General features: G+C 40.8%; 3 protein-coding genes across 19 annotated transcripts; 1 reads left to right on the forward strand and 2 right to left on the reverse strand.

The window, feature by feature from the left end:
• Positions 1 to 12453: 12453 nt before the first annotated feature.
• FRMD1 (FERM domain containing 1) lies at positions 12454 to 41659 on the forward strand. 2 transcript variants are annotated; one of them, XM_044421128.1, is made up of 13 exons: positions 12454 to 13376; positions 19541 to 19631; positions 23502 to 23581; positions 24693 to 24769; positions 28029 to 28215; positions 31034 to 31189; positions 33360 to 33425; positions 33741 to 33809; positions 35175 to 35349; positions 36056 to 36382; positions 36509 to 36625; positions 37631 to 37710; positions 39828 to 41659. In XM_044421128.1, exons 1-13 carry the CDS (start codon positions 13281 to 13283, stop codon positions 40113 to 40115), a joined length of 1809 nt encoding a protein of 602 aa, XP_044277063.1. In that variant the 5' UTR covers positions 12454 to 13280; the 3' UTR covers positions 40116 to 41659. The 2 variants fall into 2 exon arrangements, with proteins under 2 accessions (XP_044277063.1, XP_044277055.1); XM_044421120.1 differs by lacking the exon at positions 12454 to 13376 and having other exon boundaries at positions 16587 to 19631.
• A 26535-nt stretch (positions 41660 to 68194) lies between these two features.
• Positions 68195 to 114725, reverse strand: KIF25 (kinesin family member 25). Its single transcript, XM_044428372.1, has 13 exons — positions 114603 to 114725; positions 112579 to 112644; positions 105359 to 105481; positions 103724 to 103868; positions 101396 to 101499; positions 99652 to 99740; positions 84394 to 84468; positions 81477 to 81626; positions 78260 to 78436; positions 75404 to 75558; positions 74145 to 74348; positions 70357 to 70512; positions 68195 to 68520 (listed from the first exon to the last, which is right to left on the reverse strand). The coding sequence occupies exons 1-13, from the start codon at positions 114723 to 114725 to the stop codon at positions 68363 to 68365; spliced, it is 1725 nt and encodes a 574-aa protein (XP_044284307.1). The 3' UTR covers positions 68195 to 68362.
• Positions 114726 to 119080: 4355 nt separating this feature from the next.
• On the reverse strand, positions 119081 to 238637 carry AFDN (afadin, adherens junction formation factor). Of its 16 annotated transcripts, none has more exons than XM_044421166.1 (34): positions 238211 to 238637; positions 210715 to 210910; positions 201884 to 201996; positions 198396 to 198553; positions 193598 to 193758; positions 191646 to 191803; positions 189540 to 189651; positions 188422 to 188589; positions 179587 to 179681; positions 177253 to 177512; positions 175463 to 175532; positions 173297 to 173409; positions 170411 to 170472; positions 165647 to 165852; positions 161522 to 161542; positions 160644 to 160789; positions 159458 to 159552; positions 157022 to 157287; positions 156203 to 156346; positions 153573 to 153771; positions 150800 to 150903; positions 150365 to 150451; positions 137718 to 137783; positions 137510 to 137583; positions 135447 to 135565; positions 134187 to 134381; positions 133859 to 133950; positions 133585 to 133773; positions 131185 to 132213; positions 129675 to 129710; positions 127533 to 127667; positions 126132 to 126651; positions 123029 to 123110; positions 119081 to 121157 (listed from the first exon to the last, which is right to left on the reverse strand). In XM_044421166.1, exons 1-34 carry the CDS (start codon positions 238322 to 238324, stop codon positions 121013 to 121015), a joined length of 5730 nt encoding a protein of 1909 aa, XP_044277101.1. In that variant the 5' UTR covers positions 238325 to 238637; the 3' UTR covers positions 119081 to 121012. The 16 variants fall into 16 exon arrangements, with proteins under 16 accessions (XP_044277101.1, XP_044277095.1, XP_044277180.1 ...); XM_044421160.1 differs by having other exon boundaries at positions 198396 to 198556; XM_044421245.1 differs by lacking the exon at positions 129675 to 129710 and adding an exon at positions 184362 to 184406 and having other exon boundaries at positions 126357 to 126651; positions 198396 to 198556.
• Between the last annotated feature and the right edge of the window lie 49721 nt (positions 238638 to 288358).

Consider the following 288358-nt stretch of genomic DNA (forward strand, 5'->3'; position numbering starts at 1 on the left):
TTTTACCAAATGAAATAAAATAAAAAGATTATGAATTGGCATCTGTTCATCATGTCTAATGCTGGTCTTGCTGCTAACTTTAGGAGAATGTGAGTGAGTTGCCATGTTCTTTTCCACACTGGGATGGCAAGTGTTCTTTTCCAGCTTTCTCTGAGAATTTTTTCAGGTTTCTATTATTGTATGTATCTATCATGCCCTGTTCATTAGGCTTAATTCGAGTAATCATTCCTTCTCATTCTAATCCGGGGTTGGGGGTCATGTGAACCTCCAAATGTTGGATTGCATCTCCCATCACCCTTGTGCTACATAACCAGGGGTGAGAGATGGTGGGAATTGCTGCCCAAGAACAACTGGAGGGGCATTCATTTCCATGCCTGGTCTGAGCCTTGTGATCATCCTGCCTACCCAAGAATCCAAAACTGGGAACAGACACCTGCCAACATTTGGCAGATACATGTTGATTGGCCTGTTGTGGAGGTGGGCTCCAGGACACTGCGCCCTTCCTTTTTCCAAGGTAGGATGGCAGACTCAATCTTACCAGATGAAATGTGGCAAGCCCCCCTCCCCCCAAAATGTGACTCCTTTATGCAAGGAAATGAGGCATTCTTCTACGTCCGTCTTTCGTCATAGTGGCTGGGTTGGACTGCCCTTGCAAGGAGCTGAGAAGGAAACTTTCTTGTCCAAATTTATCCAAGCTATTCCCAACTCATCTGCCTGTGCATTGGTGCCACAAGTGAAGTTGGTTACAAGGACACATTTTCTGCAGTTGTGTTTCACCACCAAGACATCCCAAGTACCTACCTGTGAAGGCAACATAGCTAACCCATCCCAGGTTATATTGCTGGAGTAGTGAACCTGTGGCCCTCCAGATATTGTTGGACTCGAAATCCTATCATCCCTGACCTTTGGCTATGCTGGGGATGTAGTCCAACATAGCTGGAGGGCAGGCATTAGGAGAAGGTTGGTTTGTATGCACATGCAGAGGCGCACGTTGACTGACCTGGGTGTTCAAACTCTTGTTTACTGTTACAGCAAACCAACTATTCTCCCTACCTTTTCTGCCTCTGTCTGGTCTTCCTGCCTTCAGCAGATCTTATGACTGTTGAAATACCCTGTGTTGAAACAAAGGACCTTTGTCATAACAAAGGGATCACTCACAAGTGTTGCATCTGATGAATTGCTCAATTTTTCAGCAGTGATCCTTAGTTCAATATACCATGCTTATTCAAGACTGCTTAGACTTGGAAGCTCACACGTTAAGTCAACTTGGTTTCTGCAGGACCTGTACAATATTCCCTGCACTATTCTTGCCAAGGGAATCCCTCCAGCCAATCAAAATAACCTGTTAAGTTGGGCCTTCTGATGTCACTATGGGTCTTTGTTACTTTTGCAGGTGTTCAGCTGTGTTGATGTCAGGGACTCTTGCACAAAGCCGTGCTGATTCAGTTCGGTTGATAGGTCTGGAAGCAATTTGCCAGTTGCTTTCAGGTAGGATACAATTATAGCTATCTGGTGTACCAAAGCCTTACCTAGTCTAGCGTTCTGATCCTAGAGTGACCAGTCAGATGCCTGTGGAAGTCCCCAGGCAAGGAAGAGCACAATAGCACTCCTCTCTTCAGGTTCCCCCACAACTCGTTCACCAGCATACTTACTCATAACCATAGGTAGCCTTATTTTCTATGTAGTAGACTAATCCCCTTTTACAACCAAGCAAGCTGGTGGTCATTAAGGAATTTTGTGGTGCTGAATTGGAATCAGTGCAGCGATGGTGGCTGGTTTGGAGGGTAAGCCATATGAGGTGAGACTGAGGGAGTTGGGTCTTTTCAGCCTTGAGAGCAGGAGACTCAGAGGGGACCTGTTAGCAACATGCAGGTACGTGAGGGGGTGCCACACAGAGGTGGGTCATGACCTTTTTTTCCCTTGCAGAGGAGGGCAGAATGTGCTGCAATGGAGCAAAGCTCAGGGAACCAGGGTTCAATATGGATGCCAGGAAGTACTTCCTGATGGTTAGGACCCCGGGTATGGAATGGGCTTCCATGGGAGGGTGGTTGAAGCCCCATCGGTGAGGGTGTTCAAGGATAGGCTGGACATGCACATGGTAGGCATGTCATAAATGGAGCCAGCTGGAGCTGGGGGTCAGACTAGATGACCCAGGAGACCCCTTCTGACTCACTCATTTCTATGTTTCTACATAGTTTAACTGCAGTATGAAGAAGACTTCAACGAGAAAGCTCTCTTTTATCAGGCTGTTGCTTTTTGGACTCAACAATTCCCTTTTGGAATTGGGGGTGAATGTACTCTAGCTGAAATAGACTCTTGTCGCAGCAAAGTCTGATATTATCCGAGCCTCTTCTGTCATACTGTCTTTGCAGCAGTAAAGGCTGTATGTGGAGGAACAGAAATAGTGATTCAGGAACACTAATTTATTGAGATGTATAGACTCTGTAAAACCTGTTCTGGCTGTGTTTTATAGATTTCCAGGTGCTTTTTGTTTTGTCATCCATTCGTGGATAGAATCAGATTTTACATAAATGCATTTGCAGAGTTTCGCACTTCTGAAAATTTGCAGCCTTCTCCCACAAATGTGCATCTTCACACTTCGGGAGAAAATGGGCAAGGGGCAGATGCATTCTTGGTCTGTTTTTATATTTTGATTTTTTTTTTCTGCAAGTCAATTTGCATAACATTATGGAAGTTTTAAAAAACTGGTCTGCAAGTTCATAGAGTTTGTGCCACTCCGGAAAAGCCAGTCTATAGCAGAATCCACAGGTCAGATGCATAGAAATGCAACTCCTGTGAGAGTCCCTTGCAGATTCCTCCAAGCATCTGTATTCACTCATATGTGCTCTACAACGCAAAATCCCAGAGTCAAATCCATGTGAATGGATGGGTAGTCTTTCTTACAGCTGATCTTAACCAGACTTCAAATGCTCCAGGAAGTGGGTAGCTCAGTGACAGCGCAGGTGCTTTGCATGCCCAATGGCCCAGGATCAGCCCAAGAGATCTGCAACAAGTCAGAAAGAGGAATCCTGATCTAGACAATTTGACTCCCTGTGATTGATATGGCCTTGCAACTCATACTGGTGTTCATAATCTATATTTACTGGAGGGAAATTGAAGTCTGGCGATTCCTAGAGATAAAGCAGTGAATTGTAATGGGAATCAGTTGCATTGTCTGTAATCCAATTCATTATGTGGAGGGATGATTACTAAAAGAAGCAAGGCTATCATTCCATTGTTTGAGTGGTAAAAAATATTTGTACAGATCAGAGAATTAAATCAGAGGTGGAAGATATGTGCTGTGGCTTTAAACTTCATCTTTTGTATAGACTTTAAATTGATATTTCCTTATAAAATATTCACCACTTAATATGAAGCACTTCAACTAGGTTGTATGGTTTGGCTGATACCTAATGAATGGACCCATAATGAATTGTATATTGTGGTTCAGTGTAATAAAAACAATCTGTGTATCATTTGTATACACAGGAATGCCATTCGTACTGATCTTCTGGTGCTGGACCGTTTTAATGAACGCCGTTGGCATATTTTCAAAGTTTATGCCTAAAGGTAGAAGCATACTTACAAAAAAGAACAAAGTTGACATTGAATCTTCAGACTTTTAAAATGGCCCGCGGGTAAGTGCAGCAGGAAAGGCATTGGAGCTGCTACTCTGAGCCTGTAGCATCATTATAGGTGAATCTCATCATTATATACAAATCTCAAACTCCTTTTCTGAGCATGGGTCCTTGGATAGCCAGAATGGCACAATCCCCACAGAAGAGAGAAGTATCAGCAAGCTTGGGATTGTGGAAATGAAAAGCTAAGTACCTAAACTGGTGGTGGGGAACACAGAAACATCCTGACCTGCCCAGTGGCCACAAGATGCTGACTGCAGGAAGGTTGGGAGGGAAGGGAATGGGATGGCGTGTTCTGGTAAAAGACCATCTGGAACCCTGAACAGGACTGTTTTGCACTACAACATTTTGTTGCTGACTCTACTTGTGATGTCCTGTTTGAAGACTATTGAGCACCATTCCATGCTACGAGCACCATGCAGATTGGCCCAGATGACACATCTGTTTGACACACATGACTTGGCCCCCACACCACAACTGCCAACAGGAAAGGTTCTTGATGGAGACAAAGCATCACAATAAGAGCTAGTCTGTAAAGTGAGCACATATCCATGAAAGGTTTGACACATGGAACAGCTTCCATATAGAGGTATTTCTGGCAGCCTTAGCCCTCACCTTTGAGAGAATCTTTACTGGTAATAAATCTACTCGTCCAGCTCACTCCAATACCAGAAGCTAATGACTTCTGTACAGCTCCAGTTCTCAAAATAGCAGAAAGGATACTGTGGTAGGGTGCTAACTGCCTAGCAGACCTGTCCATCCAGTTTTGGGGCATTTTGATTTGGACTTGAGGTCTGCATGCCAGCCTGCCTTCAGTCCTCTCTTAAACAATTCAGCAGAGAGAGCTCCAGTGCAACACGTTAGCTTGTGTTGGATGACAGCACCACGTGGGGCTGGAAGGGGAAGATTGATGACATCTTCCTTTTTTCCGAAACAAGCATTAATGCTATGACTTAATAAGCTTAGCATCTTTGTATAGAACTACTGAAAGATGGATGAATGTAAGAATCCAGGCAAGTTGACGAGGTACAGTGGTACCTTGGCTCATGAACTTAAATCCATTCCACGATTATGGTCATGACCCAAATTGGTCGTGAGCCAAGTCAAATTTCCCCATAAGGTTCAGTGTAAATAAGGTTAATCCGTTCTATAATATTTTTTTAATCACAGGGAAGATGAGCACGATCGTGGGTGTGCTCGGGGGGGGGGGGAGATGGGCACGATTGCAGGTGCGCTCGTGCAAGGAAGACGGGCGTGATCGTGATTGTCACCCAATGTTGAGTTCGCGACCTGAGGAAAAAAATTCCTGAAATTTCTGTTCGCGCCCCGATTTGGTTGTGAACAGAGGCGTTCGTGAGCCGAGGTACCACTGTATGTTAAAGAGTATCCACCTGATAACTGGCAAGCCAATCATTTCTTCCAGTGAAAAACACAAGTTCTTAAATATTAGAACTATAATGTCTGATGCCCATTCCTATTTCCTGGTGGCATTCCAAAGGAAAAAATGGGAAGACTCCTAAAATCATTTTCTCCAATTCCTGACCCTTCTAAAATGAATTTTTTATGATATCCTGGTTCTAAATATTTTATCAACAGGACCTTTTGTGGGGATGTTGTATCAGGTGTTTCCTTCGGAGTAGATCCAGAGCTGCAACACTGAGCTTTAAATTACCTACTATACTTCCCTCCATTTTTACTTGGCTGACTACTAGTCACAGATTTCAGAGCCTACCCTGTTTAGAATTCGAATCCATCATTGAATTGCTGACACACTTCAAGCAAGTTTTGGTTGTTGATCATTAGATGTCCACCTTTATCGAGAAACCTGTCAACCCTATCTTTGTTTTCTGGCCTGGCCTGACCTGCACACTGGTAGGAAAAGTTCACCAGACTGGTGATAGGCTAGGGGTACCCAAAGGCCATTTCTTGTTGCACAAATGCAGTATGACTGATACGCTTTGAGTAAAGTCTCTTATCTATTCTAAGGGTCTTCCATTATTCCAGATTGACATGCTGTCTGTTGGAATTCAACCAATTTAGAGCAGGGGTCAGGTATCACTTTTAGCTTGAGAGCTGGATTCAATTTCAGAAAAGCTCCCAGAGGACTCTTTCCATGGTGGAGCTTAAACCTCTTACTGTCAGTAAGTCAGCCTTGAGAGAGAGAGATTTTGATCTTTTTGAATGAGAGCAAAACTGGACAAAAGACCCCAAGAATAGGGGGCTAGAGGGAAGACGGTTGTGTCGGGGGAAGGGCTGTGGCCACGTGGGGAAGGATGGATGGCCATATTTGGCTCCCAGGCCTGAAGTTCCCCACCCCTGATTTGGAGGCTGATTTCACTTGAGGTATTTAAGCAGAATCGGAGAGCCATCTTTCAGGGATGCTGTAATTGCAGCCAGCATTGTACAGCCTGCACTGAGTACAGAGTTGGACTTGATGACCTCTAGTCTCCCTTCCAATTCTGTAGTTCTATTACTCTTATTGAAATGTGGGTGCTTATGTGAAATGTGTGTGTTTGAGAGTCAGTTCTAGCGTGATCTGCTTAAGCACTGGATGAAGCTTTCCTAGTTGGAAAGTGGATACCTGGCAGAATTAGAATGTGTGGGAAGCTATTAAATGGAAAGATTATTTTACATTGGAATTGATTTTTTTGAAATGGTGATGGAAATGACCTCTTCTGTTTCGTTCTCAGGTTTGGGATGGGTTTTGTCATTTTGAGTTCACTACCAATTCCAGTTCCTTTCAAACCTGCTTCATGTTATATGACTTTGGAGAATCTTCTACAGGACATTTCATTCCAGTCCAGGAAAAAGAGGGAATTTTAAGGATTGTGTTATGATAGCAATAAAGTTCTACCAGATCATACATTGGTTCAGGTTGTGGTTGTTGTTTTAGTTAAAAGGGAATGATTTGAATACCTCTGGATAGAAAAATTAATAATCCTCTAGTGGCTATCCTAGGCACACTTAACTGAAGCCCCACTGAATACTGTAGGATTCATTTCTGAGTAGACATGCACTGGATTGCACTGCACTGGACAAAAAACATCATGAGACATATTTCCAATGAGCATTAAGTCATATGTCTTCTAAGGGCAAAGTAATCCCAAATTATTCAAACTGGAATTCATTGCTAAAACATGAAGTCAAGAAGTAGTGCTTGTGTTGTTTTGTAGGGCTGAGAAGGTCTGGAACAAGGGATGGATGTTGTTGCCTACATCGGGATGGGCAGGTCCAAGATGTTTTGACCCAGAATTCCTTGCCTCCCTCAGCTTTGGGGAGGGCTGTGCATTGTCCACCCCAGCCTAAATATTTATCCTTTATTCCAGGGCAGCAGAACATGTCAAGATATGAGATGCCCTTCTTCCCTCCATGGGCCTGCAAACTCTTTGCCTTTTTGCTGCCACTTTATTTTAGAAACGTACTTGGAAGAAATGGTCCAACACTAAAAAGAGCAAATATCATGAAATTAATAATACTTTTTAAATCTGAGCTTAAATATTTACAAAGTAGACAAGTAATTTTGTTTGAATCACTTCTAGCCAATAACTCAATCTTATTTATTTATTTATTTATTTATTTATTTAGGAAGCTTCTATGCCACCCCATTTGCCGAAGCCTCGGGGCGGCTCACAACATATATACACTATATGCTTACATACTAGAGAATAACCAAAATCCAAAAGTTTAAGAGCAACACACTACATCTCATTCACATTTGCCTTCTTTTGCCAGAAATATTGTTCCAGAATTTTTAAAATCTTTGTATTTCTGTTGTGGGATTTCCAGAATTGCTTTGGTGCTTGGCACTAGCAGAGATGCTTTCTACGCTCTTTGCTAACATAAGACTTTGGAATACTTTGGTTTTCTGCTTGTGAAATGCTGAAGCACTCAAGGAAGAGATTTTGAGGAAGAGATTTTCAAAACATAAAGAACACCACAATCCTACACCTATTTTGCCCCACTGTGCTCAATGGTGCCTGTTCCCTGGTAATTGTGTTTGGGGCAATGGCCTAATATCTACCACACTGTTCCTGTGTCATATGCCATCCATTCATTTCCTGTCACTCACTGTCATGACAAAAGTTCTCTGTCCACATGCATAGCAATAATAATAATCACCTTTTACTTATTTTTAGATTGAACATGTCTACCAGGACAAAACTCTAGAAATGCTGGTAATTTTCTTAATCACTTTTAATTATACAGCTTCATACATCTTTGAAAGGCAGGAGCCTTTTCTATCTCAGTGTTCCTCTACACCTGGGAAAATGTATCATGTCCCGTCCAAATCCAGTATTCCATCAACTGTACTCCAAGTGGTCCATCAGACTGAAGAGACTGTAAACTTAAGGAGTCAGAAACAGTTCTCAAACTAGGACTAAGAGCGATTGTGACTGAGTTGAACTGTCCTGCGTTCTCATCCAGATTTGTGCACCTGCTTTGCATTGACTTTGAAAACAATTGATTTATAGGCTTTAGGGCAATCCAGCACATATTCGGCCTGCTTAGTCATATAACAGCTTTTCACATGGCCAAACACTCACTCTTACATAGAATTCTGTGGCTTAGGCTATACCATGAGACCTGTGACACTGCTTACTCTGTAAGTGTTAACACCCATTCTACATTTCTCCTGTTTTATGGCATCATAAAATGGAACGGATGGATTGAATGGGATGTAAAAAGCGCATTGGGTGACTGCTAGTCCACTGCAGCCCCTCAGTTGAAGGACTCCCTTAAGAGCTACACGCGTGACACAATCATATGCATTGGATATGCACAGCTTGCTATCTTTGCTGTCGTTACTCAGTTCCCTAACTACAAATAGCCACCCTCAGGTAGCCAGGTTGCCATTAATATGAATGGGGCCACTTACAATTGTCCATGAAAGTGCACACCCCTAAATGCTTCTCCACAGTCATTTGCCTGTGATTCAGTTCAGTTCAAGGGGTCGCAGTATTCATGTCATGTAGGAATACAGGGTTGACTTGAGTGTTACTCTAAAATATTGTAGATTTTAAATAATGCATGTACAGACGTTGAAAGTGAATTGTGCCCAACAGCTTTTATTAATGAAAACAGTTTTTTGGGTGGGGATTAATTATTAAAATTCTGTCCTGTTTTTCTTCTACTAGAGAACTCAAAACAGCTAAGAGGTTAAGAATGCAAATTAATGGGTAATTGCATACAATGTAGTAGAATCCTGCAATAGCAGAATTAACCATCAGAACAGATTATTAGTTCATGCTCCCCCTACCCTTATTTTATTTATTTTATTTATTTAACACTTTTGTATGCCGTCACCACATGCCTCAGCATCTCGGTGCCAGTAAGTGTGTAAGGATGAGGCCTCCTTAAAAAGAACATTCCGGAGTATTGGGGCCCAACCACAAGTGCCCATCTGATACGCCTCAGTTAACAGGGATACTCATACATGGATCTCAGAAGGCCAGAGGAGGATATGGAAGCACATAAAGGGTAGGAGGTGATTGCAAGCTGCTTGAAGACTTCAGAACCTTACATTTGATCCAGAAATGAATTGGCAGTAATTGAGATCTCAAAGGACTGGAGTAGTAGGCTCCATCTGACCAGTTTGAAGCTTGTGGTCGCCTACCAAAGATGTATCTGCTCCAGCTTTCTGTTTTCACATTGGCGAGCCAGAGGCTTCTGGGAAAGATCACAAGCAAGGCACAAGTGTGGCAGCACCTTCCCTCTCATGGTCACCAGCAACTTGGACTGGGAGGCATAATGCAGTCAGAGAAACTGTTGACAAACTTCAGAAACACAGGAAAAGTGTTCTGAGGAAATTTAAACTGGCCTCAGACAGGGCAATTAACTTAAAAAAAACCCACTTTCCTAGAAGCTAAAATTTCAAGTAATGTAAAAACACACAAAAAGAGAGTAACAACAAAAGTATCCTAGTGACAGACAAGTGTCTTTAGGTCTTATTCATTCTTCTGCAATATCTTGGTGGGGTTTTAGGGTTTAATTGAGGCTAAGAGGTCAGAATCGAAGATAAACAAAAGCATGGCATATGGACAGTCTAAACCCATCTGGATATAAACATGTGTGCATTGTTTCCAGGTTCACAATCCAATTGAGCAAACCTGCATGGCTGATTGCCTAAGCTTGATCATACTGTTATTCAGTTCAATTCTTTAAAAAAAGTCATGTTCAGTGACAGTCTTGTGTTATGGTATGCACCTACATGAGTTGTCCAGCAGTTACTATTGTTTTGATATAACTTACCTGCTGTTTAGTTAACATGGTATTCATGTGTCATGTCTGCATCATGTACATCCTCCCTAAGGGGATAATTCTTGCAACTATCCCATTTTCTCCTTACAGCAACCATGTGAGGTAGGTTAAAGTGCAAGATGGTGGCTGGAATCCTAAGAATTGTGAGCAGAGAGCTTATGGACAGAGGCTTTATTGTTCCTTCCTTCCCTTTGAAAATCCTGAAGGCCCTCCCACCACAAGTTCCAAGTATTGCTGGAACATCATAGGACTGAACATGGGCGACTGCAGTGGAAAGGTGGAATTGCTCAAAATTAGACAGAGGAACCTTGTGAAAGAGGTTACATTTCAGAACAAAATTTCCCCCTGGTCATTGGTAGGAGAAAAGCACCGTGGTGCAGTGCCATATCTATGCACAGTGAAATAGCTTTGGCGAAGGAATGTGTGGCTGTAATTTTCTGAACTCTTCATTACCTTTTCATCCCAGTGGACTGGAAAGACAGAAAAGAAAATCAACAATTAATTCTTTTTCTCCATAGCCAAGTTCCATCAGAGCTGGAAAGACTAAGGTCAGTTCTCTTGTTTCCACCCAACTGAGAAGATCCCAGATGAAGGGACCATGGAGAGTTCCCTCCTTTCTCCATTTCTTGGAGCTCTGACAGAACATCAGCTAAGTGAAGCTTTGGGGAAGCTGGAGCCCCACCTTGTCTCTTCCTAGGTTCTCTCATATCTTCCTACTGAAAGTGGGAGGTGTGAGAAAAATGTGGAGGATATGTGTAAACAGAAAGGACTCTGCTCTTCCCAGGATCTGAGAATACAAGAACCTGCATCTTTGCCCATGATTGCATGGAGATAGCTGTCTCTGGCAAATGGCCTTAGGTTCAGCACCCTTTGGGACACCATTGATAGCTGGTGCTCTTCTGATCTCATTCCATTCGCTACACTCACACTGCATACACCGTCTAATAATAGCAGTGGCCTTCAGTTATACTTTTATGGCCTTAGAAACTTTCTTAACTTCCTTAATCTCTTGTCATTTTATTGTACTTTGGTCTTCTCTGACTTCTGTCACCTAGAAGATGAAGATGCAGTAAAGTCACACTCATTTCAGCAACTACCAGGAAAAGGGAGAGTTTAGCCGACATGGTGTGCATTTGTTTATGTAGTTCAAGACTGCTAAAGCAACTCACTACTGGATTTCTGCTCCAAAGTGGAAGAGGACAAGGTTTCCTGATTCACGTGATAAACATACTGTTACCAGATCCACATATTGAAATTGGGAGGCCCTTCAGAATGATGGAATCAGAAATCAGGACCATTCCTTATCTTTGGAAGTGGGACTGGAATGCTTTGGAAATAAAGGCATTCAAAAGATGAAGAGAGCATGTTTCCTCCTGGATAAACAAATTCTAAGACATATTCATCTCCTTATAGTGGTCATTTAGATATTATCTAAAATGCCTTGTTGATTCTAGTCACCATCATCACATTGTGATGATTCTTGCTGAAATCAGTGGGGCATTCTAGAACTACTGACCTTAGTCCTGGTGGTTTTAAAGCATATGACAGTTGTTGGGAGGAATATGCTTCCATATAATTTAGCCCCAATAAATGAATTACATGAGTCAGGAAGCTTAGTGAATTCTAATTCCCCATAGAAGGACATTTTATGTGGTACTTCTTGCTTTCAGCTATTGTAGCTATCCCTTAGAGCATCCTCCTCCAAGCTGGAGCCCCCAAATGTTTTGGATCATATCTCTCAGCATCCCTAACCATAGCTACAGCTGATGGGAACTCTAGTCCAAACCCTCAGGAAGACAATTTCTTGGGGTGACATAATCTTATGACTTATAAGATAACAAAACTGATTCTTACATCTAAAAATTTTGCAGGTGACTCAAGCAGTGTGACTGTATGTGAAAGATCACTCCAATGGATACAGTGGAATTTACTTCTGAGCGAACATGTATATGTTTAACTGTACTTTAGGGTCCTTCCAGCTTAATGCAATCTAGAACTGCTGGGCTCTTGAAGCTACATTGGTTCTTGACAGGCAACACAGCTTCTGGAAGTCAGGGCGGGGGGGGGGGGGCACTGCATTCCACCTATCATGAGGCATGCTAGAGTGGCGGAGGGGTGGGGAGTGCTTTTCCTCTATATTACTGGATTCTTCCAGGCAGCAGAGGGTTTGGGCTGCTTGGTTGTCACTCTTCCACTACGCCACATGTGGAATTGCAAGGCACATTTCAGGCCTTCGTGGTTCTAAAGCTTATATATATATATATATATGTGTGTGTGTGTGTGTGTGTGTGTGTGTGTGTGTGTGTGTGTCCATATAGCTCCTTTCCATCCATGCTAGTGGATATAACATCACACATGGCAAGAGAGTAATTAATAGCAATCGGTCTTAAAATCTGTGTTATCACATTTATTTCATTTAAACTATTTGGTCTAGTATCCTGCTTCCAGCTGTGACCAACCAGATCCCCCTCAGATGTGTGCAAAGAGACAAGGGGCTGGCAGTCTTCCCCTTTAGTTTGCCCCAGTGCTTGGTACTCAGAGAACTACAAATGGAATGATTAACTTACCACCCCGCACCATGCATATCTGCTGCGTGTCTCATTTCCACCAAGTTTAAGTGTAATTTCGTATCATCAGGTGCTAGAGTAAAAACAAGCAAACAAAATTGTCTTCCTTCCCACATACTTCTGACTAATGCTGCTGAACACACAAAGGCACATGATTGCTCTTTCTCTGATTCGCCTTTGGAAAGCTGCCCATACGCTGGTGCTGTTTACTGTTGACTTTGTAATATTGCGCCTGCTATTTTAAGTATTTTTATTTTGTTCTTCGCTGTTCTTTGCACTGCTTTCTAATTCTCTCTCCAGTGACTCAGATGAGATTGTGCTTTTAAAGGCTGGGCAGCCACGTAGGTAAGAGAACTGTGCTGAACAGTGAAATAATACAATTGGACAATGATGCTTGGCACCGGGGTCAAAAGATATGATTCAGGAGCTAGGAATGTGTGCTGTGGATGCCACTTTGCTTAGGTCAAGATAATTTTCTGCAGACTTGTGTTCCCACCTACAGTGTAACGTAAGCACCCACTAATCAGTGAAAGAGCTGACTAATGCTAGAGTTTCTTATGACTGTGCCACAGTGAAGGCACACTTTGAGGTACTTGGCTGTTAGTGCTAGTTGTTGAAATGAAGCTGAAGAGAGTCCTTTAACAGACGGGCTTCCTGCTGTTCAGAATTTCCAACCTTTATCTTCAGGAATCAAACATTAAGGATTTATATTTCTCCGTTTTGAAAGGTGGCAAGCGTTTGGCTCGATTCCTGAGACGCCGATCGCTGCATCGTTAACTGGTGGAGTTGGCATGAGAAATTTACAACCAGTTCTGCCATGAGCAAGCAGCTGCTGCCAAACAAGATGCCATCAGAGTTTAGGAACATGTGTGTTCTCCTGCCAAACCGAGATCAACTCAGTGTGACTGTTGGGGTAAGTGGGTCTATGCCTCCTTTTGGGATCACAGTGTGAATGATGCTAATAGTTGCCTGTTGTGTCCAGGGAACCAGCACAGGAGATAAAGCTGAGTTCTGGAATTCTCAAAAATGGAAAGAAAACAATACTAGCTGAAAAACAGTGCCCCAATTGAATATTTGCCAATTGACCCAAATGGATAGCCTTCAGAAGAGGACCAGCCTAGCAGAGAGCTTCTGGCTATGGGGAGGCATACAAATGCAATAAATAAATAAATAATCTTGCTTCTTGAAAGTGGTGACTCCTGTTGCATTTGGTGACTAGGATTTGCTTTTTCTGAAATTGCTTTTAAATCTACCTAGTAGTTTTACAACATTTGAAAACAAAGGTCCATTTGTTTATCAGTAAATTGCAGATCAGTCTTTGGACTTCACCAAGTAGTTTTTGACTTCATGTCTGCTGATCCAGGAGTTTAGCTGTGTTAATTTCCAGTGCAGAAGATTTTTGGGAATCATAGTGTGCAAAGTTTTATTTCCACGTATAGGCTGGGCAAAAATTAGATGGTTATAGAATGTGCCGAGGCTCCCTAAAACAAAGCCCTTCAGAAATGCAAAACATGAAAAGTGGTCCAAGAATTAAGATAGAAGAAATTGTACCCGTCTGTCTGCAATAGCTCTTATGCACTATGGATATTAATGGGATTTGGTTTTCTTTGTCCTCTGATGGTTTTGTAAGGAACATAGTTTAAATAGTTTTACAGTAGTTGAAAACAAACTCCATTGGTTTTTGTGCTTCAAAAAATCCACATATTAATGAAGAAGAAAAAAGTCTATCAATGCTGTGAAATTTGTATAAGGATTTGTAACACTGACCTGTTCGGGGATTTTCTGTCTATGAAAATGCATATTTTGAGCCAACCACCTACTTATTTTCATGCACAGACCTGCCTGTTTTCTTTTTCATCTATTCATCCAATAAAACAGTCATTCCAAAAAAAGAAAGAACAAAAAAAGAAGGGTAAAATCATTAAAGGGCCCTGCTGCTGTTGACGGGTGTAAAGTTACTGAGCACTTTAAAGGCATCGCTAGAAGAAAATACATGTACATGTTTGAAATAAATTATCAAAGTACTGTATTCTCCCACGCAGTTTTTCCTTAACGTGACCATTCCAAGAAGAGTCAGAAGTAGTAGCCCACATAACCAAGGGGGGGTATGTTAAGGTATTGTTCCATTTCCTCACCCCCTTTCAAATGATCTGTTAAGGAAGATTCACACACAATTTATTGGTTTTTTATTAACATTTACCATATTTTTCTATGTAAGATTTTCCAAGGAGGTTTACTCTTCCCTCGCCATTCTGCTGTGGTCAACTCACAGTGAGAATTCTAAGAGAACCATGTGTTACCCTTCTGATTGTTATCTCTGTTCTTTTCTTGTTCTGTTCCCCATCTCCCCATCTGCTTTCTTCCACTTTAGATTGTAAGCTTCTTAGGACCTCTCTCTCCTCACTTCTGTGTTATTCAGTAAAGCATCATATGCATAGATGATCTCTGCAAACAATGCATAGTAATAATAATACAGTCTTGTGAATGGATTCGACATATACCCATTATGCCCAGCTCTTGACTCTTAGGTAGGTATAGCAACTGAGCATCTGAATATGTATGGTTTTACCTACTTTTTAAGACCAGGTTCCATGTGGCTGGCATTACTGAACTGGGAAAGTGTCAGAGTAGCACTTGGAAAATCCTTAGCAGGATTTTAATACCCACAACTGATGTGGCAAAATTGAAGTGATCCACACTCCACAACTGAGTTTCCATCTTATTGAAGAGATCTATCCATAATAATATCCTGGCAGCTCTCTTTTGTTATAAATCTTGCAATGATCACATGGAAAATGCAGTCACGTGTATGCATGTAACCTCAGACTCCTTACATTTACATTAGCACATTGTTCTTCTGTGTGCAGTTCAAAGGAAGGTTGAAGGATGTGCTGATATTTACAACAGGGACATTAGGCAAAATCCTGGTGGCAGAATGATCAGTGACACTAGCTTTGCCATCTTTGCCTATAAGAGATAAACTTAACCATGGTTCTCAGCAACCAGGTTTTTCTAGCTTCCATGGATATTTTTGGACCCTTCCTCTTACTGCCTCACCTGTGTAGAAATTGTTTCTCTGTGGTGAATTCCAAAATGGCTGCAATAAGCGCCTGTCTTCTGAAGCTGTGTGGTGGGGAATCATCCTTCTGCAAGATGAGCGGCCAAGCTCTGGGTGGCTTGGCTCATGATCTGCCCATGCAAGGTCCCAGTTCCAATTCCTGGCATCTCTGGTTGAAAACAGATCAGGTGTGAGGCCGTTGCCTGAAACCCTACAACAGGGAGAGGAGTCCCTTTTCCTGCTGAGGGCTGTCAGGAAAACCTGTTAGGGGCCACATGCTGGTGATGGGTGAGGCTCAAATCTGTGGAGGGCAAGGCTAGGAAAAGCTAGCCTCTCTCTATGTATATGCATATGCATATTTATATGCATATGCATATTTATATGCATATGTAGGCGCGCCCACATATATGTGTGTGTGCTGCCCGTTTCTCTCTCTTTGCCACACTTTCCCCCTCTTTCATTCTTATGCTTTTCCCTATGGGGCCCTTAAGGATGATGGTTGCTCAACCCTGTTTTGGAGATCCACTGCCTGGCAATACTGGCCTGGATGGATAAATGTATACATCAGCTATAGAGCAGCTCTTATGTTCCACTGCTAAGAGCTCCTGCCACCTGCACTAATTTTCACAGCCAGGTGGGCTCTTCATTGAGGTACAAGCTAAGTGATTGGCCTCTTAGGTCCTAACACAGTGGTGCTTGTATGTGGGAGACTCATGCATGTCGTCTTTTTTGTCTTCTCCGAGCTTCATAGGGGCCATTCCCAATATCTGGCTAGGAGAAAATCCGACCCAGCCACATGGCTTAGGGCAACCATGTTGAGGGGGTTTGTAACATCCTTCCAGCAAGAATGCCAGTTCCATGGCAAAGACCTATACAATCAATCCTGCTTACGTTGTTGGAATGTCCACATGGATAAGCAATTCCCACATGGGTGGGGGAGAATATTTAAAATACACCCATATGGTCTTGTGAAAGCAACTCGCATAGTGTTCATGTTTAAATCAGGAAGCGCAAAAAAACGGGCTTCATGCTCCCCCCACCCTCAGTTGCACTTCCAAGTGCAGCTCCAAGACAGTGGTGGCTCCAGCCCTTTCACCCTGGCAATTTTCCCCACCTTTCCCACTCCTTAGTGACTAGCAGAAATAGCTTTAAACTAAAGTAGGCTGGTATTTTTGGCTCCCTTTGTTTTGGGTGCAGCCCACTCTGGCAGCTTTTCAGAAACAGAATCTAGTCCTAGCGTTGAAAGAGGCTCTGTATTCTTGATGTAAGCAGTGAGAGCATGACTTGGTGCAAAGGCAAGGCCCTGCAAAAGGAGAGCCATAAGAAATAGAGCTGCTCTAGGAAAGCTTTAATGGGAATCCTAATGAAGCATATCTTTTAATGAAACACCTTGCAATGGTTTGCTGTCTTCCATTTGCTCTGGCTTACACTTCGTAGCTTCCTCGATATTAAGTCTTTCCTGAGTAGAACACAAACTTTTGGAGGCATGTGCTGTTACTGAAACGTCGCTGCCAAGTGTGTTCCATAACACAAGTGAAACCAAGTCTGAGGCAAGTGATAGACGAGTTTCTGACACTCTGGTGTTTTCTGAGATCAAGTGCAATGAGCCAATAAGACTCATTGGTGGTTTTACATGATGGGCATGCAGATAGTTCAGACCTGACAACAGCTCAAGTTGGCTTGAATTCTTTGTAATGCCCATTTAAGGCTGGAATGGACAAATGGATGGAGGCTGCTGCAAACTGTGGCTGTGGGCCAATCACAGGATTTGATTGTGGCTGTGGACCAATCAAAGGACTTGATTCAGACCCCACTTCAGCTATTCCAGAGGCATTCCAGTTCAGCACAGCTGCTTGCACAGTGCATGGCCCATCATCCACTCTTCCTACTTCCTCCTCCTTTTCCCTCTCACCTCCCTTCTGTCCTTCTGGGCTTCCCCCACTTCCATGAAATTAGGCTGTAGGCTGCAAATGACCCTTGGGCTGCAAGGTGTGCCCCCAGACCCAAGCCATACAGTGTGATTTCAGAGGCTTGCTAGACCCAGGTCCTGCCTCTGCTTCAATAATCACCAAACGGAGTTAGCATCATAGTTCACACATTTCTGCCTATTGAATGCATCCTAATTAATCCATGCAGCACTCCAGCCAGGGAGGTTAACTGACCAGGCTTCAAGAAGCTAAATGATGGATCCTTCTCTTGATAAAGAGGGCATGTTCTTGATTTTCCCTTCTCTGTTCCTAAGGCTGCAGAAGTTTCCAGGGCAGCCGTAAGTGCAGGATTCCCATGACACTCCTCTGGAGAAGTTTGCTCTCTAGTGATATAGTCTACCAACCTGAAATTCTGCCTTTTTGCTTCTATAACTGAAGTTTAGATCTCAGGTAGTTTGCACCTCTTTGTGCTTTCTAGACCATTCTTTTTTCCTCCCTCTTTGCAGCACCATGGGTAGCTTTAAAAAAATCTCTTAGCACTTGCCCAAGGCCCTTTTTCCCCCTGCCCTGCATATCAGATCTTTATTTGAGGTTGTTCTCAAATGTGCTTCTACATCACCTGGATTCTAGAAAGGAAAACTATTTGCAGACCAAACAATATTTCTCAAGAGGTCTGCTGGTTTTATGGCCTCTATCCACAGAGTGAAGGCAAGCAGGATCACTTTTTGCCTCAGTCAAGCTTCTGCAAACATTATCAAGAGAAATGGTACATATTCAGAAGTGCTTGTGCAGAACATATGAATCTATGTCACTTCCTTTTGGTTTATGCTCAGGCATTCCTGTGACTCTCCACATAGGATATACTAAGAGAGTTTGACCCAGTTAGTATGTCACAGCAACTTGAGGTTAAAAAAAATCTTGGGTTGTTCTGAATGAAATGGAAGAGGTGAATCTGCTGGCTCCTGCCACTTGATAGCTCCCATGGCAAACTAAACAGCTTAGGGATACCCTATCCTTGGGTTATTAATCATGACATGCGAACCAGGAATTCAAGGTTGTTGAGGAAAGACAATCCTGAGTTGACATCCATAGTTTGACTTGTGTCAAACGGCCCTGGGTCATTTAGCCCCAGTGAGAGACACTGGGGAGCAAGAACCAGCAGACCCATTTGGTTCACAATGAACTAGATTTCTTTTTTGTTTTTAAAAACCTAGGTTGTTGTGACATGGTCCACTTAGAACATCAGACCATGCTTCTGAAACCTTGCCATGGTCCGTGCTTGGTGACATGCAGTAAACCAACCACAATTGAAAACTCCCTGTTTTGACTTTCCTTCTGTTTGATACTCAGTGTCATGTGTTCTCCCGCATCTCTATGGGGCAGCAGGTACTTGGGGCAGCGCAATTCCAGTCTTCTTGCTATAGGCTCCCTTTGAACCGGCAACCCACAGTTAGCATAAGCTTCAGTCTGAGATTCTGGTTTTCAACCACCGACTAACCATGATTTTTGGATAGGCTTGAATTCAGGCTGTAAAAGCAAACCATGGTTTAGCTCCATCTCCCCTAACCTTGTTTCTTCCAGAAGTTTAAGAAAGACTGTTGTAGCTAAAGAAACCCTGGTGCCATGCTTTGTCTGAACCCAGCCTGTGCCTTCCCCAAGAGCATTCAGTGAATTGCAAACATCCAGACTTACAGCTGTCCCACATTGCCCCATCCTTCCAGGATGGTACTCCTTTGTCAAATGATTCACTGCCAATTCTGCCAACAAGGTGTTGGCCAGAATTTGCAGAGTCTTAAACTTGCTTAATAGCTCTGCTTGCAACACAGCACACATGTTAACAGTAGAAATTGCTCTAGAGTCTAATCATAAATGCTTCTAATAACCTTTGGCCTTGCTTTGCATGTGGTCTGATGCTATGATGTAATGCAGCATTCACCCTCAAAGCAGCCTGAATTTCCTATGTAAAAACTTTGTTCAGGCATGAACTTTGCTCCTCCAGATTTTCTGATCGGAATATCCCAATGTCTCCAACAAAGGAAACTTGCATGCTGCTTAAATGCTATTTTACTTTCTTGTAATTTTTCTTCCCAGGTAAAAGCTACAGGGCAGGAACTCTTTGACCAAGTTTGCAATGCACTGAAACTTAAAGACCCACACTTCTTTGGCATCAGTGTGGTAAAAAGTAAGTCTGGCAAGAAATTATTTGGCTGATGTCCATAGTACTGAATGTGTGCCTCTGCTTGAGAATGCACTTCAGTGTCATTCAATGAATGTCATTAAAAGACGTGTCAAAGTCCTTTGTCGCTGGCCTGAGAACATTCTTTAAGGAGGGGTATGTGCATTTTTTTAAAAAAAATTCTGCTTTTTCTACTGCTATTCTGTCTGCCAACTTGTTTTCTTTTTGTACCACTAGGTAGAATTTAAGTATTAGTTGTGCAGTAAGAAAGAATTGGCAAGGACATCAGAAAGTCACTCAAATGTTAGTGAAAACAACCTTTCTTACAAGTGAAAGGAAATGAATTCATCTAGCCTCAGACTTTATGATGTCCTTGTCAATATTCCTTCCTAGTGCACACACCCCTCTTTACAGAATGTTCACAGCCAGCGATCAAAGGACTCTGACCCATCTTTTAATGAAGTTCACAGTGTAATCTTATGTTGGTACAATTCTTAAGAAGGCTTAGGAACTATACCAATAGATAGACCATTCTTTTCTGCTAATTCACATCACCTGGGTACCCCAGGAGCACAAGTAGGTGAAATGACCAACGAATGGCTCATTGTAGGGTATGGTGTACCTATAGGAGAAAACAGGCAGCTGGGGTTGCTTGAAGGTCAGACCTGCCTGAGTCTAAGAGAAATGCAGTGGTCCTTCCAAAATGCAAAGTTTCCATAGCATGCATTGTGCTCAGTTGCAGGTCTCCCAGAATTTGCACGATGAGGGATTTGCAAATTTATCGGTGTGGTATTCTGTCTCAATAGTCCTTACTTTCAGACACAAAGAATTTAAGCTAGATGCCCTTGCATGGGGCTATTTCACACTTTACAAAAGTTTGTTCATTAGATTTCTGTCCCAAACCTTTCCTCCAAGGAGCCCACAGCAGAGTTCAGGGTTCTCCTTTTGATTTTTATCCTCCGAACAATCTTATGAGGTGGGTTAGGCTGAGGGTCCGTCGGGAACCTTATGGTCAGCTGAGTAGTATACACCATTCTCTCCCATATTCATTCATTTTTACACAATATTGAATTCCTAAAATGGGAAGCACCAGTACTGAGGTCTGCCTGGAAATGGCAGTTGGGTGCTGTCCAGTTCTGCTAACCGGAGCAGGAAAATGCTCTGCATATTCTCAAGAGCATTCTTTTCCATTGTTATTTCCAGAGCACTGAGGATTAACATTATCCTTCAGGTGTTATGATCTCTATCCTGGAAGTTTCATGGGGCTGCCTCCTCTACCCCAGGCTTCTCTTTTTGGGAGGGAAGGTCAGATTAATCTTTAAAACAAGCTTTGGACCTCTCCTCCCAATGCAGGAAGGTCATGGCTGAAGGGGGCGGGGTGGCCCACAGGGCTCCATGACCACCTCCATCAGACAGAGTGCTTGAATAGGGCTATTGAGTGTGGGTGTTCTGGGGGGGAGTGGGGGGGACAGGTTAGCTTGGCACCAACTAAGCCCGTAGGACACAGGAAAGTTAAGAAATGTCACATGCTGCCCTTACATTGCTGTGTTTCAAAAAAGACACGTAAATCTGCAGATTTGGGTACATATCCAAATCCCGTTTCCCCCTCCCCCACCATCTCTCTTTTTTAATCAGAGTGAATTTGTGCTCAGATTTCATTGTCACACAAATCAAAAGTGAACATCCGGGGGGGGGGGCAACTTAAAACACACTATCCATACACTTCACCTTTAATCCACTTAAAATAAAAACCACCCACTGCCACTCTGTTTTTATGTGAGAAACGCTTGGAGGGCAGCTGGGGGTGGGGGTGCTTTTTGTTTTTGCAGCTTGAGGATTACACTCCAGGTTGGCATTTGGACAATATTAACCTCATTAGAGTCGGAATGGAATGCTGCATTCCTGGACTGAAGGGAGGACGGGCCGCAACTCCAGGGTGCGTCTTAGAAAGGGGAGGTAAAAAGGGAGGGAGAAAGCAGGGAGAAGGCTCACTGTTGGGACAATTGTAAGGCAGCTTAATGAGTTACCCACCCACCCCTGTACACAAATAATGCTCCATTTCTGTGTTGAGTCTTCCCTTTCCCAGAAATGCACCCAAACCGTACAGTCATTGTGTCCTTTTCCATGGTACAAATAGCCTGAATTTTCCCAAACATCACTACAGCTCATGCATAAAGCTTTAATGCAGCCTCCCCTGACCTGGTGTCATTCAGAGGGGTTGGTTTACAGCTTCTGCCTTTCCCACTGGGAATGATGAGATTTGCAGTCCATCACATTTGTCAGGGACACCAGACTGGGGAATATTGGTTTCATAGGCGTGCTAGGGGACTCCTGCTAGCTCTAACCAAGAGAAGCTAAATTCCTAGGGCAGAGCAGTTCTCATGCACTCTTCTGGTGTGGACTCCCAGTGCTGGCTTTACTTGGAAGTAAGCTCCCCTTGGCTAGAACTGGAGCTACAGAGAAGCAAGTACTCTAGAGCCAAATTGTACATTGCTGTAAAATCCATCTTTGCGTTTGACTGCATTTTTTTCAAAATGCAAATTGTATTAGCTAGGAGGGAGGGGTGATTATCAGGATTGCTACAGGCTTGATGGGGAGAAATTAACCCTTCCTTCCCTGGTTTTCATTTTGATTTTGAGGAAAATCCCTGCTAAGAATTTGATGTTTGTCTGCTGTGAGCACAAGAATCAGCTCTCCCAGCTGATACAATCTGCATTTTTAAAAATCCAGATATTATTTAAGAAACATCTAATCTGACTCTTAGCCTAGGTCATGTATGGGTGCAGCCAAAAATTGCCAGTCGGACACGCACAGCTCTCACGTATGTCCCTGAAGATATTTAACAATAGCTTATGAATGTGAACAAGGAACTTACAGAGAGAAACATGTCATTGCCTATCTCTCTGTGTGTGTGTCAATCTGTCTTTCACCAGCCTCTCTGTTCCATCCTGTTCCAAACACCCAGGTATTTTGGAGATGGTTCCCTCTGTGGTCATTGGCTGTTTGTGGAAAGACAGATCCATTTCAATAGAGTTCCCTCCCATAAAAACAACAGCAGCAGCAGTGAACATATTTCCAAAAATCTTAGTTTTACCCATGTCTGCTGATACCTCACCCTGAGTACTGCCATTTTACCTACATAAGTGGAAGGACTCAGAGAACTAAACTGGAAACGAAGGAGACAATGTGGACACTTCCTTTTAAGAATAGTTCCATGTATTGTCTTGCCCTTGATAGCAGGCCATGGTATCTAAGAGCATAGCCCTGTGTTGATCCAAGCTGTATTTTCTTATGATGGGACTGAGATGGCAGGGTAGTTTTGAGCAGCCTTTCTCTTGCTGGTGCCTTCCTGATGTTTTGTTCTACAAGTCTCAGCGTTCTGGGATGCAATGGGTTGAAGGAGGCTGGCTTAGAGCAGTAATTCCCAAACTCTGTTACTGTGCCGCACAAGGAGCGGAAGCGCACTCTGAAAAATTAAGGCAGCAAATCTCTACTCCTTGTCCTATTGAATGCCATGGGAATTAATCTTGAGTAAGCTTGCATAGGATTGTCACATTGTATATACCCACTGCTCTGTACTCCTGGGAGTAGGTAAGGCTTTGTGTAGCTTCAGTCTCCTCTTCCCTCTTACAAATACAGCATTGAAAGATTGCTGAGAAATAGGTGCTCCCATTTCTGGTCAGGTTATATATCTCCAGCATTTGAGTAGCAAGGGGACTGTTTTATAACCTAGCACAGTGTTTAGGTGCAGATTATTTATTGATGTATTTAATGCCATGTTGCCATAAAGTCACAAACTTTCAAGAAATTGTGGGGAAAGATCACAGCCTGTCCCTGAAGTTGTCCATTTTCTACCCATTCCTCTCTGCCTTTCAGACAATGAATATGTATTTATTGACCTGGAGCAGAAACTGTGCAAGTACTTCTTAAAAGAGTGGAAGAAAGACGCCAACAAAGTAAATGCCTATCCAATGTACATTTTTGACGCTAAATTCTTGACAGTGTTCCCATCCTGGTGCCCTTGACATGTGATAGAGGTTGGGGAAAGCTATTGTACATGTTCACACAGAAGTAAGCCCCATGCTTACTCCCAAGTAAGTGAGCATTGCATTAGAGCTCGAGAAGGAGGTGTATGATATAATCAGAAACTGAACCAAGGGTTCTTAGCTTGCTCTTATCCCAATAGTCACTGCCTTGCATCCTCTCATATTTGCAAAATGTTGCACTATAGATATGTTTAAGTTGTAGCCCAAAACATCTGGAGAGCCCCAAATTTCCCAGACTTCAGTAAGGCTTGTGGCACAGCGGTCCCACTACAGAGAAAAGACATAGTACCCTGAATGGCTGCACACATTTAAACCCTTGTATCGTAAAACAGAAATACAAAATTAAGAGATTCTAGGCCATCTTTCTGCTATAAGGCACTCAAGATTCAACTAATTAAGATGTAATTCTCAAAAGAAAAACAAAGTCCACAGACCCCTTGGAAATTGCTGGGAGGCCTTGCCAGATCACTTAATAAGCTTCTTTTGTTCTACAAATCAAAAGATGTCCATAGCACATATTTTAATGACTTTCTTTCCTCAGTGATCATCATCATCATCAAAGCCAGTGCCACATTATGAAAATTACAGGCCCTAGAAAACCACAGACCTTGTTAGCTTGTTTAGTAATATGGGCCTTTCTCATAATGGCCTTAATCTTATCATTAAAAATAAATAAATCTAATGCACCACCAAGTATAGACCTGACCATTTCATAGACTAGCTATGGAAGAGTTGAATGGAGCTCATAGATCTCTGGTGGTCCATGGACAACAGAGGCAGAGCCTCTGGTGTCGGAGCAAGAATCATGCAAGGCTAGGATGCTGCGCTGGCTGGTCACGGAACCAGTCCACCTGAAGCGAAACAACTCATTGTGGTGAAGCTTCAAAATTGATTGAAGAATAGATATGTTAAATGGATGAGCTGGAAGGGGAAGATGATTCAGAATGCTAAGAGAGACATGAAACTCTGCCTTGATTATAGACATTATCTAACTTCCCTTTCTGCCATCTTTCTTTAAAAGGGAACAGAGAAATTCAGCCCTCCTTTGGTTGCTTTCTTCAGAGTACAGTACTATGTAGAAAACGGACGGGTCATAAGGTACAGTTGTCCTATTATTTGAAAGGATTGTATTACACAAGTGCTTCTCTTTTCATTTTCATTGAGTTTGATGCTACCCTATATCTCAGCCTGCTTCAACCTGGTGCTCCATAGATGTGTTGGACTACAACCCCCATCAACCTTAGCCAATTGGCTATGCTGAATAGGAGTAATGGGAGTTGTGATCTAATGCATCTGGAGAGCACCTGATTGGAGGAGGCTGTTTTAGGGTTGCTAGACTGTATTCACACCTGTTTTCAGTTGTCCACAATACAAGTTAGAAACAGCTTGTCATGTTTGCCAGGCTTCCACTGATGTTTCCCACAGCAAGCATGCCAAGCGTGGAGGAGAGATGCACTCAAGCCCCTTATACACCTTGGTAGGGCTGCCCATTTTCCCTGCTATTGCAAGAACAGCGCTGCTTCCAGGGCTCTGAACAGCCCTTGGGCAAGGCACTCTCAGCAGCCCTGCTCCCGTAGTACATCTCTCTTTTCACCGCCAGCTCTGTTTTCTCCTCTTTCTCATTATGGCTGCCACCTGCTTCCTTGACAGGCAGAGAGCCAGTGAGCACAGACGCAGTGACAGTGACTTATCCTTCTCATGGAGAGGCAGGTGAATTCCAATGGGCCCTGCTGAGATGGGGGCACTCAAGCTGCCCAGCTTCCCCTACCCTTGATTCCCTGTGCATTCCCATCCTACCTTTCCTCCAGGGAGCCCAAGAGAGGTGAATCTGTGAGGCAGGTTAGGCTGAGAGTCAGTGACTGGCCCAAAATCACTCAGTGAACATGAGGGCAGATCAGGGCCTGAAATCCAGGATGCCTGAGTCCCAGTCGAACCGCTATCTACTGTGCCACACTGGCTCTCCTGCTCTCAGGATTGCATTGTTGGTGTTTATGTCTGAACAAGGCTGCTTCCCTGCCTCTCCCAAAGCCACCTTGAGTTGAATTGTCGTCTTTTGTGCCGAGGATTGTTTTGGAGTTGGTACACCGCCTTAACTCTATTTCCTTGTTCTTTCTTTTGCTCTTTTCAAAAGCTTCTTATTTAAAACAAAACCATGTAATTATGAAGCGTTCCCAAAGTATATATCCTTAGTCATAGTCAGAAGAAGGTAGTTTGGTTTTGTGATAGTCTCTTTGTCCTCGTTATAACACACCTGTCAGCATGCCAGTCAAAGTTTATTTTCCACACAATGGACAGTACTGTCTTCCTTCACTAAAAAAAGAGGGGGAAACACCCATTTTGGTGCACTAGAGCAGGAATATGCAATCTTTTTGCCCCTAAGAGGCACATTCCATAATTCCAGGCAGTCGGTTGGAAGCCCGGTCCTGCATGCAAACACTCACAGCATTCACGCAAAGGCACACTTTTGCAAGCAGACTTGTGCAGCATCCACACATAGGCCCACCTGTGTGTGCCTACTTGGTGGGCTGTTGAGAATGCAGTTGTGGCGGGGGAAAGGGTGTGCAGGGAGGTTCTTCCTCATGAATGTCCTTGAATTGCTGTCCCCATAATCTGCCAGACAGGTGGGTTGTTGGGAGCCTGGTTTGCTGGGGAAGAGGGCACATGAAGAAGGCCTCCCTACTGCAGTTGTGGCAGCAGCGCATGGGAAGGGGCAGCAACAGACACCCACTGAGGGCCACACAGTAGGCCTCCAAGGGCCACTTGCGGCCTGTGGGCCCCTGGGCTCTACGGGGAGGACAAAGAACCCCTTCTCTGCAATCTGGCTGTGATAGGATCTGCTGCTGTTGACCCCAGTCAATCATTTCCCATCACACTGTTGGTGCAAACACGAGGGGCCTCCTGGCCCTGCTTCTCTGACATGACCCAGCAGCCGCTCCCTTTGCAGTCCATGACTGGGGGCTTCTATGAGTCAGCCAGGCATGTGGGGCCTCTTTCAGCCTGAGGGCCATGTTCCATTCCAGAGAAGCTCTTGAGAGCCACATGCCCGTGGAGGGCAGGACTGAGGGCCAAAGGAGCAGGGCCAAAATACCAGCATGGTTTAGCAGAAAACTTGCACCGCTAGTGGTTAAGCCTTTGGAGAGGCAGTTCAACCTCTCTGAGGTGGGGTGGGGCAGAGGAGAAACCTTGCAAAATCTGGGAAACCCCAAAGGGAAGAGGGGGGCCATTGGGGAACCACAGTGCACTAGATTGGGACTCCCAAAGGGCAACATTTGGACCTTTGGGCCTGAGGTTCGGCACCCCTCCTGTAGTTTCTCCCTGTGATCGGGAACCCCTATGAACAGGAATCCAGATTCCAAGGAAGGCCAGTGTGTCTTTCATAGGCTTCCCCTGAGCAGACATGCCTCGATGCTTGGACGGCAGGGGAGTGAGGCGAGCAGATTTGACCTGACTTGCCCCCTCACCTGATGTCCATAGCAAGGAGCATGTGCTTCCCCTGAACATGTGTTTTCCATTGATTTCAATAGCACCGAAAGCCTTCAAGAGCCTTAGGTGGACATGCTGTACAATGGCTTTCCCCAGACCTTTCCAAATTGGGACAAAACTGCTACTAAAAGCCGTTGTTCTGTGTTTAAAATGCAATGTTGCAGCTCAAGAAATAGGAAACCAGTTGAAAACATTGATTGGGTTAGAAGACACTGGCCAGAAAGTTAATTAGGATTCACCAGCCTCATTCTTTTAGGATCAAACTGCCAGTTATGTGGCGTGTGTAGCATGTGGCCCTGTGTAGGGATTTTATTTGGGTGGGGTAAGTGCCCCCACCCAAATCTGGATCATGCCTTTAGCACCTGGGGAGGGGAGGGCGTATTCTCACAATAAAAATGAAACAATCCTGCCCGTTCTCACAATAAAAAAATACCATTGTTATGTGCCAAAAAGCAATAATAAAAGGTTCCCATTGACACCAATCACGTGGAGTTTGTTTTAGTCTTGGTATTTGATGCAGTGGGGGTGGGGATATAACCGAGAAAGGAAAGATGAACTCCCCATGCTCCTCTTCCTGTGCTTGCTTCAAGCTACATGCTACGTACATAACAGTCGACCCTTAGCAAAACTCCTAGTCAGACTGGTTTCTCTAAAAAATAAACCAAGGAATAATAGTGCCCTCACTTCTGGCTCACCCTGTCAGAAGAGGGGTCTAGAACATTCTGTGAGCAATTGACACAATGATTCACAGCGATAATATAGCCACTGTGGTTTTTCCTCAGAATTCTTCCACAGTAAACCTTGGTTTACAGGACACTTTCCCTCCCTTGGCTGGCATTAATTTTGGTTTTGACTAATGGTTTCTCCTCTGCAGCGACAAGGTTGCACGGCACTATTACTACTGCCACCTCAGGGAACAAGTGTTGAAGTCTTGGTGCCCTGACAAAGAAGAAGTCTACTTCCTCCTGGCTGCGTATGGGCTTCAGATTGACTTGGGGGACTACCAGGAAAACTTCCACAGAGGGAACTACTTTGAACCCCAGACATATTTCCCTCAGTGGGTAAGTCTTTCATAATCAGAATGACATGAACCCATTACAAAGGCTCTCCCACTGACCCCAGTGGCTGGAGGCTCTTCAGCCTGATTGCATTGTGGTGCGCGGGGGAGACAGAGTGATGAGCTCCCCCATGGGACTCTGGGCCAGCCTTCCGGAATCTTCTGATTGTCCTGAATCATCTGGCTCTCCAGGTGATTTTTTTTCTACAAATGAGCATAACTGCATCAAGGATAATGGGAGTTCCACCTGTGGACACCTGGATGCCACTGCATTAAGGAAGGGTGCTCTATCCTGCACCACCCTACTTTGAGAACCAAGGAGGGAGGGAGGTTTCAAAGAGGATGAGCAAGTCACAACCCTTCAGGTTCTCTTTCCCCATGTCTCTTCAGGTTCTCTTTCTGGCATGCCACCTCCCTGCCAGAAGACCCTTGCCTCATGCTCAGAATTGCCATTCTGAGATGAATATAGCATGTTTCAGGTGGGGCAAGGGTGGTGTGGAGAGGGCATGGAACTTTTCTTATTACCACAAAAATGTTAAGCTTGCAAATGCAAGAAAGTCCAAGAGGGACTGTAGCTCTTCCTTGGCAAGCAGATTTGAAGATGCTCTACTGCCCAAGATGGGACCCAGTAGCTAATGGAATGTGTCTTGCCCTGCCTTCAGGGCACTGCAGCAAGATAATATATGATATACTTCTGGTTTGGTTCCTTGGCTCAGGATTGTTGCAGCACAGGGTGAAGAATGGGTATAATGGTGACCGAAAGGAGTGGAGATACAAAAGCAGACAGGCATGCAGGCAAATTGGGTTTGGAGTCTGGTTCCTAGACCCACGGCATTCGTCTGATGAGTTAAGAAAGATCAGGCCCCACGGCATAAAAGATAATTAAAATTGTGTGAAGTCTAAGAAACACCAAGGGAAACTTTACTGTGGCTACCTGAGGGAGCCTCCCTGTAATTAAGAGAACAGAAGGTGTTCAGGTGAGTGCGTTCCCTCCAGGGCTTTCTGTTCCCTTGTAAAGTCTAAATTTTAAATGCTCTTTAAGTGTTGAGTGATGATCAGGAGTGGGAGAAGTCAGGCATGCAGCCTAACCTGTAGCGAGACCTTACTTTCTACAATCTTTCAGTGAGACAGTGCCAACCTGGCCCCTCCAAATGTGTTGAAGGACGACAACCATCATTGCCCATCCTGTTGGCAGGGATGATGGGAGGTGTAGTCCAGCACACCTAGGCACTAGCTTGAGGAAAGCTGGCCTGGAAAGAGTGTCATCAACTTGGGTTAGCATAATCAATTTCTTGTCTAAAAAGAGCTTCCTGGTACCAAGAAGTCTCCAGGTGATGGGATCAGTTTTGCTATGTCCCTGTGCAGGCTCGCTTTTCCAAGCCGCTTCAGCACTGCCACCTGCTGGCCCACCCTTTCACTCTGCAACAGGATCTGCCTTTTTCAAGCAACAGAAGAGGACACAAAACTTGCAGTATTCCCCCCCCCCCCCGCCTTTATTTTTTGGCTGAGTGCTTTTTAAAATTTGCTTAGGTCACTTGGATGCCTTGCATACCTGCAGGAAGTGAAGATTCTCACTTCACTGAAGTACTGTGAAAGAATTAACTTTCCCACGCTCACAGCTACTATTAAAGACATGGAAGCTGTTAATCTTACTCTTGTATATTGCAATATTGATCTATAGAATCTGATACACTGTAAGGGTTCCCCACCACCACCGTACAGCTTTCTATAGTGATTTGGTACTGCATTGATGAGAAAATGAGAGCTGGAGAATATTTTTGGAACAGTGTTTCCATTTATCATTAGCAGTTATGGAGAAAGAGTTTCTAAAATTTAACTTCTCTTGTGCTGTGGTAGGATGGGAGAATTTGCAACTGCTGAAAATCCCCATCCCAGTTTAAATTTTAGCCATAAATAGAAGTAATAAAAGCAATCGACACAAATGCTCTTTGGATACTTTTTTTTGTTCTGATTTGGTTTTGCCTTATAATTAAAAGGGAGCACAATGAGAAAATTCCTAGTTCTCACTCAGTAAAATGTAACAGTAAAACATAAATAAAGATTTTTAGGAATCTTTATTTATTTAAAATGTTTCTATACTGCCCTTTATCATATGCAGGGTTCAAGGAAATGTGCAGTTCAGAAAGTTTTTAGAGAACAATAATTCAGCATTTTAAACATTAAACCTTTAAACGAAACTAAAAGCACCAGCAGATTTTAGGGAAATAAAACTGCTTCTACTCTGGGTGCCCAGTGATTCTCTTAAGGGCAGGGGTGCTGAATGTTTTTGACTCCGAGGCCCACAAACTGGACAGTGTCAGGGGCTGCACATATCTGCACAAACACTAATGCTTGGAGTTTCTCTTGCTAACTGGAGCTAGCAAGGGAACCCCTAATGTTTGATCACTCCTCAGAGATGGGGAAGGAATTTCTTTCAAGGGAATCCCTGGAGTTCCTTCTGAAAATGCTATAATGGGAAAGCCCAGGCTTTCCCATTTTCTTCTGTACCAGCATCAGATGCTGGGAAGTCTGCTGGACCACTAGAAACAGTTCAGTGGGCCTCACTTCTTGCATCCCTGCTTAAAGGCCTTCTGTAAGCCCTGTGAATTGTACACACCTAGCAAACCTGTGATACAAGGGGCGTCTGAAGAAAGGCTCAAAAGAAGATCCTGCCCTTCCAAGCAGGGAAGAATTCCCTGAGGGGGAGGTCAGGCTTGCCCAAGCCTCAGGCAGCATGCTTTGCACGCCAGCTGTTGTGTCTGATGGCTCTGTTGAAGGGAAGCCAAGGAAAGTGCTGATGTTGCATCTTTCTCTTGTGGCAGATAATTGCAAAGCGAGGCAGTGATTATATCCTGAAGCATGCCCCGGAGATGCATCAGGAGCAGCAAGGCCTCTCCACTCGAGAAGCTATTCTGAAGTATGTCAAGGAGTCGTGTTTGCTGGAAGATGTGCCTGTCCACTTCTACAGACTGCAAAAGGTTGGATGAGGCTCTTTCTTCTTTTGAGTATTGAAACAGGGTGTTTAAAATTTGAGTCCTTTTCTTTAAAAAAATTAAACCAGAGACTAAACTATATAGACTATGGTCTAGGCATACAGTTTCAACAACAGGCTTGGCTAGAGTACACTTCACTCATAGCAAGCTAGAAGTATTGTGAATCACTTGTGACAAATTGGCTGTATGTACTCAGGGGCTTCCATTGCCCTCATGAGGATCCATGAGCATGCAAGCTTTTCCCACATCCATGCCAGAGAGCAGGAGCACCCTGTTTGTCTCAGTCTTCTGGAAGACTTTTTCCACTCCTGCATTTTCTTCCACTTTAAGCTCCCTGCTGTAAGTACAAGCCAAAAGAGAGGCATGTGACAAGATCCGACAGGCCTGGTGCCCAGAACTGAAATAAGTTGCTTTAATTCCTGAATTCCTGTCTAACTTGAAATATGGGGTGGGGGTGTTTGTGCTAGTTTTTCATATGCTGGTAGATAGGTTTATAAGCCATGTTTGGATACAATGATAATGACCAGCATGGATTAATTAGCCCACAAATTGAGGGGGCTTGCAACCAAACCGCATGCAAGTTGCCCTCTGTGTGCTTTCACGACCTTAAAATGCCTCTTTTGGGGGTTGTTTCCATGCTGTCCAAACAGGGGCAATTGGGGCTGTTCGGGGCTCAACTTCAAGTTAACCCAAGTACAAACCATAAGTTAACTTGCGTTTCTTTAATCCAGCAACAACCTCAAGTGACCCTGCTCAGACATCCCAGAGGGTGCCTCAGGCATGGCATGCTGCCCACAATTTGTGGGCTAATTAATCCAGAATTTGCCATGGATACCACCATGGTAACATAGTGTCTATGTTCCATTATCACTTTTGATTTTCATGATTATGATTGTTGATGTTTACAGAAGCTGGATCCTTGTAGCCAACATTGAGCTACCCTATTTTTCACTCTATAAGATGCACCTGACCATAAGACGCACCTAGTTTTTAGAGGAGGGATCCATGGAAAGCTTCCTGATAATCATAGGCACATTCCCCATCACTTCCCCATGGGCTTCATTAAAAGACAGGTTGCCATTTGAAAACACACACCGACCTGTGATTAACAGCTCTCACCTGTGCTGGAGGAGGGGGGTGGAGCAGGGCGCGCCGAGTGCGTGCCGGCCAGGTGCTGCCACGTGGGGCTGGCAGCGTGCCGGTGGTGGTCTTCTGGGCGGCGCAGCGGCAGGTCTTCCCAGGCGGTGGGGGTGAGCAGTCCGTCTCTCTGTGCGGCCGGCGGATTAAAGCCCGCGGCTCCTCCTCCTCCACACCGCTCACCCTGAGTGGCACAGCTCTCACCTGTGCTGGAGGAGGGGGGCGGAGCAGGGCATGCCGAGCGCGTGCCGGCCAGGTGGTGCCACGTGGTGCAGCCGGGCCAGCAGCGTCCTGGGCGTTGGGCGCACACACATTTGCTCTATAAGATACACAGACATTTCCCCTTACTTTTGAGGGGGGAAAAGTGCGTCTTATAGAGTGAAAAATACGGTAATCTTAACATAAATGCCAGTAGTTTCTAACCAAAAGAAGCAAAAACCACTCTAATTATTATGTGATCACAATAAGCTCTTTACAATTAGTATGCTTTTGCAGATGGTCTAGTTGGGTAAAAAAGGAAATCAGGAACTGTTGTTTATTGTAACAAACAACCTCCCAGCCCTGTGATTCCCTTAAGTCAGCCTTCCCCAACCAGGTGTCCTCCAGATGTTTTGGTCTTAACTCACAGCCAGTGTGGCCAATGGGCAAGAATGTTGGGAGCTGTAGTCCAAACCCGCAGTTGTGAATGGGCTTCTCCATGGCTCCAGCCAGGAATATGCAGCCAAGGACCAGCATTTACCCCCTTGAGCTTGGCCAGGCCTCATGAGCCCAGACATGGCTTCCTAGAGCTGCCTGGCACGGCAACAGAAGTACAGGGTTGGGCAATGAGGGGAGAGCAGCAAGGGGAGAGTTCTTGGTGGCAGCAGCACAAAGGAGAACACATGGCACTGGGTGAGTTGCTGTTTCTTCTGGTTGCATGAGAGCTTGCAGGGCCTCGAGCTGATAACATCCTCACTGACCATCAAAGAAGTATGCAGGGAGAGTTGTGTTTTTATCCTGCATTTCTGTGTCTTCCCAGGATAAGAAGGAGGACCGCCCTACAGTCATCCTTGGCCTGACACTCAAAGGGGTGCACATCTATCAGGTGAGATATGGAAAGACGGTAACAGCGGAATTATGTACTTATCCCTCTCTGTGATCTAGGTTCAGTAGCTTCTAGGTAAGTAGGTATAAGAGTGTAGCTTTAACTCTCCTATATGCACACAAACGTGCACTGCTAGACAAAGTCCTGAGGAGTGGGGTGCACTGTGGTGTGCTAAAGGGACTGAAGCAGCCTCATCTGGGCAGGTAACTGGTGTGATGGCCTGGCTGGACTCTTGCTGTGATGCAGCACGTTCTCCTGGATCTGGCTCAATGCCTTTGTCTTCTCTCTTTTCGTAAGTGTTCTGTCTCGTTGCAGGAAGTGAACCACGTGCGCCAGCTGCTCTACGATTTCCCTTGGTCTCATATCGGGAAGCTTGCCTTTCTTGTGAGTTTTCCAGAACTTGGCGATGGTCTTTGTTTTACTTGCAGTGTGTATTGCACAGTCGTGAAAGGCTGGGAGCGATAAATGCATGGATTTTGATTTTATATTAACAGATATAGTTAATAAAATGTCAGTGGTCCTGCACATGCTTATCTAGAGAAAGCGCCATTGCAGTCAGTGGGGCTTACTTCTGTGTAAGTAAACCTTTACTTCATAGAATTATGTTGTTAGGGGACTTCCAGCAGTGCCAATCAAAACTCTAATCGAACATATGCAGCTCTTCTGCCCTTTCCTCATGTTTTGTTCTTGAAGAAAAGAGGGCAGCATAAATATTGGGAAACCAATGGAGAGTAACAAGTGCAAGATGCATGGGGCAGAATTCAAGAGGGCACTTACACTTGTGCTGATTCTTTTCTGTTCTGCTGACTCCCCACTTAGGCAAGGAAAGTTGAGTGCCTCCTAGGGCGTGACCTGATAATAAGTGGAAATGCTCTTATGTAAGCTGTGCCCACTCCGCTCCTCCATAAACGAGCTTTTCCACTCGTTTTGGGTTATTCTGCAAGTGCTTAATCACAGCTGCACAAGGTGTAGGGGCCGTTTGTGCCATATAATTGGCAGGGTGGAAGAGAATTGGCAAGGACTGATGTGCCCCATTGGGTTCTATCCAAAGCCTGGACCTCTGCGAAATTGCATGAATGAAGCAGGGCAATTTCTTGGTAGAGTCCTTGCCTGTAAGCACCTCTTTGTGTATTCAAACACATACTCGTATGTGAGTCCAAAGTGCAGAAATATTGCTGTGCTTCTAGAAGATGGTGTGAATTTTGGCAACGTCTCCAGGAAAGGGGTGCAAGGGTTAAGGATCCAGGTCATTGCTGAACTGTGGTAAATCACTTTTGTATGGTTAGGAGAGTACTTTGGATCTTAAGAATCTCAGTGGGACATACTGAAGAAGATAGCCTCTTAAGAACTCACAAAGAAATCTGTGGCTTTCCAGTTGTTGTACTACAACTCCTATCATCCCTGGGTATTGGTCATGCCAGTTAAAGCTGATGGGTATTAAGATTCCCAACCATATGTGGAAGTCCAAAAGTTCTCCACCATTTCAGAGTTAGGGTTGACGGTCTTCTTGTGGAAGCTGGCCATAGTGCTTTGGAGATGCAAGGTCTCAGGTCCACTCCTGGTACCACTACATAAAGAACCATGGGACAGAAAAAACTTCTGCCTGAAATCATAAGAGATGGATACCAGTCATGGAGAGCAGTGCCAGGCTGGATGGATAGTTGAGTTCCAACCCCTTTTGTGTCTAAGCTGTATATGCCTTTCTGATATTGTCCTCCTATATTCTTCTCTCCACATCCGTATAATCAGGGGAAGAAGTTTGTGATCCAGCCAGATGGTTTGCCTTCTGCCCGGAAGCTGGTTTACTATACCGGTTGCCCCTTCCGTTCTCGGCACCTGCTGCAGCTGCTCAGCAACAGCCATCGGCTCTTTCTGAACATCCAGCCCATCCTTAAGCAGATCCAGATGTTGGAAGATGCAGAAGGTACGTGATGGGGAGGAGTTGCATTTGAGAAGGCCAATAACTACCAGCACCCATGCAAGGCCAAGAAGTTCACCAGGTCAGGAACCTTTCTGAGCTATGTTTCAGCAGGCAGGAGGCAGGCAGGACTGATATCAAAGCTGGCTTGCTTGGGCACCCGCTGAGGCCCACTACTAAACTGCAGCTTACCTTTTGGCTAGTTTGGGTTTTTTTAGATAAGATGCTCAGCCTTCGTGCTTCCTTGTGAATTCCACCCCCCCCCCCCAGATTTTGGAATATTTGGGCAAAAAAGCAATAGTTAAGTGATGAGCAGGAGGAGCTGTGTGTGGTGCAGTGCTGTTTTTTATTTTATGAACCCGATTGCTAGGCTCCCTCACCCCACCTCCTTATGCTTTTTGCACCTTTAAAGAAGGTGGCTTTTGTATGTTGTGTCTTTGTATTTGTATATTCTTTTAAAAGTTTATTTATATTTATGTCCCAGCTTTTTTCCTGCAGAGTTAAGGTAGTTTTCAAAATCCTCCCCATTCTCTGGTGAGATACTGAGAGCTGGTGGCCTGCCATGATGTGACCTCCGTGGCTGAAGGAGGACTACAGCCCAGAACTCCCAAGTCCCGTCCCGCATTCCATTGGCTTTACCTTGTTCATTGTGTGAATATCGTATTCAATACGCTTTCCTCACTTTTCCCAATATCCTGCCCCCTTCTTCCAGAAAAGAAGCGATACCGGGAATCCTACATCAGCGATACCTTTGAAATGGATCTTGATCCATCAGACAAGCATTCCCATGATGGCGGCAGCAGCAGAGGAAGTGAGAGGAACAACCGGCTGTCTCGACAATCAACAGACAGCCACAGCAGCTCACACACGTCTGGCATTGAGGCTGACTCAAGGCATCGGATATCAGTGGAAATGTCTGTGGACGAGCCCTTTGGTTTGGTCCATCAGGCAGAGCAGTTTTGCGGCTCAAAGATCAGCTACGGCAGCTCCAGCATTGACAGTGGCAGCAAAGAGAGAGCAGATGGTGCTCGGGATGATGGTAAGGCATGGAAGGGATGGGGTGGCTGGCTGCAAGTTCTTTTGTATGGCAACAGAATTAAGAAATGAGCGGCAGGGGCTAGAAACAGTGGAGTCCTCATGTCAGTTCCTCTTCCATACTTTCCAGAAATTGAATTGGGAGTAGATGAGCCAGAAGAGGTCCCTGTGGACGGTCCTCAGCTGGTGGAAGACACTCATGAGAGGTCTGTAGATCCACAGACAGAAGACGACGTTTGCTGCCAAGGTGAGAGTATATTCCGCATAACTTTGCAGTGGCACAGCCTACTTCACAACTGGGGCACTCCATAATTCCCTAGCTAAAACCAGCCACAGGGAGCAAAGTTATACAATTTAGGCTAATCTGATGAATGTGTTCCAGTTTTTAAATGCTTAGTAAATTTCTAGGGAGTTCTATGAGTGATGCAAGAAAAATGTGGGAGGGGATATCAAGGAATTGTGGCTTTCAGGAATTCATGGGGACAGGGGAATAGGGCGACTGGGGAAACAGTTTAGTCATTCCTGTCAAGCCCTGGAATTTCCAGTTAGGTGTTTGTGAAGCTTTAATTACGTGTTCATGTTTTCAGGATCTTGTTTGTGCAGGAAACATGCTAGAAGTTGTATTTAAGTGGAATATGACCCACAATCCCTAGAACTGAATGCTTGCTTTTGGCTGTGTGTTTGTGCGTGTATGCAAGCTGATTCAAAGCATATACGAAACATCACTAGGACTGGCTGCAGGAACCTTTATGGCTTGTCATTATATACCGAAACATAATAGATAGATGAAGTAAATAATATTTGGGGGCCTGGGAGAAGTGGCAGAGAGCCATGTTAATGCCTCCCATAATCAGGAGGTGATCTGCAGGAAGACTGGCTTTTGGGCAACATTTCCCTGTTCCCATTTCCCTTCAGGAACCCGAAGTTCCCAAAGTTTTCTGTGGGTAGGAAGGGTCGGTGATCGTGATGGACGTCAGTGGGACGAAACCCCTGTGGGCGTGCCCTCCTACAGGCATATGCCTGGCTTCCCTGCAGACTCCACAGGCATTCTCTGAATGCACACTCTTTCCTTCCACTCTTGAGGAAGCTGCCTCCAGAAATCCCAGCCCACCTGGCTTACCCCACCCGTCTCAGACACTTGCTGCACATTGTCTCTCCCACCCTACTGCCCTTGCAAGCGTCACGACCCGTGTTTCTTTGCATTTGCACCTATCCATCTGATTTTATTTCCTTTTCTTCCCCACCACATCAGACATGAATAAGAACCATCTTTCAGTAGTGCAAGTCACCTTGATTAAGGTCCAAGGTCAAAGCGTGGAATCCCTTCATCAGGTAAGGACATGGCTCATGCGAGTCCTGCAGCAAACTTAGCTTTCATTACTACCCTAGCCAACCTTCCCCAGTTTAGTGCCCCCAAGGTGTTCTAGACTATAAGTCCCAACATTCCTGACAATGGTGGTACTACTGCTGCTGAAGGGAGCTGAAGCCCCAAACATCCAGCTGGCACTAGGCTGGGAAAACCGCTTCTAGCTCTACACATGATTGTGTGATCGGATTCACATGAAGGAGTGCAGGACAAGCACGGCGGTTTCCCCCACTCCTCCTCTCCTCTGTCTTGTTTGTTGCCTCCACAGCCTGGAGGGTGAACATCTATAGCAAAGGCCATGGACATTCTCCCCGTAAACTGGAAACCTTGAAGATCAGAGTTCTGTGGGCCAGACAGACATTATTGTTTTTACTCTAGAGCAGGTGCAGGGAACTCCCTTGGTCTAGGGTAGGCGAGCCTTAACTCTTCCCCACTGCTATGGGCTTCTTCCAGAGACCACCAGCAGTGGTGGTGGGAGTGCACACCTGCAGTTTCTGTTGCAAATAACATTGCAGGCACAGGGCCCCGTCTTTGGATTGCGTCCTATGCAGGGGAAGGGTTAAAGCACCCTCAAGCACACATTAAGGTTTGGATCTAGATCAGGCCTCCTCTGCTTATGCTAAAGTAAAAATAAAACCTGTGCTTGCAGGCTGCCTCTTTCAAAATAATGTCTGGTTTGGCATTCAATAGCACATGCCCCACAGCAAGAATTTGCCCTCCCCTGGGGGGGGGGGCAGCGATGGAAACACCGGGCCCCTTCTCCCTCTTATGATTCTAGTTGTATGGCTGGACACAGGGAGGTTACACTGTCAAAACAGAGCTCTACTGACGGGCAGATGAGTGAGCTTTCTATGCCATATGAGGAGACGAGGTTCTGGTTTCAAGCACAGGGACTTTGGTGGAACATCTATTTGTAAGCACAAAACATGGCATAAATCATTCAACGCTGGATACAATCCAAAACAAAGAATGCATAGAGCTGGGTTTAGCTCTTGGATTTAGTTTCTAGATAGAGGTTTTTATGTTGTGTCTTAAACAATAATATTTTGGTCTGTAAAAAACAAAAACAACCCCTCCTCCACTTTTATCTGTAATGATCCAAATGTGGTTACTGTCACAAGAAAAGCCTTTTGACTGTAGCCTTTGTCATTGTGGGACTTGCTGTTTCTCGGCAGTCTGTGGTTTGAGCACAAATTGCTCAGTTCAAAATGCTTCTAATGTTTCGTTCCTCTAACACAATATAGCAGCAATGTTTGGAAAGTAAAATCATGCCCATTGTCAACTGCTAATTAAAAGAGGTCTATTTAGAATAATTAAATTCAGCTGAAGTCCAGTGCACCTGGAGAGCATCAGACTGGGGAAGGCTGATGGTATGTGCTTAACTGTTAAGTCAAGTTTTATTGTTTTTAGCCATGGACACTTAACCAGGACTATGCCACAAGGACTTAGGTCGGACTAACTGGTCATAATATTGCACTGTGAAGCCCTGTTCAGGTGTTAAAGAGAACACAGAAGGCCCAACACATGCCCCAAGGTACAACTAGGTGTGCTGGCTGCATTCCTTTCAGACCTTGCCGTGTTGAACTGGACAGGTCTGAAAAGGAAGCATATTTGTGCCCACTTGACTCTGTGTAGAACTCTCAGCATGATCAGGGATGCTGAACCTTCTCTAGATGTAGCCATGGGATGTGGCTTTCTTGCCTTTTCCCTTTCCTCCTCCCCACACCCTCCCAACCCAAGCAAGCACTAGCATTCCTTGGCAAGTAAGTCCATTCCAAAACTCAGTTCATGGTACATGTCAGTGGTGATGCTGTATCAGTATCAAGGCATGAAGAGTTGAATGATTCAAAATTCCATAATGATTCACAGCTTTTTCCTTAAGTCAGTTTCCATAAAAGAGGGCAAGGGGAATGTTAGCAAATTGAGATGAGATGGAGATGCACTGGGAGCTTCTCTATGCAAGAGAAGTATAAAAATGAAATATAAATAAATAAAGATACATGCCAGCTTTGTTCTTCCTTTTTGTATTCCTTGCAGAATGAATGTTGTTCATTTTTAATGTATGCCATTCTTAAACCGACAGATCACACAGCCAAAGACTATGAAGTGCCCAGACCAGCACAGCCAAAGTCTGGATGACATTCGTCTTCACAAGCATCTTCATTCGCCACTGAGCGCCACACTGTCTGCCAATACCTCTCGTAGCTACACTTTTGGTTTTGCCTTAGAGGATAAGCTGGCCAGCTATGGATGTGTGTATTCAACCGCTGACTGTAAAACCAAGTCAGCCCTCTATGGAAAGAGGTCCATGAACTGCCTGTCTCTGGATCTTTTGGGAGAAGATCAACTCCCAGAAGAATTTGTGGTGTGATCATACTAAAGAGGCTCTTGCTGGAGAACATTCACAAAAAATGGAACGACAGCTGATCTGTTGGGAAACAGAAGACAGTCGATGGCTCCTAGTCATGACATCTATGCCTTACCTCTAGCATCAGAGGCAGCATGCTCTGAACACCAGTTGCTGAGAAACATGATTGGGAAGGTGCTATTATTATTGCCACAGGCGGCCAATGGGCCACTGTGCCCACAGAATGCTAGACTAGGTGGGCCTGTGGCCTGATCCAGCAGGACAGTTATGCTTGTTCTTTTGTCTATCTATACATGCACACATGTACACACCTCATTAAGTGAGATACTCTCCTTCCTTATTGCTGTCCTCTGTAGTTTATCATGTTGTTCTATCCAGCAGATCTGATCGAAGTGCAAGCTAGTAATTGAAGCATAGCATCTTAAGTGTTCCAGTGATACCAGACTAGGAATCAGAGGACTGCTCATGTACTATTGGGTGGTCCAGCTTGCTCACTAAAGAGGCTGGTGAGCAAACTGCACAAATATTGAACACACAGAATGATTTGCCTACTATATTCCAAAATGTAGCAGTATATTGGCTAGGATGTATAATTCTTATGGAGGCCGTTATCCTAAAATGGGTCTTCATCTACTGTCTACCAGTCTGAAGCTCTGTAACTCTGGTGTTATAGGCAGCAGGGCATCTGCCTTGCACCATATGCAATTTTCAGGGTGTGTGAACCTTGTCCTTGTGGTTCTACACCTGCTGGGCAAATTTACATTATCAGTAAATCATTAGGGTAGGGGGTAAACCCTTAGAGGCTCTTCTCTCCCCCGTGGTTTTTTGTTTGATTTTTTTTTCTCAACAGTTTCTTGAAAACCTTTGGGGACTGCAGTGTGCACAATTCTTAGGAACAGATAGCATTTCTACAGTAATACTTGTAGGGTGCTGAATTGTGCCAAGGAACAACATGGAAGAAACAACAGCAAAAAAAAAAAAAAAAGGTACACAATCTAGAATTGACATGCAGGTCAAGATCTGTAAGTTCTTTAGGCCTTTGTTGTTGCACAAGTGATGCACAAGTTACTTCCAGATTTAGCCATACTTAAAGTAGGCTCATTGTAATCAATGGGAGTTGGTTATGATTGCCCCAAGTCCCATAGTTTCCAATGAGGCTACAGATAAGGATGGCTACATTTGGGTCCAATCCCAGATAAAGGTTAGTCTGCACTGAAACCCCTGCACTTCAGTGGGACAGATCAGCTTTACCTTCTGCATGACTTTTTTTTGGGGAAAGAAGGAAAATTCCTTCAGCTAATGTTGAAATTCATTCATTATTCTGAAATATTGTTTAGTTAATCTTTGCTTTACTTTACAAAAAGAAAGTAGTCTTGATTTTTAGCAGCAGTGCAAAGGGTTTCATTGAATTGCTTTGTGACAATTGTGTGCCACAGCATGTGGTCATTCTAAGGCCAGGTGCTGTGGAGGTGGAGAGGTGGAGAATGGCACTAGAAAAGATGCACTGGAAAAAGAAGCCACCACTGTCCTCATCTGCCAAGGAAGTCCCAGTCTCCACCCCCAATTTATTAGAATTTCTCCCATTTGAGGAAAGAATTGCCAAAAAGATGCCCAAGTTCATTACCTCCAGGTAGGACTGTGAATCTGAGAGGTCCATTTCAGCTCCATTCTGTTCCCTGCATGTTCAAATGAAGCCTTGCAGAATTCATTTATTATATTTCTGTACTGCTCTTCAAAGCTCTTTGGGTGGTTTACAAAAATTATAACTCTGAACATACAATCTGCTGACATAATAGAAAGCCATTCACACACACACACTGATCAAATGGTTTACCAATACTGCCCAAACTTCCATTTTTGTTCAGAGCCGATGTTTTTCAATTTCAACAGTTCACACTTTCAACTGAGAGACATTAAGGACCAAATGGGATGATTGAGCAACCGAGCAACCGGAGGGAGCTGCTCCCTGGAGAAAATGGAGCACGCACAGAGCTGTCAATCCAGCACTGCACTGGAAGGCAACTGTAAATCCCTTCCTCCCCAAGCCAGGGCCCTGATCCCACCAGGCATCCATCACTTTATTTTAAGCCAAACAAACATTCACTAATTGCATGATTGACATCCTATTACACAATTGCTGAATGCATGATCCGTGCATGTCTTCTTGAGTTTGGATCTCATTAAGGAGTAACAAGACGAGCTATCAAGTGATGCAGAGACCTTCCTTACCCATGTTCCACATTAGTCTTTTTCTCTCTTCCAGTACAGCAGTACATTCTGTCAAATGGTTGCACATTTGATGTAGAATCCAATAATTTAATTAAGGCAGCATACATGACCTTAATAGCATTCTTCCTTTCGGCAATAGAACATGTGTTGTCCATCCCACATTTTTTCAGCTGAAACTGGTTATCGCCACAGAAGCAAATGAAAGGGTTTAAAAAATATTTCCTCCCCACAAAATTGTAGGGCTGGAAAGACCAGTGCGATCCACAGCAGTTTTGTTGATCCTTCTGTATGCATTTAAAGAAAAGGAATGTTGGGGGGAGGGGCTGAGGTTACAGCAGCTTTTCTGGTCTTGTGTGCCTTCTTTCAGGAGAGGTGTAAAAACAGTAGCACATTCTGGGTGCTATCCACTAAGAAGTTTGCATGCACACTCTGCACAGAATAAATGGAAGTTGCTCTTCTATACAGTTGTGCAGGAGAAGCTCTCCATGGTCTCAGTCACCTTCCACCAGGCTAACTCCTACTGAAACAATTAGCCACCCCCTAGTTCAGGGGTGCAGAAAGGCAGGCCAAGAGCCCAGATCCAGCCTTCGAAGGGCACTCAGATGGCCTCTCCCTTGACTTTCCAGTAATGCACAACATGCATTATTGGAAAGGTTGAAATGTTTCTCCTAAGGCTTAAGATTCTTAATGCTGCAAGAATTTTTGTTCCTGACTGCTTCTTGTCTCTGGCCCAGCCCTCCACCTGAGTGCAGCAACAGAAAGCTTCTCTGAAACTCTGGTATGAATTAATTTTAACTCCTCTCTTTAGACAATTTTGGATTTGCAATCGTATTTATTGTGCCTATTTGGAAATGATGGCATTTAAAAAAAAAAGTGTTAACCTTTGTGTCCATAGTTTGCATAAGAAAAATCAGTGTCAACCCTCTGAGGCATTTCCATGTTGCTCATTGTTTAAGACTGTTGTATGTTCTCTCTGTATTCTGCATTTCTGTTTCTCTATATAGTCATATTTATTTATCGTAAATGAATGAAAACCTGTAGGGTTTTCTATCCTAGGTCTTGTTTCTCAAAGCAGATATGATTGAGAAGGAGGCATGCTGAAGTTTTCTGCCTTTTCTATCATGGAGGGCCATGGGTCCCAACAGTGACCTTGCCAAATTTAAGCATTTGCTTTACCTCTAACTCTCTTCTACTGAAACCTCTGAGCCTTTGGTTGGATTATGCATCATCTTAAAAAATTCTCTATTGAAACAGTAGCACAACCAGTGAATCCACTTGTCTTCACGAAAACTCTATATTACAATGGCTGGCTATTATGATAGTTCCTTTTGATTCACATGAATTTAAGAGTTCTGACAGGTATTTTTATTTTAATCTTGAGTTTCTGTTTCATGTTTAGCTATAGTGTGGAACTTTTTTTTTAAAGAAGGCCTTTTAATCTGCTGAAGATATGAAAACCAGCTGTCAATATTTGTTCAGCTGTAAGATACTTGTTGCAGTCTCCATTTTTAATGGCCAATGTTCTTCCTTTCCATGAAAGGAAATCTTTTGTATGGAAAAAAGTATGTGCACATAAACCTGTCTATCTTCTACCTACACATTTAATAAAAGATTGCTAGAAAAACAAGCTTGAATGTGTGCTACTTGAGTGTAGAGAGAACTGTAAAATAGTCTCTTGCAGCAGCAAAGGAGATGAAGTACAGACCGGGTGAAAGAAACTGTCTGCTAATCATATGCTTTCACGGGATGGACTGCTGTGCTCTCATCCCAGGTCCCCAGTACCCCTGGAAGGGCTGTTTTTCCATCACATGAACCTCTGTCAAAGGATTCTGAAATGAAAAAGATGTAGCTTCACACTGGCCGTCTGCTCTTGCTTCTTCCCATCAGTGATGGGAGCACTTGCTAATCAGGTAAAAGAGCAGAGAATACAGGAGGGCCACATGAAGCTGTGGAAACTTGGGCTTGTGGGAGATAGCAAATCTTTTTCATAGAGAAAGGTATAGGCAAGCTACCAGCTGCTGGGTAGGAAAGGACATCAATTGCTTTGAGGCCCTTCAAGGAGCTAGATGGGTTGAGAAAGATGAAGTATAAATTTAAATGTATTTCACACAATGGGGGGAGTTTCTCTGGTTGCCTATAGCCAGGTCCCAGCTAGACCTAGGGGATCATAGAAGAGTAGAGTTGGAAGGGGCCATGAAGGCCATTGGGTCCAACCCCCTGCTCAGTGCAGGACTCCAAGTTACACCATCCCACTCAGGTGGCTGTCCAGTTTCGCCTTGAATGCCTCTAGTGTGGGAGAGCCCACCACCTCTAGGCAGCTGGTTCCGCTGTTGCATTGCTCTGAGAGTGACGAAGCTTTTCCTGATGTCCAGCTTGAATCTGGGTTGTGGAAACTTGAATTGCTGTGGAAAATTGAATTGCTTATTCTGTGTCCTGCACTCTGGTATCAGCAAGAAGACATCTTGACCTCCCTCTTTGTGACATCCTTTGAGGTACTTATAGGGTGATACCATGTTCCCCCTTAGTCTTCTCTTCTGAAGGCCAAACATGCCCAGTTCTCTCAGTCTCTCTGCATATGGCAGTGCTTCCAAACCCTGGATCATTTCTGCTGCCCTCCCCTGAACCCTTTCTAATTTTTCTGCATCTTTCTGAAATCTTAGTGCCCAGAACTGGACACAGTATTCCAGATGAGGTCTGACTAGTAAAGAGTATAAGGGAACTACTACTTTATTTCCTTGTGAATTCAAAAGTAAATGCAGCAGCAGAAATGCGCCTCCCCCTTGAAACGGCAAAAGCTTGCCACACAGATCAGGAGGAGACACCGACTGGAGAGCTCATATGGCAGAGGGGCTGTGAGGGTACACAGGGTAGCTCCTCCGCCCCACTGCACTGGGCAGCTAGGGTGGCCATGTGTCCTCTGTCTGAAGGGATGTCCAGTCAAAGGAAGAGCTGGGCTTCGGCACTGCCCATCAAGAGCACACAGGTCATCTGCTCAGAGTTTTCCACACCATTGCGAGACAGACTGTATTTCTGTTTTAACTGGAGCATTTTTTTATACATTTGCATCTCTACATATAAATTAACGTATGCAAATCAGTGTTCTCTTTAGGCTTCTTTTTGGGCAATCCACAAGTGGCCACCCAAGCTACACCATCCACATGCTTGGTAGACATGCAAAGGAGCACTGTCAAGTGCATGGAGCACATGGGGGACTGAGGCGATCCCGCTTGGCCCAGGATCTCCTTATGAAGAGGAGCTCTACACCTTTGCATTAGCATGACCTATGTAAGGCTCCTTCCTACATGGGCCGAAGATGCAGTTGGTGGAGGAGCACTTGTCACCTGGTATAGGATTGGAGCTTGCATTCAGTCTTGCTGATCCCACATAACTCCTCTAACTTGTTTCCTCTAAATGCAGGCCACTTCTAAGCACACTTCCTGTCCTAAGAACCCTTCTGGCTCTGTTTCAGCCTGAAAATATTTCTGAAGAATCACCATACTTACTGTGTCTGGTTCGGTGACTTAACTACTCTGAATGTACCAAGGATCAAGTTTGTTTCTCCTCGGAGCATGGTTGCCACTTAACCTGTAAAATGCTGCCAAACTGTTCTCATGGAAGAGGAAAAATAAAAAAGAGTTGCTATTCAACTGGAATCCCATATATTTTTGCAATAACGGCTCAAATTCCCCTTCCTGAAGGATGGTTTTCCATCCTGCTTTTCTTTGATGCATTCATTTCCTGCTAACCTTGAGAAAGCCAATCAGTTACTCAGCTGTTGAATGTCTAGTAAAACTTTTGGCTTCCATCAGGGCTGGTGCAGGATGTAAAGCATTACCCTTTATCCCCAGCTAAGAATATTCCAAGTTTTGATTTTTTCTTCAAGCCTTCCTTTGAATTTCTCTATATGATACTGTTTCCTGGTCCAGTTAATTCCACCATGACCCCTGCTTTGTTCAATCCAGCATCTCATCATACTGAAGGATTGGAATGACTTTTTGATTGCACTGATCTTTAAGTCGGATATACGATTTCTCCAAACAACCCAGCCTTTCAGCTTCAGCTGGAAATAATACTGATCTTTTACACAAGGAGAAGGTGTGGATCAATGTTATAGAAAAAGCTGCCTCAAACTGACCGTGGGTTCACACCTTGTCAAGATCTGTTGTGGCTGAGGCTGGCTGCTCTGCACAGGGGCTGTACCAGGGACTTTCCGCATGGCTCTGCTGATCGGAAGCAGCCTTCACCCTGACTGGTGGCCACTTGGCTGGTCTCCCTCCCTCTCTGGACCTTGAATGGCAGCACTGGTTGTAAGAACAAGTGATGCTGTTAATTGATGACACACATTTACACCCTGCCTTTATACTGTTGCCAACTGCAGCACCCCAAAAGTAGTTGGCCAGAGGGAGGCCACATAGTAAAAACACCACAGTTATACTGTCCCAGAAGGGAGGGCGGATAAGAACAAAATGAACTTTGTGTAACCCACAGCTAACATGCTAGCCTGACCTCGAATACAGTAATCATTGGAATACAGTGGAAACTGGTTATAGGCGCCATGAAAGTTGCAAATGTGCAGGGAGTAAGAACATGGCAAGCCTGTGTGAATCTCAAGCAGATAGGAAATAGACATGGGAAATGTCTGGCCCTTGACAGAAGAAAAGACTCTTTGAAGCTAACAGCAGTGAGGGTGTGGCTACATTGATGTATTGATGCATTAGATGTGTATTAGGTGACTGAATTGCTTACCTAGGGTATAAAACACATGTACCGGGGTGCAACTTTTGAGACACTGCTTTGGGCTGAACATCCCCTTTCATCTCCCTTTATCCTATAGTGCACTAGAATAAAGCTATATAGTGCACTAAGTCTCATCTCAGGCTCCTTTTGACTTGGGTCTGGGGTCCACCCGGGTTTGCCCTAGCTCTTGACTGGCTGAATTTGGTAACAATGCCCTGCCTTTCAATGAAGTTCCCAGATAAAAATAAAATACTATTAAAATGTGCAAGCAACCCTGGGTATAAGAGCAGCACAATGCCATTAGTACAGATTAGCTGGATCCAGTGGGAGCAGAACAGCATTACATAGCATTGTTAACATTTTGTAATACTCTTTAAAAACTCTCACATCTGTCTTACTAATGAGAAGTTTTCTGACATACTGTTTTAGTGTGCTTCTCTACACAGGGTAGATGAATGCAAAAATAGAAGTTATGTTGGGTAATGATTTTAACAATCATGTATTTTGATGGTTTATCCTGTGTTGAAAGTTGAGCAGATAATTACTGTGACTTTTCAAATGTGCTTTTTCTTTTTTGTTTTGTCTATTATAATGTTAACAATGCTTTCTAATGGTATTTTTTAAAATCTATCTGAATATGTTGAACCCAATAAAAGCTTTTTAGACAACTGAGAACATTTTTTCTCATGTTTTGTCACGTTATTAGTGCCTTCCCTCTTGCTGTTTTATTTAGTAGCAGTAGTAATAATCATACTAATAGTATTACATTGCATTTATATCCTGCTGTCCTTCTCCTGGCAAGGAACCCAAAGCACCCTGTAAGTTTCACTGCCTCTCTATTTTACCCATGTATGTTTCTGCCACTTACCTGTTTATCAGCCTTTCCCAGTTTGGTGCACTCTAGATGCTTTGGACTGCAGTTCCAATCAGTCCCAGCTGGGTAAAGATGACAGATGCAGGGAGCTCCAGTCAGCAACAATTTAAAGGCATCAGTTTGAGGGGGCTTCATTAGAACATGTCATTTCTACTTTTGCTCCCTGAAAACCTGTTAGCTAGATTGGTCCAGTTTCAGTCCAGAAAATCCTCTTTGAGTAATATGTACAGATAAAGAGATTCTAAAGAAACATTTTCACCTGTATACATCTATCAAACAGCAATTATGGGTTCCAGCTGGGAATTCAAGAAGCTGTTATGAATTCCAGCCATAACATTTGGCCTTCGGTTTTTTGTTTTGCTTTGCTTTGCTTTGCTTTGCTTTTGCCAGAGTCTTTTTACTCCAGAGTTGAACTGGAAATGAATGCTAGGGTTGACTCACACTGCTTGTTCGTGGCACAAGAGGGCACTAGTGGAGTACCAGAGTATATTCATCTGTCCTCCATAATAATAGGGGGTTTATTCTTTCAATCAGTCAGTCCTGAGCAGGTTTGGGCATATAAATTGCCAAGGACTGGATTCCAATGTGTTTGTTCTGGGACTTACTGCTTTGTTTTGCTTTATGATTTGCCATTCCAGATAGAGGAGTCAATTTGCATGGCATTTGACCAAGTTAAGAATGGAACTGTGGGGCATTGGCATAAACGTTCTGATCAACTGCAATTTATGGAAAAGAAAAGCATAAGAACTAGGACAGAGTTGGGGATGGGGGAAGATTTGTCAACATAATGCATCCATAGCTACCATGATAAAGCTGTGGGTGTAGCAATATCACCGTATCTGCAGTTATAGTCAGGTTGCAGCCACACAATGATACAAACATGAATTTATTGAAATCCAGTGTGTGGTTCTCTTCCAGTTCCATAGATGTTGGAAGCACAGCAACCCTAGCCAGAGATGTACAGAAGCATTTCCCATCATGTTTTACCTGCACATTCCCTGTTAATACAGAGATTAATTGAGTATTTGTTCTAAGGCCTACAATACTGAAGGAAGCAGTGGAATTTCTGGAACATTCAGAGTGTAGCAGATTCAAATAAATCCAAAGGTGGAACAGGGAGTGCTTTCAGATTAAGCTTTTCCCACGCCATCATCTCATTCACAGAATTTTATAGGGCAGTCCAGAGGAGCCCAGCTTCTTCTATCTTTTTTCTTTTAGCCACAGATAATCTAATAAGAAAGACAGACTGAAAGGCTGCATATCACCTTTTGATTGTTAGTGCTACGACCTTTCCATCAAGAAACTAACTTCTGGAAGGATTGAAATGTGAGTTTTCCCCTTCCATCAAGGTGCAGTGTTTTTGTTGCTCACTGTAAACTGCATTGCACATTTTATTACTGAAAGGCGGGATATTAATGTTAACAACAAGCAAGCAGCACATTCAAATTCAGGTCCATGAAGCAGTTGTCCCTAATTGAAATTACTGCAAAAGATGTGAGTTTCCCTCTATTGCATGCACTGAGTCTTGAATTAAGTATGTGATGTTTACTGGAGTGGCAGTGGAGTCATCTAAGCAAACAGATTGGCAGGAGATCAGGACAGACAAGAGGAGGGCAGGGGTGTAGACAATGTGCGATTCATTTATGGAAGTTGCTGCCACGTGGCCTGGCCATAGCCACTGACTGAGAAAGCTTCAAAAGAGACATGAGACAAATCATGGAAGACGGCTCTTACAGAGCAATCTCATACATGCTCAGACAGAAAGGCAGCCTTCAACTGCGGGCATTTCCCAGCCAGTCATTCCTACAACAGCCTGTCCCAACCTCATGCCCTCCATACCGGTGAAGAATCTGGGGGCTTGTACTCCATACATCTGAGGGGCTCTGAGTTGCCCTGCACACTCTGCCTGCATGTTTCTTAGAAGCACAGATGACGACTCTGGGAAGATGCCCACACTAGTTTTGTTTCTGCAACAAGCAGGCTATTTTTAAATAGTGCCAAAGTTACGTGCTTCAGTCCTGGAAAAGATGAGCACGTGGACTCTGATAATAAAACAGAGCAAAACTCTGGGTGGCAGAGGGAATTTTAATTTCAAATGGCTGGTGTTTGAAACGCTGCGGCAAAGTGCAGTGGTGATACCAGAGCATATTTCAGCAGTGCAGAACCTGGGGTCTGCAAGACCCAAACTGGGCCACCTGGGGTCCCATTCTGGCCCTCAAGAGCCCTGCTGGATCAGAATGAGGAGCCACCTAGGCCAGCATTCTGCTCCCACAGGGCCAGCCAGCTGCCTACAGGAACCTACAAGCAGGGCATCGCCCAGAAGGTGGTGAATAGAGCCTACTGCCTCCGATCACCATTTAACCATGAGGACTAGAAGCACTGATTGGTTTCTCCTTCAGAAATTTTATCCATATAGGCAGCCTCGGGATGCTCATATGGGAAGAGCAGAGGTGAACCCAGGGTACCAGGTGGGAGCAGATGAGCTGTGCACACCCACTCCCCAGAAACCTGGGACCAGATGGAGGAGAGATGAATGGTCTGATGTGACCTATAGCATACATGGCTGCCGAGAGACTAAAGAAACATTGGAAACAGTCTTGTGCCGAGCCAGCCCTCTGGCCACTGGTACAGGGGCACCCTCGGAGGACTTCCTTAGCACCCACCGAGTGTTATGCCCTTCCTGCCTTTTCTTCTCCAGTTTCTTACAGGCAACTGGGATCACTTCAAAACAAAGTGAAGGCAGGCCTATAGCGGCCCTCCTCATCTTTTCCCATGTGTACTGCTGGGCTACACCTCGGTCTCTAACATTCTAAGGAGAAGATGGCAGGCAGCTGCAGGCTGATGCTTTCCTCTGCAGCGACCCTGTTTGGTGGTGGTGCCCGGGAAGGTTCTCTAATCCACAGGTGTGCCTCCAGGTCCAAAAAAGCTCCACAGGCTGGCAGCTGCTCTCCAGGATTTTGGATAGGGTTCATTCCCAGCCCTACTGGAGTTTCCAGGGAAATGAACCCGACTCCATCGGCATGCTTCCCATGTGCCCCACCTGCAAGCCATGCCCCGTCTGGTTCCTGGGAAGTCTCTTAACCAACGCATTTAACAAAGGAAGGCAAGCAAGTGCCATCCAGCTCTTTTGGACTACATCTCCCATCTACCCTAGTCAGCAATGCCAATGGCCAGGAATTCTGGGGTTTCCAATCTAAAGCATCTGGAGGGCACCAGAGTGCCCATCATTTGCTCTGCAAGCTTGCTGGCTTTTTTTTAAGGTTGTTTCTCACAGCAAATCCATTCAAAGGGGTGGGGGTGGAGAACGAGAGAGGAGGCCTGCCAAGAACAGCTGTGCTCCATGGGAATCAGCATTGTCTCCACAGACAAGCGCGGGGGATTAGCGACAGTTGTGCAGAGAGACACACACGCTCCAGCAAACCACAGTGCTTGGCAAGGCTCCAAGCCTCTGGCTAAGCAACCCAATAGCAATCTTAGCTGCAGTGGATACCCTGGAGTGCTGTCACTCCAGACTTGTCGACTTTGGAGCTCACACACACACAACTGTGAACATGTGGGGTTCCCGGTTGTGTTTCTCATGCCTCACAATTTTAGCTGCTGCCAAATATGAAGTGAGAGCTCGTTTTGCATGGCCATGATTTAAGCCATGCCAATTGGTGCCCACCGAGGGTCGTGCCTTTTCTTGCCCCTCACTGCTGATCTGGACGTTTGCTCACCCACCACTCTCCCATTCCTTATATTATGACCTCTTGTGATAAATTGTCCGGCTGCATAAAAGTGATGGAGAAAATGCACTTCTGGAAGAGCCACAAGTGGATGACAGGCTGAGCTGTGAATGGAGTTTAAAGACATTCATAGTTTAGGCCCCAGCGTGGCAACTGGAGGTCGTGCTTAGGCCCCACACTGAAGCCACTTCCCATTCTCCAGATTGAACCCATATCCTTTTGCATGAGATGGAATGGCTCCTGCGGCGTGGCAGGGCTCCGTTCTGCTCTGCTCACCAGCATCAGTCCTAACGGACCAATACAGAGCTAATTCATGTGATCTCTCTCCACAGCCAGATGTTTTTGCCCTTGCATTCTAGTGGGAATGAAAGGGCAAACTCTTTCCAAACGCTTTCCAAACTATTGCAACTTGAACCACCATGTCAAGACAGTTTTGCTCAGGGGGCCAGGCCCATCCCAGCATTTCTCAAGTAGATTTCCGCTAAAGTAAGAAGAGTTAGGACAATGGGGCTCGCGCTTCAAGAGTACCTTAAACCTGAAACTGGCCCTACTAAATCAGCACCAGCTATTCTAGGCATGTTCAGAAGCCAGTGTGGGGGCATCTCAGCCTCCCATTAGACTCCGTAACTGTGTTTAAAGTTCCCATCCTGGAACAATGGAACCTCCAAGAGGGCCTGAAACATAAAAGCACTGAGTTGCGATTCATCAAGATCTTCACATCTAAATTTGTAGCTTAAACTGAAACAACATTTTCTTATCACAACACATACGTAAATCCAGGATGTCTGTACTAGGCCCCACAACTGCTTCTGTGGATGTTATTTGGCCAATAATATGGTTGTTATTGACTGAACTTTCTGCAGTTAATTCTCCCTATTTACAATCTCTCTCTCTCTCTCTCTCTCTCTCTCTCTCTCTCTCTCTCTCTCTCACACACACACACACACACACACACACACGAATCTAACCATACAACAAGGCTTCATGCATCTGAGGAAGTGGACTGCATTCCATGAAATTTTATGTCATAATCAATTTAAAGCACCACAAGAGTCATGATCCAGTCTGCATGATGACCAACCTACCAGATGTGAGCCATGGGTTCTCTGAAAGCAACTGACTGCTGTTCACCTGCTTCTGGTATATTAAATAATACACCCTTGGGTTGTGCTTCACAGTGTCCAGACCCTCAGTGCATTGGTTCCCAACAACCCAGAATTATAATCTAAGAGCAAACCTTCTCTCTCAGGAACCCTGGTTTCCAGGTACAGACCTCAAGGAGCACAACCCAAAGACAGAACATCTCCATGTTGCTGAAAACACTGCAAGTGGGCAAGCTGTTGTCAGCAGGCATGCTTGCTCACTGCTAAAACAACCCATGGGTAACAAACTGTGGGTTGTTTAACAACAGCCCAATATGGCCATTGCTCTGGCAAGTGTTGTTCTAGCTGTGACTCGCCAGAGTCTGAGACCTTTCCAGGCCAGGTACTTTTAGGATCCTTACAGGTGCAAACAGGTCCCTGAACTGTCTGGTCCCTTCTGTCAAGTGAGCCCTGTTTGTGCTCGTAATTTGCAGTGATGTGTTCAAGTCTTTTACTCCAAGTCTTATGTCAAGTCTCCAGTCTTTACGTTCAAGTCCGAGTTCTTCTCAAGTCATGGCAAAAGATTTTCAAGTAAAGTCCCAAGTCTCAAGAGCCAACTTTAACAGAAAAAAAGGGAGCTGGTGTGTGTGTGTGTGGGGGGGGTTGTTATAACCCCCCAAAGTTTCCATCTGCACTTTCTGTGGCTTAGCAGGGTATATATTATGTTTTACTTTTGGAGGCATCTGACCACCACTGGCGATTTATTTAAGTTGTTTTTGCATGTTCCTCCCCGGAAATGCATGGAACAGAGCAGGGGCAGCAGGCAGGCGAAGTGCTGTTACAATTCCTGCCTCGGAGAGCAAAGTGCAGCAAAAAGGGCTGCAGCCTTCCCCCTACATCACAACTACCTCCCCCACCAACTCCCTCATGCCAAAAAGCTGATCTGCTCCCCTCAGCAGTCACTGCTATTTATAATTAAAAATAAAGGCGGGAGGGAGAGATGCTTGCAATGTTAAAATGTATTTGCTCTATAGTTGGTCGTTCAGTTCTTACTTTTCTAATATTTCTAATGTATGCAGTTTTTAATGAGATAAGAGTGCTCACCATATCAGAAGAACAAAGGTAGAAAATACAAACAGACCTTCTTCAAGCTTCATAGCAATCCAGAGTATAGGTTTAGTATAACTTGAGCATGGTTGACATGAACTACCCAGGATGACAATCCATGGTTTGTTGTTGGGTTGTGAACTCTGGATTGCTTGTGGTTAACTACTCATAGTTAAACCAAAGCGCAGGGTTTTCACATTGTTAACAACCCACAATTCAACAACAATCCATATTCAACCCATACTGTGTCTTCTCATGACATGAGGAATAGATAAAGCACAAACTTCATGTTTAAGTTTCAAAATCTTTACAGCTGATTCCCATCCTGCCACATGGTTCTTAAAAGAAAGGGGGATGATAAATTAGGAAACAAGTAAAAGACAGGTCAGGCTATTTATAACTATCTTTAAAAGTGACATTTTGAAGCAGTCTTTAAAAATACCATTTTCTTTCCAAAGTGATACTATGCCCCTAAAATATTATTTATCCTACATCAAAGGTGGTTTCTTGGTCACAAAACCGTTCTCTCTTTCATCTTTCAGTCTTCTGAGATGTTCTGGGAAGCAAAGTTGGCATCCTTTAGCCCTTATCATTTCTCAGCTGTGATTTGGGCTGACTTAAGTATTTGTCCTCCCTTGACACAGACAGGAAGACAGACCGACCGACAGCTCTTTTTCTGGCACTAGTTATCAATCCTCATTGGAGAACACAGAGCCACAAGAATGCCTTTAAATGGCTTTAATGCTGTCTGCTTCCTGTGCCAATAACTTTCTCTTGAAATTTCTTAGAGTCTAGCACCCCACTGCTGACCTTGGAAAGTTCCTCGAAATGACAGTGCTTTATTGGCGGTGGTGATGAGATAAGGCTTTCACCGCTGGCACTCAGGCGTAACAAAATGTATGTGCCATCGGCTTCCATCACGGCCCAGTAGGAAGGGTGGCTCTCCTTATGAGCGTGCCTTGTCACATGACACATAATGGGTAAAGACATTTTGAAAGCCTTCCAGGATGCAGAAAACAAGGCAGCTCTGGTTTGCAGCAGTGATCATCAGGGTGACATTCCAGAACAGTAATGTGTCATAGAAAACCCAATCTGTTGAAAGGCTCTTGTGAGCAAAACCCAAAGAAATAAAGGGAAATGAATCCATTAATAACAAGTCCATGCTGAACTGTTTGCTCAAGGGTAAGTCTCACTGATTTTATTTAAATCTCACTGATGGGATTTATTTCCAGGTCAGTACACCTGGGGCTGCAGCCTTTTCCCTGTTGATTTGGAAAGAATTTAGGACCAAATGCCTGTAGCTTTTCCTCCTTGGTAAGCAGTGGCACATTTCAAACCTCCATCATGTGTGTGAAATTTGGGAAAGATCTATAGGAGCTGGGAGAGAAGCTGAGGCTCTATCTTGACATCACAAAGGCTATTTTTGTATTATCTTTTATCTTCATTAGATGTTGCTGCTCCAGACTTGTCACTTATTCCCCATCACCACTGATGATTACAAAATCAAATTAAGGCTTGCAGGTGTAAATGAGCTATTGACCTTTTGCGTACAAGTTGCTAACCCATGCTTTATTTAATCCATGAGTTGTTGAATTTTGGATTCAACAGCTGCACTAACGTATTACATATGGTTGGTTAACCACAAACAGCCAGGAAAGGCAACCCATAGTTTGTTCCTGCATTATGAATGCAGAGTTATTTAAAAGATGGTTTGTCTTTGTGTGTGAATATGGCAGCGTGGGTTGTTCATGGGTTGTTCCATCAGGCTACAGAGATAGTGAGCGAGAGCGGTTAAAAAATTTTTATACATGAGCCATTCTACAGCACTGCAAAGGTACTTGGGAGTGGGCAAAGGAGAAGAGAAAAGGCAAGCCACAGTTTGTTCAGTCAACTCCCAGACAAACTTGGTTAAGGCAACAAACCATAGATTAGCACTATGTACGAACCAGGTCATTGCTTGTGCTATTTTGACTGATAGGATTAGGCAGTACCTCAGACTCAGTATTTTGCAGTGAGGATAGATTATATGTACAGATGTCCGTCAATGGGACCATTCTCACTTCGCACACACGCAAATGGGTAGGAGCCACAGTGCAGCCTCAGAGTGTTAAAGAAGGTTTGTTAACATTGTGCCATGCAGGCAAGTCCACTTGTGTGGATCTGCCTTGCTTGGTCCATATCCTTACCAGTAGGGAAGTGCTAGTCCGGTATGAAGGACCAGTGAAAATGATTGTCACCTGGCTGTTTATCATCTGTTGCTAGAGTATATTACAGTTACATGAGATTGCACCATAAGAGGTTGCTCCCATGTTGTGTAAGTGTGTGCATGGTTGTGTTGGGAATGAAAGAGGCAGTTGTTCTTGGTGTGCATTCATGAGCACAGGATAAATGCCTCGAGCACAGAAGCTCTAGATTTAAAACACATAAGCAGGTCTCTTCTTTTTCCTTCCTCCCCTCCATCTGATTTTTTATTCTACTTATTATTTATTTATTTAAGATATTTGTATGCCGTCCTTTGCGAGAGCCTCAGGACGGCTTACACAAATAAAATTCAATACATAACAGTATAACGTAAATAAATTAACGACCCACTCTGGCAGCAATTAAAATATGGTAATAAAATTCAATATTAAAACTTGTTAAAATATTGATTAAATAAAAAGGTCTTAACCTGGTGCTGAAAATCATATAATGATGGCACCAGGCGGACCTCTCTGGGGAGTGCATTCCATAGATGGGGTGCCACCACAAAGAAGGCCCTCCTCTGGGTACTCTGTCTCCTAATATCTTTCACAGAGGGTTCCCGGAGGAGGGCTTCTGCTGCCGATCTCAGGGGGCGGGAGGGCAAATAGAGAAGAAGGCGTTCCTTAAGGTATCCTGGTCACAAGCCACTTGAGGTCTTGGAAGAGTTCAAAATACACCTTTTGTATATTTGTTCCAGATAAATTAAAATATTAACTGAAATAATGCATTCAAATGAAGGAATGCATGAAAACAAATTACAGTTGCTAGGGTCTTCCTCATCTCCATGGGTTTCCTTTCTTGGTTGTTTGTGATCAACAAGCCATAATGTATGAGGGGGACTCTTACAGTCCATGATCACACCACAGAGCTGTTGGGACAGCTCTAGTGACAAAGAGAAAGCCATGAATGAAGATTGATGCACTGGGCCTTCCAGGACTACAGATGAACTTGTTATTGTCCCTAATCCTGCATAATTAGCAGCCACCAGGCAGGTGGAAATAAGCAGGTGACGCTTTACATGGCATAAGAATACCTGAGAAATTTGCAGCTGGAGGGTTGGCAGGATTGTAGCTCTGTGGCAGAGTACCTGCTTTGCATGCAGGAGGTCCTGGATAGAATTGCTGGCATCTGGAGGTACAACTAGGGAACAGTCCTGCCTGAAACACTAGAGAGCTGCTGCCAGCCAGTGTTGGCAATACTGGGTTAGAGGGACCAAGGGTATGATTTAGTATAAGGCAGCCTCCTGGGTTCGTATGCCTGCAAGAGAGAGCCTGTCCCAAAGGTAGCCACTGTAGCCTTTTCTGGTGTCAGCTGCACCTCCTTCCCTTCTTCCCCCTGCCCCGAATGTAACATCTGAGGCCTTGAGAATCCTCTGCTGAGTGCAGTGGGCTTTGGCTGAAGCCGCTCTATGTCCACACTCTGATTAACAGCAGAATGCCATGTGGCTGCAGCAGCTGGATCCAATCTTGCTTAAAGTATTTGCACTACAAATAATCCCCAGTACATAAAACAGCTCTTTCTAATTTACTTCAAAGCAAACCACTTCCACCACCCGAGCTAAATTAGTGCTGAAAAATAAAGTATGGTTACTGGCCCATGAAGAGAGGGCTCGGCGTTCATTAGGCACCAATTGCCTCGTTTCCTAGGTCTTGATCTCCACTGAACACCTTGAAGTGGGGATGCGATCCCCTCAACAAGGGTGGCCACAAGGCTGCCGCTTGAGTGTGTGCTGGAAGGACTGGAGTTGCCGTTTGTACCTTGAAAGAATAAACTATAGGCCGGGGCCGACCCATGGCTCTCAGCCACTTTCAGGTGGGTCTCACTGCTTTGGGCCACCTGGAGACTATTTGCTTGCCTGCCCTGCGCCATGACCACCATGCACCAGGGGGGCTGGGTAGAGAAAGGGGCTGGTACATATAAAACCTTGGAAATAAGGAAGGAGATAAGAGAACAAAGCTGTACTTGGAGGAGTGAGTATGGAGGAGAATGGATAAGCCTGGCCTCTGGAGATAGAATACAAAGAAGTGGCAAGAAGATTTTGAGAGGCATGTCTTGGAAGAGGAAAATACTATCAGTTCCGGTCTGCGCAGTTCCTCTGAGGAGCACCTCTTGCCTGAAATGGGAAGGATGAGTAATGTTACCTTCCGAGTTGAAGTCTGCACTTCACCTGAGGAAAGCTGAACAAGAAAACAGCTGTGGTAAAGAATGTGCCCTTTCCAAAGAGATCCATTTCAAAAGATTTCAGTGGCTGCCACTATTTTATGATTGGTTTGAGCCCTGTAATACGATCTTGTGACTGGTGGGCCCCAGCCCTTTCCAGCCCTCCCAAGAGGGCCCTAGGAGTAGAAAGCTTGGCAGCCCCGGCCTTTGTTCAGTGCTACTTATGCAGATTGGCACTGAGAGTTGCAATTGTCAAAAACAATTTTATAATGCTAGATGTGAACTCTAGGACACCATCACTTCCTAATGCTGGATCACGCCCAGGTCCATCTAGTACAGGATTCAGTTTCCCATTTTTCCTTTTATATTGCACAGTGTGACAAGAGAAGTAGCCATAGGAGCAGGAGTAGCTGACAGTGTGGTGCAGAATATAGCATTAGAGAGCCCTACCAGTTGATTTCTTGCGGTGGCAAATGCAACAGTGGAAGAACAGCTCTTCCTGCTCCATTGCTTACATTACAGCCCATGTTTGGAATGATTGCATGTTCTACACTACTGCTTGTTGTTGTTGTTGTTAGTCGCTAAGTCGTGTCTGACCCATCGCGACCCCATGGACAACATTCCTCCGGGCCTTCCTGTCCTCCACCATCTCCCGGAGTCCACTGAGGCTCACACCAACTGCCTCAGTGACTCCATCCAGCCACCTCATCCTCTGCCGTCCCCTTCTTCTTTTGCCATCTATTGTTCCCAGCATTAGACTCTTCTCCAGGGAGCCCTTCCTTCTCATTAGGTGGCCAAAGTATTTGAGTTTCATCTTCAGCATCTGGCCTTCTAAAGAGCAGTCAGGGTTTATCTCCTCTAGGACTGACCGGTTTGATCGCCTTGCGGTCCAAGGGACTTGCAGGAGTCTCCTCCAGCACCGCAATTCAAAAGCCTCAATTCTTCGGCACTCAGCCTTCCTTATGGTCCAGCTTTCCCAGCCATACATTGCAACTGGGAAAACCATAGCCTTGACTTATGCACTTTTGTTGGCAGGATGATGTCTCTGCTTTTTAGTATGCTGTCTAGATTTGCCATAGCTTTCCTCCCCAGGAGCAAGTGTCTTTTAATTTCTTGGCTGCAGTCCCCATCTGCGATGATCTTGGAGCCCAGGAAAATAAAATCTGTCACTACCTCCATTTCTTCCCCATCTATTTGCCAGGAAGTGAGAGGACCGGATGCCATGATCTTAGTTTTCTTAATGTTGAGTTTCAAGCCAACTTTTGCGCTCTCCTCCTTCACCCGCATCAAGAGGCTCTTCACTGCCACTGCTTGCAATTGTAGCTGGGATTGCATGTTCTACACTACTGCTTGCAACTGCATCTGGAGGCAGCCAAAATTCTAGTCTATCTAGCATACAGGTGAAACCATTTAGCCCACCAGAACCCCAGGGATTTGGAGAAATACTGGGCCATCCTGCAATAACTGCAGCATATATGAACTACCAGCTTATTCAGGCAGAGATTTGGTTCTACCCAGACCAAAGAATCCTGCTTAAAAGTGATCTAGACCAGTGGTCATTCCTAGTTTAGTATATTGTGCATTCCATAATTATTAAGTGTTAAGTGAAGTACAAACTGTATCATCCACTTTGAAACCTGCACAAGCCAACTTTTCCGTGGAAAGACAGGATATAAATCAGTTCAAGAAACCAACAAGAATAATTGTTTACTGTGTGTGTGTTTGTGGGTGGGGTGGGGGTTTAACGTATTTTTTCTATGTTGTTTATAATTTTAGAAACTGTACTATGTTTTCCCACCATACAATTGTCATTTTCTGAATTAGAAGGCCCTCCAGATGCTACCCTTCCTGGTTTAAACTGTTTTAACTTCATAAAAAATACATTCTTCTGCTTCTGTGACCAGAGTTCTGCCTTCAGTTCTTTATGTGCTTGGTGTACATGCCATACGTCCTATGCCAGTATCATCTAAGTTCCTTGCGACAAGAAGAATGTTGCATTAATATGTTATTCAATAACACACGTTTGCATATTATATATACCATTAGTCTTGGCAATTCACAGCACTATCCCCTGAAGTCCAGCACAGGATTGAAGCATTATTGCGAGACAAGGAGTACAAAGTTGTACGCAGGCCCCCTCCCACCGCCAACTCAGAATCCTATCCCAATTTCATGAGTCAGGAAAGTTTCCATCTTAATTCTGAAAGGACATTGTCCACATTTCTGAAAGCGTCTTTCAGAAGGGGCTTTCCAAGCTGTGACTGGGTTTGCGTGACTTGCTAAGCCACTGGGGAGTGTCTGAACCGCGCTGCTCCGCAGGCCTTGGGAACAAGAAGGGTGGGGCAGGCAATGGGGCCAAGAGCACCTGCCTTGCCCCACTCAGGCCTTGGGAAAGGGCGTGCAGCAGGTACCGGCCTGCATTCCTGCTCTGGGTGGGTGGCCCCTGTGGACACCGCACCAACCTGGGGGGCAAGCCTGCCTGCAAAGCGGCATGCGTGCTAGGTATATTCAACACTGGCTGCGTCACTTTGCGTGGGTCGGCCTGCCACGACGAGTGGGAGGGAAGGGGTTAATGCCATAGACAAAATGAGACTTACCTCTCTGCTTGAGCGGGTCCCTTCTAGACTTTTGCTCCTCCCAGCTCACTGGAAAGGCAAAAAAGTCACGTGACAGCTTTCCTCTCGCCCCCCCCCCACCGCGAGAGTAGAAGCATGTGCTTTTCTCCCTCCGTCTTCTAAGCTAACCAGCCAGCTACGAAGCAGAATATCCTGTATGAAGATGCCCACATCTTTCCTTCGTGCTAGTCACATATGGATTGTTTGTAAGTAAGTAAACCCTTTTTACCCTTGTTAAAAGCCTCTCGGTGTGCATTCAGATCCCGATGAAAACAACATCCTCAGAACTAAATCTGCTTTTTCACGCTTACCTCTGCTGATCTTGCATGGATTCCAAAACACAACAGCTTCTTAGCAACGTTTGGCTTGGCCTCATAACTTGACCATCCTTTTGCAGCTGTTATGGTGTCCTGACTGCATGTGGATTGCATCTTCTGCTGGATCTACCCTGGAGGAGGCCCAGCTGAACCCCCTCTCTCTCCAGTCACCTCCACCCCATTCCGGCTTCCCTGCCACACATGTCTTGCATCAGCCCAGTTTTGGTTGCCATCATACCTGCTCTCAGGGCTCCTGTTCTGTCCCCCGCAGTATCAATGAGAGGACTGTGGGGCAAGAAGTTCCTCATGACCCCTGCCGTGCCTGATCATTATTCCTGGGCTTAGTGTGAGCATGCATGCCCCTTTGTCGTGTTTAACAAAACTTCCAGCCTAGAGAGGAGTTCTGTAAAGCTTCCTGACTATTTTGCAACTCTTTGGTTGGTCATGACTAGGGTATTGCTTGGGCCAGACATCAGAAAGGCACTGTTTTGAAAACATGAGCAGATTGAGTGGTGACCTTCTGCTCCTTTTGGTTTAACCTCCTTCCCTTTCCAGCTGATCTGTACTTCTAACAAGACATGACATCATGTTGTGTTTCTATGTGCATATTATACATTTATTCAGATATATTCTGGGCTTGTACATCCTACCAGCAGTACTGACTCCTGATATGCCTGGGATCATTGTCCCCAGTTGTCATGATGCTTTGTCCTTCTCATCTGGCTGTCCACAAGGGATTCTGGGTATGGCAGTTCTTGGGAGAATGGAATGCACAGAGAACCAAATGCACATGATGATGAGGATTACACTGCATTTATAGCCTGCATTTCCCCCCCTCTTGTTAGGAACCCAGGATTGCTTACATGGCTTCACAACAACAACCCTGTGAGGTAGATTGAGCTGAGAGTCACCAGTATGTGTCATGGCCAGGTGAGAACTAGGACTCAGGTTTCTTGGACCCTCAACACAACCACCACATCACATTGGCTCTTAATCTTTCCATCTCTCCAACTACAACTCCTAGTTCAGGTGTGTGAGGTTGCTTTCTTTTCTGTGGAGAACAACTCCCTGTTCAGAATGCTACATATTCTGTGCTAATCCTGCTTTTGATCAGCTCCAGTAAATCTCATGAGATCCGGACATTAATTGATAGGAAAGTAGAGGGAAAGCACCAAAAGTATCATTGGTAGTTTAAGAGACTAACAAATACATCATAGCAAAAGCTTTCATGGACTCTGTCCATTGTCAGTTTTGTCACAAGAGTTTAGCTTTTGCTGTGACAGACTGACATTGCTGTCCTTCTGGAAACAAATGTGCACCAGTTAAGTTTCCATCAATATCCTCATCCATGATCTGCAATTTAGGCCCTTCCCACTGCACTTCATGCAGCCTGGGCCAGTCCGCTCTGCATCTCTGACCCTGGTGAAGTGTCCTTGCCCCCGCCAGGTGTTTGCCCTCTGGTCCTGCTCAGTGATGAGTTCAAAGGGATTGCCTGCACCTTTTCAAGTCCTCTTGTTATTCCTACAAGTTACTGGAGGGTTGAACATCTTGAGATACCAGTGTTTTTTTCCCCATCTTCTCCGTTTTCCTTTTGCAAGTGATTGAGAGCCCCAAAATGAGAATACAGCCATGAATGTATGACTAGGTGGAGGCACAGCGACAACTTGTGTTGCCTAAAGCATATTGTTCAGCAACAATCCCCAGCAGAATGCTGGCAGACGTTGTGGCGAGTCCCGCCTCGTTATAAGAAGAAGCAAGTGAAGCAGAACAGATGCTGGAGGTGATAATCTAGGGAAGAAAGTTTAAGCCTTTCATCTCAGGACAAAAATAGGTACACCACCTACGTGGTGGAAGAGATTGCTAGCACGAGGGGGCAAGCACTCACTCACTTGCACCTAGCTGAGATGTTCACACCAAGACATCAAAGCCACCCCAAGGCCAGCTAAGCTGGCCACGTGGCATAGAGTGGTCTCGCGTCTCTTCCAGCAGTTTCGAGCAAAGCCGGCATTTCAGCAGCCCGGAGTGTGAATTAGGGATCCTGACAGAGACTGCTGCAAAGCTTGAAGCAAGCGAGGCAAACTGCATTTTGTTTTCCAGGCGTTTCACTCTAGAAAAGGGATGACAGGCAAAGTGCTGGAGGCTTTGCAAAACAGAACTGCCTCGACACAGTGGCCCTGGAGTGAAAACACAAGGAATGCATTCAGCCCAACCCATAATAACCATTACAGAAAGGTGTTATTCGGTAGTGATTTTTCTCCACTAACAAACATAGTCTCCAAAGTAAAGACATGTGCCCGCCCACATTCTGTCGTAAAAGAATTTGTTGCCTCTTCGCCCTCCAATGATATGCATGCACAGTGGCCTGTGGAGCAGCACTACACACAAATTATGTGGTGGTGGCTTCTCTCAGCCAGTTCCTTGAGGCCACAGAGTTCCCTCCTTGCACGTTTATCTGCCTGTTAGAGTAAAGGCAACGTGTGCAGCCATTTTACTCCTAACACTGCAGCGTACAGTCATGTGAATGCAATTCAAACATTTCTAAAGGTCAGAGGCCATACCGCATACAGCTCCCTGCATCATGCAGCAGCTGGTAGATGTTGAAGGGTGAAATTCCAATTGGAGCATGCTATAAAATTTCTGGGTAAATATTTATGCTTGGGAAGGTTAAGAGGCTTGGAGTGTGCTGAGCTCCAGCCTTCTGGGTAGGCAAACTGCAATTTAAGTCTCCTCGCAGTGACCCACCACTGACCTCTGTCCCAAGACTGGAGGCAGTTCTGATCACAGAAGAAAATCAGAGAGTGAATCATGGGCCTCCACAGAGTATTAAAGCAGCACATAAAACAAATGAGATGTTATGAAAGCCCCGCCGCATACCACTGAATTGCCCTTGATCTTTAGCATTGGTTGGATCTCTTTTCCTGCTGTCATGTTGACCGCAGACCCTTGTCAACGTTCTCATGTGCTGCAAAGATGACAGAAAGAGCGTAGGAGGGAAGCACATATTCCTTGACCCTGCTTATTGAGATGGTGCTATGGCTTTATGCTGCATAATATGCTGCAACAGGAACATACTGCGTTCTTAGCCCACGTTCACAAGCTCTACCTTTAGCCATGAGTGACTGGATGGCAGACTTGGGCCAGGGAGATGGGAACAACTCATACACTGTTGTGAAACTCACCTTGGACTAATCACTCTCCACCTAACCTGGGTTCTTGTTAGCACAACAGAAGTCTAGCAAGTTCCTTGGAAGAAAGGAAGTATTCAAACGTAGTAGTAATAGTAGTTGTTGTTGCAATGGAATTGCATTTGTATCAGACCCACATTGCCAAGACTGTGAAATCTTGACACTTGGAACTTGACATGTTCCATGTCATGTGTGCCAATGACATCTTAGGGGTGTCACTTGACATGTGTGCCAATGACATCTTAGGGGTGTTCATCCCAGGGTTTTTTGGTTTCGAAAATGAATTAGTTTATTGTGCCATTGTGGGTGAAAGCTACAGTGCCACTAGGTACTCTTAACTGCCTGATTATTTTGCAAGCTGGGAGATGAGGGCGGGAGACACATGGACATCCACACACAGGGACAAGGGAATGCAGCCTCACCCAGATTCTAGTTATGACATCAATTCTAAGAGGAACAGTGGCCACTGTGTTGGGCCTTCCCCATCCTTCTCTGCTCTGTTTCCAACCATAAGGGCAAGCCTCAGAAGAAAGAAACTGTAGATTAAGCAGGGTGGTAGACACCAGCATGACCACTGAAGTAGCTCCATTAGACCTGCTGGGGATAAGCCATACCTTCTAGATTCCCAGATTTTATTTATTTTTTTAAGAAAGCAAGGCTCCAGCTCTCATAGAACTAAAACAAAACATGCAGGCACAATTCTGTGTATTTTGTGAGAAGCTAGCCTGCACCCATGTTCTACTGTACTGTTTTTAGCCAGTGAGTACAACCACAGCAGTGGTTAACCTGTTGACTATCTGGATGTGTTATACTTTTTTTTTGGTGGGGGGGGGGTCTTCTCTTGTGAAAAGAAAATAACAGAAATCCAGGAATTTATTGTACCTGAGCCAGGCCAACATATCTACCAAAAAACAGAAAGTAGCGGCAAAGACCCATGTTTGTTGGCATTCTGGCTCTGGTCTTGTTAATTTTCTTCTGGGTTAAGAAACATTTCAAAAATTACCCTAGTGATGCATGCAGATAAGATTAATAATGATTATATCATATAGCAGGAGGCAAGGTTGTAGGTTACACAAATCTTGCAAAGCAGCCCAGTGTTGCTATTCTCATTTTGCAGAGCGGTGTGTGTCAGAGCCACATATGGCAACTTTGCAGCATAATCCAGTGTTGCTAGTGTTTCAGGGGAATGCAGAAAATGACTGCAGCAGTTGTACGATTTATTCCTGTTTGTGGTTGTGATATTTGTTTATAGCTTTAGGAGAAAGTAAGGTTGCTTACCTGTGGCTGGTGTTCTTTGAGTGGTCACCTGTGCATGCACCCATTTGGGCTCTGCGCCTGCATGGTACCTGCATTCAGGAAGATTTTCCTAGCTAAGCTCAGTATTTTTGGTGGGAGCCTCACCCCCTTTTCCCTAGTATAAATACAAGTGAAAATAGGACAGTTTAAGGACTTTGGGGTTTCCCCTCTCCTGTTCCTAGATTTTTTTTTTCTGCCCCTCAGTCCAAATAAAATTTGGTTAGAGCTCCTGATGCTTTTCGAATATATTAATTTATTTACGTGTATTTATGGGCCACCTGTAATTGCCAAGGCCTATTGCAGCATTCTCTTGCACTAGTGCTGTTCAGTTGTCAGGTTTTTTGCGACTCTGCGTAAGCTTCTAAATGTGATGTTAAGCAATGAAGAACCCGCACAAGGAAAGTGCTCGGGTGTGTTGCAGCAGTGCACAGCATGCATGCCAACGACAACCATGAGCGGCTGTGCAGGTGTGCTCCTCCCCTGAAAACAAGCAGGCAGGCAGACAAACGGCATGGACACCCGTGTAGGGCAGAGTATTGGGAGGGACAGTCAAATGGCTGCAGCCAAGATGCCATTATATCCTGAAATCAAATTAAGGAAATGGAATATAAGGAAATATAGTGAGTTAGTGAGCAAAATTAAAATAATCATTTTAGAGCTGCTGTTTGGAAGCTCTCTTCTCAAGCTAAATTGTCATTATCTGCTCCTTACCAGCAATATCGTGCTAAATGTTTGCTATAATGTGCCTACTGCCAAGGTTGCGGGGATGGGATGGGGGGGTTAGGGCTTCTAATTACATAACAGATTCCTTACTTTGGTTTTAGAAGTATTGCAAACCCACATCTTTGCAATGTGAGAATGGCATTAAGTACTTACAGAGCTAAACTCTACAGAGTGAGATCCTGCCACTTCCAGATGAACAGACTTGCATAAGTGCATGATTGATATTTTTCTGAATGGTTTAGAAAGCATTTGGAGAGTTAGGATACATAGGAATATCATGTATAGATTGCCTTTCATAGGGAAGATGGTTATGAGTGGATAGCTGGGATTTAAATTCCTGCACCAACCCTCTACTTCTGAAAGCTTTCTCCCTTTCCTGCAAATTAATTAATCAAAGCATAATCAATCCTACAACCAATTTCATCTGCACTTCATGAAATCAGAACTTTCTTATAACCCAGTATAACCAGAAACTTGGGAATGAATTTCAGGTGCAGTGGGTAATAGGATACATGCCAACAGTGGGAAGACTGAGCAAAAGAGGACAGAAAACACACTAAAGTAGCAATTGCTTGACTGACTGTCAGGTAGATCATAGTAAAAAACCTGCAAACCATGCTAACCTTGCAGGGTTGCTGGTTGTGTTGTGTGAATGCAGCCACTGAGGCCAGCCCTACATGCAATGTAGGAATCTAGTTTAAAGCATCCTTAAGAGGTATTCAGACTGTCAATTTTTTGTTTGAATACCCCTATAGACAGAGAGTTCACCACTTTCCTAGTCAGTTGGTTCACTTGTCTTATTGCTCTGCCATGTTGGTAAATGCTGATCCTTAAATAATAGGCATATTACAAGCAAACATTTATAAATAGTTTGTACACCCTCAGTAGTATCACCAGTAAGATCTCTTCCACTTGGGGAATCATTGACTATAGCCCAAAAACTGCATGTGTTTTGTTCTGTACAAAAATCCCCAGGCCAGAATTCAGCATTTTCTCCCCCCTTCCCCCCCCACACCACACCCCCCCAAAATACTGTAATGTGTACAAATTATCCAAACATTATTTCATATACTGGCTGATTTTCCATAATTTATTCTGCTTGTTTGTCATAAAAGATACAAAGTGCTGTGTTGGCTTCTGAAACTTGGTTACTTGCCTAGGAGAATCCTTATTCTGAGACTTTATCAAAAATGTTGCATGTAGTTCAGACTTATCTATAGTCTGGTCCTCTGCATGTTAACTCAAGAGTAATAGTTATAGTATAATAGGTTTAAGGGCTAGAAACTTGCTTAAAGAAAGGAAGAAGAATTTCAGGACTGCCTACTCCTTGTTTAAAGAGTGCCTGGTATCTAGGTTACTTTTTAAAGTAATCCCTCATCTTTTAAGCTGTAATAGTTCTAATCTATTACTTTTAATTGCTGATCTGTCTTTTTATTTTTAACATGTTACTGGCTTTTTATTTTCTTGTTAATCCCCCTGAGAACCTCTTTATTGAAAGGCAGTATACAAATACATAAACTAAGCCATAAAAAAATCGCTGCGTTTGTGTACTATGACCGCAATATCTGAAATATACAACCTTCAAACACAGTCTGCCAGCACTTTGTACTGGTACAATCTGGTTCCTCAGTCTTGTTTACTAATAAAATTACATAACCAAGGTTTGAATTGTGGGTGTTCTTGTTTTGCTACTTCTCAGAGACTGGTCTCTTTTATCATCTGATTTCTCTTCCTAAAATAAATAGTTACCGTACTAAACCATCCTGTATGGTATTCCCTTTGTTAATACACCCACTTATTCTTGGAACAGAGATATTATTTAGCATGTTTATAGCTTGCCAGTGCTGCATTGAGGGAGGGTTATTTTAACTGGCAGTTTACATTTTTATGATAACATGATACATTTCAGTCTTAGGAACTCATTAATAATGCTTTAATCCACAGGAGTCTTCTGTCTTATTTGGATCTGCTCAGCACTAGTTGATTTCTTTTCTTGGCTTGCCCTCTCTGAACTTGCTGTGCACGAGACCCAAATCCCAAGGTTTGCAGCGACTCAGTGATGTACTTTTGACTGGGGGAGACACACAACACCAGTAGCAACTTCGCATCGCCCCCTAAGGAAAAATGAACAAGACATAAATTTTCAATGACGTTTCAATAAATCGCAAATGCTGAGAAGCTGACTTGCCCAGAGGTCAGTAGGCCTTGTCAGCTGGCCCCTGAATCCGATTTGAACATAACTGAAATGTAAACGTTCATATGTTTTAAAAAGGTAGAAAAAGCATTTGAGTGTGCCTAAACAGTGCTAAGATTAAACCTTGAGGACCTGGTGGTAGAAGCTGGGAGCCCAGCTAAAACGGCAGGTTTCCGTGCCTGTTTTTAAGAGGCACTGCTTTCACAAAAGTAGGTGAGGGAATCACAGTTTAAAAAGAAGGCATAAATACTTCAAGGAACACACGCAAAGCTACACTACAACTCCAGGTTAAAAACATGATTCTGTTTTCCTGAAAAATCGCATTTTTAAAAACTTGACAGAGCTTGAGTCTGCAGGCTACTTCATTGCCTGTAGTAATTCATAATATCCCTTCCCAGTGCTCACCATCGCAAGTCCTATGCTCCTGCACAGCTCCATTCACTTTAGTGCGGTACACTGGAGAACTTCCCCGTGGGCTGTACCTAAATGCCTTCCACATCTACATAGAAGTACAGCATCATGGTTGCCCAGCATCAGCATGGAGAACACACCTTCAGAAACCCCACACATGTTCAGCCAGAAAAAAGCCCTACAACTTTCAACATTCCACACTTGGCTAAACTTGCATAGAATTGTGCTCTAAACATATTAAGCAATAAAGGAACCGATGCTTCTGAATGCGTGCCATCATGAGCCTGACACTTCCTTTCTTGCCCCAGGCTCCAAAAATACCAGCCAGTTCTATAGTTTATTGGTACTTCACAGGCAACAAGACAATGCAACTCCGAAAGCCCCCTACCAAACTGATGGAGAGCCTCTGCTCATGTAAAGAGTACAAGAGAGTTGAATCCAAACTGGAATATTCCCCGTCTTCCCCTTTCATTCACACTGCAGGCTCTACCCTAAGGGTAGCTCTTGCTGGTGGAGAGACAGCCAGTGAGACCGACACAATCCTTGTAACTGGGTAGCTCGTCTCTCCCAGCACCTCCTCATGGAGTCGGGGAGCCAGCAAAGCAATGGCTCTCCCTCCTTTCCTGAGTGCCCCCACCTCCATAACATGTCTGCTCTCATGGTTGATCTGGGAAACGGGACATCCGCCTTCTGCCCTCTCATTGCTTGTTCCTCAGTGCCTTCCCTTCAGAATCTGCACAGACCCTTGGAAAGGTGGTGAAGGGGGAGTCCCTGTGCCACTCATTCCACTGCCCACAATCCATACAATCATCTCTGTTGCTAATTCTCAAAGTTTTCATAAGGAAAAGAGAACTGCTTTCCTGTCCGTCCAGTATTATGTAGTTTAATGTTCCTAGATGTCCAAATCAGGGATGATGATGATTAAACTGAGCTAGAGAAAGACAGCTAGACAAGGTGTGCACACATGTTGTTCAGGTGGGGCTTGTGTGTCTTTAGCAGCTGCAAGGCAGGTAGATCTTCAGCAGATGCAACTTTTCCTGGTATGACAAAATGATGTGATGGTGTACTCATTTACTTGCAAAAAGTTTTGCTTATCATGCTTATCATGTGCTTATCTGCACAAATTACAGAAGCACATGTTCTTTTTACAACCAGAGGATTTCTGACCTAGTGCCATCTCAGTATAATCACTTATGCTTCTTGCCTTCACTGTTCTATATTAATTGTAGATTTTAAGAACTATGTGAAAATACTACACAGAGGAATGTTTTTAAAGGTATTTTTTTAAATGGAAGAATGCTAAAAAGTAGGAAGTTCAGCTTAGTGTTACTATAGTTATAATCACCGATGGAGTCCTGGAGTAAGTGCGTCAGTTTGCTGTTTCGATATGGAACATGAGACCGCTGCTCTGATATGGCTCCAAGTACATCTGCCAGAGCAGACAAGCTGCGATTAATGAAGGATGTCTCTCTCAGGACTGATCCAGTCACGCCAGACATACCTAGCACAGCGGAAGAAAGCCCATCAATGAGAAAGGGCAAAATTTCTTCAACATGTCCGATATCTTGAATATACAGTATGAAAGAAGATAGCACATTCACTTAAGCTAACATTTTTTGTCTGTTTATCTTTAATTTTTATTATTATTATTACATCATTTATATTTCACCTTTTTTCTTTCTTGCAGGTTACCAAGCCAGCTTATATATCCTCTTTCTCTCCATTTTATTCTTGCAACAAAGCAAAGGGTGTGATCTATGGATGTGATAATTTAAGTAGTCTTAAACTATTTTCTGGCTTTGCATAAAATTGATAGAGACAATGCAACTCTTGCTATAACTTCCATACAGTCTGAACACGGAGAATCTCTTTTTATATCACATTCTAGCATGTTGCACAATTATCCAGCTGGTACAACAGAAGAGTTACAAAATACAGATCTAGCACTGAATATAAGCTTAGGGTTAAAGGTGAAAAAACCTTTTCTCCTTAGGAAAATTCCAAAAATATTTTGAAACTTGAAGTGATATATATTGAAAATACACCAAAAGAGTGCCAGAAACAACTAATCAAGGTCCCTTTTCCAGGTTGAAAACTTGGCACAGTATTTGCAGTGATGGCTAAACAGAGAGGGATGGAACACACATAGGCTAAAATGAACAGCTTTAAAATGTTTCTTCTACAGAGGAACTATTTCTCATATTAGGTTTTTAAAAACGTTTAAATACTTTGAATATGACAGCATAATTAAATACAAACAAATACAAGCCGTGTTTCCATGTTTGTCACTGTTTCATGCTCAGTAAGATGGAACATCTGGCTGAGTCCACATCAGCCTCCACCCTCCACTATTATATCCAGTGCTCCCAGGGTGACTTGTGGGGTTCTTTTATGTATGAAAGTGATAAATGGAAACCTGATTTCCACAAATCGGTCAGATTTTGCAGTGCCTCTTACCACTTTACTGTGATGACTCTGTGATCTTACACTTTACTGTGATCTTTCTGAGAGAGCAATTTTCCATATTTTGGTGAACTAGCCCTGTATCAGACATTCAGAATGTGCTTTCCAGTGTCACACAACTTCCAAACATGCAGTTATGAACAAAGCATGGTTACCTCACCATGTGGTCAATTCCCTTGCACATTGTCTGCCGTGGATTGGAGTGCTCGGGCAGCGTAAGATAAGATATAATTCCTCTACTGAACCCAGAAGGTTTGAACTTGCGGAGAACCTCACATATGGAACAGAGTTCCAGTGTTGCCATAACCTCTCCAGCACAGTGGGGACAGGGCAGTGTCCGGAATGTGCAGCTTGACCACATCCATTTCATTTCATTTGAATGCACACACAGGGCGACGTTGGGCGTTTTCCACAAGAAGGAAACCCACGGACAACTGATACAACTCTAATGTGATTCACCTACCAGTGTCGACTTTGAAAATGCATTCAAATGAAATAGTAACATTGGAAAAAACAGATATTATCAGCAAAAAGCAACTTAAGAATCAGGATAACAGTATACCTTTGCTCCAAGAAAATGCTTGTTAAAGACTGCTTTTGGGGTTAGCTGTAATATGCCTGTTCAGGCAGAAAAAAAAGTCTTACAGTTTGTTTGTTTGTTTGTTTGTTTGTTTAAAACTTTTCTATACCATCCCATACTTAAAAGTCTCAGGACAGTTTACAGCAATTAGTCCAAAAAAACCCCCAAAACCCAGTAACAATAACAATTGCCCAGCATCCATTAAAATATAGACTCATCACTAAAACAAATTACCAATTAAAATACTGGGCAAATGAAAAGGCTGGCTGGGGAATGTTGGGAGTTGTAGGACTTTTTCCCATATCTAAATAGGAATAGGATTGCACCATAAATATGTTTTTAAACATTTCACTATGTCTAGTTGAAGTTGTTCTGAAATTCATGCACTCCTATTCAAGAACAGAATTTAGCTTGCAACTCTAAGCAGACTTATGTGGGAGTGACCCCACTGAACAGAGTTGGATTTGATTCTCAGTCAACATACTTAGGATTGCAGTGTTAATTTATTTATTATGTAAAATGCTGGCCAAGACAAATTAATGTTAATCACTGCAGCTCATTAAAGATGCTAAGTGGTACCACCTGGAGATCTGGTCTTTCAAAAGAACAGACCATCCAAAGTTTGCCCTCAGTAAACAATGGAAATATGCACTATTGCTCAACTGCATATTGGTTGGGGGGGAAGCTTAACACCCACAACAAATAAAATATGTATCTTTAAAAGCGATCTTTAAAAAAATAACAGTGACCAGGGGAAAGAACTTGGCAGCAAGATAAAGGTCTCTTTCATAACATGGGTTCAGTTTTCAAAACATTATTCCTGGAATGCTACGTCTGACTGAGTGGCTTTTCTTGGTAAGGAAGCTTGTCCGTTAGGAAATAAATAATCAAGTTTCTGAAAGGGAAGAAAAACACTTGGCCAGGGGGTGGCAAAGAAAACAGGAAATTATTTACATGATCCCTCCTGGTATTGTTTTTCATAAGGAGGCTGAAGAAACCATACTTGAATTATGACAATTTTGACAAATACTTGATGCATTTAAACCATTTGTGGATTTTAAAGAGTCTTAAATTACAGGCATTCCTAGGTGGTTTAACACTGAAAAGGAAGACCCATTACCAACAGCCTGCACAAACCTTTATTCTGTCCACAGGTGGGCACTGAGCAGAGGAACTGGAGAGCCAACTGGGTACTCTGCAAGCAAACTGGAGTGCCTGTCCTTCGGCAGGGTGCCCTCTCCCCTTGTTCCTCGCGGCGAGTTCAGGTCAGGGGCCAGGCATGGCTTACGGCATATGGAGGCATAACAAACGCATCCTCCACGTGCCTGTGCTCATGTAACGGAAACAGTACCGCCCACCAAAGAGAGAAGGGGCATCAGCGGGCTTGGGGACCTTGAGACTTGCGATGAGGACTGAACCTCTCAACAGCCATGGGGTGCTGAGTAACTGGGGACGGGGACAGAAACACGGGAACGGTAAGGAGAACGGACGAAGTAATGGGCTGGACAGGAGACTTCCCACTGTAAAGTTCTGTTGGAGATTTTGCTTGCTCCTATAGATGTTTCATGTAGATGTTAAACAGCACGGAGGACACAATAGAACATCACTGACAAGGAACAGAGAAATAATCCCCCAGCATCACTTTCTGAAATTGGCCGGACAGTAGAAGCAGAACCACTGCAGTGCAGTACACCTGTCTCCCAGCTCAGATAGTCTGTCTGGAAGAATCTGATGGTCAGTGGTACCGAAGCCTCCGAGAACCCCAGGAGAGTCAGCAGTGGTGACCAATGTTGGAGTTACCTAGCGCTCTCTGCCCTTTTCATCAACTCATGTGAGACGGGCCATTCTGAACCAGCACCTGGGTGCTTCTCTGTGCCCATTAGCCTGAGTTTCTATACCACTGAAGAAGATCTTTAAGCTAAAGATTCATTTGGTCTTGCTCTTGCTTTTAATAACGGTTTAGGATCCATAGCACAGAATAGTTACAATTGAATCTGTCTATTTCTGTTTGTAAGTCTGTCCTTAAATAGATAAAACTGACTCCTTCATCTCATAAGACTTTCACCAGTTTTATTGAAACCTTGACTTACCAACGCATTCGCTGCCTGCCAAATCTACCAGTTGAAGCTTTGTTCTCATTTGCTTTACCTTCTCCACAGATTCACTAACCGCCTGTGCTGGCGAAGAAGCTCTGGCAGGATTGAGGGGCTTGTCATGGTTCCTTGAGTGGGGAGAGGTGAATAAACGTTCTTTAACCACCTGTGGACTGGAATGGTCACCTGCCCAGGGAGTAACTGGATGATGGCAAGAAAAACCAAGAGGAACATTTACTTCCAAATCCACAACAGTGAAGTAAGATACACGGGATGTTTGAGTTAGTGCAGGAGAATGTCAAGGCATTTGTAGGGTTGATTGCTTCTGACTGGAGACAGTTCTGCTAGCAGAACAGCACAAGGCAATCCTACCCTGGAGAGTGTGGTGAAAAGGAAGGGGTTGGTGACACCTCAAACACCAGCCCAGTAGCACCTACACCCAGTTCAAACCTGCATGGCCATTTCTTTGAATTTGCAGTGAAACTGAAGAGCAGTGACCTGTATCTACCATTCATAAAACCAGACACAATTGCGGGGGGGGGGGGGGGGTTGGTTTTTTTTCTTGTTTTTGGGCGGGGGGCTTACATTACTCTTGTCTTCACCCAGATAAATGTCAGCAGGATCGGTCCTGCTTAATTTCTGCTTGCTGTAGGCTGTCACATTAACTGGGGTGGGAGAAAGCAAGCAAGACCCGCTCAGTTACGACCCTGGTTCCATGCAAACCTGCCCTTCAGGGCACAGTTTTTAAAGAAGAAAACACAGATTTTCCTTTTAAATCTTCACAGTGCTTTATGCATCTTTTCCATGTGTAGTCTGGATTATTTCGCTAGTTTATGCTTAAGCAGTTTTTGTTATGTATTGGGTTTTCTAGTTGATAGTAAGATTTTATCATTCTGTTTTTTATGATGGTGTTCTTTTTACATCCTACAGACATAAGGCATTTAGATCTTTGACTAAAGTAGATGGAGTAGCAAATCAAGAAGAGTGAGGAGAAATCCCCAGGCTTAAGCCAGGAAGGCATGTGCTCGCATTACTCCCAGAATTCCTCAATAGTGATTCTCGGGTTTTTCTCCAGCCTGAATTTAAACAATGGGAAATGGTGGCAGTGAGCACCAACTGAGAATTCAGTTACAGCACAACACAGTCTGATTACATTTCAGATGTGCTTTAGAGGTTAAATATGCTGAAGTAAAAACAAAGCAAGTGTGGAGGCTTCCCTAGTGACCCTGGAAGTGTCTTATAAACAAGCTACTCACCCAAGTCATCCTCCAAGGCAGCCTTTGTTGTTATAGTCAGGGTTAGCACAAGATGAGAACGTGAGGAATGAGCATGAACAAGTGTTGGGTGTGTGACCCTTAACTGCAGGCCTTTATGAACTAGCTCCAGGAATTCTGCAGCATCTTCCACAGGCCTTAAAAAACAGAATGTTTTAGTGAAATTAGAACATGCACGCATGCACACACACATGAAATATTGGTGCAGTTCTGCTCATTCTTCCTGCCCCTTTCCTCATGAAATGTTCTCATTTCCTTTTCACCTAAACCAGAGGTGAGGAAACTGTGTCCATGCAGATATTGTTGGACTACAATTGCCATCATCCCTGACCATCAGCTATGCTGGCTGGGACGGGTGGGAGCCCAGCAACATCTGAAGGAACACAGATTCCCTGCCTCAGGTTCATAGCATCAACAGTTACATTCAGCAAAATAATCTAGAAGTCTTAATGATATACCCTGCATAACTTAGGTGGTTCAGTGATAGAACACCTTCAGTATTAAGCTGTGGAAATTAATTTTAACCCCAATATGTTGATTTAAATTGTAACAATCTACTGGTAGGTCTCAAATTTGTACTTAAGTTACTTACTGTAGCATGCAATTGCATTGCAAATCAGTGGAAACTTCACAAGCCCCTACAAAAAATTAAGGAAATGTGAGAACCAAAGTGGACTTTCATTCTGGTTCATGCATGAGTTATATGTTGTTGGTTGTGATGTGCAAACCCAGCTCTCTGCACCACTGAGGGTTAACCTAGAGTCCGAGCCGAACAATAAGGCATGTGTTCAAACTCTGGGTTGTGCAACCCTTGACAACCCAACGTGCCACATTCAGATGTTGCAAGAAGCAACTCAGGAGCAGGGTGTGTGGGTTGTTTCAGAAAGTGGATGGCAAGCACTAGAAAGAAGGAAGCAGCATGTGCTTTTACACGGAGCCCAGGCTAATTTCAGGGGGAAGGAGAAACACACTTGGAAGGCTTTCCATGCTTTATATGTGTGAAGCAAATTGATTACAGATGAAAGATTACTCAAAATCCAGTAGCTTACTTTAGACTTTGGAGCGTAAGGGTGGTCGAGCAGCATGGCTTCCCTTATTTTAGTTTCTCATTGTTAATTTTTACTGTATAAATTGTTAATATTGCATGTTTATTAATATCTTGCCCTCTATATGTATTGAATTTAAGACCTACATTCTATATAAACATTTTTCCAAAAGGGGCCTTTTCTTCCCTGTGTTTTAACTCTAAAATACAAATTTAAAAGACTGTAATAAAAGTACAGCCTCCTAAGGAAGGAAAAGAACAAAACATTGCTTCTGCCAGTTTTTCACCACATGACACAAATTCCAGCTTGCAGAAAATTTCTCCTCCACTAAGTTTCAGAAGACCAATTACTAACTTGGATAAAACAAGGATGATACTGCAAGCCTCTGAAAGTTCAGATATTAGAGGCAGCTTGGCTGAGACTATGAGCTGCAAAGAGAGCAATGAAGTGTGTAGCACATGCCTTATGGAAATGCAGAACTGAGACAGACTGCTTTGCTGAGGATGAGGATGAGGAAGACTTAATGGAATGCATTACATTAACATTAATATGTGGTATACTCTAGGTAAATTAATTTTATTCAATGGCAACCACCACCTTTCCTTATTTAAGAGACAGGCTGCACTTACTGCTCAGCAGACCTTTACACAGTTCTAGAAACTTAATTTTAGCCATTGCTTAGCCACTGCTGGTCAACTAAGAAGCAGCACATTCAGAAGCTATTTCTTGGTAAAGCAGCCAAGAGGTAAAGGTGTGACATGAGCCCAATTCCTACAAGCTGTATTAACAGATGACAAAAAACCAACAGTGTTTGCTCAGTCTCATTTTAACTTGATCTCAAGTGAAATTAAAGAGTAAAGCTTACAATATATAAAAAAGGCTCATAATCTGATTTCCCATTTCTAGCTCTGAGCAAAACATACATTTATTACTCTAAAGTTGGTTTTTATTACACTGAATGCTAAACATTTGTTCAAAATACAGTGCACCTAGAATATTAAATTTAGGAAATATTCAAACCCTGATTGTGGAAAGAACAATTTTAGTCTCTCTGTGGTCCCCACTTTTCCATGGGGTGATCAGTGTATGCAGAATATAGGCCTAGACAGAGAGAATTAAAAGTCTGCTCAACCCTCCAGCACATTTGGTATATTTTTAAATCAAGGGGGTTTTGGCAATACTAGAAAACCACATAAACAAAGCTCAAGTGGTCTGCTTATGTTAGTGAAACCCACAGACAAAAATACAGTCTTAAATTATCTCCTTTGTGAACATGGTATATTATAGTTTACAAAGGAAATAAAAGGCTTGTTGTGTCTGACTTTCAGTCATTTCCCCCTCTGCACTCCAAAGAGTAGAAGAACTGTTGCGCACTGGGGCTGCAGGAGCTTAAAAAGAGGGGGACAACCCCTCTTTCCCACTGGGAAGAGAACAAGTTTTGTGTTTTTCTGGAATTCCAGCATAAGCAATAGCTTTAAAAGCAGCAGCAGCAGCTCATCTCCAGAAGGCCTTTCTAATTTTCTACTATGGTAAGTTTCCAATTATAAGCAAACTGACACTACAGCCACAGAAGGCAAATAGATTATGAGATTTGCAGCATCCTGGAAAACTTGAGCTGACGAGATCAACAGGAGAGGGGGCATTCAGAAGAGGTGAGGTTACCAAGTCACAAATCAGTATGGAAAGTGAGCCAATGCGAACGACGTTCAGAGCTAACATTGTGTGGCGCTGGCACGTGCGTCATCGTCATTCTTTGCCAAGAATGTGGCCGTGGACCCACCCAAGTACTCACTCGTGGGTAAGCAGTGGGATGTCACTCTTCCCCTCCTTGTTTGTGATGATGTCCCTTCTGACACCACTAGTCCTTCCAGAGTTGTCTTTGGCCAGAAGATCAAACACTTCGTTGTTATAGACTTCTACAACCGACACCTCAACACAATGGCTTTCGAGTGGCCTTTCTGAAAGAAGTCTGGGAAATAGTAGCAAGGTGGGGTTGGTGGGGGCGTGGGGGGGGCGGTTAAGAGACGGTAACAGAACTCTAAGTAAACAAAGCCTGTGATCCAGGCAACTATTATAGCCTGATTGAAGTGCTTATCTAAATACCAACGATCTGTAACCCTGGGCATTCCCTTTTCTGAAAAAAAGCGGGCACTTTTAAAATCTGACCAAGCTCCTACGGCTGTGGCTTTGATATCTTGGAACAATCTTGACTGCACACTTTATTTTCACATAGTCTGAGAAAATGTCATGAATAGATACTCTATTCCCAAGTAGTATCTCTTATGAAAAGCAGAACTTGAAAAGAAAAACAGACTTGTTGAGTAAAGTAGCAAGCAGGGGGCCAAGGCATTGCGAGATTCACATTTTTAACATTGAAAATACAGCACAGCGATTTCCAGATGGTGGGCCAGTGTCCAGCAGCAGACTGCTGGTGGGTCACCAGGCTCCTGTAGGCAGTGAAGTGAGAGACAGCAAGCAAAGCTCTGCAAGACGGGAAGGATACACTCTCCAGAAGACGGACCACCAATTCTGGCTCTAAACACCTTACTGCACACGTGTCGGAAGCGAAAATATAGCAAACTGTGTCACTAGGTGCCAGTTAAAGTCAAGACAGTTAATTGTATGCAAGCAGAACACTCCACACTGCACTCTTGCTTTCCCACTAGGTTCCTACAACAAATGTGGGGAGCAGCACTGCATCCCCCCACTATGGGCAACCAATAGGAAAGGGTTATCATCAACTTGTTACTGAGGTTTATCAGTTCAGTCTTCCTGAACACACAAGGTGAGCCGCAGCTGGTATTCCGCACAGAAGGCTGCAGTTTGACACATGTTCAAATCTTGCTCGGACACATAAAGCAGCATTGGGAAGTCACTGCCTCCTAGGGATCTTCCTGCTCCCAGAATTCTTTTTTTTATGACAGATGTGGTTATCTTTTGTGACCAAAAGGTGTTCTATAAATAGTTTTAATAAATAATAAATCAATGTTTCTGTGGGCTAATTGTTACAGAGTTGGTAATGGAATATATTGCCAGCAGGCCATAAAAATTGCACCCAAATACTTTATTCTGTCCCGGTTAATTTAACTTTTAGTTCCAAAGAAACAATAACCTTCACTTTTATCAGAACGTACTAGCTTGGATCCAGCAATGCTTTTCCATGAATCAAAGGCTTTTCCCATGAGTTGCAAAGCTTTTCCTGCCTTAGCACAAGAGCCTCCTGTGAGAAAACAGGACGCCTGCTTGTACAGGCAGTTCGCAATCCCTTGCACAGGGTCTCATGCACAACCTCCCAGGGTGCTGGCTTGCAGAACTTGCACAACATTTTGAGGCGTGTGCTTGGGCCACATCAGTGTTGTGCAGCGCTGCCTTCCACTTCTCATACAATGGTTTGCAGTATACTATAGCCACCAAGAATTTTTCCCCCTGTTGTTTATCTGGATTTAACTTATTAGCTGGGTTTGCATGGCATGCAACCCATTGCCTGTAAGTGGTGAGTTTTTGTGTTGCCCACTTCCCACAGGGACCGTCTCTCCTGGAGGAGCTGGAGACTTGGGGAAGCCTTGAAAAGTACTGAGCGCTGTTAGGTCGACACTTAAAACCAGAGGATTACCTTGCTCTGGAGGTGATACTGGCACCACCTGCTTTCAGGGCATGTGCTTTTACCACCTTTTCCCCTTTACTTTCAGTCGACAACTGGCAACTGTGCGCCTACATGCACTCTCAGTGTGTCAGTTTCCATGTGTGTGACCCACTCCCTTTCAGAGCTCCATCTGACAGCTGAAACGTTACAAGACTGTTGACAAGACCAGGCTGCTCATATGAGACAGCAGTAAGCATTGTGTATCTATGAAAGACTGACAATCGTAAGGGTGGTAGCAGTAATTAAAATGACTGACATAGCTGTGGAGCTTTAAGACGCTGAAAAACACTCCCCAAATTATGTTAGTTTGAAGCTCCTACAAATTTAAAAAATGGTGAAGAAACGTAGTGATTGGAGGAGGGAGGGGTACACAAGACACTCTCTGCCACAAGGGACACTGGGATATTGACTGGAGGCAGGGGAAAACAAGCCATGGTGAGCCCAAACCTCTGTTCCACAAACCCACTCTGTGAGCCTTGCTCGCAGAATAGCTTAGCCAGTCATGCAAATGAGCCTGTTATCAGGGTTTAGCCAAACTGTGCACTTGTTCACTTATTCATTAGTTTTTACTAACAGAAACTCACTTATTCATTAGTTTTTACTAACAGAAACTCACTTATTCATTAGTTTTTACTAACAGAAATTCATTCACATTTTTTCTCCCATGAATCCTTGCAATCGCACAGTCTGAATCAGTATCTAAAGGGGCACACAGAAGCCTGCATGCACATCTGGCATTATTTTTTTAAAAAGTCTGCTCCCAAATTCAAAGAACAGCCTCATAATTGTAATAAGAGGAAGCTCATAACTACAGTGAACGTACAAAGCACTGATTGAGAACCACAAAGAACAATAAGGGAAAAGAGAAAATGCCAGACATTGCAATGACGATGGGATAGTGCAGAAAAACCATGCCGGAAATACCACAAAAAGAGAATTATAAATAATGCTAAATGCGGAAATGGCAACAAATGCTTGCCAACTGATTTTATATATGCATATTGATAACTGGATTAAATAGCCACACTGAATTAATCACAGTATCACAATTAATCAACATTAATGTGAAACAAAAAATATTAAAATGCCGCCCATCTGACTCTTCCTCTCTCTTTCAGAAAACTGAGATCCAGTATAGAAAACTTGTTGATAACATTCCCAATCATGGTGTGGTGTGGTGTTTTTTAGGCAAAGTGCCTTCTAGGATGCTTTCTTATTTTACTTTGTTGTGGATTGTTGGCTTTTTCTGCTCTCACCTGCATACCACTGTTACGCCTCTCCTGGAGAATCTTTGTGTTCAGAGGCACATAAAAACTCACTGCATGAAAGAAATAAAAAAAGTAGTGCAATTCGGTGTCACCAGTACCTGAACACTTCTTCAGTGGCTCTAGGAATAATTCCTAACTCTGGATCATCTTCCATAGGGAAAAAGAAATTATCATCAGAATGTGGGCCCAACATCGTGTATGTTTTTCCACTCCCAGTCTGCCCATAAGCCATAATACACACGTTGTACCTGCAAAGCAAAAAGGTAGCAAGTTCTTAAAATTGTTACTAATGATCTAATCCAGAAGTTGGAGGAAGTCACTGTTTCTGATTTTCTAACAACTCCACACAACATCTTCCCACCAACACGGCAACTCCTTTTGTTGTTGTTCAGTGAAGTCGTGTCCGACCCATCGCGACCCCATGGACAGCATTCCTCCAGACCTTCCTATCCTTCACCATCCCCCGAAGTCCACTCAAGCTCACACAAACTGCCTCAGTGACTCCATCCAGCCACCTCATTCTCTGCTGTCCCCCTCTTCTTTTGCCGTCAATTGTTCCCAGCATTAGGCTCTTCTCCAGGGAGCCCTTCCTTCTCATTAGGTGGCCAAAGTATTTGAGTTTCATCTTCAGCATCTGGCCTTCTAAAGAGCAGTCAGGGTTGATCTCCTCTAGGACTGACCGGTTTGATCGCCTTGCGGTCCAAGGGACTTGCAGGAGTCTCCTTCAGCACCACAATTCAAAGGCCTCAGTTCTTCGGAGCTCAGCCTTCCTTATGGTCCAGCTTTCACAGCCATATGTTGCCACTGGGAAAACCACAGCCTTGACTATACAGTGGTACCTCGGCTCATGAACGCCTTGGTTCATGAACAAATCGGGTCACGAATAAAAATTTCATTAAAATTTTGAGCTGGGTTGCGAACTCTGCATTGGGTGGTGACCAAGATCGCAGCCATCTCCCCCCCACCCTGCCCCCAAGAGGGGAGATGTCCACAATCACAGTTGCTTTCGTGCAGGGAAGGCGTGCATGATCACAGGCACGCTCCTGCAGGAAAGCCAGGCACAATCTCGCGGCTGTGCTGTGCTTTATCTTTCAAATGAAGCAATCTTTGTGAACAAGATTGTTACTACAGCTGGAGTGGTGTCTGATAAGAGTGCTGGGGGCAGGGAGAGTGGCGGCTAAAATTACTCTGTGAACCAGATCCAGCTCATGAGATTTCTGCTGAACATCCCTACCCTGCAGTAAAATCCCCTAGCCTTTCCCTTCCTTTCCCGTCCTTTCCTTTCAGCACTCTTATTTTGGCCATTCACTGAAGACTCCCAGACTGTACTTGCCTTCAGGCTGACACAACAGAAAATAGAAAGCAGGCAGGGAGGGAAGAGGAAAGAAGATACTAAATAGTAGTTCTTACAGTGATGGACTGACATGGAAACAGTTCAGAGAGTGAGAGTATGGGATGGCTCGGCCTTCAGTAAAACCGAGAAAATGGCCATGCTCCTTTCTTCTTCCCTCTGCTGCAGCCTGATGGAATGCTGATACCTGGTGATGCCCGAGAAAGCAAACTCCCAATAGAGTCATCCTCTCAGCAGATTGCATTATAGAGATGCATTCCCCCAAACTGCAGAATGGGCCTGCCTCTTTAGATACCTCCTGGCAGTGTTCCAGGAACCACCTTGACACAGAGTTGAAGAAAATGGCATGCAGTGCAAAGGAAAAGCATGGCTATTCAGATACAGTACGTGTACACAGACAAGCACACAAGGGGAGTAACTGCATGACTGAGACACGGGAAGAGGAAAGAAACTGCAGGGCATTGCAGACGCAGCACTCAATATTTGGAAGGTTCTCTTGAAAAACAAAAGTCTGTGCAGTATCCATGCTCTTCTGGGCTAGCAAGGAGGCTAGCCAGCATTTGAAAAGAAAAAAGCAAGATGCCTATTATGTTCCATTGTTCATTTAGAGCAGTTTGTGAATAACTGGCGGCATATTTGGTAGAAGAGGGAGGGTTCCAAGATTTAATTGAAGATATCTAAGGAGCCATGGCCTCCAATTCAACCATGGTGCAAATCGGTGAGCTGCAGCCGATTGTCTAATACAGGATGTCAGCCTTCAAGGACACTGATTTTGGATTGCATTTCTAGTGCAGAAGCCTCACCAAGATTCTTCTAAGGCTTCCCAGCATTCCAGCTTATGTAGAGAGCCTCCGCAGATACATAAGGCTCTCCTCTTCAGACAGGCACCCACGCAAGGGGAGACCAATGCTTGCAGTTGGAACACTCATTTCCTCATGTGCTGAGTGTAGCCAGAATGGGTACACCTGAATAAGTCTTTAGTGTTTCATGCTTCTAATAAAGAAGGGGCACGTAGGCTCCAATTCAATACGTTGCATCTGTTCCATGCTATACAGAACACAAGCTGATCAAAAACATGGATGGTATAAGGAGTTCATCTTTTCCAGACCCACAATCTGCTTTTGCTTAAATTGAGTATCCCCCAAAAAGGACCAAAGTAGTTCTGTTTCTAACAACAGAACATTTCCTGAAGGGCTGTGAAAAAGTCATGTTTCAAGGCCGCAATTTTAAACAGAAGCTGGCTTAAGGCAGATGATGTTTCCCCCATCTGTGCGCACCAACTGCGCTGGGGTTGGTAGAAAGCCTGCTTATTTGTACAGAAAATCGAGGGATTGAAATCTGGGGAAAACAGTGAGCATCTTCTTGCCTCCCCCTCCTTCTCTTCAAGAAACAATACTCAAAGGAAGAGGCAACACTGCGTTACTGATTCCTACTAGTAAGCGCTATATTTAGTACGGTCCTGTTCCATCATACGGTCTTTAATTCACAGCAGTTTTAATATGCCAGACTATCATTCGGGAAACAAGGCATTTGTCCTACTCCTGCAGCAAGCGTAGTATCTTCCCAGTAGGTTTTGTAGTATGTCTGCTTCATTTTTAAAAAATGCCCCCCGCCAAGGTTACTGTTATCCCACCAGAAGTGTTTGCTCTCACTTTTCAACTCACCCATCCAACAGAGAGGTTAGCAAAGGAGAGACATCTGCAAACACCGTCGCTTGTGAATCAGCAGGGCTGTATACTCTGGAGAGGAAAAACGTGGTTCAGTCATTGTGGGGAAAAGGTATAGACAGTGAATGGAGAACATGAAGGAAAAGGAGTAGCTTTGTTCATTGTCATCTTGGTATTCATTTAACAGTACTTGGTTTCTTCAGAAGGACTAACATCTAAGGAGGAGAATTGCTCATGCCTACGCTGAAGCTGGTTTAGACATCAGGAAATTAAACAGAGGGAAAGTTGAGCCACAACTCTGCTTCAACGGCCAGATGCAAGGAATTTTAAGTGCTCTGGACAATGCCAAGTCTTTAGGTCATTGTCAAATCCAGGCCATTGTTCAAAGCGTATGAGCTTTATGCAACTTTCCTTTAGACTAAAATGGTCAAACTGCATTTTATAATGAAGGAAAAAAAACTAAAGAAAATGCCAGGTTAGTTGTTTGGCCTTATTTTAATCTGTTTCTTATATTAACATCCCAGGTTTTTCCTGCAAGGAATGCAAGATAGGTAATATCATAAACCTTCGATATTTTCTGCACAACAATCCTGTGAAGTAGCTTAGACTGAACATCAGTCAATGGCCAAAGTCACTTAGTGAGTTTCATGGCTGGCTAAGATCTCCCAAATTGCAGTCCAGCACTCCAACCACTGTGCCATGCTGGCTCTCTGGTAAACACATATACCCCTACCTTACATTTATGGCATATGCAAATACAACAAAGGCAACTTCTTAACTGTGGTTAAGATACTCCTGTCTGAAATAATTCCCCCTCCTCCAGCAGCCCTGGCCATGACTGAATTTGATGCTGGCACTGAAATCAATCAGAGGCAAGAGCAGCTAGTTCCCTCTTAATGAGGATTTGAAATCCAGGGTTTTTAAATTATGTTTGCATTCTGCCCAATAGCATAACATTCTGGGTGGCTTATGTTAGAAAAAGAAAAAACAGTTTAAATAAAAAAATAAAGCATTACCCTATAAAATTAAAGGTAGCATAATATAGCAACAGAAAACAAAACTCACAGCAACCACTGTGAGATTTTAAACACAGATTTTGAAACTGAGAGGCCCAGACTACATGTGTAACTTAACAGACCTGGGTGAATCACAGAAGAGTAGAGCTGGGAGGAGCCAAGAAGGCCACCAGGTCCAACCCCCTGCTGTTGCAGGACACCAAGTTACACCATCCCACTCAGATGGCTGTCCAGAATCACCTTGAATGTCTCTAGTGTGGGAGAGGCCACCACCTCTCTAGGCAGCCGGTTCCACTGTCGTATTGCGCTGACAGTGAGGAAGCTTTTCCTGATGTCCAGCCTGAATCTGGGTGGTCGCAGCTTGAATTGATTATTCCATGTCCTGCACTCTGGAAAAAGGTCTTCACTTTGGAAAAGACCAAAGATATGGAGCACAAAAAACTTCTCCCGGAAGGCAAAAGAGGCTGCTACTGGAGTGACACTATTGGACAGGTTTATTAGACTTGCAGCAGGACCTCTGAAGGTGATCTTAAATTAGAGTTATGAGAGGAGGAAGTATTTCAGATAGCCTGGCTCCTAGCCATTAAAGGCTTTTAAGGTTAAAACCAGCACTTTAAATTGGACCTGGAAACCAACTGGGACCCAATTAGTGACAAAGAACAGGCATAATGCCGTCGTTATTTGCTTTTCGGTGCCAGGCGAAGACCTTTTTATTTAAGCAGCATTTTAACTGTTAGTATTATTTGATCTTATCTGGCCAGGGCGGCTTATTTGATATTGGATTTTTTGGATTTTTAATGTTTATATTTACTGTAATTTATTGTTGTAAGCCGCCCCGAGGCTTCGGCGAATGGGGCGGCATAAAAATGTTTTAATAAATAAATAAATAAATAAAATAATATGGTCAAATGGCGAGGCTCAATCAGTAGCCCTCTGGCCCCATTCTGGACCAATGGCAGTGCCCTAACTTTTCTTAAAGCACCCATAATGCACTGCAATAGTCTAAACAGGTTACCAGAGCATGGGTAGCTGTAGCCAAGCAATTTCCATCCAGGTAGCAAGTCAGTTTAAGGCACTTCATTCAATAGAGGCCACCTGAACATCTAAGAACAATGCTGAAGCAACTCCAGAGAGAAAAGCTTATCTTTATGCCACTGACTTTTGTGTTAGACAATGGTTTTGGAAAGTGATATCAACAGAATCTATTTTAATGTGAACTGAATAACTGAAATCAAACAATGACCCCTTTGTTTATTTATTACATTTCTATATCATCTAATAGTCAAAGATCTCTGGGCAATTCACAATTCCAATCAAGAAATATAACCTAAGAAAAAATATGAAGGTTTAAAACTATAGTATAAAAGCAAAAACCAATACAAAGGTTTAAAATACAGTAACAGGTTTAAAATTACTGGGGGGAAAAACAAAAGTTTGCACAACACAATATTCCATTATGGCTTAATTTACCTGTAAGGAGCTGCAGTGTGTGTAGGCTGCCACTGTGAATATGCAAGCCCTGCTCAGGGATTGCCATGGCTTGCCCTGTTATCTGAACCTGGGTGGTCGGGGTTATTGGAAGGTTAAACAACCTTCATACAACCCTAAAACATACTGCCAGTTTTATTCATAATGACAGATGACAAGTGCCCTGGTAACCCAAAGTTAAATAAATCATGACAGGCAGTTACACCATTGGAAACAGATTGATAACCTTATTTCCAGCTTGGGTTTTAAAGGGGCCCAATCACCCCATAGTGATCAGATACTGATACAGAAAATAAATGGCAGGATTAACAGTCAAGGGATCCTTAAGGTTACAATGGCATCAACTGCATGTTAAGAAGATTTAGAAGGCAGTGTCATTAAGGAGCAATGAAACTGAAAACTGAAGTACTCAGTGAGTAGCCTACAATATCACTTTTCTAGATCTGTCTCATCCTCTGGTAGCACTTGTACCAGATGGATCACGCCACAGGACTGCTGCTAGAAACTCTTGAATGTTTAATCCCCTTCCATTTCCACCACCAGGAATGATAGTCTGCAGTACTATTACTTCTGCAGTCCATAATGTACAAGTTGCATTTTTGCTAGCAACTCCTACCCAGATCACTCCATCAACTCTGTTTCACTCTCACCAGTTCCCAGTCACCCTTGACTATTTTTCATCATATGCTTCTGGATGCACATATTATCATATCTATGTGTACCAGATATACTTTTCATTGTTTTTATCTTACTGTTTTTTATTCAGAAGCACATGACTTGGTGTCTAACTTTAGCGTTAGCATCTATGCCTTCTTCTGAAATTCTGGAAGGCATCCTAAGATAAAAACCCTCAGAAGACTGAGATCAGGTATCACTGTTACAACTCAGCCTGTACAGAGGATGTATAGGGACCAGTATACCAGTTGACATAATGGGCAGAGTTGTTTATGTTATAATTAGCTCTGTATAATGAGTCCATTGCTAATTCTTCTCTGTAATAAGCTCATCACTGTCAAGCTTGCCTTCCATGGAGCCATGGATGAATACTTTGGTCCTATAAGAGGGAGGCTTTTCTCATACGAGAACAACATTGGGCTGGAAATGGTCCAATATGCATTCAGAAGATCAAGAAACACCACCAGTCTGGAGGTTTGTTGTCCTATGATCCCAAAGCCTATTTCTCCCATGACCTCTTTTATATGGGCCTCACTTTGAGGGGACCTGATAAAGGATAGTTACTTTACTTCATCCCTTTACCAGACAACTGCCTAAGGTGATGAGGAGCAAATGCTCTGCAAATGTTGCTCTCTGCCAATAATTTCTCAGGTTCAGAAAAACTGGGTGATAATGCCAGCTGTCACATCAAACTGAACCTAATAGCAGCACCAGATGTAGTATTTAATAGGGTGAGATTTCCCTTGCAAAAATCATAATTATTTTTCACCTTATGAAAAATCTCAGTTATATTCTTAAAGTCAAGTAAATAGAGCTTTCCCAAAAAGTGATGTAAAGCAGCTCGTGGTGTGTAAGCAGATTTTGTCAGTTTCGGAACACTCTCCCAGGTGTGGTTCCAGAGGCAGAAATAAGTGGCAAAACACACCTATGCACACAAGCTTTCCCTGACCTGCAGGGGATCCCTGACCTGCAGTCACCCTGTTGCATTTCATGTAAACCTCTTCAAATGCAATCCTATTGCCTTTGCAGCAGATGCTTGTAAGTCTCTGAATTCAAAGGCTTATTGGCATCCAAAGCAAGGTAGTCATTTCTGGCTGTCAAAGTTTAGCACTAGGAAGGGGAGGAAAGGAGGATGAGGTGCTGATTGAAACTGGTGCAACTCCTCAGCTTCAGCCTTCTCTCCTCTCCACTCCTTGGCACACCCCTTTCCCCTCCTCCAACACCTGGTTGTGAGCATGGAGGGGGCAGCTGGTGTGTTTGCTGTGAGGGGGTGACACGAGGGCTTGGCTTTTGGAGGGCCTTGATACTCGGACTCCAAAAAGTCCTAGATCATGTTGGGAGGCCACAGAATTGCGCCCTTAGTAACTTTATCAAGTGGAACATTCGTATTATAAAATAACAGGAGCAGCAGCAACCAGGCTATATTAAGGATCTACCTGATGGTTCTATAACTGGAATGCAAAAGGGCATACTATATTTTATGTCCATGACATTCAAATCTGTTTTCCCACACTAGACAGATAATGAAAGAAAGTATCAAGGGATCAGGCCATGCAAAAGGCCAGATGTCCCCCTTCCCTTTCCAGTCACATACTTTGCACTTTTAATTTTGTTCTGAAAATTAAAATCCTTTTAAAAAAAAGAACTTGCTATTTCACTAAGAAATGTAAGTATCTTAAAAAACATAAAATATTGAAAAGCTAGAGCTTGTTTTTTCTCCAAAATAGAATCAAGTATTTTGACATTTATTAGTTCCATAAAAAAAGTTTCTAAAAAAATAAACATTTGAAGTTCATAAGAACCATATGCTGTACTGTTTATAAGAATAATCTGTACAGGGACACCGAAACACACACTTCCAAGAGCTACATTCTTTGAGGGAATTTACCGTTTTAACTCTCCTCTTTTGGAGAAGGGGGTATCCAAATATACATTACCACACATCTGGAGTATTCTAGAGACTGTAACACATTGAAAAGACACTCATTTTCTATATTAAAATTCAGGGAACTCCATAGGAACTGCTGAGAAGAAGTTCCTGACAGGCCTACTGGCTGCCAGACTAGCACAGCGCTGCCCTCCTGCCTCGAGCCAGGATGTTTTGGGCACAGCATCTTTTCCATCAGCCCCAGAAAATAAGAAGCCACAAGAACAGACATGATGATAGCTTTCGTTAGATCGAGCATTACTTATTTTTAAAGGGAAGCCAGAGGTTTTCCTACAAAGAAGCCTACTGAGCTGAGATAAAATCTTTCTGTTCATTGGTTGCCATCCACCCAGCTCAGTCCTTTGGTCACTTATCCCCTTTCTGGACCACAGTCCTCTGCATGGCAGCAGCAGTCATAACAGGCATGCCCTTGGCACACGAGGGATAAAGATCGTACACGCCATAGAAGGCCTGTGAAAAGGAGCAGCGCCTGAGTAGCAGATTAACCCTGAAGGCGTGCTTGTGCCTGTCTATTTTTGTGTACTCTTGTACATTTACAACCATACTCTGAGTCATGGGTGCACAATCCCTTCCTGGCTGAGGGCTGAATAAAATTCTGGAGAAACTCTCCAAGGCTGCATTCCAGAGGTAGCACGGCCAAAGACAAAAGAGGCAGGGCAAAAACAAGGAAATGGGTATTTTCACTTTGAAGCACTTATTGCCAATAACAAAGACTTAGGAGAAACAGTTTGGACATACAAAGTAGGAGAAAATTCAGGCGCTTTTCTGGCACAAAAACGAGAGAGTCGTCAAAGAAATGGTGGTGGGGAGAAAGGGATTGGGAGAAGGCATGTGCCTTCTGGGGAACCCTAGAGGATCATATCTGACCCTGGGCTGAAGTTCTTTGTCCCCACTCAAAGTTCTTCTCCAAAATTCAAGCGACTGGCAAGATATAATACTTCTCAAAGAGAGAGGACTGGTCTGATTTGGTTTTACTTCACAGGGAGCTTCTATTTTGCTTTATAGTTTTAAGCCTTGAGGATTTAAGAAAAGGCAAGAGTAACTGGAATGGCAGGAGACCCGTTAACAAAGCTGAAGCTGCAATGGTTCTCAAGACCACCCACCTTTCATACTGGAATGTCTTGTTTATCAAAGTGTGACCAGGACGGCTACATTTAACAAAGACGGTTTCCTAACAGAAAACAAGAGTGGTAAGAATTAAAACATATATTATTAAAACCTAAATAAAAAGCAAATATATGCTTACACATTCACCACAAAGAAGGCCTTTTAAGAGCTTCCAAACGGCTAAAGACATGTAGGTATATCCTGTCCGATACATGGCTCTGCCATGCCGCAGTATGGAAGGGCGGGGGTTCAGGGAAGTGATAATTTAGGCTGCCACACACAGAGCAGCATGACGTTGGTCCATGCTGTTCTCTGTATCTCCATCAGAAATGTATCAGCTAGAGGAGTGGTAGGCAGAGGCAAATGTCTGGGTGATTTGCGGTAGGTCTGCTCAGACTGCTGAATTCCAATTGTTTTAACAGCAGTAACAACCAAATTATCCCCACCCCCACCCACATTTATACTGCTGGAATGAGAAAAGCTTGGGATAACCAGGAACTGATTTTTTGCAGCGGAAGGTCTGTGAGCTCATGTCTCATGCCCAGAACAAAGCCCTGTGTTCTGCAGCTGCTCAGCTGGAAAATTCTGGGGTCCTAGCAAAACACAAAGTAAATCTTGCAAGCATGAAGTCTGACCTTTCCTGAGTTAGAGAGAAGACTATATAGTGCTTTGTCTCAGGTGAGAGAAGATGAAACAATACCCAGCTTGCACATCACAGTGGCAATTCCTGATCGTTTAACCCATTTCAGGTTTTAAATGACAACCCAGAAACATGGGTTCCTACATGGCTAAAGCCATGGAGACATATTCTGTCTTTACTACATCATTCACAATGACACTCTGAATGGGTGGGAGAGCTGTGAGTTGAGAGCTTAGGTTGCCACACACAGAGAACAGTCCTGGATTGTTTTGAATATCTGAACCAGGAAGCTCTGGGTTGTTCAGTGGCTAAACAACACAAATTTAACTCAAAACCAAATTCTTAAAGCAGGGTTTTGGCCATGGCAATTGCCAGCTTCCCTATTCCAGCATCAGTGGCCAAACTCATGCATATGAAAAAGATTCTAAGGCTTTATCAGGATGAATGAGCACAAAGACTGAAATAAAATACTGTGCTTTACTTGCAATAAAATTGTAAACCTTTTTAGACTTGTGAACTGAAGTGATAGTTCTCAAGCCAAGATTTACAAGACTCTAGGGGGTGGGGAGATCACTCGCTCCTCTAGCAAATCTAAAGACAAGAATCCCTAAATAAACAGACTGAAAGTAACTTCTAATTTTATTCACCACAGTCTTTCAACAGCTTTCTGGCTTCTCCAAATCTGAAGTAATTTTGCTCCAATTAAGTTGTTTTCAAATCACATGCCATTTGAAGTTTTGTAGCAACTGTAGTTCTACAAAACTCCGGATGTGGATAGGGCTATGCCAGAATTCATCACTGGAAAATACTCTGCCTTCTTTCAACAAGAAATTAATTCCCATTAAAACTGCACAGTTCACTGATAGCAGAATTGTGGCTACAGTTAGGTTGGTGTAGAATGGGTTTGAGGAAGCCCTCCATTCTCACATTCTGAATTTTCCATGCTTTTCAGGACTAGTGATACTATTTGCTAGAGCTACATTCATAACTGTGTAACTTGTGTGGTTTAAAGTGGAGTGATGCAGAAATATTGCAGGGTTGCATGGAAAAATGCTGGATGCAGCAGCAGACAAATGGTAGTGGGGGCAGGAAGCAATTGGTCATCATCCCCTTTGTTGACAGAAATGGAAATAATGCATTTATATTGCAGGACAGATAGATTTAGTATAAAAATTTGGAAGGAATACATTACTGTAAAAGTTAATAATGGGAGAGACTCTTTCTAAGGTGCTTATAGAATGCTGATCAGCAACTAACTTTACTGGACGTCTATTATTTATTTATTTAAACAACTTACATGCCGCCCCATCACATGAGCCTCGGGGCGGCTTACAATGGCCTTCTGCAATAGAACAATATGCTCATCTATCGATACATGCCATCGACCTTTTACATTTATATCTCACCTTTCTTTTAAGGAGCTGAAGGTGATGCTCCCAACTCCACTTAGTTTATCCTCATTGCAACCTAGCAAGATAGGTTAGGCTGCGAGAAAGTGATGGGGTGAAAGTCTCTAAGTAAATTTCAAGGCTAAGTGGGGTTTTGAACCATTTAGTTGCCCAACTTATTTGCCCTGGTTGTTGCCCAAAACTCTAAACAGTACGCTCCATTGGCTCTTATCTCTATGTTATACTAATTCAGAGGTAAAAGAGGCCCCCAAATATCCATCAATAGGATGGGCCTGGCCCCATTCTGCTAGCTTCTAATCCTTATTATAGAAGTTCCTTCCTTACAAGGTTTTCAAGGGCAGGTATTTGCTAGGAATGTATTTGGAGCGGGACATCTTTCCCCAACCTAGTGCCCTTTAGACATTTTGGATTACAACAGCCATCGGCCCTAGTCAGCTGAGCCAATGGTCATGCAAAATGGATGCTGTAGTCCATGACATCTGGAGGGCATCAGATTAAGGAAGGCCTGCACAGACTATCATGTTTTATTTCAGTAGCTGGTCCAGATTAGTTGAGCTCTGTAAATCAAAAATCCAATTTGGTCAGTTTCCATAGAATTCTTAAGTCAAAATAAATATAAGGAGAGAGTACCCAGTCAGATCACATGCTGGCTGATTAAGTTGTATATATGCCTCATAATGTGTAAGCTGATAATGTGGAAATAGTTATATTTCTTAAGTTCACCCACAATGAACCTTCCACTATCTCCACTAAAAATAAAGAAATAAAGCACCAAAAGCCACAACGAAATAGCTGGCTACACATTTTATTCTACTTCCATTATGTTCTAGCCTATTTAGCTCATTTCCTATTTAGCTCTTCTAGCCAACCCTCAATAGTTCTCATTTGTTTCCAGACTATGAGATATTCTGCATTTGTAAACCATCCTGCAATTTAAACTTCTTAAATGAAGGAGCACATTAAAAGGTTTGAGATATTTAAATATGCCATGGTTCCAAAGGGAAGGCACAAGTAAGTGGTGTTTTCTCATGCTTCTCACAGGGAGTTGCACACACACTTTCTGTACACACCGATCTGAACTTCTTCAAGGGGAAGATACTCAAATTTTTCCTTTGCACATAATAAAGGTAAACCCAAATCATTGCATAAATCAGGTTAACCCAAATCATTGACACTTGATTTGTTGCATGTTTGGCTTTTTGCCCTTAAAGCAAAGGACCCTGTTTCTGTATGGACCTGACTACATTCCTGGATTCATATGCATGACAGGGTACATAGGGTAACCCTATGTACATACATACCTTATGCTATGTAGGGTACATAGAAGAATTCAAAATAAGGATACTCTTAGACATGGAGAGCAATAGTTCATTGCGGGAGACATATTTTCACCCAAAAGATCATGGGTCCAGTTACCATATTTCTAGTTCAGAAAGGATCAGCTAGCAGGTGATAAGAAAGACTTCTGTCTCCAGTCCTGAAAAGAAGCTACTGCTAGTCAGAATAAGCAATACTAAGTTAAATGGACCAGTGGTCTGATTAATGACCAGGTACCAAGATCAGCACAGCTTCAACAAGCCACAGTGGCTTACATGGGTGTAGCTTATATCATGGGAACACAGGGAACTGGGACTGGCTAGTTTGTGGGGGAAACAGCCTACACACAACCCAACAAAAGGGCTGCTTGCCCCTCAAGCCCTGCTGTCTGGGTTCAGATGGCATGACAAGCTGCCCTGGCATGGGCAGTTAGGCAAATGATGCCCAGCACGTGCTGCATCTTAGCCACAGTGATCATGCAAACCAGGCCAGTATGAGGCCACCACATATGTTGCTCATAAAAGCTGGTCTTCCATGGTATTTTCGATGCTACCATAAAAGGAAAATTGGCTACACACCTACGTGAAGTGTAAATAATATGGAGCATCTGAGCAAAAATCAGAGAAGCCCCAAAAAATTAAACAGTAAAACCTGGATTAGAGTACCCATCGCAGACCACCATGCCATGCCCTCCAAATTTCATTTCTTGCTAACAGGCTTAATTAATGCTGGAATGCCATCTGGATTTGTAGCTCAGCTCTGAAGCTCCTTGGGTATGGCAGATTTAAACCAGGTTCCTATAAAGCACTTAAAGCAAGGCTGTGTTTAACCCTTTCTATACCACATCTATATAGCACAGCATCAGAAACGCATGTTCAAGTTGGCTAACAAGACAACCAAAGAAATTCGTTATCAAAGTTGGTATTCTATTGCTGGCACTGAGCCCTGTGATTCTGTACTGTCTCTGAATGCTGCAGATTTTTGCTCAACCATGTGATAGTGCTATTCCTTCAGTAAGTAATCCTCTCAGACTTGGTCTGACACAGTTAATTAAAATAAGAGTGATGAAGCTCACAGTTACTGTGGAGACAAACTAAGCCTTTTGATTATTAATGTGCCCAGATTATCTGAAGCTAGCTCAGAGTGACATGGATCACTTCCTATTCCCAGTCACTGAATCAGGTGTATGCATTAGAAAAAAGATGTAAAGGAGCTAACCATACCTTGCTTTCCACAGGCAAAGTAGATTGCAGAACCACAACCTTTATGCGTTTCTGTTAGAGCAGCAATGCCAAGCAGCCTTCAGGAAGGAGCAAATAGTGGCAGACTGCTAGCAATATATATGCTCTTCAAGCAGAAATGAAGATGTGTTCAGTGTTAATCCTGCTTGCTGAGGCAACAGATTGCCCAGGAACAGGACAGGATCCTTCCCTTTCTGAGGAATAACCCCCACTGAACAAAATGGAACTTACTTCCAAGCAGTGATCAAAGCAAATGCATTACAATATTTGACTCCATCAAAATCTTACATCTGCTTACTTGTGTACTATACCCATAGTAATTTACAAGCCAGCCAGTCAACTGAAGGTGTAAGTCAAGAATGACAGAATGGCCATACTCCTCTGCTATATCCACCCAGGGACCTCCGTGTGTTTGAAAGAGAATGTGCATTGCTTTGTCCTCTTACAACAGATTATGGATGCACTGGCAGCAAGGGGGAAGCCCTGGGCAGATGGGCCCAACTAGTGAGGGTTCATGGCTGCCATTGGCAGCAATAGCCCTGGCCCGCCAGCAGTCGCACTCCGGCTGCCTCGCCTGCGACCAACTGACCACCATGCCAACGTCAACTCAGTCTGCCCTAAGTGTTATTGGGGCAGAGGGGAGGGGAACAGCATGGGCAGCCAGAAGAGAACTGACTTTGCCAATCAGGAGGAGCATATCTGTGTGCTGCTTCTGCAATGCTGAGGATGGGGAAAGACTATCAAATAATACTTGACAAGGAGACAAGGGAGAAGGGAGAAGGGAGAGGGAGGGGCAGGGGGGTGATGCAAAGGAGAATAGAAATGAAAAAAAAAAAAAAAACCAGAGGGGGTGGGGAGCTGGAAGATAGAGGGAAGGGAGAAAAACAGCCACAGCAAAGGAGGATCAGTTGATTGGGGCACCACGCAGTTTGGGAGGGTAGTTTTGAACAGGCCCTGCTGGTAGGTTTCATAGAATAAGGATGCATGGGAATTTCAGTTCACTTCACAAATCACTTCAAAATGGCATGTTTGCAATCCCAAATGTAAACCAGAGTGAGTGTTCACAGAAAATGCTTGCAAGTTCCCAAACCTGAGCACGTTCACAAAATATGCACTTTAATAATGCACATTTAAAGTGCAGACCTTAAAGATTTGCATTTTCATGCTTTAATTAATGGTGGAAAGTGCAATTTTGTTGACAAACAAGCTGCTAAGCAGGTGATCCCTGCCTCCGCACTCCTCCTGCTCTGCATCTAGCTGAGACACTTCTGAAAGGAGGAAAGGTGCACCATTTTGTATCCTGGCAGCCCGTCTCCTCCTGTTTCCAGCCCCTTAAAACACCCTGTACCTCCCTCTCTGAGGTCAATTGCCCAACTTTGGAGAGGCAGCAGGCATGGCTCTTTCCACTTCAGCTGTGAGAGGAGGGAAGGAGACGATTGCAGCATGGATTCTCCAAGGCTGAAGATTTGTCTCTGACCTCAGATCTGGGAATCTAAGTTATCCTATTGCCACCCAAACAGTGTCTAGAGGACCATACGATTGCTCTCCAAAGGACATAAAATCAAAGCCATCTGGGCTTCAAAGCAGGGTTGAGGTAGCCTTCAGAGCAAGAGCTCAGAGAAAAAGAAATGGCTCCAGAAATTATACTTACTCTTCTCCCTCAAGGGAACTGTTCCCTTAATCTAGTCCTGGTTTAGGAAATAAGAAGTATACTCACATCATCAGTTGCACACACCACTTTTTCCAAAGGTCTTTTCTGCCTTTTAAAGACAAAATACATTTAAAAAAAATTCAGTAAGGAAAAACATTCGAAATATACAAACTAGGCCTAAAAAGACAACTGCACAAGTATCCAGGAAACTCCACTGATTTTTTTTCATGTCTCAACAATACTCATAACACAGGGTACAGTGTATTTTATTTATTTATTTATTTATTTATTAATTAAAACATTTCTATGCTGTCCTTTGCCACAGCCTCAGGACAGCTTACAAAAATATCAATATAAATAAAGATAATACAAATCTCAATCAATAAACAATACATAATACAATAAATAATCAATAAAAATAAATCAAATCAAACAAATCAAATCAAATAAATCAAAAGCGACTGTTAAAAACCATTAAAAATACTAATTTTAAAAATACTGTTTAAATAAAAAGGTTTGACCCTTGCTTCTCCCTGTGAAAGCTATGCTGACTTTCTGGCTAGATAGAAATAGTGTTTTCTTCCTGTTCTAGGCACTTTTTGCTGCTCACCAGAAAAGGGAACGTGGTGAACAGGAGGCAAGGATACAACCAGAGATGGATCAGCCACTAAGCTAAGCAAGTTCAAGGAGTGAACTGGGGCTCTAGAAGTGGAAATTGCCAGATAGTTGCAATGCCATGAGAAAAGAAAGCCAATTTTACTCCTCTTTTAACATTCCCTGCAGCTCTGATACTGTGACCCTGCCCCACCAGAAGCAGAAGTCATAAAAACATATGGGGCAGCATCCAAACAGCCTTTTCCGATCCCCAAAAGGGTTTATGGATGCTTGATGAGGGTTCTCATTCATGCATCTTTCAGATAGTCACTCTGCATGTTGCATCAAAAGCTGCCTGAGAAGCTGATCCCAACTTCTAGGGCGTAGCTTGCTGTGAAGAATACTCTTCATATAAACAGAGGCGTCAGCTGAGATTTTCCACTAGGACTTTAACACGGCTGTAAAGGATTTCCCCCTCTCCATGGTCCTGATCCATCTTCTCCCAGCTATGCACAAAATATAAAATGCAACTCTAGCTAGGGCTGCAAACAACTTGGGCATGTAGAACAGCATGCTGCCCTAGATACAATGAGAAGGCTGTGTGGCTGCATTTGTGTGGGCCTGTTTGTGTTAATGTTGGGAAAAACAAGCAAGGTTTTGAAAATAATGGTCTCCCTTCAGCTGGGAAAAGGCGCCCCACGGCCTTTAGTTTGGCTGTGGAGTCAACCTGTTAAGAAAAGTGCAGGCTTAGATGCTTAAACTGCTCTGCATAACAATTTTGCAGGTAAATGTACTGCAACTTGGAAAACTATCTTGGTCCTTGTGGGTAGGGCATAAAGAGCTCAGCTAATATTGTTTTCCTCTTAGATATAATGACAGTGGTTTTATTGGGCCCTTCCCACCACTACCACAAAACTTTGGCCACTACATCTAAACACAGTGTTTATTATAATCAATCAATCAATATTTCTTAAAAACATATGCAAGCCAATATAAGTGGACACTTATAATTTTCTGGGATCAATTTCACCTTCACAGGCTGGTTCTATCAGGCCTCAGATTGTAAGGGAACAGCTCTTTTCATTTAGCTCTATAGGGTGTCATTTATATACATGCCACTTTAGGATAATGTAGGAGAATTTGGTGTCACTTTAATGGCTATCTTTCCGCTATTAATAAGGTTAGCGTACACCTTTAGTCTCACTCACATAGAATCATTGAAAAGATAACTGATTAAAGCAAGAAATTACGCCAGGGAGAAGGAGTCTCTGCCTTCTTTTCTTCCTTACATTCTCCTACTTTCTGAGAAAGCAGTGAGACACTCACTGAAATGGATCAAAAGAGAACCATAACGGCATGTCCTTTATGCCTCATCCTTCTGCCTGGGACCAACCAGGTCTAGGATGTTGAAAGGCAGCTGGCACAGATACTAATAAGTACCATCATTTCAGTGCCTAAAGCACTGAAACCAAAACAGGTCCATTGAGAAAGAAGAGGGAAGTATTAATATGCCTGGGTGAACTCCCATAGTATGGACAAGTGCTAACTTTTTTAAAAGCCCCATTCCATAAATAATCCAATCCAGTGGGGACTGAGCATGCTCAGTGACCTCTGGGGCCATGAGATGTTGAGTGTCAGTTGGAAAAGAAAAATGGGAAAGTGGGGACAGTGGGGACAGTGGGGAGGATGAGTTGGCTGGCTTGATCCCCATCTGGGGGTCAGGCCAGCCAGACATGCAGGGAACAGAGCATGGAAACTTGAACAGGAGCATTCCTGTAAGGGAGGGTATATGCCCCTCCATCCCCCTCCCCACCCCCCAATCAAAGCAAAACAAACTGCAGGTCCCAGTTGCAATCTACTGATAGCACATGGAAGGCTCTTGCACAGAATACAAAAACATGGAATCTTAACATTTCCATGCAGAAGGAGAACAATTAATATCCTTGCTTATTTACTTAGATTTATACCCTTCTAGTACATCATCAAGAAGGCTGCCTATAAAATATTTATAACAGCATAAAATAAGCCTGAAATAGCAAAATCTATAAAAGCAGCAGATGAATAAAACATACTCACAAAAAATAAAAAACCTTGGGGAAATAAAAAAGGTCTTCACCCAGAAGATTTTAAAGTATCAGTCAGCAAAACTATATTCATGAAATAAATTACCTGTCTTCGATGACTGACTCTCCAGGAACAGAATCAAAGGGTAGCAAGGGACGGATCCTGCAGTGTACTCTGATATTGCCCCTTAGTTCCTGGGGGGACACACAATATAGAAACAATATAGTTAGCAGTTTGAAAAAGATCGCACTGCACAGCAGCATCCTACAGCAGCCTTCCCCAGCTAGTACCCTCCAGAGGTTTTGGATGTCAACTCCCATCAGCATCAATCAACATGGCCAGTGGTCAGAAATACTGGGAGCTCTAGTGTGAAACATCTGGACCAGGACAGGTTGGCTGCATTACATTCTGATACACAAATACTTGGCAATAACTCCCCACAGATTTTAACTAGGAATCAAACCATTTATCCTAAACTATCCTCAATTAGATCCATATAGACAACTTTAATGTAAGAGATGGAGATCTTGGAATTTAAGAAAATATTCTTCAATTCAGGTATTCTTCAATATAAGTGTTCTCCACAGGAGGGAAGAATTGGCACAAGGCAGAGAATTTAGCAATCCTAGCATTCATTTAAAAAGAGACAGCACATTTTTAGCCTATAGAGCTGTATCCAAAGGGCCAAAAATATGAGGGCAATACCTCATGAAAGCTTGGGAGCTGGCAGGGCACGGTCTTTATGGTCCTGCCTAGCTCTCAGCATCTACAATTTATGACTTAAAAAACCAGGATTCTGAAAATAATCAAACTTGCACAAATGTGTGCAATTTATACTGCCTGCACAATTCAGCTTTCTTGAATAAAACATAATTTTAATGATGGCATTTTAGTAAGAAATATAAAAATAAATGCTTGGGGCATTACTATCATGCAAATACAGCCAAGAGTTCGTACGCCACAATTTAAGTGCCCAGCATTAAATGTTTTGTGGGAGTTCTGAGATGTAAAGCAAGTAAAGCATTTGTTATTAATAATCAGCCAGCATACCCAAGGCATACTTGGAAAAGCAAATAGGAAAGAAATTGTTACAAATTATAGCTAACAAAGATTGGTATTTAATATAAATGGCCTTAATATAAATAGGTCTTAAAGGTCTGATTTCACTTGAATAACAACCACTTGATTCCACCAATTGAACACAAGGTGATTACAATGGCTGGAAGAAAGGGGACAAAGAGGTGGACTAAGGAAAATAAAGCCACCATCTTGTGCCAAACTGCTGTTATGACTTTTTTAAAAAAATGTTTACGTAGGGCAGGAGATGATAATTTAATAAGTTGGAGTTTCACTGATCATGAGCAAAACTGAAGCTGAGACATTAATGTGTAATTAAGTTCTATCCAGATTTTGTCCATAACGGCCTTTAATATCTCCACACACAACTGAACTGGCCCCAAACCTTGGCAGCATCCAAGATACTGAAAGAACATAATTTTTGTGCCCTGCATAATCACCCAGGAGTGATTCAAGCAAGGTCTGCTAGAAAGCTGCTGTGCTAATGCAAATAAACATGCTGCACAAAATGTACAGCCAGAGCAAAGTTAAGAAGGCTGCAACTTGGATATGCCTATGGGTTCTTTTGTTGCCTGAAACAAACAGGAAAGCCATTTCGCCCTACAGCAGCCTGAACCAGAGGGAAAGGGCATTATGACTGCGGAAGAGCAGGCAGGGAAAGCTACAGCCGAATTCCTCTCTGCTGATGCAGGGATGTGAACGGTACCCTGGCAACTCTAACGTTTATCTGATTCTGTTTAGACAGTATAGTCTGAATTACGAGGCTACTTACAATTAAACTGTTATGGAGTACTTTTCTCCTTTGTTTTTCCTTCCAGTATCTCTCGTTTACTTCATGCAAGGTTTGTTCAAGTTCAAGAGCTTTAGTCTGAAATGCTGAAAAAGATGTTTTCATACATGTTCATAGAACTAGTAAGCCACATGCTTTCTTTAGGGCTCAAATGTTTGCACAATGATACCTATAAAATAGGAGGCCGTAGAAAAACTGGAAGACACAAAGTCTAGGGCTAGAAGGAATATTTCCTGGGGACAACTTCTTCAAGCCCAACATTCAGGTTTCTGATATTTTTCTCTATACTGAAAGCACAAGCATAATCCCAGAAACAGTCATCAGTGCCAATGTCAGTGGAAAGTCTGGCACATGATAGAAGTCTTGTCATAACTGCATTGTGTTGATTTGCTGTAGCTCCATTCAGAGTTCACACTAAACAACATTTGTGTGGCATGAAGCAATTCTAGAAATTTTTCTGCCTTCTAGCAAAATTCCACATAGGTTGCTTGACATACAAGAATCCTTTTAGGTGTGTGAGAATAAAATGCTCCTGTAGGAGATTTGACACCTTTGTATGCACATGTATAAATGCATGGATGCTCCAATCTGAACATATCTGGAGAATTCTCATACTCTTGAGATAGGGAGTTCAACCTGATAATCTGGCAATGCTGATTACCACCCATTATTCAAAAGAACCAATGTGGCATTCTTTCTACCTCCTTCATACCATGCCTGCCTAATTTAAGTTTAAAAGGGCAGATATGCTCAGTCTTTGATCTGACATAGAAAAGTTATCTATCATCTTCTATTCTGCAATATGAATTGGAGCTTCTTTCCAAACCTTCCCCTACTTGCCACCTCAATTTTTACCATATTAATGTGGGCCTGGTGGTGTTTCCTTGAAGGCTAACAGAGCTGTCTTATCACCCCCTCACTTTAATAGCCTCTGCAGGATGCAGGGTTTCCACAGGTGGGCAAAAGACTCAAAGAACATCTCTCTAAGATAATCCTGAAGGACCAACATTCTGCATTGCCATTGGAGACATCCTAGTACACAACAGCCTCTTAAATTCTAGGTTACTTTCTCAATAAACTTTCCACTTCGGCAAGGTTTTATTTCTACAGATCATTTTTCCCTGCATTTGATATTGGGTTCTGCTTTGGTGAAAAGTATCTAAGTCTTCTTTATATCTCAGTCTCATTCACAGAAGAATAAATTAGGTTTAGTTGCTGAAGAATTAAACATACAAAGATGACCTACCTTTAAGAACAAGGTTGACTACTACATAGCAAATCAAAAACTGAACAAAGACTGAGCAGATCTGCCCTGCTGAATATGCATTTTGGGTGCGGAAAGGTAGAAAACTGGGAAGCCAGACTTCACCTTTTAAAACATAACAACCTAAGTCAGAGACAGAGCTGAAGATTTTCAGTTATCATTGTGCCCTACTATGTATGGAAGCACCCTTTCTATTTTAGGCTCACCTTGCATACTTTTCTACACTGAAAAAGACATATTATACTTATAAGAATGTATATATTATTAGCAAGCAAAATAAGGCAAAATATTTATATACACATTTATTGTTCTTTCTGAAAAATCAAGAATCTATTCTTTCTATACCTTCTCATCTTAAAAAGTCATCTCTGAATCAGGCCTAATATTTATTTATTTAAACATTTCTATGCCTCCCCCATTGCAACAAAGCCTCGGGGCGGCTCACAACATAATATAGGACTTCTGAAGCTAAATATACAACACGTCACATCAACAGATATATGGCAAGGTATCAGTCCTTGGCAGAGGTTACTCTTGAAAAATAAAACCCATTTACAAGCTGCTTGCCATTCCACTAATATACCATGTCACCAGATGATCAGTGTAAGTTACAAAAGTGTAATCCTAAGTCTAAAGGATGTACTATCCATAATGTTCTAGAATTAGTGCTATTAGGATAGATGGAGGTTAATTCCACCAATGGCCAGTAGCCATGATAGCTAAAGGGAACTTCTACCTTCAAAGGAGGCACTCGCTAGGTCCCAGAGCTGGGGATAAACTGCACAGGTCAGCCACCATCTTCTGGTGGTGGGCTTCAGGAAATGGCTGGTAGGCCAAAAGGGGAAGGGGTATTACAAACTGAGGAACTGCAGGAGAGCTGGATTTGATGTCCAGGCCTGAGGTCCCCAGGCCTGTTCTAGTACCAGCAATAGATTCCCCCAGCGCAGCTCCACTCCTGGACTCCTTACAAGCCTCTTGCCTCATTGCAGTTATTTAGTGATTTGAATGTCTAGCCTGATAAGCTTGAGCTAATATGCATCTCTCACTTTGCACAGCCTCATTATGTAGCTGCAGCTGCAGCCGTTGGGTAGAAGCCAAAATCTGGTAGAGAAAGCTCTTGCTCTGATGTTGGACATCCTTTGAAAACTGAAGGGCAGCCAAGTGGAGATTCTTCATGTCTTGCTTCAGTCTCTACATGAGAAACAAAAAAGGCAGGCTTTCTATTGGGAGAGGTGGGAGTAGCAACAAAGATGGTACTCGTATTTTACATATCCTGGAACATTTACAGAGTCACGCTACAACCAGCAAGAAATATGAAAGAAAGTTCGCTTTTACACAAATGATGATGACGATGATGCTATTAAAACATGGGACAGTTTACTGCATGAGTCAACTCAATGAGTAGTATTCAACGTTAGTTCTACACACAGAAATCCCCACTGAAATGAATAGGACTTAATTTAGTTGTGATTAGCCTAAATCTCATTCATTTCAATGTGTTTACTCTATGAAGGACTAACCCTGGATCCTGCCTAATGTTGGTAACTGATTAAACATTTTACAGAATTTTCAAGAATTTTCAACTGAGGGAAACAAATGAAATCTGTCATCATGAGAACTGAACAAATAAAACACCAAGGAAATCTTTTAGAATTTCTTTAATATTTTGCAATCAACTGCATATAAATACCTATTAATACCTTTGCATATTGATACTTTTGCCATTTGACCATTCCAAAGAGTAACTCTGCTAAATCAGATCTTAAAAGAAATTTAATTGAGACACTTAAGACAGCATCACTGTACACTTGCCAAGCAATGCTAACATTTTCAGGTACAATTTAAATCTGCTGTGGTGGCAAATAGTTATAATCTGAATTCTCTGTATCATGAAGAGTTTAAGAATATACTCACAAGCTGCCTAAATCTCACTGAAGTCAACTAATATGATGTCTCTCTAAGCTATTAGCATCTATATACCAGACAGCACAGGTATACAGTTTGAGGTTAAAGTTCTACACAGAGTTAACTCCTCAAAGATGTAAGGGAACTTAAGCAGGCTAAGGATCTATAGAGCAGATATATTTTTTTGATTCACAGAATGATTCTGCAGTAGAATTACCAGAAATTATATGGGTGGGATATCCATTTGAACTGCATGGCAATTTCTCCTTGAACTTCAGGACAAACGTGGGGTAGTGGTTGCGGTGCCAGACTGGAACAGGAGATCCAGTTTCTAGTTTACACTGGGTGACTTCAGGCCAGTCATTGACTCTCAGTCTAAACTTCCTCACAGGGTTGTTGTGAGGATCAAATAGGGAGGAAATAGAAGCATGTAAGCCTCCTTAGGTTCCTTGCAGGAAAAAAGCAGGACATAAATGTAAAAATAATAATGTTGTGTGAATTTATCTTATAGTTATTACCATTGTAACCCAGTGTTCTTCCAGGTGTTTCACAGATGACCAGCCACTTGCATGGTCACAACAGGGGAACTCAGCTATGGGGATTGGAGGAGCCCCCAGGACACATGCCAGCCAAGTTTCCCTAATTTCCTTCACTGGTGCAGCTTGCCATGTAATCTGAACTGGGCAGCATGGCTTGCTTGGAGGTAGGACAGCAACCCTCAAATAACCCAGCAATATTCCATATAAAATCCTTTGAAGTGTGGTCAGCCTCTTTACCTGTATGGCTCCATAAAGCTGAATCACAGTGGATCTGGCAAGACTATGGACTCTTTGTTGCTTGCAGTAAGTGAAACTGTCATCTGCCTCCTTAGTTGAGATATTCCAAATCGCTCCTTGACACTGTTTTTTCAGAAAAAAGAAAAACAAGCCCTCTTACCACAAAAACAAGTCATTACAACATCAGAGGTTTCCACAAAGCCCAGCGGTATAAATAGCAAAAATTCAGAAAGTGAAGTGTTATAGCCTTCAACAACGTGTTGTACATTTATCCCAATACTAGACTTGCCTGATGAAGGAAACTGTTGACACAAGAAACCACAGAAATAGTTTCTTTAATTGTCTTTATATCCTACTTCATGAATGAAAAATGGAACAATGGTATTTAATTCAGATTCTCCGATAAAGCCGTCAGCAAAACCTGTGGGTTGTTTCGAAAAGTCAGCCTCTCAGCCCTGTAAAAGCTACAGCAACCCTCCTTGTAGTGTTACTATGTGAAAACACCATAAAGATTGCATACCTTTTTGCAAACAATAAGTGCTATGCTGGAAGTGATAGATAAAATGTGATTTCATCAAATTCCCACAAAACCTATGATTCTTTAATGCAAGGCCATGAGCTCTTCTACAAGACTCTACCCATCTAGATTCCCCAGCTGCAGTGAGAGATTTTTCATTCACAGGTTCTTTTAGAATTTATGCTAAATAATCCCACTTGACATAAGTTTATCATGTACTGTCTTTCAGTGCCACCAGATCATATGTCTGAATAGGTAAATAAACCCAAACAATACCCATCAAGATAGTTTTCACATTAAGGAACTGAGACATGGATATTCAGTTCTCAAAGGCATATTTCAAAAAATAAAACATTATTTGTCAAAGCTACTAAAGAGCAGTTTCCTTGTCTTCCTTATTCCACAGAGCTAAAAAATAGAGATTTTAGCTAGAGCTGTTTTGCACCAGATCACTTGTTATATCAGGTTTGCCCCTTCAAGGCACTCAAGGTACTTCAAAGCAGCATCTCTGGCCATGTTTCCCTTCTCTCAAATTTCCTTTCAGGAAAGGCATGGGTCATATAGTGCTTTAAAAATGTGAGCATTTTTAAATTACCCAGTTGACATACTAGGAAATCAAACCATGGTTTGTTTTAAACAACCAGAATTAGAATAAACTCATGTTTCTATGTAAGCTAAAACTGTACTTTAGTAAAAACTAAAGGCTGAAACTTTCATTCCCTCTTCTTATATGCAAAGGAGAGGATGGGAGGGTACAAGCTATCACACATTCCCAATCAACTAAACCATGGTATAAATGATTGGCTGAACTGGATCTAAAGTACATCTTGGCATCCCAGCTAATATTTTGCAGTAAAGTTGTGCATTTGAATGAATGGGAGGTTATAGCTGCAGACATAATAGATTGATTAAAATTTGGCTTCTTGAGTAAAAAAAAAATTCCAAAATCCTATTTCTATTTATACAAAGAGGGAAATGAAAATCAGTTTTGAGTGAAGAGGAATTCATTTAACCCTGATTTTCTTGCCACCTACCAAGCGTCTGCTGTAATTTAATCTTTGGCTCCAAATTACCAAAAAATGAGAGCTGAAATAAATCAAAGCAGTGGCTGGTTTGATTCAATTCACTCTGGTTATTAAGGGTTTCATCTGAAAACTTAGATCCTTATAGTTTAATACAACAGCTGGAAAAATGCAGCTAAAACTCTCTTTATGTACCTCTTGGGAAACTATTTGAAGGGCAGATATTGCTGCATTTCAGAAAAAGGCAATTGTTACATAGTGACTGAAGCTTACTACAGTCTCATACAAGATTTATTTTCTGATGTATAAAGACTCTCTTGATCTTTTAAATACCCAGTTCATACAATTTCCCCCCTGGGGACACTTTCATCAATATGTACACACTCCTGTACACTGCCCAAATTATCTCCATCAATACTGTGCTTCCACCCTGGGTTTTTTTTGGAAATTCCAAGCAAGAAGACTGAGGGTGTGCAGGTTTGTATCACGGCTATAGCATATCTCTGCTGCGTCTCACAACATAACCCTTCAGCTGACAGGACTAAAGGATCTGGCACTCGTGCTTCCTTTCTGAAGAGGTCTGTGGACTGCAGCCCAGGACCAAGCAAAGGGCTTCGCTTTGTCATTGGCTGTTTTGTTGTTGGCTACCTAGGGAAGGCCTGGCTACACCCTCCCTCAACTAGAAATCCTGAACCTCACTCACTTAGGGTAATTCATTATAAGAGACAGTAATGGTATTAAAAGATTTGGGGTGGGGAGCCCATTGGTTTAGAGCACTAAATACAAGGAAAAACCCAAGGACACCTAGTTCATACAATGGTTAATTTCCATGACTCCTAAATGCAACTGTCATTTCCAGAGTAGCATCTTTGACTATCAGGTGCTGGGGAACATCTACTGGCTCCATCTTATGATGTTTATGAGCTACCATAGAAGCCAGCCATACACATCTGGATAGAAACAGTTTTGGTGGAAAGATTGGTTGTGGGCTGCTGTTTTGTAATGCTTCTCTTACTCGCTGGATGCCTTGCTGCCGTGTGGAGCCTGCAGTGAAGCAGTGGCAGTCAGACGTCACTTAAATCCAGAGGCTTTGCAGTGCATCCCTAAACATGCCTATCCAGAAGCAAGCTCCAGAGTTGAATGCAACTTGCTTCTGCGTGTGAATTGCAGCATCTGACGAAAGTCTCCCCGTGAAACCAAATCAGAGCGCTGTTATGGGGATCAGGAATTTGGCAGGGAGAGGAGACAAGTGGGGTGGTCTCAGCAACCATCCCCTAGCAGGAAGCTCAGCGTTGTGTCTGCCCTTCCTCCTGGTCTTTTCCACTGCCTGAGCCAGCTCTCTTGAGTCTTTCCGGCAGGGTGTGGGAGATATCTTAAAGAAATCAGGCAAAGGGGGTGCATGTGTTGTACTGAAATGAAGATTTAGGCACTGATGTATAGCAGATCTGTTTGTTCCTACCCACCTGCCCACACCCCTGCAACAATCTTGCTAATTTTTTAAAAATCATGTCAAGTTACCCTTGGCTATATTTGAATGCCACATTTTAGGGACTTTGTGTATTTTATATAAAACAAGGTATTATTGTAAATGTATTCCCAATGTGAGTAAACCAAGACAGCTACAGAGAGTGGTATTAAGCAGCACTAAGTGTGATATTTAGAGTGGGTAGACACCAAAAACGGGTCTAACGTTTAACTGAGCACTGCAGTGGGGGCTGTATGTAAACTATATGCTTGGGTTCACTGCAGCTGTTTCTTCTCCTGCAGGTATCCCAGAGTCCTTCAGAGCAGAATCAGTCTCCTCTCCCACTCCCCACTCTGACTGCTGGCCCTTTTTGTTAAGTGTCACATTTTTGTATCTTTTTTTCCCAAAAACAGTTGGGTCTGTACTCTTCTGGGGAGTCTAAGAATTGCATAACCATGTTTGTAATTTATTGTCAGACGTGCACTCTCAGGGCTGTCGGATAAGTGTAGTCTTGTCTAGTCAATTTGCTTTTATGTTTCAGCTGTCAAAGGAAGCTGGGAAGTGGAGTCGGCAACATACACATACTTTTCTTTTGCTGCGAGAGAGGGAGGAAAGCACTTATGAGATTTTCTGCATCAAATTGCCAGCTTTATGTAGACTACACCTTAACCAGGGTTGGGGGGCACTGATTGCTCAGGCAGCAAAATGTTTTGAGCCTTATCATTTTATACAGACCAACTGCTGCACTTTTGACATAGTGGAGTGGGCATCTCTTCATGCTGATAAATGCTTCTGTCAGTTCTTTCCCGCTGTGATCTATTGAGCAACCACCTACCCATGCCAGAAACTATCACAGGTTGCACATGCCTGGATTAAAGGCTGATAACCAGGTTGCTGAAGAGAGCCATGCGGAAAACATGCACAGGAGGCATAAAATTGCACTCAATTCAGGTGCTGTGTTTTTGTAGGTGCTCCAAAGGAAGTTGAGCCCAAGACAACATCAGGTTTTCAACCTAGTGTTATTTTGTTTCAGTTGATTCCAGTTTTTATCCTTAAAGGGTTAATCAAGACTCCATAAGGGCAAGAGACTACCCTGAGGTCACACAGCCATTTAAAGTCTCAAGTTAGATTAGACCCTCTCAGCTGACAGTTGCTATTATTACTAACAGCAACTGTCTGCTGGCCCAGCCATCCAGCTGTTCTCAAAATCTCTAGGAAGTCAGCAATAAAGAGGCAAATGTTCTCTGTAAAGATATCAGCTTTGTTTATTGCCTCCAACTAATAAGAATGGATTTTCTTAAACAAGGTACCTATAAGGAAGCAGGCACACTTCGCCATATATAATTCCCCCAGCACTCATGCAACTGCTTTTTTTTTTTAATTAACAGCTGCAGCAACAAAGAAAAATGGATGAGACAAAAGAAAGTGACGCACTTCATACATTACAATCATGATGGATACTTAAATTCTACTTTGCATAATGGGAGGAAGATATACATACACAATTATTGAATTGTGCCACCACTAACCAAACTTGCTGCAGGGAGTCATGGCAGGCTCCAGTTTCTTAAACCATGTTTTGAAAATGATTTATGTTTTTCACAGCTGGATACACACATGTGACTTGCCTCATACATCTTGAGACAGAAACAAGTACTTGAAAGATCTGTAACATGCAGATCATCCCCAAAAGCACTGGCCTGTCACTAGTTTCAAATCCTGGTTCAGACAGCTTTATTTATTCCTGCAAGCACTGGCAACCCATGGAAGCTGCATATGAAAGCAGCATGCGAAAGGCTCTTTGCATTAGCAGCTTCCCATGCAGCTCTGGTGATTTCAACTGTTCAGTTGTATTTGCACTGACATAGCTGCAATTACTGGAATTCCGTCTCCAAATAATTTCTAGTTGTTCCAAAATCTCTACAATACATGTTCTAATAAATAGCAGATATTTGGAAATATACAAACAATGCCAATATAGTTAATGAGCAGAGTCAAGAAAGCTCTAGAAAGTAAAAATGGCCTTACTTTTAAAGAGTTGAAATCTTGCCCAAAAGAGAGGAAAAAAAGATGCTCATTGGCAAGAATACATTGCCAAGAAAAGTCTTAAAAACACAATAAAGCTTTCTCTAGATTTCAACTCACAACAGTAGCTGTGAAAAGGGAAAAGTCTATACTAGAGATGATTAGAAAAAGACTTAACATAAAACAATCAGTATCATTGCAGCTTTAAAATAAAATCCAGAGTGGAGCCAGATTTGAAATACTGTGCATTGTTCATTTTGTTCCATCTCAAAAAAAGTATTCCACAGAGCTGGAAATAATGCAGAAGATGACAACTAAAGCCATAACCTATGCTCAGACTAGGCAAAGGGTTTGATTATCATTTCTTTTGGAGCTCTCCTGCTACCACAATCCTCTTAGGGGAAAAAAGACAATTAAAGAAAGGCATAACAGAAACTTATGAAACTTTTTAATATATGAAAAAGTAGAAAGAGGATAATGTCCTCCCTTTTCAGAATTCACCCAATAACATTAATTAGCAAGATATCAAGCAGTGCCAAAACAAGAGTACTTCTTCACACAATGCTTAATGTATTATTATGCAGCTCTCCCAGAAAATGCAGTGATGGCTTTAAAAAGGCAAATGCATAGGTAGGTCTATCCTTAGCTACTCAGATGTAATGTAACTCTGACTGTAAGTTGCTAGAGGACAGATCTTGATGGGAGGCTATTGCCCTTCATGATCTGCTCAGAGAGCTTCCTAAAAGAAGCTGGCTGAAAACAGGATACTGTATTAGATGCAGCCCTGATCTGGACACCACAGTTCTTTCCAGGTTCATGCTATTTTAGCCTGACGTAATGATCAGTCAGCATGGACAATGGATTCTGGAAGTTGCAGCCCAATGCATCCGGAATGTACAAAGCTGGGAAGTGCTGTGCTATATGGTACTATTATTATTATTATTATTATTATTATTATTATAACATTTCTATGCCACCCCTTGCCGAAGCCTCGGGCCGGCTTACAACATAATAAAATACAATACAATATAAAAATAACAATATAAAATTAAAATTAATAATATAAAATAAATAAAAAATATAAACGAAATAAAAGAAGTTATAAAAGAAAAGTTATAAAAGAAAAGAAGAGAAGAGAAAAGAAGTCGCCCTGGCCGGATAAATAAGTAAATATTGTTAACAATGAAAATGACGTTTAAATAAAAAGGTCTTCACCTGGCGCCGAAAAACAAATAACAACGGCGCCAGGCGGACCTCTCTGGGGAGCACATTCCATAGATTGGGCGCCACCGCAGAGAAAGCCCTCCTCCGAGTACATACCCTCCTAATTTCTTTCACGGAGGGTTCCCGGAGAAGGGCCTCTCCCGCAGATCTCAAGGGGCGGTCGGGCATATGTTCTATTTATATATGAACGCTGGAGGAGAAATATTCTTGAATTTTCTTTTGGGCAAAAACTCCCTAAGTGCATTAGGTATCAGCACTTGAACAATGAAAATACAACAAATGCCTGCTACAAAAGGCTAAGTATGATGAATAACATCTATTGCCTTGCTCTGAGGATGTTCAAACAGAAGAGTTTATGTACTATATATTGAATATGCATGGCACTGGAGATTGTGCTTCATCTCATTTATTTGGTTTGGTTCAATCTAATAAAGCATACTCAGAATAATGGGGGAGACTACCTATGCATTAGGCTACATTTATCTTGGCTGGTAAAAACCGGTCAGGAAAAGCTGGGTCAGGAGCTAATTGCACTAATTAATGGTTCAGTCAAAAAAGGTAGGATGACAGATGGCTTCAAATCTGCTTATGCTTAATGGCATTACACATGGTAATAATATGCAGAGTGACCCCAGATAGCAGATGGGAATATGCATGCAATGCCCTAGAGAAGATGGATGAGAAGATCTATCTGCATTCAAGCTGAGCTGTGCAGACCAAAGTTACACCAGTTACACAGATCTCATGGGTGCTTGTGATCCAACTTGTTTAAAAAACTCTCTTTTGGCAAGCACAAACCTCTGGATGAGGGAGTCATACATAGAAGGAAATCTGCAGAAAGAAACAGGCTTTCTGGAGCAAAGTGTTTACTTGTATTGGTTGTATTCAATTAAGAATTTAAACTGAAGATTTGGGGATAAATGTGATAAATGGAACTGTAAAGTGAAGACCATCAGTATTACATTACCTCTGCAAGCTTGAGGTGCAGAAGGGCATTTTCTGTTTCCAGCACAATAATTCTTTCTTCTTTAGCCTGGGAAAACATTATACAGAGAAGTCTAAACTTAACTGGAGAGATGAAAATTATGCAAGATAAATCTGTAGCAACTCCTCTGGTCCTACAACATGCCCATCACTTCTGCTAAGAGCTAGGTTGCACATTATATTCCTCATGAGGCAAGTAGCAAGCATTCCTTGTAGAAACTAAGGTCTTTCAGGGTCCTCTAGCCATCCCAACTAGGTAGGGGCAGCCCCAATGTTTCATACAACAAAAACAAGCTGCTTGCTACATAATTTAAAACTTCATTCTATTTATAGTTGAAAAAAAATCAACATACATTGTATAGAAACAATGTTACAGAAAATCAGATTACAGTGACTTCTTGATTCACATCATGTCTAATAAAAATACATTTTTCTATCACAATACTTTATAAAAATTTTCCCTGTTAAGTCGCCAACATCTCATCTCAGTCTTTGTAGCTTTTCTTCTTTTTCAGTAATATGATTCCTGCTCTGTTTTTGGAAACTCATAAATGTACAAACATAATGGAGATGTGAACAGATGTGAAAGAGTGTTATTTGTCTTCACTTAACTGCATATTCCACAAAATACTAGTGCATAGCATTCCAAAAAGATGCAAAAGTGACAGGGAAAAAATTGTCTGCAGATTCTGACCTATTCAATTCTTTTCTTAACAGAAAATAATCACTCTGCTCCTGAATGCTGAACATCTGCCTCTGTGTCTATCTCATCTATATATTTAAAAGTAAACAGCTCCAAACATACAGTCAAGTATGACCCTGATTATGGTCATAATCCAATAGGTGTCCACACTGAAATATGCACCTGCCTCTGGAAGCACTCATGCTGCTGCAGGCCTGCAGTTTTTCATGGGTCCTTTTCTTACAGTAATGCTGCACACATTCAGCTTGTGGACCAGACAAAAGGATAACATTTGCTGGACTAGCTTCCCGACTTTCACATGTTGATCTGAAGGACTAAATCAAGCCAGGATAGGGATCACATATTGATGTACATACTGTTTACATACACAAACTTTCATCAGGTCAACACGTGGAGAGTGATGCCAACAAGAGATGAAACTATTCTGTGAATAGTATTACAGTTATTGTTTGAAACACTACTCAAACCAACATCTTGATGGGACCATCCTTCTAATACTGAACTCAGCTGCTGGCTGCTGAGTAGACAGTTGCCAAAACTGAGAAACAAAGGAAAGTCTCCGCAAGTGAGGAAAAACAAAATGCTAGCTGAGGTACAAATATGTAATTCGATGTGGAAATGTAACAGGGTAAAACCTCCAAAATAGCTCAGTGAAGGCTGAGCACGCCCAGTGGATGCAGAACACTGAATGTCTTTGGGCAAGGGAGAAATGGAATATTCTGGACGAGGCTCCCACTTGTCTATACTACAGCAAATCAGACAGGACTCATCAAAGCCTCTGGCAAGATATTGTCATCCTCAGTGCTATGAGCTTCAATAGGACCCTGAACTCATTTCTGCCAATGCAAAATCAGCATGCATTCAATTTCCTCAAATGAGTAGAAGGAAGCCAGGAGCAAACCATCTTCTTCATCCTCTACTTTAGAAAGTAAGAAGGAAAGGGATTGAGGTAGTTGGGCTAAATAATAGTAGCAAGTCAGGTATTTGTCACTTTTTGAAACAACAGCTGATTTCCTCTCCAAGTTGTTAAGAAACAGGATCGACACAGGCCTTATCCCTCCAACAAAACCAAACAATTAGGTCCATGCAACGGAAGGGGCGAATGACGTCATTAGCCAGCCAGCCAGCACGTAGCCGCTTTACAGCAATGACATCATCAGAGTGCGCTCACTTCCTTCTGAGTTAAGGCAGAATCCCCGATCCGCCAAGGAATTAGGGGGAGATCAGACCCATCCCATAGCACAGCCCTTTTGCTCTTGACAAACCCACCCCACTGCCCGTTCCTAAAGGCGGGGGAGACTCACTCGCAGCTTCTGTTCCAGCTGCCGAATCCGTTGCTCGGACACAAAACTCAGGCTGCCAGGCCGCATCGCGAAGCTTGAAAGTCCTGGGAAAAGCCGGGATGCCCCGCTATTGCGCTCACTCATAGCTCCGGGGAGCGCCGTTTGAATCAGCCAATCGGCGGCAAGGGATTAGCTTCCCTGTGGTCGCTATGGTAATTCTCTCCCCGCCCTACATTCTGAGCTTTGTGATTGGCTGGACTTCGAAACTGAGTGGCGGGGGCAACTTGTAGTGTTGGATGCAATACCATGCGCGTTGAGAGGAGGGAGAGAATATGAATAAGAGAGAAGCTTTCTGGGGAATGCTGGGAATTGTAGGACTTTTTTCTGTCTAAACAACGACGATTTACTACATTTCTATACCGCCTGTAACCGAAGCTTTCTCGGCGAATCACAGCAGCATATAAAAACAATAAAATACAGTTCATAAAACAACATTTTAAACATTTAAAATTAATTAAAATTGCATTAAAATACAATAAAATGTTAAAAGGCCAAGAAGAAAGGAAAAAAGGCACCTGGATAAACCCACCAGGCTCCTGGATGGCCACGGAGATCATTAAAGGCTTCCACAAAGAGGGCTGTCTTAACCTGGCGCCGAAAAAATGACACATGCTTCGATTGGAAGGAACCCAAAACTGCAACAGTGGAAGGTTCAGGAAGCTTCTCTGATCATTCGAGACCCTCGCCTTGGCGCATGGAAATGGAGGTCGGTGGTGTGAGCATTAATCGAGGGCTCCCGCTCCCCGTGGTGCTTTCAGTGGAACTGCTCTCCCTTCGGAGCCTCCTGCCCAAACCTCAACGCGGTGCGCTGTGTGACTTCTTATACTTTTAAACAGCCCTGTAACTCAGATTCTCTAACAAGAATCCCGTATGTTTACTTTGAAATACGTTCTCTCAGAGAAGTTACACAGGATTGCAACCTGTGTAATATTATTATTACAATTATAGCCTGCCTTTCTTTCTCTTCCAAGGAATCCAAGGGGCTTACATGATCCCCATCCTCTCAATTTTGTTCTCCCAGCAAGCCTGGGACATAGTTTAGACTGAAAGTATGTGTCTGGTCCAAAGTCACACAGTTGGGCTTTATGGCTGAGTAGGGATTGAACCCCAGTTTCCTGGATCTAAGTCCAGCACCCTTAACCACTACACTACACTGATCTACAGCACTCTTCACAGTTAAGATAGGGTGGCCACTTAAGCCTCACCAAAAAAAGATGACACAAATGTGCATCGCATTTCCATATGCCAATTTGTATCAGTGAAAATTGTGAAATAACTTCTATAACTTAATTAGGAATATAATGCATTTCAGCATGGTGGAGCAGACTGACCTGGTGCCAGTGGTTGATGGGCAAATGCACTTTCCTTTCTGTTGGTTGTTGGACTGGAGTTAGACTGGACAACATAGAAACATAGAAACAGAGTGAGCCAGAAGGGGTTTCCTGGGCCATCGAGTCTGACCCCTGGCTCCAGCCGGCTCCGCTCATGACATGCCCACCATGTGCATGTCCAGCCTATCTTTGAACACCCTCACCGATGGGGCTTCAATGGCCTCTCATTAGACTGGACAACTATTTAAAGCAGAGGATATTTAAATAGAGGCCACTCAGCAGTTTTTCAAATACTCCATTCAGCCACCCATATGGGGAGGGTGAGCTGAATATGGTGCAAAAATATCTGAGAGTGGTAAAATTTTAGTGGCAAATTCTGATTTCAACCTGATTCCTGTCCTATAGTTCTCGTAAATTGTTTATTTAAAAGTTTCTGTGCAATGGTTTTGTTGTATTTTGTTTCCTATGTTTGGATTTTAATGTTGTATTGTTATATAACTAATGTTCTATTGTTATAGATTTAAAAAATATCATGTTTTGTAAGCCACTCAGAGAGCCCACATTTGGACTAATGTAGCAGCATATAAATGGAAATAATAAAAATAAATAAAATGCAGAAGGAATGCATCCTAAGTGAGTCATGAGTTCCACTTGTACCATAATTCTTTGGTTTGTCAGTTCTATGACTGCATAATATTGACTGATAATTCTTTGGCAGTAGGGGTGGCCACATCCCGTCTGTCATCTTTTAATCCCCCAGAACATCAATGTACTCTGTCATTTTTCTGCCCCATATTTTGTTTCCTTCATACCTTTGGGTATTACAGCCTAGAATAAAGGGAAGAATAGCAGCTGTTGGAAGTAGAGGGTTGCAGAATTTAAAAAAGAAAAACTTAAATATCTGTGTACTTCTTTGACCTGCTAAAGTCACACCTGGCATGAAATTGATGTGTGTGTATGGGAGATGGGGTGACATGTCTCTTCCCAACCCATATGACTATGCCTTACCTGCTAGGGATGGGCTGTAACTTGGTGGCAGAGCACATGTATCACATGCAGACAATGCCACATTCCATATCTGGGTCCTCTAATTAGCAGTGGAAAAGCCCATGCCTGAAATTCTGAAGGCAGCAGTGGGCTTCATGAAATGAACCATCTAACTCAGTGTAAGGCAGTTTTCTGGAGGTAAGTTTGATCTACAATCTATACTTGCCGACAGGTAGTTTTGAGGCTCTAGCAAGGAATACCCAGCCTGTGGGAAGCCTCCCCGAGCATTGCATTGCAGCCCCACTGATTATGCTGTCTTATTGCATGTCTTATCAAGATTACACTGTCTTAGTTGGGGAAACATGCCTTACTTCAGCCCTCTTGTACCAGGCAGCACAAGGTTTTCCGAAAAGCCTACTGCCAAAATTTAGGAACATAGGAAGCTGCCTTAAATTGAGTCACACCACTGGCTGGTTATGGCTACCCAAGCTTTGGTAGGATTCTTTGCTAGCCCTACCCAGATATGACGATTGAATCTGGGATCTTCTGCATGTAAAATATGCACTGTCCCACTGAGCTCTGGCTACTCCACACTAACAGGAGAGGAAGGAGTATGCCACAGGCTCTGCTCAGAGGGCTGTGATCCAAAAAGCAATAAGCATTCTGGACATTTCACAGGCTCTTTGGAGTACATTTGTACAGCTGGATGGAAGACCTGGCTTCTAAGCATGACTTTCAAAACCTTTCTTTCCAGCTAAGAACACAGGATTAGGCACTTGGGAAAATGGAACTTGGGCAATTTTACAGTTGCATGGTGAAGAGTAATCTAGTTGTCCCTTCTTTCTAACAAGCTGGACGCATTCCTAAGTGCTGTTAATGAGCACCAGGAATGTTCATGAATCGGAATGCTGATGCCAGCTACATTAGTCAGAAGGCCAGCAACAAGCTCTGCTACATAGTACTTCTTGAAATATTCATTCCAAAATGTACATTTAGCTAGTATATTTCCTGTCCTAAAGCTGCATCCACAGGGCCTCAGGAATGTTCAGATTTCGCCTACTGAAGTCTTTGGCTTGGACTAAAATAGAAATTCAGTAACTAAAGACGACACTGCTATGATTTCAGCAGGGGATCTGCCAAAATCCAATTGCTCCCCCACTCTACCCCCTTGCAAGCTCCCCTCAAAAGAATCATGACACCTGCTTTCTGAGGTCACAAAAGTGGCCTTGGATGATCTATGAGTTGTCAAAAAGAGGGTGGTGTGGAGATGATTAAATGCACAGAACCCTATGGGCTCTCCAGCAGCAGAACTACTGAAGGTAGGCTTAGAGGCTTGCCTTGAGAAGAAAAAAGGGGGGGAGGGATAGAGAACCAAGGTAAGAATCACCTAAGGCAGTCTTTCCTCAGAGAATACTCTGAGATTAGAGGCTTCTTTCTAGAGGTTGGCAATCCAATAGGGACATGCCTTTAGATGCTAATTTACATTTGTATAAAAACGGCAGTTACTAAACATGAATCACTTGCATTGCTTTCTTGCACTGATTTCTCCTTGTTTAACTTCTCAGTTTAAGTTCTGATTTAAATACCAATACAGGAAGATTTTCAGAGTTAGACACTTTTACAGAGAGGAAGGAAAGAGAACCTAATGTGTTTTTGCAGAATAAATAGAAGATTGTGGCTTCCAGATAGAGATAATAATTATACTCAAACTGCATTGAAATCAATAGGACCAATTAGTTAAATATTAATAACATGTTCTATTAATTTCAGTAGGGCTTTAGTGCAACTAAATATCTTTATTTTCATACTAGGGCCATAGTTGGGCCTTGATTTACAGCCAATCTAGAATAAAATATGCTGTAGATAAGAAATATCTGAATTTCTAACAGGCATTATGTATATCAATATTTAGATAATTTACAAGTTCTTTAGTGACAGTTTTACTAAACAGGCAGTTACCTATAGCACTACCAACAGTTTAAATTGCATTCAACATTAAGGACAGAATCTTCTCTGATTTTATTCAAGGTAAATTTATAACAAAAGAAACTGATAAAGGCATAGAAAATGTGTGTGCAGTTTGAACAAATACTCTTCATACAGACATTATACAGTGCAAAGTTAAATACAATACAAAGTTTATTAAAAATAGGTTGCAAGTGAAATACAGTAGAAATGGGAAACTACAGCAGTTTTGATGGTTTTTTCCATAATAATGCACAGACCATTATGAAAAGCACTTTTACTCATCTTCACATGTGGCCCGAATGCCCAATAGCAGTCAAATCCTCTCCACAGTAAGTTATATTTCTTTGCTTTAGGCCCTAGCAGCAACAGTATTCCAGCCACAGAGTATCTAGTGTTTTCAAGATAAATTGGGGAAGGCTTGCCTTTCCTGATTAACAGACATAGCAAGCATGCAAATCCTTCATTAACACTTTTAACCAATTTAATCTTCTACTTCATATTTAACAGGTGAACGGTAAAAGCACACTTTCAAATAAGAAACCTGAAATATGTAAAAAAAATATTTACACTCCAATTTTAATATCATTAACTTGCATTTATTTTTTATCATACAACTCTTATTAAAAGTGATTTCTAAGGCAGTGAAAGTCTACCCTCTGCATTTGGAAGTGTGCATAATTTCCTAAATATATATTTATAAGAGAACATATTTTACAGAAAAAATCATCTAAACCCAATTTAGGGCTTCATGAAATAGAAAATCTGCTTAGAATCACAATATAATATATTGTTTTAAACATCAACACAATGAGAAACAAACTCTAATGAGGTCCTTATTCTCAACAACAGCCATATATGCATAGCTGAAGGAACAGTGGGAGAAAAGGATTTTAACCATTTAAAAATTAAATAACGCTGCAATATAGTGTGAAAAATAGCTTGAACTGCCAACATTTTCTACAGTATGCAGAGGACAACAGTAAACCAGAAGCAGCCTGATCAGTACTTCTCAACACAAAGGACTAGTGATATGCTGTCATAGCACCGTCAGGCCTCTGTGAAATTCTTATTGGCAGGCAATACTTAGTTTTCATTGCAGCCATAGCAACCACATTCCCCTTGCAAGTAGTGCTTAATATGCTAGTTATTGGTAACAGATATCTTCTATTGTGTTTGTGAATATTAAACTTTGGTTTGGTCTTGGCTACAAGAGGCTACTAGAAGGAGCTTATTCCCTATTGCTTATGTCTGGATTTTCTAAATAGTTTTAAAATATGGTCGTAGTCAGCACACACAACACCCTACTCATGTATCTGTCCATGTTTTACCAGTTTCTTCTTCTGTTCTCATAAAAATGCCAAAACACAAGATGTTTACAGTTCAGTGTAGAGATGAAGAGAGAACAGCTGGATAAACCAGAGTGCATGTTTTGTTACATTACTGGACTGCCACCAAGAAAAGTCAAGTATTTCACATCTAAAGGACTTTGTGGATAAATGCTCTAATGTAGCTATTTTAGTTTCAGAAAATTCATTTTTTTAAACTGCCTTTCCCAAGGAAATCCACCACCTCCAACTCTCACTTTCAGTGACATTCTAGAAATCTGATAAATAATTCTCAGTGTGTCTTCAGTTTGTATCAAATTAGACTTTGACTCAAACAACCTACAGTGCAACAAACTGGTGCAGAGATTAGTTTAGGCAGTTCAAGCTATAAGCACTCTTTCCACTTAGCAGCTAACAAAGGGTTTCTTTAAGAGACCAGGAAGCAACAATTCTTCAATAAGTGTGATCCAGGACAATTGCAGAAGTAGTTAAACCGCAAAACAAGGGAAAGGGTGTGGAGAAAGGACTTAATGACACTTGATTCATATAATTAAAATATATTTTACAGTGCTTTAATTGTATAAACCAAAAGCTCTTGGTAAAGAATTGGTTTTCCTGCTATTGCAACATATCTAAAAGTCAAACAGTCCAGATAGAGAATTCTATCTCATATCTCAGAAGACAGTCCTCTCTTTTTGATCAGCCACTTCCCTAGTCCCAAACAGATCCTTCCAATTACTTTTGATAAGGTGCATTTTTTCTATTTTGTATTTAGTTCATTTTCCAATTCCATTAATTTTCTAGATGCCTTTACTTTATTGGACACATCTTGGCCCTGCGAAAAGAGTCTCTGTCGTTCTCGGAAAGTCAAGTTTTCTGGTGCACCAGGTAAATCTGTATCTTGACTGCAAAGAGAAAGATCATACAACATTATCAAAATACATTACAGTGCTGCACACAGATTGTCTGCATGTTTGTTAGGCTTGTTCAGTAATCAAACACATACCAATTACTTTTAAGTCCCATAATGATCAAGGGGGCTTATTTCTCAGAAAGCATAATTAGGATTGACCTGTGCCTGGACCATTATTTTCAGGTTCTACAATACTGCATTATAGAGTTGGTTCACACTTGAGGTGGCACCCATTGTGCTTGCCTTGGATAGTTAATATGGGGTGGAACATGCCACAAATGACAGCACGTTTTATAGGAAGTGGTGACTCCACTGCCATGCTCCTAAATTAAGCCTCTAACTTTAATAGAACAATAATGGCATAATATCTGGCAAACTCGTTTATGAGCTTTTATACAATACGCCACTATATTTATGTATAGACCAAGGAGAGCTGGGAAGGGCACAATGGAACTCACAATGCCAGAGCTTCCAAGGTACTGGGGTTAGAAAACTATTTCCTTCCCATTCTAATCTGTGGAATGGAAATTATTCACACCAACTAAAAAATGTGTTATCTGGTGACTGGGAGCATTCATTTCAATTCTATAGCATTCAGTGGATGAAGTTCTCCAGGACACATACAACAGTTAATTAACACAATAAAATACAATATAAAAACCTCACGAACCCCCTTTAAAACCAAATTTTAACTGTGGTCTCCAGCCATGTACGGTTTTATAGGTAAAAACCAGCATTCTGAATCAGACTCAGAAGCATATAGGTAGGCGAACCAGAACTGATGTTATATGTTAAGACTGTCAGGTCCCAATTATTAGGCTGAGCTGCTGCATTTTGCATAAGCTACAGCTTCTGAATTGTTTTCACAAGGGCAGCCCCACATTGAATACATTGCAGTAATTTAGCTTAGAGATTAGCAGAGCATAAATTACTGAAGCCAGTCTATCCTTGTCCAGATAGGGGTGTAGCTGGGCTACCAGCTGAAGGCCTCCAAGCCACTGAGGCCACCTGGGCCTCAAGTGACAAAGATGGCTCAAGGAGCACCACCAGGCTATGAACTTCCCTCATTCAAGGGGAGTACAACCCAATCCAGAACCAGTTGAATGCCCTTCATCCTGTCAGTATTGTGCTTCTGTGCGTTAGCCCCCATCCAGTCCATTGTTACAGGCAGGCACTGGATTAGCACATCCACAGCCTCACCTGCAGAAGATGAAAAGAAGAAATAGAGTGGCATGCCATCAGCATACTAAGGACAATGCACTCCAAAACTCCAGATGACTGCACTCAGCAATATCATGTAGATGTTGAATAACATGGGGTACAAGATGAACTGAAAGCAATCCATACTGGAGAGTCCATGGGGCTAAACAATATTCCCCAAGTAATACCCTCTGAAACACCCTCCAGATAGGAGTGGAAATGCTATCCCCACTCCCAACTTAGTCATCTCAGTATGATACCACAGTTAATGGTGCTGAGAGTCCCAGGAGTATCAACAGGGTCACACTATGCCGTGTCCCTCTTGGCATAGGTCATCATGATGCTGCCCAGGCAGGGAACGTTCCCCACCAACTTAAAGGCATTTGGGTCTTCTGGGTTCAGAAAGGGTTTCTTCCTACAGAGCCAAAGCTTCTCCTGATCAATCCATGCCACACCCCAGACCCTTGCCCTTTTTATTTTCTCCATGGCTGAATAGTAAAGGCTGCAGATATTTCTGCAGGGGCTGTGGAGGAAATCAGAAGTGGAAGGGGAGTTCCAAAAATTCCTGCGGCCCCTTGGATAATTTCAACTGAGAGTTACCAACAACAATTTAAAAACACAGGGATATTATTCAATAATATATTAATAAGGTTATTGTTTCACCTTTTTGATTTTTTTTCTCTTAGGTCCCGATAATGTTCATGTGAACCTGCAATCGCTCCAGTAGATCCAGTGTAGTTTGAGCCTTATGCAAAAGAAAGTAAATGGCAGTTGAAAGACTTGTTTGAGAATACAAAGCAATATAATTTGACAGTGCTTTTAGGTTCAGCAAGGTGCAGTGCTTTTAGTTTCAGCAAGATATCGCAGCCTATACTTTCTATTCTTAAAAAGTCTTTTTCAAAATAGTTGTTTATCCCCTAAAACCACTGTCTTCCTTACTAAAATGAAAGATGAATGCTATCCAAAACAGACCATAAAATCAAGTCCTTTCTTTTTCCCTTTATCTTCATGATAAAATGAAATCAAATATGTATGTAGAATGATAATTACAAAGCAGCATTAAAGCAAGCATGCCAAATGCCACTACGCAAATTTTGTGTAGAGTGAGGCTGCTGAAATTCTAAGAAACTTAATAGAGTTTAGACAGCCTGTGTGCAGGATTGCATCCTAAATAACCTTTCTGTTTCAAAGATGAATATATTGAGTTAATGCTTGAACAATATGCATATACTATATAATGTAAGAAGATATGGAAAGTGTTCTTCCTACAATGTTCTGATAGGCTAATTTAATATATTAACTGAATAATCAAACTGCAAAACGTTTAGTAACTTTTAGTATATATTCAGTGTGGAATTAGTTGCATCTCTTTTAAATAAGCCTTTACTTGTATATACTTCACAGCACTGCACCTTTATGGTTAACTCTTACACAAGAAAAAAATTCTACACAGAAGTTATATTTTTCTAACCAAAGGCCACAAGACTAAACACATCATTTCTGATTGAAATACCAACACTGTACCCAGATTTTAAACTCTGTTGCTATTTTTACTGTTACTGTTGTTTCCATTTATCCCTTTCTGTTTTTAACTCATATCTTTAGTCCCTTGGTACTTCATCATGTGTTTTTCTTGCGATCTTTGATCTATACAAAAGAAAAAAGATGCTCCTTCCATTAGTTTTTTAGAATTTCAACTATTGAACCTGAATATTAAAAATTAATCTGGTTTGCAGCTTTCAGTATTACAGTGTAACATTTAACAGTATATTGGCTTTCAGAATGCAGTCCTACAGACTGGTATGTATAAGCTCAGATGAACTCAGTGAGATTTACCTCTGAATATAGATATACTGAATATGCCTTAAAAATCAATCAAATGATTATTTTCTTTTGCCTACTGCCAAATTTTAAATTTAGTGATCATTGTTTCAATACTGAAAAATCTGCCTGAAGTAGTGAAACTCAACTTCAGTTGTCTATTTAGCCAAGATAACTCAGATTTTATTCCCAAATTTGAGAGGATTTTTAAAAAAGTGATCTCAAATGATCCAGTGGAAGGAGCTGCCAAAGTACAGTTTTGCAGAAGCATGGTTTGCCATATGTTAATATTAAAGTACAGAAGTGTGAGTATTAGTAAGATGGAGCCATTAAGCTGCATAGCAAATTCTGCAATTTGTGCAAAGAGCCTTGTACTTTACACAAGCAGTCCTCTCTGAACAATGAACACTGAGGAAGACTATGACCCATTCTGTAGCCTTTTTCAAATTTATGTGAAATAAGAATAGCTAGAATTAGTTATATGGTTTATTCAATGAGGTTACAATGAAGCATTAACTTACAAAGCATTCCTCAGTAACTACCAAAAAATACTAAAATTTCTTTCTTTCTTAGAATGAGATGTTAGTAAGAATTATTGGAAGATGTAAATCCTCCAAAATATGAAAGAGTTGGGAGAGTTGATTTTTTGTGATGGCCAAAGATTAGCAAAGATTTGTATTACTGTAAGCACATGGCAGAGCCTTCTTCAGACCTTTATGTTCAATGCATAAAGGTCTACCAGAGTATTGGGCAAGTGGGGACACTGGAAGAGGGACTTTAATGCATGCATACATCCCCCTATATACCTAGGAAATGCTGCACAGGGCTACAGCTAGAGGGGACTTTCATTTCTCCAGACTAGAGCGATGCTATGCTCAAACAATTATACAATCTTTTGGCTTGGAAGATCACTTTTATGCGTGGTGAGAGAACAGGGATGCAGCTGGGAAAAAGCCTGCAGGTCACCCCTCCTATTTTGACCCTTTTAAACCTTGCTCGGTGCACATGGTGTTTGGAGGGTTGAAAGAGAAGTAACACCCAAGCAGTCTTGCTACAAAATTAAATTGGGGAAATGTTTGGAAAGTATCAGTTATAAACTGGTTTTCACTTGCCACCTCATCATTAAATCAAGCACAAACTGTTGCAGGTCTTGAATCCTTATTCTCTTTGTGTTACATTTTTAGTGAAATTATTTGCTGCCAAAATGATTAGGATACTTGAGTTACTTGTGCTTACAATAAGGGGGTATGGAAAAGTTAGAAAAAGGAACTTAAGAAAAGAAAAATGGAAGAAGTAGAAATAAAAATAAAAAATAAATAGCACTAATAAAAAGGTAGGTTCTGTGCCTGATTAAAAAGGTAGGTTCTAAGCAACTTTTCCTTAAGCATGAAGATAGACTTCTACTATTGGACTGTCAACTAACTACTCTCCTCTCCCCAAAGGTACACCTAGTATTTCAAATACAGCTGTTGCCAAGTACACTTCTAAAGCCATTTGCACACTATTTAGATGCTGAATATTGAGCAGAAGGTCAACATCTTCCCATTAATAATGAACTAGACACACATGTCTTATTATCATGAGAAACATGTGGCTCAGAAATGTGAAAGCACCATGGACCCAATGAAAGTAAGAAACAGTCACTGAAAGAGATACAGTACAGAAGCCAAAACCAACAGTACTTTTAGCATGTTGAATAGGAATTTACAAAATCATTTTGCTTTCATTATATGAAAGTAAGAATTGTAGAGAGTTTGGTAAGAAAATGGAAAGAACACACATTTGAAAACAGGATTTATAGTAGCACATCAGGTTTAAAGTTGAATCACCATGCTGAGGACAGTGATCGAGTGAGAAATAATCATGAAGTGATTTTGTTTAGAACACCATAGTGGGAAATGTGCAGAGATTTTCATAAAGATTCTGAATTAAAATTTAGGTCTACCTTTTGAGTTGCTGGGACTGATGAAACTCGGTTTGTTTGGTGGGGGAGGGGGCTGGCTGGTTTTGTGAGCAGTACTGTTGGCATTGACCGAGGATGGCTGGAATGAGTTGGACAGAAAGATGCCATCTGAGGCTGGGCGTGGCTGGCGTGAGGGCTGCTGTGACTTAAGGGTGGCAGGAGGAAGGTCACCATAAGACTTTCTTGTACCGGAGTACTTATCCTGACCTGCTGCTAGACAGGAATCCTCCTCCTCATCATCATCATCACTGTATGAAACAAACTTGGCAGTATAAATCGTATCAGGGGAGAGGACCTGTGTTTTGAGGTAAGAGGTGTTTCGCTGAGGTGGGGGAGGAGGAGCATTAGATGAAGGGGGCGGGGGTGGGAATTCATATTCCCGTGGAAGCGGAGGTCTGTACAGACCAGGCTCATCAGGTTCCAGCAATCTCCGTTCTGCTTCATCATGTTGCCGGCGCCTTTCAGCTTCCAAACGATTGTAATATTCTTCTTCCTGACGCCTCTGAAAGTCCAAAGGGAACACAATGATATGAGTCAATGGCAAACTTCAAATATAAGGTGATGTTTATCCCCTAAAGACTCAGATGCAATTTTCTTCCTTATACCAAGCAAATTAGTCACCTGTCCCAATACAAAAAATTATTGACTTCCTCAAATATTAGGACATTTCTACACTTGAATATGGTACAGATTTGCATGAAGAAAATTATGAAGGTGCACCAGATATTCCAAGAATTTACAGAGGAAGAGAGATCAAAATAGAACACCTCATTGAAGTTTACTTACTTGGTTCACATTTTTGCCAATGTATTAGCATTTATGGCTATAACAATACCTTGCCCTAGAAATACAGGTATCACTTCTGCATTGATAACTTCATAAAGCTTCTTGCTTTACATGATTAGGTGCCTAAAGATATGACTATTCAAGTTACTGAATTTAAATAACCAAACATAATGATCTATCATTGTCTGTCATAATTTGGCACAAAACTGAAAGAATCTAATGTATTGGGAAGCGGAATGCTACTCAACCTTGGCTCAGTTTTACACTTGTCCACTGTTAGCCAGATGCAATATTCAACCATTTGAAAGTGGCCAGTAAGAATTCATGCTTGAAAGGAAACAGATATAGAAGAGGCACTCCTGCAGCCCAGTTTTAAACCATGGTTAGAATTACGTCTGCAGTGCCCCTTGTGGGATAGAAGAACTTTTTATAAGTTAATATAGAACTTGTATGAGATGAAACATTTATGTTCAAGATACCAGCAGTGATCAACACAACACAATAGAATGGGTTACTACTTAATCACACTTCATATAATCAAATGTATAGTTAGATGAAGCATACAAGAGCTTCTTGTTTCATTTAAAGGACCATAACCTTTTGCTCAGCCTCTCTCTTTGTCCGCTCCTCCTCTTGGCGCCGACGTTCTTCTTCTTGCCTAGCCCTGTCTTCTGCTTCCCGTTTACGCATCTCTTCCAATTGCTGCTGCCGTCTACGCTCTTCATCCTGTAGCTAACAAAGATCTATCTTCAATTTTTTCCCAAATAAAACTAAAAGAATCTTCCCTAGTATAGTAATAAATTCTCCATTCAAAGGAATTGTTTCCCCAGAGAAGTATTGCATTGTTGAAAAGAAACACCTACTGAGGATTTTAGTTTTCCTATTTAAACTCTAGGAAAGATACTTCTTTATCCTAAAGAAATGCGTAAAGGAAATACACTGTTTTCCCATAACAAAGACACATTTCAGGTATCCTTGGCATTAGACCATTAGACTAGCTACTGACATATGCAAAGTTAACACAAGTGCTTTGCATTTGCTTCCTTTTCCATCATATTGCTCCAACTAGATGTTTCACCACCTTTCTGGTAAGGAGGTGGGCACAGCACCTGAGCACTTGTCAGGGGGATAAGTCTCCTCCCCATCCTAGATTTAAAAAAAATGGCAGCTAATAATGATCTGGTCTTGTCAACAAGTAGCTATTTAGACTGCTGAAGTCCTAGTACCTGTGATTCTGCTCATAAAATAGTTGTTTAAAGATTTTTATAGTGAAGGAACTTTTTGCAGTCACTTTAAGTGGGCAGAAGATCATGAATTTTCACCTCATGAAGTGACATGTATTTCTTCACTTTTAAAGGTGACCTGTTTCTATCCAAAAGATCATTCTATACTACTAGAAGACCTTACAGAAGACAAACTGATTTCAGAAGCTGTCCCTGAAAAGGTAAAGATTTTATCTGTTTTTAAAACCTGTGGGGGAAAACATCATGAAAGAATAAAGGAGAACTACTGGACTATGTCCCACACTGCTTAAAAGAGCTCAAATTGTTAAGATCAAACTGTTGCACCAAGTAAGAAAAAAATTACATGTATTCTATAGGGTAAAAATGTATTATAAAATTAAATGTGTTGGGGGAAAGGATAGGACAGATATTTAACTTTAATTCCATATGATAGACTTCTTGAGATTATGGTCCAGCCAAAGTTAAACATATTTAGTTCTACTGATTTTAATAACACAGTTAAGTAGATGCTTAAATCTCTTCCCTTGAAATAAGAGAGATGTAATTTAGGATTGATTTTATCCAAAACCTGGAAAGAGATAGAATGCATCTATAATTTGGAAGTTGTTTTTAATGTCCAATCACTGTGTTTTGTTTTTGAAAAAATTTGCTGGGGAGGGAAAGCATCAAACTGCACTGTATCAACCAGATCACTGACTCCTTCAAGACCTTTGTCATAGAACAAACCCCAAGTATGATTTTAAAAAGATTAAGTGAAGTGAGAAATGATCAGGTGATCAGAATATAATGAACCTTGTTTCTGTTTCATAGAGTACCTTTGTGTACATTTTGAAAAGATTAAACAGATGCACTGTTCTTCATATATTTTGATGCTGTTAACTTAACGCTGTATTGCTCTGTTGGTGTGTTGGTGCAATGCTCAGAAAGGAAATTTTATTTTAGACATACAGAATAGCTAAAAGTGAGTTAAAATGCTTAGCCTAGAGGTAGCATTTAAAGAAGAGTACTGTTAAAATGAATTGTTTCTGGGCAATCAGTCTAGGTGCCAAACTATGTAAATACATCATGAGAAGATCAATACTTTAAAAGTTGGATTCTGGGAATAGTTAGAATACATTGATAAATGGTTTAAAGGGCAACGGAATTAAAACAAAAAAGTAATAGAACTATGAAGCCTCACTCACATATCATATTTTCAAATTGCTAAGATTTTTGATGATTGTCAAATACACAGTTCATTTAACTATGGCAGGTCACAGCTGCAAACAATTCAAAGATGCAAACAGAACACAACATTTAAAGAAGGCAGGAGAAAAAAAAATAGGAACATACCTCCAGCAACAGTTGTGTGGTCACTTGCAACTAGTTTAATACATTACACCCTGCCTTGACGCACTCAAAAGATGCATATTGGATCATTATTAATTTTAAAAAAGAAAAGAAAAGAAAAAAGCAATAAGGAAAAGGCATTGAAGAGAAAGAAATAAGAACATACCAAATCTAGAACAGAGATTGCTGGCATAGCAGTCTGCTGCAGATAATAAGAGAAGGAAAAAGAAAGATGCACAGTGAAAATAAGAATAAATTTAAATTTGCACTATGCCAAAAGCATTTTTCTTTGATTTGTTACTACAGCTGTATTTAAAGGAAAAAAAACAGTGTTTGTTACTCTAATATAAAGTCAGTGGTATCTCTAAATCTAAATCCATAATAGGTTTTTTTAAAAAACAAAACAGGTCATTTCTGTAATTTGCATTTTTACAACACCACACATAGTCATCTATATGTGGATAAAAATCACTTTCAAGATAACGGTGTATTGTGAAAAAGTAGCCAATTATATACCTCATATTTAATACTTTATTCTTAACAAGGGGAAAAGCCAGCAACTGTTTCAAAACTGTGAAAAGTATGTATGCAGTGTTAATTTGGCAGCCTTAGTGGAACAGAAGGATTTAGCAGATTATGCAACAGAGATGATTAACTAACAAAGAATAGGATGTAGACTTGAAAGTAAGATTAAAGAGTTAGATGACTAAAGATGAAAACTTGATTTTAGATGAACTATTAATGAAGATTTTTTTATACAGTTTAAAATCTGTGTGACAATAATGGGACAGTCTAATTAAGGACACATTTAATATTTGATTAATAAGTTTAAGTTGCCATGTAGGAAACTTAACCTCTGCAGAAAATAACTAAAAATATGGGAAATGCATAAAAAGTTAAACTTGGAAAGCAAATAATTGCAAAATAATATATAAAACAAATCTTGCCAATTCTGAAAATTAAATACAGCTCTAATCTGACCATTCATTAGCATCAATACAGTATTTAACCTAAACCTGCTAGTATAGATTCTGTGAATTCTGTGTATGAATTTATCACTTTTTGATCAAAGAGACTGTTAAGAGACTCTTTTTGTTAAGAGACTGTTTTCTCTTAAGAATCATAAAAAGCTGTGTCTTTCATGAAAGCAAAAAATCATAATGCCTATGGAATGAAAAATCCATAATATGTTATGCACTTTTTACAATGAACTACCAGTTTTAAGGGACACGGGCTTCATAAATGTATAAAAATTAGGAAGAATTAGAGCTTGACTTACTTCTTTTTAAGTACCAAAGATCCCTGTCTTTTTACCATTTTGGATAGCTATGTATATGTGCATCATATGCAGACAGCTATCTTTATGCTACCAAAGTTCACTGGTATCATCTTATATATTATAGAAGAATGATACTGGATGTTTAATCTTCCCTGCCATTTCCAAGCTCACTTTTTTCTGAGAAAAGGAGATTGGAAAGAGGGCTATCCCCAGCTCAAGCTTTTTAGTTAGCAGCTTATAATACACCACTTAATTGGACATATCAGGATAGATAAGGCCAAACTTCATTATGAACAATGAAAGACAGGGACATTAGGAGAGTCCAGTCCTCCTTTATCCTATAGTGGTAAAAGCTTTAAGCACACAAAAATGTAGCTTTCAGATTATCTCATTTTACCCTTGCTCTTCTCTCAGCTTCCAGTCGCTGCATAATCAGCATTGTATCAATATCATCATCTTCTTCTTCATCCTCATCCTCATCTTTTTGCTTTGACTCTTGGAGTCGTTTCTGGAATTGCCACTCCAACATGAGCTTGCGTAGACGATCATTCTCTTCAGCTGTTCTGTCTGGCTTGTTCTGAAGATCTTGAATTTCTTTGCTCAACATATCCACAATGTGCATCTGCTGCTGCTTTTCCAGTTTCTCCTTGGCATCCCGTTTCCAAGGGTCAGGAGACAGGCTATCACTAGAGGACAGCTCTTCTTTGCTTATGGTGATATACTGCAGGTCTCTTCGCTCAATGGTTCGGGGCTGCTGTTGGGGCTGCAATTCTCTAATGACTGTTTCTGGTGGTCTCTGCAATGTTGAAGGCTTTTCTGGTTTCACCTGCTGAACTGAAACAGGAGGAAGTAGGGGCTGAGCAGGAATTAGTGGCTGAGTACGCATTTGTCCCAGTTTTCTTTCCTGTTCTCGACGTTTCCTGTCTCGTTCTTCCTCCAGTCGTGCCTTTTCTTTCTCATACCACCTTTGATGTTCTTCTCTCTTTTTGCGCTCCGCAGCAGCAACTTGAGATGACGACTGTGGCCCGAACTGGCTTGGAGGTGGAGGTGGAGGTGGAAGAGGTAAATCCATTTGCAGTCCATCAAAGTCAGCTGCATAGTGCACGGGTGGAGGAGGCGGAGGAGGAGGAAGGTCTGTTCTGGTGGACTGGGAAGCTGCCAGTGATATTGATTGAGGAACAATAGGAGTTTTCCAACGACCAGGTCCACTTTTGGTTAAAGAAGAACCAGGAGGAATGGGTTTAGAGGAATGGTTTAGATGCTCTTGGCTTGATGTGCTAGAATCCACAGAAGAGTTCATCCATGGATCACTGTCTGATTTTTGATCAATATAGTCTACATCCTTTCGTATGACAACCTCTAATCGATTCCTTTCTGGCTGATAAACTTTATCATCCCGTAGTTCCTCCTGAGAACGAGTTACACGCTTGAAGAAAAGAAAATGTTAGTGTTCACATGCTAATATTCATATGTAACAAAAATACAGAATCCTATGTTACCAACATTCTATGATGATGCAATGATTACTCACTTTTCCTTAAAGTCAACACTTTCACATGTATCATGTTGAAACAATTCTCAACAAACTATGCAACTTCTAAATGTCCAAAAGCTTGGATACAGGATTAAAAAGCTACATTAGGAGAAGTATAAACAGCAACAGAATTCATGTTGCCCACCAATTCTCACACATCTTAGAACAATGCTGCAAACTGTCACCTCTGAAAATTGCTTGCAGAGAAATATTTAGGGCAAGCAGCTTACAGGAACAACTGAAGCATACAAAATTTCTCTAGTCCCGCCTTCAACGGCTGTGGCAAGCTTCTATTATAATCACAATTAAACACAAGAAGTGCAGAGGAAGTAGAACCATCTGTTCACCTTGGTTTATTTCCCCCCACTCTTATTGGTTTTATTTTCTCTTGAAATAATGAGTCGCCAAAGTGCCAATGAAATGTTCCACCTCACAGGTAAGCCCTGCTTTTATTACTTTATTCTGTTAGATCTTTATGATGATATTTAGCACAATGTGCAAATCATCATAGGGATTTAATAGAATAAATTGCATAGCATGGCATTACCATTTGGTAGTAAGGCACCACATACCAGATACATTCTGTTATCTGGTACGATCTTATTTATAGGCTTTAGCTTGAATGCATTTTTATGATCTGTTTTAAACAAAGAATTAAGCAGATGCTCAAGAAACTTAGTGGAGAACTATGAACAAAGACAACTTATTCTGTTCTTCTCTATCAATGACCTTAATCATGACCCAGAAAGAATGCCTTGTTTGGAATGAAAGCATTTCTTATGCTCTATTAGTCCAGAAGTACTGAAAACAAAGCAACTTGTGTCAGACGCACTGTGAAAATGCAACTAACAGATTCCTAATGACTTGGGCATTTAAAAGCAAACACTGCTAGAACAGGCATTTCATGGTTTGACAATAGTTAATGCAATCTCCTAATACAAGACTGTACTTATACACTCTTAAGAAGCAATCTTTTCAGAAAATATAGAAGTTTCCAGTGCAAGTTTTATTAGACTATTCCTGTATTTCAAATACATATTGTCAGCTTTAAAAAGGATATTTCTTAATAACCATTTAACTGAAACTTTAATTACTTATGTTAGAAGCTAACCACATACTAAATTTGCTTTCTTGATTAATAGCAGGTGTATAAATCAGAGATCCTTTTACAGGTACTCATTGCTAGGAGACGCTCATGCTGATTCTTTTCCCATGCCACAATCCTAAAGCCACTTAAAATATTTAGAGCAAATTATGTCTAACCTGCATTGCAGAATTAATATAATGGTTACTTTCTGCTGGAATTTGGGGCTTCTCTTCATAACTTGACCACTGATTCTGGGCAGGACCCATTCGATCCTGAGACTTGGAGGCAGGGAATGTGAAATACTCTCTGGTGTAAGTTTGTGTCGGGATAGGATATGCTTCAGGTCTGGGTGGCAGCATCTGCTCCTGTATGAATACAGACAGATCATTTATAGATTTGTACCTATTCAAAGAAAACAAATATGCCATTCATTTTAACAAATATTCTAACCTCTGTACAAAGATTTCCAGTAGACACAGATGTTATTTTGTTAGTAGTTCCAGCTGAGTAAGAATTCTTGGCCCCAGGACTTGGAGGCTGATCTGTAGAGCAATAAGAAGGGGTTTTTTTTTTTCCTATAAACTTTCTTAGCCTACAAAAATGTTACCTACAAATTGATATAAATAATAATGATCACCATCTTACTTGCCTCTCTCACTAGTATATTTATTTTTATATCCTTTGTCTGATAGCTATCAATTTTTGCAGCCTATCCTTTAGGCTTATTTCCAAATTTAATTTAGTTCATGCAACCCATTTTGAACAATCTCTTGCTTACTTGCTACATTGGGACTAGATCGATGATCAGCTCGATTCTTCATTAGCCTGTCATCCCCTGGCAACTTCTTTGGTTCTGTATATTCTGTCCAAGGCAGCTGAGGGCTCTCAGGAGATCCATTCTGAGCAGAGTTATTATACAGCTCAAAACCTTCGCTCTTCGGTCGGGGTTTACCTGAGCCACGACGATCTGAAACTGCACAAAAATAGGGTAAGATTATTAAAGTAAAAATAATTTTCTGGATTACCCTGATTTCAATATCTTCTGCTGAGCTTCTCTATTTGCAAGGGCACAAAAAGCACAGGAGATGTAAGAAATCACATTTAATGACATAAAATAATTCTGAGTTTCTAAAATAATTATTGCTCAGATTCAAAGCTGCCTGAACTTGGAATCTGAACTGGCAGCCATTCCCTTCATCCCAGATAAGTGTCAGTGGTAGGAGAGGGCCTTTTAGTGGTGATGGACGAAAATTAAGACTTCATAGAATAGTAGAGCTGGAAGAGGCTAATAAGGCCATTAGGTCCAATCCCGTTTAACAGAACTTCAAGTTAAAGTATCTAAAGGCTTCAGATTGGTCTGTCAATCCCCTCCTATGTTTTTTGCCAAATCATGGTCCTGAGACAGGGAACTCTCCCCTCCATCCACTAGGAGGCAGATTTGTTGAAGAGAGATTCAGCTGGACCTCTCACTTCCTCCCTAAAGCCAATCATTGTTGATATAGCAGTACCTAACTGCAAGCTCAAGGGAGTAACATGCTTAGGGGTCTCTGAATGAGAGTCACAGCTACTTTTCAACAAATGAAGGAGCTCTTAAACTCTGCGGCCATCTCATACAAGGGCCAGGATGGTGACAAAAATTAAGAGGGCTAGTATGGCACAGTACAGCTGCAAATACAATAAAACCGAGGCACTAGCAACAGTCTAAGGACCAGCAGGCTATGTTTTATCCATAGATTGCAGTTTTAGATCCCAGTGGCTCTTCCTGCCCCCTCTCCAGGGAGTGGGGAACTGCTACAAGCTAGATGGTCCCAATCCCTGCTATATACACTTGCTTAAGAGTAAACCCCACTGAAGTCAGTGCAACTTTCTGAACAGACATGCAGTTTTCCACTCTTAAGTGTTGCAGGCTTTGGGATGCCCCCTCTCTGAGGCAGAAGCCAATGAATGAACCAGGCTGCCTTTCTAGAAAGAATAGAAGTTTAAGACAGGTTCATAACTTAAAATGTGGTATATGGACAAATCTATTTCAGCTGCTTACCTCTTTGCATCATTGGAGAAGGCTGGTTAAGCAGAGTCGCTAGACCATGGTAAATTGCTCCTTGTTTTGCCACTTCTAGTGTCACTACTGATCCTGTCCTTGTCATCAGCTCTGCTGCCCTGAGGCAAGAGTTAATAAAAGTATATTTACTGGAATTGGCAGCAACAAAGAATACAAATTTAGAGTCACTCACACAGAACAACAGCCCTGCAAATATACAAATACAGTCATACTATTCAAATTGGAGTTGAGATATTAAAGCAACGGAACTGCATAAGCAGCATAAAGCTTGCAATGTGACATCTTACTATTGTGAATGTTCACACATAATAGCCACAATTTTCCAGATAACAGACAAAATTAGTTTGATGAAAGAAGTGCTATATTGAATAAGGATTCCTTTTAGAACCACGAACAAAACAAGTTTTCATCTAATTTCTTACATTCAAGCAATGGCTAACCTAACTGACCTATCTTCAAATTTTAATAATCAGAACCTAATAACATAACCCAAAAAGTTTCCAGAAAGATTTGAACAGCATATTTTTGGGACAGGAAAATATAAAGCCATGAAATCTGCAAATATGGCCTTTCCCCACAAGACACTCAAATTTGGCAGATAGGATTTTTTTTAAACTCTTTTGATAGGTGTCAAAAGTAAATGCTTGAGAAAAGGGGGTGGGATGTAGATCTCACCTCTCTGGAGTACCTATAGACTCAGGGAAGTGTTGAAAAGGTGGAGAGCACTGAGATCCATCAGGGCAATACTTTAAAACTGGAAGACCACACCCCAGAGTGGGAGCTGTACTCACCACCCCTTTTCAGGGCAACCCGCTTCCCCTTTATTGTTTTGCTTTTCAGCTGAAAGCTCACCAATTGACAAGCTTCAAGTGTAGGCAAAGTAATCTATATGCTGCCTCACATGGTCAATTTACATGGCTGCTGTCTACTACTCTTTGAAAGCCGATATTTGCCATGACAACTGTGCACTTGCAAAGAACCCCAAGAATAATTTTTAAAAAGGATTTTGATTGTACACATTTGTGCTGTCCATTTTTAAAAGGGGTAAGAAGCTAATGAAAGTGCCACTTAGTCCAAAGTGCCAGTTGGTCACTGGTAGAAAGGATGTCACTAGCAACAACAGAAGCAAGAGGCTTTTGCTGTTTTTGCTAAGTGACTCATTCATTACTTTCCACAACCCATGATGGGATCTGTCTTCCAGGTTTGGATGACATGACAATCCATCTTGAATTCAACAATCTTTACAATATATAGAGCTTCAGCTTCTTTTATCAATAATAAACACCAATTATTTTGTTTAAAAACATTTACTCAATCCACCGCCATATAATTACCCCTACATACTCACAGAACCTACCTATAAAAATTGCAGAGTTATGAAAACTATTTTTTTTCTGAGAACTCTGATGAGGCATTCCAAGCTGCTGTTAGTGGTATCACAACAGAAAATGTGCACTGGTCCATGTGTAAGAGAGCCAGTATAGTGTTTAAGAGTACAGGACTGGGGATTCGGGAGCTCTGGCTAACAGGGTGACTTTGGCCAGTTATAGACTCTTAGCCTAACCTACCTCACAGGACTGTAGTTGTGAGGGTAAGCCTGAGAGGAGGAGGGAGATTATATGAGTCACCTTGATGGAAAATAAGTGGAATATAAATGTAATAAATTAATTAATAGTCCATGCCATTTCTCTTCCACGACCTTGGGAAATGGGCTTGAGTGTCTTCTAGGCAACTTCCTGGTTTCTAGATGACATACTGATAGAAGGACATACCACAAACAAGTACACCAGCATGTCTCCAGTCCAGATAAACTTCATGTTTCCTAAAATTCAAAACTTCCAGAACCATTGTAAGTCATAGCACTGTGCTAAACGTGTCTGCATGAACTGATGTGCTTCAATAATCATAGCATGTCCGATGATACACTGGAGGGATGGTAGAGAAGAAGCTTAATACTTAATAAATTAAGAGTTTAAGGAAAGAAATGGAAAAATCCCTCAGTCCTATCTAATGTGCAATAAAGATATAAAAGAATGATGTACCTTTCTTGGGAAAGGCCAACCAAACTGCGTCCATCCACACTAAGCAATTGATCTCCTGCAGCCAGCCGACCATCCTGGTTACATTTAATACAAAAAAGTTACACTATTTAGTATGGGATTAATGAGACTAGAACACATAAACATTAGGAATACTCCAAGTTACACTTAAACTATTTAGACTATTTTAATAGTCAGAATTATTACTAACCACATCTGCAGCACCACCTTTTACTACGGACTTGACATAGATTCCAAGTTTATCCTGACCGGCACCCTGAAAAGAGATAAAGCAATACATTTTACAAATGCATAACTGAAGTTGTAGTTCTAAATTCATTTAAAAGGGAATAGCCCCACCAGATTTAGGGGAGTTACTTCTGAGCAAGCATATAAAAGATTTCACAGTAATTTAAAAAATGTTCTACAGATGTGCAATAGTTACAAAGAAGTCTCACAAACATCTATTGGTTGACTATTGGAAGTGACTTGCTGAATACATACAATGTGAAAAATAGAGCAACAGAGTAATATTCCTGCACGTTCAGAGTGTGTATTTCAGCCTCTCCCCAAATCAGCTAATATGCAAGCCATCTGATGCAAAAGCAAGCAAACAAAATGACCACCAATAGTGCATCTATAAATTTCATAGCCTTCTTTAAAAAAAATCATACATTTAAAATTGTAAAGATTATAATCCTTAACAAATATAGATTTAACCTTGTAAATAAACATATTTTAAAATAAACATTTCAGTATAAAACACTTGTTTTAGTAATAAATATGGGTTTTGTTGCAGTACCACTTTAAAAGCTAAGCCAGGACCTAGCAGGTATAAGGCCAAACCTCAATGAGGGAATATGGCTTAACTCTCAGCACCTGTATTCAACAGTCAATCAAGCTGCATTAACAACAAGCATCATGCCTTGCTTTAGCTCATCTTCTACACTATCAGGTTTCAGCTGATCAGTAAACATTGCCTCCTTGATCTTTTTGTGTTTCTAGATGTTTCAGGACAAATATAGCTATGTGATGATACTGCAGTTTTCCTTTAAATATTCAGCTCAGTAACCCTTAGAAACAATGAGGACTAGATACTACAAGACTTCAAAGTACTCAGTAGTCTTCTACCTCTACATATCTCTCTGGTTAAGACTGTCCAGAATATATTCAACACACAGTCCTCTGTACTGAACAGAAATACCTTATTTTAAAATAAGGAATTAATAAGCTTATGACCAACAGCTAATTTTGCTAATTCATTTCCCCAAAAATGAATACAAATAAAATATGTCTGATCCTGTTACAAGTGGTAATTCCTCCGTTGGCAATAATTTATTTCTGCAAAAAGCTAGCAACATGATCTATGGAACTTTAAGCACCAAAGATGGCATGCTAGTTAATTGAAAAATGTAATGATAAAACCAGCATTTAAATGTTCTGGACAAAATGTGTTCTTAACCTTTAATCTTCCTAATTGTTCTTATTATGTGCCAGATTAACAAATTAGTGTCACTTCAATATAATTAGTCTGAGTAATACAAAAACCCTGCAAACAACTTTAGTACCACTGGGAACCTAATTCATATAGTAGTATTTTGCTGGGGAGGGAAGAAGTTTAGTTATATTCCAATTATAAAATTCTCAATCCCAGCAAGATAAATACTTGTCTCTCCCATTTTGGTTATGCAAAATGAACTGTGAGTAAACTGGTATGATGCCATCAGATCACAAGGAACATTATATGCACATGTATGCCAGTTATATTCTGTGACATAACTGTTTGTAGTGGCCAATGTTTGCAGAATGTTTGATAATACTGCAGTTTCTCTTTAAACACTGAGCTCAATTATCTTTCTTTACAGCAATCAGGACTACATAATACAAGACTTCAAAGTATTCTGCTTCCCAAGTCTGCAGAACTGAAGAGAAGCACATTTCTGTCCACTGGCAAGACTATACTCCTGCCTCCCAGGAAGGACATCTATGGCAAGTGGAGAAACCAACTTAATCCCATAAACTGAGCAAAGAGGAACAACACCAGGGACCTTGCTTTGCCTTTCCTTGCCAGAAAAATCAATTATAAGTACTTTGGCAACTAAAAGCTAGTACCTGAGTTTGCAGGTATCTTATGGATATAATTACATTTTGCACACCAGCACAACAAATTTCTAAGTGAAAATACTCTTGAATAAAGATACCAACTCTACCAATTTAAATGTGCAATCTAACAATAAAATGTAAACAGCCTTGATTTCATGAACTAAAATAATTAAGAAAATAATAGCCCTCAAAGTTGAATAAATTACCCAGCTTTGATGTAAAGTAGGTTGAAAGGGCTGGTGGCAGACCAATGAAGCTGTTCATATGTACTTTCAGAATGGAATGGTACAGGTATACAACATATACATATGTTGTACTTTTACAGTATATAACCGATTAAAATATGCCAAAAACAACATAAAACCACTTCTACTTAATAGACATCTTATATTTTAGAAACTAGTCTATCTCCTCTGCTCCAGAATTGTTTTCAATTTTTCTTCAATATTCACATTCAGAGAATCATATCATTACTTAATATATTGAGATATGAAACAGAACTTTAACCTATGCATGTAACTTCCTTCTGGTTTAAACAAACCAGGAAAACCACAATTAACCATAATTTCATCCAAATCAGGAAACTACGGTTAAACAGTTTAAATAGTTAATGTACTGCTTCCAAAGAACTGGTATCTTAAGCAAAGTTCAAACTGTTTACTATCCTGGTTTATTCCAAATCTAACAATTGTATCTTTTCATTTTGGATGAAATAGGAAACAATAGTTAGAGGCTTTCTAGTTTGATTGCACACAATTAATATAGAAAAGCTACATTCCCAGACAAAAGTTGATTAAACTGAGACATGATAGTCCAAATTAGGCCAATGTTCAGCTTCTATGCTGAATCACAGCGACTGCAGTTGTTAAAGGGTTTTTTCCCTTTAAATTAATGTTTGCATATATGTGTTTAATATTTTATTTTATGTTAACCAACCAGAGAGCCTTGACTACTGCGTGATATAAAATATATGTAATGGTCATTTCTCAAGTCTCTGTAAACAAAACAAGAAATTCCACTCTTCTAGTCCACCGCTTCACATATGATGTGCATTTCAGGAAGTATGTGAGAAAAATGCTTATGTATTCATTGAGCACAACAGTCAGTGCTCACTACAGATTTAAAATGAAGTCTGCTTAAAAAGAATATGTATCCAAAATGCAGAAATAATCTCTTAAGGCTGACTCTACGCTGCAAAGTGTTCATCCAATTCATTTTTAAATACTCTAGAATGGGGTATAAGGAAACATGGTAGACACTTTTCCTGGCACCCAGCAATCATCCTACCCTTCCCATTCTATCCTCCTCCTCCTCCTCCTCCTCCTCCTCATCTTACGTTTACTAACAGCTGTGATGGTTTCAAAGCAGTGGTGGATGCCTATATGCCAATGCAAGCACCCAGCTATCAAGAAAAAGGGAATTCTGTCTGGGTGGTGGAACTGGGGGAGCCATGTAGCAGAAACCTCAGGGGTATCTCAGGGGTGAGCAGAAAATAATTCTCCAGATGTTTGGTACTTCAAGTCCCAGAATTCCTGACCATTTGGCATGCTGGCAGGGGTATCTGGGAGTTGAAGGCTCAGTCATCTGGATATCTACCTCAGCCCAACCCTAATATATATATATACATATGACCATACTATAAGACACCTGATACCATTATCTTTATATTATCAATGGGTATGTGGGTGGTTGGGGAGCTGAGAGATTAAGTGATGTGAGGTAAATCAAAATATTTCCATTGTTGAGCACAGGGATAATCCAGGCCCAGCAGTTCTTAATTCAGTCTTTTAACAATTGAATGCACTCTATATTTGGTTATTTAGTTATGGGCAGAAACAGCTAAGAATTTCCCCTGAAGAAGCCCCACTGATTTTAACAGCAGTTGCATAAGAGGCATGAACAACAGATTCCTCATTGATTGTAATGGTGAATACATTGTGCTAAGACAGATACTTCATTCTTGAACATTCCATTTCTATAATGTAGGGTTATGAAATAGAAAATATGCAATCCCTTCCAATGACTTCCCAAAAATGCTAGAAGGCAACCTTCAGATAATACCATTCATAGAGATCTTTGTAAGCACTATTTCTAATGCCTAATCTTCCGCATCTTCTTCAAGCATCACATTTCTTAATAAGCTCTTTTGCTTCACACTGAGGTCTATAAGGCCAGAAGAGTTTGGTGTCCTGTCACGAACTCTTAAGAGCTAGGTTTGTCTGCCCCTAGCTCAAGTCAATGCACTTGAAGACCAAGTATTAGCTGATTATATAGCAGCTAATTTTCAGTGTGAATTATATTCTGTTTATCTAAATACACTTTCCTGTTTCAGATGGTCAAAATAAAATATATATGCAATGTGACTGAATAGCCCAATCCCCAACATCTGGTGAAAGCCCACTGCAGGAAGTGGGGAGAAACTTTGCTATCAGCACTTGTTGAATAACAAGTATGTATGCCTAGTATTTGTCACTCACCATCAATGAGTGAAGGTGCTTGTTTCCTCCCCTTTCCCTTTTATATCAGGTATATTACACTTGCGAGCCTTTTATAAGTAATACATATTAGTAGGAATTATTTTTCTTCCACAAATTATTTACATCTTCACTGTTTATATACAATGTTTCAATATGATACATAATTTTTATCTGTATAGAAGATGGATTACTTGCTATTTAACTGCTAATGGGACACTTTACATGTTCACTCTAGTAAAATAAAATGTATCTGTTAAGATAAAATATATTGCCACCAGAACATAAGGGTCTGTAAATATTGGATGGAACCAGCATAGCGCTTCCACTCACAAGAATGAAAAGGAGGGGCACAGAGAGGACATAATTTTGCCAGTTCCTCCTTTTCTCTGCAGCACTCCAGAGCAATTTCTGGGGATCCAAAAGATTGTATAGGAAAAGCTAATCAGTGGTTTCTTATCCCTCCCTTTTGTGAATTGGAGTGTTATGTGATTGAACTCTGCTTACAGATCTCTGAATCCAACACATTTGAAAGAAATATCCTTTTTTCTAATAACCCAATTTGCTTTTCTGAAATGCCTGTGCTATAGTGACTCCCATAAGAACTCATTTTTGAGAAACAGCAGAGGAACAGAAAAATAAAAAATAGAAAAAAATAGAAAAATGATGTCCAAGTTTTCTATACATTCTTTAAGAGACAGAAAGTTAAGATAGACAGGCTTGAGAAGAGCAAGGTATACATGTAGAGAAGATAAATAATGGCTCAATGATTGTGCATAATTTTTCCCCACTACCTCAACAGAAGGGAATCAAGAGTAACAGCACCTATATTAGTTAGAACCTGGAAAAAATTAGATGCTGAGGCTGCAATCCTAAATGCAGATTTTAGGGAGTAAATCCACAAAGTACAGTGGGACTTACATCACAGAAAACATGCATTCAGTTTCTATTGTTAAGTATATTGTCTCATACTTAAAGAAGGACAGTCTCCTTCAACTATGCACTAAAGATAGATGAAGGCTTGCTTTTGTTGTTGAAATTTACATTGTTGAATTTTTTAAAAACAGCTCCCCATGAAATAGTTTTCTGTATTTAGAAACAAAACAGTTCTACTACTAACCTTTCAAGCAGCTTTTATTAAGGGATTTTAATCAAAACCGTTAGTCTAGGAATCCAAATGACATTAGTATATATTTAAACCAGTTAAAGGAAGTGCTACATGAACAACAGAAACCAATTTGAGGTCTGTTAATATACTCTTAGTGTTTAGTGTGCTAATTTTAATTACTCTTAACAATCTTTACAAATAGATATCACATGTTTTTAGAGGTACTTCTGGATTCTAGCCAGATAGTAGGAAAAGTGAATAACTTATCATTCAATAGTGAATGTAACAACTGTTACTGATAAACTACTGATGATCAAAAACTGCTACTATACCACTCATTGAAATGTAGATAATAGAAACGGGTTTTATATACAATTTTCTTGTGCTAACTTTTGAAAAGAATGCTATTCTTTACCAATATTTAGTTGCAAGTTACACTAAGAACTGCCACATAAACAAATAAGTACAGGCACTTTAAAAAAGAGCAAAATATAATAAAAACAGACAAATGACTGTTTAAAGATTTACAGAAAAACATACTCCCTGAACGGACTTACCAAGGATTCTGTTCTTCCAACGACAGAAAACCACATTTTAACTTCAGAAATATACAACTCTTCAGTCCTTTCTCAGCCCTTAACTATAGCCAACACGTCAGTCTGACAGATTTTCCAAAACACCCAGCAAGATAGTTCTGTACTGGATGCTGACACAGCATAGCATTTACCAACACTAGCTATAACCAATACAATATTCTGACTCTTACAGAGTCAGTTATGCTGCTCTGCCTTTCTTTTACCATTAAGAGTTTTATTAAACTGTAGACACTGTCTAAAAAAATTAAGGCGGCCTTTTGCACCAGATACAGAAAATCCAAATTAAACAGGAAGTAAAGTGCTGGCCCACAGATGGGAAGAAGTCAAATGCTAACCCCTCCCCGCCCCCCCCCCCCCGCCCCAGTGATATATTTTTAAAGTAAACTGCATGCACATACTCTTTCCAAATCATCTGGATTTCATAAAATTTAACCACAGTGTGGTTGGAAGTCAGGCAGCATTTAACATCAAAACATCTTTCAGGCTAAGAGCACTAAATTCTGCCCTTAGTCTCATAGTATTTCTGCCCCTTGACCCCCAAACAATCCACACCACCGCCACCAAAATAATATTACTGATAAAATAAATGGTACTGTTACAGAAAAATCCTGCAATAAGAATAACATCTCAGCAAGGCTGCTACTGGAAATCATTACATCAGTGGTAGATAATTTACTCCTGTTCACGGTTGTCCTGAAAAAAGAGCTATTGCCTTTCAGTTATGCTTAGTGCTATCATACGTTATAGGTAATATTCCTAACTATATGCTGACAACTAAAAAGATCAAGTTGCATGGCTGAACTTCCAGTCCTGTTCAATAGACAGCCACAGCCCTATCCTCCCTTGTCAATGGTAGACCAGCTGCAATATGACCAAGTGCTGGAAAATACAGGCAAGCTTTAACAAAAAGTCCACGTCACTTTGGTAATGGAACCACTGCTTTATGTTTATCCTTCTTAGACAGCTAGTACTATATGTCTCAGATTGTTCCAGGGGACACAGTTTTGCAGGGACACTTGAATTTCCTTGGGAACTCGTAAAAGTATTTCAATTTCCCTTAGCTTTGCTCCTGGGAGTAATTCTTGGCCATGATTTTGGGTGTCTGTTATGCTGTTATTACATCCAGCTCTACCTCTCCTTTTCAAGTAATCCAGGTGAGGCAGTGGATGTACTGAACCGGTGCCTGGCCGAGGTAATGGGGTGGATGAGGGCCAATAAACTGAAGCTTAATCCAGATAAGATGGAGGTCCTGTTGGTAGGTGATTCGAGTTTCTGGGTAAGTGACTTGGGCCCTGCCCTGGACAGGGCTGCACTCCCTCTAAAGCTTAGGAGTGTTCCTCGACCTGGAACTGTCTCTGGAAGCCCAGGTGACAGTGGTGGCGAGGAGTGCTTTTCTTCAGCTCCGGCTGATCCATCAGCTGCATCCTTACCTGGAGGAGAACTGCCTAGCAACAGTGACACACGCACTGGTTACTTCCTGTTTGGACTACTGTAACGTGCTCTACATGGGGCTGCCCTTGAAGATGGTCCAGATACTTCAGATGGTGCAAAATAGAGCTGCCAGGATGCTGTTGGGGATTGGTTGTTATTCTCACATAACTCCAGTCCTCTATCAGCTCTATTGGCTTCCCATTGAAGTCTGGGCTCAATTCAAGGTGCTGGTTATTACCTATAAAGCACTAAACGACTTGGGACCAGGATACCTAAAGGAATACCTTTTTCCCTACATGCCCTCCCACCCCCTAAGATCGGCAGCAGAGGCCCTCCTCCGGGAACCATCTTTGAAAGAGGTTAGGAAACAGAGTACCCAGAGGAGAGCTTTCTCTGCAGTGGCGCCCTGACTATGGAATGCGCTCCCTAGAAAGGTCTGCCTGGCGCCATCATTATATGCTTTTTGGCACCAGGTCAAGACCTTTTTATTTAACCAATATTTTAAAGTTAATTAATTTTAATGATATATTTATTTATTTAATTCATTTTAACCATGTTATTTTATACTCAGTTGTGGTGTAGCCAATTTATTTATTTTAGGATTGGTGGGGTTTTAATGTTTGTAAACCACCCAGAGAGCCCTCTGGGCTATTGGGGTGGTATATAAATGCAATAAATAAATAATAAATGAATAAACATTGAGCAGAGTAAAGATTTTCAATGAGTACATAGTACAGAGCTGAACAGTTCTGCACCATTTACTACAAACTGCCATACAACATTTTCCTTATGCCTCTCAGTTAAATTGCAAGAACTCTCCTGAAAGAACTTTGGTCAGATCCAACTAACTTGAATAAATTTTAATTTTCTTGAGGAGGAATTCTGGCTGCAGAAGAGAAAAAGTTAGTGCCCCTTACTCCAACCCTGAGCAGGGTATTTCTTCAAAAATCAGGATGCCTATAAGCCTTTGAATTCAGAGAATTATGCAGAAAAGGAGAACACTGAGGCAAAGATCACCTGCATACTCCTTCCAACACTTAGAGTGGACATTTCAGCCATCAAGAGCCAGTGTGGTATAGTGGTTAGGAGTGCTGGACTGGGACTCAGGAGATACACATTCTAGTCCCCACAGAGCCAGGGAGCTTAGTGGGTGACTCTCAGCCAGTCACAAATTCTCTGGAAGAATGTAAATGCAATGTAATAACAACTACTACCACCACCAACTGGTGCACTTTGGAGCAGGAGGGAGGCTGAGGCAATGCCAGGATACCTTACACCTGAGCCACATCTGCCTCCTCCTCTCTTCCTGGAACATCTCCTAAACCCTCTTTCTGAGATCACTTTCCAGCCAGTATGGTTCTTTCTGCACCAGCTACAGAGAGGAGAGGACAAAGGGTGCTCTGAATGCAAATACTCAGTTACAAGGTTGGAGCAATTTTCCAACACGTTAGCCAGGTCTCCAAAAGATACTGCCCTGGCAGGCATACAATTGCACTGTTAGTGGATAATGAGAAGTGCATCAGACAACCATGATGCAAAAAGTAGGAATAATATGGATTTTTGTGGAAGAGGTTAGAAATGACAAATGAAGGATAAAAATTATTCAATTCCTTTGTGAAAACTTGAAATAATCTTGTTTCCCTCGCTCCCCCCTCCCCCGCAAAAAAGCTAGTGGAGCTAGTTTTTCTGTGTCTAAGAAATTATGCCAGAAACTTCAAACTGGGCAGTCTTGCTCATGAAAAGGCCTGTGCTGATAAGACAAGCTCTTCTGTTGCATCTTGATAACAGAACACAAAAGCAGATTAATTATTTCTAGCATGAATGTCAGCAACAAGATTATTAAGCTTATCAGGCCAAAGCAAAACAACATCTTCCTTGTATCAAATGTGGTATTTTAGAACAGTACCATCTACTGATTAGCTCTTTAAATCTGGTTCTGAATTTCACCCCTCCTTTATTTATAGTGTAATAAAACATACTATTAAAATAAATAAAAGTGGGACCAGTATTTGAACAGTTTCCTCCTGTGAAGCACCATTAGCAAGAATTCCATCTTGTTAACTTATTTAGAATTCAGCTTTTTATTTCTGCCAAGCTATTATAAAAATTTCACAGTAACTGACTGAGCAAATATCTGTTTAAAGATTATTACACTGCATTATATCCCACCTTTTTTCCTCTTGAAAGGAACCCAAGGCTTGCATGATCTTCTTCCTTTCATTTTTATGCTCACAACAACCCTGTGAGGTGGGTTGGGCTGAGTGCCTGGTCCAATAAGCTTCATGGCCAAATGAGGACTAAAATCCAGATCTTCCAAATCCTGGTCCAACACTCTAACCACTACACCACACTGATTGAAGCATTGCCAGAATACCTCATATCTTTGCAGTGTCTGACTCTCCCTCTCCCTCCAAGAAAACTCATATTCTCCTCTTCCTCCCCAAATATTGCATCATCTTACACATCAATTCCAGGTAGTCTTTCAACCAGGTATGTTAGAAGGCTAGATGTGCTATTCATACTGGTATAGCAGGGCTGCACTGCTTTTTCATCCACAACAACCATAAATGAACCAGGCTGGGGCTGTGCATATGCACACACACATTTCTGATACAGTCTTTCCTTGTTGCTAGCAGTAGCAAGGAGAACACAAGATCCCTATGAGGTTCTCTGATGGAGCATACAGGCAGCAAAAAACTGGCAACAGGCAATGCAGTAAAGACTTGGAAGACCTTGAAAGACTACAAGCTGGTGACCCTGTGTTCTACATTTGCAACTGGTACTCCTATTGTTATATCTAGAGAACAATTGTTGATGTTGTCAGTTGGCTTGCTAGATACTGAAGACTTGTTTTCTTGGCCTGTTCTAATAAAAAGCTGGAATGCTCACAAAGTGTGTAGCGCTGCATTGCTTGATGCCCCAAACAGAGGCAGAACTCTGCTTGTTTTGAACTCTTTGCCCTGCCTTTCCCCTTCAGACATATTTCCAGTTTTTCTAAAACATCTGTTCAAGTGCACAGGTTCCAAAGGGAGTTTTTGGAGGTGCTGTTGGTCACAAACTTCAGTTCTATGTGCATTCTCCCTGCATGAGTGCTTAACTCTTGCCCCAAGAAATCATCCCAAAGCATCATACAGGAGCAAAGCACGAGCACTACACACTTCTCTATAAAATAATTTGAAACTTAGGAATATAAGGTCCACTAACTAAAATACAATTTATGAATCTGAAACAAGTACACTGAACTCAGTGAAACTTCATTTAAGAGTGAAACGAGTCTGAAATGAGCACACTGGCTTCAGTGAAACTTGTTTAGGGGAGTTTAGAACTGCAAGCTTTATAATACTGGAGCAGTGCACCATCTAGTGGTCACAGACGGGTGGTACAAATTTCGAATTTAACTGCATTACAGTTGCTATACAACTCAGAAAAGTCAACAGTAAGTCTGTACATTTGCCTACGTATTTTTCTCAAACAAATCAAACTTATGAGTTGTGATAAAACTGAAGTAACTTCATTTCAGAGTGGTCATTTTCTATTAGTAGGTGAGTGCATGTGGGTGACTTCATATCTATGTAATATTTCAGATTTTAAGCTCACAAGAGAAGATATTTGTTTTAAACGTTGTTAGAATAATTACTTTTTATTTTCAGTATTTCTGGGAAGATCTGCCCTGTTCAGTGCAACTCTCACCTGTGGTTTCGTATTCAACATCAAGCTGCCTAGGAAGGCCTTGGCCTATAGGAGACCTATAAATACATGTATGTATGTGAGGCCTTTGGATTGTGGCACTGGAGAAGACTCTTGTGAGTCCCTTGGACTGCAAGGCGATCAAACCGGTCAGTCCTAGAGGAGATCAACCCTGACTGCTCTTTAGAAGGCCAGATACTGAAGATGAAACTCAAATACTTTGGCCACCTAATGAAAAGGAAGGGCTCCCTGGAGAAGAGTCTAATGCTGGGAACAATAGATGGCAAAAGAAGAAGGGGACGGCAGAGAATGAGGTGGCTGGATGGAGTCACTGAAGCAGTTGGTGTGAGCTTGGGTGGACTCCGGGGGATGGTGGAGGGCCTAGAGGAATGATGGCCATGGGGTTGCAATGGGTCAGACATGACTTAGCGACTAACAACAAAATGTATGGAGGGACAGACAGACAGACAGACAGGGGGTGGGGGAATGCATCAACTGGCATCTACTGAAGATTCCTAGAAAATTTACAGAACATACAAAAACTTCTGTGACTCTTTCATTCTAAAATGAAGCTGGTGAAAAGAAAAAAGCTTGAGTGGGGAGAACCAGGAGAGTTGTGTCTGAAAGTATAGTTGTGGGACGAAAACTAACTTCTGGGTTAAAACAATGTGCACAGATTTGTGCTGCTTAATCCACTCTTCCAAGGTTTTGTATCTGAAATCTCTTGATGGACTCAATAAATTCTAGCAAAAGGCACAGAAGATCTCACAAGCCTGAAATATGCCCACTTTTCTGATCTGTAAAGTGTGTCAAACGTAATCAAATTTATTTTCATATGGAGGGGATGTGTGTCATAAACTAAATGTATTTTTTTTATTTGGCACTTTGCTCACTTTTTTTGTTTTCCAACAGAAAAAATCTAAAGTGACTCTACTGGCTTTTTTCTTGAGATGACAAGCATCAGGACAAAGAACTCCACCTCCTCTCATACCAGCCTGCCTACTTAAATAACAAGACCCTTTCCGGTGCTCCACTTAAGCTGCTGATGAAACTAGTCAGGGCAATAATGACAGCCTTCTCAGTGGCTGAATTAATAAAATGGAACATCTTACCTGCTAAAATTTGGTTGACCCTCTCTCTGACTGCTTTTCTACTCATTAATGAAAACTTTAAAAAAAACAAAAAAATCTTTGTCTTACCAGGTAAATAATATTTTATACAAATCTTGAGTTTTTCTTTTTAGTTTGCCTGTGTTATGTTTTGTAGATTTTTTAAAAAACTTGTTAAAGCCACTTTGAATCATACAAATGCTGTGGCATAGTGGTGAACTTGGAAGTGTAGGAGCTCATCATGGAAGACAGCCATCCCGACCCCAAAAAAAGTTAAAATATCCAGGCATTTACTCTATTTACATTAGAAAGGTGGGCTATATATTTTTATATAAAGTATTTAGTTATACCTTAGCAGCCACAATGCTCAGACCCATTCCATTTTGCTTCTTTAGTGTCACAGTGATTATCTCAGGTTCCTTCCTCAAGGGTTGAGCCTGAAGAAACAAAATACCGAAACTCTGAATTCCTCAGTACTGAAAACAGTTTATACTACTCAGTGATAAGCCATTTGGGGTATTTTAGTAAAATTACATGTAGCCTCCTCCCTTCCAGCTTGTTTACACTAAAACTATTTAAAAGCCTTAGTGTTCCTTGTTGCAACACTGATATAGTATATGACAAGAAATATCTAGTAAATGCAACCAGCTACACATTTAACTCTCTGCCTTTTAAGAAATAGATTAGTCTAAAACCACTACTTCATTCAATCATTTAAAACTGTTGCATGCCACCAAACTTCCATCTGTGTGCTGTTCCATAATGCAAACATGATGAATACTTGCCAGATCAACATTCTCTTGTAATAGATGACTTTCATAATCTGCTCCTTCGAAATATATTGTCCAAGTACCTGGGGAACGTGGGTGAGGTGTCAATCTACAAAAACCTAAATGAGAAAGATAATGTGTAATAGTTGCATCCTCTCAAATAAGTTAACTAGGAACATAAAGAATCTATAAAATATTAATGATCACTATCACCATAATCCCAGACATGGGTCAATGCTAATGTTGACCATCAATTTAACAGGTATTTTTTTAAAAAATCAACACAATTTCATGGCTTTTATTTCATGAGTAACACTGCTTTCTCTCTAATAATTGAAGATCACAAGAGAGTTCAACCCTTCAGTTCCTACCTAAACATGTCAATTAGCATATTTAAATAAATAGCTTAAAGTGTGTTGTATTGTATCGCCTTAACTGTAGCAATATCACATGTTCAAATGAAAATTAACAATCACAAAACCATTTGCTATTAATATAAGCATGTAGCCTGAAAAACAGGTAAAAATACTTAATGACTAAAAATATAAAAAATGCTTTTCCAACTAATTTGTTTTAAGAAAAACACAAGGAAAAAAAAATCTCTTTTGCCCCTCCTTGTGAATATATCATGACTCCTCATACTCCAGCAGAACCAAACTGCTCCCATTCCCTACCCCCACCCCAAAAGTCCCCCTGTACCAGTTCCCAGGTACAGAGGAGCTACAGCTGGAAAGGAAAGAACTGCATGGGCTGTAAGGGTGAAGGAACAACAGTTCTCAGCTGAAGTTCCAATTCCAACCTCAAAACACATTTTAAAGGTCCAGGGGTGGGGCTTCAACTTATCCAATGGCAGACTAGACTGTGCTGGGGCCACAGGATTGTACCCTAACTGAAAGAACTGATAAATGTGTGGTAAAATAAGAACATTCTGTAGCAAAAGGGTTCTCTTTTAAACATGAACTTCAAGTTATAGGCTCACCATTTAAAACCCCCTTTTTGTCCACAAGAAAATAAATTCTAAATTGTAAGAGGTACAAGGCAAAGAACTGTTGCTGTTTCAAAGAAAAAAACTGTTTTGTTACTAAAGGGGCACATTACTTCTTAACTCTGAACAGCAGGATTTGCAATGCAATCCCCTATAAATCTGATTGGGTTAAATGAAGTTTACTTACAAGTAAATGAGCACAGGACTGAGGCCCTAGTTAATCAATAGTCTCATAAGGTGGATGACCGCTTTAACAGAAAAAAGCTCTTAATTTCTTAAAAGCATCCTTTTGCACACATGGAGAAAATTAAGGAAGCAACTCTGAATGCATAAAGCATAATACAAAGCTTGAAAGGAAGAGACTGCTGGTTCTGATGTAAGAAGCTTGCAAATAAAATTTCAATTACAGGAATAAGTAACTGACACCATGGCAGGAGCAACTCTGGTTAGAAGGGGAACCACTCTTCCATTGCTTTCCTCCACTCTTAACTTTAACAATAAACATTTCCTTTTCACTGAGATGCTACTGGCTTCTTTTTGGTGTTCAGCTGCTGTTGCACTACAGCAGGAGTTCCTCTTGCAGAACAGAAACTTCACATTCACAACTGTGTATGTTGAGCATGCTCCGAATGTTCTTATTACTCCAGGAGTGGAAAGGCCTCTGAATCAGCCTAGTACCCAGTGCCAGTCAGTGCTAATATCTGTTCTCAGAGTGGAGGTACTGCAAAACATGGGGTCAATTTAGCCCTCTAGCCATGAGACAATCCTTCCCTCTGCAAGGGAAAGGGCTGTTCTGTGCACCTACGTAGAAGCCAGCACAGGTGCAGCTTGTCCTCACAGAAATGGTTACAGCAGCATTCACAGCTTTATTATACTGGTATGCTAAAGTTTAACCTTTGAGGGAGTCTAAGTCTACATCTAGAGTTTGATTATAGTTGTACATATCTTCCAAAGGCTGATTTTCTGTGTGACTCAGAATATTACATTTTATTTTAATCATTTTCACTGTTATGATTACTGTTATTTAATATGGTGTGTAAGTCTGTAAAATTTGGAAGGTTATTGAAGCATGTGACTGTATGTGTGAAAACAGAGGTCTGTGTATTCTTGCAGCTTCCTGCTGGCAGTTCCTGCTGGCTTCCCAAGGGATATACTCATCATGACTACTCATATTGTTGCTATTTGCAAAGTGATCTCCAAACTTGCTTCTGAGCAATCCAGTCCTGGCTTCTTATAATATATGCACAGTCTGGAAATTTGTTCTGGCTGCTTCTGAGTAGGCCTGCTCTGATACCAGCTTTGTGATGGATATAGAAAGACATGGATCTTGGATGTTTGTTGTGTTCCAAAGGCTTCTTTTCTGTGTGGCTCTAAGCATATCGTACCTTATTTTAATTATTATCATTGCTATTATAATTGTGTGAATTCTCTCCTCTCACTCATCATCTTAGAGTCACTTGATTCTCTGTAGAATGTGGCTAGAACAAATAAGCTGCATTCTGTTCTGTGTTCTAGCTGTGGCTAGAACAAGAAAAGTGGATCCAAAGGGGTACTTTTTGCTGTGTGATTTCTACATCCTCCTTTACATGTTTTTGTGCCTCAGTTTTCTTTTATTGGTAGAGGCTGCTGACTGCTGGGGTCCGCCCCTCCACTCAGACTGGCCACCGGGCTTCCCCGGCCCATGGTTGCAAAAAAGTAACAATAAGGAATCCCAGACAAACATCTAAAATATAAGAGTGTTTACTCAACCAAACTAAAGCAAAGAATATAGCTTCTGCCATAAGGCAGGATGAAAGGACTAACCTCTTTGGCAGAGTGGATCTAAAAATTCTTGTAATCCATTCGGGATGTTTCTGACAACATCACATGAGTAACCGTCTTCTGGTAGAAGAAAAGGGAGCTGTAGATCAGGATCCTCTTCAAGCTGTACGTCTCTACCATCACTACGAGCCAGCTCATCAGCAGTATTTTCTGCAACTGCTACCACATTTTCTATTAGCTCCTGGGGTGGCAAGGGACAGAGAAGAAAAGTTTGCAATATTATACATGAGCATCCAGGTGTATAATATTATGCTTTTGTACTTTACCTACCCAAGTCTGAACACACATTTAAGAGACATTTAAATAAATTTAAATAAAATCACTCATGGCTCCTCAAAAGGGACGCTTCAAGTCAGAAAAGTCAACAAGGAACAGAAAATTACAAATGACCCTCAACTAAGCCATGGAATAACTGAATTGAACATGGCACAGCTGGATTCAAATAACAAGAAATTACTAGAATAAGGAGCCTGTGTGCTCTTGTGCCAATGAATGTGTAAGAGTTGTAAGTTTATATATGTATACATTTGTATTGCCTGAGATCCAACTAGCTATTTTAGGCAAGTCCAAAGCCTTTCACATGTCCATTTCTCTTTTTGAACAGAAGGCACAAACCACTTCAGAAATTTTCTGAAGTTTCAACCAGTATTGATTCTCCTGGGTACACAAACCTAGTTGTGAGATTTGTTGGATCCAGCTGTTATGTGTGCATGTATGGCTGCAAGGAATAAAATTATAATTTATATTATGTGATACACTGGGTGGGTTTGCACATTGTGCCAATCCATCTTGTAGATAAGTCACAGTGGCTTGGTGGTTCACTCAACTAGCCACAGTGCACCTAGCAGGTGTTCAAACTCACCATGTTCTTCCCCTCCTTATCCCTCAGGCTTCCAGCCAGTATCCCTGGCTTTCATAGAAGAATCTGTCTTCTCTTTTGATCATTACCATTTTTATTTGCTGCTTTACCCCACCCCACCCTCAAAAAGCACAGTTGGGCTTATATTTTTCAGCCTGTGAACACTGCATTAAAAATAATTTTGTTGGTCCTTCACAGGTGCACAAATGTATGATTATGAGTGCCTAATATGTACACAGTCTTGCCCAGTCAATTCCTTTATCCTTTTGAGATGCCAAAGGGAGGACAAGATGGTACTGCATGTATGCTAATTTGCTAAGAGTTGTAGACCGCTATTTGCCCAGCTGTCCATTGAACATCTTGATAAATAGGGGAAATGCACAGAAAGGATGGTGGCAATATAATCATCTCACTTTTAATCGGTGAACTTGGCAGTTCTCAGTGCCCGCCACCTATTACAAGTTTCCAGCCATTCCAGAAAGGGGCAATATTAGCTCTCCTTCCCCCTTTACATGGTTCCTTTTCAAATCAATTAGTGATGCAATTACTGTGCTTCTGACAGTTTTAAAAACTCCACAGAATTATAGGCAAATTTAATGGCTGGGGAAAAAATTGCACCCACTTAAGTGCTGGGAAGTTAAGGAGTGAGGGAATCTGCACTGCTGCGATAACTGCTTTGTAAAGAGGGAACCGAATTAAGGAGTTCCACTTTCTGGAGTAGCTACACACTTGGGGAAGTGCTGAGTAGGAGGGCATTGAGTTCAACTGAAAAATCAAGAATATCACATGGCTAAGTGGATAATACTGCTGTTACACACTTTCAGCGCACCTGTTTTCTGCACTTTTTCCATTTATCAGTGCTTTTCAATTGACAAGTACTTGGACCCTGGTGGCTCTGTGCAAATTAGCGTATATGCAGTCTTGCCCTGTACTGGATATCTGTGTGTACTTACGCACCTGCCACGCAGCAATGTTTTTTTTTAAATTGCAATTTTCAGAGGATGAAAAACAAACAAACATAAAACTAACTGCACCTTTTTTGGAGTTATGAAAAATAAAGACATGGGAAGAGTGCCAATTCTTCTAAAGGGCATTTTTAGCACTGGCAGAAGGGCAGTCACCAGTAAATATGCAACAGTAAGTGGCAAGGGGTTTGCTATTCAGCAAGAGCAACTCCACAGCTTTTTCCAAAAACTCATGATAAAATTTCCTTGTTGTGTTGGAATGACATGGCAACCCATTGTGTTTCGGACCAACCCTAGAACAAATGGTGCGTTCTCAAGGTGGCTTCTTCGTGAAAAATGAGCCACCGCCCACTATGGCTGGTCACCCATGGTAGCTGTCATGTTGCTTGAACCAGGTCACAGTGTGATTGTGTAAGAATGTGTAGGCAATCTAGCAGGTACAGTACAGAAAACAGAGAACCTTCCCTTTCTCATCATACTTCATCTAACAGAAGGCAGTTTTCACCAAAACTATGTAGAATTTTTCTGAAATTTTCCTGATATTTTAATACCTCAGTAAATGTTGTGTACATCCCAACTGATGTACAAGCAGTCTGCTGTGGTCTATTTAGCATATAAGGAGGAAGTCGCTACCAAAGCTATGAAGCAATCACTGTTTTTCAATGTTAAAGGTTTTTTTCCATTTTATACATTATCCTGTAACAAGTACTCTTTCAAAAGAAAATTATGATGGTGCCCTTAATCAGAATCTCCCTACAAAAAGAATTACAATGCTAAGCTTGACTTACTGTTGGAATAAATGGTTCATCTGGGGCACAGTGATAATTCTGTAGCAATGCATGCAGTTGCAGAGAATTGAGTTTAAAGCAGGTACTGTTAATACTTGGAATGTCTTCAGGTGAATATTTATCCATAGTAAGTAATGTAGTTGCCTGAAAAAAGCAAATTCATCTATTAGCAGAACCCAAAGTTCCAGGCATGCACCCAAAGTAGGATCTAATCTTGCAACCCTATCTAGAACAGGTTGCCAGCATGTTCATGCATCAGTATAACTCCTAACCAATAACATCTCTGTTCAGAATTAATTTCATTTTCTTTACCCTCAGCATGCCCATTACTGACTAAATATTAACATTTCCAAGCCTCCCCCCACAATATGATGGAAGGAAGATATAAAGGTGAAAACACACTCACTATTCTTGGATGATCAACCTAGTTGTTTCATGAAGTTGTCAAAAAGCATACAGGGAAAACCAAACCTTGTGGGATACTATAGGTCAAAGACCAAGTACAAGTCCCCAGACACCATCTTCTTTAATTTACCCATATGAAGGGTTGGAGTCAGTGTTCTCCCTCACCCTATCACAGTCTCCCAGCAAGGCAAACCAGAAGGACCGCATGGGTGATGTTTCTGAAACGGAACCAAATTGGGAAGCACTCTTCTGCCTAGCTCCCAAAGTTCATCCCTAGGACAATGCACTTTTATACTGCTCCATCCTGGTGACTGGGGATGCCTGGCTCCATTTCCATTGCTACATTACAGTACAGAGAAACCTTGCAGGGCCATGCAAGCCTATACTTATTTTTCCACTAACACCAATACTCACTTGTACTATCCTACTGAGGTGACAATCAGCAGCCAGCTCCAAGCCCTGTTTTTCTGCCCAGGCTTCAATATGCCCCAGCTGCTGGCGGATGATAGCTCCCCAGTAATGTGAACACAAGCCTGAATCTGGATCAGTAACCAATCTGTTAAAAAGCCACATGTTGATAAAATGAAACAGCTGGGAGAAGAGCTGTATGGTCAGTGCAGCATTCACTCTACAACGTCGTAACAGGGACATGGCTCCAGTTAGTGTATGCAAGACATCATCTACAAGGAAAGAAAAGTTATATATATTTTACTTCTATATATCCATATATATAGAAAATACACTCAACATTAAATATTGAAATATAAAAGGAAAACTTTATAATTCAAATATACATTCTAACTATTTTTACTGACATACTCCCCCTTATTTGAATAAAAATATTTATATCTAACACTTTTCACATCTTTTATTCTACCTGTTCTCAAGATATAAGAAAAAGGGGGAAATAATAAATATTCATCTTTGAATTATTATATAATGCTGTATATTATCATCATCAATATGAAATCCCCTACCTCAATCTGATATATCTACTGTGTAAATACTGTGTAACTTATTCTCCAGCTTCCTTCCTGGCAATATTCAAACACAGAAGTTTCTTTTTCTGCTTACAAATTAATTTTGCTGCCCACAAACTTGATAATATATTCAAAGCCACATGTCTCCATCTTTTTGTTTGCAATGAAACAAAGTATGGTTAATGGGTTTAATATCAATTCATTATTAAACTGAATTAGTACTTCCCAATATATTTGTATTGATATTGTCACTAAATAGGAGGAAAGGAGAAGTGACATCTCCCAACACTTGGATGAACCTCCATCCCTGTCTCCCTCTCTCTGCGTGCACGTGCATGTGCGTGTGCGTGTGTGTGTGTAGGACTGTCTGTGTACATGTGTGCACACACGTGTCTATAAATAAAATGTGTGTATGTTTTAATTTCAACAAATCTAGTTCCTAAGTTTTGTAATTTTTTTTCTCAGACCCTTCTCTTCTCTATTTTTTATTCCTGTATTTTAATCCAGGATTTATTTAGTTAGTTCATTTCCATGTATATTTCAGCAATTAATGAATTGCTGATCAAACCATTACACTCATATATCACTAAATTTTCAAACAAAGATCTTGGTCTCTTCCTCTAAGTCACAAGTTACATTGATCATCAGGCAGGTTATTTGTAGATATTGAAAAACAGGAGTCTACATGCAACATAATTGTATCTTGATATGAAAAAATATATTATGAATAAAATCCTGCAACTTAAACTATATCATTCTGATAATTCTAGGGCTCTCACAGCACAATCTCTGCCTGTTTATTCAGCGTCCAATGAGCCTTATTCTCAAATAATTGAACTCAGAATAGAATCTTGATAATCCTACCCTCAGTGGCTCTTGACATGATACAACTGAAACAAACGAACAAGGATTTAATCTGCTATTTGGCTAACACATTATATATCCTATTTGAAAATGGGAACTACTAAAACGGTACACAATAAAAAAAATCAAGTGAGCAGTGTTGTACCAATCAAATATTGAAGGTTCTTTTAAAAAATCAGATCATGTCTTTATTGACTTTGTTAAAAATGCTCAACATACTGAGATATTAAAGAGACATTTTTGAGTGTTGTCCATGAAAACAGAAGGAAATTTCAGGGCTCATGGTTTATAGGAAAAGTAGGCAATGTAGTTCCCATGGGCTGTCCATGGAGGTGTCCTGGCCCTTCTACCTTTTTTTAAAAAAGAAAAACTTCCTTTTCTTTCTGGCAGGAGGGACTGCTGGGAAATAGGGTTCTGCTGGTTCTGAAAACCACGAATTTAAAGGAGTTGTTCAGGGTCCTGGTGCTCAGACCCTTCCCTTGCATTGCCCTCAGTGTTTGGGGAAAGAAGTCATGCCTCCCAAAGCAGCAATTTTTTAGTGATATCCAGAACACTTTGTCCAATTGTCAAATATGTCCATGGTCCCAAAATACTGGACCTCGGCAACATCTGGCTACAGGATTCAAAGTGAGTTGCACATTTCACAATTTAAGAATTCGAGTTTTAGCAACATTATTTAAGTCATGGAGATTTGTACAAAATATACCTTTTATCACAGGTTACATATACTTCTCACTCATGTTACAAGGTATAATATATTAAATTACAAATGCAATATCATAAAATTATAAATTAAAATTAAGCATAAAGCATGATTAAAACTGTGCTATGTTCTAACACCAGCTCAGCTTTCATCTCACAGAGCATCCCCTAATAACATGCAATGTGCCTTATTGTAATGCAAGCCCACAGCATGGTTCCTCACAATATACAATCTATCCCACCATACTTCTCCCACCGTGACAACAGGATTTATGCTTGTTAAAGATGTTATCAATGATCTAACCTATTTTGGGTCTTTGAGGATTATTTTCTTCTGGATCATCAAGAAATGCAGGCATGTAGTTATTAAGCTCTGACTGAAGACAATGAACCAGATATCTGAAAAACAAGTTTTGGGAAATAGTAAGGCTCTCACTCATTTCAAGATGGATTAGCTTAATATCTGAAGGTTAAAAGCAAATGAATAATTTTCACATTAAGGCATGCAGTCCTAGAAATTGCAGATTAAAATATATCAGTTGAATTCTATGAATCCCTGTTTCAGAATAAGTCCCACTAAATTTGATGGAAATTACTTCCAAGTATGTGAAAATATTCTATTAAAACAACCTTGTTTAACCCTATCAAAAGCTTGCTTAGACAAAACACTTTTCTCTTGACAGATGTCAAAAGGAATTACTTAGAAAAGGTAGGGAGGTCCAGATATTCCAGTGCAGAAAAGGTGAAAGGAGATGAGAACAGTGAGGGAAATCTTACAAGCCAGAGGATCACAGCCAAAAGGAGGCCATGTAGATTCCATCCCCTTGTGGCTTTGCTTTGGTCTTAACAACTTGCTATTTGACAGCTGTCAAGCAAAAGGCTAAGTAATACATCACCTATCTGCAGCCTTGCTTTGTCAGTGTCCATGGATGTTGCTTCCTGAGCACTGACAAGAGACACCAGGTTATTTACTAGGCAGAGTTTCACATTTCAGATAATCAGAGCTGTGTATTCACATAGCTTCCATCTATCTATTTTGTTATAAAAAACATTTGTGCACATTTCTGGGATCTAAACACATAATAAAAGAAAGTGACACCCACTCAATCTCCTGCTTGAGCATTCAGGGGGAGGGGATGCTATCATGAAAAATTTCTGAAAGGGGGGAAAAAAAAGGAAAAAAAAAGGAAAAAGAATAGCAGCTGTGACCAAAAATGGGTCACAATTAGAGTGGAGAAAAGAGAGGGGAAGCGTTCAGTTGCCAAGTCTTCTGCAATACCAGCAGTACCTAGTAGGAAAGAAGTGGGGCCAACCCCTGGTGAGTTTGATCATCTGGTCTGGCACACCATCACTTGTTTCATGAACCCACACACTGTAGTTTATTCACAGAATCGATTGCCATGTTATGTGAACTCCACCTATGTATATTTCTACCTCAAAATGGAGAAATTAAACTTTAAACAAACAAACACAGAAACTGATTATCTTACTTGAACGCCATCTGAACAAGGTGTGCCAAAACATCTTGTGCATCTAATGTGATTCTGCTAAGGTCTCGATCCTGCTTAATGAAATTTAGCAACTCGGATGCATTTGCCATCCAGAAAGCAAGTGCCCCAGCAATATTCTTCTGTTTCTGCAAATATTAAACAAGGAGAGGTGTAAACATGAATAAGTCCCCTTCTAATTATCCAACTTGCATTCATTGTCAAAAGGCTCTGTTTAGATAGACCAGTACCTCCTCCAGGTACATGACTCAGATACCAGATATTTGCAAAGTTTATATGAAACCACAAACAATATACTGGATATGTTGTAACAGCTTCAAATCAAATGTTTCTTTAATTAAGCATCATTAAATAACCCAAATGCTATTAGTGAAATGGAGTTAGCATGTTGTCATGAAATGCTGGAAGCTCAGGTATTTGCATTATCTGGTAATCTGTATACGCGTGAGCACATGTTCACTAATGCCCACTGTCACCCAGATGCTATTAGTCACTTGACTTTGACACCAAGCGACTCAGTACCAAGTACTGATCTATCTCACCATTTCCCGACCACAAATGCTAGGCCAGGCAACCTCAGATGAGATCCAAAGAACAGAACCACAGACAAAACAAAACAAAAAAAGGGAAGAAAAAGAACTTTTGTCATTATGTCTTCATACTGAAGTGCATAAAGCAGAAATTATGGAATGCTGATAGGTTGCGCAGTCAAAAAAGGATTTTAGTACAGCATGTTCCAGCTGCCAAATGAGTGTTATGTTCAATCCAGCTGTAGAAATATTGTATTTTTACATGGAAGCAGCATGAGAAACTGAGCTAAGCCAACACAGCTAGGATCAGTTCCCAGCAATATATCCTACCTGATCAACCTGGTCTACCTCCTGGAGAAAAACGAACGAAGGAAATCAAACAGAAGAAAGAAACTTGTGAACAATCATGGTAGTTTTAGAAATAAAACACTAAATATGAAGGCACAAGACGTATGCTCAGCCACATTAAAACATTTCACCAGGGGATGTAACACAACTGAGAAAACGTTTGTTTTAAACTGTGGTGGCTGTAGGAATGGGTTATTCTGGAGGAAACCCAGGCTTTTCCTCCACCCAAACTATGTAGGAACATTAACACCAACAGCACAATTCCACACAGAACACTGTCCAGATCTGCCCACAGAAGCCAGTAGAATCTTCTTTCCTGAAAAGTGAATTTTGCACTTGACTGAGGTACATACCCTCTTATTATCTACATTAATAAAAAATAAATTATGGTATTGAATTTAACATCATTGAAATACAGTCAGAATCATGTTCATATGAGTACCTATTAAAAAACAATATGAAGCCTTAGCCATACTTTAAAAGGAATATGTTTGTGTACTTATTTCCTTCCCACTGGCATTTGAAGAAGCTGCAGTGTTCTCAAGTATAGAATGCTACAGTATCTATTTATTCTTTTATTGATGGTCTTACATCCAATATTGTACCATAGTATCTGTTCATACCATGAAGCGACTTTACTAAGTCTGGATATATGCCCAACCCCACAACACACACACACACACACACACACACAATGCCATCTGCCCTGATTACATCATATTAAAGTCAGATTTTTTTTGCATACTTATTGAGACATGTACTACCTATAGAAGGGTAGATTAAAAACAAGTCTGAACATTGTATTTAATGAATACCTAGGAAAGTCCCTGCAAATGTATTGACTATTGACCTTACTATCTGAAATTCTATATTTAAGCCTATATTGAATTAAAGTGTTGCTTGTTTTGGGTTTTGTTTTGGTAAACTATTCCAGGAATGTGACTGAAGCACAATATAAAAATACCAATAATGAAATAGTTATTTTAGTTTAACGCCATGAGTATAATTAACATTCTGACAAATAGTTTAATAGGGTGTAAGGAAGCTTCCTATAATAACTGGGCATATTTCATAATTCTAGATACTTTAAATATGGAGAACTGTGGGCAAACCTTCATTTGTCCCCTAACCAAGCGCAGGAACTTCTCTATCCATTGTTGCCTGCTAGTTGTCCATGTCCTCAAACACAATTTGTTTTAAAAAATGGGTCAAAGATATCCATTAATTGGTTAGGAATCTGTGGGAGCAAATGCCAAAATGACCCCTTGATTTTTCCATCTAGATCAGGAGTCTTCGAATAGTCTCAAGAGCCATATTCCAGAGGTGATTCTGGCAATTTTTGAAAGGGTAAGATCAACCATGATGGGGAAGATCAAACTATGCTGCACATTTTTTAATAAATCTACTTTCTATATATTCTTTACAAAATTCCAAAAGCAATTCAGCTCAATTGCACAGTGGACACTCAAGCAAACATGGAACACACATACATGCATGCCCCACCACCGCTATCCTGGTTAAATCAAAACTGTTCCAAAGCAAAACTTATGGCAGCTGAGAGAGTAAGAAGAGCTGGGCTGGGCAGGGTGCTGGACAGAAGAGAAAGGACAAGAAGTGATCTGACGAGTGCTACTTTTGACTGTCCTGCATGAATATCTGGCTACATCCAGAAAGATGCAAAGGTCCCATGAGGATGCAAAAGAAACAAGAAAAAAAGCCACAGACTGAGTTCCAGGTAGGTAAAGAATGTTTAAAGGGGAAAATCTGAAGCATCTCTAGTTTGCAATAGTGAAGGAAGAGCAAAGTTTCAGATGCTGTAACTGGGTGGTAACATTACCAAAAGGATAGGTTGACCTGGAAAAGCATCAGTGGCATGTGCCATGCCTGATTAAGAATGTGGCCAGAAGCTGCCTTCCCCAAACTAGATCTATTTGTTCCTCCAATATCCAAAAGTTTGGAATGAGCAAAACTGATTTTATGCCCTAAGGGAATAGTAAATTGATACAATTCCTGCAATTCTAGAAGATACTGTGAGATTTCTTAGATACATGCAAAACTTACAATATAAAAACATCAGCAAGATGATTCATGTTATTAAAATATGAATAGTTATGTTCTACCCATAATGGCTCAAAATGTCAATTTGCAAGTTAAGTAATAATGGAGACAAAAGCAATGTTTTCTGACTCCTCCTTGTAAAACAAGTTGGTTAGGCAGTTGATCATGAGCTATTAATTCTGAGGCTAGCCTTTTCCTGCCTGTCCTACAACCTAGTAGGAGAGTAGGTTGGTTCTTCTCAAAATTTTTCCTAGAAGTAACTTGCATAAAAGATGGCTGGAGGAAACCAATATGCAAAATGCCTGTTAAGAAAAGTTGGGAGACTCTGCCGCAAAATAGAATGAAGAGGGAGTTGTCTGGATTAATCTGGGCCTTCACAGATTAGTTCTCATCTCAGTTTTATTTAAAATGGTGTATTAGTCAATATTACTCATTGTTGGTTTAATTTCTTGTAAACAGCTCAGTCTATGGGAATGGGGCAGTGGACAGATGGATAGATGCAGTTTAACTATTCCAGTAAGTGTGAGGGAATTCCCATGTAGGCAAGGCTCTATTGGCTTCTATGGGGCAGCTCCACAGCTTATTCAACAAGCATGTACTGTGCAGAATTGCATTCCCAATCTGTAGAGCTATTAAGGTAACAAGGAGACATGTAAACACATAAACAGGACAATTTAAAATAAAATAAAAGTGGAACATTGATTGCTTTTATACACAGGTATGTTGTTTTGACAAATTTTAAAAGAAAAAATATTTCTTCCACACAGAACATCCAAAATAGAAGAATGTACAAACTATGGTACTAATTTACAGTTAAGGCCTGTCTTTATGGCTATTGCTAACGGTCTTTCAAAGGAGATAATGACCTGGTTTGCATGACTGTCACAGTGCACTATGGTTTATCTAATAAGCCATGGTGGATTCTGGTGCATGCTGGCAGCCATTGTGAATATTCAGACCATGGCAGTTGTCACTGCAGATTACTGTAAAATCAAAACTCAGCACATAATGGATTGTCACTATGGTTAACAAACCAACCAAAATCCAAAAAAATAACCCACAAGTTGTATGTAGTTTGTTGACCATGGCAACAGGCCACCTTAGCTATGTTTGGATGTCATAATAAGCCACAGCTTGAATATTTAAATGTACACACTGTAACCAGTCCACCCTGGCTTAAATAAGCCACAGTGGATTGTGGCAATTGTGTGAACAGGCCCAATGGGTTAGATCTAGCATGTCTTTTTCATAAATGAAATGGTTGCTTCTGGTTTTGAAAAGGACTGAGATCTAGCAGAGGCTCCTGCTGGAGCAGAGGTAAGCAACCTTGTGCTTTCCTATAACCCCATCTGCCCCAGCTAGTAGGAGTTGTAGTCCAAACAACTGGAGCGCTCTCTTTATCCCTGTGTTGAAGAAATGAAACAGCAGCCATTCTTAAGTTTTCCCACTCCAGTCCTCACATCATTCCCAAGAGTCCCTCTCGAACAGCTTTCAAGGAGAAAGGAGGACTCAATACTCCAGAAGGGTATCCTGTGAGCAGTGTTCCACTCATGGGAACTCACTGGGATCCTACACAATAAAAAGAACTTAAACTAGAAAACCTCTTCAAGTTCCTAATAGTAAAATCCAGTTTGTGTTGATAATAAATGTTTGTGTGAAACAAAAAAACTGAACTGGAAGCTTATACCAGCAAAATATTTCAATACTAATATGTACACATTATCCAATCCTTGATGACCTGAATGTAGTACTCATCATCCCATAACAATGCAGTGTTACACAAAGAATACCTTATTCAATACAAATATTATAGATAGTTTCTAGGTTTATTTACTAGAGAATCTTGAATATTTCTTTGCTGCAACTGAAGAGTTATTTCATACAATATTACAAATTGCGCTATGTCCAATCTCACACAGGTTATGTATGAATGCTACCATAGTTGACACGTAAAACAATCCTGAAAAAGCAAATTCTTTCTGTAAAAAGTAATTTTATGAAAATATAATCATTTAATCTCTGATTATGTCTCTTAAGACAGAAACTCACCTGTATAACTCCTTCCATCATGCTCACCATCTTGTTTACTATTGCAATGACTTTGTGAGTACGTTCAGCAGGACTGATGTCAGGTCTATACTGGCTTGATAATACATACCGACATGTCATGTACAAAACGTAAGTCGGGGACAACTTAAAATGAACAGTTGAACTATTGGTGTAATTTATAATGGCAGACAAAAAGGCATCTTCAGCTGCAGAAACAGAAAACATTGGTAAACCAATATGAGATGAGTGAAGCTAATTCTCAATTCCTACCTACAAGATCGTAAGTGTAGAGATCACATTGAGATAGTGATGAAAAGGGAGATGCAAGGTATTATGCAAACAAGGGAGATTATCAGGGAGATATATAATTAGACATGGAGTACATATATGATCTTTTTAAAATTTCATGGGAAATGGATTAGGGAAGCATATAGACAAGGAAGAATGGGGAAGAATATGGGATGAGAGAATATTTAAAAGTATGTCAATTAGAATTAAGGAAAACTTTTATAAATTAGTATGGAAATGGTACATGACAGCAGTGAAATTATTTAATAAATATTCTGATTTATGTTGGAGATGTGGACAAGAAATGTGTACCTATTTCCAAATGTGGTGGAGTTGTGAAAATATTACGACATTTTGGATAATATTTTTAAGAAGATTAGCAAGATATTGAACTTAAAAACTGAAGCACTGTTGTTCATATTTTGTGAAAAGAAATGGAATACTAAAGAATTAATACATTTGGCGGCGGCAGCAAAACTGGTAATAGCAAACAAATGGAAGGAAAAATTGGATGTTCAGCTAATTGAATGGTATAAAGAAGTTTGGACTAATAAAGAAGAATGATTGTGGCAATATATGGGGTTTGTTTATTGAATATGCATTAATAAAAGGGGAGAGTAGTAAACCTTCAATTGATATAATGCAATTTTGGATGCAAGTGGGTATTCCTAAAAGAGTAGAAAAATGAAGGGGGAAAACAGTATTGTATACCCTGGCCCAGTGGAGGGGTGCACTAAGTGTGATTTTTATTTTTTTATTTTGTTGTTGTTCTTATCTTGTGTGTATGTGTGTTTAGTGAAGTTTGTGCTGTTTCCTTTTCTTATATCATTTTTTGTAATTGTACTCCTTTAAAAATAAAATCCTACTACAAGAATATGAAGCCTTTATGGCATGACTTGAGGGAAAAAAACAACAATAGGCTAAATGATTCATTCCTACTCTCCATACTATCAGATTTTACACATTACGTGAGTGAGAATTTTATAAGGGAAAGTTAAAGATAATTAAATAATAATTAATTGTAACAACTATACCCAGGTGACTGCCTTTCAAGATAAAGGTAGCGAGATGCAAAAATTGCATCTTGGCCCTCCTCTGGGAACCCTCCATGAAAGACATTAGGAGGCAAAGTAACCAGAGGAGGGCTTCCTCTGCGGTGGCGCCCTGCCTGTGGAATGCGCTCTCCAGAGAGGTCATTATTTGTTTTTCGGCACCAGGCTAAGACCTTTTTATTTCAACAATATTTTAATAACTTTTAATATTAGCTATATAGGTTTTAATCTGCAGCCAGGGTGGATCTGGATTTTATTTGTATTATGTTTTATTCTATTCTTATTATTTATGTAAGCCATCCTGAGGCTCTGCAAAAGGACAGCATACAAATATTCTAAATAAATAAATAAATAAATAAATGTAATACACCAGATCCTAAGAGCACTTAAAAGCATATGAGAAGTGATATGGGTTTAGGCAACATAAAAATTCATCATGACTAGTTACCTACAACGGCTTGTTGTGTCATGTGAACCCAATCAGTAACTGGCCTAAGGTCTCTCTGTGTGCTTCAGGATGAATAGGAATTCAAACCTGGGTCCTAGTTGGATATTTTAACCACTAGAGAATATTAGCTCTCTATTTCACTAGCACTTTCTAGCAGGTGAAGAAATCAAGTGGATGAAGATGGGCATGAGTGAAGTCTCTTGTGGTCTTTATGCCAATTGCTGACTGACCATCAGTCCCTTTTGCGATGAATCTTATACCCTTTGGAGACATCCAATGATGAAAGTGGTCAAAAGCAGACATGGTTATTTACTATTAGATTTATATTCCCCTTTCTTCATACAACAAGCTCCAAGTGACTTATATTCTCCTCTTCCTGCTCTCAATCTTATCCCCACAACAACAACCCTTTTAGGCAGAGTCTGTGAGAGTCTGTGACTGGCCCAAGTCAACTAGTTGGCTCCATGGCCAAGCCGGGACTAAAACCCAAACTGCCTGAGTTCCAGTGTTGCACTCTTATACTTCACTGGCTCTCTGAGCACACGACAACCCTGAGTACTGCCCTCAAAACCAGGCTTGCTGCCTTTCATCTGGAGTTCAAGCCACTTCAAATATCATGGTCCTAAAGCTATACAACAAAAGCACAGGGCAACTTGTTTTTGAAAACTGAACTGGATCTGAAGAAGTGCTAATGTTCAGTCTCAAGGGCAAAACAAATGTTTTAAAAACTGACATTATACCCCATTAGATATACATTCAGACATTTGCCACTGTTCGTCAAACGTAAAAAGTACCAGAGCATAGATCAATTTCTCAGGTATTTCTTTTTGGGGCCAAGTGCTAGACCCTGCCTTGAACACAAAACTGCAGTTTCCAATGGAACAGGCAAACTTTAAACAATGTCACATTTTATTCTTGGTGGTTCAGGCCAGTTGGAAGAGAAACATGTGGCAAAGAACAGTCAACTAAGGCTGGAAGTAGTCTTTGGCACTTCATGAATGCTGGTATCCACTAAGTTCTAAATTCTTAAAATTGGTACAACAGATTTGCTATAATTATTGTAGCCACTAGAAGAGCCTAAAAATGCTGACCTCTCACCATATGACCCATACTCCCTTCAAATCCTTCACAGTGTGGCATAACAATCACATCAAAATTGCAGGGCGAATAATCTGGGCAAACAAATTCATCCTTCTAGTTGTTCACACTTTAATCACACACTTGATTAAAGTGGGTAACTTAAGTGGAATTTAATTAGCCCTACCTAGCAATACTAGATCTGCTTCAGCAGCACCCATGTCTGACCTGCTACAACATCTTCCCTCAACAAACGTGTGTGTGTGTAAGATGACATCTATGTTCCAAATTCAGAGCCTGAGCTACACATTCCACCAAGGCAACGGAAGGCATCACTTAAAACAGTTCCTCACCTTTAGACCTATGTTTCCTCCTACTTCAGCAGGAAAGTATGTTTGGAGTTCTCTAGATTCCAGTTTGTTTTTCCAGGTGCTATGTTTGATTTTCATTCCAGAAACTGAAAACATGGTCAGGAAAACAGCCTATTCTACCTCCTCTGACACTGTGATTTCACCTTTTCAAAAAGAAACACTGACACTTATCTCTGTTGTCCTAAATATAACTGGGAACATGTGAGAAACTTGCTTCGATGTCTTTTTAACACAATTTATCCAGATTGCACCTTCCAACTCAAACACAGCCTTGGATGCAGTCTGCAGGTGAAGTGCATAAATTTTCAGGCTTACAGTGTGATTCACTAACAAAATGAAGGACATTAAACAGCATGTACAAATTGGAAAAATGTACATAAAATGGTATACTTTGAAAAAATGCATGCAAATATGCTTTAATCAATGGGAGAAGAATATGTACATTACAAATATATGCACAACTCAAGTGTACTTCTGGAAAATGTACACTAAAATACAGAAAAAGAAAAAACAAAGCTAATACTTGATATAGACTTGGATTAAAATAAATTTCAAGATTTTGGCTTACTTTAGCAACCTCACATTTTGCTGATTTAAAGGTAAAGATTTCCCCTTGACGTTAAGTCCAGTCATGTCTGACTCTAGGGGGCGCTGCTCATCTCTGTTTCCTAACCGAGGGAGCCAGCGTTTGTCCACAGTCTCTGTGGTCATGTGGCCAACATGACTAAACACCGAAGTGCACGAAACGCTGTTACCTTCCCACCAAAGTGGTACCTTTTTTACCTACTTGCATTTGCATGCTTTCGAACTGCAAGGTTGGCAGGAGCTGGGACGGAGCAACAGGAACTCACCCCATTGTGCAGATTCGAACTGGCGACCTTTCAATCAACCAGCCCAGCAGCACAGCAGTTTAAACCACTGCGCCACCTGCATCTGCACACTCCTGCATATGACACATTCCACTCACTACAAATGTATATGTAATATATATGGAGGCTAAAACTGGATCAACCCCCCCCAGTTGTTACTTGCAGTATTTGTAGTTTGTAGTCAGTATCAAGGTGTCAGGTTCAGCCTGTTGAAACCTACAAGATGCTGCTGGCAAGGGAAGAGTGGCTTGCTTTAAGTGAAAAATTCAAATTATCTGGCAGTGGCTCCTGGAACACTTGGAGGATTGGATATACATGAAGGAAGCTTGTTTTTTTCAGTGCAATTTATTTTCGTTGATACTTTTATCTATAATTTCTAAAATAAATCTCTACCAGAAATAGAGCTAGAAAGCAGGAGGAAACACTTTGGAAAAGGGGATAGCATTTATAGCCATAACACTGAACAGTGTTTACTCTTTGAAGTATTTTATTAGTTTTTGTAAGGCATGTTAGATTGTGGCTGAAGGGAAAATATGACATATACTTTTCAACAACTTCTTTATTTCAAGTATCCATCATATCAGATAAAGCTTATGATGATGAAGATTATTATTTGCTTTTATACCCGGGCAGATTTTGGTTGAAATTATTATACTTACAGCTTTCCCTGAACTCAATGCTTGCAGGCAATATCAATTCAGGTCCATGTGCATCTTGAGGTCTACAGACAGAAAACAAATCTTCAAAAGTCCCATTCCAAGAGTAAAAATTAATTCCACTTCCAAAAGATACACATTTCTGCAAAGGCTCTGCTTTTGAAATTATATGCATTTTTGTTCATGACGACTGAAAAATAAAGCACTGGAAAAATGCAGTGCTTCTCCTCAATTCTTGTTTAATTCGCTCTCAAGTTAATTTACCACTACCACTAACAAAAGCGATCACAGTACAAACTTGAACTGAAAGTCTGCAATATTAATGAATTTTCAGAACACAACATACTGCTCTAGGCAACCTAACAGCTACTGCAAATAGCTCATGTTACTTTGAACAAACATGGTTATACCAAAACAGAATTAGAGGTTACTTTATCAGTCTTATGTTAAAATCTACAAATGTTATACAACATAATAAAGAAAAACCTTTTAAAACATTTACCCTATTTTTATGAGACCTAGAGTGCATGTCTATCACTTGATGACTAATAGCTAACATGTGACCTGACTCCACTGAAAAACACTGTTTTAAGCTAACGATTTTTAAACATTATTTTAGATTTCAAACCACTCAAGCATATGCTTACTTTGCGTGTATGCATGTGTTTGTGCATGTGTGGAAAGACAGCAAGAGAGAGCAGGTTGCTATATAATGCACAGAAATAAAATTTTGCCACTGCTATATAAATAATTCCAATGTGGCAGATTCTAAAATATTACAAGCATCAAGAACACAAAGTTTTAACTACAGCAGAGTTAAAACTAAAATAAAAATGATTGCAGCATTGCATAGATATAAATTAAAAACTCCAAAGATTTGTGGACACAAACTATTTTTCTCAATCACTCTGCAATCTGAAATTATATCACTTCACCTTTTCACTATCACTAAACATTTCTCCATATTCTCAATTAATATACAGACATATCCATTAATTTTGAAATACTTGCTGATCCTGAATTGGATAACTCTTTCTATTGATGTTGCATAAGAAACTGACAACTGAGACATGCCTATATGTAAGTAAATTCAGCAAAGCATTCACTATTATGGTTTTTTCTCAATGCCCTCCTTTAGCTCAGCTGAATTTGTACAAGAGAACATTTAATTAGGTCTGTGTTCATTGCTTGCATTTGACCATAATTTAATATGACACTGGCTGCATTCTCACATCATGCTAAGCCACCCTACAAATAAACTACACTGTATGAGTTGTTTGTAGAACACCCCACAGTGTGCCTGGCAGATGTTCAGACTCACCATGTGTTGTTCTCCCTGTCATTTCCCTTCAGTTCTCCAGCTGGTATACCTCTGTCCTTTGTGGCAGAATCGGTCTTGTTTCCTAACTCCTATTCCAATTGTTATTTCTCTTCATTTGATACTGTTGTGTTTTCTTTTGTTTTTGAAGTCTCAAACATGCACTACTGGGGGTCATATTTTCATATTTCCCAAGAGAACGGTACAATGCTATGTTTAATTTATTATTGGCTTTTTTGTCAATCTTTCACTGGTGTGTGCAGGAGCGGACGTGCACCTCCCCAATGTTAAAGGAAGACATATGAAATACTGATTTGTGTTTTGCTATCACTGATGACAAATCATGTGATATGAAGATGAAAAATTTAAGTTTTTACAGAACCCCTCATACATTTAAGGGTTTGGATTCCTGGTTATCCTAATGGAGTTCTGCAAGTGTGCAGGACTTTCCTCTTGAGGACTGGGGAAGTCCCACTTGCACACAAAGGGTTATATCATCCTATTGCCACACACACTGTCATTTTTGTTTGCCCTGTATAATGTAAGCCACCCTGAACACCCATTCCCTTTAGTGGTACTGTTTAAAGACTAGTCTAATCTATGTCCTAAAGACTTAGTCAAACAGCTTCTATACAAAGCCATTTACATGAAATAAATTTTCACATATTGCTATTTCAGTATAATTCGGCTATATAGTTACTTATAGTTCATTTAAAATTCAGTGCAAAGTAATACTTTATTTTTAGATGGATCACACACAGAATGGATTCACTTCTTCCTACTCATGATTATTTGAAGCTTCATATTTACTTCCCTGCAGGTCCCTTACCCCATAAAAGAACTATGAGTTAAATTTAACATGAACACAAGTGGGCATCCGTTCACAATTTTTTTCATGTTCCTAACCCACAGCAGCCTTTCCATGCTTCTCAGATATACTCTGCAGTGTCCCCCGAAGCGGATTTCAGTAGCATGTCCAACATGGGGACTGGAGAGTGAATTCTACTCCAATGGCAGACGAGTTGGATACAACCCAGTATCTTTCATGCCATCATATAAAAGAAGCATCTCTCCAACTTATTAAATCCAAGGGAACTGGAATTGTGTCCAGTGACAGAATTGGTAAGTCTACCTCTTTGCTCTTCCTGGCTGAAGAAAACATCTTGCTTTGAAAAGAGCCCTGAAAAAAAAGCTGTTTTCTGAGAAATCCAGAACAGAAATCATGCTCAGCTCAAAAGCAGGAGTAGTCCAATCAAATCATGCAAGCAGAACCCTCACTCCATAATGGAGGCATGAATAATAGTGACTGTACATTACATAACCTATTGGTAGAGTTACCTGAGATTATCATTTCTAAGTCTTCTAGGTTGTTCATATATAATATTTTAAGCTGTTAAAGATTAAATGAACCATCTAATCAAAACGGACTTGATTAAGTGCCTTTATGTTTAAAAAGCTGTATATTTCCCAATCATATTCAATCCAAAATAATTTGGTTAAACGAAGTTTGATTTTCAAAAAATCTGATCTGACCATTTCAGTGTGAAAAATTCAAGAATATCTTTTGGTACCTGCCATCCTGCCTGCGGTAATCTTGTTGTTCTATTCTGATGATTGGCTTTACCATGCCTCGTTCAGCTGTGCTGGATGCTGACATTCTATCACTGTCCAATCTGTTGGTACTCTGTTCCATGCAAGATGAGAAGCATTTATGAAAAAAGCATAGTAGACACTTGTTTCACAGCTGATATAAATCAGAGCATATATAATCAAAGCATATACATACATTCATATATCCACTAATATATCTCAAAGAGAGAGAGAGAGAACAAAACGACATAACAACAGAGCAGTCATTCATGCCTCAATGCCATCAAACATTAGCTTAAAATATATCTTTCAAGGAATCCTGAGGATCCTTCCAAACATATCATGGAATCCCTCATTAAGGTAAGGAAGGATGGACATGATTTATGAAAGACAGTTTACCTACTACTGGCAATCTTCCACCACAACTATAGGTTAAAGTTAGATACATTTGCAGGTTCATTCTATTCTACCCTAAAACAGCCCTTCCTAGAACTAGAAATTCCTAAGATTCCATGAAAGATATGAGCTAAGTCCAGGTCAAATTACTGTGAAAAAAGTGATTTGAAGTTAAAACACTTCATTCTAGAGAATGTTGTGAAAAAGTAGATCAGGATTCACGGTTAGAACACTGAGTGATTTAATACCATTTACCAAAGCTGTCTATCTTCCAGTTTTCACCTACAGAAGCAACAAAAGGATTTCTCCCTCTAAACTAGGCTGCTGAAATACAGGATACTTGGAATAAGCAGGAGTGAATTACATATGAAAATACTATGAACTCAGTTCTGTTCTTATACTGAAAATAAGTTCTTCAAGCTCAGATTATGCACCATAAATTCTATGTGCATGACTTTGCAACTGGTTCTGATTTTTTTTACCAGAATGTTAAGATTCACCAAACTGAGGAGCATACAATGTAGCCTCCACACTAGTAAGACCCACCACCAGCACAATATGAAGCTAGCAGTTCTTGAAGCAACCGGAAATGAGACCAAAGACTACTTTCTAAAATGGGGTGGGTCAATTTTGCAGAAAGATCTGGGTTAGGAGATGACAGTTTCCTGTTGAACTAGTAGCTGGTACTGCAGGCACATCAGAATGAGTGGACATACAGTAGCAGTGTTGGATAGCACTGACAACAAACCTGAAGTATGCCTATCCTGTCCTTGATTACTATAGTTAAAGCATTTAAAGGAAAAAACATCCAAAATCTAAATGCTGTTTAGCAAATGTGTGCATGAAGGAAGGTAACTCAAATCTAACCTTCCTCCATTTACAAAGACCTAAAATACATGCGTAATAAAGTATAAAGTAATTTCAATGCCAAATTTGTGCCATTATTTCCTTTTACTATCTCTGTTTACCTTTGTTTTCAACAATAATCAAATGGATCTTTCGACAATAGAAATAACAAATGCAAGGTTTTACTGAAAACTAGCAAATTTTACCCAATTCTCACAAAAAGATAAAGCTTATAGACAGTGCTTGTTTTCCAGTTAATGTTAATGGGAGGCATGATGATTTGAATTTTGAAATCAAAATCCAAACTAGGGACAAAGCAGTTGGCCCCTGAATCAGGCTCTTTTCCAAGTCCCTGAATCAGGATCCAAACTAAATCTTGTGGTCAGTGTATGTCCCAAAGGCCATTTAAACAAACCCAATTCCAAGTATGAACATCATACTGAAAGAGAAGCTTTCAGTCTCTTGTGTACAACAGAGAAGGAAAAAGGTGGCCTGAAAGCTTGAGTATTTGAAAGAAACACTCAAGGCCTCTTATGTCTGAACAAGGCTTTAAGGTTTATGCCAGGAATAAGCAAACTGAAGCCCTCCAGAGGCTGATAACCCCCAAGTACCATCAGCCCCAGCCCTCATAGGCAATAGTGAAGAACTGCACTCCAATATCTACTGAAGGGCCTAGAGTTCCCCCTCCCAATTTATATATAAAACCCTTTTTCCTAGTTAATTCTTCTACCACCAAACAAAGCCCTGTAGAAGTAACTACTCTTACCCATGAAGTTCACTTGCTACTTCTGTTAAGATTCAGTGCATTGTTATGCTACTCAGTATATCATTAAAATGTATTTAAACAATCAGTTTTCAAGTTCTAATTATTCACCACATGTTTAGATATACTAACAATCTGTTACCTTGCTTGCAGGTAATCCTGTTCCACTGTGGATATCTCCCTCCAAATCAAATGTAGTTTCTTGAATAGTTCTGAGAAGACAACACACATTCCAGAATTTGGTAATTATGAACATTCAATTAGCATATAGCACAGTAATGTTCTGACCAATTGTTAAGCTTTGTTATTAGTTACAATTTATTTATTTATTTACATATATTTATAGGCTGCCTATAATTGCTGAGGCCTTCCTGGCAGCTTAAAATACAATTTACTATATCTTTTATTCCAATAAATACAGGTGTTTGATCTCTTGTACAATAACCCCATTACAAAGGCCAGCAAAAACATTCTTACTTAAATATAAGTTACTTCTAAGCCTAATTGTTTTATTTGAATTTCATCAACTGTTCTAGTCTCCATTTTTGTTGTTGGTATTATTTAAATTTTGGTTGTAATGTTCTGTAGTTCTATGATCTCTCTGATTTTGCAGTGTTTAATATGATGACACAGAGAACAGTTATATGTCCATCATTTTAAAAAAATGCAGTACCTTTTGGGAATCTGAATTTCATCAACTGTTCTAGTCTCCATTTCTGTTGTTGGTATTATTTAAATTTTGGTTGTAATGTTCTGTAGTCTAGGATCTCTCTCATTTTGCAATGTTTAATATGATGACACAGAGAACAGCTTATATGTCCATCATTTAAAAAAAATGCAGTATCTTTTGGGAATCCTTGTCTACTTTTCAGGCAACAGAACTAGACATCATACTCTATGGTATCATAAGATATGCAACTGTGTAATAATTACTAACATTTTCAATTTGAAAACAGAAATACCATTCTGATAGCCAGTGCACTTCCTAAATGGCAAGAGTCAATTTAGCTCCCTAGGAAATAGAGAATGGCATTCTCATCTACTAGTTATATAAACTGAACATCATCATCACCTCACACATTCTAACTATGTTATGACATGAAATTCCTCTTCATCTATTTTAGATGTAATTCCTTAGAATATTTTTGTACCACCTACAAGTATGTCATTTCACTGTTGACTTCCTTTCTTGGAGAATCAATACAGAGAGTTAGTACTTTTCAATTTGGCTTTACCCACACACAATATGTTGCCTTGAACACGTGCTTGACTATATTCAGTGCTTTTTTTGTAAAAAAAAAAAAAAAAAAAAAAAAGTGCCGGGACTCATGTCTTGGGGTCACACTTTTACTCTAAAAAAGATTTTCAATTCACCAACTTTTTTTGAAATAAAGAACTTATTTACCTTTTGCACATAGCCAGTCACTCTACACACACATAATCATAATGGTCGCCGCCGGCAGTAAGCACTCAGCGCGCAACCACACGACCAATCCCAAGCCAAGCAGCGTCCCAAGCCGAGCAGCGCCCTCACAATCAGCACAGACACACAAGCAGTCCACATGCACTGATGATTTTTGCCGCCGACCTGCTATGCCCGACAGCATTTTTCACTTGGAAAAATCCGTTTGAAAAATCCATCAAAAAAAGGTGCCGGAACACCGTCCCGGTGCATTCTCTGACAAAAAAAGCCCTGACTATATTCATTTATCCTGCTTTACAGGTGGAAGTTTAACTTAGTTTTAATTATGAACTAAACAAATGCAAATAACTGAAAATTTTACAAGGTGGAAGAGGAGCATTAAACATGATTAAGCAGATAATCACATTACTAATATCAGTTACCCCTTATCCTATCAAACACTGATGTATCTTCAAGCATCTTAAATAATCTTCTGAGTTTTAGATTTTTGCCTGAAAATGGTGACTTACCCAGCTTTGTGTCTTGAACTTTTGACCATGTGACCTGCATCTAGACGTCCTTTCGGAATGTGATCTTGAACAGGATCCACAAATTTAAATACATGAGAGGTCCCAAACTGAACCTTCATACCACTTTGCAGCATAGTGGTCTCTGATATACGTTGACCTTCAACATATGTTTCAGCATCAATGCTTGTTGGAGTAACTGTAACAACTCCATCCATATTAGTAAGGTCACAGTGATGAGGCTGAATTCCTGGACCAAACAACTGAAAATACAAATAACCAAAATTCAGAAACAATAAATCTGACATTAGGCTTTTCAAAAAGCTTACAGCAATTTGCACATACCTTGTTCAAATGTACCAAGATATAAACTGGATTTCATTACCAATTCTGAACCAATACATGCAATTTCATTAAAATAAATGTGTCAGGGCCTATATAACTCATTAATACAGGGGTTGGATTGAAATTAGAAAGCCAACAAATACTGCCACATGACACATTGATAAGAATGATAAAATGTTGTGTATATATGCAAATTGATGTTTTGTTGTCAAGAATTTAGAAAAGTCTACCAACTCTGTTGGTTTAAGCAACATGGATTATTCTCTTACTGCTAGAGAATATTGTCCCTCCAATCAGTAAATATGTGAATTTTCATCATTTTTATTACTATTACAACTGAACTCATAGAAATCACACACAGGAAGGTTAAGTGTAAACTATGAAGCCCAGCTACCCTGACCTGGACAATTTTCATGAATTTTTATAAAATAAATATAAAATCTATCAGAAATAAAATATAAAAAGTATTTTCTTACTCTAGACTGCTACACTTTTTACTAAAATGTACCCCATCTCATGTAAGCATGAGATGCTTACATGTTTGTATCATGTAAGCTCCTGAGTTTAAGCAATGAAATTAAATTCAAATTAACTTTCATATGAATTTAAAAAGTTTAAAAGCTTTATTTTAATACCTTTGACATCTGCTTTGATGAACAGTATTATCCTACTCAGAAGTATAAACAATTGAGAAGCAAGGTAGAGTTTTACAGTAACTGTGCTTTGTCCAGACAACCAGCTGAACTGAGACAATTTTACAGTTCAGCAATTTCTGCCTATTACTTTCTCACACTATTCTGTGGCAGTGAATTGTATAAATATTATTCACAAATGATCTTGAAGTTTCACTGCAGTAAGCTGCTCTTGATGCAGAACAGAAGAGGGGGCACTACTGCTATTGTGAATGTTTTTGAACACCAAACAGAATGGAATGAAACAAATTTAAATGGCAGTGGATATAAAAACACAAAATAATAACAGAAATACAATGAAGCTAAAATTCACTTTGAGACTAATCAAATGTAATGCCATACCATGGGTAAGTGAATAAGCCTTAGGCTCATGAACGTTTCCATGCCCCTCCCACACCCACAGAGATTAGAGACTCCCAGGTGTGATTTAGACAAACCATAATATACTAATATATCAGGACTGCAAACCTAGATAAAACTTTGGTTTAAAATCCCAGTCTGCAAACCAGTCATGGTTTGTACAAACCATTTTTTAGAGAACTAGGAAGAAATGGCAAATGTGATCGTACATTTGAATCTCTAGAGTGAGGAAGGGCAGAGCATTCAAGTCATGCTCATAATGTTAATGCACAGTTTGATCTCTGTTCTGAATAGCCTCAGAGATCCCTTTTCTCTCCCAAAGATGTCTACAACTTCCAAAATTGAGTTCTCTTTTTTAAAAAAGAAAGCCAGTGCTCATGGTTATTAATATTTTAAAATGCTCAAATCAGTATAAAGCAATGTGATTAGAATGAAACAGATTTTGTAGTCACATTGAAAACTATTATTAGTTGTTAACAGACTATTAATGTGCAATTTATTATTTTCCCAAATTCACAGAGGGCTACAGTCAAACTAAGATGTCATATTTGTTGTAACTAAGACAAGTTACAATGAGCTTTGAGCTTACATACTATCTTTTTCTCATTCCCCTGTTTCACATGCAAGGGGAAGAATTTAAAGCTTCTGGCTGCTCTTTAGAATTAACTGGTTTGTTTTGTGTAAATATGAGAAACTGATTTGTACAAACCATATTTGTAAACAAATCAGAATACTGGAACCATACTACCAGACATGATTGCTCCAAATCATGTCTAGGAGTGTTGAAAACTTAAATCTCACATATGAAGAACAGAGAAAGGGAGAGGGGAAAATGCATAAGCTCATCACAATACATATTAATGGCAACAAATTGTTGTTGTGGTGTTTAAATACAGCTCCTATGAAACTGTTTGCTTCATTCAAACCACTATTTCCTCACCTGAATGGAGTTCTCATCAAATTTTTCTGTACCAACTTCTGTTACACTTAACTGCAAACGATAAAGCTTTGGTTTATCTCTGGAGTCAGAACCATCTATAAGTAAGAACAGACCATTTTATTTACAAAAGTAATTAAACCTTGTTAATTTGCAAGAAACGAATGCACTGTGATATTATATTACCAAATGCTGCCTCAGGGTTTCAAAAGTAATTTATAAAGGAGCTTAAGGTGATCTTTATGTATTGAATTATGAGATGCTACTATTAAAGGGAACAATTTTCACCAATTCCTCCCCCGCAACCATAGCCCCCTGAAAATCTGCTTCATAAGGCTGTGGTACTTCCAGATCAGCAAAGAGGTAGCACCATCAGTATAGATTCACTTAATCTAGATCCAATACTGTATTTCTATCCTGCCTTCATGCCTAAATACATGGCAGCTTCAAACAATACAAATAAAAACATACCAGCAGTAAAACTGAGAGAATATGAGAGTACTAAAATACATATGCAGGGAAGAACTGTCTTTAATGTTAATTATTTTCCATAAACGGTTGCTTGTTAAAAGGCCACAAAAAGTTACTTAAATTGCAACAGAAGTCTTTTCTTTCAACTTGGAAGGGTATGCTAGAATATTTTTCATTTTATTTTTCAGAGGTTGCTGATGTACAGAACTCTTATAAAATATATTTTTAAAGAAAATTCTAGCTTCTTCACATTGCAGTGTGGTTATAGCACCCTTAAGTGCCTCTCAATTATAGGACATCAGATCTGGCACTAACCACATGAGTGGAGTTGTGTTGATGTACATCATGTCCTTAAACTCTGCTACTATGAGGCAGACTATCTATCTAAAAGAAAGATAATTCAGGGGTCAATTTTTCTAATGATTTTCAGAAATATTTTGTGGCTGATGTATGACAGTATTTTCCATATACCGGGATGGGTAACATCAGGATTTCCAAAAGCAATTCTTAGTCTGCAGGGTGCTGAAACACTGCCCCTCCCAACACACACACACACACACCTCCCCCGCCCCCCCCCAAAGAAAGCAAAGACATGAGGGTGAACAAAACACAAGGAAAAAAGCATGGGAAGATAAGAAAAAAAAAAAGAAAAACTATTTGCAGAGTGATTCCCAATCTAGGCAATGCGGTTGGATGCACAGTCAAAAAGAAACTGAGGGACAGGGTGCTAAGCTGAAGAGGCTTCCTTCAATCTAGGCCTTGAGCTGCTGCAGCAAAGCCTACATGTGTGATGCACGGAGACCACAACAAAGAACAGCAATTTTGCAGGCATGGCTGCCTACAGCCTGTGGACCACATGCCATATATACGAAATCCTCCCCACCCCCGCTGCAGAGAATTCCCTAGATCCCACTTGTTTTAAAAAAATATCACCACTGTTCAAAAATTTACATCACACTGTTTAAGAGCAATATTAATGCAGAACAATCTTGACCAGACTAAGGAATCAATAGTAATAAACTCCAACATGATCTGTGTTGAGATCATTTCCAACTTATTGCAGTATTTAGACAAGCACCTGCCTCTACATTGTTGAAACAAAGTACGTCACAATTTCTGAGTTCCACTGCATTCTGTACACAAGGTAAACAATGCACAAATTAAACGGTCATTTCTAGGGACAGAATATTTTCTCTCTCTCTCCTTCCTAATTCAAAGAAGTGCTCAGAAAAATTCTGCATTATAAACGGAACAACAGAGTGATTCTATGGCTCCTATGCAGCATTCAGGGAGCTATAAGATAATGCAGAATCCAGGACCTAAGGTCAAAGACAGCATTCCAACGTTAGAGGGGGTGGTTATGCGCCAATCCTCCTCCCCTCCTCACGGCCAATGCAGAAAGGAAAGCAAGTTACTTATCTGTAACTGCTCTTATTCAAATGGTCACCTGTGCTTTCACACATATGGTCTCTGTCCCTGCATGGAGCACACTGCCAGGAAGATTTAGTAGCCAAGAACATTTTGGCAGGAACCCCTACATCACCTCCGCAGCCATTGTGAAAGGGAAGGGTTCCAGCCCTTCCTCTCAGTTCAAATGAGACTGCCCAGGTGCCCTTGGGACCAAGCGAGGATCAATAGGACTGACTTCACATTCAGCAAAGCCAATACAGTACAAAGAGTAAAAATGTTAAGTTGCTTACATACCTAAGCCTAACCCCAGTGGGGCTGGTGGTAGATTGTGTGAGTGCACAGATGACCACTCGAAAAACAACAGTAACAGGTAAGCACCCACTCAAAGACTCTGAACCTAACTCTTTGCACCCATACCCCTGTGGCAACACTATTGAAAGTGAGGAGACACACACACACACGATTTTCATTAAGAAAATTACATAGGGAATGGTGAAAACTATGCCACTGACCCGGATTATTCTTCCCTCACCACAACTCACACATACCAATGTGATCATGGACCTTAACATTTTGAAAATTTCCCTAAACTAGAGCACAAGGCTGGAAAAAGTTATGTACTTAACCAAACAGCTGCTTGGCAAGAACTGCCCATTGCCACTTTTTCCAAACAAATAGCCAAGGAGGGCCACTGACAGCTGCTGTTTTGCACAGCTGTCAACACCCCACTCTGCCTGACTCCTGCCCCAAAGATCTTCTTTGGAGAAGAAGCAGTTACTCAGCTGGGTTCCTTTCTACACTGCCACCAAGCTGGTTTTCCTGCCCAGCTGGTTCCCTTTTAAACATGAAGCAAAGGTGCCCGATTAGTTTCTTCATCCTCTCTGTTGCAATTCAGGGCACTCAGCTTGAAATCATGCCTGTCAAACAGAAGAGGCCCATTCCTCCCCATGCTATCTCCTGAGATACCACCTGGAAGTCAGAGAGGTGATGATGACAGTGAGGTGACTTACTGCCACAAACATGATTGCCTGTCAGGCACTTCAAGTTAAGAAACCTCAAACTATGGTAACCCTTGCAGGGTTGTGTGTCATGACATGTGAACCCAGTCTCTCTCTAGCGATTCCTTTGCATGTGCATATGCCATATTTATTCAGCAAAACCCTACCCTGGTTTAAAGAATAGTATATTCCAAATATATATAAGTGTGTGTGTGTGTGTGTGTGTGTGTGTGTGTGTGTGTGAAATCAAATCCAGTTATTAAGTATCAACAGATATGAACTTTCAGGTTTAACAAATGTGTACACGCAACTGCTGAATATGCGATCGTAACAATTGTCAGTATCATCACATGCACCATTGCTAGGAAGATTACTATCAGGATGACACCTACTGGCCAAAACTTGAAGCTCTGCTTTGGGTGGTTGTGAATGAATTATGAACTCAAAACACCCCTCTCCTCTGCAGGCAAGGACTACTAATGAAAATTTTGATTTCACAATAATCCAAAGTAGCATGTTACCTCCAAACTAAAGGAAAGTATGGTTTGCTCTAACCAGATAAACCAACTCATAACATCAGACCTCTATGGCTTGCCTTTTTCTTTGCATATTTATTTCATTTCTATATTGCCTACAGCTGAAGCTCTCTGAGTGGTTTACAAGTATTAGGTCTAAGTTAATGAGAGCTAGCACAGCACAGGGATTGAACTGAAAATAAGAGATTCCCCAGTTCAAAGCTTATCTCCCACATTTAGAACAGATTTTTCCAACCCTCCAGAATTTAGGAGGGCTGCAGCAGAGTGGGGAAACTTCCCCCTCCCCATTTCACTGATGAAAGCTGGTGCCTCACAGGATGAGCTAAGATTTTAGACCCAAGATTTTAAATGTCTGCCCGGTTTTCAAACATTATCCCAAACCCTCACATACAAACAGAGACCAAACTCATAAGAACTTTGCAGTTGACACTCAAATCACAGGAACGGGGTATTTCACAAACAGCAGCAACACTACTATGTATCTACTGTCACATTAAATATAATGCGTTACCATTACATGGTTGTCTTTTTTTTTGTTTGTTTCTTTAAAGATTTATTGCTGATACCTGCCAGGAACTGAAAAGATTCATAAATATTTTTGTTTATTACCTTAATAAAACACCATCATGTTGGAATACAAATATGTGTGCATTCTCACACATACCCAGTGCAAACTGAAATCCCTTCCATTAAAAGTTAAAGTACAAATAATCAAAAATAGAAAAAAAAAACAGTGTTACCTACCAATCTGTGAAAGCTTTCTAAATAGAAGTAGAAATTAAAAGCATGTAGGTTTGAGTTATTTGCCCAAGCCAATATGTACATAACCTTAGTCAGGGAATCTTCAGTAATTCTGTTCTATTAGTTGGTAGGCTGCTATCTAGATGGCTCTGGCCCCATGCTGTCCTTCCCAGATTATCAGCAGTATTACTGGTTATCTCAGGGGCTGCTAAACGTGCATGAGCAAAAGAATTTAGGATTTGGAATGTCAAATCCTTTCCACAATGCCCTGATTGCTATGCATGATAAAAATCAAAGTACAGAGAATATGAAAGAACAACATGTGGACTCCTGATGAGCAGTTGAAAGTTTAGTTATGCTATTATTTAGGACATGGTACTCATTCTGATAACTTTAAAATGTGTAATTTGGGTTAACTCCTCTTCTCCATATACCAAAACAATAGATTAGGAATTGTGAAAGCCTACACTAATCTTCCCGAAGTCCAAGTACGGGTTTTTTCTTCAGAAAAATGAAACAAGAAAAATGAAAGACTTCCATTTTCAAAGTGGAGAAAAGCCCTTTTTGCCAACACAGGTTTTAGTGACTAGTGAAAAAGAACAGTATTAAGTAATAGCATTACCTTCGTAAGTGTGATAGTTGTAGTAGGCAAAGTGATTCCTTCTCCCTGGGGTTAGAAAACACATGCACAGGACCCAGGTGAAGGCAGCATCAGCAGAACAGATACCATGCAGAACATGCGGAAGAGGGCCAAGAAAAGAAAAGATAGGAAAGAGTGAAACTGTAAGCCAACAACACTTACTCAATTTAAAAGGATGTAGTGCTTTTAACACTTTCAGCTTTAAAAACTGCACAGAATATATAGACATTGGTGTTGTGGATGGATTAATACGATTAAGTAGTTGGCAACAAGTTGCTAGAAGAAAGCACAGAAAATCACCAAGAAAAGTGGAAAGGCCATAATTAACTGTACACAGGCTAGAAACTTATTTCACATTAGGCTTTCATTTTGTGTTATAAATGCTGACGTCTTCCACTCATTTATCATCTATGAGTGTATCCAGTACCATCCAACACCTTACACATACACACAGAATACTGTCATGATCTACCCACGCATAAGCCTGGTTTCCTACACAGTTCCAAATTACAGAGCAGAATAGCATATTTTCTAGAAGTTGTCATGCAATATTTTCCCTACAGAGCAGTATGTGCATATAAAAAGAGCACATGTGCTACCACATACGAAGGGAAGTGGAGTTTATTTTGCTGCAAGTACATGCAGCAGGTACCCACCCTATCTGCTGGTTATCCAAAGTGTGTATTCAATGACAAAAGAAGTTTCATATCCAATTTCATGTGCTTTGAAGAACAAAATTTCCTACATTCATGTTAATTTCACAAGTGAAAAATATTGCATATTAAATACCTCCCATACCTCACATGGTCAAAGCTGCATATTCTTTCTGGCAGCATTATATTTTTCTTTCTGATGTGTAAAAATCAGTAACAGCAAAGGCCCAAAACAGGAAAAAAATACCTGTGAATTTCTCTCCTATTAGGTATAGATCTAACTGCATAGCTAAGATTTCTTTGTAATAGGTAAAACCAAAATTAACTTTCAAAGCATGAGGAACCACTTCTCATGCCCCTAATAGAAAACAAGCTGTATGAAACTCAACAAGGGCCTATTCAAAGCCACTTTTTTAACCCTGAAAAGATTTAAGACTGTGATATGCTGTTTGTTTAGAGTGTTACTAAACAGTATTGCTATTGTATTCACAAACCATACAATGCTTTATCAAACCTTAGAAAAATATTGGCTGATACCTTTTAAATTACGTTATTCAAGCTATGAAATATAACCAAAATGCTCAAATGAGACTTCAAACTGCTACCAATGAAAAATATTGTTATTTTCTCCTTCAATATCACCGACAATTCACTTTGTACAAAATATGGACATTTCCCATACTGCTTTGCTGAAAATATTAAAAAAACCTACTTTCAAAACTGCAGTTAACCAAGGCAATTACAAAACAATAAAAATTTTGCCATTCACAGGAAAAAAAGCTGGTTTGTGTCTAACATTCTTTCTACACCAGAAATCAATGATACATGCTTAACAGGATCAATCATGTGCTGCATACATATTATAGAAAGACACAGTGTCATGTCTATTTTAAGAATTTATATGCCACCTTTCAACTAAAATAAATTCAAACAAAATAAAACACTGCAGAATACATAATAAAACAATGATGACAAAAAAGCAGCAGCATACAGATAAAACAGAATTAAAAGGCCTGGGAACATTAAATGCCTTTCACCTGATGATGGGAAAGAATTATGATAGGAAAAGGAGAGCCCTGGGGAAAGCATTCCAAGTGCAGAGAGATGCCAACAAAAAAACCCTTCCCCATTACCTCCTATGTCACTTCATACAACAGGAACACTCAAGGGACAGGCCAGTGATCTCATCATATGGGAGGGCTCACGTTAGAGAAGGCAGGTACACATTCCCCAAACCATTTATTATTTTAAAGGCAAGTGCCAGCTCTTTGAATTGTGCATGGTAACAGAGAAGGATACAGAACAATAAAACATACACACACACAAAATGTCTTCCCGTTCTGTAAAGCTGGTTAGCGACCTAGATATTGTATGTTCAACTGAATGCATTTCAAAATAAGCACAACTTGGTATTCAAATCACAATCAGGAACTTTAAAAAAGAAAGAAAAAAGGATGGAATAAACCAGATAGTTGCAAAGTAAAGATATTCTAAACTACAGTGTATTTGTCAGCATGCTATAGGAAAAGCATTATAATAAAATCTATTTTTATCAATATGCTATTTGTGATACCAGAACAGCTGTCATGCAACAAGCAATAATCTCCAAACTGTGCAATTGTGTACATCTGTGCACTACATGAACTTATCATGTGCTACCAGGAAAAACTTAAATTACAGTGTTCATGGGCCCAAAATACACAGAGACACCGTCCTTACAACACAAAATGGCCCTGGCTCATACAGCAGGTGGTTTTGTCCTGTCATATGAACCTGCCATGACTTACCTAGGGTGGTAACATAGGCCCAGTTTTGGGGTTCATAAATTGCCCCCCCACAGGCCATTGCTTGTTCTAGGGTTTGGTAGCCACCCTGGGCTAACTCTGTTGTCTTGAACCTAAACATCAAACAAACTCAAACTGCTACAGAGCCATTCGTCAAAAGTAGCAAAAAAGCCACACCATTCTAGCCAAGGAGCTGACGGCCATCATAAGTTTCCCACTTTCGCTGGTGCAGGGGGCAAGTAGCTGTGCTTATGAATGCCTCCCTCTTGCACTGCAGTTATCAGGTGAAAAATGGCTCTGATTGTCTCTAACTTGGTGCTGCAGCCACTAAGAATAATAGGCTGAGGATAGTGTGGCTCAGCTCCCTCATCTGATTCTGCTGCTGAGAAGCTGCAGCACAAGACAGGAGGAGCACAGCAGAATGGCACTGCTGCTGAAGCACCAACAGTGGCAGGAAGATGGGAAAGTTTGGTGCTGTTTTGGTGTCCCATAGGATGCATGCAGGAAGACTGAGTGGAGAGGAGGAAAAGGCACAGTGCACTATACCTGTGATGTGGCTGACCATTGTCAGACCCAGACCCAGCATACATAAGATGGACTATAAGCAAGACTGCAACCATCTGGTTAAGCCACCCACAAAGGGAAATCCTCGCTGGGTGCTTGCCTGATCAATTGCTCAGATTCTTCCCCTTGCAAAGCAAAATCCACTACAGTGGGTAATTTATCACTCCTGATGAACAGATGCAACAGACCTATCTGCCGTGAGAACTTGTTAAGCAGTTCTGTCTCTGAACAAGTCTCTGGGCTGTTTGCTGTTTTCTGATCTGTAGTCATTCTCTAATTCATAACAATTATATATGGGTTGAGTTCCTTTGAGGAAGGATAATTATCAACATCCCATAAAAGTATACCTTTGTAGGAGTAAGAATGATGTGTGCCCACATTTAAAAAATAATCACAGCTACCAGAAGTTTAGAAAAACCCAAATTAAAATAGCTCTAGTATCATTTCCCTAAATCATTACTAAAACTAGTAACAGGATTGAAAAATACCCAACTGCACATGAAAAGTGTATTCCACTCGTAGAAGGAATTTTTCCACCTCGCTGTAAAATATTATACAAGAAATATAAGGTTAAAACTAAGTATGTTTTTAGCAAAGCAGAAGCCTAAGAAATATTTATATAGCATACTTATTGCAGCATCATGTGAATTCTGGCTGAAGCTTTGCAAACAGTAGAAGTGGCTATTTATTTTTCTTCATTTTATGATTCAGGTGCAACGTATTGTTTAGGGTAGGCACACAATGCTGCTTCAACCAAACCGCTTAGATTCTAAGTTTATACTGTACCTATATAAACTAATAACAATCAATATGCATTATGTTAATATGTTTTAGCTTGATACCCATGAGCCTATTATTTTATCTAACATCACTTATTCAACCAAAGAGCTGCCATGGATTTTCTCTGGCAATCTTATAGCTACCCTTTGAACCTAGAAATCTCTTTTCCTCCCTATTTTATTGTATAAAGTACCACAAATGAAAGCTTAACATGAAAAGCAAAGCATCCTAAAAATGAAGAGTTTTTTTTTTAATTCTTACCTGGACTTAGTTCAACGAGATAAGGTAGTTTTTCTGGAGGAAGGGAAGAACCATAAGCGGACCCGTCAACTCTTTCCTTCCCCTTCGATGGCTTTCCATCAAGCTGTTTCTTCAACTTCTTTGGGATGTAATCAGGAGGCCGCCTTTTTAACTGAAAGACCAGGATCCCTAAAGCCCAGAGCCACAAACAAATTGTCTGAGTTCCTATTTAACATAGGAATAAGACTCATTCATATGTAATGGTAAATGATTCAATGCACTAAAGAGATTGTGCTAATAATCAAATTAGGAATTACATTTCAGTTAGGATTAGGAAACGAAAAGATCTACTAGTTATCATAATGTCATGATTTTTCTTCTAGATCCTGTGATTTCAGCATAGTATTCATATATTTTATTTCAAAATGTATTTTCTGCTAATTAGTCTTGCAAGGCCTTTTGCAAATGATGGTCAAGATGACCATCACTAAAAATTGCAGAGTTCATGCCTGTTTTTAAACTGTTATGTTAACATTCAACTAAGCTTCATTTATTTTGATTTTATTTTTTGACCAAGATTCAAAAAGAACAAATCACAGTATTTCCTTTTATCCTCATATGAACCCTATGAAGTTAGCTCAGATAGCACACAGTGATTAGTCTAAAGTCACAATAAGAGGGAATGAAGAAAGAAACTATTTTCAGTATATAGTGGCACATTTAACCTTCATTATTCTTAAATTAACTGAAGAGCCTGATGAAAGTAGAAGTCATTAATAAATTAAAGATGAATCCAAATTTTAAGCAGTTTTATGTTAACACTGGTTGTGTTCATATGTATTGTCCAGCCACTGTTTATGAATGAGCCTTCAGGACCCTTGAATTTATACCTCCTTCATTTTCTGTTGGATAGCAACTGCCTGTCACACAAACACGGTTTCCAATCCTGATTTGCAAGGTCATGAAAAACAGTTTTGCCATGTGGACAATGAGGTAAACAGGACCTTTCCAAATGCGAGGGGAGGATAGAGCACATTGTTCCAAGGTTTCTTCTGATTCATCCTCTGTGCCAACAGCTTGGCAAGGCATCTCAACATGGCCACTGCTTTGTATCAAATATACTGAATAATTAAAATTACCTTTGTCACTTGGCCATTCCCTGAATATCTGAAGGGGGCACTCATCATCATCAAGAATAGATTCTTTAGCACCTTTATCGTCAGAATGCTGAGCACCAGGAGGAAGCATGACCTACAGAAAAGATAAACTATGTGTAAACACAGAATATTATTTGAGGATTGGTACTCACAGGTTACACTATCCTCTCCTCACCATACTCTGACAGCATAAACAGTATTTAATGATATTGTTATAGAACAGAGGCTCCACCTTTCAGTCCAATAGTCTACTTAATCCCACAACTCTGCAAAAACCTAGTACATGTTTCACTGTCAAATTGGTGTCCCGGCTATGCCCTTTGTGACTGATAGTATACTATATAATGTGGAAGGACAAAAAAAAGCTGAAACTTTACTCTTTCATCACCTGTGTCTCAGTACTCAATATTCAATGACCATCAGTGTACTAGATTTCAAATACATCACATTGGAATAGATGGCAAATTTAGACAGCAAATTCCCTTTTGCTTCTAATGGGGAAGTTAATTTTGTCCCACCCTCACATCACTCCTGCTCAAGAGTGATCAACTACATTAGATTGAACTTGTTCTAAATGTAGCTAATTAATGAATGAGAATGTCTGCTAACCACAGCTTGAACAGGCTACAGTTCTCCATGTTCACAAGTGACAGATTACTGTGGTTGATTCAAAGGCAGAAGAGGAAGCTTTCTTTCTCAACTATGCACAAAGGATGGGGAGGAGACTGTGCAAGTCTGAGGAGTGTCATGATGCACCAACCTTAAGCCATGGCTTAATTAACCATGGTTTGTTAAATCACAGGGTTTGTTGTTCTGTGTCAACCCACCACTCAAGTGTGAAAGGCATTTGAGAAGCAGGTCTTAATACACAACCATTCAAACCCTCAAAGTCCCACTAAGAACAATTAGCCAGACACTCTGCAAGTACTTGGATGTCATTGCTTTTGACAGACTCAGAGATCGACAGGACTAGTTACATGATCTAGTCATGCTATGCATACATTTGGCTTGTGCAAACTAAGGATATGGAGAAACTGGTTGGTGAACAGAGGCCTACTAGTTGCTCTTTAATTCCATGTTCCTCCTGGCTATTTTATTGTGTTCCTACTGCTTGTTTCTAATGGTGTACAACAATAAAACACATAAAACCAATACAACATCTTGGGTGGGCTTCTGCCCAGAAAAGGAACTAAGTGATATTTTAAATAAGTAAATGAAATAAAACTGTAGGTTAATTAGTAACATATGAGAAATCCAGTTTGGAGGTGGGAATCTGTTGGATCTCCTTGGTCAGCTCCCTGGCCTCTTGTCCACTTTCTCTCTGCTCTAAGTCCACCCTGCAGTGAGCATTTACATGGGCATCTGGCAGAAAGCAAGTCTATGAGGCAGCCTGCAGGCACACCAGCTGAGTATCTGCGGTGCAAGCAAGGTTCTGCTTCTGCATATGTAACTTGTGGGTTTTGCCTACTTCGTGCAAATTACATATTCTGTATACTTTAAACAAAGAAGTTGCTAGTGTTCCTGAGCATTCATGGACCAGATCTCAGCTCAACTTTTTTCCTGGCTATGGCCAAGTCCAGGATGGTCCAAGAAATACAATTCTGGCCTGATCTTTGCATCTCAAGGGTTTACCATGAACCACACACAACAGGGGTCAAAAATCCCAACCATGATATGTGCCCATACTACAGTTGCTGCAAAGGTATTTGGGATACAGGAGGGAATCAGGCAAAGGAAAAGACAAACAAACAACCCAGAAGCAGAAAAAACAGCATATATGTTTATTTCATCTTGGTTTGCATGTGACAGTAACCAGAGTGTGGGTTTGTATTGATTGACTGTGTCACTGTTTGCTTGCAAAGGAAAATAATGTTCTTTCTTCAGCAATACTTAAGATAATGAAATTGCTGTAAAATGTATTAGATTGCATTTAAAATGTGTAACTACTGAAATAAAGGAACCAAATCCCCCCTAAATGACATTGTTATATAGAAATAGCAGGATTAAGTTTTTAAGACCATACTCTTATGACTGAGGTTTCTGAAAGCTAACTACATTGAAACTATTTTCTTTAATAAATTGACTCACACGAGCAATACAGTAATCCTTAGGATTTTCCTTTTCCAGACCATACTTTTCCAGTGCTTCAATAACTGCAAAATCTGCAGTATCTGTAGTAGATAGCAGGATTGTCTTGTAAGGTATATTTGGTTTCAGACTATCTGCATAAATCCTCAGTGTACCACCTGTAAATAAAATATATCTTGCATTACATTTTAACCAAAGTTATAAATTATACAAGTATAAATCCTGAACAACTTGACTTTAAGTCAAAAATGCCTTCTGGTGCCCATGAAACATCAAAAAGGAGGAATTCTTTTTCTCCAAAGCATTTACAGGACTACGTCTGCAATATAAACTCTGTAATAGTGTAGTAGCTTTATAAGGCCAACGAAAAGATCACAAAAATGCTTTGTGAATTTCTGGCTGACTTAGTGAAGACATTGCACTAATGCAACTTTGGGGATTTTTTGTATGGTCAATTCAGTTACATTTGCTTTCTGAAAAATACTGATTAATTTGACTTTTATTAATACATCATATTAGCTCAACACTGCTATAAACCTGTGAGTCAACCAGTGTGAAGCTGGCTTCCCAAAGCATAGGTGGATTGACCATTCTTTTCATGCCACAACTGTGTGTATGTCTTTTGAATGAGTGGTAAGAAAAGAAAAATGTAGACTACTAATCAGTATAAACTGGCTTTATGCCCCATGTATGACTTTGGCTAATTTTGCTTCTGTGGAGCCTTTTGAATGCCAATTAAGAATTGAACAAAAAAAAGGAAGCATAGCCACTATCTGGATGAGGATTGCCACCAGAGAAAAAATGCTAGTTAATATAAAAAGAATGGATATATTAATAGTACATTTTACCTTACCCCAAGGTAAATTATATTTAAGAACAAGAATAGTAAATTAATTTTAAAAAGCTGCCTACGGGCTTACCCCCAAGCTACCAAATGTCATACAAAACAGACATACTAACACCGCCTTCAGAAAATAGACTCTGAACTTTAAGCTGATGTTCCAGATGGAGCCATAATTCCCCCAAAAGAATTTGCAACTTCAGGTCAGCACTGCTAATAGGAGCTTTCAAGTAGGAGCTGTGGCCAGGAGTGTTCCCCACATCCTATTTCATTTCACTTGGTGTTCCAGTGATACTCTTTCTTCATGAATAGAGATTCGTGATGAGTAGCAGCTGGAAAGATGCCGTAACATCTCTCTTTCAGGATCTGTACTCCAATTTGTTTCTGAATCCAATTTGAAGTGTAGCTGTTGACCTTAAGTCCTAAACAGCCTTGCAACAGGGTAGCTGGATAAATATACTCTCCCATATGGTCCCCACTCTGCAATGCCTTGGAATAGTTAGCTGAAGCCCTGCTTTGCATATTCTAATTGTCAGAAGTCTGTTTTGGCTTCTAAGATATAGAGCAGCGCCCTATCTTAGCCTCTTCCTAGGGAAGCCCAACTGGCCATCTCCTTCATAATCTTCAAAAGATCAGCCCAAAACTTCCCATTTAAGATAATATTTGAAAGAGAATGAACTTGGTCCTCTCCTGGTTGTAGCATTCTCCCTAACTAGATACTGTACTTTTTATATTGTGATACAGGGTTTTTAAAATATACTTCTTAAGTCCCTTCAAGGGACTTAGAGATAAAACTATCCCAATATGGAAAAAACAGAGAGCAAGTTTAAAATATTTTTAAATTGATAATATTTGTTAGTAACAAATCTTCTGTTTACAGAATCCATTGTTGTGGGAGACACACCAAGAATGCTTATTTTTGCCCCTTTCATTGGAATAGGTCTCAATGTTAAGAGGACAAGCTAATATCTTAGTGGATACCAAGAAAGTATGGATTCTTCAGGCATTTTGGCATTTATAGTTCAAGCAATACCCTGGAGTGCACAGATTCTGGCACCTCTATCAATTGTTTTGTCAGATGAATGCTCTTGATTTCAGTCTGAACTATTACCTGAGTCTGGCCTGCCATCTGAGCTCCGGAACTCTTGCATTCTCTTCTCTAATTTTTGCTGTCTCCGTCGTTTCATTACCACCTCAGGATTAGATATTGTTCGAGTGAAACTGGTCTCTGGCATATCTTTGTAGACCTCTGCTGCAAGACGAGAATTCTCACTGCCCAAAATAATGCAAAGAATCACTAAAATATTCTGAACCATAAGTAAAGTACCTTACTTATTCCTGTTAAATAAGAAGGTACATACATAAAACACACATCTATGAGGCGTGCAGTTCTACTGAATAGCCAAAGATCTTATTCACTATTCTTAAAATAAGCTGTGTGCTCTCCTATACCAGCAAGTCAACAATTATATACTGTGCATCAGTACCATGCAGAATAGACTAACTTCAGTTTCATTCATCATATTCCGTCTACTCTGCATAGGACTAACATTGAATATTAAATTTTAGATACAACTGAAGCAGCTAATGATATTAGCTGAACTAAGCAATGGCTTTATAAGATGCACTTAAAACTTTCAATTATGTGTTAAGTAATATAAACATCACAAGTGTTGAAATGCTGTGAGAATACTACCTTTAAAAAAATCTTTCTGAATCTAGAAGTAACACTAGTAAACATTTACTAGTTTACTAGTAAACTAGTAAACAAAGTAACATTTCTTTTAAAAATGACTATTTTTCATCAGAATATTTTGTAATACAAAAACACTATCCAACAAAAGCATAAAGAGAATAACATCTACTCTACCTACCTAATGAGTATCTCCCTAAAGTAAGCTTTGAGGGAGTAACAAGTCCTAGAGGTTATGTATATGGAAAGTATTAAAAATGTAAAGTCCCCAAAAACAAAAGCTCTGTTTACATGGTTAGATCTTAACCTACTGGCAGGCAGAAAACTGCTGAGTGTGAACCAGGCATCTTAATGAGTACATCTTCCTTCAGAAAGCATAGCATTTCCTGTGTTGCACCCAATTTCATCTTCACATGCACATACACATTACCCTTCAAAAACACAGTATCCTCACCTTTACTGCTGTAAGAATGGGCTTTAAACAGAAGCAAAATGAACACAAACTACATCTCCCCAGGCTGATGGTTAAATGAACATGGGGAGATGCAGGTAAGATACAAGATCAGATGAAGTGAACACACTCATTGGACAATTTTTAGAACCCTTCAAACTGAGGAGAACTGTGAGTATTACTGAGCTGACAACTCATGGACAAACTACAAATGATACCATATGGTTAAGCAAGCATACTTAACCTGATTGCTTTTATTTAGGAGAAACGGCAGCAGCAGGGTGCCCATTCTGGATCAGGATCCCACAGCTGCTTCTTCTCCAAAATAAACAAAGCTAGATTGAGCATCCTTGTTTAAGCATGATATGTAGTGAGTACTCAACATGATGAATGAAGGCAAACAAGATGGCAACCAACCCGACAAATAAGTTACACAGCATGGGGTTTTTTGTTGAACATCTCATGATCCACCTGACAGATGACAGGGAAAACGGTGCAGCTGCACGGCCTTCTCCCAATTTTTTCCCCTGGTGATCACTTTCTCTGATCTCCAAAGTGACAGGGAGCTACACTAAAGTGCCAAAACACTGCATTAGAGCAGACATCACTGGTTTACCACCGTTTTAATGCCAGAAATGTGTGCACACATTTTTGGTAATTTTTCATCATTATTATTTTTATTTGATCAGTAATTCAAATGTTGTACAGGTGTAAAACTCTGCCTACTAGAAATTTGAAGGCTTCCCTGGTCAGTGTCCTGGTTTCAAATATGATACTTGGCTGGCTGAACAACCCACAGTGATTATCAGGCTCACTTTGGGTTGCCCCCCTCTCCTTCCCCCACTTGTGTGCTCCTACCAGTATCCCGGGAGATGGCCACTGAACTTATCTTGTCTCCTTTCCCCTTTTCATAACTTTTTTAGGCCACTGGTGTTATCTCCCTCCTTTTGAAAACTTTCAGCAATGTTTTCCAGAGGCAGCCAAAGTGCTCAAGCAGAACAGCAAGAATGCAAATATGCTTTTCACTTGACTGCTGCCAAACAGTGAGCTGTCAAGAGAAAAAAAAATCAAAGTCATGGGGGGATTTTTACTCACAAAAGAGAGTGGCAGCAGTATCTTCCCCTTAACAGTGTGATCCTCTAGTTTGTTTTTTATATAGTCCTAACAGTTCTTAGTGTCCTTCACCTTTTCCATATTTATCGTATCTTCTAAATTCTCTAGTTCCCTTTTTCACAAATATAAACTTTTCACAGCTGTCAAAAGGGTTTATATTAGGCAGGTTTTTTGACAGGACTAAAACAAGTTTTCACAAGCTGTATCTAGTATAACAGTTAATCCCCAGGGCATTCTTGAGTGCAAATGGAGAAAAACTCCTAGTGGTGGCAATGGAACCCCAGTATGGTCTATAATTAGGCATACTTAGGGGCAGAGAGAGCAGCAAAGAAACAGCATCGCATTGCCTGTATTCAATCTTCCATTTTTATTTATTTATTTTAATCTATTAAAACATTTCTATGCTGCCCCATTCGCCGAAGCCTCGGGGCGGCTCACAACTGGAGGAGGAGCTTTGCTCAGGGTCTATTACATATTGGCCCCAAGAAAGTTGCAGACCCATCCAAGGTCATGCACCTGCCAGGATTTATGTTACAACAGTTAAATCTGGCAAGATTTCCAGACCACAGTCTGGTCTGGTTTTATTGGATAAATTTCAATTGATGCAGCTCAAGGATGTTGACAAGGTACTTGGACAGGTTCATGCAACTACCTCTATTCTAGATCCTTGTGCATCTTGGTTAATTTTAAAAAAAGAGCAGAGGGAACAGCCAGATAGGCCAGAGAGATGACTAATGCATTCCTGAGAGAGTGTGTGGTCTTGTGCCACCTGAAAGAGGCACTGGTGAGACAACTCTTTCATAAGCCCACTCTGGACCCAGAGCACCCTAATAACCAGGTCAGTGGCAAATTCTCCCTTTCTGGGCAAAATTCTTGAGCGTGTAGTGACCAACCAGCTCTTAGCAATCTTGCATGAGACTCATTATCTCAATCCATTTCAATCAGTGTTCAGGCCTGGTTTGGGCATGGGAACAGTCTGGTTGTCCTATATGATGATCTGTTCCAGCAGATAAACAGGGGAGTGCAACCCTGTTGAAACTGCTGGATCTCTCAGTGGCTTTTAATACCATCAACCACAGTATCCTTCTAGAGCAATTGTCTGAGTTGCAAGTGGTTCTGCTCCTATTTGGATGGCCAACTCCAGAGGGTTGTGCTTTCAGAATATTGCTCAGTCTCATTGATTCTCCAAGATGGAGTTCCTCGGAAGTCAGTCTTGCTGTTTAAGATCTACATTAAACCACTGATTTGGATCATCCAGAGGATTTTCCAACTGGCATGGTAGGTGCTCCTGTTGAAGCCCAAGTTTGGTATATCGAGATGACCTAAGCAGTTGACATGATTGCCCCCAAGTGCCCTCTCCCCTCTCATGAAGCCCAATCTGATCCTTGGTATACATTGAACTGCAGGCAATGGACTAAGAGGGGAGATGACTAGCGCTCAGGCTGAATTTGACTGAACACATCTTAGTGCGCATTACTGAGACTATTCTGTGGCAGTGAAAGTGACTAAAAGACATTTTCATTCCACCGGCTTCACATTTTCACAATGCTGCCTAGCAGAGCTGTTCTGGGTGCTTAAGGGCCTTCTATATTCTGCTCCCAAGAGAGATATTATTGAATTCTCAGCAGCTTGCTGTGATTTGCTCCAACTTGGATACCACAGGTATCCCAGTTCCAACAGCAGAAGCATCCACCATACCACCTAGTCCTATTTTGTTGTATCAATTTCAGTTACTGTGGCCTGAGGACATGAACACTCTGCTTGGACAAGTCCAGCCTGCCACTTGCCCACTTGACCCTTGCTCATCACGGCTTATTGGGAGATCTAGGGAGGGGTTTGCACCTAGGTCCTGGAGTCGGTCAACACCTCCTTGAGAGAGTGGTGCCAGCCCCTTTAAAGGCGATTATGATAACACCACTCCTTGAGAAGCTGCACTGGGTTCCAGTATGGGCTCAATTCAAAGAGTTGTATTTGACATATAAAACCTTTAAGTGGTTTGGGACCAGGGGACTTGAGGGAGCACCTCTGTCCATATATTCCTACTCAACCACTTATATCTTGAAGTCTTTCGCTGAATACCGTCCCCACAGTGAGGTCAAGGGGGAAATGGCTAGGCGGGAGGCATTTTCTGCAGTGGTGCCCACCCAGACTCTGAAATTCATTCTCTGGAGACATACAGCTGGTATCAACCATGCTTTCTTTTAGATACCATGTAAAAACGTTTTTGTTTGAACAAGCTTTTGGTTAATTTAAATTGTTTTTTGTTGATTATTTAATTATAGCTGTTCATTAATTTGCTTCCATTGGTCATGCTATGTACAGTTTAATTTTTATTATGTAAGATGTTTTAATAATTTACTAATTTTATTGTTTTTATCCATTTTTATCTATTGTATTGCTTGTATTTATATGCTGCTTTCAGCATTTGTAAGCCACCCAGAGTACCCTTGGGTTATGGAGCATCATAGAAGTATAATGAAACAAATAAAAAAATCTGTAAATAATGTGATATGAACCTGTATATACCACCCAAGAATGAATATAAAACAGAATGTGATCTCATAATTTAAAAAGACTTATCTCCCCATATTGGTTGCATTAAACATTCAATGACAAATTAGGTGTCCTACTATTTAATGGGTGGAGACTCACATATCATCGCCGTGAAATGTTCCATCACTGTCTAAAGCTTGCCGCAATGCTTCTTTTTCTCGCCTCTTTTTTTCCTTCTTTTCTTTCTTTGATAGTGTCCGTTTGAAGTTCTGGATCACTCCCTCCTTCTCTTGTTTTTCAGGGCCATTGCTTTGAGCCTTCTGAAACAAGCCATCCTTAATATTATGATTCATTGCCACTCTAACCATATTAATTTCCAATTCAAACAAATCTAAGTTTATACAATTGAAGACAATAGCCATCTAAACTTTCAACTGACAGAGGACCAAACATTCAGTATGGCTGGATTTAGTTCCCTCCCTTCAAACAAGCAATCAGTGTGATCAGTAGATTAGCTGCATAATGCTAAACTATGGTTTAGCACAACATACATGAGCACAACTGAAGCACTGAACTCACGCACTCCCTCTTACTCTCTCATCCTTACGTGTGGTCTAGGGAACAATTTCAACAGAGGTATTTTCACTTTTATGCAACACTAGCTTAGCATTAAAGGACATGGGTGGTGCAGCAGGTTAAACTGTTGAGCAGCTGGGCTGTTGATCAGAAAGTTGGCAGTTTGAAAATGCATGACAAGGTGATATCCCACTGCTTTGTCCCAGATATTGCCTACTTAGCAATTTGAAAGCATGCAAATACAAGTAGATAGATAGGTAGAACTTTGGTGGGCAAGGTAACAGTGTTCTGTGAGCCTTGGTGTTTAGGATACCTGAAGGAACGTCTCCTTCCCCATATGCCCTCATGCCCCTTAAGATTGGCAGGAGAGGCCTTGCTCTGGGAACCCTCTTTGAAGGAGGTACGGAGGGTGTCTACCCGGAGAAGGGTCTTCTCTGCAGTGGCACCCAGATTATGGAATGCGCTCCCCAGAGAAGGTCGCCAGGTAAAGACCTTTTTATTTAACCATTTTAATAATTAAGGATTTTGGATGTTTTAAGATCTGATCACAGTCGCATTTTCTTTTTTCTTCCTTTCTTCTCTTTCTTTAGTTTTATGAAAGTGTTTGTTTTATGTTTTGCCTATTATTTAGAGTTTTAATTATTGTATTATTATACTACTATTTTAATCATTGTAAGCTGTCCTGAGATGTTTGATCGGGAAGGACGGGATAAAAAATATTTTAAATAAATAGTCATGCTGGCCACATGACCATGGAAGCATCTTCAGACAATGTTAGCTCTTTGGCTTACAAACAGAAAGGCGCACCAGCCCCAGAGTTGGGCCTGACTAGAATACATGTGAGGGCGAAACATTATATAGCTTAGCATTATGCTTGAACCAGGGGTCCTGGTTTAAAACAAACTCTAGTTACATCAACAAGCAGTTTCATAATCCCACTTTGAAGCTGGATATAATGCAAACATATTTTGTTTTAAAACACAGTAGTTTGATGGTAATGCCAATTTGGGATTTTGTAAAAGTGAAAGTCTTCCAGGCCATGGAAGAAGAGAAAAGGAATGTGCAAGTCCAATGTGCAGATTTATTTATGTTCATTTAACACCGCACAATGGTTTAACATTATTTGCAAATGTAGCCAACCCTAACTAATTTTGAGGATGCCCAGGCTCATATCCTTCTAGAGGGTTTTAGCCTTTTTTTTTAGTGGGGGTAAGGCGATTTAAAATCTAAGAAACTTTTGCCCATGCAGAGTCTTATATAGTTTTAGATTGTGAATCCAGAAGCTTGTTTTTGTATGTGCCTATCACTTTAGGTAGTTCTGAACACCTGTGGACAACCCCTTGCCCCAAAGCTCAAGTAATGCCAAGCATCCCTGATTGGTCCATATTTCATAAAAATATGTGTTTTATGTACAAAGTATATTGTATATAAGCATCATGTTAACTTGCTGCATACTTAAAACAAAAGCAGGCAGTGTTATTGAAATTACCTTCCTGTATCCAGAGAACATACAAAAAACATTTTTCAACAATAATCTGAGTGTGCTGTATTATAGAAGATTGAGCTACCTGAGGACACAAATACAAAAGCTCAGTTTCTTTCATAATACTAAACCTATTCTCCACTTTAAACAGTGAAATTGGATATTCTAGCTCTGTATCTTAATACAATTCAGAATTCAAAATGTGCTGTAGAACGCCTATTTTCTTATTATTAATTTTGACTTAACTTCTATTTCTTCCTGAATGAATTACCTCTGCTTGATTATAGTTTTCCTTAATGGCATTACCAAAATTTGAGTAATTTAAGTAAAATATAATATTTGTACCAAAATAACCCATTTCCTTAAAAAATTATTGAGCAAGTTAAACATTAGTCATGCAATACTCTGCCTCTCCATAATTAAAGATCCTCAGAAGTGTTGATGGCAGCATTCCACTTTTTTCCCCAATATTTTTACCAGCAAGACAAACTGGAGAACACACACATACACATCCAGCATCTGTAGTGTTTTATCATGCATATTACCAGAAATGGGCCTGTTCACACTTCATAGCAGCAAATTATGGATTAATTAACTAATTGTAGATTACTTGTAGATTGTTTAACCTATAGCATTAACTTACAGTATCCAGGTTTGGATGTCACATAGCAGCTTCCAATTGGCAGGACCAAAGGCTGAATATTTAAATAAGCTGTGGAATCTACCCTAGCACATTCTGTAGCAAATCCTCAGTTAAGTAACACATGATTCCCACAGCTACATGCAAACCAGAGCAACATGAAACCATACATCTCAAGTACTCTCTACAAGTCTCTGGAAGTATTTGGCACTCCAATAAGATGTTACTTTCAAAGATTACAGACTGCAAGCAATTCTTAAAATGGTTTAATTGGTTGAATATGGAAGATTGCCCCAGAATATAGCAGTCAATTGCCTACTTCTGGCAGCTAAGAGATTAGTGACTAGAGGATATGCAAAGACCACTTCCTATCCAAGTGCTAGTATGATAACAAAGTAAATAAGACTGTAGACAAGATAATACATTAAACCACACTGCAGCATAAGCCACACAGTCTGGTTAACTGCCCACAGCCACATGATATTCCCATTGGGGGGTGAAGCCTCTAACAGCCACACTTAAGTACCTCTTGGGCACTTTGGGGATGAGTGGCCACAATGTTTGTCTGCTAGCCACTTGAAAAGAGTGGCAAAGAGATTTTGAAGCTTTTCCCAAGTGGCTTGCTTGTAGCTGGTAACCCATAGTGGGTCAAATGCATTCTGAGAATCCACTGTGGGTCAAAGCACTCCTGCTACAAGCCATGTGTTGTCAGGGTGGCTTAGAAACCAAAGTTAAGCCCCTCTGACAAATCTGGCCAGGGTTCACATGATGAACCTTATATGCTTCAGTGGATTTTTGTATCATGCAAACCCAGTCAGTCTGCTGAGGCAGTCTGTCATATATTTCCACAAAGTACTGCCATATTTGTTTGTTTTTACAAATGCAAAGTACTGTATAAAATTTAATTACAAAAACAGCTAACAGAGAGATCTATATGCTTCCTTTTACCTTTGCAGGAAGTGCATCATTTTCATTCTTGAGTACAAATCTTCCCTCTCGATCATCTTTGTTCCAATTTAGTTGTACAACTAGAGGCTTCTCATCTATATCCAATCTTCTTTCTTCTTCAAAATAGGAAAGGTAAAGAGTATAACTAATGGTTGCATACTATTTCAAGATGAATCACTTTAGCACAACAATAACATAGAAGTCAAGAAATGGCGTAACAGTTACATTTACAATTTAACATATTTTTCCCCTGCAGAGTGGGAAATGTTATGATATGTTATCAGCAGAAGGTAAACTGCTGGAAATAGTGTGAGAGACAACCAAAGACAGATTAACAAAGTAAGTCTGGCCATCAGCACAATAAAAGGCGGCTCTAATTCTTAACATTCAAAGCATACCCTGTTCTCCATCTTGAATAAGAAATATGAAGTTGTATATCTTCAACATTTAAGGAGTAAGCCCAATTTAAGAACTCTGAAATCAAAATTGTTATTAAAGGTTCTGTTACTGTCCACAAACTTGTAATACAGTCTGTACATTAGAGTAGCAGAACACAGAGTCCAAGGATTCGTGTGTAAGCAAGAAGAGATACTTCTTCCCAGACCCATTTTTTTAGAAAAGCATTTGTCACCATTGTAAGATGTGATTCCTTTCCTGACTCCACACTTTATTGTTAAAGCAACAGCCAGATACCCAGAAGTCAGTCCCTTTTATTTTACTCACCCAAGCTTGCAATAATACAAAATACAGAAGAGTTTTAGTTATGGGAGACCCCCTGCTATGCCAGATGAAAAATAATGTATGTGGGTATGACCCAGGGAAAAGCCAGGTATGCTGCCTCCCTTGAGCAAAGATTAGTGATATAAACAATAGATTCAGGCATCTCATACAACCCACTGACAAATACCCTTTGCTTCTTGTTCACGTGGGAACAAATGATACCACCAGTAAGAGCTTTGAAGAAATAACGTCAGACTTTGAAACTTTAGGGAGGAAAATCAAAAGCACGGGGGCCCATGTTTTTCTCTAGAGCCTTCTTGTCCATCCTACCTGTTTGTGCAAGAGGAACTGATAGGGAAAGAAAAATCCTAAAAGTGAATGCCTGGCTACAAAGGTGGTACAGAAGAGAGAGATATGGATTCTGGGATCACAAACTACACTTCCCAGAATATGGACTATTGTCGATGGGCTGAATCTCCCAAAGAACGGAAAGCATATGTTTGGACAAAAATGAAGAAAATTATCAGGAGGTCTTTAAATTGAATCATACAGGGAAGAGAGATGTGCATCAGGGTGTAACATCAACTGGAAAAGACTTGCATACCAAAACAGAGAACAATAAAGACAGGGTATAACAAAAGTGAACTGCAATGTCTATATCCCATTGCTCAGAGCATGGGAAACATACAACATGAACTTGTGCTCTTAGTACACAAGGGAAATTACAACCTTATAGCAATACCAAAGCTTGGTGGGACAACACCCATGATCAGAATTCTACAATCAAAGGATACAACCTGTTCAAGAAAAACAGAAAAGACAAAAAAGGAGGCAGAGTAGCACCACAGGTTAGAGACTCAGATCTGCAAAGAAATGCAGATAGAGGAACTTAGTAGTCCCATCGAGAACATCTGGCTTAAATTAAAGGGAGCAAAGCATAAAAGGAACATACTTATTGGCATCTATTACAGACCACCCAGTCAAAGGGAAGACGAGCATGTAACCTTTGAAAAGCAAATTGCTAGTGTTGCAAAGATACATGATGCAGTTATTATGGGAAACTTCAATTTCCCTGATATATCCTGGAAATCAAGTTCCGCCAAACATGGCCTCTCTAAGAAACATGCATTGCTGGCAACTTCCTCCAGAAGAAGTTAGAGGAAGGAACAAGACGAACTGCTAGCCTCGACTTAATACTAACCAACAGGAAAGACCTAACCCTAACCACAGGAAGCCTGGGGTAGTGACCATGTCATACTTGAATTCTCAATTATACAGGAGGCAAAAGTCAACTGTAGCCAAACATGCATCCTGAAAGCCAACTTCAGCAAATTCAGAACACTGATACCCGAAGTCCCATCACATCTCACTCTAAAGGGGAAAAAGAGTCCAAGAAGGATGGGAAAGCTTGAAAAAAGTCAATATAAAGTACAACTACAAACAATCCCAACAAGAAAAAAGTGTAGAACACAACAGAAAAAGCCCATGTGACTCTACAAAAATTTAAAAGATAATCTTGGAAGCAAAAAAGGACACATTCAGGAGGTGGAAGGAAGGCCAAGCTACAAAGGAAAAATATAAACAGATAGCAAGGAATTGCAGGGATGTTGTCAGGAAGGCTAAAGAAGGAAATTAACTGAGACTAGTGAGGGATGCTAAAAGCAATAAGAAAGTCTTCTTCAGATATGTCCAAATCAAAAGACAAATGAAAAAGAAGGGGATTCAACTGCTCAAAGCAGATGGCAATCAATAACAAATAAGGAAAAGGCAGAGGCGCTCAACTCCTACTTTGGCTCAGTCTTCTCCCACAAGAAGACCTACAACCTACCTACCAAAGGGAAAGTACAAGGTAAAAGCACAGGATGGCAGCCCAAGATCAGCAGAAAAATGATCAAGAAACATCCAGATGCACATACTCAAATCTCAAGGGCCCAACAAACTCTATCCCAGAGTCATAAAAAACCTATTGGAAGAACCACTGTATAGGAAGTGCCAGATAGTTGGAGAAGGGCTGGTGCTGTCCACATCTTCAAGAAAGCGAAAAAATAAACCTAGGGACTACAGACCAGTCAGTTCCACATCCATCCCTGGAAAAATTCTAGAGCAAATTATTTAAAGATCAGTCTGGAAGCACCTTGAAGAAACACACTGATTAATAGAATCCAATATGGTTTCCTCAAGAATAAATCCCACCAGACTAATCTTATCTCATTTTTTGACTGGGGAAAAAATGAACAGCAGAGATACCATGATCATAATCTATCTTGACTTTATCAAACCTTTCAACATAATCCCCCACAAGATCCTGAAAAACAAACTAACAAAAAGTGAACTAGATAGAATAACTATTAGGTGGATCTACAACTGGCTACAAAATAAGCCTCAGAGTGCTCATTGATGGCAACTTCTGAGACTGAGGAAAGGTAACACGTGGGGTGCCACAGGATTCATTCCTGGTCCCAATACTCTTCAACATCTTTATTAATCATCTGGATGAGGAAGTACAGGGATTGATGATCAAATTTCCAGACAACACAAAACTGGGTGAAAGAACTAATACCCTGGAAGACAAAATGAAGATTCAGGGCAAATTAGATGAGCTATAACAGTGGACTGAAGCAACAGAATGAAAATGCAATAGGGACGAATGCCAATTCCTCCACCTAGGAAAAACAAAACCAAATACATAAAAAAAAAAAGATGGGGGATACTTGGCTCAGCAGTACTGAGAAAGAGAATGTTGTGGTTGTGGACAACATTCTAAATATGAGCCAACAATGCAATGTAGCTGCTAAAAAGGCAAATGCTATTTTGAGATATGTTAATAGAAGTATCAGTTCCAAATCATGACTAGTTCTCCTATATTCTTCTCTAGTCAGACCTCATTTGGAATACTGTGTTCTAGTTCTGGTCTAGAAAAGGTTCAGAAGAAGGCCACAAAGATGAACCAAGGTCTAGAAACAAAGCCCTATGAGGAGAGACTGGGCATGTCTGAGCAGAGAACTGGGGATGTTCAGCCTCAAGAAGAGAAGTCTGAGGGGGCATATGACAGCACTCTACAAATACCTGAAAGGCTGTCACAAAGAGGAAGGACAAGACCTCTTCTCACTCATCCCAGAGTGTACAACACAGAACAATGAACTCAAGTTGTAACAAACCAAATTCAAACTAGATATCAGAAAAAATGTCCTGTCAAAGCAATACAACAATGGAACCAATTGCCTAATGAGGTTATAGGTTCTCCCACGAAACTGGGCAGTCATATGAGTGAGATGGTATAACTTGGTGTCCTGCACCAGCAGCAAGCTGGACCTGACAGCCTCCTTGGCCCCTTCCAACTCTACTATTCTACGATTCTGATAAAAAGTAGGTGAGATGCAATTATGAAAAAATCACATTTAATTACATGATTTAAAATAAAATTATTTTATATAAGAATACATTATTTACCCACCTTACAAATGTTTAACCCAGCAAGTACAAAACAGCAGTTTCCTTAAATCAAACTGACTCAGCTATCATTAGCTCTGCTTGTTTGGTTTCAATATATGGGGTCTTATCTAGCCCATTGCTGTACTAAGGCACAAACTGACTCATAGTCAAACCTTACGTTCCTATATCAGCAAAGAAGGAAGTAAATCCAAATACCATCAGCAGTATCATTACACCTTACTCCAATTTTCCCATTAATTTTATCCAGCAGGTTAATATAAAATGTTAAACAATATTTCTGAGAAGATATCCCAAGGAACTATACACAAAGGTTGCCTCTTAAGGTAAGGAACAATAGTTCACTAATAGTAATAATGCTAGTGAAAAACAAAATTAGATGGCTCCTAAGTAAAATCTATGTTCATAATACTTGCACACATACTCATCCTGATGGCTGCCCAACAAACTTTATTATGCAAACTGAAACTGAATATAATAAACTGCACTATCTTCATGATTTTTTCCCCTCGGACCTTTAAACTAGAAAAGTGCTTTTCTAAATTGCTTACTAGTTTAGAAATTCTTATTCTGTGTCTGTAGCAGCAGAGCTTTTCTTCAGAAATAGCACTTCAACCCCACAAGTATTTCCTGGATTTGTCATATGATCATTCCAAGAAGAAGCTGCTGGACTGAAAGACTATCTCTGAAGTGACATTGTCGGAGACTATCTCTGACAATGGTGCTTAACATGAAAGTCTGCACATGGCGTTTTTAGGAAGAGGTAACTGAGAGAGGAGTGATGCAGCCTGCGGTGGCTGGCTTGCGGGTAAGGCTAAGATGTTTGCTTATGTAGCTGTTCATGCACACAATATAGAACTCAGAGAACTTTCATCCAAGATTGCACAGAGGAACTGAAGACTGGAGAGAAAATTACACTTTCTGTTGAAAAGTCTGCTCATCATTAATCAATAGTATCAACCTCAGCCAGTCAGGTTCAAAGAAATACTGAAATTTATCATGAACGTTTCTTCTGTTTTGCATAAAGGATGGACTTTAATCCTCCTTCTATCTCAAGAGAAAGGTAGTATGTTTATGAAATTTAAGAGTGTTTCCGTCGTAGAAGAAACTCTTTCCAATTACAAAACATGGCCAAATTTATGATTGAAAAGATTAAGATCAGAAACTAATTTTAAAAGATAAGTGATTAGGGAGAAAGACTCCTTGGTGAATGTACGGCACCTGATAATTACATTGTAGATTATCTGTACACAATGTAGTAACAAGAGAAAACAGCCACTGAATGCAAGCAAGACTGGGGCATGGTGACCCTCTGTATATCAAACAAGAAGAAACCTGTACATTAAGTAACAGCATTACTTTCTAAGCTATGGAAAACTGTGTGATAGCGGTGGGATATGAGTCTGCTCTGTTACAGAAGAAGCATTTGCAACACTGTCCACCCAAATAATCCCTCTGTGGAAGCATGGGCGTGTAACCTGTAATGTTTTGTGAATATGTTTACTGAGGATTAAGTAACAATCCAACAGATACGAGAAACGTGTGTACACGTGTACAGGCGTAACTGCTGCCCATTAGCCTCATGGCCCACTCTAACTCTGTGCCTCATGACAGGAATGCGGTGTGCAAAAGACAGCCAAAAAAGTGGGCGAATCACCAGTCAAAGAAGAATTTTTAGAGAGAGAGAGAGAGACATGAATCATGCCTGAGATAGGTAGGGAAGGAACTGGGAGGGCTTTCTTTTAATTAAGGGAAGAGCTTAAAAACTTTACCAGCATACTTCTCACCTTCAAACCTAGCCTGGAGACGGTCAATATATCAACAGAGATCTCGAACCATTACAAAACAGAGCCTCCAAAGCTAACCCTAACCCTTCCAAGCTGTCCAGGCCAATGATCAATTTTATCAAATGCCACTAGGAGGTCCAGATAATAAAAGTTTCATACTCTTTAAAAATGAGATTTAATGGTCTTAGTATACATTTTTCACTAACAAAACTTCAGACAATTATGGACCTCCTATTCAGAGCAGGACAAGGACAGAGGTGAAGGTTGCCTTGCACTCCTACTATGCAAGGCAGCAGGACAGCCGATTCCTGTCCATTTCACTGCTGCACTTCAGAAGACGGCTAGGCACCACCACAAATGCACCATATCTTGGCAACTCTTGTCTCCCCCCCTCCCCACCATCTTATGACCTTGGAGAACTAGCTAACACAGATCCTTCCACACCTGCCACAGTGTGGGGGTTGGGCTTCATGCATGAAATTCCAGCTCTGAAGAGTCAGAGCTATTTTCCAATGTCAGAGCTGGAACTCTAAAAATTGTTTAGCCCTTTGGATGCTGCCTATGGACTACAGGATTGCTCTGTAAAATCTTTTTAAATAAATTAATTGCCATACTTGCATACTATAAATGAATATAAATCCTTGGTGAATTACAACCTAGAGAAACAAAGTGGAAAGCAGGAAGATATTTTTTTTAAATAAACAGATATAAGAGAATTTGGCTTAATGTCCAGTTCACTGATGTTTAAAATACCATGACTGGTTAAGTATCTTATACAGATGCACTCTGTTTCCATAAGATAATGTGGAGGACTACATTCTAAGCTCTTCCTTTGTGTTTACTGCAAAGTTGATTATTCTATTTCCAACTTTCATTTCCAACTGTTTGCCAAGTGGCAGAAAAGGATGCTTGTGAATGAGTGCAATGACTTATAACTATGACTGGTTAAATTTCCTGTCAGAATTGTTTTCATTTTTTTTTCATTTCATACATGTACTGAACAGTACTATTTTTGTGCTAACTTCGCAAGGTAATCCATGTTCTCATAAATATTAAATAATCAAAGTTAAATGATTTGCTTTATTTCTGTTTCTCTGAATTCATTTTCCTCTAAATTCATAGAAAACCATTTTCTTCAGTGTCTAAAAACAAAGAAAGAAATCTGCTTCTAAAAGGCAACAATAATCATTTCTTTTCATAGTTCTCCATAAAATTGCAAATAAAAATAATGCTTACATAAAATGCTCAGCACCCCTCTCCAGTTTTACTTTATTTCACATGAACTCAATCTACCCTTACCTACTATGATGGTAGTGCTACTATACTATGATATATAAAGTGCCAGTGTGAGCCTCTGTGGTGTAGTGGTTAAGAGCATGGAACTGGGACTCAGACGATCTGGGTTCTAGTCCCCGCTCAGCCATGGAGCCAACTGGGTGACTTTGGGCCAGTCACACTCTCAGCCCAACCTACCTCACAGGGTTGTTGTTGTGGGGATAAGATGGAGGAGGAGATGTAAGCTGCCTTGAGCCCTTTGCAGGAAAAAGGCAGGATATAAATCGAAAAATAAATAAATAAAGTGCTCTTTTAACCACTGCCCTCTTCACAAGTAGGACTTCCAGCCAAAACTATCATACCTTCTATCTGGGGTGGTCATCCTCTTCCACCAAGTACAAAAATTCAGGAAGGATGTACATGGAGCATTGAGGGAAGAAGGGGGACACGCACCTAGCCAGCCAGATCAGCTGAATCAAACCTGACGATCAATGGGGTAACAGATGCCGCAGCCAGTTCGCCATCACATCCAAACTATCATACCATGTATCACTACTGTACAATGGTACCTCAACAAACCAAAGCTATTTAAACTGCACAAAGATGCTTGAATTATTTAGAAAGTTTCAAAGGCTCTCAGAGGAATGAAGAAAATAATCATTCTTTCTTATAAAAAATGCAAATACAAAAAACAAGACGATCCATGATAAAATATGCACGTTGTAATACATTTGCAAAAAATCCTGGGTGATCTTTTCTTAAAACTTGAAAACCATGGTAAAGCAACAAGCCAATGAATTTTATAGAACTAGCAGCTAGATATTTTTTTGTCTGTTCAAGGGTTTTTTAAATTAAATAAGTCTGAAATATTTTCCCTTTCCTAATGCAGATGAATATCAGTGAAAATTAAAAGCAACAATATGTGATGTTTTACCATATGCATCAAGTGAAACATACAAACTTTCTTTCATTTAGCAGGCACTTACAATGATTGCCAAAGTAATAAAAGTCCTTAGTCCAACATCTAACCACCATATCATATTGTCTCCTCTAGTTGCATATTCCTTCATCCCTAATTCCCTTTAGGAAATGGACTGACATATTCTGAACTCAATAAGATTTCCAATCCATTTCTAAGGGTTATTCCATTAATCAATTGTTTATTAAGAATTCAGATGCGTATTAAGGTATGGACTGACTTACAGCGTCAGCTAAAAAAAAATAGACAAAGGAACAAACCTCTCTTATACATATAGCCCCAACACTCCTACCATGCTTCCTAAAGAGGCACACCTCAGAATAAGGCTCCAATTCTTTACCCTACACCCTCAAATGATGCAAATTCTTCCTCTATTTAAAACATTTGGAGATTTTTCTCTTCCCGAGTCCACAAACTTCAAATGTGAAGTTTGAGTTTGTGAGTATGACTGTTTCAGTTTTGCAAAGTTGTGTCTATGCTTTTCTGTTCTAAATCTTAGCTTAACACAGCCAGTTAACAAACCATTAAAAATAAAGATAACTGCTAAAACTGAGTTAAATTAATCTTCAAATTGAAATATCTGTGTATTTTTTAAAGACTCCCGAACAGAATACACTAACCTCCACTGACGTGAACTTCATAAAGTGAGTATTTAGGGGATGATAGCATTCGCATATCTGGCCGGAATTTCTCCGCAAGTGTTTCTATCACATCCTGAGTCGTGGCAGTGCTAGACACACGGATACACTTTGTTGCAAAATTTCCAGCTGCTTTGTCTTGAAAATAAAATCTCATAACTCCATGGAATTCCAGGTCCTGTAATTAAATAAAATAAAGTGAATAAAATTCTGACCCTTATGTGGTTTTTTCCTATAGGCATTAATTTCTACACATTTCTCAATCGTTAGTGTCTCCATCATACCAGGTTCTTAAATATTCAACTAACATTGCCAGTGTTCAGATGACGAAATCTTAAAACTTGACATCCCACATTATAACCAGCATTTTAACTAAACATGGAGCCTTTTTACTCTTCTCTCTGCATAAGTGACACAAGAAAATCTTCCATCAACTATATTTTCCCATTACCTCCAAATTCGGAAACTATGGTTAATGACTTCCAAACAAACTAAGATAGGAAACCAGCTTCAAGCCAAGACCTTGTATGCTGGCTTTTTCCAAAGTCATTAACTATAATTTGTAATTGGATGAACATGAAACTATAGTTACTGGAAGGCTTTCTGACATCTTCACTCCTTCCATGAAAAGAGGAGTAAAGAGGCTGTTTGTGCACCCACCATAATGGAAAGGTGTCAGGGATTCCCCATTCCCCCGGCCACCTGGGTACAATCTTGCCAAGAATCTTCCTGGTCCCAGAACCCTGAACCAACCACTGGATTCAGCACATTACAAACCCAAGCCTGGGGGAACAAAGAAAGCTTATTAAAAAGATAAATTATAGCAGTGAAGGGACTAAAACACAGAATCTAAAAGGATAAAACAGGGTAAAAGAGGGAAGGGAGAGGGAAAAGGGAAGTGGAGAGCAGCAACAAAATAGGTTACAGCTAACCAAGAAACCCCAACTCCCAGGGCCTTGTTGGCCCACTTGTACAGAGAAAATAACAAACTATATCTAGCCTTGCATAGACATAGTAACTCTGCCTTCTACCAGCACAGGAAGCACAGGATGCCACAGCACTCCTTGGCAGGGAGAATCAGCAGCAGAAGGAACCTCCCAAGAGAGGATCAAAAGACTGCTTTGTTTCTTGGGCTTTTTCCTGCTTACGTCAGCTGACCCGTGGGGTGATGGCCCATCTCCCAGTCCTTGTGGACAGCCTTTACTCCTGGCATCACTCGCTAGCCAGTCATCATTGTTATCTCTGGCATCCTGATAGTTTTCAACCCACAACCCAAAGGGAAGATGATGCCTCCAAGAGACCTTGGACACCAGATTCCAGCTAGGCTGGCACCCAGTTTTTCCAACATTTTGTCAGTTCCAAGATTAACCCTTCCCCTGCCCTCTGGAGACTCAGAAACCAGTTCACATTGCATTATACTAAGCAGAGCAAGGGTATGACCCTAAGGATTATTTTACAAAAGTAACCCCTCTCCCACGCTCGCTACTTGAATTTTCTTTTCCCATTAACTGGAAATAGGAAGCAACCCTATTTCTCTGGTTGTTCCTTCTAGCTATCTCTTAAAGGAGTCTTACCCTTACAAAGTAGCCTAACTTCTTTAAACAGGGTGAATGTGTTGCCATAGCTGTACTAGTAATGCATTTAAACATGGACAAAATCGTTGCAATGTTTCATGGTGCTATATAGATACTTCAATATAACCATATACTCAATGGGAGTACATATTATTTTTAATTTGTTGTACAAAGGAATTCTAAATACTGTGGGCTCCTAGTCCCATCGGTCTCAGCTTGCACAGCCAAAGATAAGGAATTGTGGCACTGAAGTCTGAACATCTGGAGTGAGTCAGGTTGGTGAAAGCTAACCTGAAGGCTAAAATTAAATGGTACACCAATTACTTCTAGTACTATATTAATTAATTTAAGAACAAAGCTATCACAAAACATACACTTTGGCTGCTATTGTGAAGAAAGACTAGGTCTGCATACTCTACGATATTTTGGTATTGAGATTTCTAATGGCAGCAGGAGAAAAGACAAGCTGCTATTTGGCAAATTTACTGCATCTGTTCATTCCACTGCATCATTTTCTTTCATGCCTTCACAATCAGCATTAAGCAATACGTCTTACATAAAAACTAGTATTCAGATTCCAATATCCCAATACAAAATGTGCATTCATCATGTTGGATATTAAAGGTGCATGAATGAATTTCTGCTTTCCCTTTTAAATTACATGTTAGCAGCAAATGCAATAGGACTAAAATCTTGTTTGCATGTGGTTCAAAGAGGAAAGTGGAAATTTATGAACATCCATGCCTTAATATTTGATGTGTTCCACATGAATTCTGTACTAGTATCACTATCCAAGGCTCTCGTTCTATAATATCTGTGACATTCTTGAATTTCTTTCACTCTTTTCCACAGAAGGGGATTGCAAAGAAAGGAAAAAGATAACTTATCCAACCCTGTCCATTTTTATGCAGGGAAAAAGCTAAAACAGCAAACAGCTTCCAACACTTATCCCTTGCTCTTTTCCTCCGAGAAAAGAGGGAGGACTAGAAGGGGATATTGTTCTGATCTTCCATTTTGCTAGGTATGAAGCAGAATGGAAGATAAATCCCAACATGGCCTTTTCTAAGGAAAAAAAGATGGGGATAATAAAGCAAATAAAGCGACAGTAGCACAATACTTGACCATTCTTTTCACTGGTTCCCTTTCTCACACACTTTAAGAGCATATAGAAAATATGCCTAAGCTCAATACAGCCCCTTCTCCCCACTCCCCATAGCTATTTGTATAAGCATATCTATTAGGGAGAATAGGATATCTGTGTGTACCTAACATATCTCCATTTAGCCAAAACAGGGAGATGGGGAGTTCAAGTGCACCCACACTTATCTGGACTTTTCACCTGCTGTCAGACATAAGAACTACATATTCTAAAGACTAATGCATATAATAATTCAGTATGTACGGGTGTGAAAGCTGACAGGAAGAAAATTGAGGTATTTAAAGCATGGTCTTGGAGGACACAAATGCTCTAGACTTACAGAAAGATGAAAATAATGGGTCCTACATCAAATCAAGCCAGAACTTTCCTTGGAAACCAATATGACAAAAACAAAGCTGTCATACTTCAGGAACATCATGAGAAGGCAAGACTCGCTGCAGAAAGCAATCATGCTAGGGAAAGTAATGGCAAAAGAAGAAGAGGAAGACCAAATCTGGGAAGAATCAATTCTATAAAAAAAGCCACAGCCTTGAATTTACAAGAGGCGAGTAGGACTCTGGGTGGATTTGATTTAAATCAAATTAATTTAAATCATGCCTTAAATCACAATTTAAATCACTAGTCAGTAAAACTAGTTTTAAATAATAGGTTTCTACATAATTTGCAGAAGTTGAGGTGGCTGGATGGCATCACTGGTACAGTGGGCATGGGAGGGGTGGGGGGCTCTGGGAAGCAATGGAGGACAGGGGAGCCAAGCGTGCTGCGATCCATGGGGTCATAGTCAGTTGGGCTCAACTTTGCAACTGAACACACACACACACACACACACACACACACACACACAGGCACACACAAAATTTGGACACATACCTGCCCTACCCATAGGCAGAGGAACTTAATTAAAATACTCATAAGCCAGGTCTCTTTGCAGCCTGTCGCCAATATAGGGTTTCTCCTCCAGGGAAAGAGCAATATGATAAACCTCAGGCTCTACAGATCCAAAGTCTTGCGGAGTATTCTACTCAAATGTCACTTCTGTCACTTCTACTGCTTGCCCCTCCCTCCTCACACTTAGCTTCTTGTGAAAATCTATTCCATGCCCAACAATCTTCTTTTATTCATTGATTTTTTTGAAACTTAGTACTTAAGAGGTAAGCAACTGATTCTGTGTATATAGGTTTGCAAAGGATCAATGAGATTAAGGTATTTTTCTCAACTGTGTATGCTTATTTTATAACATTTGTGCTATGAAGAAGAGGTATGTGATCTCTCAGACACAAATTCAAAATTTTGAGAACTGTTAAAATCAAGCATCTGTGATATTTTCTAGACGGAGAAAATGTCCAATAATTTCACAGAAACATCTGGAAAAGCAAGACATTGTGAATGAATTAATGGATTTCAATTACCAAAAAAATAAACATTGCATGAATATACAGCCTCATGCTCCATAATTAAAAACTAGTCCTTATTTCATGATGCATGTTTTGAATTATAATGCATCTTAAACATAAAACTATCTTTACATAGATTTTTACTCAAAAAGCATTTTATTTAAAAATCCAATGTAATTTTTAAAATCTGATTGTTTTTTATTATTTATTTATTTATTTATTTATTTAAACCATTTCTATGCCACCCCATTCACAAAAAGCCTTGGGGAGGCTTACAACAACAATAATTAGACTTAAAAAACCGGACACATCTCGGCACGTACATAAAAACCCAGTAAATACAGTCAATAAATTAACAATTAAAATAACTTTTAAATAAAAAGGTCTTGGCCTGGCACCAAAAAACAAATAACGACGGTGCCAGGCTGACCTCTCTGGGGAGCGCATTCCACAGGTGGGGCACCACCGCAGAGAAGGCCCTCCTCCAGGTACTCACCCTCCTAATATCCTTCACGGAGGGCTCCCAGAGAAGGGTCTCTGCCGCGGATCTCAGGGGGCAGGAGGACATATATGGACGCAAGCGCTCCTTTAGATAACCAGGTCCCAAGCCATTGAGGGCTTTATAGGTGATAACCAACACCTTGAATTGGGCCCAGACTTCAATGGGAAGCCAGTGAAGCTGACGGAGGACTGGGGTTATATGAGAACAATGCCCAGTCCCTGTCAGCAACCTGGCAGCTCTGCTTTGCACCAATTGAAGTATCCGGACCATCTTCAAGGGTAGCCCCACGGAGAGCGCGTTACAGAAGTCTAATCGGGAAGTTACCAGCGCATGCGCCACTGTTGCCAGGCAATCGTTCTCTATGTAGGGACGCAGCTAATGGATCAGCCGAAGCTGAAGGAAAGCACTCCTCGCCACCACCGTCACCTGAGCTTCTAATGACAGCTCAGGGTCGAGGAGAACTCCCAAGCTGCGAACCTTGTCCCTAAGAGGGAGTGCAACCCCATTCAGGACAAGGTCCAGGTCCCCCACCCTGAAGCCCGAACCATCCACCAACAGGACCTCCGTCTTGTCTGGATTTAGCTTCAGTTTATCGGCCCTCATCCAGCCCGTTAACTCGGACAGGCACCGGTTCAGTACAGCCACTGCCTCACCTGGATTGGCTGAAAATGAGAGGTAGAGCTGGGTATCATCAGCGTACTGATGATTCCACTGCCCACACCTCCTAATGACCTCTTGCAGCGGTTTCATGTAGATGCTGAATAGCAAGGGGGACAAAATAGACCCCTGCGGAGCTCCATGGCATAACTGCCATGGCGCAGAGCCATAGTCCCCCAGCACAACCTTCTGGAATCCACCATGGTAGGACTGTCAAGGGCAGTACATTTTGGAGGGTTCTCACTCTATTATTATAGAGTGAATTATGGAGACTCTATAATTCAGTGATGACTTGGCAGTACATACAACAAAGAATAATTGATACAACCATTTTATTTGGTAATCCATCTGAAGATATTGCAGTTACTAGTTATAAGCAGATTTCTTTCTGCAATATTATTTTAATATAAAACATGATAAAGATGATAAGGACACCCCATTACTGCAGCAAAGCAAAAAACACCAAAATATGGGGTCACAACAAAGACAAAAAAATGTGGCATACACTTTTGCAAGCCAGAGATGTACTTTGTTTTCCAGAAGGTAAAGAAGGAAAGAGAGAAATCATCAATGGCATCATTCTGTTTCTACAATGTGGTACTAATGCAGCTACTTTCTCTTTCTCCCCTTAGAGTTCAAGCTACCAGTTCCAACATCTGTTTAGGGGGAGGGGAAAAAAATGAGAAAGTGGAAGTGTGGGCTCACACAGCCTCCAGAATGGCTCTGACTAAGCACATACTTGCTCTTGTTTTCTCTTACCACCATGTTCACACAGCCAAATTTGCAGATTGCCCCCCATTATCATGTACCTTCTAAAAAACAGGAACAGTCCAAGACTCACAGGGAAGATCACTCAAACAGGGAAAAGCTATAGTAAAAACTGAACATTATAGAACATAATACAAAACAATTCCTAGCAGAGACAAGCCAGTTAGCTTTCCATCCAAACAGTTATCTTCAATACATTCTAAATAAACAAAATTTAAATATATCCAACCCAGTAATCAAGTTCACCCACAAATACATTACAGTGGTACCTCGGCTCACAAACACCTCAGTTCACGACGAAATTGGGTTGTGGACAGAAATTTCAGAAAAATGTTACCTCAGGTCGTGAACTCCGCATCAGGTGACGATTGTAATCGTGCCTGTGTTCCCTGCACAAGCATGACCACAATGGGGAGATGGCCCTGATCGTGCTCAAGGGGCGGGGAAATAGTCGCGATGGCGTCTGTGTTCCCTGCCCAAGAGCAACTGTGATCGCGCCTATCTATGGTCGCAGCCGTGCTAGTGCAGGGAACATGGGCTCAATCACGGTCATTTGCTGGGGGGGGGGGGGGGATGGCCACAATCTTTGTTGTTTTCACTTTGCTTCAAATTTTTGTGATAAAAAAATAGTTACAGAACAAATTAACCTTATTTACAGTGAACCTTATGGGAAAATTTGACTTGGCTCATGACCAATTTGGGTCACGACCAGTCGTGGAATGGATTAAATTTGTGAGCCAAGGTACCACTGTATTTCTCCGTATTCTGGCCCAAATCAAACCCTCTTCAATTACCCACAGTCTACTCATTTCCTCTCTGTCCCAAGGAAAATAGTGGGTCAATATGTATTTTATTTACTAGTTTCAAGAAGAATAGCAAAGACACCCAAACCCCAATCACTAATAATACCAAAAAGGAAAAGAAGAGCGAAAAACAGTGACAGGACTTTGTACCTATACAAATGAACACAGGAATAAGAATCTCTCAGCACACACACCTAATCAATAAAGATTGATAAACAGGCATAACAGAAACATTAGTGTGACAGTATTATTATAGAGAAAAGCCCTTCAATATAATTAATTCCACAGATGCAGAGGTAGTGGTCAGTGAGGAAAGAGAACTGAAGGAGAGAGGCAGAAATAAAGGCATTCAAAATAAAGGTATTTATTATATTTCTTTATTTTAAGTATTATAGTCCTCCTCTTGCCCTCAGCTACCATTTTCTACAAAGAACCACTCCTGTATCTATCTAAAAACAGTAAAATGCTTGTGTGTGTGTGCGCGCGTGCGTGCGTGCATGTATATACTCATGTTGCACTTTGTGATGTAATGTTAATGGAGGCTCAGCACTGAAGGGCAGAGAGAGCATAGGGCAGTGGCTTTCAACCACAGGTACATCAATCAGTGCCAGTCCATGGGATGTTTCTTGCAGCTCCATTGAGTGCGCGGGGGTTGGCTGTGCTCTACCACCTCCTCTTTGGTTAGCATCGTGTTTCTGGGGGGTGCCCCAGTGCCACGGGGGGGGGGGGGCAGGGAGGGGAAAAATGGCTCGGTGGGATCCAGCTGGGAGGAGTGCTGCACCGATTTTGGTATTTTGTTCTTTTGTTGACATTTTCTATTGCTCAATTTGTTGGAGAACTTTTTTTTTTTTTTTGGTATTGTGTTTGGAAAGTAATACACAGAATATTGCATTATGTGTATGGTGCTTTTTGTTTCTGCCTCAGCCATTCTCAAGGTGGTGTTCCTGTTTTCGCTGGTCCCCAGCTGTGGAAAGGTTGAAAACCACTGGCATAGGGGATTGAGGGGGAAACAAATCTCACCACAACAGCTGGTAAGTGTACAGTAACCATTTATTTATATAGGAGAAATGAGCTAGATATAGCTGAACATATTGCCTGCTCAAAAGTCTTTAAAAATGAAGCGTCTTCCAATCTACATAGCCTTGTCTTAGATTTCTAAGATGGGCACTAGGGTTTAAGATGAGGACAGTAGCCGTCAGAGCACTGGTGAATCAGATGAAAGGTTCCACTAGCATCTTGATTCCTCAAATGACCAGCCGCCATTGCCATCACTGCCATCACTGCCATCACCATCACCTTCCTGCATATATATTATGCCATTTTTCCTGTTGTGAGAAACCCAAGGCAGCTTACATAGATATTTGTAACACCCTTCCCCAACCTGAAGTCTGAGGCTGGTGGAGAGCATCAGGATGGAGAAGGCTGGCCAACAGTAAGCCCTCAAGCCAAACATAAGGACAGCATGTTCCCCAGCAACTGTTATTTAGGAGCATACTGCTTTTAACCTTGGAGGTACCAACATGGAAACAAAGAAACAGAGCGAGGCAGAAGGGGTCTCCCAGGCCATCTAGTCTGACCCCGACATGCCTACAATGCATGGATACCTTGACATGCCATATCATGCCAAATAACATCTGATAGCCTTGGTCTGTCTAACCCCCACCCCCTTTTAAGGACTGACAAACTGTACATAATCATGATAGAAAGCATGGAGAAGAGTGCTTTGTGGGAGATAAACCAGTACACATTTGTCAACTTTATAGCGTCACACTTTGAAACCCTAGTGCTACCTCTCATTCATGACCCCATTAGTTGGGATGAGGGCTATTCCTTCATCTCCAAACTCTCAACCATTCCTCAAACTACAGCCTCTTCATGCAACAGAATTCTGTGATAAACATACCGAACCAAGGGAATACCTATCTGCAAAAATTCCATTAAGGCAAAAGTGTTTTGATAAACAAAATCCCAGGAACAAGAACTTATGAGGTCATTATATTGTAATCAGCCCTCTTCTATTTTTAACCATTTGTCATTCCTAACCTAAGTTCACTCCCTGTTACTATAGGTATTTTTTTCAAGTGGCGAATGCAATGCAGTTTGCAATGCAAAACAGTTTGCAATTCCAAGCAATGTGGTTATACTTTATCTTGTGCAGCTGCCAGCAGTACCAATCTCTGTAACTGTCTGCAGAAATGTTAAAGATCAAGTTTGATTATATATCTAAAGCAAGATGTTATCATCATAAGCAGCTAGTCAGCTCCTGCATTAAGAAAATTCATTAGGCCTTACATCCATCTGCTTAGCCACAGAATTCTAGAGACTTATCTTCTACAACAGGTGCAATGAAACCTCTTGCTCTTGGAAACAGTGTGCTTTCCATGTGCACTCCCACCACGTCAGCTGATGTCAGTTATATCAGAGTTAGAGGGTCCTGGTATCATTGACTTGCCAGCCAAAGCAGGAGCTAGACCTCCTCCAGCCAGCACCTCAGTTAGAGAGCCAGCTTTACTCCATGCAGGCTGTTCCTAGCTGGCAAAGCAAAACTGGCTCCTAGATTAAGGAGATAAGCATTCCTCAAGGCAGCATCTTGGTCAGGGAGCACTGCCTGGGAAATCACTGGTTCTCTTGCATAAATACATTTCATGATTTAGCCCTAGACAAACTAGAATCAGTACAGCATAGGGCCACAAGGATGGTGGCCAGAGTGCAGGGAAAGTCATATGAGGTGAAACTGAGGGAACTGACTCTTTTCAGCCTGGAGGAGACTCCAAGGGGATTTGTTGGCAACATATAGGTACGTAAGGGGGTGCCACACAGAGGTAGGTAGAGACCTGTTTTCCCCGTAGAGGAGGGCAGGACGCATTCCAATGGAACAAAGCTCAGGGAACCAAGGTTCAATTTGGATGCCAAGAAGTACTTCCTGACAGTTAGGACCCCAAGGCTATGGAATGGGCTTCCACAGGAAGTGGTTGAAGCCCCATTGGTGAAGGTGTTCAAGGATAGGCTGGACATGCACATGGTAGGCGTGTCATGAGCTGAGCTGACTGGAGCCAGGGGTCAGACTTGATGGCCTGGGAGGCCCTTTCTGACTTACTCTGTTTCTAAACTAATTTAGGAGTAGGAGAGAGAAAGAAATACTTCCCAAATTAGTTTTAAATTAAAATGACAATAGCCTCTAAAAAAGAAATTGTAATCCAGTTGTTAGTGGTGACAGTCAAGCATCCCACAAAGCATGCATATATTTATTTATGCTTTGTTTGTTATGAAAAATCCAAATATTTGCTAATGATTACATGAATCTAAGCTTATCCTTGCTCATTTTGCATACATTTGTGCCATTTGGTTATGGGGAAAGGTAACAGTATGACAGTATTGCAAAGAGATAGTTATTTAAAAATAAATCCACTTTAGTTCCTCAAATGGTTTGGAGAAAGTGAAAGAGAAACTATCTCAAATGGATACAAAAGTAACAAGTCCATAGGCTAGCTGCAGGGGGACAAAAATGGAAAAGTTTTCCATTTCAGGATCCAATGTATTGCAACATGTAGACAATAAACAAAATTGTAAAGAGTTAAGAATGCAAGTAGTATATGAAACATATAAGGCATTATCCAATGACTGTCACTTTCACAGAAATTCCTTATTTACCAGTAGTCATTTCACCCACCATATATTGTATTTGTTCCACTTAGAAAGAACAACTTTAAAAATATAGATTTTGTAATTGACATACAAGAAAGGCTAAAAACGTGCCTGACAATGTGTTGAGATTAAATGGAGGATACTGCACTTTTAAGACAACCCTAAACATTATTTTTAAATCAATCCAGACAAATGGGCACGCTACACATAGCTACCAGAGAAAGAATACAATCCCCTTGCAAGGGAATCCTGGTAGATTATAAGGGGTGGGGGAAGAGTGGGACTCTCAGCATACAAGAGTGTGTTCTACTGACCTGAAGTGGTCATCAAGGAAGAGAACTGTGATCAACCACTTCAAAAGATAATGTGCATTTTCCTCCTCCTGATGTGTCCCAAAGATGCAGCAGAAATCCAAAAGCTGCAGCCTTCTCAAAGACAGGGCATAAACACCAAGCACAGGCTAACAAACAAGACAGAAACCTTCAAGGTACCATGCCATCCTAGTCAATCTATTGAAGGGAATGCCTCTCTTGTTGTGGACATGCCTCAGTGTTAGGATATGTACAATACAGACTCTTGAGAACAGCAGTAAAGGCCCATTTGTCTACACAAGGTATACAAGGAAGTGCTGTCTCCTGTGTTGCTACTCTCTTCACTTTTAGAAAGATCACAAAGACACATCTCTTAATTTAGCCTATTAAATTATGTAAAATTTATTTTTTACCATTTTTAATGTTATTTTTATGTAAAACTTTAATCATTTTACATTGTTGTTCACTGCCATGATGGCTGTGCTTTCCTCTCAGCAGGTTACTGCTTTCCTAAATAAAACTGGCAGAGGCAATGGTGAGATAAAACATAAGACCAAAAGAAGAACACAAGGACAGTTAAGGACAGTTATGAAGGCTCAGACCAAAGATCTAACTAATGTAGCATTCTGTTCCCGTGGTGGACAACTAGATTCCTACAGGAAACCCACAGCAGGACACAAACGCAATAGCATTATTCCCCACTCATGTTCCCAGCAACTGGTATTGAGAGGCATATACCCTCTGAGAGATTACAGCTTGTCGGCCCGATAACTATATCCTCTATGAATTTATCTAATCCCTCTTTAAACCATCCAAGTAGGGCCCCACTACATCCTCTGTATCTCTCAAAATTCAGCTTCATTTAATGACCCCAACTTCTGGTGTTATGAGAGTAAGAGAGCCATTCTCTCTACACCATCCATAATTGTATACAGTTCTGTCGTGACCCCTATCCTTTACCTCTCTGTGGTATATAAAAGTAAGTATGTCTGTAAAATTACCCTTGAAGGAATTTTAAAATACCTTTAACAGACCTGGGTTTGGGTGCAGAGGAAAACACACAACCCAGCAAGACAGTTGTTGGAGCCTCAGCAGCAATGGCAGCATGGGCCCAGCTGCAGTTCAAGTGACTGATCTGAATGAAAATGGATTCAGTATCCCTCCAGAGTTTTGTAGATCCAGCAAGCAAGCAACAAAGGAGAACTGATTGAGAATGACTGCATACTCAAAAGAAAAAAAGTTCCACACAGTCCTTTCATTATCCATCCTCAAGATTGCCACTCTTCTCCTCCAAACATGTCAGTCAACATTTGATGTCTCCATTAGGAATTGTTTTGTTAAAGAATTTTGTATTTTGGTTCCCTCAAGCCTAGTAATACCTTCCACTTGTGCATGGATGGTGTCACTTTGGCTATATAAAGACAGGGAATCAGACAATGATTTTGCTATTAATTATATGCAAGAAGATTATTATTACTGATTATATTTCTGTACCATCCAATAACCAAAGCTCTTGGCAAACTTTTCAAGTCCTAGTTAACTTCTTCTGAACCACAATCATGGTTGTGCAAACCCCATCTAATGCATGCACTTAATGTATATATAGCTTAGTATTGTGTACCCACTCCGAAAATATTTAAATTGAAGGGTCACATAAAGATACATAAATTCCACCCCCCCCCCCCAGTATTGAAACCAGCAGGGAGGTCTTTTCCAGGGGAAAATGGGATTTCGGGAATAATGAAAAGCATGCAATACTCACTTTATCAAACCTAATTATGTGCTATTGCTTATAATATTAAATATAATATTAAATATATCATTTATAACTTAGTGTATTCATGAAATTTACAGGGCAATCCTATGCATGTTTACTCAGAAAACTGACCTACTTTGTTTTGTAAATCTGACTCCCAAGCAAGTGAACATAGGATTACAGCCTCAAAAGTATACTTGACTTACTGCAAATTCCAATGAAGTAATTCTGCCAGAAGGAAACTGGGAAGGAGACTATTCCTCCTTCCCCTGCATGTACTCAACATGTGCTCTGGAAAACACACACCACCACTTTTTCAGGTGGCATGGAGGACTGCATGGAATGGTGAACAGAGAGGGAGAAAGTCTACTAGTAGGACATCAGTTTCCACCCCAATTTATATTTAAAAAATGAAAATTATACACAATACTAGGGAAAACTATTTCACTATATGCTTCCTAAACACTTGAATCTTTCATTCTACCATCAGAAAGGTAGGAAAATAAAGGGAAAATGTGTAATAAACAAAAGAAACCATATTATTTGGATGAAACAGTCTTATATTATATGATTCTCTCATAAATACAGCAGTACACTCTGGGTGCAGAAACCTATCTTGGATTTGTATGTTGTCTACATTACAGAAGAATTATAGAACTCTACCATCAAAAAATATTTAACAATTGAAGAAATTACAATTATTAAAGATTTTGGATAACTTGGCTCAGTCATCAATTCACACAGAGACTGCAGCGAAGAAGTTCAAAGAAGAGGGAGACCTGGGAGAACAGCAATGAAGGAAGTAGAAACGATCAAGTGTAAGGAAGTTTCACTAGAGATCAAGCCAAGATCATCCACACTATCGTATTCCTTATCTGAAAGCTAGATTGGATGGGTCCAAAAGCTGGACAATGAAGAAAGATGACAGGAAGACTGGTACATTCAAAACATGGTCCTGAAGGAGAGCTTTATGAATATCCAGGACCAACAGAAAGAAAAACAAATGGGTCTACATCAAATCAAGCCAGGACTTTCTCTGGAAACAAAAGTGACAGAATTGAAGCTGTCATACTTTAGGCACATCTTGAGCAGGCACAACTCACTGGAGAAGACAATAACGCTAGGAAAAGCTGAAGGCAGAAGAAGGGGGGAAAAGACCAAATATAAGATGGATCAATTCTATAAAGGAAGCCACAGCCTTGATTTTTGGAAAATTCACTGGGTCACCAGAAGTCAGAGATTTCCTGTTGTTCTTGTATGCTGACAACAACAACATATCTCTAAACTCTACACAGGAATTATTCTAATATTGTAAACTGTTCTACATCAATATATTCCTACTACTCCCTTGTCTTAAAAAGAATTTTTCTCATAAATAATAATAATAATTTTAATGCTCCTCCAAATCTCTATTTTTATTTTTATTTTTTGGAAAAACTGATATAAGGCTCTCTGAAAGGTTGAGGGAGCCTCTTTCCATGTATTTCACATCCCTCTCTAGCGGCATAGATATTTTAAGTAAAGAAATAAAACTAAGAAGCAAACAGAAAAAATGAGTAAATGTACAAGCAGATTAATATGTGTAAAAGCTAACTATGTAAAGTATGGTTTAAGTAGTCATTGCTAACACAGACCACCAATACTTTTTGTTTCAATATGATATTCAGCCTTTCATTCAAATGAACCAAAACAAGATTTCTTGAAAGCCTACGGCTAGGACCATGGTGTTCACTTCCTTAATTAATACCACCAAATCCCATTTATGGAAGTGCTTCCAGACAATTTTCTGTGCTCTCCTCCTTCTCTCTCAGCACACCATATTCACTAGAATCCTCCACAACCTTCAGAAAAGGTTTGACAAGAATTGAAAAGTCACTTTCTACCAAGCACGCTCCAAGCCAACACTACTCTGGATGCATACTACAGGATATTTTAATATTGCCTCTTGAAGAATGGAAACAATTCACAAAAATATTTATACCACTTTGTATGATAAAATGTGATCCACTGGAGAAGGAAATGGCAACCCACTCCAGTATCTTTGTCATGAAAACCCCATGGACAGAACCAAAAGGCAAAAAGATATGATGCCGGAAGATGAGCCCCTCAGGTGTCCAGTATGCTGCTGGGGAAGGGCAGAGGGCTAGTACTAGTAACGCCAGAAAGAATGAAGCTACTGGGTCAAAGCCGAAAGGACACTCAGTTGCTGATGTATCTGGTGGTGAAAGGAGAGTCCAATGCTGCAAAGATCTATACTCCATAGGAACTTGGAATATAAGATCCATGAATCAAGGCAAGCTGGATGTGGTCAAACAAGAGATGACAAGACTGAACATCGACATCTTCGGAATCAGTGAACTAAAATGGACAGGAATGGGTGAATTTAATTCAGATGACCATCAGGTATACTACTGCGGGCAAGAATCCCTCAGAAGAAATGGAGTAGCCTTCATAGTCAATAAAAGAGTAGGAAAAGCAGTACTGGGATACAATCTCCAAAATGACAGAATGATCTCAGTTCAAATCCAAGGCAAACCATTCAACATCACAATAGTCCAAGTCTATGCCCCAACCACTGGTGCTGAAGAGGCTGAAGTTGACCAGTTCTATGAAGGCCTACAACACCTTCTAGAATTAACTCCAAAAAATGATGTCCTTATCATCATGGGGGATTGGAATGCTAAAGTAGGAAGCCAAAGGATAACAGGCAAGTTTGGCCTTGGAGTACAAAATGAAGCAGGGCACAGGCTGATAGAATTTTGTCAAGAGAATACGATGGTCATAACAAACACTCTTTTCCAACAACCCAACAGACGACTCTACACATGGACATCACCAGATGGTCAACACAGAAAACAGATTGACTATGTGCTCTGCAGCCAAAGATGGAGAAGCTCTATACAGTCAGTAAAAACTAGACCAGGAGCTGACTGTGGCTCAGATCATGAGCTTCTGGTTGCAAAATTTAGGCTTAAGTTGAAGAAAGTAGGGAAAAGCACTAGGCCACTCAGGTATGACCTAAAGCATATCCCTGATGAATATACAGTAGAGGTGACAAACAGATTTAAGGAATTAGATCTGATAGACAGAGTGCCTGAAGAACTATGGATGGAGGTTCGCAACATTGTACAAGAGGCAGCAACTAAAACCATCCCAAAGAAAAAGAAATGCAAGAAAGCAAAATGGCTGTCTGAGGAAGCTTTACAAATAGCCGAGGAAAGAAGGGAAGGCAAGGGAGAAAGATACAAACAATCGAATGCAGAATTCCAGAGAACAGCTAGAAGAGATAAGAATGCCTTCTTAAATGAACAGTGCAAAGAAATAGAAGAAAATAATAGAATAGGGAGGACTAGAGCTCTCTTCAAGAAAATTGGAGATATGAAGGGAACATTTCATGCAAAGATGGGCATGATAAAGGACCAAAATGGCAGGGACCTAAGAGAGGGAGAAGCGATTAAGAAGAGGTGGCAAGATTACACAGAAGAACTATACAAGAAAGAGCTTAACGTCCCTGATAACCATGATGGGGTGGTCACTGACCTCAAGCCAGACATCCTGGAATGTGAAGTCAAATGGGCCTGAGGAAGTCTGAGCAACAACAAAGCTAGTGGAGGCGACAGTATTCCAGTTGAGCTATTCAAAATCCTAAAAGACGATGCAGTAAAAGTGCTACACTCAAAATGCCAGCAAATTTGGAAAACTCAACAGTGGCCACAGGATTGGAAAAGGTCAGTTTACATTCTGATCCCAAAGAAGGGCAATGCCAAAGAATGTTCAAACTACCGCACCATTGCACTCATTTCACATGCTAGCAAAGTGATGCTCAAAATCCTACAAGCTAGGCTCCAGCAGTATGTGGACTGAGAACTACCAGAAGTACAGGCAGGATTTCGAAGAGGGAGAGGAACTAGAGATCAAATTGCCAACATACGCTGGATCATGGAGAAAGCTAGGCAGTTGCAGAAAAACATCTACTTCTGCTTCATTGACTATGCTAAAGTGTTTGATTGTGTGGATCACAACAAATTGTGGCAAGTTCTTAAAGAGATAGGAGTACCAGACCATCTTATTTGTCTCTTGAGAAACCTATATGCAGGTCAAGAAGCAACAGTGAGAACTGGGCACGGAACCACTGATTGGTTCGAAATTGAGAAACGAGTTCGGCAAGGCTGTATACTGTCGCCCTGCCTATTTAACTTATATGCAGAGCACATCATGAGAAAGGCAGGGCTAGATGAATCACCAGATGGAATTAAGATTGCTGGGAGAAATATCAACAACCTCAGATATGCAGATGATACCTCTCATGGCAGAAAGTGAAGAGGAACTAAAGAGCCTCTTGATGTGGGTGAAGGAGGAGAGCGCAAAAGTTGGCTTGAAACTCAACATTAAGAAAACTAAGATCATGGCATCTGGTCCTCTCACTTCCTGGCAAATAGATGGGGAAGAAATGGAGGTAGTGACAGATTTTATTTTCCTGGGCTGCAAGATCACCGCAGATGGGGACTGCAGCCAAGAAATTAAAAGACGCTTGCTCCTGGGAAGGAAAGCTATGGCAAATCTAGACAGCATACTAAAAATAAGAGACATCACCCTGCCAACAAAAGTGCATAAGTCAAGGCTATGGTTTTCCCAGTTGCAATGTATGGCTGTGAAAGCTGGACCATAAGGAAGGCTGAGCGCCAAAGGATTGAGGCCTTTGAATTGTGGTGCTGGAGGAGACTCCTGCGAGTCCCTTGGACCGCAAGGTGATCAAACCGGTCAGTCCTAGAGGAGATCAACCCTGACTGTTCTTTAGAAGGCCAGATTCTGAAGATGAAACTCAAATACTTTGGCCACCTAATGAGAAGGAAGGACTCCCTGGAGAAGAGTCTAATGCTGGGAACAATAGATGGCAAAAGAAGAAGAGGACGGCAGAAGATGAGGTAGCTAGATGGAGTCACTGAGGCAGTTGGTGTGAGCTTGGGTGGACTCCAGGAGATGGTGGAGGACAGGAGGGCTTGGAGGAATGTTGTCCATGGGGTTGCGATGGGTCGGACACGACTTCACGACTAACAACAACAACATGGCCTTTGAATCACAGCAAAGCTTGGTTACCAAGCCTCATCAGCTACATCGTCAGAAAAAAATGTTGTTACTTGTCTCAGGTTAATCAGTGTCAAGGCTTCCTTAAATGAAGTGTAGCAAATGCACCCTATCATACCACAATCCACACAGAGAAATATGACTTAGCCAGAGCTATAAAAATAATCTGAAATGTTTCATCCATTGAAATACTATTCTTTACAAGAATTTCAGCCTCGATTTCAGATGACTAGATCTGCAGAATCTAACTGAAAACCAATGGCCAAATCTACCCTGCATGCTAAACTCAAGAAAGAAAAGCCTCAACTACTTCCCCTTTAGCTGCTGCTGCTTTTTAACAGACAACCATGCAAATCTCCCTTACAAATGTCTTCACTTTAGACCAGAAGCCAATAGCAATAGCACCCTTTTCTTTCTTTCCCTGGCCTTGAACTAAAACCTATAATTCAAGAAAACATTTCCAACTCCGTGGAGCAGCAGCATAGCAATCTGCTGAATATAACAGGTTCTTCAGCTCTTATTCCACTAAAGCAAGCCACATCACCAGCACAGGATGCTCTCAGGCATCATGAAACATCTTGTGCTGTTGTGTAAATAAAAAATCTAAGGTCAAATCTTGGCTGAAAATTTTGCTTTAATAACAAATTCATGAAAATGATTTTTTGTTCAAAGTTAATTATCTAGTTACTGACAGTATATTTATGAGACCTGAGCAAGTTTGTCAAGAACAGGACATTTTGGAGAGCATTCATTCATAGAATTGCCATAAATCAGAGATTATTTATGGCACTTAACAAAAACAAATGGCCAGTATCTTGACCAGAGGTTGCTTTGCATGGGTTCTCAGGAACTCTAAACTCTATAGAGGATTACAAAAAAATTCAAATGCAATGGAAATAAAAGCAGAATTTCAGATTGTTTGTAGAATACAAGGATTAGTTCAAAGTTGACAAAGTCAAGAGCTCTCACAAGACCATTCCTATTATTGTCAATGAAACCAAAATAATTAATTCTCACTGGTTTTACTACAATTACTAGCATGGGATATTTATCCTGTTTGCACCCGTTCTTCAGTAAAAGCAACCCTCTGTCTGGCCCCCGCTGCTGTCCTGAGTTGCAGCCTGATAAGCCTAACATTGTGTGATTCTTCTTCTTCTGCTTCTTCCACAGTTAAGTATTTGGCCATCCACATTTAGAAGTTTTCAGGTGTGTTTTCAAAAAGTTGGATCAAATTACATGGAACTGTGGGCTTGATGCAACTTTAGGTGGCATAATTAATTCCCTCCCATTAGCTTCAATGCAAAGAATGCTTTGGTTTGGTTTTGAAGATCAGAAATGGCAAAAAGAATCCTGCCACCCAGCTCTAGTTATTAAAAAGCCAGCTGAGCTTTGGATGTGGCACAGGCTCCACTGTAGATCCCTACACTTATCTGCCCAAATCAGTAAGCAGGATTGTCCTTTTAAGGTAAAAATCTGCTGCCCTATTTAAAAACTCTTCATAGAAAAACATATAAAAGCTGCAGATGGTGATCAATGTCGTAGAAGAAACATTCCTTCTTTTTTCTTTACAAAGGAGGAAATGCCTTTTCTAAAGTGATAATTGCTATAGCACATGCATGAACCATCTAAAAATATAGCAAGTGCAATTTTAATCCCAACGTGATTATTTTATTCAAAAGTAAATTCTAATTGCTTCTTTCATTAGGGCTGAAATCACATACTGATTTCCTTTGGAGTAAACCCCATGAACAATGGGATGTACTTCTGGGTATGCCCAGGATTGTGCTGTAACAGGTAAAAAAAACTTTAAGATGTCACACTGAGTATACCTTTAGAGAAGTTGTAATAGCTCATAGAGACATGTAACATCTGTTTTGGTTCTTGTTTCCAAGTAGAAATGCTTAGCATCCTTATACTAGCACATCATCCTGAGGCCTAACTGAACCAAATCAGTAACACCTAATTTGGCATCAAAGTCAAAACATCTGCACCAGCTACTATAATGCTCTGGATCACCCCATTTACGACAGTGGTACCTTGGCTCACGAACTTAATCCGTTCCACGACTCTGGTCGCAACCCAAATTGGTTGTGACCCAAGTCAAAGTTCCTCATAAGGTTCAATGTAAATAACGTTAATACGTTCTGTAACCTTTAAAAAAAAAAATCACAAAAATTTGAAACAAAGTGACAAAGAATCACAAAGTAACAAAGAACAACAAAGATTGCGGTCACCCCCCACCCCACAACATGATTGTGGCCATCTCCCCCGCCCCCAAGCACAACCAAGATCGTACCTGTCTTCCCTGCACAAGCACGACCATGATCACAGCCAGCTCCACCCTCTCCAAGCACGGGCATGACCATCTCCCCCGCACCAAGCAGGGAAGACGGGCGCAATTTCAATTGTCACCCAATGCGGAGTTCATGACCTGAGGCAATTTTTTTCTGAAATTTCTGTCCGCGACCCTATTTGGTCATGAACTGAGGTGTTCATGAGCCAAGATACCACTGTAATTTTTTTTTCCTGATGCAAAGCAGTATGTCCCCTTTCTTATCACTGACATCCAATTGCAGCAACATTGGATTGGTCAATAAAACAATAAATCATGTATTAGGTAACCAAATAGTCACTGATAATCAATGAATCAGATCAGAATATACAAAGACCATCTCTCTGCCTGGGATACCAACCAAGTCATGATTCTCGTAGTCCACTTTTCTCTGTTTCTTAGTATTTCATATACCTAGCCCCCAGGAGCCATCAGGTGCTTGCTGGTATGGTGGGAGCCTCACGTAAGAACATATATATCCACATATTATTCACTCTCATGCACCATTTGCTCACACCATGTCTTGTGTACTTACAATATTTAAAAACGTTCTGTTTAAGACAAGAATGTGCAACTTGTGTCGCATTCCCTTGAAAGTAACTGCCAGAGGCAGGGTTTCATTATGCCACCATTCACATACCAACTACCTCCACTCAAAATCACGTACATAATCAAGGAAAAAAATATTGGAACAAGCTTAATAGTTCCCACCACACAAGCCTTCCACTTGCTTCCTAGGACGCTCTAGGCTGGGAGTTCTATGGCGGATACTGTACTGCCATTTAGTTCCCCAAGTGTTTTTTCACTCTTTTCTGTAGTGGCAAATGCTGCGAGTCACAAGGACTTGGTGGGTTGCTCAAGAGCCCATGGTTTTCCTCGCTGTGCTGTATTACATCTCTACCTGTACTACAAAATAAAGATATGTACTCTTTTTAGTATATTTACAATGACACCTTTCAATTAAAGTCATCAAAGTGGCTTATTATTTAGCGAATACAAGAGGTACAGTTGTAACCATACTTTCAAAAAACAAAACAAAACAGAATCAGAAAATGCACGACCAGCTCAAGTGGCGCAGGAGTATTAGCATGATATTCCTTTCTGCAGGACAGCTGATGTCAGTCAGCTGGAGGCAGGGGGTCCAGTTGGAACAGAACCTGATGCTCCCTTATTTTATGAAGGAAACTTACACCCAACCTGCCAACATATTTACACTGCTCAGAGCAGTGAAATTTGATCTTGAAATTTGGGTTCCCCACATAAAATCATGAAACCAGGAAGATAAATGCCCACTAGCATAATAGGGGTTTTTTTTGGGGGGGGGGGTTGACCACACAAGTTTAAGAAAAAAGTAAGAGAACTGGATGGACCTCATGAGTGAAGGTGTTCCATAGTCTTCACTATCATAAAATACAAGCAGGTTTCAAAGTATTAGAAGAGTCATGCTGAAACAGAGCAAAGCCTGTGTAGCTTAGAATTCTTTTCACACAGTATGCCTATGAGAGGCCCTCAAACAGGACCTGAAAAGAAACACACCCTCCTGCTCTTGTTTCAAGTGACTGGAATACTACGTAGTCATCAATATTGTGAGTCCTTTTCATGAAATTCAGCACTTAGTTTTTGTTTTTGTTTTTTGCTATGTTCTAATGCAACTGGACAAATTCATTTACGTAGTTCACAAGAATCAAATGGTACCAAATCATAATCAGGAATGTAGAATTGCCTTTTTTAAAATATGAATTTCCAATATATCTTTATTTAAGTTCTAACCAATCAAATCTCAAACTCTGCAAATATATGTGCACAGGTTTAATCTTTATATAACATTATTCCTACTAATATCCCTCTTCATGTAAACTTAACAATGGGCACATTAAAATAATGGACACGTGGACAATGGACACATTAAAAATAAGTCCATAATGAGAACAGTCTAGAAGAATATTCCAAATGTTGAGAAATTATCCTTAATGATAAGCTAAGATGAAAAGATTTAGAATTAGCTTCAAATTGTTTGTATTTAAGCCACTAGACACTTGGAGTTCCCCACTCCACCAGTCTTGATATATATGCTTCCAAGTTATCAAGCATTCTCACATCAAAGGTGTCATCTAACACAGATGTGGATATTTCACAGGCTACATATACACAACCAGAACAACTATCAATATTCTTTTCTTGATAAGTCATGCACATGCTTTTAAGGGAAGACTGAGGATGGAGGAAAGCTATTAATTTAACTTTTATAAATGCTACCAGCAAAAAAGACAAACTTAGTATCAGAGAAGTTCCCTCATCAATAACATACTATTTGTGTATATTACTTCCCATTTACTGAAAGTTAATAGAAGTTGTTCAACAGAAGTTTTCAATGTGCTAGAACTTGAGTTGTATCCCCAGGAAGACCAACTTCAAACATATTTTCACAGCCCATGAGCAATATTTTCATACATAATTCTGGAAGTCTGAAGAGGCATGACAGTGTCTGCCTGGAAGGAGTGCATCCCAATGCCAATACCTCTGGGTTGTGTCTCTTACCTTACTAGGGTGCAATGTAACTACAGCACAACAATACAGGGAGCATCAGCCTTGCTGACTTGTCAGAGATGCACTCCTTTTCCCTTCCAATACAATTCAAGTGGCTTTCACTGTCATCACCAGGCAGCCAGATCTGATTAGCTTCACGACAGCATCAAGTTAAAAAAAAAAATTATCCAACTGGCTATATTTACTAACAGAACAAAAAAGCTCTGGTCAAAAAACAAAAAGGGTATGTACAGATGTAGAAATGGAGTAGAGGAAGCTGCAAATCAGGGATTGGGGTTCAGGGACCAGTTTGTGCTGCTCCAGTCATCTTTCTCCTTTTTGAGGGGAAAATGTGGCACAGTCAAGAAAAAAAATGGATTGTGCACATCCACACACTGCATTTTCCAGTCAGTGAATAAAATATACAAGCAATTCTATGATTCAGCATCAAAATGCAGTATACATAATTTTGACCTCTATAAAATATTTATACCAGAATGGATCCCCTTAAATGAATTGGTCAGTGTCTCAATCATATGTATCCCTATTGCTAGTAGAATCAAAACCATTTACTTATTTCATTAATGAACTAAGGCATTAAGCAAGTCACTTTCTCTCAATCTCATGTGCAACTCAAGGATAATACATTTCAGACTGTAAGGATTACTGAGATAATATCTATAAAGAACTTTCCACATTTGAAACATATTACATAAAATATTGCTATAAATGCTAATTATTGTTATTATCCAAGTTGATATTGTAATCACTTTTCCAGAATTCAGAAGTCCAGTATAATTCAGAACTACCTGCAATTGTGAAATAGCTTTCCTATAAAAAACCCAAACAAAACACACCTATCTGAGGCACTTCAGCTATACTACTCTTTTCACAAGGAATGAGTTCACACATCATGCTAAGCTACCCTGAGAATAAGCCACTATGGGTTGGCTGTTCACTTGTTAACCAGACAAACTATCAGAAGCTTGCTGCGGATTGTTTTTGCCCCAATCTTCCCACCAATCCCCATCATGTATCTCAGGTGCCTTTGCAGCAGAACTGTTATTTTCTTGGCCCCTACATCAGCACCCTTTTCTACAACTGATCCATTGGATTTCCAAAGGAAACTCCACATACACCCATCAGATTGCCAAACTGAATTAATTTTCTGAGCACTTATTGACTCAGTAAAGTGTTCACAATTTGTAAAACAAAAATTTCAGAGTCTTGTGCAAGAGCATTTGTCTGCTAATCAGCACAGCATACTGATGCTCCTCCACTCTTGTTAACATCCTTGTCAATTTCATCCTCCACTTTGGCACTTCTCTTGCTAGCAAGCAAGGCTTGCTTCATGCAGTCCCATGCAATTGCTCCTACCACAAAAGCCTCCTCATGCAGCCACTGGCTGTGTTCAACTCCTCACCCCTTCATATTTGTCAGTTCCATCTCTTGGTCTCCATTGTTAACTGTCAGATATACATGTGAGGTACAGAGCAGTAAGACTGATCACTAAAATACGCAAAATTTATTGTCAGAGCAGTAAAGCTAAGGGGAAAATTACATCCATTTCATGTTAGAAGAGTGAGGCAGATCTCTACAAATACACACATTTTATGGCATAGAAGTAAAGCTAAGAGGAAAAGATGCCTAAGATTGAAATGTTTTTTTTTTTAAACTGTTACAGGATACACATGCATTTACTTCAATGTCATATCTTCTTAATGTATGGCAGTACAGGGTGGAGGGCGCTGGAAAGGAATGAGATAGGGTGGTGGCAACACTAGTGGGATCACAAAAAGTGGCAGGGAGGTTTTACCACTCTTGCAAGGTGGCTTTCTAAGCTTTCTAGAGAAGTCACAGTTCAACCTACTGAATTCAGTTATCACAACAAGCCAACATAAACAACCGAACAAGTTATGAATTCTCAGGGAGGTTTGGTCTTAAAAAAATAAGCCACCCTGAAGCCATCAGGTTTGATGACACAACCACTCACCTTAGGTGGGTGGTTGTGTCACTTGAATCCGGCCAGTATATGCTAAGTGAACTTAATAGGGAGTTTGCCTGTAACCAACAGACCACTACACCAAGGCTCATCGAGTTACATCTAGTAAAGCATAAAGAAATGAAAGCTACTATGGGGGAAGAGGCAGAGTGAACACTCAATGAGCAGGACAATTACAGCACCTACACCACATGTTCACATATCAAAGACAAGGAAATGGTAGAGTCACTGCAAGACAGTGGATAGAGAATGGGCTTGGCTGTCATAGCAGTAGAGGAACTCCTCCACCCTGCAGGAGAAGAAAGAAGAAACAATCACAGCATAATGGGGATGAAAGCAATCCCCATTAGATGAAAACATGGATGTGTATGCAGCATAGCACAATCTATGTGCTGACTAATACAAAACCTTAAAAAATGCTGCAAAGGCTCACAACTCACCACAGGTCAGGTCACCAGAAGTAATCCCACAGCATTTCAATCAACCATGATACATGTTAGGTGTGTCCTTGCATAAGGTCTGTATTAATGTAGGTATATGAAAACAATCATATAAGGCAGTTAAAGAGAGGTGTTAAAGACATTACACAACACTAAAATATAGTTTATATTTTGTAAATCATTGAGAAATGTCCAAAACACTAATTAGGTAATTAGTGTGATATAGAAATAAGTAAAAGTCATCAAACTCATACTGCATTCATAGAGTCCTGAACTGCAGTTTAATTTGTCCAAACAACAGACCATTTTTCTAGCTGCACCAGACTCATTATCTTGGCAAAGAGATATTGAATCATAATAAATTTAAACAGCTGATCTAAGCTAACAAGAGCATCCTCTTGTGCAGTCATTTTGTTAGCATCTGGTAGCTTACAACTCTAGGAATGTAGGAAGCTGCCTTATAAAAGTTAGATCATAAGTCCACCCAGTCTAGCATCATCAACACTGACCATCAGCAATCATCCAGAACTTTTCCTGTCCCCGTTGGAGGGTCTGCAGATTGAATCAGGGCCTTCAGCAAATAAAGCATATGCTCTACCACTGGACTACCTGCCAAACATCGAGGGCAAGAAAAAATAGAAATATAATATTACACCTGTATTTACTAATCTGTGATCCCATATGAAAAGAATTCTAACTTGGCAGACTAGGTCTCTTTCAAAACAAACAAAGTTCAACTTTATTAACCCCAATGCTTTAATGTTCAAAGACTGCATGTCTATGTTTTACTAGAAGACATGAAATCCTCAGATTTCAGATACTGGCACTGCACATTTAAATAATACACAGTCATGTGGATGAAAACCTAAGAATATTTCATTCCTCAAGGAAAAAACTCAAAATCTTAGAAAATAAATCTTGAAAGTATTCCATGTAGATATTAACAAATTTAAACAAAAGCAAGTAAATATATTATTCATCACTAGGCTTTCATTAACAACCAAAGACCAACCAGCAACCTAAGCAAGTGTCAGTTTCCTACTTTTGTTTGCAACCAGGCACATGACAGTCTCCATCCAATGAGGAAGTATTATAGTTCTGCTCTGCCCAGGAAAAAGCAATCTATTTATGAGAATTCCTGCTCACTGCCTTTCATACCTGACACACATATACATACTGACCAGCCAAAAAGATTATGTCAACAGTAGTGATAAGGCTCAGCTCTAACTTCAATTTTAAAATCTCTTCAGTGTCTTTCCACAAGAAAGTTTTGGTAAGAAATTATCCAGAGTTTTCGCAGTAAAACTTATCTGCTTTTAAGATTGTGAAATCTGGTCTTAATAGTTACTTTAAGAACATTATCAGGATTCACTCTACTAACGTTTAGTAACTCTCTGGGGATCAAGCTATTTGGCGGAAGATAGAACACTTTTTCACGGCTTATCTCCCCTACCTCAAAACTACTTAAGAGGAATTCTCCAATTACCCCTCCCCATCCCGGATACCAGCACTCTTTACAAGCCTATTGTTATCAGACACTGCAACGGTTTGCTCAAAACCAAATGGAAAAAGATTTCACCAGATCCCCTGAGAGATTCCATTCAGACTCAAGATCCCGAAATCTGAAGGCACGGGCAGCGGAAAGCACCTAGCCTGTGTTTGTTTATACACGATCCTAAACCACGAGACAGCTTAGAAGGCAAAGGGTAGTGTTAGTGATCAGCCAGGTGGTGCTAGCGAGGATGCAGAGGGCGGACTGGCAAGCGCAGGGGAACCAGCAATAAGTTCGCTGCCCTGGGAATTGCAGGGGATGGACAAGCCGAGGCCTGCACTATCAACTGTACTGCCCCTTAAGAATGGGAAAAGAAAACATTACCAGGAAGGGGGTTGGGAATTAAACGGGTGGGAGTTGCTCGCTTACAGCGTGGTGGAAAGAGGCGAAGGCGCAGGAGCAAAATATGAGCAGCGTCGCTTTCCCACAGGGTGGAAATGACCGGATGGGGGTGTTATTTTTACATGAATGGAGAGCTCAGGCGCAGGTACGGATGGATTATTTTCTCGGTGAGAATAGGCAGGGGCTCATGGAAGTCGGCCTCCCGTTTATCAAAAAGGGATTGTGGGGGGGGGGGATATTAACTGTTGAAATGCAATGGTACCAGTATAATGTACAAAGGAAGGAGTAAATCAGAACGGACCTCTCTGCGAGGCAATCGTGGGGGGGGATACCCGCCGGTGCAACCCTGGGGCTGCCGGGTCTCTCACCTCGGGAAGGGGCGGAGCCTCCCCGCGGCGAGGATGGAGGCGTTTGCAGGAAGCGCTGCCGCGGGCGGCCTCACCTCCGAGGAAGGGGGGGGGGGGGATGGCCGGGGTATGCGTGCGTACGGGGCTTTCTTTCTTTCTTCCTCTTGTGGGGGGTGGGGACGGTTTGCATAACCTCTCACCCCTTCATGAGGGGCGGGAGCGAAGAGAGGGAAGAATGGGGAGCCTGAAAAGCGAACTATTTCCCAATTTCTCCGTCTCTCACCTCGGTGGGGGGGCTGATCTCAAACAGGTCCAGCCGGTTCGCGTTCCAGTGGTTGATGATGTCGGCCAGCTTGCGCCGTTCCTCTTCCCGGCTACCTCCACCGCCGCCCGACATCCTCCTTAGCTGCCCTCCAGGACTCTCAAAGCCACCACCTATACGATAGGAGGGCCGCGCCGGGCCGCACGGCTAGTGCGCAGGGTTCCCGATAGGGTGTAAAAATAATAATGAATAGTAGTAATGGGGGAAGCGCAGAGAAGTCAGTCTTCTGTTACCGCCCCTCGCTGAGCAAAACCACCTCCTTTCGGAAAACCAGACTTTGCCCTTTCGCTTCAGTGCAGACACCGAGCGGCTCTCGGTTCGGTGGCAGCGCTTCCTGTTCAGCAGCTTCTCTCCTTTGCCTCACGGATCACAAGCCGCCGCCTCCCTCCCCGCCCCGGTTGTCTCCTTTCCTCCCCTCCCCTCCCCGCCTTTTCTCACAGAGCGCGAGCGAGACAGGCAGACACCGTTCCGTGCGCGCGGCCGCCCGGCCGTTCTACACGAGCGCGTCACAAACGCCGCTCGCCACCAACCCCCACCCAGTCCTCTTGGCGCGCGTGCGCGCGGCCGGCCGCCCGCCCGAAAGAAAGAGCGTATGTGTGTTTGTGTGGCTGCGGATGCGCGCGCGCGCCCGTGTGCCTGTGTATGTGTCAGGTTACTAGCCGGCGAGTGCGCGCTTCCAAAAGAAGCCGAGCGCGTGGTGCCCGCGCCTCCTCCCCACAAAGCTGCTTTCTGCGGTTGTGTGTGCGTGCGCGCGTGTGTCGTGAGGAGAAATTAGCAGTTGAGGGCGTTTGGGTTTGAACGGAGCGAGGAGGGCTATAGCAGCGCGGTAGGCGGTCGAGGCGGCAAGAACAATAAAGGGTGGCGGCTGAGAGGGGCTGGGTTTGCATGTACTAGCGCTGGGCTGCGCATGGAGGTACTGGCGATTGCGTTAAGGGTTTTGTTTTAAACCATTCCCTTCTGAAGACTCAGGAGGAAGATTGCAACCTGGTTAAGCAAGTGAGTGCATTCATTTAAAAAATAGAGTAGGATTTGCTGGATCTAGGTTTACGTGGATCGTTCATCTCCGCCAGAAAGAACTGCCCAGCAAGACCCCGTTACCCACCTGCAGTTTTCTGTGTACAAAATAAGAATAACAGTGGCAGACCTGCTAAGATGGGAAGTTTCCTAGTCATATATTACATTTATTCACACGCCGTTTTCCTGGGATGAGAGGAGCAGAATGGCTGATACGGGCAGCAATCTCATGAACATTTCCCTGGGAATAATAAGTCCCATGGAGCTCAATGAAGTTTACTTGTGAGTAGGCATGTTTAGGATTGCACTGTTCCGGCCACTTACTAAGAGTAAGCCTTGTTGAACTCAAGTGGGTTGTGTGATTTTTTTTAAGTTACTTGCAGTAGATCTTCCAGCAATTCTTTCCCCCAGAAATACCTCCTAGAAAAGATACTGCATCTAGATACTGCTTCTAATGCTGAAGCTAGGTACACTGGAGGTAAACAAGGCCCCGCTGTCATTGTTCTTCCTGTGCTGAGGCAATTATTTCGAACAACAATCGGGGTGACAAATTGCACAGTAAGGAAGCCTGTGTCATGTGGGGGCTTTAGCTTTATAGTTTACTCAGAGAAAAAGTGTTCTAGTAGTCCTTTTAAGCTGAATAATTGATTTTTAAAAATATTGCAAATAAAATCAATAAAATGGAGATAATACCAATATAAAGTGAACAATATGCTTATCTAAAGAATACGCTTTTCTATCTAAAGTTGAAGATTTGGGGCAGAATGTAGCTCAGAAGGTACAGGGTTCAACCCTAACCCTAGCCTGATAGGCTAGGAAGAAAGAAAACTGCCTGAAATCTGGAGAGCTGCTGCCATTCAGTATTGTAAATAGTGTGTTAGACAACTAGGGCCAGACTTCATGTAAGGGAGTCTCCTATGCTCTATTTTCCCATTTCCCTAGAGGAATAATATGAATAGATTTAGCCAGCTGAAATAAACCAATGTGTTAAAATGCATCGCTCTTCAACAGAATTGTGGGATGCAAGCAGAGAGCCTGCAGGTGTTATGGATCAGGAAAATGGGTTAAGATGTAGGTGTGTGCATGCATATAAACAAAACACACACAAAGCCTATATAAGGATCAGCTGAAGAACTGAAATTGGGATAGCAAAAGAAAGCAATAAATAAGAGAGAGGAGGATGGCCATGCCCACCTCTCTGCCTTGGTGAATGAGTCATCACCTTGAGTCCAAGGAACATAGATAAAAATGAGAAGGGTGCTCTCATTGTACAGGACATATCTGTCATTAGGTCATGTTTTACACACATTCTTTCTATTCTCATTTGTTTCATAATAAAAGTTTGCATTTTGGAACTCCTCTGAAGCCAGAAACATTCTAAGCTACTATTTTCTGCAAACATCATCAGTCCTCAGTGTTCAGGGGAAGCTTTTTGTGGCTGGACAATGAAGGCTGATATTTAGTTAACATGCATTTAAGTGTTTTTTTGTAAGTGTTAAATGCCTGAGAGTTATGAAGTAGGACAGGGAAAGGCCAAATGAATAATTTGTCTAGTACTTAATTGTCAACTCACAGTGCAAGCATGATTTAGTTTTTTAACTATAGTACTTTTTGTAGACATATCCTAGAGGGATTCTCTACATTTGTTCCTTATCCTGGGGTCTACCTTTGTTGACTACCTAAGAAGGCATATGTGTTATATATCAGGTTCAATCTATGCAACTTCAATCTGTCTCAGTGGATCTGATCTTTTAAACTATGGTACACACTTGCATAAATGCAGGGGGGTTAAGGAGGACATTATTTTTTTCAATGCAGAAATTTCATGTGAAATAAATGACATATTTGAAATGTGCAGTAACAAAATACTTAGAGTTTATGATACAGCTATAAGAGAGTTAAAGTATCCCTTTAAAGTTAGAAAAATGAAAAGGCGCTTCCACATAGCCAATGCAGGAGATAGTAGGATTTTTATTTATTTATAGTGCCCAATAGGCAAAGCCCTCTGGGCAGTTCACAGCAATTAAAAAAAAACAAGTACAATAATGAAAATGGATAATAAATACAAAAGCAATAATAAAAAATCAAGTTCAATAAAGTTCAATATACAAAATTTAAAATTCCAAAAACTATCTCATTAAAAACTAGACCTGTGCAAACTGTTTCATCATTTGCCATTAAATGTCTCAGAGCAGTCTAAACTTGCTGACAAAACCTGGTGTTCATGCCAGGTGGACCTCAATGGGAAGACTGGGGGATGGGGATTACTGCTGAGAAATCCCTCTGCCTTGTAGCCACCTTCCAAGCTTCCCTTGGAAGTCACAGTCTGGACAAGGCCTCAGATACAGATAATAATGCCCAGGTAGTTTCAGGTCAGAAGAAGCATTCCATCAGGTATTATCACAAGCCATGTAGGGCTTCCTGTGTTAAAGCTAGCATCTTTTTTCAGGCTCAGAAGAATACAGGCAAGCCAGAATTGGTCTTACAAGTTTGAACCCTCTTGTCCCAGTTATTAACCTGGCTGCAGCATTTTACACAAGCTGCAGCTTTCAAACAGTTTTCAAAGGAAGTTCCACACAGAGTGCATTGGAGCAGTCTAATGTCAAGGTTGCCATAACACTTTCTCTGTCCATATAGAGGTATAGCTGGGCAACCAGCCAAAGCTGATAGAAGTACTTTGTGCCATTGAGGCTTTCTGGGCCTTTAAGTGACAAAGATGGCTCCAGGAGGGTGATTGTCTAGCATTTTGCATGGCCCAAAATCCTCATGACTCCATGAAAACACACCGCAATATAGAACTTATTATGATCAAGTTAATAAGAATATTCTCATACAGCAGGGCTACTGGGAACAAAATGACATCACTGCAGAGATACACTCACGGTATGTTCTTAGAACATGCCCTTCATCATACATGCTGCAACCACAACCCTAGCAGAAGTTCCATTATCAAACCTCCTCATCTGTGATGTTTGTACCTTGCAAATAAACAGCTTTCCCACATAATGAGAAATATTACAGGTCAAAACAACATCATGGGGAACCCCTATAAAAACCTGTGATCAAGGCAAGCTGATAGCACTTAAGAATCCTTCCCTAGAAGCACCTTACTGAGTCAAATAGTGCTATATGTGGTTTTCCATGTCATTTATAGTTTTCTTCTCTACATTCATGTTACATTGCCAGCCCTTAAAATTGCCCATTCTTTGGGGCACCATAATGCAGTGATTTCAGGAAGCTTTTTAGGAAGACTTTTTCAATAGAATTTTAATGCCATTTTCAGCCCTTCTGAGACTTTTCTATACAGTTAATTGTTTTTTCTATAAAAACATATTTCCTACTTCTTGATCTTTTTCTCAAGAATGTTGAACTTCTATTGCATGGATTTCAGTTTTGCACAAAGGAAATGCTGTCTCTTCCACAGATCATTAATCCATTGTATTGCAATTGCTGGATGGAAGTTGGGTATAAATAGGGTCTAAGCTGGTTGTAAAAAGCATGGCTACAGAAGAACTACAGAAGTGTACTGTCAACAATGAAGGAATCAAAATTGTGAAAGATTTTGTATACCTTGGCTCAACCATCAGTTCAGCCAAGAAAATTGAAGATAGAGACTTGAAAGGACAGCAATAAAGGAACTAGAAAAGATGATAAAATGGAAGAATGTTTTATTGGAGAACAAGCCAAGATCATCCACACCATTGCATTCCCAATCACTGTATGAATCTGGAAGCTGGACAGTGAAGAACGATGAGAGGAAGAAAATGGGTGCATTCAAAACATAGTCCTGGAGGACAGCTTCACAGATGCCCTCAACTGACAGAAAGGAAATCAATGGGATCCTACATCAAATCAAGGCAGAACTTTCTCTGGTAACAAAAATTATAGAAATGAAGCTGTCATACTTTGGACACATCATGAGAAGGTAAGACCTACTTGAGAAGGCAAACATGCTAGGGAAAGGTGAAGGCAGAAGAAGAAAAGAAAGACCAAGTATTAGATAGATCAGTTCTGTAAAGGAAGCCACAACCTTTAGGCTACAGGAGCTGAGCAGGGCTGTGAAAGACAGGACATTTTGGAGAACATTCATTTATAGGGTCATATAGGATATGGCTTGATGGCACATAACAACAACAACGAACCAACTGTAGCAAATACATTCTTATGCCTTTTGTGTTCCCTTCCTCCATGATGCAAATCCAGTGCAGAAGCAGTTACCTAATGATAATTTTCAGTGGGTTAACATGAGCTAGGTGACATCTCCTGAAAAGGATTCACATTTTTAATCCTTTTGAAACTGTTCTCTTGAATTAAGTATGGGATTTTTATATTTTAAATGTATGTTTGTAAGCCACATCAAACTGCAGGAGAGAAATAATGTAATAAACTACATGTGCGGAAAACCCTTATGTGAATCAATGGGAGGAGTGAACCCCTGGCCTGAAGGTTTTGCATAAGAACTTTGGATTCAGGCTTTTGCCTCCAAAGAGGCTACTATAGAATATGTATCAAGTGTTCTTCTGTATCTTCTGTAATAAGAGACCACTGATTTACTGAGGTCACTGATTTACTGAGTATTTTCCTGTCCTGTCATTAGCACAAGCTACCTGTTCAGCTGTGTGCTATCTGGGTGGTTGTGTAGACTTTGTTTTGCCCTAGCTTATTGCACTTAAATTTTTCCTCATGTTTGTAGAAAGTAAGGCAATTCTGAATAACTCAGATCACAGTTTTGCAGATGTGGATCAGGGAGAAAGAGAGGAAGAAAAGGCCTTAGAATATTAAATGCAGTGTATAAAAGCCTGTTATAGTTAATATGTTCATCTGTGGTTTGAAAGCCCAAAACCTACACTGATTTTCTGAAATTCTATTAGGATAAAAATAATCTGATTAATTTCATCTTTTGAATTTTTATACAGGAGAGTTGCATATTTGCTGGATTGCATTAAATGGTTAAAAAGGTATCTAGTTTGAATTGAGACTACATTCAGAAACCCTTTATCAGTGTGCATTCGTATACTTTACCTTTAATGATAGTCTTGCAAGTTCCTTTCACAGCCATAGCACATTATACAGAATGAGATAGCTGTACTTCTATTTCACAGCCACCACCTTTTAAAAAATAATAAGTTTAGATCTAAAGTACAGCACTAAAAAATGACGTGCTTCAAAAGATGGTAGAGCATCACTGCTGAAGGAATTGTACTGCATTTTGCCACTTCCTTCAAAGCCTACTTTTCTGTTTCCTCTCTGACATGGTATAGGAGGAAATGCTCAAAAATTAGGGTACTTCCAAATGGAGGGCTCATTGTACTAAAACTCAAAGAGCATTGTGCTGCTATTATGTCTTTTTTCTTTAATGCATTTGTGTGTGTGTGTGTGTGTGTGTAAAGACAGATGTGGTGGGAAAACTTGGAAGGCTACAGATTGAAGATTACATCAGACCTAGAAAGTTCTGTGAATGAAGCAATGTGATTGCACAGGAAAACCATCTAAAAGTACTCTTACAGTACTACTAAACCTGGAAAAGGGAGTTGGTGTAGGGAAGAGTTGTACTACTTGTCATTTGCATCACAGGCAGTATCTGATAGGCTCCATTACATTTGTTCATGGTAATTATTTGGTAACTGCAGTGACTAAGCTATCTGAGGGCAGAACTACATTTGCTGGGGAAAAGGTGATATTTCTTCCATATAAGCAGAACATTCAGGAAGTATATGTATGCTGCACTCAACAAATGGGTAGGGTAACAGTCATGGCACTAGACTTTTTGCTAGTCCCTCTCATTCCACAGTTTCTACCAAAAGCTGAACTGTCTCCAGTAGTAGTGGGATGGGGGGGAACTCTGGAACATAACAGGACATAGTGTGGAAGTCTGAAGTAGGTGGGGGGATAGGTAAAATTGGGTGTTCTGCTCAAGCAGTTCAACATTGGATGCAACTATGTAATGGTGCATTACCACAGAGATAAGCATAAGTATTCTTAGAGAGTATTCTTCCTGCTCTGCATTTTTGCTAGTCATCTATCTAGCGGAGTTGCTTTGGAGGGGAAGGAAACGTTGCTGGAGTAGCTTCAGGATCTCTCCTATCCCAGTTACCCCAGGCTCTTCTACTCCCCATTCCCCAAAATGCCACCATTAATCCTCACAGAGGTCATGGTCCTGAGCTTGGAGGGCAGTCAACTTGGTTTATTCTTCACTGGCTGCATGGGGGAGAGTGATCAGAGCTCTGATTCTCAGTTTATATGCTGTATCTGAAACAAGCTGAGAATCCAGAGGCCATAGGTTCATTTGCTCGATTATATTCTTATGGGAGCATTGTACTGCATTTTTATAACACACCACACTAACTTCCCCAGGGCTGGAGAGTAGAGGTCCAGTAATATCTTAAAGGCAATGAAAATTAAGGAAAATCGAGTTAAAGGCCCATCACTCCAGAGGCTGTTTAGCAGCCTTTCCACTAAGCATATCTGAGGCAGGTTCATAACCAGTGAATTAGATTTCTGTGGCCACATAGGACAGCATTGGAATTGGCTTTCTAGAATGTAATGTGGTGGCAAAATATCTGGTATCATTGTAAAAGGTCAGATCCTGGTCTTCATTGTTGGAGAGAAAAGCTTAGGAGGAAAAAATAACCAATGTCTGCTGCTGCTTAAGAAACTAGAGTCCTAGATCAGGGATAAAGATTCTGGTTTTTGCACTGTTCCCTGTCACTTTGCTTCTAGAGGGGTAGTCATATTTATCTGTTGCTGCAAAAATGACAAGCTTATGGCACCTCCAAAGACTAACAAATTCTGTCAGAAGCTTCCATTTTGCTCTTTGATACTTAGCTCATGGTCCACTCTTGCTAAAGTTCCAGGGGTGTAATAGCTGTTCCAACGTTTGTTCATTTTAGTTGTAATTCAGTAGTGCAGGTCTAACCAACCATTGATTCACATTTTACATTGCAATTCTTTGCTGTTTTCTATTCAAACCCTGCAAAATATCTCAGTATCCTACATTCAGAATGCATTTTGCAAAACAGTAATACTGATGTGTACAGTTTATGCTAATCCTACAAGTGACTATGCCACTGATTTAAAGAACTTTAATTCTAAATCTGACTTTGTATCAACAAATGTTCACTGAATTGTTATTGGAATTAGATTTAACAGTAGAACTGTAATATGTTACAAATTGTTTATTATTGTTCTGTGTACTAATTCCTTGAGGTCTTGGATCTGGTCTTGGGCATACTACATGGGTAAGCTAAAGACTGGTAGACTGCAACTTTGTTGATATTGAGGGAGTAAAGCAAACCCAGGTGGTGCCAAGGACAAGAATCTAGTAGATTCGTCAAACAAACATGTATATTTTAGCATGTTGGAGAAATTGTGCAAAACACATAATACCCTTAATTATGGCTATTTTTAATTTTTTTTAAAAATGTGTTCATGGGAAAGCAGCCATTTGCTTTTGTCTAGAAACATGGTTCAGATATGACTATTGTTATATTATGAAACAAAATTTCTTTTTAGAAAAGGAAACAAAACATTGGTATTTAACATTTTCTGCTGCTTTCTGTACTGTAGTAAAACACCTGTTGAAGACAAGATTTATCCTGGATAAGGATGACATGTTTGGACTGTGCAAACCCAAGCTGAGAGATGAAAAGTCTTGTCTTTGCAAAAATCAACTCATCTTCATTTGTTCTGCAGATGCTATATATCAAAATATCTGCTTAACAATCCAATTAGACTGTACATGTGTACTTCAATAAGAGGGGAATGAAGTTTACTGCACCATTGCAAATGATCTCAATAGGTGGGTGGGTGGTTAGATACAGATATGGACTTTAACCTTCTAAGTCTTCATATGCAATTCATCTAATCTCAAAGGCATTCGATTTCATGTACCTGAATACAATTCCTATGTCAAGTAGATGTCTAATGGTATACTCCTATTTATGTCTACTCAGAAGTAGCCCTGTTGAGTTCAATTATGCTTGCTACCAAATAAGTGGATATAAGACTGCAGCTTAAGCCTCTTGAAATGAATGGGTCGCCATAATTTAAAAACAAAGAACATGCTGGGCTTCAAATTCAGATATTTTTGTTCTGTTCTAGGCCCTTATAAATGACTTCCAGGTAATTATATAACAACATGTCAAGTATCACAAATTATTTAAGCAGGCTTCTTTAGCAAGCAAAACAAAATTGTATCAGTTCAAAACATGGTAGCTTGTTTGCTTTTTGAACATTTAGAACATAGCTGTAAAAAAGCAAACAAGCTACCATGTCTGAGATGCTGTTTTATTTTTTTCAGAGCTGGGGCTAAATCAGCAAAAGCACATCCTTTCCTTCATGCACGTAAATAGTCCATTTCATATCAAAGTGTATTAAGTGCACAAAAGTCTGAGATGGAGAAGCTGAAGAATAGACAGTTTGATCTTTCTGTGTTACTGATTACAGCAGGGAAACAAACATCCCAACCTAAGTAATTTTTCAGTTCTTGTTCTCTTCACAAAAATGTGAATCAAGACTCCTAACTGAATCAAACAATACTGAGCTTAACTACAATAATATATGATCAAAGGCCAGCATTTAGAACCAACAGCACAGTATGTGGTTCACTGTACTAATTAGCTTATATAAAAGCTTTCTAAATATGCATGCACATGTAAAGCACCTAGTAACTATGACTCTTAAATGGCTTTTGTAAAACCCCCAAGAACTAATTAAGGCTCAACAGCCCTTTGAGATAGATAAAAGTAAATGTTACTTTTCCCCTTTATAAAGCAACTGAGGCACAGCTTCAGTAAGGTCTATTTCTGGTAAAAAGCCATGAGAGGGTGTGGATGCATACTAAGCAATTAGTGCAAACAACCAGAAAGTTATTTGCTGCTAGTGTATGCTTCTAAGTCCCATAGATTTTTTATAACTTTTAAAATAAGAATTTTGGAGTAGTTAATGAGATATGTGTTTATGCAGTTAAAAACAATTCCTGTTAATGGAATAAAAATAAGGAAAAGTTAAATATTAGCCCAAGGAAGAGAAGGCATTGCTAAAGAGCAATGTATTTTTTGCCTTTTCTCCTTGATTTTCTTCTTCTCTAGAACATCAGTGATATTATCATCATTAACGGCCTCATTTTGCTCCTCGCCTGTAATTTGGTGTGATCTAAGTGCTAATTCAAACATTTGACCAAAAGTGAAACCACTTTAGCACTTTGCTCTAAAAAATTGCCAATATCCCATCGAGTCAACATCAAGACTTAAGCAGGGTCCAGCACTTGCAAAGGTGCCACAGCATGAGAGAGGCCACTGAAAACATCACCTTTGACCTGTGGCTCCTCCTCACCATTGCAGCATACTTTTGTACATACATCTTAGTCACCTGCCCAATCAACAGTGGTAGTCACAAGGAACAGCAATGGAAGCCCCAGGCTGCTTCCTCATTGGCTCTTTGCTTTTGAGCAAGCATATAGTACCAATGTCGAGAGAGGATGAGGAATGATTGTACTTGTGACAGTGGCAGTGAGAAGGCCAACTCACTGAAGAAGAGGGCCCATTGAGTTTCTTGCCAAGGGTCTTTAAAAATGTGGCCCTGGCCATGGCTATGGCTGGCAGTGTGGCACTTAGAAGACTTACACAGTTCACTGTTAATTTGCAACCCACCCTTGAATCTGCAAATCACTTCAGAGTACCTAATCTATGTCACATTCTAAAGTCAGATCATTCATCAGTGGAATAAAGATACAAAGCAGAACTGGTGAGTTTGGGACTTCTCAATGTTGCTGTTAAGAGCAACCGGACGAGCAAGACGGTGTCAGAAACAAAACAGTTCCTGTTGTAGGGGGTTTTGAGCTACTATTATGATTTCGATTAAGTACAGAAAACTTGTGACCCTGCAGATGCTTTGGCCAAGTACTCCCATTATCCCTCACCATTGGCTATGTTGGCTGGAGATAATGGAGGTTGTAGGCCAAAATATTTGAAGGAGCACAAGCTGCCCATTCCTGTTCATTCAATAGCTCTCCCTGTGCTCATCCTGTTAGTCCATGTTGGAATACAGATCAACATCATGCTTCTATTTGAAAGCATACTAATTTCCAGTTACCCATCATAGCGCAACAACTGGAAAAAGCTGATGTCAGGATTAATCCCTGGCATTGTAATCCCCAATCTTTGTATCAGCATGTTTGGCTGTGATTATTTTACAATGTTTCTGCCATGTCAGCATAAAATCACGTTTCATGGTATTGTGCAGACTGACCTATAACTACATCTGATCACAATTGCCCAGTTTTTTTAAAAATCAGGCTGTTTATCTTATGCACTCAAGTACATTTTTGAATGGCTCATTTTTGCTATTTTTAATATACATTTATGAAGTTAGAAATGTACAGGCATTTAATTAAATGTACATTTCATTCAAATTCTGATCTACCTGACTTTTAGTCTGGAGCATATCAGCTTCATACTTAGTTTCTAAAATCCATAAAAATAATTATTTACTGATACAGTGAAGTCTCATAGCAGTTTAAGACTAGTCTTAAACAGTTAAAGACTAACGTGTTTATTGTACTATACTTTTTTACATGCATGAAGTATTGTCCTCAACTGACATATTATCCATACATCCACACATACAAATACAAGCCAAAGGCGGGGGAGAAGATGAGTTATTACCAAGTAAGTCCAGAAGGCACAGCAATTGCTATATAGCACAAACAAAACTGAGATCAGAGCAATGAGTAGCTGAAATACACTTCCAACTGGGAGGTGTAACATACTCCCTACTAGTGATGAATTGGTAAAACATCATGCATGGTGTACATCACATTAAGAACAATTCCTTTCTGCAGTGATCTAACCTCTCCCAGTTACTGTGCATCCTAGAGGAGGCCAAGTTACTTAGGACCAGCCTATTTAAAAGAGTGCATTTTCCAACATAAGCCTGCTAGGTTTGAAGGTCTTCATGGGGGGATCCTACCACCATTGGAGGCACATTTCAAGGTGACATGAAACAGAACCTTCTCAATGGCCATTCTTAAGCTTAGGTACTCTCTGCCAAGGGAAGGTCAGTTTGCTTTGCTTGGTTTTCCTTTCATGGGCAGGCTAAAACGTTTTATTTAAGCTAGTTTTTGACATGTAAGATTGTTTCTCTGATAGGGAGTTGCACTGTGTGGATTCTGGTTATTCTTATTGTTGTGTTTTATTATTGCTAGCCATCTGGAGCACCATTTTTGCCACAAAGTGAGCATCTAAATTCAGTAAATAAATTATGAGACACTTACTGTCCTCAGGCTTATAGCATAGAAGATATGAAACAAAAGGAAAGGAGATTGGAGGGAGAGCAAAACCAAACAAAGGTGAGTGCTTGTTTTTAATTACAAAATTCTTTCAACCTGAGGAAGAGAACATTCAAAGAAAGAGAAAGGGAGCCAACAGTTATGAATCTTAAAGCCAAACTGATGGAATAATCCTGCTTTCATGTGCTCGCCTTCACTGTAGCCTAATGGAATGGCTGCTGGATGGTAGTCTATGTGACAAATGACGAAGTTGTCACGAGATATAATCTCCCCCATAATAAAGGCGCTCATCTGAGTGAGATGGTGTGACTTGGTATCCTGCACCAGCAGTGGGTTGAACCCAATGGCCTGCTTGGCCCCTTCCAACCCTACTATTCTATAAATCTATGAATAATGATGATACATTATTTAAGAAAAGTCTCCAGATGTATATTTCCTTAGGTATTCACATTGTAATCTTAAGAAATATACCAGAATTCTCATCAACTTGGCAATCTTAATGTTAAATCTTTTTAAATGATTAAGGTCTAATTCAGCATGATCAATAGTGCATTTTCAAACCTTCACACACCAGGGACATGCTCAGAGCTAAATCTCACACCTTGCCTTGAACATTCGAATGTCAAAATTGACATGCAGTTCATAAAAAGCAAAGATAACTTTTCCCTCTATTGTAATGTACAAACCCCTTGTCTTTCAAGACCTTTAACCTCTAGGTACCTCTGCTCCCAGGGAGGATTGCCTGCATTCATGTGTGCACAGCACAACCACCTAATTATGCTAGTCCTTATGCCAGAGGTAAATTATTATTACTATAATGCTTTCTATTCTGCTTTTTCCTTCTAGCAAGGAACCCAAGCTGGTTTATGTAGCTCTCCTCTATTCCATTTAATCCTCACAACAACACATAGTAGGTTACACTGAGAGTTAAAAATAGGCCCAAAGTCACCCTGTGAGCTTCATGGAGACTAGAACTCAGGTCTCCAGTCTAAGCATGTAATTATGTTCCTCATATTTAAAAGATTGCACTCACTTTGTAGGCTGAAATCAACCTATTTCTTGAAGGGAAAAAATCTGCACTGAATAGGGAAATGAAAACAAAACACATCTGAGGGCGGAGTCTTTAGCTCCAACCCAAATATGCTAAAGGTTTAAAATTAATGCATAACTACAGATGGATTAAATATGTGTTGTTAATAACTTTCCAGATGGAAGCAATGGGAGGCTGAACAAGTTATCCAGTGATCAGAGGTGGGGCTTCTGTAACTTATTTTTCCTTTCTCATAACTAGCAGGACCTGAATAAATGATGTAAAATAAGGAAATATATGCAAATTTGCTTAACATACAGGATTCTGTATTTAGATTACCTTGACTCAGAAAGTCCTTGCCCATCTTCATTAATTATGATGCCAATAAGAAATGGGCAACTACTCAGTGATATAGTTTGAAATTAGGTTATGAATTACAATATGTTCCCAAATGTGTGTATAAGGACTATAACAGAAAGAATCAAGAAATGATTCTTCTCTATTTGGTTCAATTTGCCAGTAAAGCCATAAGAATATAGCACCTTTGACTCAACTGAAGGGGGAGGAGTAAATTGAATGTTTTTATCAAGCAGGCAATCCAAATGGTCTCCAGCATTTCCAAACAAGAAGTGAAAGCCACAGCAGGAAACCAAAATAACCAGATGAACTTTTATCTTCCTGTCTACTGCAATGAATCAATCTTTCAGTGCAACACTTTTCACCTAATTACTCATTTAGGGGAAACTAGGAGGTTTCAGACACAAACATCCTCTGGATATATCATTTACAACTATCGTATTTTAAAATGGCAAATATCAGTTATATAGCATGTTTTAGAATACAATGTACTTGCAATCAATCATCTTATCTGACTGATTTTTGCAAAAACTTTGTAAAGTAAGTCATAAATATTCTTACTTTGTCCAAAGGCTTTTCAAGTCATGCATGCCTGAACTGGAATTTAAGCCAATGCTTCCTTGGTCCAGATCCAGATATGATCATGATCCAATGCTGTCAGTTGATTAAATCATTTTCACAATATGTTAATTCGGAGATAATGCTAAAGAGAGAAGATGAAAGAGAGAGTAGGCCTGAGTTTAGTCTTGTCTGCATTTACCTTTTGACTTAGCATTTTACCGTAAGTTACCCTAATTTAGCCATTAGTTTCTGTGGGTCTACTAGCCAGAGTGCCACTGATAGCTGCCATTTTGCACAACTGTCAGAGGCAACTCCACTCTGCCTGCCTTCTACCCTAAACATCTTTGCAACAGGAGCGGGCTGGGGAAGGCGCAGCACTACTCAGCTGATCCCCTTGTTGCCTGAGGGAAGGGATGCATGAGGAAAGCTCCTCACATGCGTGAACAAGAGAGAGAATCACCTGTGCAGTGGTGCACAGCCGGGGCTATGCCACTCAGCTTATTCCTGTCTCCTCACACAAAGCTCCCCAAGAGTTACTTGCTGTGATGTGCGAACAAGCCCCCAAGTCCGTTGAACATGTGAACTCCTTTTCAATGCTCTATTTGTGGCAGTAGCATCATTGGTCTAAAACTCTGGTGGCAAGAAGCTGAATATATCTGTTCTTAAGTGGCACACAGTGGGGACTGCTATACAGATGTCAGAACAGTAAGCCCTAAAAATAAGCCATGAGTAGCAGATTAGAAGTTACTCTTCCCCCCACCCCTTATCACAAGTATTTGAGGAATATTTCTGCAGCTTCTACACTACTGGCCTAATACTAGCGCATGGATTACAACTGAAATGTAGCAACTATGTGTTGCCTTTGTTTTAAAGTTATACTGCAAAATCAGTAGTGCAGCAACAATACATACTATGGCAATATGTAAATGCCTTTGCTACAGGAATGCAAAGATGCTGTTTTGGTTCTGTGCACAAAAAGCCTCCAGCTACTTGCAGTTACTACTGGCCTTGGACACTTGTTGCAACCTGCAATGGAAATATCCATCTGACTGCAGTAAATGCCAAAGCTGGTCACTAACAACACCAGCCAGAAGCTCTTATGTGAAACACCAAGTACCTCTGTCCACAAGTTAGACAAGTGTTTTTAACTTACTAGGTTGGCTTGGCCCACATTAGCTTATGCTGGTCTATGAATGGAACGGAATGGTCTGTTGTCTGTGTTCTTGACTTATACATTACTGTGAAAATTACAGGCTTGTTTCACACATAACACTAACCCAGGGTTTGTTGCTCTTCCCAGTTTTTGTTATGTTTTATTTTCTCAGTCCCTGGGTTGGTTCCTTCTCTTTTGCCCTCTCCTTCATTGTATCTCAAATGTATTTATGGTGCTATAGTATTGGCACATAAAACAGCTAGTTTTATTTATTTGTTTGTTTGTTTGTTTGTTTGAGTTATATCCTGCCTTTTTTCTTTTAAAGAATTCAGAGTTGCTTACATCATTCTCATACTACCACTCTCCATCTTATCCCCACAACAACAATCCTGTGAGTAGGTTGGGCTGAGAGTCTATGACTGACTCAGTGTCACCCATTTGGCTCCATGGCTGAGCAGGGACTACAACCAGATTGCCTGAGTCCCAGTCCTACTTCCTTAATCACTGCACCACAGTGATCTTGTTTTATTTTTGTTTTGTTTTTACCATTCTTGCCTATCCCCTCTATAGCTTGGCTTTGCATAATCAACCCAGAGTTCACGTCCCAAAAATCATGCCTCTTCTTTCTGAGTTGTTTGGTTTTTTGTTGAAATTGTGTTGGTTTTTTTTTTTAAAGCACAGTTTTGTTCACACATGAGAACAACACAGAATTCAGCAACCCAGACTTGGTATTCTGTGTGATACTGGACTGAACACTGACGACATGCTATTATACCAACAACCACTTTTCAGACTGAATGTTTTTTTCCGTCTCAGTTGTAGAAGAGATGCAAGGAAGACCTTATAGAGGAGTCAGTCTAAATCCACCCTCCCTGCAGTGCATCTAAAAACTTGAATAATACTAAATGGAAATACTTGATTATGTTTAATTCTTCCTTAAGAGCGTGGAACTAGATTAATGCAGTCTCTTGTTTTGATGTACCTCTAACCACAAGTAGGCTTAATACAGGAAAGGCTGATACTGTAGCTATCTACCACATGAATTTGGATGGCGAGAAAACAGTAATAGACAGTGTTTCTCATGCCTGTCATTCTAGCTGCCGCTGTGTAAAATCCAGGAAATGATTTTTTTTGTTCCCCCCCCCCAAATCTTTTAACAATCCATATTCCTTTAAAAACTATTTTACTTTCAAATGCGATGTGTGAATTTTAAGCAGTGGTTTTAAACCTTGAAAAGTTTTAACATTAATTTTGCAGCTGGTTTTTGATTTTTCACTCACTATAGGGCTTTCAAGTCATATATTTAATATTTATTGACTGAAATAGTCTGGGGTAATATTTATTTCAAAGGTCTTATATGGTACCTTGCAAGACAAAACTCTCTCAATGTGACTTATATCAGATCAATAGCATATATAGATAAAAAAAACACGCACACAATTCAACACTGAAAAAAGTAAAACAGCAGCAGTTATGGAATGGGCAATTTGAAGTTCTCCAAATGTTTTGGCCTACAACTCCTGTGATCCCTCCTTAGCTGACTTGGGCTTATGGGAGTTATAAGTCAAATCATTCAGAGGGCCATAAATTATCCCCTCCCAAAAAGAATGCCACATATTGTAAAGCATGTTGAAACTTTTTAAAAGTTAGGTTTTGAAGGTCCATTGAAAAGGTAGCAAAGAAATTGTACAAATAGGAAGCTATCACTGAATAGGATGCTGCTGCTTCCAATTCATTCATTCATTCATTCATTCATTTAAAACTTTTGTATGCCGTCCTTTATATAAATATCTCAGGATGGCTTACAGCAATTTAAAAGAGCAATTTAAAAGCTTCTAATAACATCCAGTAACAATTAAAACAGTGGTACGGTATAAAACAATAAATAGACATCAAATAGATAAAACAAAGCAAAAGTGACTGCAAAAATCATTAAAACTATTAATTTTTAAAATACTGCTTAAATAAAAAGGTTTTGACCTGGCACCGAAAAGAGTATAAAAACGAGTATATAAGAGTATATATCGTCTCTTAGGTTTTGGTAATGCACTGGATTCTTTTGGTATCCATGCAGGCAGTGTCATAATCCGAAAGATAATTCTATTCAAATGTCATCGCTCCAGGCATACATTTCTGTTACACACATTTTGCACCCTGTCTCAATCTCAGTGCTTTTTGTAAGCATCAGATTTACAAGAGCTCAAAAATTCCCCTTCATTGCTTCATTGGCTTTTATGTAACCAGGGCAAAATCAAGGATCAAGCAGTCTATGGCTTCAGTATGCCCTAAATAAGAATGTCCTGATAAAGAGAAGGCTGCATACAGTTTACCTATTTAAAATTACGGAAATTTACATCTGATTGTCACATTTTTAGGGATACAAACAACAATGCAGAAGAATATTTCCTTATCTTTTCCTTCAGAACAGCTACCATGAAGGCTTGGCACAAATCCTTTAGCATTCCAACCTTGGTATTATGTTCAGCATAATCCTATACTTGTTCTATATAACCCAGAATAAGTCCTACTGAGTTCAATGGGCCTATCTCTTAAGAAACTGGGCATAGGATTATGTAGCTTTCCCCAGCCTTCCTTTCCTTCCTCTGTGACCTACGCTGTGTTGACTTGATTGCTACAGTGTTGAATCTCTACTCTGTCCTCCACTGTAAGTTCCTAGGGCAGAGGCCTGACTTCTAAGACTTGGTAAAGTGCAATGCATATTGCCAGTGGTATGTAAGCAATACTTTACATTATGAAGACACATGAGTAGACTTAATTCAGCAACATCTTTCAGTGCACAGAACAGCTTTTGCCTATATATTTTTCTATATGACTGCTCTTTAGAAGGCCAGATACTGAAGATGAAACTCAAATACTTTGGCCACCTAATGAGAAGGAAGGACTCCCTGGAGAAGAGCCTAATGCTGGGAACAACAGATGGCAAAAGAAGAAAGGGACGGCAGAGAAAGAGGTGGCTAGGTGGAGTCACTGAAGCAGTCGGTGTGAGCTTAAGTGGACTCCAGGGGATGGTGGAGGACAGGAAGGCCTGGAGGAATGTTGTCCGTGGGGTTGCGATGGGTCAGACACGACTTCGCAACTAACAACAACAACAACATATATTTTTCAAAGTGTTGTAAAATGATGCTGACATAGATAACAGTCCTACAGTGCAATGTCATATACATGTCTACTCAGAAGAAAGTCCAAGGAATTCAGTGGAATGTGCTTCTAGGTAAGTGTAGATAGGGCTGCAGCCTTAATTATCAAAGTACTGCCATCCCAATCAACTTAGGGATGCCAGTAAAGAAAGGCGATATATTCACAGTTCACTTTTTATTAAAAGAGTTAGCAAAATTCACACATTTCTTCATATATGAGATAGAAGGCACTTGATTTAAAAATAAATAAAAATGCAAAAGAAAGCAAACTTACAGACTCATCTATTCTTAACAAAATTTTGGATAGAACCCTTTAAAAAGAAGTGGAAAGGAAAGAATATAGGAGAAAGGCAAAAATTGGCATTTCCTCTTGCTGCTAAATAGGAGCACAAGTTGCACTATAGATAAATGTCAGCTAATAGCAAAGTAAAAAGCTATTAATAACAACTAACAGCATGCGACAGTGGATAAATGATGATGCATTAGCAATCAATTAAAGGCAGAGAGGAGGCCATCTGTTAAAAACTGTGAGAGTGTATGTTCATTTGATCAATACCAATGAAGAGTCAGAGGATGGTAAATAATATTATCAGTAGGCACTCCACACCTGATCATAATATTCTCTCAGAAGAAGAATGTTTGAAGAATCGCATATGTTGGAACTGTGAGACAAATACACAAATTTGTAGTTTTTATTAAAGGAGAAGGGAGACATCAAGGGCATGATGTGAACCCTTAACAGGGAAAGAAGTAAACTGTTGCAATTAAGCAGTTTTTGTGATTTTGAAAACAGTTCTGACAACAGAAAAGATGGTTCTTATTGACATTGAAAAGTCACAAGCTTCTTAAAATGTCCCTATGCTATTTAAGTACTCTACAATCAAGAAAAGTAAAATTTTAGAACCATTCACTTCCTCATTTGGAATACTCTAAACATATAATAAAATATAGTGGGGAACAGTGTGCCATTCTGATTACACACACACTTCTGAAGCTCTCACTTGAGAGGCATAATCCAGGCACCATTGTTCCTGCTTATTTGATAAATCTCCCAAAATAGGAGAAGGTATAAAAAATTATCCACCCTTGCATGCATATTGACATGAGATAAACACACAGGGCTGCACTACAAACTCAAGAACAATTATGCATTGCATTAGCAGTGCATTACTAGATTTGGAGCCATGGAACCCTGAAAGAAAGTTTATTTACATTGGTTGGGCAAAGGCAGCACAATTCACATTACGTGTTCCCGGTTATTCTGACTTTGTTCATAGGGCACAGTCACCAAGCAGGTCATCCTGATCAGATTTTAATCTGCACCACCTATTTTTCTCGTCAGAAACCACCCTGAGAACTTTGCTATCAGGTGGTCTTATATTTCATTCAATACAACAATATTGTTACTTGGTTTTATTGTTTTCATCTTGGAAGGTCTTAATAAACCAATAATTCCCAGGACCAGGGATCACGTAGTGAAGATCATTCTGAGCCAGAGAGAGACATCCTGATACTTGTGGTGGAACTAATGGCACCCTCCGCCCCCCATGAACTTGTAGATTACTCAAGGCCGGTCAAGTTATTTTTGCACATCAGGCAGATAATTGCACAAGCAGTTTTCCCACCTCCTTAGCACTCAAGGACTACAATAATAATATATGAAGGGGTGCAATGCTATGCACAGTTAGATGGGAAAACAGCTCCTACAACTTGAAGCATTCCCTGGCTGTAGAATGCTGAGATATAGGACTTTTTGTTCTAAACATGCAAAGGATTGTGCCACCTTGTCATAACTTCACTTTGCGTAAAATGACAGACCTCCAGAAGTGCAGGCTACAAATCCCACAGTTCCCAGACAGCATGAGCAATGTCAGGATTATGGGACGTCATCAAAACCATCCAGAGGGCAGCTAAATTGCTCTTGTGCTTCATGAGATTGTGGCCAAACCTGGTGTGGCTACTATGGAAATCACAAGTGGGCATTCTCTGTAAAAATCACTTTATACTTTTCCTCACTGTCCTGGTAACAGGGCCAGTCCAGACGGCCTGTGTGAACGTAGTTCCATGTGCTTCAAGAAGATCAACATAGTTTCAGAATACACTGTTGGGCTTTACCTCAGAAATGGTCTTCTTTTTAAAAGGGGTTATTATAAAAGCACAAGATGAGTACAAGAAGCATCTAACAGTTGTTCCTAAACCAGGAATATTTTTGCTGCATTGTTGCTGTCCTAATATATCCCACAAAACAGACATCTGCAGCATCGTAGAGATTCCCAACCAGCCCTGCTAAGAGAATTAAATTCAAACAGGTGGCATTATTGACACAAATACTCTACTCTCTCTAGCTTCTCCAAATGCTCCTGGCAACAATGGCCCTTAGCAGCAGGCCAAAAACAATCGCCTCACAGCACGCCGTGGAAGAATTATGTTCGAGCTGAGGTCAGATCCTCAAAGGAAGGAGCATGGTGTGCTCCTCCTGCCCCCTTAGTAAGGATTTCTGGGTTGGTCCCAGTCTGCAGAGCCTTCTGGTCTGGCATATGGCCTCCTTCCTCTACTCTGATCACCCTGTTGCTTTACTTCTGCGCTCCTCACCCTACTCTGCCCGCTGCCTTACTTCCACGCTTCCTATTTGGCCTCACCAGTTTTACTCAATCATGTCCGTGAAGCTGTGGCGTCCTGGTTACCCCTTCCATTACTGACACAAAGAGCTCTTGCGCAGAAGCTTTCTCTACTGCTTACTCCATGAGTTATGGGCAATGTCGTCCTCCCAGAGGTGGTTGCAGTTGCTACAACCCTTGGAGAAACCATACCCACCCAGTGCACTGACTTATACTTCAACCTTCCGTTCTTATATTTAGGCTGCTGGGCTTGCCAACTGTGGCTAAAATTGTAAGGTTTTCAGATTCATTAAGGCAGTGCTTGACCTTGGTGTCTAGTGTGTAAGACTCATTTGTGAATGCAAATTATGATCATAATTCAAATTGGAATGTCTTGATTCAATAATTTCTTTGCCAGATTCTTGTTTGCGTCTATGGAAAGAGGTAGCCCAACTATCCTCTCAGCAAGGGCAGGAATTCAAGTGACCCTTAAATTAAAAAGAAGAACTCCACCTTCACTTTGAGGAGGTATGAAAACAATAAGTTCTTACATGGAAAAGATAACTAGTCAGCTAAAAGTTATGTCCCGTTTTAAATATAATGACCTTTCTTCCTTTCAGAGTGGAGGACTGGTTCTCTTTCTTATCTAGATTTGACTTTGCAGAATAGAAATGCCAGTGTTGCAATAGACTATTGTAACTCCTTTATTTCAGGGCAACACTATTTGGATTGTGGCGTGTTTTCCCTCTATTAATAGCACATTAAAAATAGAAATAATTCCTTCTATTCTGAAATCTTTATGCATGCCTAATGCTTTATCATCTGTTCCAAATTCTCCTTTTCTGTTTTGTTTATTCTTTCTTTGTTTGTTTACTTATTTATCTACTGCCCAATAGTCTAAGGCTCTCTGGGCAATTTACAAAAGTGTATTTTTGTTTTGTTTATTTTTAATTGGTTCTCTACTTATGCATAGTCACATTCCCTTTGTTCACTATGGGATGCTATATTCTCTCTTGCTCTTATGTAGATGAAACTCTCTCAGAATAAGCATTTTAAAATATTGGGGAAAGACACAGAAAGCAGTGTGACATATCACGGGGCCGCTTCTTACCAAACATTATGTAAGCCATGGTCCTCGATGATTTATGAGCACAGCTAGCCTGACTATTAGGCTAAGTGAACCTTTAAAGAACTCAGGCAGAAGTTGCAAAATGACTCATTGATTTTTTTGAAAATCACAAGCCTGCTTCCTGACTTATTGGTGCTGCTGCCTTTGCCAAAGCTGCTTACTTGCCTTGAGTACATATAAATTGTACAATGTGAGAACAGCACAATTTGCAACCATAGAAGACAATCACATAAAGCTCATATGCATGTATTTATTCATCTCTCACCTTTTTCCTTTCATAAACAGGCTTACATAATTCACCTCCTCCTTCTGATCTCATTCTCACAACAAAAACCCTGTGAAGGTAGGTCTGTCTGAGAAGCTGCAACTGGCCCAAAGTCACCCAGTGAGCTCAGTGACTGACTGGGGACTAGAACCCAGATTACCTGAGTCCCAGTCCTGGACTCTTAACCACTACAGCAAAGCCCCATGACATTCTGATCAACAAACTAGCTAAAGTGGGGTAGATGGAACAACTATCAGGTGGGTCCATAGTTGGCTACAGAATTGGACTCGGAGAGTGCTTTTCAATGGCACCTTCTCAGACTGGGGAGAGGTAACAAGTCGGGTGCCACAGGGCTCAGTCCTGGGCCCAGGGCTCATCAACATTGTTTTATTAATGCCTTGGTTGACTAGAATCAGGGGATGCTGATCAGATTTGCAGATTGCACAAAATTGAGTGGGATACCTAATACCCTGGAAGACAGAAACAAAATTCAAAGTGATCTTGTAAGCTGGAGCACCTGGCTGAAAGCAGCAGAATGAAATGCTGTTGGAAAAAATGACAAGTTCTACACCCAGAAAAAGGGAACAAAAGGCACAGTTACAGGATGGGAGATACTTGGCTCAACAAGACTATAAGTGAGAAGGATTTTGGAATTGTGGAAGGTCACAGATTGAATATGAGTCAACAATATGACATGTCTGCAAAAAAGGGTTATTGCTATATTAGACTGCTTTAATGGAAGTATAGCTTCCAAATGACATGAGGTTCTAGTTCCCTTCTATTCAGCATTAGTTAGGATATCAAGATGGATATCAAGCCATCCTTGTATATTTTGCATAAAAAACGTATGCCTCTGTGTAAAAGTATGTGTTTAGGTCAGTGAGTGAAGTGCAGCATACCTTTTGTGGTGGGAGGGTACAGACCAGACTGCTGCATACCACTGTAGAAAACTGTAATACTTTTCTTCTGAAATATTTGGTGTGACTTGTATACCAGACAACTCTCATCCAATCACTCCTGAAAGTATGTGGGCCGACTGCAGAGAGTCTCCTTGGTGGGAATAGGAAAGACTCAGATTTAGACCTACTGAAATCAAGAAGACAAGTGAGCCATGACCAGCTGACACCCTCTTGATTTTAGTAGGTCTGTTCTAAGTGTGACAAACTGGAGCCACCCTCTAGGGTGAAGCCAGTTTTGGTATGAACTGGATCACGCACAGGTGTCCTATGTATGCATTCTTCAATCTGAGCAATTGTTGTGGCTTGAAAATGAAAGGAAAATGTTGCTTCAGTGATGCAAAGTGCAGCATGGGGTGCAGCATGGGGTGTTCTGTCCTCCGGTGAACACTTCCACACAGTATTCTCATAGTGTTGTGAGAACTTAGCCTGCACGTATATGAGGACTGCTGAGAATCAGAAACAGTCTTGTGACATAATGTTTTTACAAAATGTGCCGGGAAAAAATAAATTCTCCACAGAATGTGCTGCCATCAGCTTGCTTCCTGGCTTTAAAAAAACAAAAAACACCTTTCTACAAACTTGATTTCTGCACCCGCCACCCCATTGTATAGTCTATGTTCTCCACCTTTCTGTCATGGCCTTTATTCAGATATTTAATCAGATGTCTTCTTCTGAGCTGTTGCCCATAAGGGGAGACCAGATCACGTGGATCTCAGGGATATCTTGATTTTTCCATAGGCCAAAGCAACTTTTGACCACTAGAGAATTGCCTTTATTTCAATGCCCAGGAAGGGCTGCTTATTGCATTGACACTGGGGACAGAGATGTAATGCATCAGACCATTTTGGAAGACCAAAACACATTGTATCCCTGCCATAAGGTCCTTCTCAATGGAAGTCCTGCACTTGCTTGATGTGCGCAGTGGCCTGTTGAGTTCTGAATTGTGGCACCCCTGGAGTTAAGGAACAGCCCTTAAAAATGAATATCCTGATGATGCCACAAGTAGCCAGAAGTTTTCAATACTAGGATCAATGTACAGTGCAAGAAGGGAACCAGTCGTAGGAGCAGCTGTGGGTCAACATTAAGGCCTTTTGAAATGCCAGTCTCAGATTCCATAGGTTGCGGTTTATGAACAGCTTGTTGATGTCACAGACAGACACAATCTGGAAGAGACCCTCTGGTTCAATGTAAGCCACAGCTCCCCAGGATTCAGACCAGCCACCCATTTTCATCCCTGGGCTCAGACATGAAATGCATGAGACAAGAAGGGCCAGCCTTTCCCTTGCTACTGTGTAATCATAGCCAGACATTCCGCACAATTGCAGGATTAGGGGCCCTGGTTGACAGTTCAGAGGTCAGGACTACAAAGTAGGCACACGCATCCAGCAAGAAATGTTCAAGAAATGTATGACATTTAGAAGCTCTATTTTCACATTCACTGGGTGGTTGGTTAGGATGGTGGGGAGAGGCAACTAGGCATTTCTTGTAGTTAAGCTCCCACACATTTTTACAGTAGTTACATTTGAGAAAGAAACAGAATCATCCTTTGACATGGCAAGATTTCAGCTATCGTCTGCTTTTAGCCCCCAAGAAAAGAGATGCAGAATTCATTCAATGTTTAAGAAGCTTATGATGTCAGATGTGAAATGTCAACAGATAGCAATTTAGGCTAATCCCTGAAAGATGACCTACTTGAAGATGTTTGATGGCCTATGCAATCTCTCTTTGCAGAGTCAATGGATGTTACTTAAAGGAACTGGATTTTAAATGTATCAGGTTGTGCACTGGGCACTATATTACTAATGTTTCAAATTTTGCCTTTATAGCCTAAAATTGAACGGCAAAACGTGCTAACAAGGTCACTATGTTCAGTTTCAGCAAACTCTACTTTCCACCTCAAAGCTTTCATATTCTTTTAATTAAGTTTATCTTATAAGTTCTTTATATTATCAACGAAATGAAATGTAATTATGGGAAAAGTCACATTTATTTCAGAAGCATAAGCTACCTGACTGCAGAAGGGTCAACATCTCAGAGCTGGCACACCGAGAGAAGTAAGTATTGATTAGGCAGGTAGTCAGACTGAGAAACTGGCAGATTCTCAAGGTGGCAAGCAAGGATTGAGAGTCTGAAAGATGGCTCATACTTTTTCTTCCTGTCAACATAGTCATTTCCAAACATGACTGAAGCCAAGGTTTGACAGCAGGGATACTTGATTGATCTGTATTTTTAAGAGAACTGACCGGATTTGTATATAGTGGACTAATACAATACAAAAAGGTATTGCAAGACATATTAAAATTTGAATTTTAGGTTAAGTTGTGTATGCTAAAGCAAAAATACAGCTTCAATCCAAGTTATTTGAAGGAAGATCTTCCCTTGTGTAGACATGTTAGGCCACTTTGGTTTGGTTTCTAGACACAGTCCAAGTGGCCATAGGAGAGGTTGAAGTCCACCTCTAACCCTGGAATCCTGCTTCAACTGCAGAGTGCTCTCCCTCCACCCACCCTTGCAGCCAACACTGCTTTTTCTGTCTTGATTAACCTCAGCATCAACATTTGGTGAGTGCTGGGGGCAGGGGAGTGAGGATCCATGAGGATATGATGCCACTTGATTGTCCCTCAGCCTGTCCTGGGCACTCAACTTAAACAGTTGAAAACAGTCATCTAAGTCTTTTGTGGACAGAAGTACACAGGCAACCTTTGCCTCCGTGCTCCTTTTGCCCTCAATAGGATGCCCTCAATCCTCTATGTTTGGAGGGTAATAGGCAGTGACATTGCATTAAAACTTCCAAAGGAGCCTTGTTGAGTCCATTCAACAGCAACATGGAAATGGACCTTCCTTGTGGGGGCACCTACTCTCTGGAATGCTTCCTCTCTATTACTTGGGAGCCCTTTGGCTCCCTGAAAGATGAAAAGGCTGGGATTTAAATTTAATATTTAATGACATAAATAATCACACATCATCAAAGCTCTGTGAACAATGTTATCTGAATAGAGAGAGACTAGATAGGAAGGAGGTGTTCTGTTTTTATTTGACCAAATTGCTATTTGCATAGGTGTTATATAAATTATTACACAACTTGAGTTTCCCAAGCCAGGTCAATTGTTTGACAGCCTACTCACTACTTTTCAGTTCTTTCTTTATAGTGTGTGGAAGATAAGATTTAAAAAGATCCATAATACCAATTACATATATGCTGCGTATCCTTATGTATTCATGTATAGCAAAACATACTACTGTTGTAAAAAATAATTATGCATAAACATCAACAAAGGCAGCCACAATATTCATATATTTACCTATTTGTAATTATGCCTAAAGACCACCCATTCAAAAATAGGAGGTTTCCTTCCTCCATCCATAGTACCATTTTTCAGTCCCACATAGTAAGTCAGAACAAGACACTTATTGAACCCATGTTGGGATATATTTAACATCCTGAGTCACTTCTTCTGAACAATGATATTTACCCAACTATTAGGTATTCATGAATCTCTCTCTCTTCTCATTCAATTTCTGTTGCCACTATTTGTGAAGTATCCTCAGTGTTATTTGAGGTCATTAACCCCCCTTAAGTGTTTAACAGAAATGTTTCCATTCCCAAATGCATGTTGCTTAGTTCATTCACACGACTGAAATAAATCCTGAGCATTCACCCATAACATCAGGTGCCTCTGCGTGGGTAAGACATCATGGTGCTCTATGCTAAATAGATCCACCTACTGTTTTGTTGCCAACTGCTTTGATTTGCACGGTCTAGCTGAGATCAGATAACCAGTTATTATCTTCCAGTTTTTGTGTAGTCCTCAGGTTTGGCTTTCTGTGGCTGCTTATTTAACCAGTGAAAACCTGCTCATTGTTTGGGATTATAGGTGCTCTTTGAAAAGGCACCAAATGCAAACCTCTGTTATTAGTGCAGACTCCAGTCAGAAGAAAGGCTTAAACGTTTCATTCTTACAACTGCACTGTTAATTTGTGGAGAAAGGTTATTGTGACCTTATGTAAATCCAAATGGTACTGGCATCTCACTTATGGAAAGAGGACTTTACTAGCAAAATGCTTTTACTCAGCTGTGAAACTCCCTCCCTCCTCCACCTCCCATTGCAACTCTAGATGTTCTTGGCAGTTTATAATATGTGTATATAAGCTACAGTTGAAGGCAAGGAATAATGACTTTATATACATACCTTTATAATATATTTAAAATCAATACTTATTTCATCTTTTCATGGGAAATATGAATGCCATCCTTTAAATTTTGATTCCCTTGTTCAGTTTTATAGATTCGGTTAACCATGATAACCCTTTTAGAGCAGGCTTTTATTTTCTCATGTGCTATATATTGCCTTCACACATACATAAAGAATGACCTTTCTTTCACCAGCATATTTAATAACTCAGGCATGACAAGTCAGTTGTCTAAGAGACCATAAACATATAGTCGTTTAATAAGCTCTCCAGAAACTTGAACTGGGGATGCTTTTATCACAGAGAAACAAGGTGTCTGTTTCTAAGAACACTGCTAAATGTTCTTTTCTCACTGGAAATATCCACTGGTTTAATAAATCAAAAATCAGCTGGAAAAATATTAGTTCATATGAATTTGAGCTCATTAGTCTAGTACTGTGTGTTTCTGGAAATTATATTGAGGGGGGGCTTCTAATTTCACTAATTGTCCCTCTCATACTTTTGTCACAGGAGCAATTTCATGAATCTTGAAAATACAGTGTAAAATTTTGTCCTCTCGTCCACTGCCCTTCAGCTACAACCTCTTACCTACTCTCTTTTGCTTCAAAATAACTAAGGTACTTTTTTATTCCCACTCCTTTAAAAATTTTCCACTCTCTCACTTTGGTCATGACTATGCCTTCATAGCTGGGGTTCCCAATTCTACAGGCAGGGTCAAAAGGATGTGTAAAAGGTCAGAGTAAGCGAGGAGTATCCTGAAGAAAAAACATGAGGGATATAGGTCCTTAGAAGGACTGGGTAAGCCCTGGCTTGGGTCAAGAGGCTGACATGTATCGTGTGTGACATGGGTTGACCATAATTTCGCAAATCTGGGACTTGTTGATCCCTTTGACTCTCCAGTGGCTGTTTTCTACAATTTGTTTATCAAGCATACCTTTCATATGGGAGAGGAATCAAAATAAATGGAGACTTGGGATATTCATTTTCAAAGAAACATCTGATAGTAACCAGTTAGAGAGTTGTTAGAATTGGTTAGGAGAGGGTCACTGGCTTGTGGAGTATATTTTCATTTTACAATCATACCTGCTAAAACAGGTTTTGTAAGTTTTTAATATTGTTTCAAAAACCTGCAAAACCTGTGTGACCAGAAGTGTCTATAGGGCAACAGAAACACATACATAGATTGTGGAAGGTGACATTTCTCTAAGCCACTTCTCCCTCTCTTGAAAATAATTGTCTTTCCCAGTCTTAAAATATAAAGAACAAAGCTTGATAGAGTTTAATAGTCCTCAACTAGACCTGTGTGAATGCATAGGTCCACATTAGTGCCAAGCAAGATTTTAGATTTTATGGCTATATATTTGACATTGCTTTTTCCTATGCTGTGATTTTGTTTATGTCTTTGATTGCTTGTTTTGATACTATGTGCAATGCATTTAATGTTATGTTTTAGCTTTTTGTAATCCATCCAAAGAAACTTTTGTAATTGGGAAAATGAAAAATATAAACAAATATTCTTACAATTACAGTCATGGCTGATAAGGATAGGCTCCTGTTATTTAGTAATTTTATGGAATGATAGAATACCATAGTCACTAAAATGTATGGCATGATAATTACCGTGTCCCTTACTCCTTCCTGCTTTAGGTGATGAACAGCATTTCAATTTTTCCAAGTTCTGTTTGGAGTTAATCTGAAGTGTTGGCCATCTGTGTCATGCAGACTGAACCTGTCCTTTTACTAATCTTTAAATAGGTATCTTATGCTTCTGAAAAAGGATAATAAAAACCTGCTCTTCAGTGGAAACTGGCTCTGGACTATTTTCTATCTCACATTAATCATAGGGAGCACAGTCCTATAGCTCTCCTCACAGCCAGTGCAGAAAGAATCGAGCCAGCTGCAGCTCCAGGACTACAAGAGCAAGCTAAGAAAGGTGTTTCTGGGGCTGGGGAGGGGAGGAGACAGGCTCCTGGTGGTGCCTTGCCCCCCTCTCCTCACGCTCTGGAGTGCCACACTTAACCAGCCCAAACTGGCCATTTATGTGCTTTGCCTAGTGGAGGAGCATGGAAGTGACATTCACCTGCATAATTGTCATGCCATGCCATGCATCGGATGCCCATAATCCTCTGAATTTAGAAGGCAGCCTCACTGGAGTGGACAAAAATGTTTCTGGGCAAAGTATTTTCAAGGCAGCAAAAATATAAAATATTAAAATTAGAATAAAATTACAACATTGCAGTGTATTAACTTTAAAGCATCAGATAAAATCAAAGTAATCAGCCATACTTTATGATATAATCCAGCCAATAAAAATGAAAATGTATCAGTAGCATCTCTAATACAAACACGTGCAGTAAATCTCATTTGAAAGGGATGAGCTTTTGGAATGCCATGACTGAAAGGGTTAGTCATACAGCCACTGGGAGGAAGTTTCACAGAGCAGACACCACTGCTGAAAAGCCCCACCATACCAAGCTATCTGATCTGATGTAGGATAACTATTAACTGACTGATCTTAGGTAAGGTAACTACTTACACATTTCCAGAAAAGGGGAATCACATTGCCAGAACAGAGGGCAAAAAGAGTGTCAGTTTGCCTAACATTTGTGTATGCAAATATGTATGCCTAGGTCCACGTTTAGAAATAATGTTTATAATTTAAACAGAAATACTACCATAGTGGGGAAAACTGCAGCCATGGGGCTTGTGGCACAGGTGTACAGTGTGCTGGGAAAGCACACAAGTATGGATGGACCACCTCAAGGGCCCTGCTCTCACTCCATATGATTCTTGACTTTAAACAAGATTTGGTCAACTCATCAAAAAGAAGATACCTCCATGCAGAGAACTGTCCTCTGATGTCCCTCTGAAAAAGACAGCTGTTTTCTGTAAAGTGGAACACCTGACTACCCTAAAATTTTGTGCCTTTTTTCTCCAGACAGACTGATGGTATCTGGGGATGGTATCTCACATTCACTGGTATTTCCCTTGACAGACTAGAAGGATGTATCAGACATAGATTCACATAAAAGTAAAGATGTACCTTCCTTCCTTTACAGCTTCCTCTGGGATACAGTTTATTGGAAGAGGCCTACAAAGAGGCCAAGTTACTACTTCATGGAATACCAGGAATGTCTTCCTATTCTGGCGCAGAATGCTAGGCCCAATTCATCGGTTTCCTGTAATCAGCCTAAGAATATGCTTACATTGGAACAGCTTAATTTGCGAGTCACCTTGTCATCTCATTGTTTCAGTTTTCTTCATTCTCATGATATGGGAGGAAACACTTCACTGATATGTTGATGGATGATCTGTCATGTTATTAGTGAAATGCATGCCAGTTCTGAGAAGAGGCAGAACAGGTTGTTGTTCTTGTCTATTACTGAATTGTAGCCATTTTCTCCCCAGCTTGTAAGGTACAAACACATGTTTTAATGCCAATTTTCCCTGATGAGTATCTTTAAATTAGTGCTGTAAATGGAAAATCTACTTTGTCAGTTAAGCTGCTTTTTTTAACTGTGTGGGGAAAAATATAAGCATAAGGGATATGCTGGAATTTTAGTTTCTATTCTATAGAGGGTGATGGAATTTGAGAAATGGAGAAATAATTTCCTAGAGATTGCTTGAGATTTCCACAAACCAGGAAAGAATCTCTCACCAGCCTGAGTGCCACTTGGCTAAAGATGAGAAATATTACAAGTTGGAAGTCTTGATTAGAGCTAACAAAAATCTGTCTGACCTGCATTTTCTCTTACCTAGAATTCCCTCTGTCCTTTTAAAATTGAGACAGACGCTGGTTTACTCATGTATCTAACAGCAGCTCCATGTTATAGATGGCTATTTTGTTTGCTACAGGTATTTAAGCACCACAATGTGCAGCCAACACATAAAATGTGAAGCGAACAGATGAAGCCTTAAGCATCTATGTACAGATGCCATGGGACTAGAGTTTAATCAAGGCTCTGGGGTGTTAAGGGATGGACACCTGTGATTTATGTGCTTCTTAATTGCTTCTCTTTTGCAATTTAATGTCAATGTTATGATAAGACAGTGATACCATAAAATATACAATGTTATGTTTTTAAGACAGCTGTTCTGTGTTTGCAAATGGGGCTGTCCCTTGTTCCTAGATGTATGTGTTTATTTTGCATTCCAAATAAACTTTTCCAGGTATTCATGACTTCTTAAATGTCATACGGTTGAAGTAGTGTGGGTCAGTTCTGAGAATCTTCTAACACTCTGTATAGGCTTTGATGCTAAGCAACAAAGCACGCACTCAAGGAAAATACGCAGGTGTGTTGTAGTGGCATGCAGTATCTGTGTGAATTTCAACCACAAAGTACTGCTCACCTTTGACCCCCTATACCAGAAAAATTCCTGTGGACCTTCCCTAGGCATTATGCTGGGAATGGAGTTATACTCTTCTGCTTCAGAAAATACAGAGCCAGCTTCTAGTGTTTAATTGTTTTTCCAGAACAGATGCATCTATTCATCCCATATTTTCATGAATTTCATGTCTTTTAAATTCTCCTTTGATCTCACTGAAGTAAACAATGGGAAGCAACATTTAGATATGAAGTTCATTTATTAGGTCATAACTTGAAGGGGAATGTCTGGAAATCTGGTTTGGGTGGGGAATACTAGTTAATTATTCCCTTATCTAACCCATGCATCACACAATCATGTAGGAGTGATTAACTAGCATCTTACACAAAGCAGTAAAAGCTGAGAAGCTGGCTAAGCATGTCTCTCAACCCCTGGAATGACTTGTAATGTATTCAGAATTGCAAGGTGTGCCATAGGTTGAGTGCCGCCCTTTTATTTATGTGAAGTTTTTCATGATACCTTTCATGGTGATCACCAGCACAGAAACTCTCTGCCTCAGAAACTCTTGTGGTCAGATTTGGGGAAAAGGCATGAAGGGTTTAACAACAATCTTTAGTGGGGACATAATTAAAGTCATCACATTATCAGCCCAAGGTTGTCCATAAAGGAACCAAGGTATATGGTCATGACCAATTATTTAGCTTTTGGGCTGGGCTGGAAAGGCAGTCAGGTTGCAAAAAGCCAACTTTAAATAAACAATTAAAAATAGACATCCTTAAATTGAATTTGTATATAAGTTGTATGATGTCTATTTGGTTCTCCATATCTGCAGGAGTTAGAAGCATAAGGTCCTTGTGAAAGTAGAAAAACCACAAATCTCTCTTGGTGTTCCCCCCACCCCCAGACTCACCAGTGCCGCCTCTTTGCAGCAAGGAAATGCTAGAGTGATTTCCCTCTCCACATGAGAGGGGCAAGAAGGCATTTTTGGAGGCTTCCTTCTCTCCCTCTTTGCTTCCTCTCTCTATGGTGATAACAATTTTCTGCAGTAATTTTAAAAAATTAATAGGCTTTATGGCAGCTCATTTGTAAGTACAGGTTGTTTGTAGCTCAGACATTTGTAGCTTGCGAACTCCGTGTACCTCACTCAGAGTATCATGTTTGGATCTAACACTAAAATGTTATTAATAAAAAATAGAAGTTAAGACTTCCAATGTCCAGTTTTTATCCACACTGAAGGAGGAAAAGGGGAATGGGAAGTAAGATTACTGGGAGAAGAGGAAGCTTGATACACTATACTCTATCCTCATTTCTGCATGCTGCCATTGAGCTGCACGGGAGCTACTTCTCTGAGCTGATCAATGAAAGGGGTGTGGTGTGAAAGAGCCATTCGATTAGCTCTGTTCGTGTTGCTGCACTATACACACAGTGGTCTAGCAGTGTGAGATTAACATCACAAAGAAGCGACTCCCATGCAGATGAATGTCCAAGTGAGCACATTTTTAGGCCAGAGGTGGAGAGGTGGTGGCTTTCCAGATATTTTGGCCTACAACTCACATTAAAACATCTGGACAGGTTGCCCATCTCTGTTCTAGTTCCCATGAATACATTGGTTTCCTACTCCTTTCAATATCCTGACTTCCATCAAAGAATATTGAGAATTTTAGTAAGTTGGAAAATGCTAATTTCATCTTGAAGACCTACAATTCCCAGAGTACCCCAGGAGGAAGATGTGATTGTTCAGCATGTTTTGGGTATGTGACAAGGACATGTATTTCGTGTGCAAAGGCTTTAAAGTGAAAGTTTAATTTTTATTCTGCTACAGTTACGCTTTTCCTAATTAAAGAATACGTTATAACAGACACAAGTACAACTTGAAGCTTTTGCTACTGTGACTATATTCTGAAAGGGTTGGTGTATCTCCTTTTAAGAACTCTGAAAAGAAGAAAGGAGTCCCACAGGTATATATATTCCTGTCCTATTGTTACAGCTATGAGAATATTTGCATCTGCTCAATGTTGTGAGCCTTAAGTCTACTTAAAGTGGCAGTAGCCCTAAACTTTTAAGAATATAATTACGCAGAATCTGTTCACATGAGTTTCGACTTTAAGACCTGATTTATGAATACAGCATAAACAAACTGCACAGCAGCAGCATGGCTCAGATACATGACTTGCATTGTACGTGTGAGCTGGCCTGCCATGCAATTTCACTGTTCCTTAGAAAGCCACACAGACACAAACGGTGGGGAAATCATATGGGGGCAAGATGGAAATACCACACAGTGAACCATTTCAGATGAGCCATTTGCTGCATGAAGCTAGCTGAGTCTGAAGCAACTGTATGCGAAAAGGATGTGTCCCAAAAACGGAGTGACTTCCTGGTATCTGAAAATGGGGAATGCTGTGCAGAAAAGCATTGCCATGATGACCAGTTCTACGGAAAATCCTCTTGCAAATCAAACATCTCCTGTGGTGCACTGTTAGTTTAAATCTGTCCTGTGAAGAGAGACAAGAGGACACACCTATGAAACCTTTGCAAGCAGCAGTGACAAAGAGCTCTTATGATTTCCTGTGCAAGAGACAAAGGAAGCTTTCAAAGTGGCAAGGCAGTGTTGCGTGAAATCACACTCCTTTATTGTCTTGCCCTGCAACATGCCTAGTTCATGAGATAAAATTAGTTGGGAACGAAAGCTGTAGTTTCTGTGATTCTTGGTGTGTGTGTTCCTGTTTGGTTTTCCTGTACTCATCTCATCCTCAAGGTTCAGAGTGGGGCTGGCCTGAGACACCTGCCTGGGGAGGGCATTGGGAAGAGCTGCAAGGTGCTGAAGGACAGACCTGTCAGGGCAACAAGGCCTCCTTCTTGTGCCCCCCAAGCTAGTCTGCTGCCCTTAGGACGATGCTGGCAATCAGTGTCAAAGAAGATTTAACTGCCAGTCAAATCTGCTTTTGAGCCTGGAATCAGGAGGAATATCTTGTCCTTTCCCTCAGACAGAAAAATAGGTTGGGCCAGCATGCTGGGACAACAGCGCTTAATCTTTTTCAAACACACATTTCTATGAATGCCACCCCAACCCCCAGTGTGGCTTTCAGTGTTTCTAGAAAACAGCCATTAGACAACAGGTGCCGGCACTTGCGAGTAATGTGCGATGTGCCTCTTCACTCTTGGCGCATGCAAATGTGGCCCTGCCAGCTGGCTAACACAGGTCACAGGTTCATTCAGATATTTTACCCTGTGGGGCTCTGAAAACATAACAGCTTCAAGAAAAAAACTCAGAAAGATTAAATATTCATACACACACGCACACGATCAGAAATCACTGAAACAAAACAATTTGTGGCATGTAGGTACCAACAATACAATTCCTGTTGCCAAAGAGGGTATACTGTACACAAACGAGAAGGTTGCACAGAGTCCCTGCAGGAGTAATGAATTAGGCAAGCCCCACAAGGTGCCTCCAGTGTCTTTGGCTCCATACGAGTCCTCTTCTTCCACACACCAATGCTGAAGAGGGATCCTCTTGCTGGAACTGCAGCTAGGCCTGTAAAGTGAGGGACAATCCCGGTCCATCAGGCCATAGGCCTTCTGCCTTCTGGGGACTGTCTCCTGCTCCTAGCTGTGCTGAGTGGTTTGCGCCTCCTTCACATGATCACATGGAAAGATCTTCATTCGGGTTACACAGATATTCCCAAGTGTTTCAGAGGCAAGGCCTGCAAGAATGGCACATTGAACATGCCTGTGGTATGAATCTTTCCTTAAATGCAAGTCTGCCTGTTGCATACCATTCATTTTTAATTCTTTCTGTCCTGCGCGTCCTATATCAGCCTGTCATTTTCACACTTAATTTATACTCATCAGTGGGCCTGCACAAGGAAAAGGCACTAGTAAAGGCATGAATTGGGGTAAAGAAGCAGTACAGTCCATTCAGAAATTGATGTACACATTCACCAAAGTCTCTTGTTTCAGAATTAATGTACAGCAAATAGTAGGCATATCAGTTGTGGCATACATGCTCCAGTAATGGAACTCTTTCAGGATTAATCTGTTTGGAATGAATGCTGCTTCAATATACAGCCATATCCCACCCCCAAGATCAATCTTATCCTTATATGCTAATATACATTTGCAGTCAGGATTTTGGAGACACACAAACTTGGAGAACTATTAATTTTGTATTTTGGTTCAGTACAAGCAATAATTATGCTATTAAAATTTGATTTTTTCAATGATATCCTTGTATGTTGAATAATTTGTTGTTGTGTTGTTTTTATTGATCTACTATGTGTCTAGATTGTGATTCATCCTGTTTCATCTTTGAAGCTTTGAATTTCCTGACTTTGTGGAGCTGGAGAGAGCCTTAATTCTGGTCTTAAATGGGGAGTTTGTTCTGTCATTGAATGTGTATATGTGTAAGCACGTACATACAAATAAACAATACAATTAGCTAGAAAAGCAGTATTAAATACAATAGATATAATACAAAGATATTGGCAATAATACTATAAAATATAGAATATAGAATACAGCATGAAAATGGACTGAAACATTCAAGATAGTAATGCCCATTTAAAAATAAGGATGGGGGTCAGCACGCAAAAGGCCTTGTATCTTGTGCCTGCCAGCCAGCAGGATAGATCTTACCTGTAGGCATCTGAGCAGAAGCTCTGTGAGTAATCTTACAGCCTAGGCAAGTTCATACAGGTGCAGCCACCCTTTCAAGTAACCTGCTCCCAAGCCATTGCAGTAATCACCAACAGAGTCTAGGGACAGGAAACCAGAGCAGCCAGTTCAGAAGTGGTGCTGTATGCTCTGTTTGCTTAGCTTTGAAAGCAACCAGATGGAGACATTCTGCATCAGCTGAAGCTTCTGAACAGTCGAATGCAGAGGTCCAGTCCGGATGTAACCAGCGCATGGATGACATTATCCAATTGGAACAGAGCTGGCAAATCATCAAAAGTTGGTAAAAGACACTCCTGGTAACCATTGCTGCTTGGCCTGCCATAACCAGTGACCCAAGCCATGCACTTGGTCCTTCATTTGGAGTTATATATCATCCAGTGCTGGTCTCACAACTCTACCCAGATCAACAGGATTCCCCAGCTGTACCTCTCTGTGATGATGAGGATGTGATGCTTGCCAATCTGGTTGGCCACCCATGTGCTCAAACTTGCCCTCCATGGCTTACTACATCTAATAGGGAGGGGGTATCCAACTGGGTTCAGGAGGTGCCAGTCTCTAGGAGGTAGTAATGAGGCCACTTCTGAAAAAGAAAAACCTGGATCCAGATGTTAGCAGCTATAGGCCACTCTCTTCTTTTCAATAAATCCATGTGAGGCATGTTAAAGGACTGGATGAGGGCTGATAAACTGGGATGTAATCCAGATGCAATGGAGGCACTGTTAGTGGGTGATTTGTCTGCTCAGCTCAGTGATGTTCCACCAGTTCTGAAGGGGCTTGCACTTCTCCCTAAAGAATTAGATCTGCACTCTTGGATACAGTGTTTGGAGGTGCTTTGGGATCAAACATCATCACTAGAGGCACAGGTGGACTTGAAGGCACAGCCTAGGCTAATATACCAACTATCTTATTATCTGCAGTGATCCATGTTCTGGTAAATTCCCATCTGTATTACTGCAATGCATTTTACTTGGGGATGCCTCTGAAAAAGACTCAGAAATTTCAGCTGATCCAGAAAGGAAGCAGACTGTTAATGGGGGACTGGCCAATGTGATCATATTATGCCAGTATTTTTCCATTTGCACTGGCAGCCAGTTCATTTTTTGGCCTAATTCAAAGTACTGGTATTAACATTTCAAAGCATTAAATGGCTTGGGGCCTGGTTACCTGAAGGACTGTCCCCTCCTGTACACCCCTTCCCAGACCTTAGGATCACCTTCATGGTCCTTCTTCAGGGATCCTCACCAAAGGAAGTGAGGTGAGTGGCTACTAAGATAGGGGCCTTTTTTGTAGTGGCACCCTGATTGCAGAATGAGCTTCCCAGAAAAGTTTACCTGGCAGCTACAGTTTGCTCTTTTCAGCACCAGGAGAAAAACTTTCCTATTTTCACAGACATATTAATCTTTCAAATTTCTGTTATTTAAAATCTGTTCCTATATTTTAAATTTTTGCATTATGGTTAGGTTTTATTTTGGTTTTTTGTTCTTTATTTTATACTGTAGCTTCTAAATTGCATGTTATCAAGTTGCATTTTATGGTTTTAAGTGCTGTGATCTTCCCAGAGAGCTTTAACTATGGGGTGGTGGAGATATGTAATAAATAAAGAAACCGTTCCCTCCCACAGAGAGCAGCCACCACTTAGACCCAGATTGTACTGATAGATATTAACTTTCAGGAAGGGCATAGATCCAGAGAACAGGTGATGGGTGTTAAACCTCCTAGTAACACCCATTGTCAAGCTGCACAAGCTGGAACCTACCCAAAACAACTGGCTGAATTGATCTCTGGTTCTGCTAAAATGATGCTATCCATGCTGAAAGAAACAGGGGAGAGGGAGATTTTTCCCTACAAAATTGAATGCAAATTGAATATTGCAAGGGTTCAGTCTGATCTGCTGCATCTACAGGCAGCAGGCTAGTTTTCACTCAAATAAGTTCTGCAGACCAACCCGGTACAAATGCAACACTGGCAGAGGAGAATCATCTTAACTTCAATTTATATGCTGCTCAGAGAGTCCAATTGTGGGCGATTGTAGTGGCATATGAATTGAAATAATAAATAATAAGTAAATAAAGTAGACGGTCCAGAGACCGAATCTTATTCTATTGCCTGCTATAAAACTTCTGAATCTACTGTGATCCCTTCTCAGTCTGAGCAATTTGTTGCCGACCAGTCTGTTCCACTCTGCTGCTTTTGCTTGACCTTGATCCAGGCACCTGAGAGCTGCAACACCGCTTCCCAAACCACTGAGTCAGGAGCCACTGGCCTCTTCCACTGGCCTCTTGTGTGCTTGCTTTTCATGGAATGAGCCGTACATAGCTGGGAGTTGGAATTCAGTGACTCACGTTTAAGCAATAGTTTCTTTCTCTTATAAATCACAGAACCATTCCACAATCATGTAGCTGTCAGCTTACTGCATGGTTATATTTAAAGTTGCACAGCATATTTCACCATAAACATTTCTTGTCAGTTGTTCATGCATTTCTGGAGAAGTAAGAGGAATCCCCTTTGAACTAAATTTAGACATGAGAGTCTAAAGCCCGTATGTTAGAGGAAATTTGGCCAAGAATATTGTGGCCATGTTTGCTCCAGAAAATGGGGAAAACAAATTATAGAGAAAAATAGTAGCTTTAGTCAGTCCTATTGTCTCTGGTAAATGTGTCCTGTGGAGTGTTTTCAACCATCACCTTGCTCATATTTTAAAAACTGAAGTGGGACACTGACATTTTTAACATTTCCATTTTTTCTCCATTTTTAACATTTCCAAAATCATTTTCTTACATGACTATGAGCACCTCTCACAGTCAGGACTGGTTAGGTACCGAGTTGTTTCCAGTATCAGTTCTACTTAGAGTCAACCCATCAAAAGGAATAGGGCTTAAGTTAGACTAACATTGCCTATCATCCACTGGGTATAACCCCACATTTAGAGTCAATTGGTAGAGTGAGAGGCAATGTGGTGCTTTGGGGATTTTTGGCTTAGGGGAAAAAGATGAGTATGGCAGAAAATCATAGAAGTATATAAAATTTTTTAGACATACCAAGTGCTTGCCCAACTCCATGGAAAATGAAAGCAAGTTCATTTCTCACAGAGTAACAAGAACAGAGCGCTGACTGCATTCCCTCCCCACTTTCTGTTGTGAAAGAGGCGGTTATTACTTGTGCCCTCTTTTCTACAGCTTTTAACAGCTTACTCAGCCACGCAACCTTGAGGGGGTTCACCAGGTGTATTGCAGAGTTTCTCTCTCCCTCTCTGTTATTCCTTGTTACTGTCTGTCTTTATTATCTGTTTTTAGCTGTTTAAAACTTTTTAATATTTTTCCTTGAAGCTATCCTATTTTTATTGTACTATTATCATTTCTTTTTATGGGCTATGCAAACCACCCAGAGAGCTTCAGCTATGGGGAGGTATAGAAATGCAATAAAATAAATAAATAGTACTACTACTAGAAGTAATAATAATAAAGTCTTCTGTGCTGAAGTCAGATTCTTAAGCTTCCAAAAAAAGCCTCAGGGCCACCAAAAAGGGCCTGAAGGTTGACATTCCAAGGTTGAAAATTAAGGTGGGGAACTTATCTGTATCTGCTCATCACATAGTTTCTTTCCTGGCACTTGCGAATGCACCCATAGCCTTAAGGTTCTGGGGTAATTTTCATATTCCCATGCATCAATTCACCGGGCGTATCACTTGGCAAAACAGTGTCCCAGAAGGCACCACATGCAGGCAATCATTCTGAACACTGCTAGACAGAAGCCCTAGGAATACAAATTGGAGGCTGACAGGATAAATCTGCTAAGAAAATTAAACATGTTCATCCTTAGGGAACACCATTCTGATAGAAAATGAACTTTTTGTACCTCTAGAAGGAAGTTGGTACTTACTGAATGTGCACTATAAATGAAAGTGGGAAGCTTGATTGCAATGTCTGTATCTCATTTGCACAATCTCCAGCTGTGTTAATTTGATATGCATGTATGTAATAGGCCCCGTACAAGCGCCTTCTCCCTATATTTTCACTGCAGCAGCACCCAGAATCCTCTGCTCCAGCCAATACTGGAACTTAACTAGCACTCGTACTTACGGTCTGTTCCTCTGCTTACAGCATGAATGCACCACTCAGAAGTGAATCCCATTGATTTCAGCAGGCCTCCTTAAATTTCTAGTGCATTGTCAGTTCCAGTCTATGAGCTACACTGGGACAGCTGTAGACTGAGCAAGCGTTCTGGCAAGAGACTTTCATTCTGCATATGCTTTGCCTTCCCCTTCCCACACTTAGACTGTATGTACCACTTTCTTACTTCTGTGTCTTTGGATTATGTGAGTTCTGATTAGGGACTATTTGGTATGAGAAATACTAACTGGGCTCACATGTCACAGCAACCTGGAGGCACTGTGAAGGGGCAGAAGTGAGTATCCTTGACTGCTAAATAACTCAGAGATGCTCTGCTGGTGGCCTTCCAAGCCTGGAGCTGTGAGTTTTTGTAGCAGCAATACGCAGATCTGTAATTCATGGTTTGTTCTTGAGTTACAAGTCTGGGTGTTCCTTTCCTGACAACCCTCAGTGCTAGGTTTGGGTGTCATGGCCAACAATCCAGACATTTCTTGAGTTGCTTAACTCAGTGGGAGTAGGCAGGCCACGAGGTGCTTGCTTAATCCTGCTTGATTCAAAACAATCCCTGGTTTAACAAGCTCTTGGTTGCTGCAGTGTGTGGATTGGGCCATTGTGTTTGAAAAGGGAAGCTGTCTAAATGTCATATAGTGGTGTCCCCAGGTAAGCTTGTCCCACTACCACTGAACACTTTCGCTCCCTCCTGCACCATTCCCATGGCCCTTGACCCAGTCTCCTTGGATTAGGGATCCCTGGATTAGGGATAGCACCAGGATGTACTGGTGCAGGTGCTGTGTTCCCAGTGATGAAAGCCATAAGAAACCTGGACACCATGGGGTATTACTGGGAGTCAAAGTATATGGCTGACACCATTTCCATGACCTTCATGGCAAATTTAGGATATTAAATTATGAAAGCATGCTTTCCCAATATTGAGGACTTATTTTGACATTTTGGTGAGATATGGAAGTAGCTTGTGCAGAAGAAGAGCCCACTGTTATAGCATGCTTACTCCATCTTGTTAAACAAGTTGGAGCATGTGTCCATGTCCATGTCTGCTCATCTTTTCCTTTTGATACCAAGCTGCTTGCCAGGAATTAGCAAAAACGGAGCTTGAGATACGTATGACTCAAATTGTGGTTTGTGCTAAAGACTTGGAACTGGAGGCCATGCTCAAAAGATGATTCCTTATTTTGCTTTACTTTGTTTGGATATAATAACTTCTTAAGGAAGGAACTGTGTGCACAAGTGGAAGAGAGAGCAGAGAAGCCCCAACCTTAGACCCAATGGCCAAAGGTATGAGCACTGTTTCTAAACCAGGGTACAATCTTGAACACTGCTAAGAACAGACTGCTGGTTATAATACTTTTTATACAGCAAACATTAAGGCCATAGTCCAACAGAGAATGGGTGCATTTAAATTTACTGCTATCAATGTGTTCTAGCAAGCTTAACTCTGTGTTGGATTGCTGCCAAAGCTCAAAACTCAAGGCACAATTTTGGGCTGAATCATGCACATTTAAGATCCCATTGAAATAAATTGAGACAGGCTAACTGTTGCTCTATTGCATGCAGAAACAATTACAAAGAGATGCAAGATGCATTTATGGAGATGCAAGCTTTGGCGGCCAGAGGCACTATCAGATGCATGTGGATAAGCATGTAATATACCGGACAGGTGCATTTCTTAGGTGCCACAAGATAACTTGTTTTGCTTTTATTTTAAACCAGAGGAGGCTGCTAGTTAGCCCACTTTCCTGACAGCCCTAAATGGAGTTTTGCCTTTATTACAATGGAAGATAGTTGATTCATCACATATACAAATGTACATCAGTTCACTCCCTGCCCTGGGTCTCCAGGGGTTGAATCTCTGAATGAAAGCTAATTGCATCTTATCTTTAATGCATAGATAGGAACACATAAAAATATGCATGCACTGGCACTTTCCCACTCATTCTTCCACTGCAGCCTATCCAAATAGTAAATGTTGCTGAATGTATATGCAACCACTTTATAGTAAGTACAGACACATCCACTGTGGGATTAAGCATTCTATTAAACATTCAAAGGAATGGTTACAACCACTTTAACAACACACTCAGCAAGTGCAGGACAAGCTATAGCAGAATAAATTAATAAAATGCAAATAGGAAAACAAAAGCATTCAGGCAGGTTTTGATTTATAGTGCTTAAAGGATAAAAAGTAGCTAGTTTTTTATTCAGAGATTTGGCTTATAGTCAAGACAAGGTAGAAGAGAGAAGAGAGTGGACTGGACAGAGAAGGACATTAGAAGGAGGAACAGCAATACAGTATTTGTAAAACCAATGTTTCATAAGGTGATCAAGGCTTGTAATAGACAAACTGCACCAGTTTGATCTGAAATTTGTGGAACTTGAACAGGTTCCACAAAATTGATAATAGCTCAGGTTTTGCTGAGCCCAGTTCCAGAATGTGGACCTGTTGTGCTGTTGATGACGTCACTGAGTAGACAACAGGGCTTCATTATCTCCTCCCATCTTCTTGTACCCTGTTCCACTGGCTCCTTCCCTTCCTACTTACTCAGCCATAGCCAGAACAAAGAGGTCTGGCGGAAGAACTCTCCATCTCTCCCTCTCTTGAACAAGAGGAAGATAGCTTCCAAGTTGCCAGTTTCCCAAGGTTCCTGAGTTCTTGGATGATCTGGAGCTCATTCTTCCTGAGACCCTGCGAAACATTGCCACAAAGGACCATGGTACATACATTTTAAGTTCTAAACATTCCAGGATCTGGGAAATGGCAGGAAATGACTGCTCTGCTATGAGAGTAAACCTAATGTGCTTAGATCAGAAGTGAAGAACTTCAAGCCCAAGAGCCAAATCCAGCCCTCCTGGCATCCCAGCCCAGTCTTCCAGGGTTACCAGTTAATAACATCCCCTTCACTTGGGAAACATCCCCTTTACCTCAACTACTGATCATTTCCCTGTACTTGCACAGTCCTTTTCCTATTCCACAAGACTGGAATCCCCCTCCTTTCCTTACTGGCAGTGAGAACATTAATTGCCTAGGGTCAAAAGTGGGATATAAATTAAGTTGACCTTATTTCAGCCATTCAGTGACACAGAAGTGAAAGCTGCAATCGGTCATACTCAGCAGGAAGGGCTTCCCACTGACTTCAGTGGGACTCAATTCTGAGTAGGCATATTTAGGATTGCACTGCACTTCTATAAACATATACTTGCAAGTAAATCCCATTGAACTCAGTGAGGCTTCTGAGCAGATATGCATGGGATTGTACTTTAAAAGAGTTGCATAACAAAAACATATGCATTTATTTCAATTGCATTTATTATTCATTTCCCCATCCAAACCTATGGTTGTGTTTATTAGTTTTGCCTTGGCCACTTTCTACCATAGAATAAAAACAAAATGTGCTACCTCCCTTAAAAAGTGAGTTACAAAAACTGGAATGCTCTCAACAAAGTCTTTTAGAAACAGAATTTCTTGGACAGTTTTCTTCTGTATTTCAACAATGGCAGTCAAAGGCACACATCTGGGTTGAAAGTGTGAAAAGTGTTTGCAGTATGTGTGATGCTCCAGATAAAAATAACAAACTGTTGCCATAAAAGAGCTATAATAGTGGCTTACAGCTGATGAGCATTCTGAAGATAATTATTAGATACTGACTAAACAAAACAGGACTAATCTGAGCATGAGAAATCCAAGCCAGGCAAGAGTTCTGTTTACATACCATAAGTCTACTACAAGACTTCTCATGCTTTAGTGATAAATGAGGCTGATAACAGTTTGATCAAACACAGATGTTATGATATCTGTACTGTCCTGATTATGAATGGGACTTAAGGGAAATGGGTTAAGGGTTGATTGAAGCAATAATCAATGGAGGCATGTAGTTTTGAGCTCTTCTGAGTTTCCATTTGCAATGTAAATGGAGGTTTCCTAGAGCATGAATGTGCTTCTCAATAAGGTGCATGCTCCCCACCAGCCTTGTTCTAAAGGAAAGTAGAACAGGGGGTGGCAGGGGTATTGCCATCATTGTCACTGCGGCAACAGATTCAGCCAGGGGGGCAACATGCCACTCACAGTCCATCTGCGGTCTCCCCGATTTATGTGGATCTCTGCATTAGCGCTGCATATTCTCATGCTCTGAGTCTCCAACTTTGCTCTGCTCCAGCCACTGAAGAGAATGAGGCAGTAAAATTGTAAGGAGGTACAGTGGCAGGTAAAGGCACCATGTAGTCCATAGTTCCCTGCTAGAATGAAAAACAAAAGACAAAAAACAAAACAATCAAAACACAGAGCCCTGCACCTGCTTTTCTAGTTTTCTGCTTGCATAGTTATCTGGGGTTTTAAGAAACCTGTATTTAGGGGAATGTTTGGAAAAATTAGATCCTCTATCTGCCCTCTGGAATGTGCATCCATTCTGCCACCTCAAGATTTGATCGTTTCATTCTGTTGCAGATATAGATCAGCATGTATCTTGAATTATGATATCACAGATTCCGCAAAAAGCCACCATGGAACTAAGGAAAATATTATTTCTTGAAGAAGACCACAGCTGCTAAGCTGGTTCATTTCTGTAGTATAGACATTAATTTAGTATAACCTGCTCTGCTCAGGATAACTGCTGTTTCTGATCTCTGTATACTGGAGATGAATGGTCCAGATGACAGTATTCACCCTAAAGCTAGGCTATGAAAAAGTAGAGAATGAAAAGGGTCAGAGAAGAATATCTTGAACTTGCTTTCTCTGAGTGAAGCTGATGGTGACTGAACAAAATTAGAATGCCTCGGATCAAACTGGAGTTTGGCCTGATTTTCATACAGAAACTGCTGTGATTGATGACCAATTGATGACCTATGTTAGAAGAATGCTACCCGAGTCTTTCAGTGGCTTTTAATGTCATCAACCATCTCTCTGGACTGCCTCCATGGATTGAGAATTGAATGCACCATTTTAAGTCCACTACAGCTTTGGAGGAAGACCCCAAAAGGATATTATTCACAAATGTAATGGAGTGATGAGGTTGATGATTGTTGCTTCCACATATGGAAATCATTCTGCAAGGTTGCACAGGACAATATTATGGAATGTGGCACCATAGTGATGAAATAGAGCTCTTTTCCTTGGTTTCATCTATACTAGCTTTGTCTGGAAGGTAACAAGCATTCAGTGCAGCCTGTCTCCTGGTAACCATCCAGATAATCTTTAACAAATAGCAACGAAACTCTTTGAGAAGAGCAAGTCAATGGACACTGATTTGAACATGGAATGAGAAGTGAGGAAAGGGTCAAGGCAATGCAATGATGTGAACCTAATTTTGATGTGACTGTCATGCCACTGATTCAGTTACAACAAAGTGTTATGAAACCCCTTGAGTAGGATGAATCAACTGTGATACCAAAAAAGTCTTTTTTTTAAAGCAAGTAGGTGTCATGTAATATGATAACACCCTCTTGATGATCAAGCTCATTCCACTTTATGGTGGAAGTGTGCATTTGGAAAATGTTCAGGAAGAAGTCAGAAACTCGAAGTTAGAATTTCATGTTTGGTTTTCCTTTACGTCTTGTGACACTCAGACATAGAAAGCACTTAAACATCCATGAGCCCAATTACTTCAATGACTGCCATTTTTAGTTGAACCAATTTGAACCAGAAACACCAAGCATTAGCTAGACTGGAAGGAATCAGATAAATCATGTGGGTAAGAAAACACACAGTAGCGTTTTCCAGAAATATGACCATGTTAGCCTCTTGCAGTCTCCTGGCATTTGAAAGGCGAGCACATTTATTTTGGCATATGCTTTCATGGACACTGAAAATACAACTGAGAAAGTGGATAGTAGCCACAAAAGCTTATGCCAAAATAAATGTGATCACTTTTGAGATACCGCAGGTCTCTGTTGTTTATGTTGTAGTATGTAGCTCAATTTCATTCTGTGAGCAATCAGGAAAAAAGAGGAAAAGAAATCACTGCAAAACCAGTAATTCTATTAAAAATATCCTGGCATGGTTCTGGGTGGGGGGAATATCAACATTATGTTCTGAAATAAGAGTTCCCCAGAAATCAGGTCTGACCTGTTTTTCTTTCTTATGTATAGAAGGGTAGAATAGAACAGAGGAGCTGACAGCCAAATCTGAATAGTTTTCTGACACAGAGGTTATGACTAAAGGCAATAAACGCCTATTCTCATGATGTACAGGCACAGCTTGCACTGACATCAGTAGAAGAGCTGTCAGAAACTGGCGACAGCAAATGCAGTCATTCTTAACTGTCAATGGACCTGAGTTGCATTCTGCCAAGTGCAGGAAAGTAAGTATCAGACCTTACTAACCTGCAAACTTGAAGGTCAGGATAGAAAAAGAATATATTTTGCTCTTTATATAGTATGAAGTGGTATAGCAAGCAGCCTGAAATCTGAGCACCTGCTATTCAGCCTTTGTACCCATTTCCAAAGAAGGAGAAAGACGTAAATTACAAGGAAAGGTGAAATCAGACCGAAAGTTGGGGTACATGTGCATGATACAATTCCATATTTTAAATCCAAATCCCAGCTCAACTCCTCTGCTCTCTTTTTTTCTTGGTGGCCAAGAGGAAGTGAGGGATTTCGAAACTGAGATGTAACAAGGTACGAAGGGGGTTGCAGTCTCCTGGCCTCTGAAGGAGCACACATTCTCCACCCCTATCCTAAACCCACACTTTATTTGTTCAATTCATACTTCAGTTTGTTTCATTATCTCAGAACAAATTCTAAACCACAAGGCTGCCTAATATGCTGGCTCAACCTGATCCAACAGTTTTCCTGGCCTCGAAAAGCTGTTTTGAATTAAAAGATAAAACACCCACAGAAGACATCTAAACCTGTCGTGAACCATCCACCTGAGGAGGTTTGGTCATCCCCATTTTGACAGCATGTCTTAAATTCAAACTACTCATCTGGACCACACTTCAGAGGATGCTCATTGTCATATATCCTCTGATGACTTTTCTTTCCCTCGAGGTAAAGGATGCCTTCTGGGAACAGGGCACTGGGCTTTGAAACGAGCATTTTGAACAAATTTTCTGTTATTTGTGTGGATTTCAGCATTGTGTGTGTCTCTGTCTGTGTACCCTCAATTTTTGACAAAGCTAAAAATAGTTTTGGAAATTTTTCTCTGCCTGCATATTCCCAATAAATACTTTTGAGTAGTATTTTAAGCCTTATCAAGGAAGGTATATTAAGGCATATTTACTAGCTATTCCTAGTTATTATCATTGGGTGATAGGGAGGAAGTCTTACCTAAATAATCTCATGTTGAATGTGAATGATTTTCCATACTTCAAATGAATGCAAAAATATGAATGCAGTTCTTCTGGATGCATTAAGATATCAAATTTGTACCTATCTTCTGCCCTGTTGGCTGGCTTCTGTAGAAGGAAGGATTTTAAGACAAAGGTGTGTTTGTATGTATCTTGTTGTTACAGCGAGGGAATGTCAGTGGGTGTTCTTTCTATGGACTGCAGATTGGCACATTATATATCCTCAAATATGTTTGGAAGAAGCCAAAGGAACTGGGTGTGATAAAAGTGTGTTTTGTGTCATACTTTTAGGTATTGCATTGAAATCCTCACCCAGAATAAGCCTCCTTATTATGTTACATGGTAAAGGTAAGAAGGAACTGCTTAACGGGGTACCAACTGCAACCCTGCCTGCGGCTAAGCTGCTGTGGGGAAACAACCTACCTAAGGTCAGAATAGCTACTCTACTGCCTGTGGACACAAACCGCTTTGCCCTCTTGGCCTGTCTAGATCAGGGTTTCATGACAGCGGGAGAGCTCGTCCTGTTGAACCTCATCTTCTGGGGGGAAAGTACAGTCTACATTAGCGCTCTCAGAAATTGCCAGTAGTAATAGTTCCCATGCAGGGAAGCTGTCACGTTGAGCTAAGCAGACCTTGCATGACAATTGGCCAAAGACTCTTTCTTCCATTGTAATAAAGTGTGCAATGTATGTACACACACATATACACACCATCTGCTTTGCTCAAATAAACAAGGAGCCTCTGATAGATAGGAAAGAGGCTCAGGTTTACACCTTCTAAAACTACTTCTGTGGGCAAAGTGTGGTGTTTGGGGTTCTGAGGGCATCTGAAGAACCATGCTGGATCATCCGAAGGGTCATCAAGCCCAGCTTTCCTGTCCTGTCCTGTCAGTGGTCAGTCTGCAGGAAACCCACAAGCAGGATGGATGTGCCACAACACCCTCCCACTCATGTTCCCCAGCATCTGGTAAACATAGGCATACTACCTGTGATACTGGAAGCAACATACAACCAGCAGGACTGGGGGGCATGGATTGTTTTCTCTAGGAATGTGTCCAATCTCCTTTTAAAGCCATCTAAATTCACAGCCATCAGTACCTGGTATGAGGTGAGAGGCAGGCAGGATGTTTTTCCAATCTGTCAATCATCCCAACTTTCCTGACAGCATAAAAATGCAGTGTCGCTATATCTGTGTCTATGGCTTCGTAAGTCTACCTGGGGATGAAGATTATTTAGAATGGTTTCACTCATTTTCTTAGGCTTCCTCTGATTTCTCCCATTCCTTTTTATTGATCTTACATTAACTTTCTTCAGCATTTGAACCCTGAGACTGCATTTCCAAAGCCACAAATCACTCATACCCAGGTGCCCAGACCTTGTTGAACTAGTCTGTTCATTGTGAAGGAAAAGAAGGAGAATTAACAGATTCCAAGTTAAACAAGGCCAAGAACCAAGAACTCAAGTTCATTCCCATAGATCTGAAATGCCTCCTGCTTCATAGTGAAGGAGCCTAAGGAAGACATGGCAGCTTATCTGTCAGTAAAATAGCTTGGAGTGCAATCCAGCTTGTTCTGGCTTCACAACATCTTTCAAATGTTAGAGAAGAAATGTGAAAACTAAGACAACACACATTTGCATTTCCTGTTAAAGTGGCTGATGGGCAGCGGAAAAGCCACTAAGACCAAGAGTCTATACCTTGAATTTGAAATTTGACTTCAGCACCTGAAATCTCTATTTTTTATTTTTTAGAAAAAAATGGGTGAATGAGTGTAGCTGTGAGGCTCAGATCTACAGCCACAAATATTTGAGTCCCATTTCTGAAGTCACCGTGCTTCTCAAGTTGCTTTTGGACTTACACGTACTTTCTTAAACCATGAATGGAGGCATATTTCAAAAGTTAAATTTTGCTGTAAACATCTGCTCAAGCATACAAATATCCAATTTATGTCTACTTAAAATTCTAAGAGTGTGGGATCTTTATTTCTGCCCAGCGTCATAGTCC

This window comes from Varanus komodoensis, unplaced genomic scaffold (assembly GCF_004798865.1).
Source record: "Varanus komodoensis strain SLA01 unplaced genomic scaffold, ASM479886v1 scaffold1, whole genome shotgun sequence".
NCBI classification, from domain to species: domain Eukaryota; kingdom Metazoa; phylum Chordata; class Lepidosauria; order Squamata; family Varanidae; genus Varanus; species Varanus komodoensis.

Coding starts and splice junctions, on each gene's coding strand:
- AFDN (XM_044421141.1), bottom strand. CDS start 238,324: ATGTCGGGCGGCGGTGGAGGTAGCCGGGAAGAGGAACGGCGCAAGCTG. Junction 157,288..159,457: donor TCCTCAAAGACCCAAAATAG/GTTAGATCATTG, acceptor CTTTCCTTGTAG/ATGATGTCTTGCATACACTA. Junction 153,772..156,202: donor ATGAACCATTTATTCCAACA/GTAAGTCAAGCT, acceptor TTGCCACCCCAG/GAGCTAATAGAAAATGTGGT.
- FRMD1 (XM_044421120.1), top strand. CDS start 19,430: ATGAACTTTGCTCCTCCAGATTTTCTGATCGGAATATCCCAATGTCTC. Junction 24,770..28,028: donor GAAAACGGACGGGTCATAAG/GTACAGTTGTCC, acceptor TCTCCTCTGCAG/CGACAAGGTTGCACGGCACT. Junction 33,810..35,174: donor TCGGGAAGCTTGCCTTTCTT/GTGAGTTTTCCA, acceptor CCGTATAATCAG/GGGAAGAAGTTTGTGATCCA.
- KIF25 (XM_044428372.1), bottom strand. CDS start 114,725: ATGAGTGAGCGCAATAGCGGGGCATCCCGGCTTTTCCCAGGACTTTCA. Junction 78,437..81,476: donor GCCACTGAAGAAGTGTTCAG/GTACTGGTGACA, acceptor ACTATTTCCCAG/ACTTCTTTCAGAAAGGCCAC. Junction 70,513..74,144: donor GGCAGGCAGCGAATGCGTTG/GTAAGTCAAGGT, acceptor CCGCTGTGCTAG/GTATGTCTGGCGTGACTGGA.